Source organism: Pelecanus crispus, chromosome 9 (assembly GCF_030463565.1).
Source record: "Pelecanus crispus isolate bPelCri1 chromosome 9, bPelCri1.pri, whole genome shotgun sequence".
Lineage (NCBI taxonomy): Eukaryota > Metazoa > Chordata > Aves > Pelecaniformes > Pelecanidae > Pelecanus > Pelecanus crispus.
In genome coordinates this window covers 3,990,591-4,278,948 of record NC_134651.1, presented here as the reverse complement: position 1 = coordinate 4,278,948, position 288,358 = coordinate 3,990,591, and positions in this window count along the sequence as shown.

The following is a 288,358-nucleotide window of genomic DNA, read 5'->3' as shown; positions in this document are numbered from 1 at the left end:
CCATGCCGCGGCCCCAGCTGCTCCTCCAGCTCCATGCAGACGCCCGCTTTTCACAGCTGCTCAGCCAGTGCCAAGGCAGAGCCGCCAGCACCCACGGAAAACAGTCAGGATTATTAAAACTGGTAACTACTGTAGTTTGGCTTGTGCAGCACAGAGCCCAGGCTGCGTGATGGTCATTGATTTTTCAGTTAGGGATGTACTTTATAGGCATTGCTTGTACTTTTCCGCTGTCCCGCTTGTACAGCCTCCTTCTCCTCAACTCCGTGCGCTAGTGCTGCCTGCGGGCATGATGCCCCAGGTCCCCCCTGCTTTCCTTCCCCACCTTTTGTCCATCTGTCCCCACCTCCATTGCCATCAGGCCTGTTGCTCATCCCTTTGCCTGCCCTGGGCCAGCTTCTGCCCCACACCGGTACGGCTCTGCTTCAGCCTCTGCTTCTGGCCAGGGGTCGGCACCTGTGTCGGGGCTCAGCCCCAGCCCCAGCTCAGCACCACGCAGCCATCGCTCACTGCCCTGCCCCCATGGAATGGGGGAGAGAATCGGGGGAGTGAGAGTGAGAAACACTCCTGGGCTGAGATAAGAACAGTTTCATAACTGAAATAAAATAAAGTAAAATAATAATAATAACAATATAATAATAATAAAAATAATAATAATATCCAAAGCAAGTGATGCCCAATGCAATTGCTCACCACCCGCTGACCCATGCCCAGCCAGTTCCCAGCAGCGATCGCCGCTCCCCGGCCAACCCCCCCAGTTTCTATACTGCCCATGACGCCGTATGGTATGGAATGGCCCTTGGGGCAGTTGGGATCAACTGTCCTGGCTGTGCCCCCTCCCAGCTTCTTGTGCCCCTGGCAGAACATGGGGAGCTGAAAAGTCCTTGACTGACATAAGCAGTACTCAGCAACAACTAAAAACATCCCTGTGTTATCAACATTCTTCTCATCCTAAATCCAAACCACAGCGCTGTGCCTGCTACTGGGAAGAAAATTAACTCTAGCCCAGCCGAAACCAGGACAACCTGGATCCACACTGTCGATGCTGTGAGATGTGGGGAGGAACGTGGCCTCCTGCGTGCCTGGGAGTCTGAAAACAGCCATGAGAGGAAAGACAGACTGCCCGATTTAGGCGATCAGCTGAACCATGTTTGATGAAAGATGGAGCAAGAAGAAAGAATTGCTTGAAAAGAAATTGCTGATACAACAGTTATAATGGCAGTTTGTGCGTTTAATGTGTGCTCTAGCTGAAACCCTGGCACTCCAAATTGTCAGCTAAAGGTCAAAGTCATTCCCCCCGGGTCAGGCTGTGGAAGCAAATTTTTTTTTACAAAAGAAATGAGCAGAAGCAGGCAAAGGAGAGCCCAGATCTCCAAAAAACACAAAGGCTGCATTGCTTTTGCCAAGTACTTGCAGCAGTAAAATCTGTGTTAGGGTTTGACGTAGGTCTGGATCTCGTGGGTCTTTCCTTGCTGCTTTCCTCACCCGAGCCGGCGCTCTCCCCACGGCTGCCAGAACTGCTGTTTACTGTACCCTATTTATAAGCTGCTGCAGTCGTCACGGTCCTGTGGCTGGACTAGCCTGGTTTAAATAAATACTCATACTGTAGCAACAGACCATCCTAGAGAAACCAAGCAAGGTTAACTATTTAGATAGACCCTTGTTTTGCACATCTGACACATCTTATGGGAGTGAATCCTGCACTTCCTGTAATCGTGGTCGCGCTTTAGAAATCAAAACCCTTGAAGATGCGCGTTATGCTCCATTTTCTCCAAATGGATGCATCAAATTATGTAAAATACATAATAACGGTTCTTAAAATGGCTTTAAGGCACTTTAAATGTCCTGTTACCTCATACATTAAAAGAAGATAATTGATCCAGCCTGTTCCAATGAACTATGAACTTAAAGCATTTTTACTTTTGGTTGCAGCTCCTTCCTTCAACAGAAAAGTGACACATCTGTGATTTCTATTTTTAGTCATAATTTTAACTTTGAAATAGCAAACATACAGGCTGTGTAAATACCAGCAGTGACAATAGGTTTCCTACTTCCATCCTACTCACACTTCATGGGTTAATACTTCATTAGCTTGAGCACTGAAGAGTAAGTCATAGCAGCACAAGGAGGTTAGAAACATTAATATTTCAATTTGGGAGCATTTTAAACATGAATTCTTTAAAGTGATATTGTTCTAAAGGGTCACTTAAATGCAAATATTTACATATATAATAGATACAGTGTTTTGGCTGGGATTTCCGTGTCAGCTTTTAATGTACAACATATTTGCTTCCCTAGCAAAGTTACAGTTCAAATATAGACTGTAAAGTGGAAATGTTGGCAAAAGCTGTGGCAGCAGCTTCAGCATGTGATACAGACAGATGTTCCTACGGGCCAACCTTTCAGCCTTGGACATGCAGGAAGGTCTGGTCTTGGACATGCACTTACTAATGGGATAAGTTGGAACTTAATTGCCTGTTTGGACTTTTAATTACCTGAGCGAGCATGTGGGCATAGGATTTTATGCACACAGCAGTGTGTGGGTTGGGACCTCAGCGACCCATGGGAACGAAGCAGCTGTAAAGCAGCAGATGAGAAGACAGTCACGTGTAGGCCTAGCCGATTTCTCCTTCTAGTTTCCGATAATCTGATCGATTCAACAAACAGCATTTGGTATTTCTTCCAATTTTCGTGACTCCCCGACAAAGTCATTTTACAGGATCATTTTGTGACTGAGGCACTGAACGGAGAGGCAAATGAGTTCAGTTCAGCTCTCGTTTTTGCTCCAGACTGCTTGTGTCATGTCAGGCAAGTCATTTAACCTCATGGTATCTCAGGTCCCATCTGCATCATGGGGAAAACGCAACCTGCCTAAGAGAGACCACGAGTATACAAACATACCTCAGGAGATTCTCGGACACAACAGTAACGCAGCCTGAATAAATACACACAGTGAAAATAGGTTTCCATTCCCCTCCTGTTTATAATTCATAGGTTGCTACTTCATTACCTTTAGCACTCAAGGATAATTTATATCAGCATGAAAAGGAAATAAACATTAGTATCTTAATTCTGTAGCATTTTATACACAGTTTGCTTTAAGATGGCATTGGTCTAAAGAGCTGCACAAATGCAAAGGAATAGGGAAGCAGATCCCTTGCTTTTAACTAATTCAACACAAGTGCTTAATTCCTAGCACTCCAGAAGGCCATTTTCCTCTTAAATCCCCTGCATTTAGCTTTAAAAGCTGGTAAAACATAAAAAGTAAATACCTAATAGCAAGGCTGCGCTACATCCACCGTTGTGATTGCTAAGTAGCACAGGCTTTTCTGAGGCAGCTTTTAGCTTCCAGACCATACTGCACACTGGAAAATCCCCCACGCCTGGCTCTTGGGGTGGATAATCTCTGATAACCCGCTATGGCCTTGGCCTGCTCCTCAACTGATTCAACTCAATAAACCAGAGGCAAGGGTTGTTAATTAGAGGCAAAGGTGGCTTAGGTGAATCTGCACCGCTGCCGTAACTGAAATAGGAAAAACTAAGGGGCACGTACAGACCCCTGTGCATGCCTGCAACGCTGGCTGGCTCCAACACCCACGGCAGCTGCTATCCATGGCCGGTCCAGTGGCCCCAGTCCCCAGATCAGATACGTGTAAGCCCACAGACCAGCGCCTGTCTCAGCCACGGACTGATGAATGCCCAGATGAGCGCCCAGAACAAGTGGAAAAGAGACACAGACGTTTAGAAACCTCGCAAGGAAATGCAAACTCCAGGCGTCAGCTGGGCCCTGATAAAAAATGGACAAACTCCTATGCATATGATGAAGGAGCTTTACCTGCAGGTCTCCCCTTCGTGGTGGGAGCGTCACACTGAGCTAGTTAAATGAGAGTAGAGGAAGGATACGTAGGACACAGAGTTACAGCCTGTCACTTCAGCCTGCCTCTTACAGTCATCGCCCACTCACACAAACGCTGATCAGAGGGAAGGACTCTGTCCGTACCTGAAAGACAGAGGCAAAGAACTGGGTTTTGTTTGTTTGTGGTTTGGGTTGGGTTTTTTTTCCAACGCAGAAGCCAATGGAAAAATAAGACTGGTAAAAGAAGTAAAACTGCAGATGATTTTCTCGGTCAGACTTAGGCCAATACTAGCTGGTGTTGGAGCCACAGTTCCTTTTGAAGAAACCACGGAGAGATTGAGAGTGGTGCTTCCAGAACAGCAGTCTGGATTAAAATTAAAGCCTAAACATCAGCAGCCAAAAGTAGTCTAGCAAATACCTGAGTCAAACTGGGACACGTAATGAGCTGTCCTTTGTAACGCACACAGAGCACTGCAGGAAGTTGTTTTTATGGAGTTTCATAAGAATGTTATGATTTAAGTTTTATACACTGGTTTTTCTTTGCATTTATTGCATTTCAGAATGAAAATAGCATCGCTTTTGACTTTGTTTCCTTTTTCATACAAAATGTACATTGGATTTTTTTATACTAAGGAATTATTCTAATTAATGCCATTCTTTTATTTGTTAGCCTGGGTTGCTGTCTTTTCTTCAGGTTTTTGCTTTGTTGAGATAAAGAAAACAGTGTATGTGATCTGGATATATCTTTCTTAAAATTTAATCATGGTTATTCAATAGAACTCACAACAACTAACAAGACACAGCAACTTTTTCATATTTCAGACTGCAACCACGTATGTACAAACATTTCTCGTTGAAGTCACCAGAAGATTTTCAAGAGGAGAGCAATTTTAAGCCACAGTAGAAGATCTGAATTTTAAGAGAAGTTTAACAGTAGATGACATGGAGCCTCAAATACTAGGGGTTAAATCACAAAAGGCTGAATGTAAAGCAGCAAAACAAGCGGTAGGAGGAGGAGGCTGAAGCAGGGATATCATGTAGGTGTAGTGTTTGGTGGAAGGGAGGCGAGAAAGGTGATAGCAGCAGCGGCATTGCGGAGAGCGGAATAGAGGAGGTTGAAGGGCTTGCTGGCAAAATCTGGCCAAAACCTCCATGTCTGTTTAAAGCAGAAACACAGAACATTTATTGTTGTTGTTATTATGTTTTAATTATTAAAGTGTATTGTAGAAGAAGCCAGAGGAAAAAAGAATGAAGGCAGCTGGAGGGCTGATTTACAATGACATTTTGGGAGAAGAGAGTACCAATAAAACAGCAGTTCTGTTGCAGGGGGAAAAAGGAAAGAGAAAAGGAGAAGGCAAAAAAGCCAAGATTTGAAGGTAACCAGAAAAATAAAGTACAGCTACTTTATAACTAAAGCAGACAAAAATCATAACCGGAGGTGCCTGCTGTTCCGAGCTATCCGCGAGTTCCTCGTGTACGTGCTTGTCTGAGACACACCGCAGACTCCGTACGGCCACAAACGCTTCCCACCACACACGTCGCAAGGCCAAGAGAAAACTGGCTCAAATGCAAACCAAGTGTACCTGGCACAGAGACGCCGCACACGCTGACGGGGGAGACCGGAGCTCCACCAGGTCCCTCCCGAGCAGCAAGCTACTGCGCTGGAGCCTCTCCAGAAATAACTGGTAAGTAGACAAAGCTCTTCCAACACCATCTCGTCGGGACAGAATGTAGACAGAGTATCATATTTTTAAAGACAAACATGAGTCTCCACTCTTCAAGTACTTTTTTTTCCCCCCCTAAGGATGCATACCCATTTTGTAGCGAACTAAAAAGAAACACCTTTTCTATTCACGAGTTTTAGAAGATAAGATGGAATAAGTTAGCAATGCAAGTCTGGATTTAGCAACTTCCTCAAGTGCACTGCGTGCAGGGTCTTAATCTCCAGTTCAGCACCTTTTTCCTCTTTTTTTATCCCTTCTAAGCAAAATACAGAGTTATATGACAATAATTCAGATTTATCACTGCAATCACACATTTCTGTGCAAAAGATTAAACCACGGTTTTAGTGCTTTCCGAAGTTGCAAATTCTTCCTAGGCATCAAGGCAGTTCAGCAGGCTGCTCGTTACAAACTTTTCTCCTGCGACCCATTTCCAGTTCTCATCCTTAAGTCCCAAACACCAGCACTTCGACCAGTTACATTAAAATAAAACATATCATGTCTACCCTTTGAATAAAACGTTTATGTTTTCCATCTTTCAGGAGGCATCACGCTGGATTGCCATCCCGATGCTCAGCAGAGGTTTTCTGACTCTGTAGGGCCTGTGGGATACACATAGTTCCGTACACTAATGCCGTTATCAACGCGGTAGCTAAAATAATGTTCATACAGGCTTGCCGGTAACACTAACGAGGTGACAGTGGCTCTGCTCAATATTCCTGTAGGCTCCAGCCGGTGCTTAACAGGAGCTGCCTTATAAAGCTGAGAAATGGCAAGCGGGATGTCAGTTTTATAGGGTGATGGACTTTCTTCACGAAAATGTATTACATATTAATGGAGAAATATTTTAATTAAATGTTTGTGGTCCATTAATGAAAATAGTATTCTCTGATGTTGTGATATCAGCCTATAATAAAATCTTCTACTAAGGATCAGGCTATGAGGCTTCCATGTCCTGTTTTGCTGCTACTAGTTGCTGATGTTTCTCTGTATTAGTAATAAAAATATCCTACAACAGGATGTACCAAAAAGGTAATTATATAAAGGAGGAATACAATTACTACAACAATGTCAAGGAATAGATTTTTTTTTTTTAATGGATCTGTAACACCCTGGATATTTTAGACAGTATTCACCCCCTTAACTACAAATATGCATGGTCAACCAGGATTAAAATCCTCATTCCTCAGCCCCAAAAAGTCAACCTACAAGTTACAGATTATCCTCCAGGCTTTTTGTTCTGAGCACCTCACCTTCCCTGAGCCCCAAAAGGGAGAAGAAAGTGTCACATATGTACATACTCACAGCGTAACTACTGCAGTATAGTACTCGAAAGACAAATTATTTCCAGTTCTAGTATCTTCACTAATGATATGGGAAAAACAAACAAATGGCGAGCGTTACTCAGATGACATTAGGAAATCAAATACAGCGAGGAATAAACTAGAGACATTAGAAACGTGAGTGAGATTGAACTTCAAATGCTTCAAAATAACATATCTTTGGAAAAAAAATAATTGAAGAAACATTAATGGGGAGGAAGAACGCGTAAATGCGGACGTGCTGGAGCGGTGAGCGTTGGCTGATAGAATATTCCTTAGTTACGATAGCAAACATAAGAACGCTATGGCAGCAAAAGGAGGTCAGTGCTCAGCTAAATGAGCTAAAGACTTAAATGTTGGGTCACAGACAAAGTTTTCACACCTACAAAAATTTTCAGAAATCTGTGTTATCTAACCTGTTCTGCATATGCAGTTTATGACCATTATCAGTAAAAATTGAGGATAAACATAATGTTACTTGAAAGAATTTATAGCAACTCTAAGGAAGTCAAGATTTCCTTTTATAAATACAGAGTAATAAAAGATGGAATCTAATGTATTTTTATACACCACATTTTTTAAGATAAGCCCTGCTCATAGTACAAAATATTTCTTTGCACATTGATAAAAATCAGATGACCACACTGTGTCCAGTGACTCCAACTTTTTTCCAGGATGCAGTAAAGAATAATTACAGAAAATATTTTTTTGGGGACTACATATGGTTGGTCAGTTCCTGAAGGAGAAATATTATTATTAAAAGTACCCTAACCTGTAGATGAGGGCCTTCAGATCATGATGTATCCAGCTGCTTCCACCACAGTGCTTGTTTCCTTTAGCCTCCTTTGAACAATTCAGCCACAAGATTTGTTTCATGTGTTTTGAAGGTTCTGAAAATAACTATGCTTTTTATTTCATCTTAGGGAGTTGCTGGGGCTGACATAACTTGGTGTTGTGCTAATATTTGTTGTAAGGACTAGGAAGCATTTCAAAAGGCACATGAAGCAACTTGTTGGTCGAAATTCAACACGTTCTGGTTTTGAAGCACTGCTGATTTGTTATTTGGAGGGACATCATTTTGATTCTTCTCCAAACAAGCTGGCATTAGTGATTATACAGCATGGATGTGAAAACATAAGTTTACTGATGCAGAACTAGATATATTTATTAAAAAAGTAAACCAACAGAATGATTCTTCAGGTTGAGGGGACAGGGTTAGAGATTGAAAAGTTGTAATTAAAACAAAGAGAGCATCATATTCATTGCTTCGCTAGTATGAGATGAAGATTTGGGTAAAGTGCTAAAGAAATATAAAAGAACTTGGCAATTTTGAGTGGAAATCAAAGCTAAACCTCATGGGCATGATCTGCCAGGCTTGACAGAAGGGTCATATAATTGCAAAAATGGAAGATGAAAATATGAAAAAGAATGAGGCAAATTCTGAGCCAGTGGTATTGATATGAGATCACATATTTACGCATTTACAGTGTTTCTTGTCCTAATTTTTCAGTAAATTTTATTACAGTGTAAATGTAAGAAGTAAAAATATAAGGTTTTGCAGCTTATGGGTTAGAAATTTAGTTCAGAAGAACCCTCAATATGACTCCAAAAGCTGCAGTATGATTATTTTAGCTATGGTTCAGTAAGCAATACTAAATTTAAGATGTTTTCTGTTTTTTATAAATAGATTCTAACTGAAACAATATGGAACTCACAGTACTCTGAGTACTTTGAAGGGCAGCATTTATCTTGGAAAGAAATTAAACCTTGAAGGCAGCAAAACACTGAGAAGATACCCTCAGCTGTCCTGGTTTGGGCTGGGATAGAGTTAATTCTCTCCCCAGTAGCAGGCACAGTGCTGTGGTTTGGATTTAGGATGAGAAGAATGTTGATCACACGCTGATGGTTTAGGTGTTGCTCAGCACTGCTCATGCCAGTTAAGGACTTTGCAGCTTCCCCTGCTCTGCCAGGGGCACAAGAAGCTGGGAGGGGGCACAGCCAGGAGAGTTGATCCCAACTGGCCCAAGGGCTATTCCATCCCATACGGCATCATGGGCAGTATAGAAACTGGGGGGGTTGGCCAGGGAGCAGCGATCGCTGCTGGGGAACTGGCTGGGCATCGGTCGGCGGGTGGTGAGCAATTACATTGGGAATCACTTGCTTTGTGTATTATTATTATCATTATTATATGGTTATTGTTATCATTACTATGTTACTTTATTTCAATTATTAAACTGTTCTTATCTCAGCCCAGGAGTGTTTCTCACTCTCACTCCTCCGATTCTCTCCCCCATCCCCCCGGGGCAGGGGCAGCGAGCGTGCGGCTGCGTGGTGCTGAGCTCCTGCCTGGGGCTGAGCCCCGACATCAGCAAACCATATAATCCTTACATCAGTCAGGTGACACTTCAGGCTTCAGGGTGGAAAAGACTATGGGCTCATTTTGATGCAAAATTCATGTAACCTGACAAAATCATGTCTAAGAATGAAGCATACAATGAAGCATTTTTCACCTTGAAAAGTGAACACAAAGGAAAGGCAAAGACCTTTGCAAAACTGATGCAAGGATATCTGTATTGGTGGTACCAGCAAGGAGCTCAAAATCTGCTCTGATCAAGTTCATCCTCATCACTAATTTAAATGATACTTACGAAATAAAACACATGACATCTACTTTACAGTTCTATAATGCAATGGTTTTTCACCTCTGATCAAGAGGTTCAGCCTCCCTCACAGATTGATTAGCAAGCACTATGGTAAACAAACTTACTGAATTTTGATTTCCATTGAAAATATTCGTTTCTTTTGTTCTTAAGGAAAAGGTACTAAATAATATTTAACTTGGGCTTCTATAACACAAGTTTATTAGGGAAGGACAGATAAACAATACTTCTAGAGAATGGGAATGTACCATTGGTCAAAATCATAGGAAATACTCAGGTGTATAACTAAGTATCTGGCTTAAGACTATACTTGTAAATTATAGCTCTGTAATAAAGAGAATTACTTTACAGAAAAACATGTCATTTTAAAACAATTTTTGTTCCTTTTCTTGTAGTATCAGAAAAAGGGTGGTGTATTATCACTAGATCGGGTGGGTTTTTTTGCTCCTCCCTTACCTGGCAATAGCTTGCCAATTGCTAAGTATTTATTATCGCCTTAAATTTATTACTATCAGTATTTGCTCACAAAATTAACAAGATTCCTCAGATAAAGCAATGACTTGCACTGTAAAAGGTCAACTCATCTCACTTGAAGTATTCTCTGCAAGCATCAGGAGATCTTACAATCAAAGACCATAAATTCTTAGCCCTATATGACTCTAAGGTCCCTTTTAACCATTCAAGGATAAAATAAATTGTATCTGTGATATATAAAGTACCTGTGTGCTGAGCCTGTCCATGTGCTTAGTGAAATAGGCTGGCTTGCAGAACCAACTTCCAGATGAGCAGAAACTGCTTAGGAGATAATCCTGCTTGGGTTTATTGGTTCCTGCACATGGCACAACACAGGGGCGTCGAGACCCTGATCTCAACCTGAGGTCCCGTACTCCTAGTATGATTTCAGGTACGGGGCAGTGGTTTAAGTGAGCTGGAAAAGCTTACATATTGATTTGAGACAGGTTAATGTGGGTGTATTTAAATCAGAATCATTTAGGTTGGAAAAGACCTTTCAGATCATCCAGTCCAGCCATTAAAAAGATGTCATTTATGGGTCAATATAAATGTGATCCCATATCTGTTAAATATGTTATGCTGATTTTTTTTTTTCAGTCAGTTTCAGTTTTAATAAAAATTTTATTTTCTATTTTGTCAGTCATGATAAGCTGGCTCCCCATTATGGAAACCTGACATTTTTCAATGGAACTTTGAATATACACTAAATAAATTGTTTTCAATACCACAGAAAAGTCAGCCTAGCTTGTCCAAGGCAGTAGGGGTAGCAGCAAGATAAGACCTCAAAGAAAGGGGATACTCCCAAACTACTAAAAGGGGGGGAAAAAAAATCAGGTTTTCCAATTCAAAGCATTAGCAATACCCCAAAAGTCCAACAGAACATTTGTTTCTATTTTAAATTAATTTCCGATAGCACTGGCACCAAATAAATTTCTCATGTGCATTTTCATGTCACAGGGTAATTGTTGAAAAGAATTTTAATTAAGATAATTTTGCCACAAACTACCTGAACACTAACGAAGCGTAGAAAACACTGTTTCTCTAAGTGTCTTTTGCCATACAAGTGGCCTAGTTGCAACATATTTTCAGGCTGCTGCACCTACTACTTCAGGGTATTCAAGCTCAGGATAAAAAAACATCTTAAATACTATCAAAGTACTCCTAACTGCTAGGAAAATACAAGGTATGATAACGAACATTAACTTTCAGTGCCAAAAGGTGACTTTAAACCACTAGTCCTACGTGCGTTCACTTTAGGTCTAGACAAACATTTCTGCTGTAATATCAGAAGCTGCTTGCTTTGCTTTCTGCTTTGTTAGTATTTCACCTGGCTGCTTGAAATTGCCTATTAGAAACATTTTATTGCCCATTTGCTTTTATTAAAACATTTTAGGCAGAAATGTACCTGTATTTAGATATGTGCACAGTTTAGAAATAAGCAAAATGAAACACAGCCTGATTACAGCTGAATCAGTGTGGGGACATAAGAGCCATTTTCTGGCAAGAAACGAAGAAATAATTGAATCTGCAAATTCCCAATTTCCCTTTTATCCATTAGGTCTGCAGCAGAATTGATCTGTGTGTGCTGCCCACCTTGCCTGCGAGCTGGCCCCCACCGCTGCTATTTCTAAATCTGGAGTCATAAACTTAATGGATGTGTAGGAATGGGCTTTTGTGGAAGCACCTGCAGGATTTGTACGGAAATGATGTGATTCCATTTACCCTGCCCGTTACAGGATTGAGATATATGTAGTGCGGATGCATAAACTTCTTCACAGAGATACTTTTGGGGCTAAAAAGACACGAAGAGCCTGCTGGCTGCCCCTGGAAGGGATCTTCATTGCAAATAGGCTGATACTCAACTAACAGAGAAAATGTCTCTGCTGTGAGAGGTGCATAACCAGTCCCACAGCGACTTGAGACTGCATTGGAGATCAGGTGGGGGAAAAAGCCAAAAAAGAGGAAAAGCGAGCTGTTACATTGCTTTAAAACCAAAAAATTCTGACAGGTTCAGGGAGGGAGAACACCTGACTGACATCCACATCAGTCAGGGCCGGCAAAGTCTGGCTCTGAAGTGCCAGAAGACGGAAGAAGGGAAAAGCCTTGCCCAGGGAAATGCCCCCAGAAAAGGGCAGGAGGGGATGGCGAGGAACTCAAACTCCTCCAGGGTAACCCAGTGCAGCCTGGCAGATAAAACAGGGAGGGAGGAATTGAGCTGAGCATATTTTTTTACTGCAAAATAAATGTTTGGGGCAGAAGCTTTTATCATGCTCTAGTTCAAACTCTGTACATCATGAAGTTCTCAAGTAAAAGCAATACCACACCCATAACTGTTTTCCTTATCCCTTTTAAAGTAATAATTAATTGCTTAAACATTCTTCAGAAAGCTCTTAATTCTGTTGAATTTTGGGTTTTTTTTTTTCCTCCATTTATTCCAAACTAAGTTGCACATTGCAGCTTAGGCTTTGGTGGAAGGATACCGTGTGCTCTTTGAGATAGCACATTTGGGGACCTCATCAACATCCTGATCAGTTATTACCTGCTCCAGCATCTAGGTTTTTTTTTTCTTTCCTACAGAATGCTATTCAGTAGCTATTTTATTACTCAGTATATTGAATACGCACACTTCACAGAAAACAATAAGCCCTCTAAAAAGTTAGCTGAAAACAAGTTTTTACACCTAAAATATAGTAGTATCATGCATTAGCTGGATCCAATTTCTCTTCAATGAAAAATACAGAGGTCAGCTTCAGTATGCATTAGCCAAATAATCAAGCCCAGATTGTCCCACAAGAAACATGAATAAATAAATTATACAAGACACAGTAAAAACTAATCATTTTTACTTCCATCAGAATGCTAGATAATATAGGATAGATAGCTCCCCATGGCGTACGGCTAAAAATGACATTATTTAATGACCTTTGCATCTGTACTGTTAAGACCATGTGGGATAATTTAAATTTATAATATGTTCCTGTTGCTTTCATTGTTCTAAGTTATAAGAATTGATCTGCTGGGGGAAATACAGCTCATTCCTGCGACTTTCATCCTCAAAGGAGTGAGTGTGCTTCACAGTAGCTCCACCATGAGAAGAAAAGTACAAAGCTCAGTTTGTATGAGAAGCCAGGAGCCGTGCCTGTTGCTGGTCTTAGTACATGCAGGTTGCCATTATTTGCAACATTGATCTTTCCAGCCTTTAGTAGCTTCCATTGGAAACTCAAATTTATTAAATGTTATTGGTCACGATATGTTTTGGGCCCGTCAATACAAGAAAGACATTGAGGTGCTGGAGCATGTTCAGAGAAGGGCAACGGAGCTGGGGCAGGGTCTGGAGCACAGGGCTGGTGGGGAGCGGCTGAGGGAGCTGGGGGTGTTCAGCCTGGAGAAGAGGAGGCTGAGGGGAGACCTCATCGCTCTCTACAACTGCCTGACAGGAGGGGGCAGGGAGGGGGGTGTTGGTCTCTTCTCCCATGTAGTTAGTGACAGGACGAGAGGAAATGGGCTCAAGCTGCGCCAGGGGAGGTTTAGATTGGATATTAGGAAAAATTTCTTCACTGAAAGGGTGGTCAAGCATTGGATCAGGCTGCCCAGAGAGGTGGTGGAGTCACCATCCCTGGAAGTGTTCAAAAAAATGGGTAGATGTGGCACTTGGGGACATGGTTTAGTCTGGTCTACCCTTGATTGGTTTAGTGTGGACTTGGCAGTGTAGGTTAATGGTTGGACTGGATGATCTTAAAGGTCTTTTCCAACCTAAATGATTCTATGATTCTATGTTGTCTCCCTATCATGGCCTTAGAAAGATCTTTTCCATATAATTTTGGACATAGCCTAAATAAATTCTTTTCAATCCCATGTTATTTACAATAATCCTGTTCATTATTTTCTGCCCCACGTATCTCGCTAATGAACCCTGCGCTGTTCCCAGCTGCAGGTGCCTGGGTTACCTTGGTCCGGAGGAGACCCCAGCAGCAGGAGGCCCATGGGCTCTCCTCCCCACGGCTGCCAGCAGCTGCTTGGCTTTGGAGAACTTCACCAGCACCATGATGTCCCAGCTTTTCCCTCCTCAGTTTGATGCAGAAAAGTGACCGAGGTGGAATAAAAAGTACAGCTTAGAGTCTTTTAGGGATTTTACAAAAACACACCTGAGGAAACACCATAGGAACATAAGAATGGCTGGACCAGCTCAAACTGAACGTGCACGCTAAGTCCAGTGTCCTCCAACACTGCCCACAGCCAGTGTTTAGAGAAGAACACAAGCAAAAGGCCAAGAACACAAGGGTATTTCCCACAATACTTTCCCAGCCTGCAGCTTTTTGTGGTTCAAGGATTTCCTAAAACTGAGGTGGAATCCTTGCATGTGACAGATTTTTCCCTCCAAGGATTTTCTTCAATTTTTTTTTTCTTCCAATTGCTTTTTGAACTCATGCAGACGTTTAGCTTATCCTGCATCTTGTAAGATGAAGACAAGACATTACAATAATAAACCAGTGACTACATATAATGTCATTAAAATTTGAATTTGTAACTTAGGTTGCTGGGGCTTGTAGAAACAATTCAAAACCCCCTATTTTAATTATTGATATATCTGTAACAGCTAGATTTCTCCCTACCATCTTTTACAGGGAACTCTTAAGCTTCTTCATAAATCCCTCGCTTTGATCCCACAGCAAGAACTCCCTGACTCTGGCAGTCTGTCTGTGTGGTTTTCAAAGCATCATCAGGGATTTGGGATAGCGTTTTGAGATTGTGCATGTAAATAATTCAGGAGGAAAGAATATCAATGTCTAAAATTTAGTTTTATGTGATTTGAAAAATTTGAAAGATCACTCAGCAAGTCACCATTACTCAGTGTTAATTACCATAAAACACTGATTCGGGAGAAATTTAGAGACAAATATATGCTATTATTATAAGCACTTTTCAGGATTCATAGCACAAACCTTTGCATCTTGGATAGCTCATTAATAGTCAAAAAATATTTTGGCTAGGCTCAGCTATTTATTTCAAGTGTTACTGCTCAAGTTTCTTAAATACCCTATAAAATATGTTTTAAAATACACATGAACTAAAAAAAAAAATGGAAAAATGACTCAGTTTCTGCATGAGCACAGCATCTAAAGGGTTCCTCCTCACACAACTACATCACAGGCCTGGGAACAATTGCTGTAAAAATTGAGTTTTTTCAATGTACGTAGGAGAGTTATATATCAAGGATTATTTTCATTCAGAGAGGAGAAAACAGCGACTTCAAATATAATTGTACTATTATTCTAAATATAATTGGAGTGCAGACAACAACATCGACAGTGGTATTTCTGGTATTGTTAAGATAGATAAGTCAGAGCTTGCACTATATATGGCTGTTGGGAATTTTAACTTGTTTTCTCCTATTCAGTGGAGAAGTTTGAGAACATGCTTGAGGACAAGAGGTTTTTAAAAATGGCTTATTGTATTCTTGAATGCTGATTAATTACTCGGGAAGACAGCTGAAGTACATAAACCTAAATACCATTTAATGTTAGCCCGGTAAAATTCTTCTATAAAACCCAATGTGTTACATGTGACACCACAGATTTGTCTTTTACATGCTTATGCTGAACTTGTGAATAACTAAGGTTGAGAACATGTTCTCCTATCCTACCACACACACACTGTCATGATAAATTTGAAAAAAATAAAAATGTTAAAACTCCCTCCCAACCATAGACCAAGACTGCCAGCTTCGGCTCTGCCTTTGCGCTTCCTCTGCGACATCCCTTGCTCCTGACAAAGAAGCAGAAACCTGGGGAGAAGCCCCAGTTCCATCATCAAGGATTTGTACAGTGTATTTCTAGCAAGTATGTTAGGCTCAAGTCTCTCTTGTTTGTAATATTTACAATTTTCATGAGCTTACTTGTAAGACTATTATTTATAGATTTCTTAGTAAGAACATTGCATTCAGCATATTGGGTGGAAAACTCGTCTATAAAATAGCGCAACAAGAATTGTTATTAATAACGGGGTTGAGGGAACAATGAAATAAAAATACGCAGTACATCATGTGCCTGTGTTTTATGCCCTATATTTTTGATATATATACACACGCATACCTCTGACATTATATTTAATCTATTATAAGGCAAATATGCATATCTTTAAAGCTATATTAAACATCAAATTGGAAGAACTGTCACCTTGTCTTCATGATCTCAATAGTATACTGAAACAAGAGGTTACATTTAAATACATTTTAATATTTGTTTGGTCAGATGAAACAACATAAAAATCAAAAGATTTTGCTTCAGTAAGCTTTCTGAGTCAACTCTGAACAACTTAAGTCCAGGCCTGGCAAATGCAGAATATTTATGAAATTGCATCTGAGAAAAAGAAAAGTTAGGGACTTAAAGAAGAAAAATGTCAAGGGAAGCAACCAATAAAAGGGATTGGAAAAAGGATGGGGGAAGAAGGATCTTCAAAGACCTTTGCAAAGACAACTACAAGTTGACCAATGAACATTAAAGATCAAGGAATAAACAAAATGGAAAAATTTATGTCCAGACTCCAGAAGACAGAAATGTACATCTTTAAAACCAGTTGATTCTATGTCCTTATCTGATAATTAAAATGAATTCATTAAAAAGTGACAATGGTAACCTTTTAATATATCAGTATAAGTATTTAACTATTAATTTCAGAGTATTTCCAATTAGAAGTTGGGTTAATTTTTAATCATATTTTAATGCAATTTCATATTACAAAAGCAGTTCTTTTTATGGTCTGAGCAATTTCATGGTGAAATCTGTGTAAACTGTCACAACTGCAAACCAAAGATGTGCTGTGCCTGTTTCTCTTCCTGTTACTGTTAATGGAGTATTTTCTTAGTACTTTCAATATGACTAAGTGAATTAAATTGCTTATATGGCCTTCATAGACTGAAGTATGGCTAATTAGTTATTTGTGTCTCACATAAATGATCTTAGAGGAGGCAATAATTGCACTGAATATGCATTGACTTCAAGAAAGACCCTGAAAATTGACTGGAGAAGTAATGGATTAGATAGCAAATATTTCATTTGAAAACTTCCTCTCAGTTCATACAAGCATTAGTCATTGCTCTGATCGCACCGTGCTGGCGTAGCGAGCTGTTGTCGCTGTACCCTGTTCAAACATCATATTTGATTAACAAAGTTCCTTGATGCTTTGATTTCTTTTTTCCCCCCCCTCAAACACCAGCACATTTTTTTTTTTCCCTTACAGAAGTTAATTGTATTTTTAAATCTTGAAATGGTTTTATGTATCTGAACAGAAATATCCATTTTCGAATCATTATTTTCTCCTCAAAATAAAATAAGACCCAGATTGGCCTTTTAGCAAATAAATAAGCCATGAAGTTAGCTCGTCCCTGGTGTTAATAGGAAGATTCAAAGGAAAAAGGAAGGATGGAGAATCCTCCCTTCCACTTTCCTGTCTTTGGCTAACTGAATCCCAGCCCTGGCAGCCGGGAGCACGGGGAGAGCAGAGGAGCCCCAAGGGCAGCCTGTGCCCCCACTGCCAGGGCAGAGACCCACAGAGTTCACCTCCCAATTTACCCACCAACTACACCTCTCTATTTTCAGCTATGCACTATTTTCACATAAGCATTAAATTTTAACATACATGGTTAACCCAGCACTAATTTTCCCAGCCACACCCAGCCAGGAAATGAAAATCCTAAGGTGCTCCCAGCTTATGCAGGCAGACGTATTTTGCAGTTATTGTGCAGGCAGTACTGGGGCACAGCAGGACAAGAACATCTCTCGGCATTTTCAGATGAAAATGGCTGGGGATGGCTTGTGAGAATACGTAAAAGAAACACATGTTTTCATAAGAACTGGAAACAATACAATGGAACATTCACAGAACCATCCTGTGGCGATAAATGTAAGTTACCCTCTAATGTTAGGTGTAGGACATTATATATGCACAGTTTCATACACATCCCACAGCAATCTGGGGTTGATAGCTAGAATATATAGAATCGTTTAGGCTGGAAAAGACCTTTAAGGTCATCCAGTCCAACCATTAACACAACACTACCAAGTCCACCACTAAACCAATTCAGGGTAGAGTAGCAATTTCATGTTTCCTGCCTTGGTGGCTGGATTATTTACAATGAAAGTAAAAACTAGGAATCACTGAGGTTGGAAGGTATCTCCAAGATCATCAGTCCAATCATCAACCCAACACCTCCATGCCCACTAAACCATGTCCCAAAGTGCCACGTCTGCCCGTTTTTTGAACCCTTCCAAGGATGGTGACTCCCCCACCTCTCTGGGCAGCTGGTTCCAATGCTTGACTACCCTTTCCATGAAGAAATTTTTCCTAATATTCAATCTAAATCCCCCCTGGTGCAGCTTGAGCCCATATATATATATTTAGCTCTTATCTTGTGGAATAACTTTTAATGACATTTAGAAGTGCTAAGGCACTTTGAGGATTAGACTATTAGTCCCAGTGTTTCCCTGTAAGCAGTTGCTCCAATATTAAACACTCCCTCTGCCAGGGTACATAAAACAAACATTGAGCCCATTTGATACGATGCAAATGTTTCATGTAATTTTGTTTCAATGAGTTTATTCTTGTCACCTTTATACATTTATCTGCATACAAACCTTCATGGTGTAGTAATTATTTACTTCACCTTCTAATTAATAAGTGCTGAGTCTTGAGAAACTGCCTCAATTTTTACTCAGCCTATTTTTGTTTCTCAGCCAGGCAAAACTTTCTTTGGAAGTACATGCTCTTCTGATTTTTCTTATCGGAAAGAGCACAGGTTAGCACTTAAGCTATACAACCCTCCCTCCAAAACAAATAAAACAGAAGTTAGATTAAGAGCGCTGTGTGCAATATCCACTCTCCTTTCACTATGGATAATTTATGGCAGTTTTAATCCAGCTCCTTCCATGGTAATGTGTCAGCTTAGGCCAAAGGTGCAGAACAAATCCATACATCAGCGGTAGGCATTGCCATTGCCATGTGAAGAGGTGATTTCGCAGAGGGGTGCTTTGGTGTCCCCAGCAGCAGCGGCTGCGGGCACAGATGGTCCCTCTCGCCAACCTCTGCCCACCACCGGAGCACGCGGCCAGCTGGGAAAGCACGATGTGCTTTCAGCTTCCCCAGCAAGGCAAAGGCTTAAAGAGATGGATCACAAAAATCCTTCGTGCCCTCAGGCTCAATAATGAAGAGGACAGAGTTGCACTTACACTGGGGTTTTCAGTAATTTCCCAATAAAGACTTCTGGTTTTAAAATAAAACCTTAAATGACTTTCCAGAGCATTTTCCTAAAGAAAAAAATCCTACCCTTGTTTATCTTCGCCCACCTCCCTGAAAAGCCAACAAAACCACCCATATACACATCCTGCCTACCACTGAATACGTCCAAGCCTCCAGGTACCACTTTGTATTTCTTCTTTACACTCTCAACAAGCAGCACAGTCGCAAGCCTGGGACAGGGTGATTTTACTATTTCCCCATCATTCTCTTCTCCAAAGAGTTTCAAGGTTGAGGAAATTGAGGGACTTTAAAAGGACAAAGCATTCATTCTGCTGTAAGGTGAAGCTTTCTACGCACCAATCCTATCCGTGATAGCCCAGGAGTACTTTCATACTGAGAAGACTTTGGTGTCATGCTCAGGAATGAGCCACCTGAAAAAAATAATAGTATCTTCCTTCGGCAGGGGAAACATCACATGAATGTTTTTACTACTCTGTTCTTCAGGATCTGATCTTTTTATTGAAAGAGCTGATAAATTCCTCACTATCTGAGAGATACCACTCATCACGTCTGGCCATAAAGTCAGCTTTTAACACCATGTACAACAAAATTCAATAGTTGTACTGAACGCTGCAATTTAAATACAGAACCTGGAAAGGTGGGATTTTGGTGTGGGGAAGCCAATTATTTCCCTCTTGTGAGTTGATTTATGTTATAATTCAAAGTCTAAGCACAATAATTCCAGCACACTTTCTTCCAGAGGAGATGCACGCAGCTTCAGATAACAGGATAATGCAGAGAGGATTCATTTCCTACAAGCTGTCTTTGTATTGTTTATTGAGCTAAACAAATGTGAGGGATGTGCAGCACATAATCACAAAGCATCTTTCTGTGACAAGAGGAGCTCTTTTCTACATGATAACTGATAATGGGGTTTTTGTTCTAGTTTTAAAACAAGAATTAGAGCAATCAGCGATATGAAAAACAGGACAAAAACCAACTCAGAACTGTTTCTGCATGCAGTTGTGCATGAGTTTCCTCACAACTTGCACAAGGCAGGCTGTGGCAGGGTGTACAGGTATGTCTCAGCAGAGCTGTTTCGCTAGATGAAATCAGTATTTCTTGATTTGGGTGCGCTTAGAGTCATGGCTGATAATTTCCCTTTAATTATTACTTGTGCAAGCCAGTCTTCCCTCTCCCTACCAAAAGTTAAAGTGTTTATACAATTAATTATCCATTATTAAAGTCTCCACTGTAACCGTCCTGTGTCCTCAGTAATTTATAACAGGAAATTCATGCCTAAAGGTGGGATTTGCATAGCACTGAAGTTTTGCTCTGTACCTCTCCTATTATTCACATGCATACAAACAAATGTGGACTCAGAGGGCTCAGGAAGGCCAGATCTGAAGACAATTCTCTAACGTTCCTGCTGGAAAATCCTGGTGCTGCCAGGTCCCACAAGATCCTTTACTATCCAGGCTTGTAAAGCAGGACTTTCCTGTGCTTTCTCCCACCTCCTGTTCTGCTGCCTGCGTGACACTTGTGCTGGGGCAGACAGAGGATAAAGAAAGATTTGCTGCTAGGGGTTTGTCTGAGCTGGATTATGATTTTTTTTGTCTTTCTGCATGCACCGAGATACAATTCCCAACTCAGCTTAGAAATAAAGCAGGAATTTTACAGCTTGTGCATGGAGCTGTCATCCTCCATCTCACATCTCACGCTGGGCTGTATCAGCACATGTCTGCTAATACATGAACAGACTGTGTCCCTGTTTTCAGTGGGAGCAGCTAGTAATTTGTGATGAAAATAGCACTCGGTTTGAGAAAACATTTCAGATTTCCCTTGAAATGCACCTTCTGCCTCAGTTGCACAGAGTCCTCTAATTCAAAAAGGCTCCATAAAGTAAAGGATATTTTCATGTGTCCTTATACAGACCCAGCAAAGAAGAACTTCTATTAAAAAAATTCCCTGCAGAGTCAAATAATCCAAATATTCATGCAATTCCTAACAAAAGACTCCACAATGTCTGCAGTGCTGTAGATCTTTGGTCTTTAGCAGTAAATGTAGCAAAAATCTGCAGGCCAGCAACCTTACTGCAAACCTGTAATGGCTAAATTGTGATTGATAATATCAATGTGAGCAGAACTGCTGCCACAATGTCCCATAGCAACAAGAGGCATCCTGCACAGGATTTCCCACTTGTGCAGTGATTATAGCAATAATGATGAAATTGTTTTGAAAGGATTTCCAAGAGGCTGGTATGCCAGCAGAGTCTAGAGTCTGAAGGAAATAAAAGCTACTTTCAACCTTCTAGCTCTGTAAGTTGGGACACACTCAATAATAACCCCCCAGCTGTTACAACACAATTCAGAGCTGCAAAACTCGGGTGGGAAAGTTTCACTCTTCATAGATGGCTCATTACCACCTCAGTGACTTGGCAGCAAATTGCAGAGGTCAATAGTATGCTTCGGTACCCATTAGATGAAAAAATCCTACTCACTGGGCAAGGCACAAACTGAATTTGACACTTTATTTTTGCTGGTCATAAGCATATCTATAGAACATGTCTAGCCAAAACCTTAATTTCATCCACAAATATGTTACAATATTAAGAGATTTTCCCTAACATAGATGATGAAAGGTTATTTTTGAGGACAGGGGATAAAATGGGAATGTAGTAGGAATTTACAAGTGAGGCTCATGGGAGTTTTTTATATCTATCTATTTCCTTATTACCTTACCCAGGAAATGAGCATACTGTAAAGTTCACATTGAAGAGAAAGGTCATGCTTCACTGTACAGAAAAGGCTACTCTTGAAACAGAATCATCAAGGAAAAACTCAGAACGGGTACAACTGAAAATGGGATTTCACAGTTGCTTTGTAACAATGTTTTTCCACATTTTTGCTACATTTCCTGGAGAAGTTGCAAATACTGCAGTATACCTAAGAAATAATTATCCATTCTTTCCATGAGTGCCCATAATTATTCTGATTGTGTGTTTTGGACTGGAGCATGGCTTGCCCCCTATTAGGGCAGAGGAGAGAGTGCGAGATGAGATGTTTGTTTTTTTTTTCTGCTGACGGCCAGCTGTGGGATCAATTGCAAGGAAGAGCTTCCCTGAATGGCCCCCAGCTATTCGGCATGCATGGATGGGAATGGGCATTTGCTTATGTTTCCACATCTATCAGCACCCTCAGAGAGGTCAAACATCAATCCGCAGCCATGATTTTCCTCCTCCTGGGCTGCGTTTTGGACAATGCAATGGTATATTTGATTTACACATCAGCCTGTGGCTCAGGCTGAGCCCCATTTGCCTGAGCTGGCTCCCAAAGCCAGAGATCCCTGCTGTACCACACTGGGTGATGGAGGCAAGGCAGAGACAACAATAACAACCTGATTGAGATGCCATTAGGGACAGGAATTGCTAATAATTTTAGTCTCTTCTCTATTTCCTGAAGTTTAACTACCCTTTAATCTTTAATTATTTACCATAGCTTGGAATTGTAAAACAAGGAAAAACATAACCAGTGAAGCCACTGTGCTACGTACAAAGTGAAACCCGCTGCAGCAAGCAAGATGGGTGTGATACAACTCCAACCAAATCAAGCTGCAGGGAGCAACTCATCCCATGGGAAAGCTCCTTTCTCCCATCCATGGCCAACCAGCCTGCGACAGCCTTTGCCATGAGCCACAGTGCATGGTGGGCTCATCCTCTCCAGGATGTTCTTCCTGGGAAGGATGTGGGGCTTGGTTTGTGCTAGATTCTCATGTCATTGACTTAATCACAATGATATTATTTCTACCTGAAAATAGACACTGCTGTACAATCTGATCCATCTATTATTTAGACTGTGTACACAGTAGCCACGTTTGCAATGATATTTTTCTATAGACATCGTTACAGCTCTGAATCGCAGCGTGATAAAACTAAAGAGCTATGAAACATTAGCTTACTTGCTCCGTGTCTTTTTATACTCAGTCAAGAGGTCACCATAACTAAATTGTACTGCATGAAATACTGTAGCAGTTCACTACACCTCTGTCATTGCACACAGGGCAATATCATTCCATCTCAATTAAAAAAAAAGGGAAAACCACCTGCAAGTCTTAAAAGAACACTGGCTATTTAAACTATCCCAGCAATTGAAGATGGGTGCCTAATTAGATCCACGTACTCTTTACTGCTGTTACTTTGCTTTGGGACAGAGTGTGACAACCTGAATCGGAAATTGCTGCTTATCCATTTGGTCACTATTACTGTTATTTTTGTTACTTGGCACAGCCGTAGTGCTCTAGGCTGTGTCCTAACTGCTTAAATACAGTGGTCTTTTAGAAGGTGTCATACTAACCCTGTAAAATGCCTTGTCTTCCAGTCTGGTCCCTGATCATCCACAATAAACATACATTCAAGTTCCACACTTTTGGAGCAAACCGGGAAGGTGGTATTTCCTTCCAGAGATCACTGTGTACAAGGAATATCACCAAGATTGCTTTACACAGCCTACCAACGCCTCCAGCGAGCCCTATACCTTCAAGTATTCCCATTACCTCACTGCCACACTCCAAAAAACCCCACCTATCTCAGCAGCTGGTGATAGCATCATTTTTGCAAGCATTTTGAAATGAAAAGGCCCAGACCATAATTATGAGGGGCACAGCAACACAGCCTGGGGCCCAAGGAAGGTCGGGCCAAGCACTACCCAGCACGAGCAAGGGGAGGGGGGGTGCACTGCACCTCTTGCTCTGGGGTTCAGGGCTGGCTCCCTCATGACCCCGACCCAGATTTGGAGAAGCAACCTCAGCAGGTCTTTGGCAGCTGACACGACAAGTGGTAATTTCTGTGACGAGAGTTCACTCACATGATTGTTTAGTTAGCAGTGGCTTAGAAATACGCAAATACCATGGAGCACAGTCAAGGGATGTGAACGAAAGCTCCATCTGCAGATACAGAGTCTGGCTCCTTGCAACAGGCATTGCGTCAATGAACCCTACTGGTTAAAGCTGAATATCTTGATGTTTTCACAGAACTATGTATGAAGAAAAAAAAGTAATTATCCCTGAAAGAAAATCCCCAACAAGAAGGTATTTTTGCCTGGTACCAGACTACTAACAGATCAGTTCGTTGGTTTCTGATCCTGAAATTTGTTTATTTTCTACTGTTTCTGTAGAACTTGTGGCCTTTATATCTTGTTACAGAGACATTTATAAATTATATATAATATATAATATTATTTTATATATAATATATATTATATAAAATAAACTAATAGTGTTTAGTGGAAGGTTTGGGACCAATCAAAGTGATAAATGGATTTGAAATTAATTTGATATAAAGGTGGACCTCAGGAATAAGAAGGAATAAAAGGAAAAAGCCAGGAGTCAATAGGATGATCCATTTTGGATGTTTCTTCTGTTCTGCTTTTCCACTTGGAAAGAAGTAGTCAGAAAGTTTTTACAGTAATGAGTATTATTATCAATAAAGCAGACCATGTTTTGATGTGGATTGAACTACTGAATCTCCTTAAGTGATATGGGGTCTTGCAATATGAAAGCATACAGAATTTAACACCTCCTTGCATAAGACCATTTTGTTATTACTCTTCAATCCTTTAAAATAATACATAAACCACACATTTTTTACATAGGTACATGCAGAAAGTCTTAGCACTATAAACTTTTTTTTAATGTTTCTGGATGACCTAAAATTGCCAAGAACCATGGGAAAATGTCAACAAATTCAAAAAGCAGTTTCCAATACCTTTTTGTCAACAAATTCAAAAAGCAGTTTCCAATACCTTTTATAAAAGGTAGTAGCTGCCCCGCCCCTCTAGAATCAGTTGGATTTTGGTATTATTCTGGAACAGGATCTCGTTTGCTAGGCCGATTCACTGCATGTGCCATTAAGTAGGAATACTTTTAAGCTGACATTTCTGATTCTTTTAGCTTTGTTTATTCAAAGGTGTTTAACATCAAGAATATTTTCTGAACAGGTCCTTTAGAGCTCTTACAGATGACAATTTGCTCTCCTAAAGTAAAAATAAACAGATATCAGACCTTCTCTTAGAAACTTCAGTGTTCAGAATTAACCTTTTGTTCTAGAAGAAACAGGTCATAGAAACAACTAGATTGTAGCCAGCTTCTTGCTAATAAAAAGGAAAAAGGAGGACAGTTGTTCTGTATTGAAGGAACAGCTCTCCTCCCCAAAGGAGCACAAAGTCAACCTTGGCAGAGCCACGACCGTCCCCCTCTTGTAGTCAGAGGCACAAAAACCAGTCCACAGCGAGATTTAGTCCATCTCACTTCAGCAACTCTCTCTATATGTATAATCAGCATTCAAACTGTGCCAGAAGAGTTAAAGAAAAAAGGAAGTTGTGGGAATCATCAGGCGAGCATTCAGGAGTTATCAACATCTCCAGCAAGGCCAAATATTCTGGGGTAAAATATGATCATGTTTATACCCTATAAAGGGTTACAAATACATAAGAAATCCTCTGGCAGGGCTTTTGGATCATCCAGCATTTCTTTGGCTTCCCATTCCTTCTCTAACTGCATTATCAGTATTACCCTGTATTGTAGCTTCTTCAAGTCCAAGCCATTTCATTCTCATCCAGTTTCTTGAAACCTGGATAAGACTTTTTGTCTGTACATCTTTCAGTATAGGTGGGATCTCTATTAATGTGGTCTACACAGGCCAGGAGCTGCAGCAGCGACACAATCTACATTGCTTAGTTGCAGTACCCAAGTAATACGCAAATATATTCTTTCTAATTTTTGTACTGCTAAGTATTGGCACTCTCAAGAAAACCTTCATTTTTATTGCAATTCCAGTTTCATATTGAAACACAGTTTTGCAAAACATAACATATTAAGATAGTTAACTTTCAGGTCATTTTTTCAGTTCATTTCACTTAGCAAAAATCTTACAGCCAAATCTACCTATTGATTGATATACATGAGATTGCTCTTTAAGTCAATAATAGTCCTTAGCAAGAATCAGTGGCTCTTTGCTGTTATCTATACATAAGGAGTTTTATAGAACTAAACTGGTGTTCACAGTTTAGCCTTTTGGAATTTATCATTTTATTTTTTTTCTTAAGGATTGTCTGTCTTAACGCTGTTGGAATCTACTGCAAACTAAATTAGACCAGAAAAGCTTACAAGTGAATGATAATCATAATTCAGTGTTTACTGCTTCATATGTTGATCTCACCTTCCAGCAGCAAAATTTCTTATATACTCTTAAATTAGTTTTCAGTGGCATAGCAACAACCAATATGCAAGTAATAATAAAAGGGCTGCATTAAAGGGAGCACTGAATTTATGATCTGCCCAGCAGAAATCTATCCATTTTGATCGGGTCCTAGGCACAGTTATTAATATCATTTCACACTATGTTGCACAGTTTCTCACCAAGTTTGTAAATTGCCTCATAAGACAATATAATATTGAAGGAAATAAACAGAGCTAAATCATTGAATAGATTATTTATTCGTTACTTAAGAATGTGTGTTTTGATTAGCAAAAAAACAACTAAAAGCAAATATCCCCTACTTTGTCTCACTGATTAATTCTGCATCTTTTTTGGTATATTGTTATTACTCTATCTCAAAATCCTAGAGTTAGAACTGTAAAGGAATAACTGGACATGGAAGGCCATGCCTGTATTTTCCAGTCTGCTATAAAATCCTTTGTTTTGCGATTTTCCTCCCCTTTTTCTGGTCTAGATGACAACAATCCACAAGATAGAGATTCCTTTTTTTTTTTTTTTTTAAGATTACAGTCTGATTTCACTTATTCCCCATTTTAAATAATAGTAATTCATTATGATAAATAATCATGAGCCTTGATTTAAAAACTCCAAAACAGTATGATTTTCTATGACAAATATAACAACACGAGAGCTCCAAGTGAAAACTTCTGATTTTCACAAGCAATCGGGAACTCTTGACTTCTACCTTAAATCTGCTACAGATTGCAAGCATGGTCCTGTAAAGCTCATTTAACAAAATGCTTAAGGAAGAGTTATCCTTTGCAACAGCTCAGAGAGACAAGGGAGACTGTCAAGAAGATGACCTTGGACATTTAGGCTTCCATCACTGATGGTGTCAGCCTGGATCCCAGCCCTGCTCTGGCCAAATGTTCTTCCAATGCTTCACTTGCTCAGCCACTACCTGCTCTTTAGTCGAACTCCTGAAGTTGAGGGATATTGTTGGATTCCTGAAGCCTGTCAGGACTAGAGCAGATGTAAGAACATGCAAATATAGGTGTAGAAACATCTGGAGGAAGCTTTAGAGACAAGACCTGAAGCATTTCTGATCTGCAGGCATTTCTCAAGTTGCTGGAGTCTCAGGTGAAAAGCAGCGCCCTGAAGAAGATGCAGCAGTTACTGCCGGTGTTTAGGAGCCAAGGTACTCGGATACATGCCCACATTTGTGCAGAGAGCAAGGGCAATAAGTTTTGTAGAAAAATCCCCCTCCCCTCCAAAAGTGTGCATTTTCCATCTTGAAAAGGTTGAACCTCAATCTCGCTGCGTGTTTAAAATACTTCAAAGAAACCTTCACAGTGTTGTAAATATTTCCAAATCCATGCCCAAAACAACTCTTTGCTCTTAAAAGCTACTAGAGATTTGAAAATTCTGGTGTATATCTTAGTCTCACAGACTACTCAATCTTAAATCCTATCTGGGCTAGTAGTAGCAAGTGTAATAATGAAAATTTTAAAAAAAGGTGCAAAAAACCTAATGGTGAAAAACCTGCCCTCAGGGAAGTTCTTACCTACTCCTGTCAGTTAATGTTTAGTGGTCCTGTCAGTCTAAATCCTAAAAACATGAGGATTTCTCTTATACATTCTTATTTTCTGTAATAAATGTGTATCTTCTCATTATCCACATGAATATCATATAATCCCTTTTTTAGCCTTCTAAGCTCTTCATCTTAGAGTTACCTAGTGATAAAAAGCTCCAAAGGTTAATTGCACATTGTGCGCAGTAACTATTTCAGTTCATTCAGAGCGCATTACCTGTCCATTAAGCTGCGTGTTCCCATCTGAAAGCATAAGCAAGACCATCTGATAAACCTTCCTTGCACTATTAATTGTTTTGTAGGACTCTACTATTCCTTTTTTCCTATTATTACCCAAACCATACAATTCCCCCCCTTCTTCTCAGACATTTCCTCTACCAGTATTCTTTAAATGCCATTTTTGCAGTAAGATCTTCCTGAAGCAGAGTGCCAAGAACTAAGTAAATCAAGGCACCGTACACAGAGAATGTAACACGCAATAACTTCTGCAGCGTCTCCAACCATTTCTAGAAAGTTAGCATCATATTTTGGAAGGCAGTCACATGCAAAGCAAGCACCATGTTCACCAAGCCACAATCTTGCTCCAAACCCCAGAGCCACTATCCCCCTTCTTTCCTCCTCTATACATTGCAAATGGAGTTTGGTACCTGTCCAGACCATCCTGCTGGAGGGGGTACTCAAATGAATGGCTGTATACACACTGGGTTTCAGTTTAAATACTAAAAAAAAAATTATAGTGCTTAAAATGACCAATCCTCAAACAGCATAAAGCAATTGAGCTGCAGAAGAGGCAAGAGCTGCATTAATTCACCACAGTGGAAGAAAAGCTTAATAATTTATACACTTGTGTTATTGCATTTTCTATAATCAAAATGCAAAATGATTGGCTCCTACAAATAATATACGTATCAAATGTATAACACGGCCCAACTGTTCAATAAAGTAAATTATCTCCATGTTTCCTTTTTAGTAGTAAAATGGTAGATTTTAGTAGTAGAAAAGGTGATTTTACCATATTATGTTATAATGTTAAAGAAAATTATTTCATATTATTATTTGTAAACGGGATGAAAGCCTTGACCCTTCCATTCCGAGTTTACTTCGGGACAATAGCATTCTTGTGATGATATATCCTTTGTCATTGCTACCCTAATAATGTACTAGTGGGAAAAGAAACAGCCTGAAAAGAATGTGTCAGAGTACATTACAGAGTGTGTCCAGGAGCACATTACAGCAGAACGAGCACACCGAGTACCGCATCAAGGGGACCGTGGACCAGTGGACTATAAACCCCTACTTTCTGCACTTTACGGTCTAGCTGTTCTAAAGAAAAAGCCACTGCAGGCAGAGAATGAACCTACAGCATTCCAGCAAAGAAACAACTTATATTGCAGAATTTAACAGCCACCATCTTTTTGGTCCCGAGTCATGGAAACCTGACAAGGTAAAAAACAGACAAAGAAACAAACTTTTTTACCTAAGATTCTTAGATCTGGCTTAAGTGTAGGTTCCCCTGCTGCTATTCTTTCTGAGTGAATTTTTACCCTTTGATTGGAGGCATTCTTTATTCTTAATAATGCAGAAGCAATTAATTAATCTGGAAACCAGATTAATAAATTCAAGTATTTTAGTAGATACGCACACAGTAATTTCAAGCTTTTCTAGTACTCTATACACTTTTTCAGTATAATTGTACCTGCTGAGAGAACACATACAGGAGGCTGTGCAGCTAGCCTGTAAACAGTTACATAAGCAGAAAACAATCTTAAACTGTTCAAATGCTCCAACTGTTTAAGGGCCAAGGTAACAGAGGGAGAGGAAAAAAGTGGTTTGTGCCTGGATTCAAAGAATCGTTTAGGTTGGAAAAGACCTTTAAGGTCATCCAGTCCAACCATTAACCCAACACTACCAAGTCCACCACTAAACCAGTTAAGGGTAGAGTAGCAATTTCATGTTTCCTGCCTTGGTGGCTGGATTATTTTTTTAATGAAAGTAAAACTAGAGCAGAATCATTAAGGTTGGAAAGGATGTCTAAGATCATCAGCCCAACCATCAACCCAACACCACCATGTCCACTAAACCATGTCCCAGAGTGCCACATCTACCCGTTTTTTTAACACTTCCAGGGATGGGGACTCCCCCACCTCTCTGGGCAGCCTGTTCCAGTGCTCGATCACTCTTTCTGTGAAAAATTTCTGCTAATACCCAGTCCAAACCTCCCCCGTGCAACTTGAGCCCATTTCCTCTTGTCCTATCACTAACTACTTGGGAGAAGAGACCAACACCCCCCTCACCACCCCCTCCTTTCAGGGAGTTGTAGAGAGCGATAAGATCTCCCCTCAGCCTCCTCTTCTCCAGACTAAACAACCCCAGCTCCCTCAGCCGCTCCCCACCAGCCCTGTGCTCCAGACCCTGCCCCAGCTCCGTTGCCCTTCTCTGGACACGCTCCAGCACCTCAATGTCCTTCTTGTGCTGAGGGGCCCAAAACTGGACACAACATTCCAGGTGCGGCCTCACCAGCGCCGAGTACAGGGGCACAGTCACCTCCCTGCTCCTTCTGGCCACACTATTCCTGACACAAGCCAGGATGCTGTTGGCCTTCTTGGCCACCTGGGCACACTGCTGGCTCATGTTCAGCTGGCTGTCAGCCAACACCCCCACGTCCTTTTCGGCCAGGCAGCTTTCCAGCCACTCTTCCCCAAGACTGTAGCGCTGCATGGGGTTGTTGTGACCCAAGTGCAGGACCCGGCACTTGGCCTTGTTAAACCTCACCCAGTTGGCCTCGGCCCATCGGTCCAGCCTGTCCAGGTCCCTCTGCAGGGCCATCCTACCCTCCAGCAGACCGACACTCCCACCCAGTTTGGTGTTGTCTGCAAACTTACTGAGGGCACACTCAATCCCCTCGTCCAGATTGTTGATAAAGATATTAAACAAGGCCCCAAAACGGAGCCCTGGGGAACACCGCTTGTGACCAGTCACCAACTGGATTTAACTCCATTCACCACAATTCTCTGGGCTCAGCCACCCAGTCAGTTTTTATCCAGCAAAGAGTACACCTGCCTAAGCCATAAGCCACCAACTTCCCTAGGAGAATGCTGTGGGAGTCTCTGTCAAAGGCTCTCCTAAATTCCAGGTAGATATGAAACTATCAGAACTTGATAGCCACTGTGGAAGTCCTACTCATCCTGTCCCTGGAGGGTTCCAACCATCCAATCAAGGCCACAGGAGCATTCTGTCCTGTTCAGCCCCAAACATGCCACCTTGCTCAACATTTTCCACAGTCCACAGGTGGCTCCTGCCTGCAGGATGTGACAGTTTGGGGTCTTGCTCCAAGGTACCTAACCCTGGCAGATACCGAGGCACCCTCTGTCCAGGGCAGTCTGGTCTCCTTGACAGGCACTGTCATTGGGTAGACTGAAGAACTACCACATCTGTTTTGGTATATGCAGTTGTATTGCATAAAAGTATCCTGATTTATTTATTAAAAAACAATCTTAAGATTAATTCCTTGTTTAAAATGAACAACCAAACACATTTAAGTGTGATTAGGTGTCTGTATTCTCAATGAAGGTATGTCCAAGACGCAACAGATGAGCTATTCCCTGTTGGCTAGAAACATATTTCACTTTCTCATCTAGGGTAAGTCCCAGCAGTTCCTGCAGTGAATGACTGGATGCACCTTGTAAAACCCAGAGCAAAAAACATACAGATAGTCTGTTCTGCCCACCAAGATGTGTCTGTGGAATAATTAAGACCTAACATTTGCAGCTGGGGTTGCAACTACAGACTCCAAAATCCAGACTTCTGAAGAAATTGGAATCATCTCCTTTTTAGATTCATCTTGGGTAAGCAACTATAACTAAAGGATGAAGATACCCAAGACCTATCTGCACCAACTTAACTTCTCAGACCTAGGATCCATTCTCAATTTAACAAGCTAATTAAAATTATCGAAGTTATACCATGCTTCAGTGTCTAGAAGGTATAAACCCAAAGGTATAAACAGCAGTACAAGGAATTTTGTACTGCTTAAGAGATTATTTAGGCATTAGTAATTGATGGCCTGAAAGAAAAGAGACTACACCTCCCGATTTCACACAACAGTATTTTCTTTCCAAGACAAAAATTACATTTGAAACCCCCAGGGAAGGTAGTATGTTTCCCCCCCTCCCCTGTTCTTTCACTGCAGCTACTCACATTGTGTATCATTTCAGCTCCACTGACCCCAAATCCTACAGCACATGTTACTCCTTGTGAAAGACAGTTTTAAAATATGCAATTAGGAAGCCAGTTACATGCCAAGAACATCCTCAGCTCCTGATGTTGCAATCAGTAGCATATCAGATAAATTCAGCAGAGATCTTGGACTCACTGGTGCAGAATCTTTCACTAAATATGAGGATTAAATTAGTGCATTAATTCTTTTATAGTTTTTTTTTTTTAAAATGCTCTGACTTCCAATACTTACCTGTCGAACCTTATGCTTAACTCTCTAGCAGTTAGATACATTCACCTTGTATCCAGTTTTTATGCTTTTTGATCAGTTAGCACTCTAATAGCTGCATAACCAATATTTAAGCAAAAAGCTGAACACACTGTTAATGCTCAAGAACCTAATACATTTGATACATTAGTAGGAAGTTAAAGAGAAAAAAAATCCTCACTTTTCCAGATTATAACTTTCCTGAATATTAAAAGAATATCTTACTCCCAGATGACCTGGAAAAACACACTCTTCTCTTCCCATTTATCTTTTCAACATATGTGGCATGTATGCAGTTCCCATGCTAAAGGAAGCTGGGAGCACATGGAAGTTATCTAAATGTTGCTAACAGACCAGAAGGATTATCTAGTAGCTCTCAAAAGAATGAAAATGCTTCTAAAATATTATAAAAATGGGCCTACAAGAAAAGGAAAAGTAATGTCATTTGAGGGATTTGCAGGTATCAAAGCCCTAGGTTTTCCCATATTCATCTATTATTCTTCTGGATCACCTTAAAACACAGGCTAAATAGTTTTTCTCCTGGGACACCCACTTGAAAGGCTTCCTGCATTATTTTCACCTGCTCAGAAAAAGGTGCATTCATTCATTTACTCACTCTTCAAGAGGTCACAACCATTTTTATGTCCTGAAGGTGGTCACATGGGACAAGAGTAATTTATATTTCAATTATTTAGTTCACCCACTCAGCTTCCTTGGATGATACAGTCAAGAGGGAACAGGGAAGGAGAACATAAAATTACATGCCTTTGCTTTTCCTGAGTTTGAAAGAAAAATAATAGAAAATTACAGCCTGAAGAATTGAGAACATGAGTAAGTTGCTACAACATCAGTAAGGAAAAGAACCCCAAAACCACCTAAATGAAAATTTATAGCAACTAATCCACAATAAGTCCATATACTTTCCTAGGACTAATAAGAAGTATTTATTCTCTCTAACCCTTCAGTCTTTTTCTATTGAACATATTTGCTGAAAAACAGGTCTCGCACCGTGTTTGCTGTCCAGGGACGCCCACAGGGGTCAGCATGGGCACAGCAACATGGAGACATGTGGGTGAACCTCTACAGGGAAGGAGCACAGGTGATGAAGCACAGTATGTCAGTCTTGCTGACTCAGTACCTTTTGGTAATCTTGATTTTTTCAAGGCAAATGTAATTGCAATGCGTTTTTTGGTGGTGGTGATAGGTGGACTTTTTGTTTGTTTTTAAGTAAGTTCCCATGTGCTGATTACAATGCAAACATTTGATGGCAGCAAGTCAACTTTTCCATGTATAAAACCCAGACATTTTATAGCTCAATGTATATTTTAGACTAATATTTTAGACTGGTGGTACTATAGAAATTAAGTAGTAGAACAGGAAGCAATAACAAGTCATTTACAAATCTGCCCATGACTTGTTGGCTAAGATCACATAGCCCACAGGTCACCTCACTATGGTTACCAGTCCCTCCCTGAATTTGATCAAACTACCTATTCTCTTTGAACCCCCCCTTAATATTTTGTGGGTGGGGAAAGAAAAGAAAAAACAAAAAAAAATGTATCTGAATTGGTTATTTAAATGGTTAAACTTCCAGAGATTTCAGTTTAGTATTTTAAAGCCACCATCTCTAGCCACTTTAGAGTTAAGATTAGTGATGTCTTGGAGAAGGTATTACCTAACAAACTCTGAATTAAGCAGCAGTGTATTTCTACTTCTTGTTAAGATTATAGCTCAGGCAGCTTTCCTTGCTCATTCACTGCACTCACAGTAAATCTTGGTGAATAACCCATATATTGCACAGCATAGGTTGTACCAGAGGTGGTAATTACCCCTTCACATGTGGTAGCTCAAAGTTTTGAGAAGTATTAATCTAATACAACAGTGTTCTACTGAAGGGCATATATTCCTGGTAAGCAGCGTGCTAAAAAAGACAGAGTTTTGTTTAGGCAATATTTTCTTTTAACAGATCAAAACAGAAAACACACATTGTTGATTAGTTGCTAAGATTGGTTGGTTTTTTTTTTTTTAAATTCTCTTTCACTGAGCACAGATATATAAAGAAAACTACATTTATTCCTCCTGAAGAAAAAAAAATTAAAGCTTTTGGTTGGCTTAGGCATTGTCACAAAACAATGCCTCTTCCTTATATGCATTTGCTTGGCTACCCCAACATTTACAGCACACCTGGTCCTCAGCCAGCATAAACGGGCCTGGCACACACCAATTTAAGAAAACATCTGGTAGCCTGGATGTTAATAACGCAAAACAACCAAACATTATAAACACAAGTTTATCTTCTTGAGGCATCTTCCAAACAAGCACTACCTGGGATAAACACGAGCTCCCTGGGATTGCTCATGGCACCTCAGCTGCAGTGGGTCATGGTACTCCGGCCAACGCAGCATTTTGATGAGCCCCCGTTGACCTCAAACAGAGCGCCCGATCTCCCCGCTGGAAACGGGGGTTTGTTCTGCACGGCTCACCCTGTCCTCTTTGCAGATTAGGCTCACAAGAAGCAGCCATGCCTATACAGCAGGGTTTTTCTGTGCCTCTTTTCTTTGTCCTTTCCTAAGGAGGTGTGGTTTGAGCAAGATAATTGGAATATCTTTATGCTGCTCCTGCAGCCCAAGTCAGAAAAAGAAAAGGATGAATGCATTTCCTTTCCAGCTATGCAATCTCAAAGCAGCAGAGTTCTGGGGTCTCATGCCTTGACCAGGAAGAAATACACATTTTACTGCTGAAGAAAATTCTTCAGGAATCAAACACAACATCTGCCTTGTCTAGTAATTACTCGTCACCTACGCCTGCCTCATTCAATACTACTGCTCTTATGCCTTTGTTTACTTGGAGGCAAAAATTTCACCATGAAGTCATTTAAGTATCTTTATAAGAATTAAGTATTGGTGGGTCTGGCAAGGGAAGAGGACAAATGAAATACCTGGGGAAAAAAAAAAAAAAAAAGGGGAGGAGGTGGTGGTGAGGATTAGATTTTTCAAAGCTTATTTTTAAAAAAAAAAAAAAACCACACTTGGAAGGCAATTTATATGTTAAAACAGATTTCTAACATCAGTACTCCAATGCACATACATTATAAACACAATAATTCAAAAAAGTCAGAGCTTTGCAATAGCTGCAAAACCAACTAAAACAAAAAACAACTTTTGTCCTTAAAAAAATAACCGTATTAGTGAGTTATTTACACCTCCTTTAGCAGAAGTAGAAAAGAGTAAGTTACAGACTTCAATTTTTCTTTTATTTCCCATAAGCTGTACTGAGGCAAGTAACATTTTCATAACAAAACTTACCTGTTGTACAACAGGGGAATGGAGAGAAGTAAGATTTCCTCTCTTGGTTCCTGCAGTTGGATGGACTGGAGACTGGGAAGTCGGAACAGACATGACCCCACAAATATTTGGGTTCCTCATTCATAGCAGAAGGCACTCTCTTCTCTAAGGCAGATGCAGAAGGAAGGAAAGGCCCAACACCAACTCACACCCCAAAGCCATGGTACTACTAAGAGAGAAAAAGGTCAACACCTTTCTCTTTCTGCTTTTATAGCACCCAGCAACTGCTTCCACCTGAGTGGTTTCCTTCCTCTAACCATCTTCAGCTGCCCAGGGCTGGAGTCCTTAGCTTCGTTAAGACTAACTATGAACCCTTGGGCTGAATGTGAGGAGTGCACATCTGCTCTGGGTTACCACCACTACTGCCAGTGGTAGCACGCAAGGCTCTGCCGCCTGCCTGGTGCAGGTCGCCTGCTGCTCCGCGGGCTCTGGGGTCCCTGGGTTTGGCAGGACACATAGGAAACTCAAACCATGGAACTAGACTCTACCAGCTGGCCGGTAGGCTTCTAAGTATCCAAAACATCAGAACATAGAATCATAGAATTGTTTAGGTTGGAAAAGACCTTTAAGATCATCCAGTCCAACCATTAACCTAACACTACCAAGTCCACACTAAACCAGTCAAGGGTAGGCTAGACTAAACCATGTCCCAGAGTGCCACATCTACCCGTTTTTTGAACCCCTCCAGGGATGGGGACTCCCCCACCTCTCTGGGCAGCCTGTTCCAATGCTTGACCACCCTTTCCGTAAAGAAATTTTTCCTAGTTTCCAACCTAAACCTCCCCTGGCGCAGCTTAAGCCCATTTCCTCTCGTATGACTGTCTTGGAGCCTGACATCCTTGGCAAAGTGCCGCTTTCATCGGTGCCAGTAACCCCAGTTTTCCATCCATTCTGTGAAATGCCTGGGGTAGGAAAAGCAGTGACCCACGGGCAGATTTGCCTTTTGTGTAGATTTTGACGTGAGAAGCAACAAACATCTAACATTTGCAGCCCCAAAACTGGAAAAGCCAATTGTTTTCTTTGCCACAGCCAGCACAACATATTTCCCCTTAATTAAGTTCTCAGACCGAGCCTGATTTCACATCAGAAAAGCGATGTTTGCAAACAGAGCAAATGGATCAGCTGGCACCTCACGTTAGAGCGCACCGTGGGCTGAGCGCCAATTTGGCAACAGTCCCCAGGATTTCCATGTCCCCCGGTCACACGTTCAGCCACAGAAATGATGATTTAAGCAAGGGGGAAAATAAAGGGTAGTGTTTCGCTCCCAAATGTATTATTTCAGCAGGTTCAGCGACCATTTGTTAAGGTTAGGGATGGCTGGAGAACGCGTATCAAGAGAATACATGCAGATTCAGATCTGCCCCTTCCAAGATAAATGGCGATAAAGAAAGCGTGAACCTCAGTTTTGTTTCATTTGTCTTGCTTTATTCAAATTCCACAGTTTTCAGAGTTTTCTGAGCAGTGTTCAAACCTCTGCACGTCACATAGCACACAAGATTTTCAGTACCCGATGATACCAAAGACAGACAGGTTGGAGCTCATTCAACTCAAATGGATTGGCATTTTCTAATTTCAGGTGCTTTCATTTTCAGCACCTCGCTAAACCCTTCAGCCGGCCATACCAGGTGTGCAGGTTTTGAAAACTATTTTGCTTTGAGATGCTTCAACTTGGACATGTAGAAAAGGGAGCCACTCACCAGGTGCTTTAGAAAACAGAGGGAAGAGGGGTTTATGGTATAAGTTGCTTTTGCTGATTTTTTATAATGTTTTTCTCTTTTTCTGATTCCCAGCCTGTGCAAGAAGCTTGAGCAGAGTCGTAGGAGTTAAACTCAAGAATAAAATGCATAGCTCCAAAATAGAGACATTTATGGATGTACGCTGGGTACTGTTTGTATTTACTCTGGAATCTTTGTTTCATGATCTAGATATATTCTAGGTGCCATGACCAGTTTTGGAAGAAGTTTAAGTTAAAACACTGGATAACTGAGTTTTGTGTCATTACTACACAAATCATGAACTTCAGCTTAATTAAACTTTATGAAGCCTGATAGCACCAGTCGTACAATGCACTTGAACAACTGTTTTCATGCACTGTTCTTTTTGTAGCGAAAGAGCTGACCTATAAGTAACTGCTAAAATCTCCACACTCGGGATGGCTAGTGAGTTTGTCCACATTCCCTTAGCAACCGTGCTATTGGTGTGGCTCTTTGGAGTTTTGGTGGATGAAAGTGTGGGGATTTTGATGTCCACGCAGCCATTCTACTAAAGTGGGATACCATCTTCTTCTACTCAAAATGCTGCCTTTACTTTGCTAAATAATATAGCTTAGATAGGGCATTATACTTTCAAACACAGTAGATAGCATAAATGTAAAAGGAGTCAGAGTCATCCGCTGTCTTGCCTTGAAAAGTGATTTTTTTGTTGTTGTTTTGAGGCGAGAAATGTAGAATTAGACAAAAAGTATTGCAGCATAATCCTCCCATATTGCAAATGCCACTGGAAGATAGAAATTAATGGAAATTACATGGGTTGTTGGGTTTGGGGTTTTTTTTTGGTAACAAAATAGAATGATTCCTTTCAAAAATATTCAGACCTCTCCTTGGAAAAACTGCAGTGTGGCCTCTACTCTTCCACTTGTGTTGCCACTTGTGTTGCCATTAATAGTGGATGCAAAAGCGAGCAGATGCACACGTGCCTATAGCGGGCGGTACAGTCAAGCTTCCAAAGTGCTGTTCCTCTGAAGCATTTATTTAACCTGAGAGCTCAACAGGGTCTGCGAGGACTGCAGAGCACTGAAGTGACCAAATCGGTTTCCGTGTGACACAGGGACATCTTGCACACTCATTTCATTTTACATTGGTAGCAGCAACAATCTACCTAAAGTGTGGTGCAGAAGCTTGTAACAGATAATTTCCTATGCAGAGTGCATGGGATTGCTCTTTAACGATATCCTGAATTAAACAACCAGAAACCGTTTTGCAGTAGCACGTAAAACCTGCGGGAATATTGTGTTTTGGTCCAGGCGAGAGGCGCCTGGGTGCGGGGCAGGTTGCAGAGGGTGGTGGTGGTTCAGGAGCAGCCTGGGCTGCAGCCACCTGCACCGGGACGCGTTGGTGGGACCAGCGGGTCCCCAGGATGGGGCGGGGGTGGATGGAGGTCAGCGTGCTCCGGCAAGGCAAGAGGCTGGAGGCTGCCTGAGGTTTCGGATAAGCCAGACAAATTGGATGAGCAACATCTTGACATCGCCAGCCGCCAGGTACGCACCCTGTTCCGCAACACTTTCCCAGGAGCCGATCGCGGCAGCGGGGTTTACAGCTCTTACAAACCAAAGAATAATGCCTTTGTGTGATGTGCTGGCGACTGCTTGCATTCCCTATTACATTTCGCATCTCATTGTATCACTTTTGCCTTTCATCCATCCGTGGGCATCATTTCTTAGCCCTGTCCTTTTAAGAAATCAAATGGTACTTTCTGAACTTCTCTATTTCCTTTAGTCACAATACTTTGGACGTAGCAAGTGCAAATGCATTTCTTTGCTGGGATTAAAAAGCAGCAACAGTGATGGACCCTGATTCTGCACTAACTTGCACCATTTCTTTAAAGTTGAGACTGTAAGCGTGTGGCAAATTGTTTCTGTTTCGTTTGGGGAGCAAAGCGGGTAATAGAAATAGCTCCGTACAAAGCTCAGCTGTATATATTTGTTAAGCTATGTACCAAGCTGTACATATTTTATGTGCTGCTGCTCTACAATTAGTAATTAACGTTCATTCATTCACTGCATTTTTCTTTTCCTACTGCATTCTCATTATGTTGTATCGTGCTGTCTGCACTCTTCCTGAGATATCATTTCTGTTTACCTAAAACTTAAAATCTATTGCACTAATACACTCATCTCTGTGTTATAGCTCTCATCAATTCCTAATTGCTGCTGCCTTTGTCATTCTATTTTTCTTGTGCTACTATTTTCCGTGTAATTACCTCCACATTTGTCCGTAACTCTTTCATTTCCTATCACTTATTATGAGCATAGGGACATCAGTACTCTTCTTCTCCCACCTTTGGAACAGAGGACTTCAGCTTTCAGCTGTGTTAATCTGGCACCTTTGGGGAGCTTTGGGCCCATGTGGAAAAATCTCAAGTTTCAAAAAAAAGTATACGTGTGTTTAATTTTCATTACTCAGTTGTAGATAAACAGCAACTTTTCGAAAGGATTGTTTCTGAGAGTAATAAAGTCCTGTCTCTAACTTTTTCCAATTGTGAAAAAAAGGTAAATTTTGGTCTCATTCTTCACATTATATTTGTGTTGCAGCAGCACAACCCTGCAGAGACGGATTGTGCCGGGAGCACCACGTGTGCCACGCAGTGGGAGGTGAAGGGCAGGGACCGGGGAATGCTGCCCTCCACTTTCCGGGATCATTCCATCTACCAAAGCTCCTCAGGCCTTCTTGTTGATGTATTTCTGCGTAGCCAAAAAGGAAAATTAAGAAGAGAGCTGCCACCATGCTTCACAGATCAGAGCAGCACAGTGTTACCTGTATTTTGTTATGCTCATCCCTCTGCTGAAGGCAGGGCGAGTTACTGGAGCTGGCCGGGTTGCTCAAGACCAGGTCTTGAACAACTTCATGGGATGGCGACGGCGCAGCCCCGGGGGGCAGCCTGGCCCAGCGGCTCTGCCCCCTCCCACACAGCGAGGGCACACTCCAAACTTTCCAAACGCCGCTTCTTCAAGAGGAAAGGAGAACAAGCAACAAGAAACAAGAACAATCTTTTAGCCACTGTTTGCACTGGTAACTCCAAAACGAAGCAAAGGATTAGCTCCCAGGACATTTGGACTATCAGTGCTTTTAAAAATACTATTTTTAGCCCTGAAGTCTGATACGGATTTAGGCAGAATTTACACACCTAAGTCTACAAGCCAAATCCTGAAAAATCTCTGCTCAGCTGCATTACCATGGAAACAACAACATTATTCCAGCGTCCATATACTTTGTAGGGAAGGGGCTATTTGCCCACCTTGGACGGGAGTTAGGTGTTGGTGGAGCGGGCAGGCAGCGGGGTCAACTCCCTTCTCTGCCCAAACCCCTGTCTCCCACCCTGCGGAAAGCAAGGAGTCACCTCCTCCTTCGGCTCCAGCCCTAAATATGCAGCCTTAGACCCCGCCATGTAGAACCCGGCGATCACAAACCAAAGCATTAGTCTAAGATTCCCGCAGTACAATTAGATTTATTGCACCAACTTGCCAATATCGTTATCTGCATTTAACCTTTGCTTCTCTCATAACCGTAACTCTCCAGGCAGGACATTTCTAACAGGAGCTTCATTGTCATTCTCCATTGGTATTACAATAAACAGGCCTCCCTAATCAGCATTCCCTCGGTGCCGAGCCCAAAAGCAATCTGCTCGAGAAGATGTGATGAAACCAGAAGAGATCAATACCAAAAAGTTTTCACAAACTCAATCTGGCAAGGTTAGCGTGGATAATATTGATAGATAAGGATCTAACTCTATCACACATGACAACGGGATGAAAATAAGAGTGTGTAGTAATGCGGTACTTTAAGTTTTATAGCAGTGGACTTGGAAAAATTATAGGAATCTGTTGTATTTTCCCTAATACAAATAATATCAATAAGGATAAAAATGTACTACAGTTATTACAGGTTTTAAGGATAAATTATGAAAATTATGAAATAGCTACTGTACTTTTTTATGCGTAACCACTGCCCTGCTAGATAAATGCACCTTTGGAAATACTGCTCTTTGAAAGTAATTTCAGATTGTGGACTGACAGGTAGAGGCAGGAAGGGAGTGGAGGCTGGGTTGATGGTGGGAAGGAGGAGGTTATGGGGCATCAGGAACCGGAGGGCTGCACTGGGCTCCTTCCAGACCATCGCAGCACCCAACGGCCGCGTTGCTGCTCCGCTGAGGAAGAGGAGACAGTTTGCAGATGGCTTATGTGTGTAGTATTTAAGTAACTCCTGGAATTAATTTCATTTGCTTTACAAGCTGTGAGTTTAATAGCAAATGTAGATAAAGAATTCCACATTATAAAAACAGGCAGTTATTTTTTTATATATATAATGCTGGAAATAAATTTTCTCAGATACCACTAGAAGTCTTAAAAATTTCTATTACATCCTTACATCTTACCTTAAGTGAGGGATTTTCTATAAAAGAAATAATTTGTGGTATGGAACAACTCAAGACTACTCACTATGTTGCCCTGCCACATTCAAGTCAACGATATAAGAATTAAATCGTCATGAACAGGGAAGAGTGAAGAGAAATAACCCTGAGGAAACTCTTTTCTTAATATCTCTTTCCTCTTTTACTGGTCAATATACGGTAGTAATTCTGATTTATTTCTACCAATACTAGCAAGTTGTGGTTTTATTTGGTTTTTCTAATTTTATATTTCAATGATAAAAGAGAGCACAAAGTAAAATAAAGGTAATGATCACCAGTACCTTTTCTTCATAGTACTGAGAAATTGCTCATGTGGCACAAACCTGTGGCTACACTCTGTGCTTCCAAAGAGCTCATGTTAAGACTCTAAAAAACAGTTACAATTTGCAGAAATATGATGCGTTTTTTTTCTTCAAGTTGCGTGCAAACAGATTACCGTCATTTATTTCTAGAAAGAGGTACAATTTATCTGATAAGGTCATCTAGGTGATTTTTTTTTGTTCTTTTTTAAGAAAAAAAAAGGTTTTTTCACCTTGTGATGAAAGAAATACCCATGAGGGTACTGTGGGAGAAACTGTTGTTTTTTTTTTTTAATATTCCTCTGAAAATGTCACAGCAAAATCAAGTAAACAGCACCAGAACTACTGATGGTGTGGTATACATCTTCTGCTATTACCCTGTTCTAGTCCCCTCCTCCCAGATCTCAAGATATCTTCATTCCGTGAGTGTGTGTATATATATATTTATATGCAGTGTGGGCAAGATCCTGGTTTCTCATATCAGAAGGATTTCAGGAAAATATTAGTGAATGTTGTGTATCAACTTCAGAAACTGGACCTTTGGGACCATGATCTGGATGTGACCTTAAAACGCTAGAATCTCTAAAATCCTATAAATAGGGAAAGGGCTTCATGAGTAACCACTAATATTGTATATCCAGAGCTGTCAAGCTGAAGCAGGGCAAAACTGTTACGAAAATAGTGTTCTCATGTTTTAAGAGATTAAAAAAACAGAATGAAGGAAAACAGATTAACCACTGTAAAAGGCACTTGACAGCGTCCATCCTGTCTCATTTTTATATTTGTCTGAATGTTTTACGGACCCAGTCGTATTTTGTGTGTGTTTAAATAGATTCAGCAAATGTTCACCAATAAAAAAAAAAGATGCATTTTTCACTCCATAAACTTCAACGATGACAAATTTGCAAGAAGTCTTAATGTCATCACCCTTTCTGATAAGCCATGAGAAAACACATGTTTTTAAGCGCTTGGGATTCGTACTGTATAAATCAGCACCAGAGAGGGGAACAGTGACAGCTCTTGCGGAAAGCATCGCCTGTCTGTTCCCAGTAACGAGGCTGAGCGGTAGCTCCTCTGTGCTCTAAATACCTAAACAACAGCAACTTGAACCTGGGTCTTCATATTTTTTGCGTACGTATCTGACCGGTGTATAAATTGGATCTCATGCAAATATTTTGGAGCAGATTAGTTGATAGCAAAACAGAACTGGAATGCTAATGATTTTTGGCTGCATAGACAGAAGATGAAAACTCATTCAATCCAAGGCAAAGTGTCAACTTTAATAAAGTAATGTCATGCTATACCTCCCCCATCGCTGGCCTATACTGACATGAAAAATTATAATGGTGGAAATGCAGAACTTTGCAGATATAAATAACTTGAGACTATGTTATAAAATTTCCTGCTGGGGTGGAGGAAAACTGTAAACATATATTAAGTAGATGCAGTGAAGGATATTATTGCCACCTATTGACAACAGAACCGCCTGAAATAATACAGCCCGTTTGCTTCTATTGAATTGAAATTCCTCCCTGGTAGCTTTACAACAGACTGTTCCTATTCGATGTGTATGGCAGGGGATCCAGGCACTGTGAATAGCATAAATGTCTGGATTTAATGAATATGACCCTGTCTGAGAAAATTTAAAAGCAAAAAAAAAAAGAAACCCCCAAGCCCCTTAGAGAGGCAGTCTAACAGTAATTCAACAGCCTGTCAAACCAGGGCTGGCAGTCGCGGGCCAGAGCATGCGGTGCCACCGACAGCCGGAGGGATGGAGCAGACGCGGAGGAGGAGGGGGGCTGCTCTAAGTCCACGTAGTGATGGAGTGAACGTCGTCATCTGCTCGCAGGAGCAAGAGCGTTTCTGCTCTGGGACTTGTCCGCAGCGCTCCAGCTGGATGGCTGCCCGCAGAGTCCCACCGCTGCCCTTAGCTCCTTCCCTTGCTCGGAGTGCTCAGCTGGAGACAGCACAAAGACTTCCTACCATTTCCTTAAGACATTTATTAGAAAAATGAACACACATGCAAATCAAATAAAAAATAAGCAGCATTCAGCCATACAAGATCTAAAATCTGGGTTATTACTTAGCCAAAAATGTTAGTCTTGTAGTTAGGCTAATTTCAGCCAAACTGCCACAGGAATTATCTCAGTGTGACAATCTCCCCTTCTTTTTTGGTGTCCTTTTTGCATTTCAAATATGAAACCCCCTCCTACCTCTTCTTGTCAGGGACTCAGTTATATTATTAGGTACTTCAGTGTGATTCATTCTTGACAGCCCACCGATTTCTGATCTAATTTGGGTCAGACAGTGCAGATGGAGACAAGTATCGTACCCTATCTTATCGAGTCCCCAAATTCATTTGCTATTCAGTGGAAATCCAAGCCCAGAAACATTTCTCTCTCACTTGCCTCTCAAGAATACACTCTTTGAACCACATGCACTTAAAGGTGCACAACCTTTGGTATACAACTTGGTGAAAACAAAAACTTATAGAGGTCAGAACAGTTTTCTGCCAAAGAGTAATTTTTAGAATACCTTTCTTTAGGTATTAAAAAGTATTTGTCACTATTTGGATGTTATTTATGTGTTCTATTTTTAGAACACATTGAAACGATTGTTGTCATGGGAATGAATTTGAGTTTATGTGAATCACGTTCTGCTTCCTGGGGAAAGGTTGGATTCACTATTCAGTGCCTTGTGCAGTTGTGTTACTTGGATTTGTTTTTTCTTTTTTAAAAACATGACCTGAATATGAACAGGATCTGGATGTCAGTATCCAATCAAAAGAGGATCCACAGTCTTGAAGAGTGACTAGTTCTTCTGGGGAGTTCATAGTAAATTCATTTTCTTGAAATATTATTTAGACAACAGTAAAAAGAAACAAAGGTCCCATCCGAATTTAGAAAACATATTAACTATCTTAAGGAAAAAAAAAAAAGTCCATTCAGAAATGTTATGATTTTTTTTTTCCCTCCTTGAAATCAATACTAAAGCAATGATCAACTTTGACATCATACACAACACAGGACATAATCCTTGTTGAGTGAGAATATTCTTTCCTAGAAAATGCGCTGTATAAAACATTCACAGTGAGAAGAAATTCAGAATGATCCTTGCAAAATTACTCCAGAGGTTAACTGCCGCTGTTGTTCAAAGTTGCATCTGCTGAGTACGACGGTGTCTGGATCAATTGCTCGCTGATCAATCACATCGTATTTTTCTTAGTCAAATTCGGCACTCTGTCCAATGACTCACACCAGGTTACTCACATGCTTGCCTTTTTTTTCTTTCTTTTGTTCAGCTCACCCCACGAGCCCTAAGTCCTCTGAGTTTCTTATCCCCAGGACCAAGCTCACCAGCCCATGGGATCAGCCACCTTCCTCTCCTCAGCTGTAGGACCGCATTCAACAATACTGAAGTAAGTGTTGCTGCAGCCCAGCTTACCAATCACCCCAGTGAAGTTGGGTTGTTCATGACAACCCAGTCATCCTTGTAGTTTATGACCCCAAATAGCATTCACATCTTTCTCAGTATAAATTCTTTCTTACCTTTTTTTGGCTCACATTTTTTTTCCAGCTTTGTGAAATTTTTAAAGTATCAAGCTCTTGGACTTCATTCTGGCTTTACATAATAAATATTAACAGCCCAAGATAACTTGTAAATTTAAGAGACAACTTTTCGTTTCCTTGATATACTTCACTCTGCTATTCAATTTGAAGATACAGCATGATTTGAGTTCGGACTTTTCCTTATCAGCTGTCGGAATTCAGTGGAATATGGGCAGAGTGAAGCTTCACGTGATGACGGAAGATGCGTTGGCTTTTGGTTATTTATATTTCCATCTTTCCCAGCACGATTGCCTCTGGTGTAAAGAGAATATTCAGGCCACTCAGGTGCAGTCTGAGGACCTGTTGCACACAGCGATTCTGGCTTTCTCTTTGAGGCCACTGATCCATAGTCATTGAAGATCATTTACTCCTGAGATAGGAAAGAACTAATATAAATGTTATTATAAAATGCCACTCTTTGTACTTTTTCCTCCCCTAATTGATTCATCTTAATAGGTTCTCACTGTTGATTTTATCACCCCAGTCATGCCAGCCTTCCTGCTAGGTCTCAGTAACATGAAGTGGGTCTAATTTAGTCCTATAAATGAGCCATTCCAATTAGCCTTCCTCATTACTCTCTCAACATAAGCTATTTGATTTTTTTTCCCCTTTTCTGATCCTTTGTTTGTTCATTTTGCTTTCCACTATCTTGATTTTCTGCAGAAATGGGTGCTCATTTATTCCTCCTTTCCATTTATTCCCTTCTCTTATCATTAATGCTTCTCTGCCTAACCTTGCCTGGCTGATCCCTGGAAGGGTCCTTCAGGTCGTGTCTCAGCATGGCAGAGGTCACCCCTCCCGCAGTTTTCCCACCAAAGGGCATTGCAACACTTTCCAGACCGGGGATGGATCACGCAGATTTCCAAGTGTTTTTGCAGCATGGAACCGCAATAGTGAGGTGTCAGATAAAACATGCGGGTGGCCAAATCTCCTGCAAAGAAAATCAGTGTTTCACTGATCTCGAGCATATGGGAAATACAAATGGGAAAAACATCCCCTACCGCTGTGAGGAGGCAAGTTGGTGCAGCTGTTCCAGCCAACCTGCGTGTGCATGGATTTTTTAACTTTTTCTTTGCTATGAACATAAATTAGCTTGAATTTTCTACTATGCACTCACTTTCTGCACTGTTTACATTGTTCATATTTTAAAATTTTAAGGCATGTACAACTTTATTGCTCATTTCCAATGTGTAACTGCACTGTCTGCAGAAATAAATAACTCCACTGACACTCGCAAGCTTCAAGGCTACAAAATAAAATGACGGCATTGATTTCAGCCAGCTATAAGATTTCTGAACAGGAAAAAAAAGAAAACAAACCAACAACCTAAAACCTACACAATGAAGTGCATTATCCTTATTTGAATGCAGGATAACTGTTCCCAAGAACATCCACACTAAATACCTCAAACAATTGCTGTGCCTCCTGCCTGGCTGCAGCTCAATACCTCAATTACACAAGGATATCTTGAACATCCTCGGATGTGTGCTATTATGCTCCGAAGGTGCCACTATTGTTAGTTTGTGCAGAGATGAGTAATCACAGAAACGAATGAGCATCCCTCTAACACGCTGAACATCTTACAACAAAGTGATTGTTGCTGCAGTCTTGCGATGGGAGTTAATTAATTCAATTAAGGTTCACACTTTTCCCCACCTGGGTTCAGACCAAGGGAAGAGGAAGACAACCGAAGCCACATCTGGTTTTGCAACTGGGTTTGTATAATCGTCAAATGTTCGGTGACAGGTTTTCCATCTACAGAGGAAAGTGCTTCTGTTGTCTTCCAAAAATATCTTGTAAAGTGCTCAGCTAGTTATTTTTCCTGTTTGAAAGAGTGGGGCAGTGTGGCATGCTACCCATACCATCAGCATCAGAGACACAAACAAGCTTTCATAGGCACTTTTTCAGGAAGGTGCCCTTAGACAAATCTTGCATGCTCCGAGTCCGACTGCAAAGCAAACTCAGCATCTGCCAAAGCATCTCAACACGGGAAAGTATTTAAATATTCGCTTAAGCACTTGCTGGGTTGTCAGCTCAGTTACTTCAAATGATGTATCTACTAGTGGACTGCCACAACCAGGAGAGAAGAGAAACTGTAGGATGGTACTAAAGACAAAATGGTCTCAGTCAAAGCTTGGTTGCTGTTACAGGAGGGCACAACGCCTTTGTTAATCGAGAAGGAATGGGCCTGTGAGTGACGAGCCACTTGGTACTGCAATCTGCCTTGACAGGACAGGATTTGCCCACGCTGACACCAACGCTGTCTGAGAAAGTAGGCAAAAGTCTGGATCCTGCACTGGGATGGACTGAGGTGTGAATGAGGTGGTGGGATATGCTGGTTTATGGAAGATGGGAGAAAAGAGTTTCTTGCAAACAAAAGTTTGCTTTTGCCTGAACACTTCAGTGGTGATTCTGCATTTTGCTCTGCGTACCCCAACTCTCCTGCTGGTGAATCCTCCCTCACACCAGAAATACGCTCCCAGAAACAGTCTCAGACCCTAAATCTGGAAAGCTCTAAAACTGAAGTCATGTCTGCAAGTAAAAGTGTCCTGGTGTAGTTTACAGGCAAGGGTTTTTTTATACATATATATACACACATATATATAATCTCTCTCCCATATTGGTCATAAAAGCTTAAAAAATAACCACATGATTTTGTAGTCACAGAAAGGCGGCTGCACCCAAAGGCTGCACACAGGCAGGTCCCTGCAGAGCTCAGATCTCGATATTCCAATATATATAATTTTACCTTTTTTACAGCAACCTCCCACAGCCAAAGAAGATCTGCCAGCAGTTCAAATCTGTTTTTCCATTTACCGGAGTACAGAATTCAGTTCTTGAAGTCTCCCAGGTTAAAAAACTGGAATAGAAAGAATTAGATGGGTATGTATATAAAATTCACAATTAATCTCCTTTTTTGTGTGTGTGCAAAACTGCTTTCTTTTTAAAAAATTAAGTTAAAAGAATTCAAGGAGAAATATAAATTATTCCGTGTTAACCAATATTTCCTCCTGTGACAAAATGCAGTAACCTGTAACTTTTTTCCCCAAAAAAAGAGGAGCCTGGCTTTAGTCTCCCAACTCCTGACGTAGGCGTCAGCTCATTGCACATTCAGGACTGCTGAATTCGGTGGGGAGGGAACGTGTGCCCAAGTGCCTTATAGATTTGACATCCGCGGTCTTAAATAGAAGTAGCACTCTCTGCAAAAGTGCTGAGCACAAAGCAGTAGTTTAACTGGAAAATCGTTATGCGCGGTTACTTTAGAAAAATCAGCCTGCTTATTTAGAAGCCCAGAAATCAGCGTTTACCAACAGAACTTTGCTTTTGAAAAATGCTACCTTCTCACTTGCAATAGCATATCTCTAAAGATCTTTGTGATTTCCTCTTTGCTGTTTCAAGCACATTTTCATGGCTATTCCAAACTTGTTTTAATCTTCTGTTTTACAAAATCCTGCAATACAGAGTTGGGTTTTCGGTTATCCTTTTTTAATTTTTGCAATTCAATTTTCAAAATATATCGCATGTTACTTTCTATTTGTACATTTGAAATAATTCCCCATGTGCCTCCAAGACACAAGGTTTCATTATATAGACAGAAAACAAGTGTTTGAAAACAAGGAAGGATAGCGTCTCAGGGAGGTAATTGGAAAGAAGTTAATTTGCTTTCCTGCGCCACATCTTGCTTTCAGACTAACTCAAATCTGCACAAATCCAGCAACAACTGAAGACACAAGGATGGAAATGATAGTGTGATACCGTATCTGTACACGCACAGGCTATTCATGCCTAAAAACATGGGATAATCATACATACAAAATTAAGAAGAAAGTGGGACTAATAGAATAGATGTTCCAAGTCTTCTTTGGGTCTCCAGCCCTATATATTGTTTCTCAAAAGCCAAGTCATAGCTCCTTCATGAGCAAGTCCAGCTGATATCTCCCACAAGTTTGGGCCTGCCCAACTTCAGACATTACATGTAAGAGGACCATATCTCCTAAGACACACCTTAACATGGTTCTTCTGTTTTTACTTTATACTTGTAGACTGCAGCCAATCTTCAAATAAACTGGCTTCCCTTTCCTAAGTTTATGTCTATTATAGCTTTAAAAGCTAAGGATCAGCCATTGAAGATCTCGTTGTTTTCATAATGACACTTTTATCTAAATGCTACATCCATCTATCTTCCACGATGAACCACTGTGGCATCAGTCTAGAAGCTGCTTTCCCTCATTGGAGTTCCCTCATTGGGATTAAAACTCAAATGTATATAAAGAAAACCAAACAAAACCCCACCAAAACTCAAGAAAATTAAAGAGGAACCACTTTCCTGATATTTTATTTAAAATTCCCCCATTCTTGTAACTTTGGCAAAAAGTCTCTTGTTTTCCACAGCTGGTATAAATATCAACTTTACTTTTCAATGCACAATTTTGAGGCATTAGAATCCATATTTCCTACTCAAATCCCACAAAAATGTATTCCCTTGAGAATATGTTTCAACATTCACTTTAGAATTGGAAGCAGCAGAGTGTTTATAATCAACCAGCAAAACATAACAAGTTGATTTTTTTTTTTTTAAGCCTACCCCTGACAGAAATCTGAAGACAGGGGCTGCCACCTTCTCTTATACAACAGCCTGCTTTGTATTGAAAAAAACTTAGGCAAAATAATTCAGAACAATTAAAAAAATAACAATAATCGGGCTTTTTTTTTTTTTTTTCTATTTTATAATAGAAGTTATTGCGTGCAATAGCAGGAAAACAGAAAAGATTTAGTTTCAAAAAGTAACATCCATGAAGAGGTGAGTGAATAGATATAGCACATAATGCCAGACACCAAGAACAGCATCTTCTTTTGTCTGGGTAAGTGCTGCTGATGCACGGCCAGAGGGATATTGTGCAAAAGGTGTGGAAGGACAACAGCATTTAAATGACTTTTTACTCTTGCTGCTGAACTGGTTTCAGCTTAAGGTAAAGCAGAGCTTGGCTTGTAACTGAGAGCCAATCTTCCAATAACGCCTGGGTGCTAAGCTCAGTAAACACACAGCTGTGGCTGTTGTGCACGGTAGAGAACTTTAGGGGTGAAGTCCTTTTGATGTGCACACAAAGGGTACTGTAAAGGCAAAGTGAATCATCATTTATTTTCTGAACCTTCTTCCGGTTCTCAAATTTGCTTTGGTCATCTACGCTGCAATATTGCTGTTAGCACCTTTAAATGGTGAACATCTCAGCTCTCCTTGGGAGAATCTCCTTTCCTAGATAACACACTCACCTTCAGGGCCATCTGATACATTCAGGGAGCTGTTTCTCTCTTAAAAGAGAGAAAAAAGTAAGTCTGAGTCCTGCTTTAATAAAGAGAAGAGGATTTTGCTCTGTAAATCCCTTCCCTTGCTAACTCTGGCACCCTCTACAACACACTTTTTCCTAGGATGAATAATGGACAGGTGACCAAGGGAACAGTATGAGGAACCAGGCTGCATTCATATCTGGAGTTATAAATACGTGACAACAAAATTTGTGATAAAACTACAGTAAGTAGAAACTGTACCTCTAAACTGACTTGAAGAGGAACAGATGAGGAGGAGAGAAAGAATCAACTCAGTGATCAAGCAAGTGTAGGAAAGTGATGCTAAAGGCATGCTGTGACAACTGATTGGTAATTGCTATAGTCCAGAGTTCCCTTCGCTACCAGATTTGCAATATTTCAGTATTTGCTTTTGCAATATTTGCGGTATTTGCTCATATGGTGAGAGGAGAGTAGGCTCAGACTAGTGAGGATCACCCCAAGAAGCAGCTCCAGCACCTGGTGGTACCAATTTGAAACAGAAGTTTAATCAGTAATTCACAGGTTATGTCCATTTCTTCCCTGCTACCCTGTCTGGATTGCATTGACCTGTAAAATATCACATAATTTCTATAGGAAGCATATTATAATGGAGTGCCACTGAAAACAAGGTGGTTAGTGACTAATGGAAAAGTACATATGTGTCATAGGCTGTGAGTACTTCCACTCATCATATCTCCTGAGCAAGCAAAAAAAGGGTTTTGAAGGCCATACAATCCCTGTAAAAATGATGATTTGCATGGCATCCACCTGAGAATAAAGGTGCTGATCTTCAATGGGATTTTAAATTTGCCAGTTACTAGTATATTTTAATTTTTTAACTGATTTAATTTCCTTATTGAAGAACAACAGTGATTTTTATTATCCTTTGTTCACATGTGGTTAACTTTCTAGATAAAAAAAAAAGTATTTTGTCAGGGCTGCAAAACTTATTGAAAAATACTAATTTTCTATTGCATACTTGAATTTCCACAAAAGAATCACAGAAGCTATGAAAACAGAAGCTATTTCCACCACCCCCACCCCATGCCAGTTCTAGGAAAAGAAATCACTGGATTTAGTTTGTTCAGTTTAGATGATCTGCCACTTTGGAGCAAGAAGACTCCAAAGCAGTCATCATTGCATCAAAAAAAAAGTAATTTCTGCTGCTTGGTCTTCTGTGACCCTTGCCCACTCTCTGTTGGGGTAATTGAAGTCTTTCATCTGAATTCATCACTGAATTTCTAGTTTCCATGATCTTTTCACCAGGCTTTTAGGTAACAGACCTAGCCCTAGTTCTTCCCTTATTTAGATATAGCGTTTCTATATTTAGCAGTTCAGTTGTACAACTGGTGGGTTTTATTTTATTTTTGCTTTACTATATTCAATCCATTCATTCTGAATATATGCAGTTCCCCAAATATACAATTCTGTCACTTTGTTTTAGCTTACCCTCTTATTAAGTTCTCATTGATGGCTACCATAACAGTAGAACACTATTAGTGATGTTTTGTGGGGTTTTTTAAAACAAAAACAAACAAAAAAAAAAAAAACCAAAAAAAAACCTACAAAGAAACAGAAATCTTTGGCATCTTACTTTGCACCATGGAGAGATTTAATTAGCGCAGGAAAATGTATTTTAGTCATAGTTTACACACTGGGAAAGGAATAGCTCCTGAAGTTGGAGATGCTGCAAATAGCAGTAGCGGCTTCTTCAGTGAGGATCCTGATGTTGTCTTCAGCAATGATTTTGAAAACAAAAGACTTACCTGAGCTTCACAAGAACTCAGAATAGTGCTGGTCAGAACTAAAAAACTTCACTTCTTCACTTAACTTATTTATATGACGTTTTACTGAGCGGGGCCCTGACCAAATGCTAACTGGAATTTCAGTTTGGTTTGATACACAATCATAATTGGCAGATAGCTGATGAAAAGAGGGGAAAAAAAAATGTGTAAACACAGTAAAATCTAGATTTTTACAATTGGATAATTAGGTGAAATAATTTTTAAATAAGAACTCTGGAAGGTTTGACTCTGAATCCATTCACTTTCCAAATTGCTCTCTGTGTTTCAAAACCTACGCGTGCCAGATTTGAAAGGAAGAGCACCCAAAAGACGGAATTTTGTTAAAGAGCAATGCACACGAGAACAAAAATAAAGTAGATGAAAAAATAAGTTACACATGGCAGATCCTGAGCCTAAACGACACAGGAATGGGAGCTGCAGCTTCTGTGCAATTTTACAATGTGTTAATTGGGCTCCAAGCCTTTGCCTGAAAACTCTGCTGGTCAACAAAATCAAAGCAAATGGTGAAGTAATTGCACTGCTCATGTAGCAGTGGAGACTGTAATTAATTGACTTTGCTGATGGCTCTAAAATGCTACAAAACTTTTACAAATAGGATTTCACAAGTGATACTAGGTAATGGCAAGTGCTGAAGGTGACATTGACAGCTATTTGTCTGTAATCGGGAAAGAAATACTGCCACATACGCTGACATTATTTGATATTAGGGGTTCTAGCTTCTAAATGTCATATTTTAAATGTCATTAGATTTGTGGAATGTAAAAAATAAAATTTTAATGCTATTTTAGTCATATACCTCTCATTGAACCTTAAAATAATGTCAAGTTTTTATGAACACTTTTAATAGTATGCAAAACTAATTATCTCCAGTCTCTCAGGCTCAGTATCCTTTAATAATGAACTGAGTCATTCGAGATGTACCGTATCCCAATTTTATAAAGGGCTATTTGCAGAGTAGGGGAGAACATAGATATCAGAAATATGAGGAAATATTCAAGTACTGCAATATTCTGTGTCAAGTGGTGGATTCAAATTAACTTTATCTATGAATTATTTGGGTTTCATATACCATTCATGAAGCCAAATTTGACTAAAACATCCATTCAGGGTCCAGAATGGAGACTAAATTTTCATAGTGTTAGTGGGTTTCATGTCACTGAACAAACAAGAGGTAAGCAACCACATACCCCCGGTTTCATACCCAAATTTAATTTCATGGTGTCAAAACTTGTAAGGCTGGGACATTAGCAATGGCTTAGTCTTCACCTAACCTTAAATATTTCAGCTAACCCAGTGGTGTAGTTCACCCCTGTAGCCAACACAGAGCCATGTTACCCAGTGGGTTATTCAAACCATCTTGAACTGGCTATCCAGTCATTTCTGATCATTTCGTATATCCACTGATTTTAAGCAACATCCAGACAATTAATTTGTACTAAATAGCTAAAGACTAAATACCTAGTCTTACAAAGCAAGAGAGAAGTGAAAACAAATCTCAGGTCAGAAAGACTGTAGGAATTAATACTTGGTATTCAAAAGATGAGAGTGGACTAGTCAAAACCCCTTCATCTCACATTTAACTGTTCTTATTAGTTACGAGGTGCAATCTGCTGTTCCATATGGCCATTCCCCATCCACTGCCTGCACTCTGTGGTCTGCACACTGTCCTGGGACAACGCTGTAAAGTCATTATGACACTTCAGCTACTGACGTACTCTTGGGCTTCACTTTTAATTTTCTGAACTTTACAGCTAAACTAAAACCCACTCTCCCTCAATTACATCCACTTCTGGTGATTAGCTTCCTTAAGAGCCATGCTCCATGTAATACCCTACAAAAAGACCGGATTTTGCAGATTTTTCTGTATTTATGAGAGACGCATGCAAGTGACAACCTGAGAATTTTGGCATCAACTGAAACAGCAGAAGTAGCTGCAAGGCAACTTTTTGGAGCCCAGAGAGGAAACGAGAGTCTTCCACTGGGATGCCCAGTTCACCAGCCCACACACTGTGCACCATGATGCTTCTTGATCATCTTTATTTGAAGATCACTTCCAATCATTAGTTTACATTCTCCCTTTCATAATTCACTGCAGATTTTTTTGTTAGCAAGAAACAAGTTTTCTTGTTACTTACAAAACCATCAGTCAGCTATTTTGGCTTTTCGTGGATGGTATACTTCTGCGCTTAGACTTACAGATCCTCCATGTTGGTATTCAAACCAGTAGCTGAAACAGATAGCAACGCAGAATTCAGATATGCAGCCCAAACACAGTAACATGTAAATGAAGAGCTAGCTTGGGTAGCAATTAGAGAAAAGAATGAATGGCAATGGCTTTCTGAAAAAGACAATGAGCCAATTAGTATTATTATCCTGCTCTGTTAGTACAGATCCAGGATTCAGGTTGCTTGGCAGCGAGCCATAATGGAGGGTTTTAGTTGCTTTCTCTCTCTTTGATTGCCTTCAGATGTAAGGCTCAGTATAATAGCCTGACGTATTCTACTAGTGTTTGCAAAACAAATGTTTGTTCCAGCAGACTTACACTCTGAATATTCTTAACTGCTTTGTAAGGCATCCTACATCTCTGGGCATCTCGTGCAATATCTGACCACACTCATGGTTAAAAAAAAAAATAAACCCTTATCTCTAATCGCATTTCCTGTGTCCTACCTTGTGGCTGGCACTTCTTGTCACAACACCTGGCACATTCAAGAAGAGTCTGGCTCCATCTTCTCTACACCCTCTTCGTAAGGCTTATTGTCAAGCCATAAGGCTGCATAACTTCACTGCAGGCTGGTGGGCTCAGAACTGTGCAACTTGGGAATCATCCGTTCTTTCAATGACAAAAAGAGTGAAACTTTTACTTTCTATTTTTCTGTAACATGTAATTGGTATTTCAACACTGATTTCAACTAAAAAGAATAGGTTAATTTACAAAAAAATAGTTTCATATTTGTGAAATAGGATATCAACTTCAAATCAAAACATGCAAACCTTATAATGGAAACACTGAATTTCTCTGTGGATATTATAGTCATTATGCCATCTTTCTAATAACCTAAGTCAGCTATAAACTCAGTAGACCATAAGTGGCTAATAAAAGGCAAGTTACATTGTGACATATATTTTGTAGATTTGGGTGACTGAGTCAACCGCTCTTATTCTATGTCTATTCAAGATTTTTTCTGTAAATGATCCAATTTGTTTCTATACTTTTGTTGACAATTCCTGCTACTGTAGGAAAAATACTTATCACACCTTGAGTCTCCCTGCTCCTATACAATGAAAGTGAACCTCCTCCACCCTCGGACTTTACCCTTGAACCGTCCTTTCTAAGGCCATATGTATTAGTGTCTGAAAGGCATTCTTGTGCCAAAGTAAATATTTCATGCTGAAATTAAGTATGTTGTCAACAATATTCTCTTTAACATAAAGGGAAGGAGCATCTTGATATCTTTTAAAATATTTACGGTGTCGTTCTTCAAGTTAGCTGGGCAACTGGCCCTGCTTTGCAATGTAGTAAGTCTAGGTAAGTGGTTATCATAACTAAACTGAATAGCAGTACAGGGCTTAAAAAGTGACCTGATCCTTCTTTGCCTCTTGCTTCCCTTGCTCTGCAGAACGGTATTCACAATAGAAATCAATTTGTTTTCCAAGACTATGTAATGGTTTTGTAAAACAAAACTATGCCAATTATTTATTCATCATAATTGAAGGCCCTAGAACCAAAGAAAACATTTTGTAGATTCTTCCTATAGAATAGCAATTTACTTTCCTGAAGCCACTACAAAGACCTGAATTAATTACCACCACGATGCACATTAGTGGATTAGTATGAACTTTCATTCTGCTCCCTGAGTTAATTGACTTTCAAACTAAGGCTATGACCTTATTTCAGTTTGCATCTTAGAAAAATACACATTGTTAAAATGTGAACCAGTGCTAGTCAATCTCCTACTTTTGTGTTATGCTAAACTCAATGATAGCAAAACAAAATTTATGCTGAACAGGAGGTTTGTATTTCAGCTTTGTTTTGATATTTTTGTTTTCTTTTTTTTGTTTGTTTTTTTTAAAATCCTTATTTATGTACAAAATTTTGAAAACTTCATTTAAATATGCAGTTATTTATATTTCACATATAGTTTTATTAATGATAGATGCCCTATCATTGATCAGATTTTCTTTAAAGTACCCAAATCCGTATCATGGTACGTGATGATAGCACAAATGATTATGTGATGAACTACAGTGAAGAAAGGGGAACTATTATTATCCAAGAAAACATTGCACGGACACCAAAATGCACTGATTTACTTGATTATATGTTATTTACCAGCTGTTTTGAGTTCTAAGATACAAAGAGGAATAAAGAAAATGCCAAACTGCAGGAATGGGTGAGTGTCTTTCCCTACCTGCCACTGGAGACAAGAATTGAAGCTGAAGGCGTTGCAGTGTTAAAACCGCTCCACTGACCCTGGCACATTGTCCCTGACATGACACCAACCCCTAGATCAGCATTATAATGCAAAATACTAGTCAATACAAATACTAGTCAATCAGCCGGACTTCATCTGACAGTAAGGTACGACAGCCAAAAGCCCCAAACGCAAGGAGCCACGCAGCTACTGTTCTGTACAGCGGGAGGTAAATCAGAACAGCACAGACCAGCTTCTGCCACCGTTGCATTAAATGCTACCATGCAGCGTCCACCTGCTGTTCTCAGAGTGCATCGCAATGAGGGCAAGGCTTAGCTTGAAAAAGTCCTCATTTATAAAGTCCAAGCCCTTTCCCCATAGGAGCTTCAGAAAAAAACAAACCCAACAACAACAACAATCCAACCATATACATCTTCTCTACTATATTTCTGACTATGAAAGGTCATTCCCTGCTGTGCATTTTACCAGTATTTTACTCAGTATAGTTTTTAGCTTCCCAAACCAGAAGGTCAATCTTGCTTCCATCAGAGAACTGTTCTACAGCCTAATAAATTTCCCTGTCAAGGTATTTTTTTTTCCCCCTGCTATAAAGCTTACATTTTTTCTTCTCCTTTTTTCAGCCTACTACCTCTCATGATGCCCCAAGTGTCACAATAAATAATCCTTTGTTCTTCTTGACATTCTTTACATTCATTCATTCATTTATTTATTTATTTATTGGGCGACTGCTATCTCATCCCGGCCTCTGTGGTCACCACAGTCATCCGTTTGACGAGTCCTCCTTACCATTCAAGCTTCCTGATACTCTTGGGAAAATTTGAGCTTAGAAACAAAAAATGACAGCAGTTTTTAGACCTCAATTTGCTTTTGCCATGCACAAAGGAAAGGCTATTTGTTGGTGTCCCCCCGCACTGGTACATAATCATAGAAATGTTTAGGTTGGAAAAGACCTTTAAGATCATCAAGTCCAACCATTAATATTAGTAGTTATCTAGAGAGAAAATTCCTTGGGTTAAAAAAAAATTTAACTTTTACACTTCAATGTAGACCACTCCCTAGAGGTTTGCTAAAATAACATTCTTCTCTGTCCTTATTAGCATCTGAGTTATAAAGAAAAAGTCATAGCAGTCTCATCATGTCACAGTTTATTCTGACAGAGCAGGACATACCTATAACATAATGAATATCAACGGTTACTAGTTTCTAAGGATCAGATTTGTCAAGAGGAAAGCAGAAGCACTCATGTAAGTTTTGTTATTCAGGTGTGTGCCCAGATGCATCTATAATCCTCCATTACCATTCACCTTACCTACCTTTTTCTCAAGGCCTCTGCAGCCCTGGGGGAAGACTGGATATCAACACCCACTTGGAGTTGTCTACTTGCTTTTTGTAAGGTCGGACCGCTCCTCCCCTGAAATGCCTCAGGCAGAAGCTTTTCTGAGGCTCTCACCCAAGGCTCCTGAGCATGGTGCTCTCCCCCACACCCAGAGCCTCCCCACCCCAACAGGAGGTGTCAGCACTGCTTGCAAACATCCACTTAAAACGAAGTAACAAAAGCCAGTCGCTTGAGATATACCCATGTAGGCCCTTGTGGCCTTGGGGTTTCACCGTGCTCAGCTTGATTGTCATTTTTTGTCATTAAATTACTTGATGCTACCCACTATGATATTATAAGAGGTTCTTTCTTTTAAATGGACTATAACTTAACAGATGTGCTTGTTCCGCTTCCTTCCATTCTCTGCAGTCTTACCCCGCATGGTTTCCACCAAGCATATGCTCCTCGATTCCCCTCTTCGAGCAGCAATCTTCTCAGCTGAAATCCAAGCAAACGCACTTGATTTAAACATATTTTCCCTACCTGTGGCTGACATTTCCCATCTTCTTTCTTGCGCAATGTTTTTTAACTATTCCCCCCAGGCAGGGGTGGTTACTGCTGTAACTACAGCTTACCGCTTCGCCTTCACAACCCTTCAGCCGGGGTTTTGTGGCACCTGGCCCCTTTTCAGGGCTACCCTGCAGATGTGGCCAATAACTCACCCTCATAGCCACCTCAGGCTGGGCTAATGCCCTACCGAGGCTTCCTGGTCCCAGAGTGAGCTCTTGTCACCACCACATCCTTTCCTTCATAAGTAAGCCCATGTGTATATTAACTGCACTATTAGGTGTACTAGGCAGAAAATTAAGTGAGTTGTTCTTCAGCTTTAAATATTTAACTGCATTACTTTAATATTGCATTAGGTTACTATTTTTGTGATGAGTCAGAGAGGTTTTTTCTTCACACAAACTCTTGGAATATCCCAGCTGTGGAAATTATACCAACCCTTTAGACTTCATGAATACACAGAAATTTTGTGTATTGCTCTGTTAGATCTCTTCCAAAAGGAAATGCAGGAAAGATGTCCCAGGCTGCAACAGCCTGTCTGAGCCCAGAACTCAGCCTTAAGCAAAACTCCTGGCAGAAATTCAGGATGTGCTGCTCAAGACAGAAAGTGAGCATTCAGACGTTATAAGCTGCCTGCCCTTGGAATTCAAATGAATTTAAAAATTTTAACAGTAATATCGATAATATATCCTGCTACACAATTCCAGTTACAGGCAGAGAAAAAAAAAAAAAAAACACACAAACAACCTGTAGCTAAAATAATTCCTCATTTTATTCCTCTTCTGGTCTCCACCATCATCTATTGCATCCCCTTTCCAACCTCCATTATTTAAGTGCATTTAGTGAGAAATGTTGTGACTGTGGTTCTGCTGTGGGACAGGGACCGGGATGGACCGCTCGACCTTTTGCGGCCTTTCTGGCCATATTTCTGTGACTCTGTACTTTCCAGTCTGGTTTCTGACCCAAAGAAACAACTCATTCAATCTCTGTGAAAACGTCAGCTGTGCCGTGAAGGACAGGCTTACTGTGAGCAGCTGTCCCTACCTTCTCCTGCTGCACATTGGAGGTCTCTTTGTAGGCTTTTTCTCCATCACTAACATATGATAGGAGGGCTCATCTACCTTCACAGTTTAATTCTGTATAGTAATGCTGCATATCAGTATAAAAAGCAACTTCTTCTCCCCCCCGTTTCTTTTGAGCATGCACAAACCAGCTGTCTTTAAAATTCCTTGAAGTATTGCATAGTCGTAGCAATAGCAGAGAGCACTTGGGAGTTCAAATGCATTATAAAGTCTAATAACAGTAACAATAACAACAATAATAACAATAAGGCAATGAAAGCTCAAGGACGCTGTGACTTTGAGCATGCTGTAGTATTATTTTGAAAAGGTCTACTGCAACTCCAGGAAACCTCCCTCACCAGACTGCTACAGATTCACATATGTCTTAGGGGATAGATAACGCAAATTAGGGACTTTTATTTCTAGAACATGGGCTTGAATCTGGCTTGTGTTGAATGCAATAAAGGTGCTTACAAACTGAAAACTCTTCAGTAAACTAAATCAGGATTTGTACCCTTTCACACATCCAGGTTCAGTTATTAGACTTTATATACATTTGCTACGATCTCACCTTGAAAGGGGTAAGCAGGTCAGCTAAAAACGAAGGGGAGCACTCCTTCAGTTCAAGTGCTGTCGTTGACACCTGTAGTGCAATGAGACCCAGTGACTCGATATTTGATGATTATGCAGTAAGTCACTTTTTGATCTGTGCACAACTCTCTTGCATAGCAAGAAATCACAGGTGAGAACACGTTGAGGCCAGTTTAGGGCAAGGTGGGGTAATGGTGACCCATGGTGCGCTCCTGTAAAAGAGTGGGTCCAGGTCAGCCTAGGGAGGGAGGAAGGGCTCCAACATGAACAGGCTCCTCTTTCCTCCCAGACCCCAGGTCACCCTGACCTGCTCAGAGGGAAGCCAAAGTCACTTGAAAGTTGCTGATGTATGTTTTTGCATATGACAGCATGACTGGGGATGAAACACCAAGTTGAAGGACTAGTCTTTCAATTTTGACAAAAGAAGTCATACAAGATGAATGACAAAAGTTGAGACCAAACATGTTATTTACCTCAAATTTTTAAACCCTTGAAATTAATACGATTTTAATGGGAAGCTAACCCTGAAATATCATGCACAGCCCCAGGAATATCTCTCTGTAGTGAAGATTCACTACAGGCTTATTTTGTGGCATAGGTAGAAGCTGACAATTTGATAGATGAAGATGGAAGCAAAATAAGCTGATATCTTAATCAGCTCTTCTTTTGGAAACAAAGGAGCTGCACAAGTTCCTTCCTTATCCAGCTTTTTCTCAATCCTAGTTGACCAAATCTGGTCATAGAAATTACTCTTTGACCTTTCTGGCAGCCTCTTCTGTTCGCAAGGTTTTGTTTTTGCTACAGACCACGTTTCCAGGGAGAGGGAAAAAAAAAAAAAAAAAAAAAAAAAAAGCAGTGTTTCACAGCTCTTCATAAAATTGTCACCAAACTAAATGTATGAATATCATTCCCTTTCGTAAGCCTCTTCTCAAATAAACAGTCCTCAGCATGCCTGCAACCTGCCACTACCAAGTTCAGCTACGGCAAGAGCTCTTAGCAACAGCCACTTCTCTAATTGCTTTCTACTCCACCAGCAACCAGCATGTCTGCTGCAGACTGGTGGGCACAGAACAATGTGCAGGCAGGAATTTAAAATATTTCCCCACCGAATCCTGCTCTGTTGCGAGCTGGTCTTGAATTCCTGACATTCTGTAATCGTGAATTCATAAAGCTTTGAGGATTCGGGAATACGTGTGCCAGCCTGGGAGGCTGCACAAAGCCTCGCTGGAAGGATGAATGATTCACTTTAAAGACGATCCCGAAGCACACATCAAATTTTAATAAGTCTTTGACTCTCTTTTCTAAATGTCATCTCCTAATGACACTGTGGAAAGATGCTGTTTCCCCTATCACATTCTCTCTTGAAAATCCTCAAATGCTAAACTCATAGCATCTGATAACTCATCAAAGAAGTTTGCTCACTAGACCTTAAAACACAAGCAAAGAACATTTTGCTGTTTGTCTTTATGCTGAGATGTTGTCTGGATGTGCAGCACCTGCTTCTCTTTTCAACTGCCATATGAAACATTTCCCTGACTTTGGAGTCATGTGAAAAACGGAGACAGTTATTGATCTGAATTATTCTTTTAAAAGCTGGGAAAGAGACTCAAATTCACCTAAAAATACGGCCACGTGTTCAGTAAAGTCCTCCTGGCCCTTCAAGCCCCAAATCTCCCCTGAAACACCACTTGCACACACAAGAGGGCAGCGTTCAAGAACAGGCAGGAAGTGGAGCTGGCAGTTGGTGGATCTGGAGTGTGAGGCGATATACCGCACCAAGCGCCTCTGCATATAGAGCAGCTCCCATAGGATGCGATTTAATATGCATTCACTGTACTGACCACTCCCACCAGCTGGTGCACAATTTCATTTACACAAATACACGTGCACCCACCTCAAACCACCTGTAAATTATGAACTGAAAATACTGAAGTTTATTTTTTAATGGGAAGGAAGAACCAAACAGCAGAGATGCATGCACCCAATGGAAGGTGACTTTGGGGAACCATCTGATTTAATAAAGGGATGGCTGCATGAAGATGTCATTATTTGCAGAGGGTAACAGCAAAAAAAAAAAAAAAAAAAAATCTTTCTCTGACAATCTAAATGACAGAATCATAGAATCATTTAGGTTGGAAGACCTTTCAGATCATCAAGTCCAACTGTTAACTTTGCACTGCCAAATCCACCACTACACCATGTCCCTAAGCACCACATCTACACGTCTTTCAAATACCTCCAAGGACGGTGACTCAACCACTTCCCTGGGCAGCCTGTTCCAATGCTTGACAAGCCTAGTGAAGAATTTTTTCCTAATATCCAATCTAAACCTCCCCTGGCACAACTTGAGGCCATTTCCTCTTGTCCTATCACTTGTTACATGTCTCAGCCTGAAGCACTATGAGCTGCAGGGTTTTTCATGGCTGCTGCTGTTGGGCAAAGCTGTATAATGCAGTGAGTATACACCCTTGGCTGGGAATCACAGGACTCCTGTGACAAGAAAACAAAGCTCTTGCCAGCTTACTGCCCAGGGGTACCCCTGGCATGTGATACAGCGTTACCGGTGCAGGCAAATGTAAATAAGAAACAAAATACTAAAGCAAACTTTGTTTGCAGATGCAGGCTGCCAAACATACTATAACTTTGCTAGGTGAATGAATGCCCCATCGTAGAGAGTGACAAGAACTTATTTTTTCCTTTTGGGCCCCAGAATTTACAAAGCATAGAGTAGCACCTACTCGTGACATATTGTAGTCTCTGGGAAGCCTTCAGACAGCCCCAGAGTAAGCCAAGGGAAAACTGTAATTCTTATCCATTGGAAGGACGCTATGCTAGAGGTACTTTATTCATAAAAATCTTTTTCGCTCTCCCCCAAATCTTATACACAACTAACATGTTTTCATTCTGTAACCTGTTGATGGAAAAGATCAGTCTTAGTTAAAGGCTGATCTTGCCTGTAGCAAATGGGAAAATAAACCTGCCTAATTCTGCTCTATGTCCTTTTTGAATCTTACTGATTGCATGGGCATTTTTATTTTTAGATTGATGGACACCACAGATGTACTTAAAATATTTTACCACATGGACCCAGTTCACCCAGGATTAACTTTACTGCAGGAAGACTTTATAGCTGTCGTAAGAAGTACAGGCAATGCCATGGTAACAGGAATCACTGGCAAAGGATAACTAGGGATGTTGATAGTCATCATTGTGCACAGGATTTACTTCTAAGACTGTTTCATCTATAGGTTCATATCTATTATATTTCCAGACCTCCTTTGTAAGGAAGTATAATTTTGTAATTTCTAGTTTTTAAGTCATTGTGAGATATTTCTGACCTCAGGAGTCACACTAAGCAGTAGTTGCATTGCAAATAATCTCACCCTGTTTAATGAAATATTTACATGTAAAATTACTATTCATTAGCAAGAAGGGTAGCACATTCTGCTCTGCACATTTTAAGCCAAGAAATTTCATGTGAACAACGGATTTATTATTTTCAGTTGTAGCATTGTGCTTGAAAAATCAAGAGCTGAGTTCCCCTTTGGTGATTCAGCCTTTCAATTTTTGTATACTAATTTAGTAATAAAATTAACTTATATGGCACATTTCATGTGCAAACACTTTCTAACAAAATATCAGTAGCATTTTCCCACTGTATTACTAAAGTAAATTTTCTCATACCACATGAATCCTTCCTGAATGGTCTACTTTTTCTTTTTAGTTTAGAGGTCAAACATTGTAACTAGAAGAACACATATCCCTTAAAAGTGGCACTTACTATAGAGGTAACATTTATAAAGCTCTGGGCATAATTTTTATAATTTTCTTCACAGTATGTTGATAAGAATTAATTCAGTTCAATTAAAATCCAAAACTTTAATAGCTAATAAAACACTGACAGGGAAAATATGAAAAATTATCCCCAGCTGCAGTTAGTTATACTTGCTATACAGAAAAAGCTGAATGAGAAACTGAGTGTCTAAAAATAGGGGTTTTTTTTTTTGAATGATATTGAATTATTGAATTGTATTCTAGTAGTGTAGACTAGATAATGGATTCGCTAGATTTAGCCCTAAAGGATTTACCAGAAGATCAGATAAATATAGTTAGAGACGTGAGTAAAAATATAAAGATGTCATCAAGAGCTTTCAAAGAAAATCTTGGGTTTAAAACCAGATTAGCAGGAGACAAACTGAAAGAGAGTGATAGATATTGGTTGCTTAAGTAGATAAAGCCAGTACCTTAATTATAATGAACTTCCTGGAACTACAAATACCATTAAAGACCATAGCAATTTACATCAACAAGTACCTAATAAGTCTGTTAGATAATACTGCCTTTAGCTATAAAGCATCTACCATAAGAGCTACTTAGCTTTCCCTTTTGTGTATAAACACACTCGAAACCTTTCTGGACAGTTTATTTTAAATACTTTGGTTTTGATTTCAGAATCTAGACAGTTACACTGCAGAATGGGCTGGCGGATTAGTCAGTGCTGATAAGCCCAATGGAGGGCAGTGAGAGATTTGAACGTGAATATATACAAGACTGCCTTTTAATGACTAGTTTGTAATTATCAATGGATAGTTTCCGTTATTTCTTGGCAAACTGAAACAAATCAAAGGCTTCCTGCTTACTAACAAGTTGTGTATAAAATAAAGGCATAAGCTAGTACTATATCTCATGGAGCAAAGGCTGAGCAATGGGAGGAAAACGCACACCTTTGGCAATTTTGAAGCAATGAAAATGTATTTCAAAGCTATTAAAATTTTTCAAGCAAGATCAGGAAAGATTTATGAGTAGGTGGATTTATTGCAAAGGCACATCTTTTCTGGACTTCAGCTCTTTTTCAGCTGTAGAGGAAGAAAAATGTGGTTTGTTTCTTTGGGTTAAACTCAAGCCAAAACAATAAAAACACTCTGTCTACTTCTGAACCTGCAAACACTTACTGCAAACTTCCTTAACTCATAATTTAGCTAAACATCTATAAGCAGCTATATTGCAGACAGCGGTGGGGTGGGGTGGGGTGACAGTCATTTGCCTCTTGCCAGCTGCTGGGAATTGCAGAAGATAATCCAGGGGCAACTTCTGTTGTCCTGCATCTAGTGGTAGGCATTCGTTGTCTCCCACCATCCTCTTGCACGCAAATATGGTGGGAAAAGTTCTGTTCCTGTCCTTCCCAACAAAGGGACAGGTGCCATTTCTCTCTAAAAATGTACTAATTTGGGGCTTTTAACTGATTTCTAACATTGCTGTCTTCATGCACATTCCTTGGCATGCTAAGCTGCAGCAGATCCCAAAGGGCTTATTCTATACTCTATTACATAAATACGTATCTTAAGGAAAATATGATATATATAGCGTGCCATTACATATTGATGCGTTATTAGTTGCCTGTTTGGGGTCATTTACATTCAAGAAGGTGCTCAGGTGTTATCCGCTGGCCTCCATGGGAATGACATAGGAAAGCTTCATGGGCAGATGGATCTCAGGAGCTCTGCAGGCAGCTACCGCTGCCCTCAGTGCCTGCGCGGTGAGATTATCCACTCCGCTCCAGAACGCTTCCCCATGGCTTCATTTACAGCCTGTTCAGGTGCTGAAAGTTTATGAGTGGGAGTTATAAAAGTTGACTTCAGCAAGTGGCAGCTTGCCCTTTTCACTATCACTCTGGACCTCCTAGAAATAATCTCTCTTGCTAGCTTTTTATTATTATTATTTTTTAAACAGGTACATTTAGAAACATCCACTAGCTCAACTTTATGCTTCTTCTGAATTGAATTTGTTGCAATGTCTATAAATGGTTATTAAAGATAGCTATGCATCATTTCAGCAATTAATTACTTATTAAACTCTCAGTTTGGTGTGGAAATAAATGGAAGATTTCTGCAAAGGCTGATGTTTGTGATATTAGCCGGCTGCTTACCATTAGAAAATTGAGAGTAATGATTTCAAATTAGAATCCACTGAGCCAATTCTTGCATATCCAGATACGCAGCAAGTAACAGGTCTTAAAGGTCCATGAGGTGAATGTTACCATTACCCTCTGCTGTTGTGCCTGTCCGCAGAGTATGCATGCAAGTTTCTACCTGCTCAAAGATACTCAAAATTATATTTTCTCTGGGAGAACTATAACAGAGTAAGTCTTTGTGGTTCATCACAGTACATGAAGCAGGAGAAAAAAACCATGCATCTATTGAAAACAAGCAGGTTTATTGTGTCATTAGGTACAAAAACTTCAATTAAGAAGTAGATATTTAATTTAGCCAAAAGTGGTTAAATTTTGGAGAAATAATAATATAAATCTTGAGTCTCAGGCAACCAATAAGATCCTGAACTGAAGGAATAGGTCTGTATGTAGGATATAAATCTGCAAAACACTTTCCAAGGAAGTATTTATAGAATCATAGAATCGTTTAGGTTGGAAAAGACCTTTAAGATCATCCAGTCCAACCATTAACCTACACTGCCAAGTCCACTCTAAACCAATCAAGGATAGACTAGACTAATTTGTCATCATGCCCACCAATAGTTGGGCATAGCCCTAGTTCTCTTTTTTTCTGACACTAGCACACCTGTATGCAAATTGTAGCAGCTCGGAAGAACATGCAGGGGTCACATATCTCACAGCACATCATTACCTTAGCAATGTCTCGGGATTTCCCCTCTACAGCTTTTTTGATGAACAACGAAAAATAAATTTAAAAAAAAGGTTTTGCACGTCAGTTAATTATATATAATATAATATATATTTCAACACCTACATTGTTTCTTATTAGACCTATCCATTCTGACGACTTGTTTCTCCTAGTAGAAATGTAATTAAAAAAAAAAAAAAAACCAACAAAAACCCTTTCTCATGCTTTTTGTTATCCTGTGTAACAATTACCATCTATCCGCCCTCGTTGGTTATTTCTTATATTCTCATATATGGTCCAACTATTACTTTGCAGAGCTAGATATTTAGAGGCAGTCCAGGATTTAAATTTTATAGGTAACATAGCATTTTTAATTGCATATTCTTCTGAATTTCAATTAAGCTGAATAATGGGATGTCATCCATTTCAAATTCAAATTAGAGTAACTTATTCCACCAACAAGTGAACTTTGTCTTCATAATCTAGCTCAGCAAGCAAGCGTGTTATATCATAGAAAGTAGTAACTGAGAGTGCTTTAACTAATGAATATGCCATCAAACATGCAGCTCCATGTTTGACAGCTGGACCACTGAATTCTGATTTTTATTTTTATTAATTGAGAGACCCTTACAGTAACCTCTGTTAATCAGTGCCTGAGCAACTCACAGCACGCTGTCAAGAGGACACGTACAAATGAGGACTCTGTGCTCATTTAAAGCCGTATATGTAAAAGTATGCTGTTGTCCACTGTTTTTGAATTTTACAGAATTAAAAAGCCCTGAACATTTTCACACACCACACAATGTGATTTTACAACATTTCATAACAGATTTGTGCTGCACGTAGTGATGCTTCCTCCTTCCTTATAGCACCATTAACAAAGGGAATTGTACTGAGAATAATTTGGATTACTTGGAAAACAGAGGCCACAGATTAAGCAGAGAAATAGATATAGTTTTTGTATTTCTGATAATGAATTTTCCAATTAAATGTTCCATCACAGTTATTAGTTTTGATCAATTAGATTCAGACATACTGGGCCATATTATCATATTATTCATATAGCTCCATTTCAGTTAAATGGCAATTTTACCACCAAATAGGCCTGTATATTTTCCTTTTTTAAATTATGCTGAAGATGAAAAGCTCAAAGAACCCCAAAGCTAGCAACATTTGCACTTATATTGTGGTTGTGTATGAACCAAGACCAAGACTCAACAGCTGTTTCAAGAGGCACAAGAATATCAGAAAACATGCATACGTATATTTTGCAATATATTTGCAAAACAAGATGTGTTCCCTCCAATCCAATATTCATTTTGTAGAAGTGCAATCCACCTTTTCCATAACACACTGGCAGCAATGAGAACCTCAGAGCTTGTGTCCTTGACCAATTTTAATTCAAGATATTTGGAAGGGGCAAACTCTGCTGACACATACTCTTCATTGGGGTCCTGTCTGGTCACTGGCAATTAAAATCCCATCCGAAACAGTCCATAACACTTTCCATCCAAGCATGTTAAACCACTTTACACATATTACATGTTGACTAATTAGTTAGAACATCTCCTGAGTCTTGTAGATGTGATCTTCAGTTGATCATTCAGGAAACTGAGGCAGGGAGAGGCAAAAGCCCTCCTGAGAGGTCCCAGCTTGCCCTCGCTCGATGGCTAGGGAGGAACTCTGACTCTCACTACGGCCATACAACCACAAGACAAGAACCTATTCCTTACCACAGCCACACCAATGTTACTGATTTCACTTATTCTTCCTGGCTTTGTTATTTTTTTTCTGCTGCTGCTTCTTTAAAGGGCTGTATTGTGGAAGTTTGAATAGCAGCAAGAAGAAAGTTTACATTTAAGCACTCTTAAACATTTGACAAATGCACAAAACCAAGGAAATTCAGATTTAAGGCTGAAAATCCAGACTGACAGTCCAACCTTACTGATACTGCCACAAAACTCCTTGCTTTTGTGCATTAAAGTCAGACCTCTTACTTTACTAAATGCTGGGTTTTTGTAGTTAAATTATAGTAACAAGTGCTCCAGTTTCACTAAAACCCACTACCTACAAGATTTGGATTACTAAAATGTAACTTAAATCCTTTCTGCTGGTGGTGTGTGCATTTGAAGATAAGTAGCAGGGCGAGGAGGCTAATAATGGATTGGAATCTCCTATAGATAGTTCAGCACATCTCTAATTTCAGTGCAACTATTTTCCTAGTTAAATTTAGATGAAAGACAAAGACGCGTCTATCTCCCGCTATTTTTTTCCTTTAAGGTATTACGAGAATTCTGTTATACAAACTCATGCATACAGAAAGTGAAAAGTGGCAGCCACAGTAGCATATTAATGTGTGTCATATTTCCAATGATTTTGGTTGATTATATTGTGGATGACGCTGGCCCACAATAATTAAAGACACGGTATTTTAGGAATTTACATAAAATTGGTCCTCTAACTCACCTTACTGTAGATGTGGGACTAAACCATGTACTTATTATGTGTTTAGTATAATTTTGGTGGCATTTCCACCACTCAAGTCCTACATACATCGCTCCTTCAGTGGAGAAAGCTCCCCCCACCAGCCTTTTCTGACAGTGGAAAAATATCCACTTTCTCTTTCCCACGTATTCCCACACCCAGCCAATCCTACCAGAAAGCAGACGCCAGAGCGAGCATAGAAGGCGCTGTCCCACTCTTTTCCTTTTATCCGGCAAAATGAACAGAATCTGGAAAAGAAAAGAAAAAAATGGCAATTAAACGGAAAGGTCTGAGATGGAGGAGGTACATAAATGGTGAACAAGCAGTTCACACACTAGATAACTTTCTGGCTATAGCTTTGTTGTTTTGAACCACATGTTTGGCACAGCTCTTACCAGGGTTTGTGAATATTCATCATCTACATTTTCCAGAAAGAAAACTTTTAGGGGAAAAAGATTGACAATACAGATGAAAATACTGAAATAGATTTTTTGAAGCATAATGAGAGGTTTACAATGAGCAGATGAATTAGGAAAAATGCTTTTTGCGGGTCCTAGCCTGCTTTAACAAAACATGAATCAGAAAGGACTCCTAGTGAGGATTTGTTTATGTCAACATGGAACTTAATGAAAATTAAATCTTGCTTTGTATAACGCTTGGAAACCAAATCCCCAGCTTGGTTACAGGAGTGTAAACACAAACTAACTCCACCGTGCTTGATGACCCTACTGTGGATTTCCATCTTGCTCTCATCTGTGTCCCACCAATTTATAGCAGAGATGGATCCAGCCGTCAGCGAGCAATTTGCCTAAAATGAGAATAATATAACCCAGGGGTCTGCACAGAAGCATAAAGAACTCCTGGGCTTGTAGCTTGCCTCTCATCAGCTGTTACTCGTTAATGCTTTCCTCACTGATATTCATTTTAAAGTCTAGCACCTTTCTTTATATGTTTGAGGCATTTGCCTTCAAAGTAATTTTAATATTCGAGCTACAAAGGTGTTTGCTGTCTTTGACTCGGTTGACATTTACTTGCGAGAAACTGAACTGAAGCGGCTGGTAATTTCTATAAGAGGTGTTGGCATTAATTTTCTTGCTGTTATGCCTTGTTGCTCCAGTAGATGTTTGTAGATGCCAACATTGCCTATTTTTTTCCTCTTTTACTTATGTTTGACAGGTTACTTATTGTTTATTGACTGTGGGAAGTTTCCCATGCGATTTTGCTTCCTCAGCTCCAGTATTCAGCAAAAAGGCTTTATTTGTCTCAGGATAGGATGTTTATCTGAGACTGAGTCCTTTTTTTACAAGTCAAATATCCAAAGAAATTATTATAACCTTCACTACCTAGCTGTTAGCAAACTCTGTACGCTTTCATTTCTGATTATATGGAATGAAGAAAATGTGATGATTACTGAGTGACACAGAATTGTCTAAAAAATGTTCAGTCCCTTCTTCATCTCTTATTCCTGTACTATCAGATGAGGGAAATTACTTATCTTTCATAGAAAAACCTGTACTGACGAGTGCTAGGATTAATAAGATATGTTTTAAATGTGTATTACATATTTAAAAAACAAATGTGACATGTAAGTTATTACAAGTATCTTTTTTAAGGTTATAGTCCACCAGCTGAATAAGGAAAAAAATTATTATAACTGGAGACCAACACTGATTGTAAAAAGAAATTTTAATGAACACATTAAGATCTAGCTAATCGCTTGTGTCAATAATTACCTTCCCATAATAATACTCAGTGTTGATACCCTCTTGCACTACTCATATAGACAGATATTAACACATAATTCCATTCAAATTTAAGGGTCCTGAAGTAATTGCAGGCCATAAACAGAGCTGCCTGATTTAACTTTTGATAAACTTACTTTTTAGAAGACTAACCATGGTCGCTCTGAACAGGTATGACAGCATCATGCAGAAAAATCAGGAAAGGCCTGATGTCTTCCTGACATCTTTTTTTCTTTAAGTTTCCCACTTTAAATCTTTTGCTTCTTGCCAATAAGTAGCACAGAATATATTACAGGGGAATCATCTACAGAAGGAAAAAGTTGTGAAAAGTAATTTCAGAAAAAAACCCACTGACTCTTTCCTGCCAATAATATGGAGTTTTATATCCGCAACCCTGATAATCTCGGTAGCTCAGTGACCATGCTGGTCTCAAACCTTCCTTTTTAAAAGTCACAGTATATTTTGGAAATTCTTCTTTCTGTCAAGCCACCTTTGCAAGCACACATTTGGTGTTTTGCTGCAACAAGAAGCTCAAGCCTGGCCAAGGTCATTCTTCACCTCAGTTTGAGAAGAGCAGAGCTTGTCTAGCTGTGGAAATGCCAAAGGAATTTACACAGAGATTGTAAGAGACAAGTAAAACTGGGACATGATAATACCATCCCTTCCTTTGTGATCTTAAAACTATGGCTGAGTGCATGTGGATAGAGAGTATAGGCACTGCTTTTGAGAAGAGCCAGCTTTGGTTTTAACGCCTGGCATTAGCAGGCGAAAACAGAAAGGAGATAACATTGGATCACATGAAAACATTCCCAGATGCATGCTTTTGGCAGGTAATTGCATTTCCTTGCAACACGATAAAGCAAATCAATGAAATGAATACAGAAAATGTGAAACTGAAATCTATATAGTAGTGTTCACAAGAAATCCAGCAGAATCTTGTTCAGAACCACCTGTCCAGGTCGTGTCAACACATAGGCTGCATAGTTTTCTGGAAATAAAAGAACATTTTTTTTTTTAAAAAAGTAAAAAACAGTAAAATGATCTTTTCATTCTTTTTCCAAGACCAAGTAACATTACTTTCATGCTACACTTTGAGAAACAGAAACGATCAGAACAGTAGGTTGCTAATTTAGAAGGCTTGGCTCTGTAGTGGCTTTGAAAAAGCAGTGAAAACAGTTCTTCAGTTGCAGAAGATGAGGTTGATGCAGATATAGATTTCTCTTTTGTCTTCATGAACTAAATAGATGGGGGTGTTTTTAATCAATCTTCCTAATCCAAGCCACAAGGAGACAGGCATTCCTGTCAGCAGGGCCCCTGCAATCGAAGCCCTCCAATTGCTCAGCGCTAGTCCTGCCCAAAGAGCTGGCTTAGTGACAACACGTACCCGCACGTTGACTGCTTGGATACGAGCTCGCTCCAAGCTGGCTGCTCACTTTCCGGTTGTAATCCCTGCAGTGGAGATGCCCTGTGCTGCTCTGCCAGGACGATGACTCTTGGTTTGCGCTGAAGAGACGGGCTTTGCAGGTGACTCCATGCACGTGGCTTTCCTTTGTCCTCAGAGATTATAGAGCCATTCTTGACTATCAAAGTTTTCTATCATCCTCTGGCCTTAATCTTCAAAATTTATTTCAGAACCTCCGACACTTTGGTTGGCTGAGTGCCGCTCAGCAGTGAGCAGCTGAAGCCCTTTGTGACCGTCATACAGTTTTCCTATTTCTTTTTAACATCCATCAAGCTTGAAGTTTTGTGTAACCCGCTTTAAAGGTGTCATAATAGAGTTTATTTGGCTGCAGGCAGTGTTTTCATGATAGGTTTTGGGTTTTTTTCTGAGCTGATAAAAATGGAATTAGCAGGTATTAGCAACTAAATTAGTTAGTAGGCATTAATAACAAAAGAACCTGTTCAGGTTCACTGAAGCAGATATAATTCTAGTTACAGGTAAAACATTTTTTCAATAAGTTGTTTATTTGCATTGCTTTTTAGGTATTATTTCTTAAGAAATTAATTCTTCTTAACCACAGCCCAGTGAACTCAAGAGCCTGTGTGACACTGCCTTAGACTATTGCTCTTGGAGAAGAAACCCTCGCCATCCTCCTACTTACTCTCAGACAATGTGTCTGTATTCCCCAGAGGGCTTCTAATTCAACCTCAAGAACAGCACAATTTCAAATGTCTCTAGAGAAATGGAGTTACAGAACACCGGCTATGGAAAAGTGTATGTTCAGGCTCGTCACACGTATGTAATTAGCGCTCTGATGAATTTCTTACAAATTATGAAAAATGATGACCTGATATTTCACAGTACACTGCAGCAGTAGTTTCTTACATAGGCGTATAAACTGTTTTTCCAAGAGCTGTATTTTGATCTCATATTTACTTGTTCAAATGTTCTCACGAGATAAAGCAGTGTTCAAATAATCCCTACTCAGAATGCAAAAAGGCATGGAACCCTTCTCAAACTTAAGGTTATAGATAATTCACTTCTTTGGTTGTAACATTTCTGCCTGCAAGTCTTCTGTAGAATATAACATTACTGAAAGTGAGACCACCTTAAAATTAAATGAACTGCAGGACAACTATAAACTGGGAATGACAGGTTCAGATTTTTCCTTCAAGCTTTTAAGCATCTCTACTAATAGCTAAAATATTTCTGAAATGGTCTGACCTTTAGATTCTATTTGAAAAAAGGCTTCTTTTCTTTTGGGAAACTGCCTCCACTGAATCATTTCCAAGCCTCCAGGCAACTTTCAGTATCAAATACACTGTTGTTACAACTATTTCTAAGATAATTTTATAAGTGAACAACAAGAGAAAATTATCCCTAACGTCTAAAAAGGATGGTAAAAATATACAGAAAATCTCTCGCAACATGTCATAGAATCCAGGTGTAACTCATTTGATACAGACCTTCAGCTTTGCATGATTTCTGTTATGGAAACTAAAAGAGCTCAATGGGAAGGTCTTGTGAGTTCCAAGCCCTGAGTAATCGGGTCATGAACCCCCAGAGACATTTTTTTTTTTTTTTTTTTCTGGTATCTGCTTTTCAGCTATGGTAGTCATTTAAATATTTGTCCAAGATAGCTAGGAACAATGATTAAAATAGACAGAATATTCATCAATGTTTACGATCGGTATATTTCTCATAAGATCAACAAAACTTAAATGTCAAATTTTAATACATATGTGATCTTTTCAGTACAGTATCTTTGATTTGACCTAATAAAATGATACAACAATTCAGTGAATTATTATGATGGCAAATTAATATATTTATTGTCGTTACTACTTAAACATGTAGCAATGAAAACTGGAGCTGCCTTTGGAATTAGTGAGATTTCTATAACTGTGTCCAACTATGGCGAAAGCAAGCGGCACTCTTTTAACCGTGAAATGATCAGCCTAGAAATTCTCTCTGCAAAATACCAACTTATTTCACTTCAGTCTGGATGAGTTTTGGAGATAAGGTATGCTATCTTGCAGTTTCCAAGCTGTACAGTTTGGAGCATAGTACTTAGTGGAAATTAATAACCTCACTTACCTGGTTATGATCTGAAAGGCCAATTATGGTGATCACTTGAACCTGGAAGACAACTGGACAAATACCTGAATTAGATAGAGCCATAAAAAAAAGTTTGCCTCTACAAAAGAAGAGAAGACATAATTAAAATAATGAATGCATGAATAAATAGGAGCATTATGAAGCAAAGCACTTTGCCAGAAAGTTTATTTAAAAAAAAAAAAAAAAATTGTCAGCATGATATGGTCAGAGACCTTAAGCCACTGTGAGGAGCATCAGATGATGGGCCAAGCTGTGGCTGTCCTATTCACTGAACGATGCTGCTCTGCTCTTAAGCAGTGGGTCAACACTGGAAATTTAACTCCAGAATTTGTTAAATTGTTCACGTACATAGGACTGTTGGAACTTGCCTTAACAAATAATTTCAGTGTTTGAATGACTATACTGTGTTCTATCATGCAACATGATACGTGCCCATGGTTTACACAAACAGAGCTGAGTTTCCATTTTAGACCACTTTTGAATATTTGTGCTTAATTGTATTTATCTATTTTTTGCATATTCAGTTTGCTTCTGCTCTTGCTTCCATAGATGAAATTATGAATAAACTACTAAAAATATGATCAGAAACTCTGTCTCCATCACACAGTCTTTCAGTACAGGTTTTTCTCTATGGCAATCTCCAGTCTCTACACAGACGTTTTTTTGAGGAAGATATTTTGTTCCAGGTGTTTATCTACTAATTTGTAATAAATATAGTATCTGCTTAATAAAGCAAAACCAGCAATATCCAACAAGAGCCTTGGTTGAGCTAAAAGACAGACCTCCTAAAACCTTGTTAGCTTCTCTCCCAGGAAATCTAGGAGTTGGCACCCACTGTAGGAGCAGCTGTTCTCACACGTCTTACAGATGGCTGCAGAAAAGGAAATCAAATCCCCACTGCACTCAGACCTTTAATGAAAACTGTATAAAATCCTGAACAGGTTGAAATCATCCCCAGGACCAGATTTGCCTTTTGTAGGGACACGAAAGCTCAAAGACCATCCGGATCCTGCGTGTGCTGGGTCACGTCACCAGATAAGCCCGACCGTGGGTCACAGGTGGCTTCCGAGGCTCCTGGCCAGGAACCAAGACCATCCTTCCCAAGAGCCATAGCATTGATCTTACCTTCATACATTTATAGAAAAATAACATCTATATAAATGTTATGTATTTCTACATTGATATATAAACATATAGATATAACACTTATTAGAAGAATTTATATATAGAGAGAATATCTATATAAACTATATATAAACATGTAGATATAACACTTATAAGAAGAGCTTATATAGAGAGAGAATATCTATATAAACTATATATAGAGAGAGAATGTAAGAAAATATATATAGTGAATAAACTATCTATAGTTGAGAGAGAGGGGGGGGGGGGGGGGGAGAGAGAGAGAGAGAGCGAGCGCTATTCTGACTACCGAATACACACCGAAGTTAAATGTCTAAAAATAGGAGACCTAACTAGGAATGCTGGCTTATAAAAAGAATTCAACACTGAAATGCTCTAGCAACATAGCAGCAGGTTGGGTAGACAGGTGCAAGTCTGAAAGTCTGCTGAAAGTTAAATGGTGGTAAGGGCAGGGTGAAGTTTTGGAGTGCGGTTTCCAGTGGTGCAATGCAAAACATGTTGGTTTGATTATATCAGCAAGGTCTGGAAGTGTTTTGCATGTACTATAACTTCAAAGAGAGCCTGATTTATAGGGTTCGTGTGATGTATCTAAATGTCAAAAATACATAATTTATGCATTCATCTGTTTAGGGATCTATTCTTTTCCAGATTATGTATACTAAAATGACTATACTCCATGTAATTCAGCTCAATTTCTAGCAGATTACTCATTTGAAAAGAGCTGAGAAAATAAGTGTTTGCTATTCATTTTGCACACAGATGTCTACAATGCGCTTTTGCACATCCTAACATGAAAACTTGGATTTGTCATCAATGATTGATCATCTCAGTGCTGCTCTCCAAATATGCCTTTGTTACTTACGTTTCTGGTTTGTGGTTTGTTTTTTTTTTTTTTTTTTTTTTTTATAGTGGCCTTGAAACTTTTTAAACCTTTAACAGGTGACATAATTTCCCTTCATGATGAAGTGACTTTCTTCTCCAACCAGGTGAAGGAGTAGGAGCTGCCCTTCCTCACTCCTTCCAACTATCTCATGCCACCTGCAACAGTGCAGACCCTGGCACCATCCCATAAGGAGCAGTTCCTCTTGCAAAAGTTCAGATGCAACAGGACATCCTATGCTGACACCTTACGTCCCTTGTCCATCTCCTCATCACTCATACTTTTAAATCCTAAAAAAAATTGTACAACGAGATGAGAAGTTTAGTAGATAAGAAGGGTAGAGACATAAATAAAATATGAATGTAAAATAGACATAGTTATTATACTATAATACAATAAGAGCACGTACGAAAGAGTTCATCTTCATACCAATATTCGGGTCATTAATTTGAAAAGAAACGCAGAGCATCCCTCTGCCTGTAATGCTCTGGACCTCTTTGGTGCTCAAGCAAAGTCATTCTTTTCTTGCAGGCAAAGCTCGAGCAAAGTTGTGTTGTCGTGTCCACTGCAATGGTGGGAGGGAGGAAGGCATCTTGCTGCCCTGTTGCAGAGGGTTTCTCCATGCCCGAAAGGACCCTATCAGCCAGAGAGAAGAAAAAACCATTACTCCCCTGGTCCAGGATACTTAGCAGTGACATGAGTCACCTTATGGTAGCAAGAGGTAACATTTCTGATATGGTTTCTCAGCCCATGCCCCTAACACCTGCATTGCATTGTTTGTTGCTAGGAGGACTGTGCTGTGGTTTTATTATGGACTGTCTATGACAGTTAAGAAAAAAAGTCTGCTTTGATCATTTTTACCCATCTTACACATCCTTTTTAGCTTCTTACTGCCTTGTCCAAATTCTTCTTGAATCTTCATTATGTTCCTGCTGGGAAAGTGCGTATTCAAGCAGTAATATTCAGATTTTTTAAAAGTAATTCTGGTCAGTTTGGTGCTGAACGTGTGAAATAGAAGATCCTATACTTCAATTTTAGAAGTATCTAACTGAGCTAGCACGATATATGTTTGGGGTTTTTTTTAAGGAGCTTTAGCGTACATTTATGGTTGTCTAAAATGACCATTGTAAATCACAGTCTGCAGTGGGGAGCAACAATAATTTCTTTATGCCCTGAAAATGTATTAAAATACACAAACACAGCTGAATTTTAAAGGGTTGGTCAACATAAGATTGGGCCTAAAGTCAAACTGGCTCCCAAAGCAGGCAACTCAGGATCTTTTTATCTTCAGGGAATTTACGTGCACATAATATTAATAGTTCATCCTATAGCCAACACCCAGCCCCCTGGAAATGGTTTTGTAAACCAATCAACTCGTTGCCTAGTTTCATGTTACAGAGGAGCCAACAGCAAGGAATTTTCCTATAGTTTATACTATTAGCTTAACACAGAACTTCAGATTTCCATTAGAAGCTATGTGAACAGCTCCCAAATGCCAGGATCCTACGACGCCACCAGTATTTAGTTGATACTCAGCACCTTTAAGGCTCAACAATACCTTTGTCCTTGCCTGGGCAACTACGCTGCCCATTAAGATCAAGGTCTCCATAACTAAATAGACTGAGATAAGTGTGGATATGAGCTAAATTACTTGAGAAGATATGAGAAATCCTCCTGAAAAGCAGATAATTGAACCTAAATCCCACAAGGATATATTACAGCCCTGAACATTAAGACACTTCCTCCTCCTTAACAAAAATAAATTGGACTTACAAAACTATTCCACTTCTGTATAGATTTTTGTGGTAGGAAAATATACAGCTGTATTTAACTGAGTCTTTACAAGATCATTAAGCTGCCTTACAAGTATTAGTTTGTGGGTGGTGTTTGGTTTTTTAAGTGGTTTGCATAATCATAATAAACATACGTGGGAACGTTGAACCTACTAGCCTAGGCACCGTCCTCTATTATAAAGAGCATGTTACTGCCATCTGGGTGCAGGAGATATATTGCAAGGTTCACCAGTACCTTTTCATAAAGAAAACCTAGTATATGGAGGAATTTTGATTCCCGTTTGTCCACATTTCAGACATTTCACCCCGTTGTTCCTTACAGTGCTAAATCAGGGACATTCCAAACTAAGCAACAAACAGGGCATCTCTGATTTTCAGGAATTAGAAATGTAAGAGCTAGATCAAGCAGTGGACAGTGTTTGTACCGAATTTTACATTATTCAATCAATCTGGCAATTGGAGAGGTGCACTGTAGGGTTTAACTATAATAAGGCTGAGTGGAAGAGGAAAACAATCTCATTACTGGAAGGTCCCATAATATTTTGCCCACTTACCTTATTCTTCTCCTGTAATTGAGAGGAGAATTTATACAATTTTGCCAAGCAAATGCTCCCACAGTGTAAAGCAATACTTTCCCTGCAAATAAATGTTTGCCTGTACAATTCAATTTTATATTTCACTTAGAGTAAAATTTCATAGGCATGTATACATTTTCATACATATAAATGTTCTAAAATTATCCAGAATCAAATTTAATGCCTGCACATTAAGAAAAGCAGATCATAAAATGGGATACTATTACAAGAAAAAGGTTGCATTGGCTCAGAATGAGCCATCTAGCCATGTGGCTAATAGCAGATGCCAATGAAAAAATGCAAAGAATAGCCTTATCATTTAACTTGTGTAGAATAAACTCCCAGCCTCCAGCAATTGACCCAGCAATTTCTGGGTCAGAGAATTCCTGAACAAGAAGCTGTACCTAATATTAACAAGCAGGTGATATTGATTGCAAGGAAAAAAAAAGTTTCATTGATTTTTGTTTATGATGTTTTTAATCCAAGTGGGTGCTTTACCTCCATTCAAAATATGTAATTTTTAAATGCGTGCACAGAAAAAAAAAAAAATCAGGGCACAATTTATGCTAAACAACATCTTAAAGTATGAAGCAATAATTCAGGTGAAGCAGAAAACTTTTCAGCTGGGCTGAAAACTGACTGCGCTTTTATTACAGCAAGGGCTTTCTATGCCCATGGAGTCTAAAACCAGTGGGATTTGGTATTAATCCTTTGAAACATCTTCCTCCACAACTATAGATATGAGGTACTGTCAATGCCCAGAAAGATCCATGTCAGGGTCCTGTTACAATTTTTGTAGTATTATAATTATTATGCAACTATTTTTAGCTTCGAATTAGTCATAGTCATTCACCTGCAAGAAGAAAATGTCTAAATGCAGTGTAAAAACTGCCTAGTTTTTGAGTTATTGGAGTCCCTAAAATAACCTCTGTTAAATATAAAATGGAATGTATTTTTTCATATTCTGAAGATAATAAACAAGTGGCTGAACCAAATTTGTAGACCTTTCCCAAAAGTTCATTTTTGTACTACAATTAAGTACGAGATGCTACATAATACAAGGATTTTTTTTCTTTTTAACATTACATAGACATGCAAAAGGAGATTTAGAACATCAGACCTAAAAAAGCTATAATGATATTTCCTCTGACAGAAGAGATGGCAAGTCTGCAGTTGTGATTATTTAGAACCTCATTTGTATCCCAGATTATTCTAAAGTATAATAATAATTATATTTAGGAATTACAATATAGTCCCCCCCACACCCTGTTTTATTTGTGATACTAAAAGGAACGTTTCCATGCGAGCAGAACCTTTGCTGTTTGTTTTTAATAATGAATGCATTGCACTTGAGGGCAAAATGCTTCTCACACGAATTTGGAAACTAGAAATTGTCTCCATGGTTTCCCCAGGAAACCACTCGGAGCCTGGTCTCTCTGGGCAAATGTAGTAGAGGAGCATGTGGTGCCAATGCTTTATTACTGGCACAGATAAAGAACTTCTCACATAAATTATCATTTAGAAAAGATTACCATAAAATCAAATTGGGAGACTTGCGAGGACCTCCTGGGTCTCTGATAACATCCATAATAATAGCATAAATACAAAAATAGCTTATTTGATCCTCTGCAGTTCACAGATCTCAGCATACACCAGCTAAATTGGAGCAGAAGGAGCCAGCCAAGGGGTCTCGGGCCGCCGGGCTCGCTGGGGCTGCGCGCTGACAGCCCGCGGAATAGCACGGGCGAGAAACCTGCCAAGGAAATTGTCACCGATATGAATAGGAACATTTTGTGCCGATCAAGGGATAATGAACACCATGAGGCAATCTTTGCTCTTCCAAAACCCTCCCTTAGATCGTTCAAACCCATAAAGAGCAGAATGGCTTCAGCTGACCTCATAAAAGCAAAGTCTTTTCTTTCAAGGTTGTCAGCATATTCCCATCCCGCTGTTTATGCCTGCTAGGGCTCTATAATCACGGTTTGAACTCCACGGTCCAGCTCTCTGGCTTCCTTCTCTTTGCATAGCTACAAATTTCTCTTTACCACGAAATATTTTGGGAGGCAGCATCTCCTTTCTCTGCGAGACAGATCCTTTTCAGAGTGGGAATGCGGCATGGGAGATTCACAGGGAGAGATTTCCACGTGACATCTCCCCCAAATGCCAAAAACATGACCTGAGTTGGAACATAACATTTCAATAAATCCTGTAAAATTCCTCTGATGTTCTGATCAGCATTACAGTGACACAGAAGATACATTTAACATTTAACATGTAGAGATGAACATTAGATATCTGCCTTAATTTTCTAGTAATAGAAAATATGTTTTCCTGATTATTATAGCTTTCCTAGCCTTATAGAAACACACATTTCATCAAGTTTTCTAAGGGTATACATTAATTAAAAAAAATTATACCGCTGACAGAAATCCTTCTGTTCCTTTTGATGTTTCATGCAGGTATTGTGCATATAAAGGAAGAAATCTGCTGGCCCATTTCATCCATCCATTGGTGAGGTCTTGTGCTGTTCCCTGTCCAGAAGAAGGCTTAAGCCTGCGGCATTTCTTTAGGCACCATGTTTGCTCTCATTGCTACAACTGCAGGGCTGGCTGGGGGTGGTTTCTGGCTGGCAACAGGGCTGGCGATCCCTTAAAAATTCACTTTTTGGTTCTTTCCTTGTCTCTATTTGCCCCAAAATAGTCATTCCTCCCCATCTTCCCCAGCCGCCGCCTCCTCTGCAGTATTGACCACACCACAGTCCTCTTAGGTGACTTCAGTCTGTGACCTGCAAGCTCTGTTTGACTTCCCTTCTAGCCCTGTACATTAAGCTATAATGGAAATCTATAATGTGACTGGTCTAGATACAGCTCTGTGATGAAGAATTCATCTACAACCTTTTTTTCAGAGGACCCATTTCATCTTGTACGCTGGTGAATAGTGCCATGATTGCATGGCAAGGGCCACAGGTGGTTATTGCTGCCAGAGTGAGACAAACCATTCCCTTTCCTATCTCATATTGCATTGTCAAAGAGAATTTATCAGAATTTGTCTTACAAGCACCTCTTTTCTGCAGGTATCGCCACATTTCCAGCATTAGATTTACTGTCAGATTGCTAGCAATGCAGACGAGGAATCTGTGAAACTGAGAACGCATTTTGCATTATTCTTAATTTGCCACCCGGCACTTTTGCAAAACCCAGATACTCTGTATATGAAGTACATGGTTTTGTTACACAAAAAGAAAAATTGTTCTGAATTGAATATTATTTGATAGCATGAGTTTTCTGTTACACAGTGCTGCAATCCATACAGCAAGTTCATAATGATTTCCAGTAATTGGCCAACGGCATTTTTTTTCTACCTTAACGCTTTCCAGTTTAGACTTGTGTTTCAGCAACTTTCCTACATATGTATGCACATGTACCTACATTAGCATGTGCAGTAGAACTATAGAACCATAGTTTAGACATAAACTTATCAGAGAGTTCATACTATTGAAATATCTTTGTCTCAAGTATTGCATGTAAACCAGATTCTGCATATTTCTCTGAGTAAGAACCTTTCTGTGGCATTAGAAAGGTGAAAAAAATATTTTGGTAGATTCCTGCCTTACTCAGGAGCACAGAGTAGTACACAGCACCTAATCCCTTTAGCCGTTTTTTGGAATGTGTGCTGACAATATTTTGACATAGTTAAATGGCATGTCAGGGGTTTGTAAAAGGGTCTTGACTGCATCTGTCCACAGTGGTTTTCCTCTCACAACGTGATGTCCTTCTGCGCAACAGCTCCTGCCTGGAGTTATTTTAAGGATAAACTGTGTCGTTGATTTCTTTCTTACTTACTCTTGTGTACGGATCTCGTATCTAACAAATACAGCAGCTGCCTTGGGAGCAGTGCCTGGGAATATATAGGTAACAAATTTGTATTCATATTTACTTTCATATGTAACAATCTTAGTTACTTCAAATATTTTACTCATGGGGCAGTCGTGACAAGCAAATCCTGTACCATACAATTCTGATTACTAGTAAGACAGAATTTGCTTTTATTTATTATTCAACTAGCTGGACAGCTAGTCAAATACTATTTGCTAAATAAATTATCTAGTGAAAAGTTTACTATTTTAAATTATGTGCTTACTTAGAAGGGGGAAAAAGAAAAAAAAATGTGGATTGCAAAATTACAAAGAGAGCTTGACAATTAGATTTAATTTCCTATTTTGTGGCAAATTTACCAACAGTTAAATATCACCTCTAATTCACAGTAACTCTTATGTGTCCCAAGATAATGCCAATATAAATTCAGAAAGATACCCAGCTGAACCATGACTAAGAGGAACAGGAAAAGGCCATGCCATTTTCACTTCTAATCTTGTTCTCTTACTCTCCCAACAGCCAATACAGCTCCCCTTTTTACTGATAAAGGTGCTGTTTTGCTCAAGACTTTGTTTTCTCTCACCTGGCCTCACCTTTATCTAAAGGAGCAGCTTTCCATTGCTGTTGGCTCTTCTGGTTATGCATGTACATATATTTTATTTTGTGATACCTTACTAACACAAATTTTCTTTTCTGTTGGATTCAGTACTTGAGCAAGACTTCAATAATTCCCTGAAACCCACCAGCTACTTTCAAAGACATAGGCATGGCAAACATTCATAAAGATCAGGGAAAACAAGCTAGTTGTTCCTCTGACATATTGTACCCATCCTGTATCTGAAAGCAAACAATTCATGTTTCAAGACTTTAGCTGTTATTTAATTATTATTTAACTGAGGGTGGAGGCTCGAGTTCATTCCCTTGTCTCTCAACCATGATTTCCACAGACATGCCTGGACCTTGCAATTTGTGTTCTTCAGAGCCAAGGGCTCGTTGTAATCACTGAACAAAAACCTTCCCTAAAAAAGACTATTTCTGTAGAACACAAGAAAGTTAGGGCAAAGCTATCATAAAAACAATTCAGCAAACTATACATATACCTAGTTTAGAAGACATTTATTCATGGAAACCATTTAAATTTAATTTCCTGTAGACTCTTCATGTAACAGCTTCTAAATTTGGTTCATTGCTGGAGTTGGCAGCCCAGGTATGGACTGTAAAGTCATTTGGTTACTTTATTTTCTATAAAATAAGGGCATTTATTTCAACCTCTTGGCCTTGCATCATCCAGATCTTCTCAAACAATGTCAAAAGAGAGAGATAGAAGTCTTTGATATTGTCATATGCCAACAAGTTTTGCCATGACATGCAATGCTTTTCACAGTCACTATCTCTTGTCAGTATTCCTACTTCAGATCCATTTTGATTGTAATTACATTATTAATTGCAATTGCAGTGGATAGTAAACTACAGCAGTATCATCCTAAAGAAATCCTTCAAACTAGGCTTAAAATAAATTTCCTTTTTTTAATTATGGTGGGATTTACCGTGAGCTCAGAAAGTCTTTACCTGTTTTATTTCAAATCTGATCAGAGTAAGATTTAATCCTGCAAAACTAATGCCAAAGGCTGGTGTCTGTTATGGTTTTGGATATGTTTGAGAAAGGAACAAGATCAGAACTACAAAGAAATTTCAAATGTAACAACTATAGAATTATTCCTAATGCTTCATGGTACTTACCAAACTTGAGCAAAGGCAAATGTATGCATGTCCACAACTATAATTTACTGCCTTAGAATCAACAGACTTACAATAAGCATTTTGTAGCGTTTCCTTGTGCATGTTAATGATTTCTACAAAATCACTCTTCTTCATTATGCTGGTTCAATTTTTGCTGCTTTGGAAGTTGTCTCTAGAGATGCTTCAAGGGAGAGCTGTGGGGAGGAGGGAAGTGCTTGTCCCTTTCATTAGCAGTCTGCATTTAACTTAATTCCCTTGACTCATCTGCTTGCTTCTCTTTTAGGCAATCGGTCCTTTGCTGTCAATGCCAACACACTGCTGGTCAATGCAAATACTCCAAGATTCGTTAGACGGATCCAGCTGATTAACTTGGGAGACTTTGCAAGGAAGAAAAATGGCCTTTTTTCCTTTTAAGATTCATCACCTTAAACAGAAATACTATATTTCAGAATCTGAAATCTATATTTATACAAAATTCAAAGTATGAGGCTTTCCGTGTGATTTCCTAAAAGGGTAAAAATACACATGAGTATTTTTCTGTCCATAGCATTGTAATCATTTGAATCATATCTTTCCCATCCCAGTATGAAAGGACTTCACAAATGAATGACGAGCAGATGGCATATCATTTTCTCAACTGGAGATTCTTGGATTCGATTTGTCACTCATTGAATGCTGGCAAAAAAGCACTTTTGTGCCCCAGTGAATAGCCTGCATAGTTTATATAGTCTCTGATGGTATTTGTTTAACAGCTACTGGTAAACATAATAAAGGCTTATATCAAGTAGACTTTTTTATTTTTTGTTATAAATATCATTGGAGTCATCAATGACTTCACTTCTTTGATTTTGCTGTCTCTGAGCTGTATTTTGGTGCATAGTTCCATTCTGCCTGCAGTATCGCTGTTGGCCACAGCCAGATATCTCCCTCTCCTGGCTGCCCCCATCCACACAGCCTTATACACACCTATGGTTAATACCTGCTGAGACCAACCACCCAACTTTTCTCACTTTTTTCACCATTTAGTGAAAGTTTGGCTTAGCGCCTACGCTATTTCTGTGGTAGCTGTTGTACTCATGGCACCCATGTGTGATGCAGAGTAGACATTAGCGGGGTAGTTTGGCGACAAACCTGCAGCCCGCAGAGATGATGCTCCAACACATGGTGCCTTCTCTGCGTAAGTTCTCAGGTACTACCTAAGAGAGCAGTACAGATATCTCCATTTTGATACCACTGTTTCTTACTTCAAACACCTTTCTTAACTGCATTTTTCCTTTTTATTATCCTATTACACACAACCTGTTGCAACGTTATCAACAGACCGTGGTTTGACAATCCCATTTTCCCTGAGTTATGCAAGTAACTACCAGAGATGCTACTGCGATCCCGTGTGATATATTGGTCAGTGCCTCCCATTCGCAATGCAGAGCTACCCATCTATCAATAGCTTAAATGATCTGTTACTAATATAACTAATGCACAGTGAGATTTATCTGAAACATTGTGTATATCATAAGATAAGAAATCTAGAAACCATTACTCCTACTCGAGACACAAGAAACACCAACTCACAGCCTGCACGTGGTGGAACTATTGTCCATCAATATCATATATTTTATGCCATTCCAAGCCTCCTAGGATGCAGAAAATAACAAATTTTTGTAAGTAACTTCTCAAGTAGCACAGTTTTTGGATTTTGAGGTCAGGGGTCACGAGAATTATCCTTTTTCTAGATTGTTCTATTTCCAACATAGCTCACGGATTAGTGGGTTCATTGTCAGAAGTGTTCTACTCCAAGCAAAAACTTTCCAAATCCTTGACACAGTATTAATCACTTATCCAGGCTTTTCTGCTATCAGAGCAGATGTCTAAAGCACGAAATCCATGTAGGGAGCCCTTAGAAGTTTGTATTGTTTCTACCGCCTAAGGGGTAGATATTTAAATTTTCTTAATATTGAGCCAACTCAGTTCTTATCACAGTTACACAAAGCCGCCGCATAATTCAATAGACAAATTGTCTGAATCTAATTAATCCCATAAAATGACAAATTATAATATTTTTTTTTAAATCTATACTTAATAGATAGCCAAATGTCTACAAACCACATTAGCCTGAATGAATCGGATACCATCTGTGATAGAAGGCATGTTGAGTAATACCGTCTAGATGCAAAGCATATTGAACAGAACAAAACATACCATATAACAGATTTATAGTCTATAATCCACACAGAAAGTCTGCTAAAATAGATCAGCTCTGTCACATAACACCGCTTTCATCTACTGTCCAGGAGCACTGCACCACTTTGACTCATTTAGCAGATCAGTTACATGCTATTCCTGATTTCATGCAGTGATGATTAAGGATGAAAAATATCATAGACAGTTGGCAACTGCAATAAATCAAAAAGCTTTGCTCAATTTTGCTTTACGTAGTTGCACCAGAATTTTAAAAACAATACAATTGAATTAGTCATGTAAAATAATTGTTTTCTGGGAAAAAGAGTCCACTATGATAACTTTGGGTCTTCAGATTTCATCATCATTTTAAGACAGGAGTGTCAATTAAGCTTTAATAGGCTGTCATGAACCCACTGTTAGGAGACGTTGCACGCACGCTAAAATTAGTTTCAATTGAGACTTTTTTTTGTTGAGAATGGTCCAAAGCTGTAAGCAAAGTAATGGTGAGATGAACTACATTAATCAAACAAGATTTGGCACAATTACCTAAGCTACTTAAGGTATTTTTTTATATATGCCGTTCCAGCCTGTGTACCATAGAATTTCATCAGATACAGTAAACATCTGCTGGTTTGAGGATTATGTACTATATTTTCTAAACTTATAATGCTCGGATACCAATTTGAGTCACCAAGACCTGACTTTGAGCTTAAATCAAAGCTGTGACTGCCCCCAAGAATGAATACATAAAGCCACCCTAATGAATGCTACCAGTATTATCGCGCACCTGATCATGAAAAATAGCTCCTGCTAAACCGCATCACAGCGAGATGTTGAACAGTGGGGCAATATTGGCTGGGTTCACGTTTTCTTTTCTTTGCCTGCCATGTGCCATAAAGCAGCAGAAAAATAATGGTTATTCTGAAGATTTGGAGCTGAATCTGTTGATTAGCCGTCCTCTTGTGTGAGCAAAGGAGCTGAGACGTGGCTATATAGGATACAGGCTATATAGTTGCTGCATATAGCTGTCAACAATGCCATTACAGTACCTTAAATTCACTCTGCAGCTCGCATTTGAAAGATCCTCCCTGGTTCAGATAATGTGTATCACACCAGTCCTGATAATAGCATGGAATGAAAATATACATCACAGCATTTGTCCATTAGATCAGAAGTTTCTAGTGGAATATTTACCATAGTTTTCAAATTTGGATCTTTGGAAACCTTCTGTCTTACTGTGTAATATGAACATTTCAGAGAGTGTAAAAATCAGGAGCCTCTGAGGTCTCATGCCTGTGTAGTTTCATTTATTTAAAAATTAATCATAGACTGAAGGAAAGAACAGTAGTCCATTCCCACAAGAGCCAACTTAAATTCTGCTGCCTTAAATTTACTTTGTTTCAGTCTTTCCTTTTAATAAAGTACTCACAGTGATTTAAGTGTGACTGATGGTAGTAAGAGAGATTTATTATTATTTTATTGTTATCAAATTAAAGGGCATTTTGGGACAAAAAAGGTCTTTCTTATATAGCTGTCATACTATGGTTTTCATTTTTATGTGTGTTCATTTAGAAAACACACTCCAAGGAAACATAACAGTATAAACTCTGTACCTAAAGTATTTTAATTTATTTAATAAATATTCTCCCAAAACCATTAATGAACAAACCCTGTAAACAATAAAACTGTGCTAGCGTAACATTAGATTTGCTTGCTTGCATGCTTTATTGTTGTCCCAACTCTGGACTCTGCTGGTTTTCAGCTGGTAAATTCACTTGAACGAAGAAACATCTTTCAGCTGCTTTTGTGCATGGAGACACTGGTTCTGACGGCAATTGTTCAGAGATTTCTTCTGCCAAAATGGAAAGCCATGCTACGCGTAAAGGTGTTGTTCCTGTGTTTGGGCTAAACCTACTTCATGTATTCATGTTTGTCTAACTCAGAGGAGAATCAATGCGTAAACCTTCTTCCTCAACCTAAGCTATGAAAATTGCATTGCACAAAAGTATTTAAGCGGATGTCATATGTTTCACAGGAGATCCATCTTTTTATAAACATTCTAGGCAATATGAGCAGCAAGCAGTCCTAGAATTACAGCAGCCTCACCAAGGAGAAAGAAAACATAAGCATTTCCAATGCACATGTTCTCTCTCAGTCCTGAAGTTACAGAAACATTGAAATCTTCGCTGCTTTGAAAAACATCCTCCTTTTCATGACTGTGAGGAAAAGGTGGGAAGCACGTACTGAGAATAGCAGCTGCAGAAACATCTCCTTGATTCTTAAAAAACATGAAAGGACTCAGAATAATAGAAACATCAGTCGAGTTAGTGCAGCTGACCTACCCACAGTTTCAGCTCGGAGGATATCAGTACAAGTGTAAGCAAAATTAAGGTTTCCTCAGCTTTTCTGAGAGAGATTCAGGAACAACAGGTGAACCATACTGTTATCCCGAGGAAGAATAAGAGAGAAGGTCATGACAAACTCTGGGTCTTGATGTAGCTACAGAAGTGATTCACCCAGTTGCAAGCAGCAAAGAATCTGCCTCAATATTGGAAAATACTTGCAATTCTAACAAGTTACTTTCATTATAAATAACCCAAGCACCAAGCCAGGAAACATGAAATTGCTAGTCTACCCTTAACTGGTTTATAGTAGTGGACTTGGTAGTGTTGGGTTAATGGTTGGACTGGATGATCTTAAAGGTCTTTTCCAACCTAAACAATCCTATGATTCTATTCTATGATTTCATAATATCATGTATTTTTTAAATACAAAACATCTTTCTTTTTTTTCAATGGAACACATTCAAATATTAATGTTTTCACAAATATATAGTTCAGCAACAATGCTTGGGAACCAGAAAAGTGCTCATTTTCACACCCTCGAATGTCAGCACGTTGAGGTTTTTGCACTGCTGTCAGTCATTGTCGAGCAGCCGTTATCGCTTCACACGCAACCCCCAAAAGCCAGTCTTCCTTTGCTATGCCAGATCAAAAAATCCCTAAATGGAACCTGGCAAAGCTTTCAAAGCACTTTCCTGTGTTAATTTCCAATGTAATTTAACACATAAATCAAGAAAGCAAATAATGAAAGTGTTTGCTATAAGAAAATGCCATTGCAGTAACTTCAGGGGAGTTCCTACCTGTGCTGGAGTTGATGCTGGCCCAACACCTGGAGACTGCAGGTGACTTTGGGGCTGGCAGGGGGGTGCGCGCTGCCAGTCTGTCGCTTGCTCATCAGCAACTACACCACAGCTCATCATATCAGGAAGAATTCACTCCCGCTATCTTCTTCCAACCTTTCCTCTATATACGTGTAGTCACAGATGACAGGGTAGACTTACCCCAATCTCTTCAGATGGACATGTAGTAGAAACACACAGAGCAAAAGATGAATTATATATAAATTTGGGTTATAACAACTGTGTAATTAAACACTGGAATTAATAGATCCAACTTAATTGCACTTAAAATCAGAAGAGCTGCATTATGAAAGAATTTTCTAAAACATTTTTTCAAAAGGTGCCAAATACATGAAATTTCATGGGCTTATTGTTCCATATCAAGTCACAATGTTGGATCAGGAGTAGTAAATAATCCATATAACTTAAAACAAAGTTTAGGTTCTAGATATGGATAAGTAGACATTGTAGGCAATAAAAAAAATTTGACACTGATGAAGACAAAATACAGTATATACGGCACAAAGTTGAGTAACCCGGTGCTCATTAGTATATCAATATTTAATACTTCTCACTTTGCTCCCTAGCTTCTGTTTGATTTCTCTGTCCTACCGAAATAAAGGTAGGCACCTTTGCAATGCCCATTGATGCATTTGACTTGAATAATAGGTGAAAGAAAAGGCACAATTATTTCCTCCTCTTGAACTGCACAGGCTTTGTCATTACACGATGAATGTGGTGTTGTTTTCCTATCCCTCCACCTTCGCCGTTTATTCTCGCACCTTGAAGTACTTGGAGTAAAGCTTCTTTAATTGTTTATCACAAATACACACAACCACTTACTCTAAAAGGAAGGTCTATAAATATGAACTCCATCAGCCATGCTTGTTCAGTACTTAGGCAATACTGCCATTCAAAGAAAGAATGTGAGATGACATCTACACTTTCCCATCCTGTAAATACGTTGCTGAATCAGGGCACTGAAAAGAAACACAGCCTTATTACGATATTTTGTGTGTGTGCTCTAAAGGAGAAGACGCAATAAAATACAAATACATTATACTGCAAAAGATTATGTATTTATATTGAACATAGAGAGACTGTGCCCAACTGATACCTGAAAAATGAAGCATCTTCTACTACAGTAAGAATGGTTGTGGAGAGATTCCCTTAGGAAACAGTCTAATTTCTAATACATCAAGCAATGTGTCCTCTTCCACTTCTGCGCATCCTCAGGAAGGTTTTCCTGATATTCAACCTAAGTGTCATTTTCCTTTCCTAATTTCATCTCATTATTCATAGCTATGTTCCTTTTCATTATGCTAAATAATTTTCTTTCCTGAATGTTTGCTGTAGGGACATTTCTTTTCCCTTGTTTCTCAATTCTGGTCTCATCTAGATTTAGTACTGTATACATCATCATACCGCCTGCCCTCTAATAGTTCTTCTGCTCCCTTTTTGGTACCCTTTCCAGCAACACTTCTACCATGTTACAGGCAAGCTGGCTTAGAATATTCAGCGGTATGATAGCAACCAAAATTAAAAGTACTCTAAAATCTTATGCCAGGCAAAATGGACTAAAGGGTCCTGTTTGAAAAGCAAGGACAGTAAGGATAGAAAACCAGAACATCCAGAAAGCATTGCCGGATGCTTTGACACATTATTTCTGTGGTATTTGTCAAGTCTCTTCCTCTGTATTTTATTATTTTTACAGGGCTGATTGCTTAGCCTGGAGTACAGTGCTCCGCTTGCAGCCAAGCCAAAAGGAGACCATCACCTCCTAGCAAGAGAGACCTGTATGTAGCATATATTGGAAAGTACCTAAAGGTCTTAAAAGATTAATTTCTACTTGTATGTTTTGAAAACATATCAGTAGTTGCAAGAGTAGTATTGTGGCACTGCAAAATGCCTTCCGCATTTGTAAGAAAGGAATTGAAGTACGAACCAGTGAGTTTAGCAGATCGGTAATCTAGGCTGGCGCAGAGGAACACGTTGCTTCCCTTTCTCCTATAGCTTGTAGCCTCGTTTTGACTGATCCCAGCTAATGTTAAAATGAATTTGAGAGACCTTGAAAGAAATAGTTTTCCATTCCAGCAATATTTTTCAGAAATGTCACATACAGGTGAGCCAAAGGTGACTAGAAGATTGACACCGCAGTAGCAAGAGGTCAAGAGCCCCGAAATAGGTACTTCCAGGGAGCCAGTTTGCAAACAAGCGATTTCGCCACCTAACAGACAATTCAAAGGTATATCATATCCGTATACATCATGAGCTTTCAGTCTGGAGTGAAATGAATTTGTAGAGACAATTACTGAAAGAACAATTTGAAGAAAACTTTTTAACGCATGAGCAACATGCTGTTTGAAGAAATTCTTTATGCAAGCCAGGATATAAGACTGACATTACTATTAAGCAAAAAATTGCCTTCAAAATACATGTATTACATTCTTTTGAAATGTAAGAACAGCATGTACATACCAGATGGTACTGTATAACCCATTTATAAATCAGAAGCAAAGAAGGGGTGGGGAATTGTATCTTGTTCTAACAAATCATGATCAATCCCTGAATGTGCAAACATAACCTGTTTCAAGTCAGAAACCTGGAACAAATTAGGATAGTTGTAACCTTGAGAAGAGAGTGCTGCTCTTTATCTTTCTGCATTGTGAAGAAATGAATTAGGCATTGATAAGTCTTGAGAACTAAATAAATTCATGTTGCATCTACTTCTACAGTAAAATGAATGTTGCTATTTTTTTTAAATGTCGATTTTTTAAAAATTGTTTAATTATATACTAGAAAGGATTCTAAGATATGGCTTAAGGTGACCTTAACCTTCTTGATCTATTGAACTGGATAGAAATGATTATATTTTTTCCTGCATCCAAGTAATGCACAATTACATTAGCAGAAGGTGTGAATAACTAAAAACCACAAGAGGCAAGTGGCATGTATACACCACTGCAAAATATTTCCAAGTAGACACTTCAATGCCTGTAATAAGTAGTAATCCACAACTTTTGCTGATGTATACATTTCCAAGCCATTACTTACCATGACTGATGAGCGACTTTTTGGACTAGGTTGTTGGTAGCTGCTGAATCCAAAGTGCAATTAGCTTACACTGGACTTAAAGTGATTCATTGTTTTAACTTCATTTCAGTTTGTCAAAAAGGATGGAACATAATTTTAAGCAGCTTTACTTATTTTCCTATATGAAATGTCTTCCACTTGTTTCGACTTTCCTTTTCTTTCTTGCTGACACACCAAAGGTCCTTTGATTTGACTGTCATTACAGATTGTGGGTGTATGCAAGATCCAGTGGCCTTTGAATCCTAATACAATATTACGCTTCCAAGTCAAAATACTACTTTATATAGCAAAATTTAAAAACTATGGGTATTGACTTAGTCTACTTAAGGTGATCATAATTCAAATTCGTGTCTGAAATGAGGAAAATTCTGCCTTGACCACAATTTTTTGTTTGTTTGTTTAATTTTGGATTATACTTTGAGGCATTTCAGAGTTATTTCTCCTTAAGAAGATTGAGGTTTTAAACAGAATCATAATTAAAATAAAATAAGTAGTGTGAGCGTCTCTTCAAATACTTCCATCTTTAGGGAGAAAATACTAAGGGAGAAGGAAGAAACTCTGCTGGGATTTTGAATTTCAGTCATATCTACAATACCCTCTTTTATTTGCTTGTTGAGCAAGATCATCTTTTTTTCCACTGTTCAGAGAGCACCCTGCCCAGCAGGATCCACATTCATGATTAAGGTTTCTAGTCAGTGATACAGCAAAAGCAAACACATTAGACTAAAGATTTCATCTCTGCAGCAACACAGAAAAGAGCAGTATGCTTGTATTTATTGGGTTTTTTTCCTCATCCCACCATCTTTTTATTCTACACTTGTCAAGATATTTTGTCACTTTATTCCTTTCAGTTTCTTGGGACACCACAACTGACATATGGTAAATTATGGAAAACCTAAACACAAATATTAATCCATAGCAGCAGAACATTACAATTTCTTGAGCTCTCAGCATTTGTTTCTTTTTTGAGATAAAATGTTCATTCTGAACTTCAAAATACATCCCAGTTCTAGAGATACGATTTTCTAGATTAAAAATGCCGTTTCATGTGTATGAGCCTATATGCAAGAATGCCTAAAACTGCCTACTGTTAATCTGGTCTGTTTATAAAATACCACCTTCCTTTGAGTCTCTTTAACACATATGCAAAAATGTAGTCAAAAAACTCCTCTATAGCAAATTACTCAAAAAACTTTAGCTAATAGGTACTTTTGATGATGTGATTGTTAATTACAGGTCTTTATAGATCACAGAAACATTCTCTGAATGGTGTAAGGAATAAGCAGGGCTGTACTCACCATGGACATGGAAGCAGAGACGAGTAACGTTACAGAAATAGCACCTCGTGCCAGCAGAGAAGCCCTCATCCTCCGATTTCTCCAGGAAATCTACTTCCCAAATAAATGTTCCCAGAACATCAGTGTCTGCCAAGACATCATCTTCATTACACTATTCTTATTCTGCATATGCAAAGTGAATGTATTTAATTAAGAATATTTAGGTGAACCGACTCTTACTTAAATATTTGAAAAACATTAAATGCTCAGTTAAACATTCAGTCAAAGCTGAACCTGTTGTCTTAGTCCCTTCGAGGCTTATGTGGCCCACTGAGTGATAAAATGTATTTTATAATTACAGATTGATAGACACTATGACTATAATTTTCCTTTGCTCTCCCAGAACTAAGGACACCACTATGCAATTTATCCATGGGTATGACACAAGGATTATTCTATCAGAACAAAATACCAAGCTCCATCAGAACATTTCGTAGAAAAAAGGGCATTCTTCAGAGAAGTGGTAAGAAGAAAAGGAATAAGAAATACTTTTTAAAGCCTGCTTCTTAACTTTTCTTTGCTTTTTTCAAGGTACACACACTCTAGACCTTTCTTTCCATCTTCAAACTTAATGGCGAGCCTGTTCACAAAGGACACAGCAAATAGCACAGCACAGCACAACCATGTTCATCTTATTGCAGTATCTGTTTATTTGTGCTATGGGCAGGGATTTTTCCCTTTCATACATCATTCACTACCAGCCAGACTGATTTCACAATGTCAACTCAAAAAACAGCCTTAGCATAAAGAAAAGAAAAAAGAAGGGGGGGGGGGGGGGGGGGGAAGGGGGAAGAAGAAAAAAAATTCTATCTTTTGCCGTTGTTTTGAATATTAGCCACACTGGGCCCCAGATTTCATTTTCTCTGCCCTACTTCAGAGGCTCCATTGACAGCAAAGGTCACACGAACAAGACAGAAAAATAAATAACATTTTCTGCAGTTTTCTTCATTTTGAAAGTTCTTCTATTGTCTATGAACACAAAGGACACATCATCTCTCTGATGCACCAAGAAAGGCCCTGATTATAATGTTTCATTGCCTGAATCTCTGCTTCAGTTAAGAAGCTGTTTGGGTGATATTTTCAAAGGCACAAAAGCAGTTAAGGCATCCAGTCTTCCTGGAAATTAATGGGAAGAGGGAGCTTCACGTACATTCATAGCTTTGTTACAGCTTTCCCCATCTGACTTCTATTTCTGTGGCAAAGCAAGAAAAACAAACCAGATCATAAAGGCTGGATAACAGCTTTACTAAGAGGCTCAAGCATCTTTCATGTAATAAGGATTGCTCACCATGTTTCTCATGATTTCGGACTGTGTTGCAACTTGAAAGGGAAAATGGATTTTGCTACTGCATTTACTAGCCAGATTAAACTGAAATGAACATATAATTGGAGGTAAACCTAACTTCATTAATTAATGGAAAGTGAAAATCTGCAGGCAAATCACAACTTGAGACTCAATAAATTAAAAGAATAGCAACTATGATTGCTTTGACCATCCATATATCTTATCATTATGTAAATAGAGCAGGTAATCAACCCCTGAAGTTGAACAAGAACTGGCTGTGAACAGTCCTGCGTTAGTCAACTAGGGAAAGCAGCTGTGTTTCAATCTGAAGCATCCCAGATAAGATCTCCATTCTTGAGAGTGATTTTTTATTTGACACTTCAGTTAAGAGAGCTTGCTCTTTGGCTAGAGTGAGAAAGATTCGGTTTAGGATAATACAGGGACTAACTTGATTTCTATAGCCATAATGACTTAATAATTAGCAACACTCTTAATTCCACCATACAAATATACCATGTGATCATTTCAATTAATTTAAATGAGAGGTGACCAATGCTTAAAGTCCATAATAGGTGTCTTAATTACAAGTAGGATTCAATTTAATGAAGATCTAATCTTCAATTTTAAAAAAAGCGTTAATGACACTTTTCCCCCAAACGACAGAAATGCATGAATCCATCCATCTTGATAGGAATGAAAGAGAAAGAAAAGTGAAAATTCCTCACACCTGCTGGTGATTTTTGCCTCATTAATCTGAAGTCATTGCAAACGTGTGGCTCAATCTCCTAGGCAGAGTGCTTCATTCTAAGAAGAGTACTGCAGGTAACAGCAGCCCAAGCAGCATAACTATGGTTTTAACCACTTGCTCCTGTGGATATTGTGCTGAAGGGAACCATCACAGGTGTTTCCCATAGATACCGTTGGTGAACCAAGACAGGAAAAGGTCATGCCTCTACTACCCTTATCTGACCTTTTTTTTAGCAAGTGACTTTCATCAGTTCAACCTCAAATGCTTACCTTCATAATTTCAGGTCTGCTTAGGTGGTCCCCACACGCTGAAAGCAAGTTGGCATCTTTCAGTTTCGCTGCAGCAGGCAGATGTCAGGCTTCAGGTCACCAGTCATCCCACTTGGGACCACAGACGTCTGGATAAATCTGCTGATGCATACACTTGACATCTGTTCTCTAATAGATACAAAAATAGGATTTGTGTGGGCCCACTGTGAAGGAGCTGCTACCAGCCTTCAGTCTGAGGTAACAGCTCTGGGGCCACTTTCATGAGCAACATTGGTATAGGACTACACCATTTCTTAAAAAAAAAAAAAACCTCTCAACTTAGTCAGCAACATACATTCACTCCTACAGATTTGCAACAGCCTTGAAATAAGTCTATGTGGCTCATGAGAGTTGATGTCCTTACTCCAAGAAAAAAAAAAAACAAAACCCAAAACCAAGCACGTAATCGTGGGGCTTAATTTCATAACATACTCTGTTGCTTTTGCCCTAGAAAGAAAAAGATGCTTTTATTTCGTATTGATTCAGCCCCCATCTAACGTCAGATGATTCCTGCTTATGTAGGTCAGAAGTCCCCTCTGGGCAGTTGCAGATGCATTGCCGAGAAACTCACAGGCCCCAGGTCAGAGAAGCTGAAGAGCAGACCCAGGTTTTGGTGATGTAGGCCATCTCATTTCCCCCACTCACACTCATCAGTCTGTGTTTTAAAAGAAGAAAACATCCTCACAATGATTACTCTGACCACCTTCTCTCATCTTTTCTATTCTTAATCCAGCAACCCCTCCTCAGCAAACCAGCGAAGGACAGAAGTAAAAAACCAGGGAACAGAGCATTTGCCAGACTGTCTAGTTCACTGTGACCATCCTCTCCCCCAACCTCCGTCTGCCTCTGTTTCAGCAAAAACTAGTTAGCCAACAGCTTTCCGTAGGTAAACCTATTTCTGACAAGTCTCCAGGAACACCGAAACCAGCTGCGTATTAATTAACATAACTGGCTCTATGATGCAAGCAAAGTGCAGCAGCTTTCACTCCTAAAGCTGGTGGCCCTGGTTTGGCTCCATGACCAGAGTTACTCATTCTGGACTAGAATAGTCCTTCCATATCCACTTGGGGGATCTATATCACGTATGTATGTGTGGATGGATCCAAAAACATGGATGACGGATAATGTGGTGGTGGTTTTTTTTTTTTTTTTTTTTCCAGCAGCTATTTTTGGAGCCTGGTTGAAGGTGCTGAACAACCCTAATGATCAAAAGCAAGATATTTTTTGCATCGTCAGTTGTTTGGCATAAAGTTTCAACGGCAAAAAGCTGTGGTTTTGGTGCACTGCTCACGGTGCGCAGTACTGTAACTAGAAATGCATTGCTTCACCTTGTTATCAGCGAATATTGGCCAGCAGTGTCGTGACGTCTCAAAAAGAGAGAAACTTGGAGGGAGGACAATGTGTTGGAAGGGTTGTTGGCTCACTTCCCAATTAACTGAACTTTTGGAAGAAAACAAATCTCAGTGAGGGGCAACATTTCACATGAGGAAAATACAGGGAAAAGCACTGCAGAAGCTGAGATTATTTTCTTGTTCATATTGAAGAAGTGCTTAAAAATGAACTCATTAGAGGCCTCCGCATTGTACATAAACTGTTCAAAGTTCTCTTGTACATTGAGCTAATCTGTCAAGCAAAGGTCCGGAGTTAATCTGTCTTGCAAAGGGCTGGATTTCCAATGCACTAAGACAACCATTACAGGGTAAAGCTCTGCAGAGACGTCAAACATCAAATCCCTTTGAAAACAGTTAAAAGCAAAGTCTCTTTACCTTGCTAAGTGGTACGCATCAGCTTTGCTAATCCCTTCCAAAAATTAAATCTTTAGAAGCCAAATTATAAATTAGTATAACACAGTAATTTATTGTCTTATTATCAAAAAGTAATAGCAGAAAAAAATCAATTTCAAAAGGGCTCTTTTCTGTGTCTAACTTGCCAATTTTGCAAAACTGTAATTTCCCTTGTGGGAAATCCATTATATTGTGAAAATACTACTGTATGTATTGGCTGCTTTTCCATGAATTATACCCAGACTTTTGCATAACATACTGTCATCTTGTAGAAGCAACAGTCTCTAGTGGTGGATCAAATCTATGATATAACCTCTTCCTCTCCAGTCCTTTAACACTACTCATCTCAGTGCATTACTAAAAGTACTGAAGGTTAATCTTTTAAAAGAATGGAGGTATTACAATACAGTTACTCCTGCAGTGAAAGCGTTTTTTTCTAAACCCAAGGATTTTAAAAATAATAAATATGTAAATGAACAATCTGAACAGACTTCCAAAAATCACTACATTGCCCATAAACATCATGCTCCGTATCAACATTTAAGGCCACTATAGTTTCCTTGCTAAGCATTTCTCTTTATTTCAGATTTGCTTTCCTCTGCAAAAGAGGAATGTGAAGTTCACTTGGAGAAAATATATGTCCTGGGGGCATTCTATAATGAATGACTTGGCTTTCTCTCTGGAAGTGCTTGTACTATTTTGAGAAATGGATATATAGTGGGGTGGTTACCAGCAGTTCCTTTTGTTGTAATTTCTGAAATGGAGCTTCTCATGTTTCAGAGAATAATTGATTTTTTAAAATAGCTTTCCTGTAGCTATACAACTCATTTTATTCTGGCACTTTTTCTTTTTTTGCTCCTTTTTTTCCTCCTCTCAGATGCTTAATTACCTTTTGCAATAGTCTACACAATCAAATTACACAGCTGCTAGATAGGTAGCTTTTTGGTATCCATTAGCATCCACAAAAGAAAAGAATGCTTTTAGAATTTTGTAACAGACACTCCAGTTACCTTTTTTCCCTTCATTATCATATTATTAAAATTGTCATTTCAATAAAAGTGCTAAAACAATGTGAAATCTCAGTTTTATTTTAACAGCAAAAAATTAGGCTCAAGACTTAAACTTTGTCTGCATTAACCTCCCTTTGTGATTAGGTACTTCACATGACTCAGCGTTGTCATGTGTATAATATTCCTCTGAAGCCCCCTGAAGCGCAGGAGGCTTCAAGAGTGACTGGATTTAACCTACAGAGCTCAAAACCATAATTTTAGGTCTTTACTTCAAATCTTCAAACCGATGTTGGTGTATGTTGTTGTAGACACTTACTAGAGTAATGAGCTACATCCTCAAGCCTTTAGATCTCTACATACACACATATATATACACACACACACGTACAAATCAATGAAAATAATCTATTCACAGCATACATCATCTCCCAGACTTCTTTCCTTTAAGTAAGCAGATGCAAAAGGAACCAAATGTTCACAACAATTTTAAAGAAATACAGTCCTTTTTTTTTTTTTTTAGATGCTTTGAGAAGGGTACAAAAGTGGTGACACAGACTTGCCCATATCTACCTTAACTCTGCTGATTCTTCTCCATCCCCATCAGGCCGTTCATGGAGGTTTTTTACTGGCATCTCCTGCTGGTAAAAAAGAAAAAAAAAATCTTACCACTTATTTTTAGTAAAAGCAAGTAGCTGCAACCTTGAAAGGGAGAGTCTACACATGGCTGCTGCCTGATCTTCCTCTATTTTAGCTTGCTGGGCTTTTTAATTTCCAGACAGGGAAATTAGGATACAGAGACCATTTGAGACATATCAGAACAGTGCCTTGCACTCACTTGACTCTTTGCCAAGAGAGGTTTTGAGGAATGAGGATGGAGGAGATGAGTTTAGTTTGGAAAATATCTATGGACAACATACGAAGCACTTGAACAGTAGTAGCACATAAAAAAGCATGGTTTAGCTATTGATTCTAGGATGTGGGGAAAGAAGTCAAACCCTGAAAAACCCATTTACTCTGACTTAGTGCAAGGGAAAATAATTTGCCAGCCTAGACAGCAAAAATATTAAAAATAACATGAGGCTTGACCTATCACTTGTTTGTCACATATTGCATTAGTTTTCTCCACCCATCTCATTCATCATCTGCTGGTCAAAAATTAAGGAGAAAACTTTTCCGAGTCCACAAGAAGTCAGTGGGGTGTAGACATCAGGTGTATCAGGAAGCAATGCGTCATTCAGCAAAGGGAAATATTTAATATTGGACCAGTGTACTAGACCCCACCTTCTAATACTAAAGCAATTGATAATCGAAAAATAGTTTCAAAGGGTTTAGGGGGGGATTTTTTTGTCTCTTTGTTTTAAAATTTTATACCTTCTTAAGTGCATTATTCAGAAGAACAGTAATATGCCACAAATGTTTAAGGATCTTTCTGTTTTAATTCTGCAACAAGAAACAAAACTGTGTATTTATGTCTTGTTACCAAACAATTCATAGCAGCTACATAGCAAGCGGCAAGAGAACATCAGCCCAACCCTGAAAAGTTTAAGCTGTGCTCAGCTCACTCACAAGTTAAAGAATAAAAATAATGTACCAAAATGGTACAGATGTCAGGAGCCTGAAAGAAATGACTTGTAACACGTGCAGAGAAAGGGCTTTTAAAACAAAAAAAATATTTGGCATCATAAAGACGATCAAAGGTGTGGAACAACTTCTGCATGAGGAACATCAAGGTAAATTGGTATTCTTAAGTATTAGATGACCAGACCTATGAAATCATGCATGCAGAAGATGAATAAAGGTACAGTCATTCACTATTTCTTTCAAGAGACAAACTAGGACCATCAAATGGAGCGAGGCTGGGGCGGAGCGGGGGGCAGTAAAAGGAGATGGGTCTCCACACCCAATGTAGTTAAGCTGCAAAAGTCCTTGTCACCAAATGCTGTAGATCTTATAAGCTTATACCAGTTCAACACGAGGCAAATTGGGAAAGTTCAAAGAAAAAAAATCTCCAAGGGATTATTATATTGCAAGTTAGAGTTAACATTTCTGGTCATGGAAGTGCCTTGGCTACAAACCCTTAGAGATTAGAAGAATGGGGCAGCAAGACCACATTCTCGCACCCTTCCTTACACAGCTCTGTTCAGATGGAGTTGGCAACAGGGTTCTGGACTGGAGGCTTGCCTTTGCGGTATGGCAGGTCTCATGGTCTAAATATCAATTAATAATATTGATGCTTGAGTTGTTTTATTAAGGCCAATGAAATCTTCTTCTAAGTGAAGATGACTTTTACAGGCCCTGACTCCTCGAACAGCCACTGATTTGATTGATCTGCTCAGGCATTAACAAACAGGGAAGGATCACGGGCTGGGAAACACTCTAGGTTGGATGGCTGCTGAAAAGTATTGTACAGCATGCCGGCCAAGTATGTCACTGGAGTCACGATGTATTGCTGTAGCTCCATACACAACACAAACACGCTAGCGCAAAACCAAAAAGAACCGCTCTAAAGGAAACTGAGAATTGATATACATATACACATATTTATTCCCAGTAGTCTACACACATTAATATACACACATGAAAATCTCTACAGCGGGTGGCCTTTAAAACAAAACACCAAAGTAGCACTATCCCTTGTGAGCCAAATCTCAAACATGAGGATACAGATTTACATACATTCATGCCACAAACCCTTCAAATCAAAACAAGGTTAATGACTTAAATCCCCCCAGACTACCAGAGGCAGATTTTTGGTAATATTTCTGACATCAGTTCTATTGTTTCTCCCTATAATGCACTGACCTAGATCTGTTGGTGTAATTTTTCAGCTTCTAATACTGATAATATTGCTTTTAGACAGTGGTTTCAGGGCCCTTTTGAGATGAGTTCTTCAAAGCTGTAGCTTAATCCATTCTTTATTAGCTTCTGTAAAGTGATTACTTCTTCAGGGCTGGATGGAAGCACTTAAAGGAAATGAGCATTCTGTTACCAAACATCACTGCTCTACTTCCAAAGCATTTGCTCAAATTTTAACGCTTTAGGGTTGAATGATGAGGATATAAAACAAGAGAAGACACTAACAGAAAAGTTTCATATGGTAAATGTGTTGACATTATGACATTTTTTTAACGAAATCCCAAAATGTGACAGGTGCTCAGGGACCGATGGCCTGTGACGGGCAATCTTGAGGTCACTGGAGCTGATACTGCTGTTGAAATGTCATTTTATTTTTTAGGTCAAAATGAAAAATTGCTCTCTACATGTAGTTTATTAGAATCCTGTTGCAACCAGGGGCTAGGGGAAAGTCACATCTCAGTTGCAGATTACTTCTGCAATGCTCCTTCCATAATGCACATGAAAAAAAAGCTATAACCAGATGTACTGCATCTGTCAGACTGTAGTTAGATGGGGACTTTTTCCTCTGCCCATGTGAACTCGATTCCACTAATTCCACAAAACCTGTGCTGGTTAACACTAGGCTAGGATGTTTTCAAGGAATATTTATTTGACTAATAGCTACAGAAAATAAGAAGTAGCTGTTAGCACTGAGAAGTACCTGCTTCAATGGCAAAGCGTATCTGCCAGCTTGACCACAGCTCTATAATTTCAGATTGCAAATCCAAAATAGTAAAGGAAATAAAGAAAAAAGAAAGAAAGAAAAAAGACTAATTAACTTCAGAGCTGTTGAAAGCCAGAAGTATTTAAAAAAAGAAAACAAACAACTCCTGGGCATTATTTTTATAAATGTCTGCATATCAGTCCAGCCAATGGCTGCTGTATGTATTACACAATAAATACGTTTTTAAATACGTTTTTAGAAAGCAAAAAACATTGTGAAGTTTCTTTAAGAATAACAATAGTTGCCCCAAAACAAAAGGCTGATGGCAAACCTGTATTAAAGTGCATGGCACATGATACCACTGGCAAGTGGTCTCTTCTCCCAAGTAGCTAGCGATAGGACGAGAGGAAATGGGCTCAAGCTGCGCCGGGGGAGGTTTAGGTTGGAAATTAGGAAAAATTTCTTCACGGAAAGGGTGGTCAAGCATTGGAACAGGCTGCCCAGAGAGGTGGTGGAGTCCCCATCCCTGGAAGCGTTCAAAAAACGGGTAGATGTGGCACTTGGGGACATGGTTTAAGTCTAGTCTACCCTCGATTGGTTTAGGTGGGCTTGGTAGTGTAGGTTAATGGTTGGACTGGATGATCTTAAAGGTCTTTTCCAACCTAGACGATTCTATGATTCTAAGAGGACTGAGCCCAGCTCGGGGCCCTCAGCACAAGGACACGGAGCTGCTGGAGCGGGGCCAGGGGAGGCCACAGAAATGCCCCGAGGGCCGGAGCCCCTCTGCTGCGGGGCCAGGCTGGGGGAGCTGGGGGTGCTCAGCCTGGAGAGGAGGGGGCTGCGGGGAGGCCTGAGTGCGGCCTGGCAGCGCTGAGAGGGGCTGCAGGAAGGGGGGGGCAAGCTTTTAGCAAGGCCTGTTGGGACAGGACAAGGAGTGATGGATTTAAACTAAAGAAGAATAGATTTAGACTGGATATAAGGAAGAAATTTTTTACGAGGAGGGTGGTGAGGCAGTGGCAGAGGTTGCCCAGAGGCGGTGGAGGCCCCATCCCTGGGAACATCCCAGGCCAGGCTGGACGGGGCTGTGAGCACCCTGGGCTGGGTAAAGCTGTCCCTGGCACTGCAGGGGCTGGGCTGGGTGGGCTCTGAAGGGCCCTGCCCACCCAAAGTGTTCCATGATTCTATCATAGTGTTAAGACAACGGCTCTGTTCCTAAATTGACAGAAGAGAAAGAGTCACCTTAAACGCACGGTTCATGCAAGAAATGTCGGGGTATGGCCTGACTCAGAGACGTGCAGCTTGTGATGAGTTCCCAAAGAAAATAACACCAAACAGCACAGAGACTTACAAAAGCAGTTTTAAAGCTAGACAAACTTTTGAACTCATTTATCAAAGTACTTGTAGTTCCCATCTCAAGGTGAAACAATAATAAATAGATAAAAACTTAATTGGGTTCCCAAGCCTCTTTAAAACAACAAAATTATATTGAATTTTTTTAAGGAAAAGTTGGCATAGGGCAATGCACTCTTACAAAACCTTATTAATGAATCATTCCAGCCTGCCATCCTTCACGTGCTTAAGGAACAACCGAGTACAGAGCCAAGACATTCATTTCAATAAAAGAAAATACAATATCCATAGGAATGCAGATACTTGGGGCGGGGGGGGGCGGAATTTAGACTAAAAACTGGAGACAACCGGGCTTCTGGGGAGCTGAGGGAAGCTCTGCTGGTACCATAGGGAAGAGAGGGATGTGGGCAGGATGGCTGGGTCTCGCCTGACCTGGAGGGTACAGCTTACTGCAGGTTCAGGCAGCCACTGCCTTAGCGCCTCCAAACCACTGGTTTGCAGGAAGGAGTCAGCAGTACATCTAGGAGGGAAACACTCCCTCTAATTTGGAGATTTTTTTTTTTAAAAAAAAAAAAAAAAAAAGGAACTTGCAGAGTTTAACAAACTCTCTGCTGTAGCCCTCTCTGGCTCCGGTGTTGGTAAGTTGTTACACTGGAATACTTAATAACTTCAAGCCCACCATGGAAATACTGTCTAATCTAGCAATTACCAAAGGGCAGCAGGGCAGCATAACCCAAACCTGTTGCATTTCCAATTTGGCCAGAAATAATTTAAATTTCTGCGAGCAACTAACTTCCCTCCAACACGCCTCAGTTTATCTACTTGGGGTAGCATCACACATCCCTAAAACGTCATAGTCCCTCTTGGTGTCTTCTGCTGAGTATAACAAAAAACCAAAGACCATTGTCCTCATTTCGGCTGGGCTAGAGTTAATTTTTTCCCTAGTAGCAGGCACAGTGCTGTGGTTTGGATTTAGGATGAGAAGAATGCTGATCACACACTGATGGTTTAGGTGTTGCTCAGCGCCGCTCATGCCAGTCAAGGACTTTGCAGCTTCCCATGCTCTGCCAGGGGCACAAGAAGCTGGGAGGGGGCACAGCCAGAAGAGTTGATCCCAACTGGCCCAAGGGCTATTCCATCCCATACGGCGTCATGGGCAGTATAGAAACTGGGGGGGGGTTGGCCAGGGAGCAACGTTCGCTGCTCGGGAACTGGCTGGGCATCGGTCGGCGGGTGGTGAGCAATTGCATTGGGCATCACTTGCTTTGGATATTGTTATTATCATTATTATATGGTTATTCTTATCATTACTCTTTTACTTTATTTCAATTATTAAACTGTCCTTATCTCAACCCAGGAGTGTTTCTCAGTCTCACTCCTCCGATTCTCTCCCCCATCCCATCGGGGCAGGGGCAGTGAGCGAGCAGCTGTGTGGTGCCGAGTTGCTGGCTGGGGCTAAACCACGACAACCATCTACAATGTCTATACCAACGTTTAGTTGCCTTGCAGTAACACTTACTATGCATCCCATGCCACTGTCCTCAACTGTAAGAGACAGCAAGAGGAGAAGACAGAGCTGGTGAGGTGCAACCTCTCTCGTTCTGCCTCTGCTTCTGGGGTCAGCAGGCTCTTTTTTTTTTTTTTTTGAAAAACAGCCCAGCCTTTGTTCTCTCTCTTTTTGGACAAATATGTCACAAAGCAGAAAGGCAAGGGAAGTATCTTCTGCTCTTTCCCATCTGAGTACTCAACTGGGGACCATGACTACTACCAGATTTTGCATTCAGGTTCTCCAATGAAAAGGTGTTATTATACAAGGACAAATACAGTACAGCACTATTATAGCTGACTTAATTGTAAACCCTGTCAAAATGTAATGGTTTGGATTTATTTTTTTTTTTTTTTAATAAAAGTGAGAACAACGTTAGCAAGAAGATAGGAAATAGCAGTGTACAACAGTATTGAAAAATCAGATGTGAGAACTAAAAGCTGAGCACAGACAATGAGACAGCCATCGTCTTGTTCCTCTACATTAGCTTCCATAAGGGAAGAGACGAAAGCAGCCCAGGCTATTTTGGCAATTACAGTAGCTCCCCAATAAAATCAGTCAGTTGGATTTCAGAGCATACCGCTCCCACCACAAACTTCAGCGTTTGTCTGCAGATTGAAATGTCTTTCTAATAAAAATAAATTCAGTATGTGAGGCTGTCGGTGCACCTCGAACCATTTCAGGAATTCTCATTTTGACAAAGCCTATAGAAAGCACGTTCTGTGCAGAAAATACTCTACATAGGGAAGGAATAAACAGGAGGATTGAGTGCAAGAGAGTGACAACTCATTCAACCTTGATTTATAATCTAATAAAAAGAACCAGTACACATTGCACAGGAACTGCTTTCTCACCTGCATGAGGTTTTTGTTTTTTCCTTTGTTTCCCAGTGTATTTGTCCTGCAAATGCAAATTCATTTTCAGCTGATCTTGACCAGAAATATTGTCTCCTGTTCAGGAGGAGGTTCTATATCATAACATGAACACCCTATTTGCCTCATGTTGCGGCCCCTAATAAGAGAGAACATGAGTTAACCTTCAAAAACAAACACAAACAGCAGCTTTGTCTTCAAAAGCTTGGAGATCTTGTCTTTGGTTCAAGGAGCACCAACATTATTGAACATCCACCCAAAAGCTGGTGGCTGAACTGTGTAACTTAGCCAAGGTGCTTGGTTTAACTGTTCACCTACCTATCTCAAAAGACAATATATTAAGAGTGAACTCTGTGCTTTAGCAAGTCCACCCTAAAAACTATTTTGAGTTCTGTCACATAATTTTCTAGATGTAGACAAAAATATAATCTCATAATCGATTCCCTATTTTCACTCACAGTACCCCAGATTCTTGAATTTAATACAGTATATTATCATAAACTATATGTTTAATGCATCTCACTTTTGAGCCTTAGATTATTAAAGAAAACTTGTGTTTTATGAAACAGTAGAAAAAAGTCAGCAACTCATGTTAGGGAAAGTATACAGTCATTGTAAGTGTTCATCTAGTTAGGCAATACAAGTCTATTGAGAAATTGTGTCTTTTTCTGGAGATTAGCTACATATTTCCCCATGTCCTTCTGAAGCACTATTAGTGTTTTTGGAGCAGGGGAAAAAAAAAACCAAGAAAAAAAAAGGGAAGGAAGAAAATTCTAATTGAAAGTCCATCAAGCATTTTTGTAGGATTTCATATATTTCCTCAATTTCATATCTTGGCAGCAAAGCCCAATAAATTTTTTTTAAATTTTAAATAACGTAACTTGTATTTGATGGTGTTATCAACAGGGAAAAAACCCCATGGTCTATAGGACACAGCTTGAAATCTTGAATTCTGTATTTTGCTTTGCCAAATACCCGGTTTGAGTTGGTCAAAACATTTCACCTCTGTTTCTTCTCTCATTCTTGTTTTTTATCTGCTCTATTTTGGCTCTGGCCCTTTCTGAGCAGGAGCTATTTCTCATTTTGTGTTTGTACGGTGCCAGCCACAACAGGAGCTTGATGGTGGTTGGGACCCCGCTGTGGATGTCCTACTGGTCACCTTTTGGGGGCACAAGGAAGGATCTTTTTCTCCTCGGGCCACACTGGGGTGTGTCAGGTGTTGTGTTTGTTGGCTTGCTGGCTTTGCTGCTTCTCAGCAGTCCAGGGATGCAGGAGCTATGTGAGGTCTGTAAAATTAATTTGGCCATACTTTGGCAGATGGGCATTGCAGCTACCCATTTAATAAGTGTCTTGGTTCTCAGATTAGCCATGAGTGAATTAGGGGAAGGAAGGGGGATAGCATGAGGGGCACAGGGCAGCCAGGCAGCCACCGAGGCAGGCAGCTGGGGAGTAGATAGACACCACTCCTCCACCCCAACCCCCCAAAAAATGTGACATGAAGGAGAAAAGGGAGGATGCTGTTCCTGCAACAGCTCTCAGAAATGATAGTGAAGTTATGTCTCAATTAAACTGCATTCCCATCTACTTTTGTCTTACCAAGGAGCTTCACAATATAAAAGTCTGAAGAGGAAGCACAAGACGCTGTCAGGACACCACTCCTCCACCCCAACCCCCCAAAAAATGTGACATGAAGGAGAAAAGGGAGGATGCTGTTCCTGCAACAGCTCTCAGAAATGATAGTGAAGTTATGTCTCAATTAAACTGCATTCCCATCTACTTTTGTCTTACCAAGGAGCTTCACAATATAAAAGTCTGAAGAGGAAGCACAAGACGCTGTCAGGACAGAAGTGATGAAAGGGCTGGATGACAGCTGGATTTATTTTCTTTTGGAAGGGAGAAGCGCTTGACACTGCTCCAGCTTTCTCTCGTTCCAAAATATTTCGCTCCTCACCAAAGCCCTTGGGGTACTGGAGTCAATATGAATCAAATGCAGCCAATCCTACAATATTGAATTTAAATGTGCTCTTAATAGTAACTCTGCCACTGAGAAATGTTACAGCAGAAATACTCTTAAAAGGCAGGTGTAAAAAGTTGCTCTACCTGGGCTTGCGTTGCACAGCTTAACACTCCTCCGTGTTTCCCAGAGGAATGGCTTTAAGACACCCATCTTTGTTATTTTCCCTTTAAAATTTTCTTTAAAGGACTGCTGTCCAAGGACAGGGTGCATTTTTATACCTTTCAGCATCTGTTTGGAAAAGATTAAGAACACGACATCCCAATACTATAAACACTTGCATATATCACACTACACTTGCAGGTGGCTCTTGTACTTATGGCTAAAGTAAACACAGTCAAGGGCTGCAAATATTTAGACATTATTACAGCTTGCTCAGGAAAACCCCTCAGGTCAGATATGCATTTCCTTTATTCTGCTCCCAGGACATAAAGCAGCCATAAATCTGTTCAGATATCCTCCAACATCCACTGTCATTACTCTAGCAATGATGAAAATTTGTTGTAGCATTCGTTATTTGATTAGTATTCGTTACATTTAATAGTTTATTTGATCCATAGCACCCATTTAATTTTTTACCAGGGCAAAATTGTCATGTAAGTTATACATGGAAAAAGGACAGAATTGAGTAAATATGATTCAAAACAAAGTTGGTAAATAAGACCACTCCTCTGACATCCTGTAGCAAACAAAACGTGACTGTGATAGCTACCACCGTAAGCGTGATGACTCGGATCACCCGCACCCTCCAAACTGCCCTCCAGGCTGCCAGTCTCATCGGCACCGAGAGCAGGTTCCCTCCTTGGTTATTAGGAGTCCTGTTCACGTTTGCTTTTGGAACTACTACTTACTCGAGATCTTAATGAATCAAGATCTGCATCTATGCTTTTCCAGTGACTCGCTGTATCGCCTTTACAGTAATTGCTCGGACGCTTTCACCAAACTGGTTTTTGAGTGGCCGAGCACCTTCAGTTTGCAGGTACCTCACCGAGAGACTTATTTTTAGACACTATTCAATAGCTCTGCTGCTTCAATGTCAACAGTCTGAAATGAATTCTGCTGGGCTAAGCTGTCCAAGAGCTGTAAACACGGGTATATAAGCGGCTTTACAGGAGCTGTTTTAAATGTACAGCTGGTTTACAGCGAGACCAACACTTTAAACCTGACCACTCTTTAGGGCCGGTTGAGAATATTGTTTTACTAATCTGATTGACTTCCATGACACATAAAATAATGGAAACTGTTGTGAAGGGCAAAAGCTGTTGTGAAATGAAAAGCCATGATATAATTTGAGGTCACTGAAATAAGAGGAAGAGTATAAATAACTAATCACCTTGACATTTTTAGGAGGTTACAGTTAAGAGTGATAATGGAAGTTCACATGATGCAATTCATGGGAATTGTCGCAAAGCCATTAATAATATTTCACATCACTGGAGCCAGCTCACCTTGATAATAAATCTCAGCAACCCTAGGCAGTTCACAGGGATGGATAAAGACCCACTTCCAAAAAATGGAGAAGATGGGCCTGTGCTTGTACACGAGTGCACCTGGAACAGAGTTTTGGTTTTCATTTAGTAGCTCGTTTTCATCAGTCAGTTGCATCATTGACAGTAAACAGTTTTATAAGCACTTTTTTTTTTTTTTGCCTCTGCTGACAAAATGAAAACCAATGAGTCTAATAATTATTACCAATAAAGTGACATGAAGAATAATGGCTCTTTTTGCTCTAGGAGATTTTGGTGTAAATAGTTACACCTTAGCTCCTTTTTCCCTTCATTAAACTCTTTCTGACTTTAAGAACCCTTTCAAAAAAATAAATTGTACCCTATCAAATTTGTCAAAATATCGAGATGTCTTTTCATGACACTACTATGGTAGAGCATCCCCCACTTTTTTGTGTGTGTGCACAATAAATAGGGGGGAAAAAGGGTTTCTTTCCCTCTTTGGTGTAAGGTGTGCCACCCCTTAGTGTAGAGGGACTAAAAACTTCTGCCTTGACACAGCGGAGACACCCAAAACCTAAACTGTGCGTTTGTCTGTAGCAACCAGAAAGGAAACATGTAAAACAGTAACCCTATTTGATACAGTCTGTGATGAAAAAAATTGTACCTGTGAGTGAACTAAGGCTGCTCAGAGCCCGCATGCTGCTCTGGTTCTCTCACTGTCCCATCCCATGGAAGCAAACACACATTGAGATCGTTTGCAAATGCATAACAAGTCATATCTTTTGAAAAAAAAATCACCAGAGAAGTCTACTGCACTGTGAATCAAATTTCAACTTCATTTGTTAAACAAATATTTGTTACTAATTCATCCAAGCTGTGGTCAAAATTGATGGAGAAACCCAGCTTTTCTCTTTGCTAACATGACAAATAGTGCAATGCTTCAGTCTAAAGCCCTTCATAGCCACAGAGCCATGTTGCCTCTTGACTGCCAGGACTCACTGGCATTTGGCTACTGTCATGGTTTAAACTCAGCTGGCAACTCAGCCCCATGCAGCTGCACTCTCACTCCCCCTTGGTGGGATGGAGTAGAGAATCAGAAGGGTAAAAGTGAGAAAATCCATGGGTTGAGATAAAGGCAGTGGAATAAGGAAGCAAAAGCCATGCATGCAAGCAAAGCAAACCAAGGAATTCCTTCCCTGCTTCCCACGGGCAGGCAGGTGCTCAGCCATCCCCAGGAAAGCCGGGCTCCATCACGCCTGACGCTGACTTGGGCAGACAAACGCCGTCGCTCCCAACGTCCCCCCCTTCCTTCTCCCCCCAGCTCTGTGTGCTGAGCATGAGGCCATGGGGTGTGGGACATCCCTTGGGGCAGCTGGGCTCAGCTGTCCCGGCCGGGTCCCCTCCCAGCTCCTCGTGCCCCCCAGCCTGCTCAGTCAGTAGAGCATGAGAAGCTGGAAAGTCTTTGTTTTAGCGTAAGCACTGCTTAGCAACAACTAAAACATCAGCGTGTTATCAGCATTATTCTCATACTAAATCCAAAACACAGCACTATGCCAGCTACTAGGAAGAAAATTAACACTATCCCAACAGAAACCAGGACAGCTAATTAACAACCATTTGGATTTGAAATCGGAACCTTTCCATGTCCCTGCCAGAAGAACAAAGATGAGACTGGCTCCACAGAGAGCATCCATACTTTGAGAAAATCTGGTGGAAATAATTTAAAACAGTCCCCAGGCAGATGCAAATGTGCGCTGACTTTTTTTTTTTTTTTTAAAATATAATCATTGCTATTTACCTATTACTTGTTAAAACACGTATTCAGACAACCACCTCGTGCTTGCATGCTCCCTCCTGCCTCTCCCAGTTGGATGCAACTTTCCCAGTAGCATCACACATTCTCTCAACAGCAACCATAGTCTCACACCACACAAGAAGCCTTCTCACTTGTGGTACAATTTTCTCTCCAAAAACAACAGAAACAACAACGGCCAAATGTCCAAGACTCCTGTACATCTGTGTTTGCTCTCAGACCAATTTTCCCACCTATTCTCAAGGAAACATTCTGGAGGGATGGACAGGTAGGATGATCAGCACAGGACAAGTAATTATTAAACAGTTGACAGGCATGTTGTCTAGTACAGGCACAACCGATTTCAACCATCCCTCTGCCTAACCTCTGTCAAGCCTGTAAGCAGTTTATTTCATATTTTTAGAGAAGGAGCCCAGAAGTAGGGACAGGTGACCACAGCGTGAGAGCCACAGGAGATCCTGCTAACTTCACTCTCATGGACCCCTGTCCTCCCAAACGCCTGGACTGCACTGGGAGAAGATGCTTTCCAGAGGAGCACATGGGCACAGCCTGCCAAAACGCAGTAGGTGGTAGAGGAGAGTTTTAAGTTATTTAGCTTGAGAGGTTTCAAGTTGGATAAAGCCCTGAGAAACCTGCTCCGGCCCCTTGAAGCTACGTGTGCGCATGTACTATCACACAATGTCTTCTGCCTTCAGCAACGACTATTGCATTTTTTGTGTTTGTATTTCTGTGCATTCTCCAACAGTAAGAATAGAAAGGGTATAAGAAATTTCACGCTGAATCCACTTCAAAAGTTTGAGAGCAGCACTAGAATAAATTGTAATGCAGATGATCCAAGACCCGCTGCTGAGTAACCAGAGCTTCTGACCTCCGATGTGCGGCTTTACACCCTCTCAGATGAGAGTAACTTAGACAAGAAACAAAACCACATCTCACAAAGGATCTAAAAAGCTTCGTTGCAGAAGTGTTCACTTAACTGAGCCCTGTGACATATTCCGTGCAACTAAAGAAAAGCAAAGTGCTCACAACAGTAGGCAACACATCTGAAACGCTGTCCTTTACTTTAGGGTTAACTATATTTACAGCAAGTAAATATTTATAAAACATCCAAGCATATATTAAAGCCAGGCAAGGCTTTGGAAGGGATAGCAACTGTTGCATTGCAGGGCTCACAAACCGCGCTAGGTTTGCCCTGGTCTTTCCTTTCTACCTACTGTGGTATTTCAGTGTCTTGTTTTGAAATTTCTGGGGCTGGCTGAGGCCAATAAACGCGACAGGCTGTGTTAGGAGTGGATATATTGCTCACAGGAATCGGCCTTCCAGCGTGCATGTGAAGCCAGCTCCCAGGGCACCCCCCTCGACGCCTGCCCAGCAGCCAGGGGCTCTGGTTCAGCGGGGGAGAGGGAAATGGAGTCAACAGGGAGGTTGAAGCCCTTTCTGTGCCGCCTAGTAAACTCCAACCTGCAATTTTTATTTAATATATCAACCCCTGTGCTGCTACAAAACCTAAAATACATTGTCAGCAAGTACAGGTGCACAGCAAATACAAAACCATGCCTGGGAACAGGCTCAGGCAGAAATGCAGGGCTTTTATAGGATCAATGGTTGTGTTTTAACAAAACAACACACTGATGAAAAAAGATGGCATTATCACTGAAGTATTCATATTCAATTTAAAATGGATTAGAGAGCACTCTGAGTTTAAGTGCTGCACTTTAAGTAGCAATGATATTTCAACTATGTATACAGCATATTACATTTCATCTCTTTGTACTTCTTATGAAGGCTTCAGTTCAGCTTCTGGTATCTACACTGTTATTAAAGATTCTCGTTGTAATAAATTAAAGGGTGTAAATGCTCTTTTATATTAATCCTTCACATGCTGTCCCTCTCTTTGCCTCTTCAGCAACCTTCAAGAGTGCAGATGTAACCAGAGACGGAAGTGTGCTCCAGCAAAGAAACCAAAAAGGATGTAGCGAGAGCGGGTATCTACAAAAAAAAATAGTAAAAGACTTGGACAAACCAAGTTACTCGGCAACTTAGAGAAGCAACACTTTTGGCTAGAGGACACAGGCTGGAAGCCTGCACAGCACCAGCTGCAGGATGCCCGGACCACCCATCCTGTGCAACATGCTCACTCAAGTATTTCAGTTTTATTGCTCAACCCTTACGAAGAAATCTTTGTGTGTAGTGAGCAAAGCCATTTGCTGGGTTTACATCACAAAAGAGACACTCCAGTCACCGTTGTCCAGACTGTGCTAATCTCTCTCAACCAATTGTACAACAAATTCCCATAAAGCCTGCATATTGCATATTGATTTTTCTATTCATATTTTATTACAGCAAGTTCTTTCTGAAGCAATACCACACCTATTTGCTCCTTACATTGTAAGACTTTTTGAAGCTGTAAGCTGTATTTAGTTTTCCTTCACATAATCATGAGTATATACACATATGCAGACACATTTCTTACATAAAATGTCATCGATTTGAAATGGAGAAAATGGATATCCAAATTTCCACAGTTCACAGACGACAATATAGCAGGCTCTTTCACAGAGCAAATCTCATTAATCCTCTCAAAGGCAGCGATACCGGCTTTGCCTGCGAATGCGTGTGGTTCCTTAATTCATCGTCTTCATCATATCTACTTTCCTATTTTTTTCTAAGAGCATGTGGGTTCCCTTAAACTAATGAGATCATCTTAGATCTGGAACTGATAAGCCACCATGGAGCAGTGCTGTGTTATTTTACTTATTTTACTGCCACCGGGACAATAAAGTTGCCTTCCTACAGTTAGTTTTGCCATAGGGACATGTCAGCGTGACTCACACTGGCTCGCAAACCTCCCTCCATTTCCCCATGTAAGCACGCACCATGTAGCTTCAGTCTGAACCGACCATACCCACCTGATTAATGGCCTTAATTTTCCAGACTATTATATACTATACAAATGCACTATGAAATAATCAATGAACAAAATCAAACAGCAATTATCAGGAATAACAAACCAGGCTTTGGTCCGCTACCCATGATTTTTGTCTGACAGTTACTGAACATTAGAAAGTATGGTCTCTTCAGTGGTTGTCCATCTAATAACAGCAAATTAGTAATTGATACTTTATTGCACCCTAATTGTCAAAAGAAAGCAGCATAAAAGTTTAAAAATAGCACGTGAGGAAGATAAAGAGAAAAGTAAATTATATGCTGAAAATAGGATTGCGAGATTTAGTTTTACTTTAAATTATCAAATTGGGATTGATAACATAAAGTACATATATTTTAATGACTTTTGACTGACAGTTTCCAGGTGGGTAAGTTCCAAACATCTTAAGTAGTAATTCAATGATACAGTCGACCGCTCCAGTCAAGATATCCCTTTACCAGAGAAAATTGTATGTTAAGTTCTAAAATAAATAAATAAAAATAAAAAAAATTGCATAGCAAAAAGAAAAGTATTATTCTCATAACAGATTTGTTTCAGGCGTCCTTAATCTTTTCTGCCCTAAGGACAAAACCATTTTTCTCCTTAGATGTTACAGTGATCAAGTCTAAAGAACAGTGTCTTCCCAGAAAGCCTCAGGTGTTTGAAATTACTATGGTTTTGTTTGAAAACGTTTAGTGCAAAACGGTAGCTGGTCTCCAATTACCTCTTTTTTTTTTTTTTTTTTTCCCCCAGAAACCAGAAGTGGTTTATTTTGTTCCTTTTTTTCCCCACCCTTCAATTTTTATAACTGGAATCGAGAATACTTTACTTCCCGTATTAAACAATTTAAACATGATTACTCATCCATTTCTCAGTTATGTTTTGTAAAACTTTTCATTATATTTAGACAATTATGACATCTGAATATTTTCTGCTTTATGTTAGAACAGCAAATACTTAAACAGACAGCGAAAACCGCAGTAAATATCATAGCAATCGACTCCAGGTATGGCGAGTGCATGTGGCAAGGTTTTGCACATAAAGCTAGCTTAAAAGAAAGGACTATCATCAGGAAAGGGAAGAATTATTTCACTGAGCAGAATTGCCATGGCTCTGGCTGCTCACCTTGGTTCTCACGCCCCGTTCTTGGCCGCAGTGGTGAAACAAACTGCTCTGAAGAGCATCTGCCAGCGCACGATAAAGGCGCGTTTGGGGAGGTCATACATGCTAAAAAACGTTTAAGAAGTGTGTTTACCTTGCTAAGCAGACGCATTGAGAAAATAATTTACTGGCTATAAGAACCACAAATATCACCATTAGCATGTAAATCGCAGCTCCCAGCATAAGCAATAATGTCCTTATACCAATGTAATATTTTTTACACACCCCCGTCTCGTCCACGCAACAATCTACAATACTGACAGCTCCAATCTTTTATTTAATTTGTCCCTGACCTTCCAGATAATGCTGCCTGTTATCTGCCCGTATTTGTTCCTTGACTATGATAGCAACGTTGTCCTGAAAAATTGCGTTTGACCCTCCTGGAGATGTGAATACTAAATTCAGACAAAACTCCTTCAAGGTATTATTCTAGAAACCATTAGGCTACGTACCTCTAGTTACATATTTCTGCATTAAACTCTGAAATGTGATTGTCATTAAAAAAAAAAATCCAGACTTAACTGCAGGCTAGTATTCATTTTTCTAGGAAATATTTAACAGTAAATCTCTTAAGTTTCCTTACATAATTCCTGCTAAACCAGCTTTGTTTTCAAAACACAATTGTATGGACTCTGATTGTTTTTTTCTGTAAAACCTTCTTCACATTCATACCAACAAATTGGACTTTAATTTCAAGGAGAATAAAAATTAAATATGTTTTTTTTCTTTATAATATTCATACAAATAAATATAGCTATTTCAGTTTTTAAAATATTCAAAAAATTCCACTTAAAAATTTGAAAAGTCATTAATTTAGCACGTACAGAGGGTATGGAAAGGATATTTTTAACATGATCGGAGGAGATGGAAAGGATGGCAGACTGAAAAAAAGCATCGTTCCCATAACTCATTTAAATTGTCCATTTTTAATTGGCTGCTCTTGTGAGATTTCTGCCATTTTTCTCTTCAAGTGTCATAAGGATCAAATCTAAAGAACAGCACCTAAATGAAGTGTTCTGGGGAGAACAGGGATGATGAAGAAATAAAAGTCTACCTGGAAACACTTCAAATATGTATTTAAGAAAAGGACTAGTTTCATTCCTAACTGAAGAAAAAGAGAACAATTTTTAAATGTTCAAAACTTATTTTGAACTTCAATTTATTTCTGTTTTGACAGAATCGTTTGTCCATTTAGAAGCCCCTTAAATATTGTGTCACACTATATCCCACAAAACTCACTTAAGGAAAGATTAAAAAGTCATTGCTAAAATATCATTACAAAGTCACGAACCTTTTTTTTTTTAACAAAAAAAAAACCCCACACCTGAACAAAGAGTAAGTTCTTCAAATTCACTAATTTTTAATTTTTTTTTTAAATTTATTTTTTAACACATCTGGAAAATGACCCATTTCATATATAAAAAAATATTAAACTAAAGATTTCTTAATCGTCTCCAAAAACTGTAGACGTGAAGAAAAAAAAAAATCAACTATTTAATATTTTTATAGCTTTTACAGGTTTTTTACCACTATTTAAAATGAATATATTTTACAGCTTGCCCAGTGCACCAGGATATTGATACCTATATTAAGTCCTCTCATTTTGTGTATAGTTAGATGTCACATAAATGCTTATATGCTCCAAAAATGCATAAAGAAACCCAAACCAAAACAAACACTAAAGCAAGAGAACTGAGAGACAAAATTTTAACTGCAATTAAGTAGCTTTCATGATTAAGAACATGACAATACTGTACTTAATAAAACTCCAAGAATTTAAAAAAAATGAAAAAATCTTCTTTCTATTTTACAGGTGTATTATCTCTCATTTCTTTTTTCACTGTGTAGCTGACAAGTCCTGTGTTACGTTAACACAGAATTTATGATCAGAATTTATGTTTGAAACACCGGTTAATAACCTGCACGGGATTCTGCAGAGATTTCTGCTAATGCTATACAAATTATGCAACAAATCAATTAGCTGGAAGAAGGCTAAGTTGAGAATATGTCCTAATTAAATATATCTCACTTAAGTATGGTGGTAGCGTACTGTATATTCACAGTAAGGCAGGAGAAAGAATTACTTCTGGCAAAACAAGGAATATGCATGGTGAAATCCTTTTGTAAGCATTGTATTTAGGCTCTTGTTGGAAATAATTTTTTTTCTACAGTGCAATGAACATATGGAATTAACAGACTAGTTGCTGAGTGTTATCATATTAAAAGTTAAACCTCTGAAAGGAACATGAGCAATATTAAAAAAAGATATATTTTCAAGACCAAGGCTTTTGACTAAAACCACCTGGTAGCAATGACAGGCATAAGGTGTGATTTTCATCCCATTTAAGTTCAGAAGGGAAACTTCAGAAGAATATCAATCTGCTATGGCAGCCTATAGAAACTGTATAATCATGTTAGGGGGGAAAAAAAAAAAATCTAACTGCCATCAGCAGTGCATAACCACTAGCGTGTATGCAGTTCTTTAGTTTCGGAAAATGGGCTGAAATCCTCTGTTCCGCAGTAACTCCACCCCATGCGTTTCAGAGGCAATTGCCATTTTCTCTTGAAGTTAATTCCCCTCTTATGAAAGTGGAGTATGAAAACGTTCACTTTGGTTTCATCCAGGCACGGCTATATCGTAGCCAAACCCATTTGTCTTGCCCTTGCTTGTACACGAGCCCTTGACCCAAGGGTGACCAAACCTGCTCGTTTTTCAGAGCGCCTGCACTCCCTGCACCAGAGCAGCGAGGGAAATCGAGTAAAACCGCAACACGATTTTATGTTCTATGCCTGCAGAGGGTGCTGCAAATGCTGGTTTAAACTATCACTAATGGCACCACTTTTGGGCTGGATTCTAAAAATTAGTTACCATCCGAGACACAGTAAGTAAGAACTCCAACCGATTAGTAGGTTTCTTTCTCCCCGCCTCTTCCAGTTGACCCAAGCTTCTGAAATATTTTATAACAACTCTTTGAGTATTTTCTTTAGGTAATATTCTAGGCTTAAAATATTTTGGGGATTTATTAAAAAAAAAAGTTGTTCCTTTTCTTATTACCCTAAGATTCACACATGATTGTGAGCAGAGTCTACATAACTTGAAAATTTTGTTTGCTTACTTGTATGTCAGCTTTGTTTTAAGGTTGCTCGAAGTCAGAGAGGGCAAAAGGGCTCAGAGCACAGGATTTCTTTGAATAAGGTTATACCTAAAATCAGACTAGATAATTAAATCTGTCCTATTGCCTCCATATCTTTCATACTGTTAAACAATGGGGTCTTCCAAAGAAGATGCTACCTATTGCACTGGATTTTTTGTGTGGGATATGTTAGCCTCACCTGAATGGATCATTACCAGTCAACAGCCCAGAAAATAATGAACTCACCAGGTACTTGCCAAAAGCAGTAGGAGAAAGCGTTTTCTGGAGCGAGCTGCTTTGCATTTGGTCAGATGAGGTCTCTTGGACACTTCAAAGCTAAAGTGGTTTTGTGTCGTATATAATAAAATACAGTATTCTCAAAACTACCCGCATCTTAAAGGAATTAATAACAAATAGGCACGTAGATCCTGAGCCTGTCCAACAGATATAGATGAACCAAAAGAACCAATTTATTCCTCCCATTTATGCTCTTAACTTTTGATGACAATCTAATGAGCTCCCAGAAGAGCTCAAACAGGAATTCTCCCCAAAACATAAGAATTATCCAAAACTGCTTCTTAATACCCCTATCTACATGTTCACCAGGACCGCATGTCGCAGCATGATGGATCTACATTACAGAGAGCAGTCCACATGTTATATAGTGGGGTAAACCACCATTTGATGGAATTTAATAATTGAATTTTCTTTCCAAAGGAAAGGAATTAGTTAAGTATTTAGAAGGGAGAGGAGATATTTAAACAAAAAGTTATTTTGGTTAATTACAAAGTAAATAGATATTTTCCAGGCCAGCCATAATAGTAATTTAGTCTTTTTATTTGTCATTTATAGTTCAGAGCATAATTCTGAGGCTGTGTTCCCTTGATTATACTTCATGGGCCAGCGCTCTGCACCACGCACATGTAATGGAGAATTTTATTTCACTTGTTAACAGTCACCAGAACATAAGTCTCTCTCAGGTTGACTAAAGGAAACTCTTTTTTTTAAATTTACGGTCTCTAGAGAACAAGTGACCTTTATTGCTGCTCTACAACACAGGTTTATTGGTGTTTCCTTTGCATATTGTGAAGTGGTGTTTACTCTCATCAGTCATTATTGCTTTCATTTACAGTATTTAGCTGGAAAGCAAATAAGCAAGATGGACAGGGGCTTAGGGAAACAAACTCAAATCATTGTATTAACCACTGTACATTTTTAATATCCCTCATTAGCTTGTACAGAGTGGGTAAAAATGACACCTCATTATATTTTAGTTCAGACTGCACTCAGGAGTGAAATATTACATAGAAAAGTTTCAGAAGTCTTACATCTGTCAGACTTCATCCTTGATTACTTTTGGTCTAAATTGTTTTCATAGTCTTATACCTGGCTGAAGTTTTAGTCCATGTGCACAGTTTGGCTAAAAGCACTGGAAAGGGGAGATACATCTTTAAATCTGATGATGAGTCAGATCCTTCGATTTGCAATTTAGCATGCAGCATTTTTAAAACATTTTTAAGTCTGAAAAAGTTCCCAGCTGGAGGCTTCGACCTATTTGTGTACAAGCATAAGTGAAAGCTATTTACTTACTATGGACTGCAACTCCAATTAATTTATGAGTATTATAGCACTTGCGTAGACAATTGACAAAACCAGATATTGTTGCTATCTAATATTGTTATATCAAATGCTACACAGCTTATAAAATAAGTCAGAATGGTACAATTTAGTACAAAGCAGCACTGTCAAGACTATGAATACCCACATGTCCCTCAGCAAGCAATTAGAAGCTTGCTACTTACTAAACCTGGAATTGCAGCCGTCTCGCTCTGAAGCTGGGTACCTGGAAGTCCCAAAGTCCTGCCTGTGACTGAGGCTTTCAGTGTCTGGGGGACTGCGACATGGTAGGACAAAAACCCAAGACTGTCAACCCAAAGGGACTTCATTATTTTTACCACTGGCACGGTTGGATCGGCGTTGGCGGTTCTAACACCGCTAATCATTTTTGAGTAGTGCCACAGCAAGTATTTATTGCAGGTTTCCTTCCTCCTGCTCAGCACTTCTTACTGCTTACGTAGGACTCCTGGCATTCTCAGACTATAAAACCGGAGAAGAAAATCACAGTCCCACACAGTCATACACACAGCGGCACTAACACTTAGCTTCAGCTGTTCTTATTGAGAAGTCAGCTGCACAAGCCCTGACACAGTTTGTTCCCCCAAAATTATATAAAACACCAATTTAAAAAAAGCTGACTCCTCTCTCTGGCTTCTGACATTGGACAAAAGCATTTTCCCCCACAGTAAGTAAAGGGAACTCTTAAGGTGGGTAGAAAGACAACAACGAAGCCTTGACCCCGTTAACAGCTCTCCAGAGGTCCAAGATGAGTATTACTATTGGGGAAAAAACCCAAACAAATTCAAACACTGCACAAAAAAAACCCCAAAACAACAAAACCCACACAACCCAAACCCCATACTACATCTGTCCTGGCCCCTGTGTTAAGAGTTATGCATATCTAAGAGTTGAGCTTCCTGCTTGTTCTTCCTTCTCTAATCCGTGCTGAAGAGCCAAGATCCTGTGCGTTGGTCCCAGCAGTAGAGATGACTTTGTCACTTTTTAGGTTTGGCCTCATTCTCACTGGTGTCCATATAAAGCTAGCGGGTAAAATTTGTGCTGCCAGTGCCTGCAGAGATTTACATGGCTATGATCAATGATGGCTAGCTGAAAGGTTTGTTCATAAATGATGTCCAATAGGACTAACTCCTGGTTTCCCAGCAGAAAGTGAGAATGGGCACTACATGCTGGCAGAGCCTGAAGCCTTCCTTCCCAGGACCCAACATTTCCGTGTCTGTGGGCATTTTCTTGGGTTTAATTGCCATGACCTACCTCCAGTACTGCTTGCGGTCAGCTGTGTGACCCTGCCGTATGAGTACGGATTAAAGGATAAACCAACTGCAGGGCAAATGCTTCTGGGTTCCCCCACTTCAGCACTCCCAAACCCACTTTCACAGTGCTGGAGAGTCAAAAAAATAGTTTATTCTTTGAACAAGAAGATTTTTCTTTCTTTCTCGCATGGACGCTTTCCTCCTGCTCCCCCCCCAAACACTTCTCATGCCCTGAAGCTTTTCCTAAGCTGCACCAGCTGGAGAAATTGATGCATCTGAAACCAGGACAGTCCTTTTAGGACTGTCACCATGACACCTCTACTTTACTAAAAAGCTAATTTAGCACTTTCTTGAATATTACTGACTCCCCCTACAACTCCTAACTCCCCACAAAACACTCAAGATAGTGTAGTTCAATGCCTGAATGCATTACTCTTATATTTGATCCAATATTTGCATTAAAAATAGATTGAAAACATATAAGCTGCCTAAATCAATAAGTATCTACAAATTAAAGAATATCTTTAAGATGTAAATACCTGCAAAGAATGATTTCAGCCTCTTACAGCTGGATCACTGCGATTCGTGCTTCCCACAGGTACTCAACAAATCCTCCTTCTGTGTTGACAGCCACGCACGCCCTGTGCTATGTACAACGCTCCAACACGTTCACACTGATCCGAACCATTCTCCCCAGAGTGAGCACGTTAGGCTTCCCACCGATTTTATAGTTTTCAATTTTCTTGCATAAGTCCTTGATAATCTCACTCTCGCCTTGCTTACTATATTTCAATACATGCCACCTGTAAATCAATTTTCCTTTCTTCAAAAATTGCTGATATCTTCTTAAAGCACCAGCATCTCTGCAACTACTTGAAATTTCAGCTCAATTTTTGTGTCATTTTAAGCTCACAATTTTACCTTTGAAATGATTCCAAACTTCAGCTACAATATGCATTGCTTGCCACTTCTGCCACTTTTACCAGTCTTTTTTTTTTATTATTATTAGCCTTTTTTTTTTTAGCTTTTTGTTTCAAATGCAGCAAGAAAACAGAATTGAGGGAACATAAATTACCCTGTTCACAGCTGAAGGTGTGAACCACATTGCATAGAAGAAAAGATCTTTAAACACATACACACGTATCTCTTAACGATGGATTTGGTGCTATAGCTGCAATAATGGTGGAATTTTAAGAAGCGCACTGACCGCGGAGATACACCAGGAAAGAGAAATCTTGCCAACCATGTGTGATGTTTTAACATCTATACTGCTTACATTAACTATACTATTTCTTTACATGACGACTCATGGGTCAATCCACAGAGATGGGGATACTGCCCTTCCTATTTTCTTTGGTCTTGTTGAGAGAGCAGCAACAGAGTAGAGCATCGCAAACAAAAGCAGAAGTTTTGCTTCCAGGAAACCCTCACCGGTTTCTTCTCTCTTGACTAATGGTCCTTTCCCTGGTCACCTGTAATTAAAAAAAAGTCTTCTACAGACACAAAAGAGGAGTCAGGATTTACTTAAGAAAGCAGATATATTCATATGAAAGGGACTTCAGAATGGAAAAGCGTATTCAAAAGTTGGACACGAAACATGAAACAGATTTCTTCACTCCTTTCATTCCCCGTCATCCTCCTTAAAGTATAATATAGAAGTTTTGTCCAGATTATTTTTATAGCCTACTTCAGAAGAGTATTTCACTGAAATGTCTAACCATACAGACTTTTTGGATGGAAAATTAGGTTATTTTCATTTTTACTGCTTTCTAAAGCTGGTCTTTTTTTTTTGAGAATAAATATTTGAGAAAGAATCAAAAAAACCCCTCATTAAAGTGATTAAAGCTTTTCAGAATTATTTTCTGCTGAAATTGTTCAAACCAAACAATGAATAAGTGATCTAGACAACTGGATTTTTTTTTTTTTAATAAACTTTGCCTTTGCTATCTTAGGGTCCTTTGGACAGGTTGCTTACTGCGGAGGGTGGGATGGGAAGGTTGGTTGTTGGTATGTGCCTGATTGATGGCGAAGGCTTTTTGCCAACGCTTTCATCCCTTTGCTATATCAGCTCTCGTCTGACCAGTGCCACCTGCATCACTCCGTCTGGTGTGCTCTGCAACACCGTGCAATTAATGCGATGAATGAATGGCACCAAGAATAGATACCTTAATGGGTTTAGTGGTGGACTTGGTAGTGTTAGTCCATTAGGTTGGACTTGATAATCTTAAAGGTCTTTTCCAACCTAAGCAATTCTATGATTTTATACATGCAATACACATATACACACACATATGCAAACACACTTTTTTCAACCCAAGTAAACCTCAGCTTTTCTTTTCTGAACTTTCAGGAGCTGCGACCTGATAACAGCCTGACATAACTAGTAAGAAATCTATCAGCATTGAGTTTGGCTAGCAAAGTTAATTTTTTTTTTTTCAGTAGTTGTATACCACCACGATTATTTAGTGAAAAGGGGCTGAGACTTAACCTCCCCCATGGTACATTTCAGAAATACATACCAGAAAGAGACAAAATGCACATATATATATATATATATATGAGGTAGCTTAAATGTAAAAAGCTCAAAGACTCTCTGACAAATCTCTGAAAATTAGCTTCCCCCAACCCCAGCTTTGCTCCAGCAAGACATACAGAAATCTCCAGTATATTAGTTTTCATTAGCGGGATCACCATTAAAGAAACTTTGTGGAGGATAAAGATGCAGATCAATGAAAGCACGGATTTAGAAAAGAAAATTAAACAATTTGAAAAGGATTACCACAATGGACCAGCTAATGAAGGCCTAACACAGCTCTGGAAAAGTAAATATGTGCCTGATTTACATTTATATCGTTGCGCTTTTTGGCAATTGTTTTCGTATTCCTCCTCAATAATTCCAAAAGGCTGTGTTTTATTACTCTAAATAAAGAAATAATAAAATATGGCAATTACTCTATATTTAAAAAATAAAGAGAAAGACGCAGCGTCTGACAAAGTCTGTTTTCTTACAGACCTGAGGAACTAAATAAAATGTAAAACTGAAAATAACCTCTGGAAGGTTTGCAGCATCTCCGAGTACTCGTACAGATCAGAATCGTGGGAAAACAAAACTGAATCCCAACAGAGCAGCACAAAAAGCGGATTTTCTTCTGAACAAAAGTACTCTCCTGGTCCCTTGGGGGATGTCACAACTTTGGTCACGGAGACGTGCCGGAGCGACACTGCCAGCGCTGCTTGCCAACCAGCCACCGGTACCCTGCTGCACCAAGGGCCGTGCTGCTGGCACTGTACAGGTGGGAATAATTTAATTTCATATAAGAGAGATGCTTCTTAAGTGTGTAACCATGAAATATTCTTCACCACCCTCCTCTTCCTTATTACCCTCTCATTGCCTCTTACCACCAGGCAGCTCCCGCCCTGCCTTCAGGACACTTTGGATGCGCAGGCAGCTGTACGGATGCCTGCAACAGGACAGTTTCTGCTGCCATCAAACACAGGTGAGACAAAATCTGCCTCCCTCACAGGAAGCAATAACAGCTCTCTCAGAGGGAACTGATTTGCAGGTACCCAAACTATTGGGTTATTTAAAAAAAAAAAATATAATGCCACCAGCTGCCCCATCCCCTGCTACAGTAGAAGCGAGGTGCAGAACCCAGCCCTAAAACTCTTCAAAGGCAGCAGCTGTATCTTTATCTCTGAAAGTCTTCATACTCAAGAAAAGGGGGGACTTGTAGCTTTGCCCTGTCCTCCTCAGAATATCTCAGTATAAATGCAAATTATTTTTTCCCCTTTCTATCTTTTCTGAGAATATCTTCATAAACTTTTTTGGAAGGAAAGAAAAAAAAATATCCTTAAGTTTTCTGGAAAGATATATCAATTTAAGCTTTAAATTGTACACTCTTGATTATTTTTTGTTTGTTTTCCAGAGTCCTAGAAGTCAAATAACATTTCTGGTAAAATGGAAAGACAGATCCATCTCTACGGCCCAGCTGCAATTTGGTATTTACATTGGATTTGGGTGAGCTCTGCTATTGAACGGCTCACGCAGCCTCGTGGTAACTTCTGCTTTAATACCAAAGGTATTGCTAGGGAAAGCATGACTTGAAATAAACCTTCCGCGTTTATGCTTTGAATTTAATATTTCATGGCTTGTTTTCAAGGTAGAAGGTATTTATCTATAAGATGGAAAAAAATAAGTTTTTCAACCTTGTTTTCTTCTATCACACTTAAGCACTTTGCTGGTGTTAACTGTCACAAGTGCTTAAAAAAAAAATCTCCTGCTGCCAACAACACATTAAGTGTTCAATAAAGCTGGAATTTACTATGCTACTTTGCTATATGAGTGTAGAAAAACACCAGTATGGTAAAAACTTTTTTCAATGTTTAGGAGAAACAGCTTATGTTTCAATATACACAGGCCTAAATCCTTCCAGAAAAAAATGCACATGTATGAGGGCCCTGTGACCTAGCTACTTATCTACATATCTTTTTTTTTTTAAATTAAAAAAAAAAATCCACCAAACCTGAGGTAAGGCAAGTTACAGGCTGAAGATGGAATTTTGTTATTTGGTCACTAACAACACTGACAAAATTGTACATAGATGGAGTTGGGTGTCAAAGTAGCCCATCACCATTTCTCATCTATACACACGTATACATATAGAGAAAAAAATGGACATTTTAGCTAAACTAACTAGTGCCAATGCTTAGCCACATCCTTTTGTGGGATGAAATTAGATACTCCAGTGTGGTTTTGTACTTCAGTGACTTCAATTTATTTTACTATTTTACACTAGCAAGTCTTTCACTGCATTTTGTTCCTTTCATGCCAAAATATGTCAAGTCTTCAAAATCCATCCCTGTTTTGAAAGGATGCTGCTCACATACCCAGGGAGATGCTACTCTTTCTTGTAAATGAGCAGAGACTGCAGCGAGGAACAACGTGTTATCAGCTCGCACATTTAGTTTACAAGCCGCTGTATGAGCGATAACATTTAACTCTGCATGAAATGAGATAAAGTTACAAACCTATACAGGTTGAATGAAAGATGAAATAACCTGTCTACAAACCAAACTGAATTTCAAGCAGCAGCGTGGAGGAACAAGAAGAGCTCTCTCATTCCCTCCCTTGCTCCAGACCAGGGGAAGAAGCCATTTGGCAGAGCTGAAACCCAGTGAATGAGTTCCAGTATCTGGAAAACGTGGTTGGGTTCCCATTCTCTTGGGCTTACAGCAGATCAGTTTTATTTTGCAATATAAACGAGTCCTCCAGTATCTAAAATATTATTTCTAAATTACCAGAACAGGCTTCCATTATTTTGAACTGAAGCCAATGGAGTCTGGATTACAGTTTTATTTATTACTATTTAATTAGCGCGCACAGTGCTTGAGCGTCTCGGAATATTGTTCCATAAAAGTTCCTTCACACCAATGACTCATTTTATTTAAGTTACAGTACTTCACAGTGACTAAGTTTTTGAAGGGAAGTTTTCTGAATGCCATAAAAAAAAGAAACAGAAAAATTAATATCTTCACATAGTTCTACTTTGCTACTTGAATTCCTAAAATTCAGAGAAAACAATTTCAGAAACACTAATCTGTATTTCTGAAGTGAAATTATGCTCTGAACATTACAGTTCCTCAATAAGATGTTTGTCACCTTCACTAAGACCAGGTCTCTGATTCACTAAAAATTCAGATCATCATGTATGTTTCACAAAAATATATTTTAGAACAAAAGAACTTCATAATCCAGTGAAAAGAAATTTGTTGGAAGCCTTCCGACTAGTAAAGTACAGCAAAATACATTTCATAGTTATTACAGGCATATCAGCCAACCAGTTTTATAAACCCAGGAAATTCAGAAAAACATAGTAAGAATCCAGACCTGCTAATAATTTAAAAGGAGGAGGTAGGAAGTCTAATAAATTTAATGACCTGTTGAGGTGACATATGCAATAAACACATGAGCACAAGATGTTTGTAATTCCAGATTGCTTTCTTGTGTCGTTAGCATGACGTTCTGAGCAGGTTTTGCTGTCCTAACCTTAAAATACACTTATTCATGGCAGTGTGCGCACAATCTACTTTCATGTCCCAGTATGATTATTTTATTTTTTTGCGATATATTCAAGTTTGTATTTTTGAGTCCAGTTTAGAAAACAATGTATTCATAAAATCATGATTGCATCTTTCTGCCTAGAAGCAAATCAAACACAAAATTAATTTGGAGCCATCATAATGCATTTAGACATTTTCTGGCCCCTGATGAGTTACAAAGTCTGATCACCATCTGACTTCTCCCGGTAACAAGAGCCTGGAAGGAAAGAATTTTGGTGGCAAAGATGACAAATCTGCCTAACTTAAGGCAAAAAGATGACATTTGTAATAGAAGCACGTCAACGGAGTCAGAGATTGAATCTAAACTGTGGTATTCTCTGTATTCATATTGAAGCAGATTGCTTTGCAACAATAATGCAGAAATGTATAGATTGGGGTATTTCAGGTCCTCCTGTCAACAATACTTTAATTATTGCCTATACAAAATAAATCCGGTGCTTTTGTTGACAGAATATCCTTGCTATTCCACTCACATCCCCTCCCCCCTGCCAAAAAAAAAAAAAATTCTCACATATATAATACTGAGTTTAAGAAACAGATTTTGGTCAGCCATTAGACAACACATACTGGTAATGGCCTTCCAGCTAGCGAAAGGCATCAGACCAGTGCACAGCAGTATCTCCATTTCATCTTGATGGTTTGGGCTTAAAGAATACATTGAGAAGGGACTTCATCTCTTTATACCAGCACAGAGAAATAAAACCTTGTCATCCTCATTCAAGTCTTATGTCCCCATCTGCTCTGCTTAACTTCTGAATACATCAGAAACCTGGAGTAGACTGTGTTTAAATGTGATGAAAAAAGCAGAAGCTGATTGGGAGAATTAGTGAACGCCATTAACAGAGGGCTTTGATACCAACATGCACTATAGATCCACAACCGTAGCCCAAGCACCATGTGGAATTAAAAAAAAAAAAAAAAAAGAGACCACTAGATGTACTTTTCTGTAGATTTGCTCCTTCTGCTTGCAAGCTGCAATATATTCACATCACCAAGCCGAGCTGAATTACCTCATGTTCAATTAAATTTTAGTGAATGACTAATTGCTGCTAAAATTCTTTCAGCTGTGCAGCTGTCCTCAGCACCACACCCAGTGGAAGAGGCAGATTTTTGTCTTGGGGAAACAGGCTCAAGATGCACAAAAACTCAGTTAACACCTATGCGCACAGCAGTGGTTTTAAATAAAGCCTTCCTATTAACTACATTGCAACACCAGCCAACAGCATCGCCAGCTGTTTGAACAGCAGTCATCCAAAGTTAGTACAAGCAAACTTCAGGTACACCAAAATGTTTTGCTTGAAGGTGTTGCACGCTGTGTGACATTGCAAATCTCACAGACAGGTAAGAGTCGTAATCAGATGTTTGAAATTACACTTATGGAACTGCCTGACCTTCCAAAGCTGAAGATAACGTAAGGTTTGTAGAGTCAACTAGCAATTCTACTACAGGTCAGGGTTTTCTATTTAAAATTTTCTATAATTTTCTCTGAAAGATTTGTGGCGATAGAGGTTCAGCAAGATATATATTATTTACCAAGGCTGAGAAAAGGTCAAAGCTTGGCCAAAGCTCAGACTTACTGGCATTTTCTAATGTAAGCACACAGAAGAGATGGCAAACCCCCTTCTCAGCAGATTTCTCTATGACGGAGCTCAGCTCACAGAATTTCAGGTGAATGCAACCAGAGCCTGACCTGTCATAGTTTTATTACAGAACCACATATTCCTGGTTTCATGGCAGGCTCTCAATTATTAAGCTGCGATAATGACCACTTGTTATTTATATTGCAAAAGGGTTTGAAGAGTGCGCTCTGCCAGGGGCTGTATGAAGAGGTAGGATAATGCCGCGGCAGCGAGGAGATCTCGCAATATAATTACCACTGTCAGAACCCCTCACGCACAGTATTGTCCACAAATTAGCTTGATAGCCCAAACTTTTAATGACCTTTTAACTTGTGTGGGAATAATTTCTGCAGCAGCCCTTCTTAGCGTCTGTAATTAAAGTCATTTAAAAGTTTTAACTAGAAAGTACACTCAAGGCACACAAACTGATAAAGGGAAACACAGCTTCAAGAGCTCTTTTTTTTTCCCCCTATGCAGAGCTCCCACTGTGTCAGAAAACTACAGAATGTCCATCTTTCAATTTGGCTCAGCAACAAAGGGTTTCCACCTACTCACTCCATGCTTTTCATATTTTTATTTTTAAACCTGGATGCTCTAATGGAAGAAAAAACAAAATGCTGCTGTGAATATGTGCCAGTATTAAATGGGAACAGAGAACTGGAGCAAAGTTTGGAGTACAAGGAAGCCAAGAATCCCATACAGGGCCATTCATTCCCCTGGTTCAAGTGCTGAAGCATTTGTGTGCTCCAATGTTTTGTTGTGTGGTTTGGGGTTTTTGGTTTTTTATTTATTTTGAGTATTCTACTTCTCTAATTAGTTTTTAAGGATGCTATGTTTGTTATGCCCATTTTTAAATTGATTTAGGTATTGACTGCTTTCCATATAAAGAGGATTGCTTTCCATTCAAAGATCCATGTGCAAGTTTAACTGCAAATCTTCCTTTTGAATGGGCCAATGAAAACATGCCAAGGACCAGGTTTTTAAAGATACTGAAGCAATGAAAAAGAAAGGCAGGTGTCAGGAGTGATTTTCAAAGTCTAATTCTTTACCCGCACTGTGGGAATTCTGTACCGATGTCATGATACAAGACTACCCAAGTCACGCAGCCTAAACATCTTTACAGAAGTGCCCCAAAGTGCTAAACTTTGATTTTTATACAGTGCTCGCTGTAGATGCTGACTGACCTCCAAATGTTGTAGATCGATTCCAACCAGAAACTATGCTGAAATATTTTTAAGCCACTAATTTAACTTAGCAAACATTAAAACCACCTATATTCAAAAGGAATTTTAGTGCTTGGTACAACAATTGAAACATATCAACCCAAACTCACAAAAAAAATATTTACTAATATAAGTCATTATAAAAGAATAAATCCATGACATTCTACTATGATCTACCTTTTTGGCCTTTAAATGTGTGCCTATGAACACTCCCTCCAGTTTCAATATTCTGCAAGCAAAAAGCTGCCAGGAATATTGTTTATAATCAAACATTATATTGTAAATCAAGCAACATTCACATACACAGTTTGGGGGTGGGGGGAGAAGGCAAAACAAAACAAAAAAAACCCACAAAAACACCAATAAAGAAGTGTTTCAAAAACCAAAGAGGCCATAAAAAACTGTTCTTTAGTGCATGTGTTTGACCCATGGTTCACCGAACTGAAGTTTAATATGCTACATAAAGTCACCGTGTCGGGAAGCGCTGTTTCAGAAGACGGCTGAAGTATGCTCGCCCCGTTTTGTCTGTGCCTTTCCAACTTCAGAAATTATTCTGCACTTTAAATAACAATTACACAGCCTCACCGTATATATAATTAAACTGCATTCATTATGAGATTATTAGCCTATTAAAGCCATCAACCTCTCACTGATAAATAATCAGTATAACTATGTGCACTTGCCTTGTGGTTATAATTAAATAACGATAGATAGTTTATTACTGCTTGCCAGCATCTTTGCAGTTGGTGGAAACCACTAACAGGGTTAATGATGATATTCTTTCATTAGTTTGAGGCAATAACAAATATCAGGCAAGAAGGTATTTGGCCTCACACTCAGAATTTTGGCCATTTCACTTTTGATTTTAAAAAATTCAGTACTAAGACTTACCCTAGGTTGGCAGAGACATAACTGTATGACAAGTTGCCTTCTGGAGGGCACAGAAGCAGACTCTGTATTGGAAGGAGTGTACCAAAAGCTTCAGAAATGAGAGGAAAGCAGGATCTTGGAAGAATGCACTACCTAAGAACATCATTTGCTTACATGCCAGTACAATGCAAGAGATTCTCCATGGTCCACCTCAGATTTTGCAGGAGTGTCATGGGCCACCCTCTAAAACCCTGCTATTAAATATTACAGGTGGGATTCTCACAACCTCACTCAAAAAGCATGACACTCCTTTTAATTTGAACATATAAAACAACATAACATATTGATCAACAAAAATTGCTATACCAATTCATGGTCTGTCCTCCAAATCACTTCGTATAAAATCCTGCCATAGAAAGAACTCCTTATCTTCATGTTGTTCTGAACTTCTCAAATTCCTGCTTCATGTGCTAAAGCTAAGTCAGCAATGTAAAGTTAACCTCAGGGTATATTTAATTCCAGGTGTGTATTCTACCATCTCTTTTTACCATAAGCCCTAGGCATTATGAACTTTGAAAAGAAGCACAGGAAACATAGCTCAAGGACTTTCAAAAAGGTGAGTCTGATCCCTCAGAAACATTGCTGACTTAGACCTTTGGGTGAAATTCATTTCCATGCAGAAGGCTAAGGTACCACTTAAATCCTACTTAAACCTTACTTTTCTGGCATAGTTGGATTTAAACAGATCACGAGCTTTGTGGTTTCCCCCTTGAAGAGCGCTAGAACCTGATCTTGCCAAGAAGATCCTTAGAGCATCTCTCAAGGTGCCATATTGAGCAGATGTAAAATAAGGGAAAGAAATGATAAATTTCTGATATTCACATTACCTAAGAAGGTCCCGGGGGGGTTTCAGTGCTGGAAATGGCTCCATGCGGGGTAGAGCGTGCCTTCCTGTGCCAACCCTGCGGAGCAACCATGGGGCAGAGCAGGGCCACCGAGCTCTGGGTTTCCCCCTTGAGCAGTGAGGGTGGACCCATTAAAGCCACATGCCGGGAGCTCCCCACAGCCCTGCATCACACGTACAAGACAACTATTCTCCTTTGAGCACTTCCAAAAGCTGTTGCATCAGATTTTCTGCCATTCATCAACAGAAAATAAAAACATTCCTACAGAATGGGAAAACTCCGTTTAAGCCCAGTGATTAAACTGGACAATCCCAGTCTATTAGTTCAGCTAATATACTAAGATACAGAACTAGAATATTAATCCCACCCCAACTGTTTCTAATGACTGATTTTTAAGTCTCACATTCATTTACTCTGAGCACATAAGAAGCTTTCAGGTAATACAGTAATTCATGGTCAAATAAAAGAAACAAAAACCACATCCATTTGTCACTTTGCCATGTTAATCTGCTTTGTTTCATTCCTGTTTCACGATAGTAACACTTCAGCCAATTGTCAATTTTTAGGACTACAGACAAACACATCAAGTAATTCATGCAGAAGTGTAAGTCTGGTATACTGGTTTTAGAGTTTACACAGAATCTATTTATCATTTGTAAGCAGGAGTTACGTGCTGCTTTTCTTCCGAGGCATTGGAAAGCTACATGAAGTCCTAAAAAATTACACCAGTTTTCTGAACTTAGAAACGTCTGGTTTTCCATCACATTAGAAATACACACCAGAGCTGGAAATCTATAAAAAGTTTCCTAGCCTCTTTTTATAATAAAATACTGTCCTAGCCTGTTTTTATAATACAATACAGTAGCCAGATAAACTTAAGCAACGTGGCAACACCTGGTAAAAGCTAAAAATTATGTCTGATCACTAACATTCAGCCATGCATGCTGATCAAAGTGGGAAGAGTTAATTGCCCATTCTACATTACATTGAACATTTTGGTCTAACAAAAGATAGAAAAAAATAATCACAATGCTCTTGTCATAGATAGAGAAAACATATTTTAAGGTTTTTGCTTAGGTGATGGGATCCTGTAAAAACATTATAAGGTTTACTGAGACAGAGACCACATGGGTACTTGAAAACTAAAAACGGATTTTCAGGATTACCTCTCATGTTTTCAAATACAGGCTGTAGGTGTGGACCCGCTCCATCCGAACTGCAGCCCCCACATCACGCACTAGCTAGCTATGAAGCTCAGCGTTTTTCCCCACTCGTTGGCTATAAGATTTTTGTTATGTCCAGGGAATCCCTCCCTATATATCTACCACATTTACAATTCAACTTTTCCCTTAAACACCTGCTAAAAGAACAAACATGTCAAAAGAAAGTACCTGCACAAAAGAAATACAGATTAGATTTTTTTTTTTGATTGAATAGTTTTTCAAGCTGAACAAAATGCATCTTTTTTTTTGGGGGGGGGGGGGGGGGGGAATATCTCTGCATTGGCCAATTTTGCCTTTTGATCATGCGTAACGTTGATAGAGCCATAGCACAGAAGGAAGGCTAAGAAGAGGTCCCGAAAGCTTTTAATCTCTCCCTTTCTGAGCTATCATGGACTAATCTTCCTGTACCATGCTAGACCCAGACCTTTTCTGTTCTTCCAGGATGTCATTTCTGAGACTTCTCATATTCAAATTATCCCACCCAGTAAACTGAGATGATGCTGAAACTCTGAGAGAAATTCAAATAAAACTCACAGACAAGTTTAACTCTTTTCAGAATTGTCATTTCCGTTTTTAAAGTAGTTCCTCCGTCACCATCTATAGATATTCTTTAGGTGGCAGAACAGGTATTCTCACACAGACTTTTGGTATGAGCTATTGCATAAGTCAACATCCAGGGAAAGGAAAACACAGAACATCAATATTTATAGTTCTTGAAAGGCCACTGTCAGGTTTTTATTTCGTAATTTGATGCATGTTAGAGAAAATAATAAACAAGAGAGAAAAGCAATAAAGAAAAGGAGAAGTTAAAGTGCTTAGAGAGATTAATTCTCGAAGCAAGACAATGAAGTGGCTGGAGCAGAGCTAAACTGGTGGCAAATCTCTCCGAGATTATAAAAGAGCCTAGTGGACAGATGGATTGGGCAATCATTTGATACGAATCAGCTTATAACAAAGATAAAACAGAAAGGGAGAAAGAGAAAGAGATATTTCATGTCTGAAAACAGCAGGTTCAGGAACAGGGAGTTAGCAGTTGTTTTAGCAAAGTCAGCTGGTATCAAATTAATACCAGAGAGTGACACGCTTGAACAGGCAGGACAAGCAATGTAATAAATGAAATTCAGAAGACATCACTGCCCTCCTCTGTGGCAAGCCATTTACAATGCAAACAAGATGCAAGGAAGAGCAAGTGGATGGAAGAGCTGATGCACGAGTGGGGGAGCTGAAAGGTGGACCATCAGAAAAATAGGAAATAAAAAAGTGATAGACTTTATTCCGAGACAAGCAAACCCAATAGAGCTCGCCTGTAATTAATAGCAGCCTGAATGCTGTACAGCTTTGCCATGTTCCCTGTAAAACATCTAGGGGTGCAGCTTCAATTCATACAAATCACCGTCATTGTACTCGCTTGGTATCAGCTGGGAGTCTGGGACTGGGATTGCAAATGTGCTTTTAAAACAAAACAAAACAGAAATCCCCACCACCCAAAACTCAAAATACTTTGGAAAATTTGACAACTCAATCTATATATCTACATCTGATTTTACCTTTGTAATAGCCACTGAATAAGTCCAGGTCTTTGTCATTTCATTACTGGATGGAACCAAAAATTGTAGTTTTATGCCTGCTGACAATGGCTGTATGCGAATAGCTTTTCCTCACATAGAGGAACCAAATCAATCCAATAAACCTGCTGCACTTTTCACGGTCCCCTACCAAACAGCATTTGGAAATGAAAATAAGGATGTCAGGCACAGGAAAACACATTAATACTGGACAAGTGATACACCAAGCACTCAGAGAAGTTCAGCGTTCCCACTACCATGCCGACTGACCACACTTACTTCGCGAGCGACGGTACAGTTTGGATTTTAGAAAACTGACCCAAATCAGGTAAACCGAAGCAGTGCATGGGGACAAGTTATTTGTAATAATCCTCCTGTTCCACTGGGATACAGGATGGCTGGAAGCACAGCAATGCCTCTAAGCATAGTAAGTCCTACTAAGCAAAGCATTTTGTATTTGGCACCAAACTATTTTCTTACTGTATGTTCTGAGCACAAACAATTGAAATTCTTCCTCCAGTACCGCCATCAGCTTTATCATCATTCTTACATAATAACTGCACAGTAATTCTTACACAAATGCCAAGGAGATGATCTGTTGACTTTAACATTTTTCCCCTAATCTTTAATGTATAGCGTGCACAATGATAAACTCTCCTATTGTACAAGTATGCAAAGAGAGATACAGTTATTCAAGCAGAGATTTTCCTAGCAGTTAACTAGTAGTCCTGTATACGTGCATACCTACCTATATTTATTTCTCTCTATATGAGCAATCTTATACTAAGTTAAAAAAAAAAAAAAAGGAAAAAACCCTAAAAAAACATGGGCTGTAACTTCACTCTTATGATACTGCAGTATTTAATTGTTAGGAGGTTTGTTTATAAAACTGCGATACAGCTGGTCCATTAGTGTCTCTGAAATAGATATAAAGCTGAGATAGTAATAAGGTTTTCATCAAAATCTCCCTGTAATTTAGTAACCTTATTTCCATCCACTGACGACTTCTCAAGGGAGAGTATGTTTGTATTAAACTGTTGATCCATTACAGGAAACTTGTGTGGGGTTTTTTTTCCTCCACTTTTTATTACAGAAGGCATAGAATAGAATCTATGGTCATCTGGAAAGACCATGAGAATTTATTTAGGACTTCATGGACTGGGATTTGTACAATGCTAGCTGTCACCCACACGATCCAGGGACCTTTAGATGCACTTTACGTTGGAAAAAATACCTGAGCCTGTGGATTCTTTAGAACAGCTACAACTGGCCCAGACCTTCTCATAGCTTAAATTACCATTTCCAAATACTTCAGAACTTTTTCAGAATGTTTTTCATACTTTTGGTATACACATATATACACACATATTACAATGCTGCCTCCAACAACTGGTTATTGAACTCAATCAAAAAGAATCCTAAAAATCAAGCAAACCCTTAGCCTACAAGACAGAAATCAATTAAGTTTCTAACCGAGATGACTTAAAGACAGGCATTTCTCTGAGAAGTGATAGACTTTAAGTAACACGAAGGCAAGTTACTGTCATTGGTGCCAACATTGACTTAAGTATCTGACAGACTTGAAAACAAAGAGGTGTTACAAGAGCTCTTGACAGGCTACTTGCCAGGAGGAATGTGTTTGTGAATATTAGCAGAAATGGCTTGTAACTTAAAAGCTTTCATTATTTTGCTGCCCTCTTCCCTACTCCAAGCATACCATTTGCAGGCAATGGCTTGCTACAGGTTTGGAGCTAAGTATTTCAATGCCATGTATTGACATTTTCAAAAGCAAGCAGATAAGGCTAATATTCAAGTTGTGTTTGAAAAATGTAGGCATGTTTTCTCCATGTCACTTGCTATGCAGTATTTGACTCCACAGCTACTCCCACTGAACAGACTATTCCAGGGGCAAATACGTATTAGAACTTGTTCCTTCAATAGTGTGCATACTTATCGTCTCAATCACTAGTTAATGCACTAACTTTTTTGTTTATTACATTTATAAAAACATTTCCTGACTTTCATTCACTGGCGACTAGTGACAAAATACCAAAGCCATCTCTCTGCTTTTACTGCTCTTAACCTCAGTGCAAAGAGTCTCTGCCATATCATCTAAATACATACATCATTTCTCTGCAAGCCTCCATAATCCCTTACCAATAACATCCCCATGTCTCTTATTTCATTTTGTACATCCTTTCAGTAAACTCTTGATGTTTTAAATCCCCAATCACTTTTCTCATTCAGCCATGTCTCACTTATTCCAATAATTTCATACTTATGCTAAAACATTTGTAACTCCCATTCAGCAATCTTATTATATAAGATATGCAGATTTTCTCTCTTAGCTCTCCTTTGATTTACATTCTTACTAGAGGTATCTTCCACTGAATATTGTTAACCAGTGGATAAATTTCCTTGGGATTTAGGCTGTGCCATCTAAATCTCTCTCCACCCTCATTACTTCAGCTAGTAAAATATGGATAGTAATTTTCCAGTTTAGAATTCAGCCGATTTTCTCCTGAGCTTGTGAAAGACAGACTCTTTCCAAATATTATTCTGTCTTTTTAGCTTTTTTTTTTTTTAAATTGGGTTTGGTGGGGGTTTTTTTGTTGTTGTTTGTTTAGGTTTTTTGTTTTTTTAAATAAAAACTTTACCTTAAAATGTCTTCCATGACCCAACCCAGTCAGAGCAAAGGCAACCTTACACAACTATGTTCGCCTTTGCAGGGAGGGGGTGGAATCAGGTCATTGAAACATCCAGATTTAGACACCCAGACATTAAAGTCCCAGTTAGAAGTTTCCTGTCTGCTGCCAAGAAGAATCAGGAAAGAAAGGCTGCCATGGAAAGGATCCTGGTAGCAGTCTTCTGGTTGGAGGTGGTTCCTGGAGGCAGAGCTCTCCACAGCAGCAGCCGCCATCTGAGCACTGCACAGAGCACAGCAGCTACGGTGCTGCTCCGGGGAGCCTTCAGCTCAGCCCTCCCTAAAATCACACCCTGTCCAGGGCTGGAGAAACATCTACAGCATCTCCTTAATGCTTCCATGCAGGAACATCGCAGCTAACCAGGTCAGAGGAAGGCCCTGGGGAAAAGCTCACGTTCTCTTTTGCTGAGCTGAAATTGGAGAAAGCACCCAGGAACCTGAGAACATTTTCCAGCTCTGCTCTTACTGTGCATCCACTACGCCATATATAAATCACACAAAGCCTCTAACAGAAATTTCCATCTGTACTCCCTAAAAGCGCTGCTAAACACATCCTGCTTACACAACCGGTTCACCCAGCGATGCAATGTTTAACAGATTTAATAAGCACCTTATTTTAAAGCTAGGTACCTTGCAATATAATAACAAATTCAATTAAAAACAAAAGGTTGCAAGCATATTTTAGGACATGATTAGTAAACAAATAACCTTACCTAATACAAGGTTTCAGCGGAGGAACATCAATAGGAGGTATCTTGCATGTATGACCCTTGTTTGATTTATTTCCACTGTAGCTACGTCCTTTTCTCCAAAGCCCTGAAAGAGCTGTTCTCTGAAAAGGAACCATCAAATATCCATTCACTAAGGAAAAAAAGTCTAAGGCTTAACACAGTTATCTACTTACAAAAAAATAAAACCCAGGCTAAGAGGAACCCTTTTGTATGCCTTCCTAGGTCGCTTCCTCCTAAGCTTTTGGTGATGCTCAAGCCCCTCTTCCTCAGGTGAACAAGATCAGCAGGAATTTTCTTGATTGCACATTACTGCAAACCTGAGGGCCAGGCTGTAACTCACACTGAGCAGTGATTTATGTTATGAGTAACTCTATTCCCTTGCAGTTAACGGAACAGTTTTGGAAAACACAGCTCCTGTTGGGTACGCAGGGCTTCTCACCTTCCCAATGGTGTATTTAATGTCCACGGAAAAGACACGACAAGCTGTATAATGATCAAACCCAAGAAGCCGTGCTTTTTCAAATGAGTTACAGAAAACTACTCCTGAAATTGAAATTCTGATTTTAATTGCAAGTATAGAGAAGGTCAGGCAACTAATTTGGAAGTTACAGTGTGATTTGAATAAGGAAACTATGGCAGCTAACCCTTCAGGAATTGTAGTTCACCTATAATGAATTAGATTTTAAATTGAATTTTAAAATAATATCAAAGATACTGTGATCCAATGTGCCTGACCACTGTAGGGTTAAGGCTAAAAATAATGTTGGTTCAAAGAAATACAGTAATTATATTCATTTCTTTAATACTTGCAGTAAAAATTATGTCATTATAAAAGTTATCGATTTTATCCTGCTGGATTCAAATTCTTGCTGCGCACTTGAAGATGGCGGTGTCATAAGCACAGAAAATTAGTTTAAGTGCAGTCAAGAAAAACACTTCTGGCAGTCGTAACGGAAAATACTCTGGTCACACCACTTCAATTAGCTACACACATGATCGAAATGTTCTAATTTTCAATAGACTCTACACTCTAACATGGCTTCCTCTAAAATGTGACAACTCAAATCACGTAGTAAAGCTTGGAATGAAAATACTGTACAAGTATTTCCCTGGCCCCTCCGACCTGTCTCAGATCATTTGGACACCTAAAAATTCCCTGCCATTGCAGTGGTGCAGCACAGCGGCGATGCCCTTCGCCTCCCCTGAACGTCTCCTGTGGATTTTGGCCCTTTGTACTGCAGTAGCCGCAGAGCTTTTTGAGAACATTTTCTGACCCGTCTGATCTTTAACTGTAAATAGCGGACATGCTGCGGACCTTTCACGGACTCAGCATATATTACCCAGTTGCTGCAAGTATTGAGCATGCCGTAACCTTATGTGCAACTGGTCCTGAATCCTTTTTCACTTGTTAGGAATCCCACAGAGCTGGGATGGCACAATAGCAAAACTGGCCAAAAGGAGCTACAAATACCTCTGTTATTTATTTCAACGCACCATGAAAGCAGAATAGTTAAAAGTAACACTGGAAGATTTCAAATGAGTGGTCAAAATGCTGAAAGTGTTTGAAGACAGAGCTGAGCAAACATTTACTCTTCCACGAGCTAACACCGCAATCCTGCTGGGGGTTTTGAACTGCCTGTTTAGAGCCAGAGAAAATTTATTTCTGTAACACATAAGACACAAGTTTTTTTGTTAATTCAGGTTTCTCATTCTATTCCAATTCTTCTCACCTAATTTTTGACACAATAATAAAATACAGTGATCCCAACAGAGGCTGTAGTTTCTGATTTAGAGCAGATTGAAATGGTTCGGATGTCTTGATTGTTTGCGACTTTCATAGAAAATGGAAGTGTTCATGGAAAATATAAACCTCAACAGAGTTTTTTGACTATTCTGCTTTTTTTTTTTCTTTCCTGATCATACAGCTAATCAAAATGTTCTGATACTACAAGAAACTTCCTATTTTCCGTAATGTGATTTAATTAATTTATTGCTCAGCTTTTTACAAACAAAGCACAAAGAGATTTTTTCCATATTGAGTGAGTTTGACTTGAGTGGCTAGAGAGTTCACGACTTAGCTGCTGAGGGAGAAGCATGAAGAAATAGGAGAAGGAAATCTCATAAATGTTAATGGAGTTGCCCTCAGTTGCAGAGACATTCAATGTGACCAGTTTGAGCACCATTATTTCTGTAAGGTAAACACGATTTTTTTCCCAATATGGGAAACTTCGAGAAACACTCACAGTTGGTAAAATTCATCTGATTACGGAAACTCTGAGATGTGAAAACTGATTAAACAGTTTTTGAACTTCTCTGTGGAACTACTTCATGAATGAGTCTATAAGTTTTGAAAGATAAGTGTAATAAAGATCTTAGGGCTGTGGCTGATAAAGCGAGACAGCGGCTGTAAATACGCCATCATTGTCCATTATAGCATCAAATACAACACCAGGGCGCTGTATTTGGATAGCATAGTGTGACTTTTCTTGGAGCTAATGCTGCTCTCAGAGGTAACTTTTTGCAATGTTTGCTAGAGCTGCTTGCCCATCTGAAGCAAACTGCAGAGTCCTCACCAAACTGGCCTCCTTGATCCCACTTGTTATGCTCAGAGACAAGTCGAACTTCTTAACAGTAGCTTGAAGCGCGCAAGTGACTTTGTCAAGAAAAACAAAGCAAATTTCTGCAATATTTACTTTTCAAGAATTGTTTGTTTTGGAGGGTTTTTTTCCTCCTTAATGTGATTGGAATTAATGGCTTTTCACATACCTACTAGTTTGAAAGCCTCAGAGTTTCTTTCAGTTGCTTGGGTTCATCAGAGCTCTGCTGTAGCATTCTACATCTAGAAACCCATAACATTGCCCCTGTCGCACTGTAAGGTCTTATCACCATCCAATACTGATCAGATCTGGGCTCCATATTTCATAAAGGGCTTCCAGAGAACTCCTCAAGACAACGTGCTTTTGGGGGATGAAGTTAGGCTCATCCTTCAGGAAGTCGCACTCTTCATTACCAGCACCAGCAATGATGTAGAGGCCCATTTTCCAAGACTACACCACGCCATCTAAACTCAACGTGCCCCTCTGAAAAGCGGCGTACATCACACGCTGGGGACGCATATTTCAGGAAGTAAATATGAAAGTTGATTGAGATGCCAGTGCTTCATCTTTCAGCCTGCTGTCACAGCTAATGTTGGCCACATACCATCAGGTACAGAGGTATATGCAAATGCTATGCAAAAGCCTCAATCAGGGAGGCTAAGTGAATACAAATGCTGACTCAGCAAGTGGGCTTGTCGAAGACACCCAGCAACTAAAGACTGAAGATGAATTGCTCAAGTCCTGGTTTTACGTACATAATTTTAAATACTTGGGATTTTGCCTGCATGTGCTGTGATTGGTTTTAGAAGGCTTCAGAACTCCATTTTATTGCAGCATATATGAAAAAGATTAAATGGTCTTGAACATTCCGCTATAAAACTAAGAGCTCCAGATATTTCCTGAGGCTATTTTTGATGGGTTAGTTAAGAACCATGATGCTTAGATTTTGTTCTTTGATCAAACAGCATACATCGAGCTGTTAAAATAAGGAAACTTGGCATTTCTTGCCTTCTGGTCATTGAAATTGGCTGTCAAGATACCTGTGCCATTTGCTTTATTATCATGTAGTTGCTGACATGGCAGAAAAACACTATTATGAAGGATTTCACAAGGGAAAGTTGGCGATTGCCTGTGTCTGCTCCTAGGGTTATATAAACCTTTTTCTCTCTATGTATGTAAATATATGTGCCGACACCCCCTTATCCCATTAGATGGGTTGCTGATAAGACACATTTGAAGAGAGGGACAGATATAATCCAGTTAATTAACTGACTGTTTCCAGGATGGAGTTATGTTAGGGTGGGGAGACCCAAACTCTTGAAAGAAAGTCTTAATCTGCCTTCTACCCACATACTCAATGTATGTGGGATGATTCTGCCCAGACAGCTGCTTCTTTTGCTTGAGCTTTCCTTTTGCCACCTGTAAAATGCTACTTTCTCTGCAAAGGGTTTGAGCTCCAGGGCAAAACAGCAATAAAATACAAACCAAATACCCCTCCTTTCACATCGTTGATAGTTACAAGGAAGGGGGTTTTTATCCTCTGATCACGGATGATGAAATTGCTCCAGTTATTTTGAAGTGTGAATCTACCCTAAACGTAAAACTGTTGTCTGTAATGTCAGTTCATCACTTCTGAGACTGCCTTTCTCATATTACCGTTTAGCCTGTATTAGATTATGGAAAGAGTGATTGTTGCAGTGACGTGACTGATGAGCTGTATCAGCACTTACTGGGTAATATTTAACCTATTTCAGAGCATCTGTCCAGTTAATGTGGTTTGCAAGAGAGCTTTCTGTCTTCTCAAGAATGCAATGACTCCCCAATTAATAAAAGGGAACTAATTTTAGACTGGTTGAAATGAACAATTAGAAAACCCATAAAGGTGTTTCTGTATGTGGCATTAAATATAGCATGAATTAATTTGCTGGAGTGGTTAAACTGTACGTGACAGGATTTTAGTGGGGAAAAAATTAATGTAATGCAAATAAAAATCTAATCAGAAGAGTGGGAATAAAGCACAATTTATGGTTAGGCACTGTGTTTGCCACACACATTTTTGCAAACTGTGTACTTGCAAAAGGTGTCTCAATTAAATATACTATATAAAATTAGACCAGCAGGGGGATTAGTTAGTCACATAAAAACATGTTTAAATGAATCAAAACTCATTAAAAAGCTGTATAATTACAGTTAACTAGCAGAAAAAAAAAAAAGGGAGAGTCTGGGCGTAAAGAATAAGATGTTAAAATAAAAGAGCTACAGTGTCCGTGACTGGACAGAAAGGAAAAAATAAGTCATGGGAGCAGAAAAATGAGCCCATAAAGGATCAGCACGATGAAGTATACCAGCAAGAAAGCACTACTGAATATCTCATTAGTGGGAAGTGTGCCCAAACAGGAGGGTTACATGTCTGGGATTTTTCTTAAGGTGTGACTATATTATTCTGCATGCATTTAGTGTATTATTTATCTCCCTTGGCACGTAACAGCGAAGGATAACAGCCTGACCATTAGCAATGGCGAGCATATAGCACTGGGCAGGAGGCTGCGCTCAATGACCTCCTGAGGTCCCTTCCATCCTCAGTTATTTTATGACCCCACACATACCAGCAGCCTCTCCTTCCCCAGCTGATTTCTCTGAACTGAGCTGGGGGGAACAGCTGCTCAGAGGGGCTCAGCCACCCCATGCTGACAGGACACAGGCCATCGTTTTTCCGGGACATGGTAATGCTTACCCATGAAGGAGGGATGACTTCTTCAGCTTAACACCAAAAGCAGAAGACCTTTATGCCAACCAGTAGAGGAAGCAACAGTCATAGCATAGCAGCAACCTATCCGCATATTGATTCAGAGATCCTACTACTGTTACTGCTGTTTTTTTCCCAGCTACTATCACCTACAAGTTATCACCCATGACCAAGGCTCTATGTCTGTAGGCACTGTAAAAAACATATCTAAAGAGAGAGCCTCACCAAGTAAGCCAGAGTCTAAATGACATGTCCATCTGCCCTGCACTGCACACCATGAAGAAACCGGAGCTACTTTAGATATCAGGAACACATTGGCCTTCAGGAGCCCAGGTTCCCGTGCCAATTAGTTTACCTGGTTTCTCAGCAGGCTGGGTTATAGACTTCACATAAATTGCAACACATGGTACATGGTAGCTCTGTGTTAAAGGCATCAAAATAAAAATAACAGCTGCCTTTTGCAAAGGTTTCTCTCTCGCCGCCACAGGGTTTGTGCGTGAATAGCACTTACAACAGCTCTCAAGGTCACAGTAAGCCTCCTGCCTCTCTGGCAAAGATGAATTTGAGTTCTGTTCGCGCTTCAAACTCATTTTTCCCTTAGTTAACTTCATGCCTTTACTTAGCTCTATCTTTCTGGTCCAGCAGCCAATTCCAAATTTAATAAAACTTCTCATGTAGATCTCATTTTCTTCTATTTATCTACATTACGGGATTTCTCTGCCTCTTCCCTTTTTCCTGAGACCTAGCATCACGTCCCAGCATTATTAGAATACAACCCATTTGAAAGTCATGCCTTCAGGCAAAATAGTTCTCGATATTGTGAAAAACATCCTGGAGAGCATTACCAAGACAAACTGTCACATTTCCTCTGATCTGCAGCACAGAATCAAACATCTTCAGCAATCTTTACTTTGATGTTTCAAAGACACTTGCTTTTTCTGGAGACTCCAACTGGCGATGGCAATTCCTGTGTTAAACGGACCTTCTGGCAGTTCTGCCTCAAGACTCGTCCCTCTCTCTGCTCTTATCCTGCAATCCAGCTCTCGTATTTCTCAATCAGTATCTTCCACAGCGCTGCACACGTACTTCCCGGGATCTAACGAGAAACACTGTGCGGGACTACTTACCTTCCCGATTTGATCGTAGAGATGGCAAGACTTTTGCCATTTGTTTTAGTGGAGCTCAGGTCTGAACTGTGAGCTGTTCTCTACCTGCGGTGATTTTTCCCTCCTCGCTGCCAGTCTGCCCGTTATTCTTAAGTAACCCCAGTGCAATCTGTGCAGCCTCCCCGGAGGATGGACTCCGAGCCGTGTGGCACTTCAGCGGAGGACATCAACTGAGGTAGATACAGCAGTACTTACACTGAATTTATGAAACTGGGAGTCTATTTCTCATTACAGCTCACAGTAAATCATCCCCTTCTTGCTTTTGCTTGGCAATTGCTTCAGCTGCTGCCTTTATTTCCATTCTTTTATATATAGATATATATATAAAATCTTTCAGAAGAAGCTGTACAAGTTAAAACAAAATGAGCTCTGCTTTAAAAAAAAAAAAAAAAAAGAAAATATTTGCAAGAGACTCTAGCATCTTTGCAAGTGGACCAGAAGATACAGCCTCCCTGCTCCCCCCCCGGCCAAGATTTTCACAAGTAATCTCAAACTTATTTTATTTATTTCTCTCTATGAAGCTGGGAAGTTGGTTTGGACAGGCTGGTGGCCGTGATGGTCTATTAAAAAGGGATAGTTTCACATTTCAGAAAGAACGATCTCCCTGACCTAGCATAGCTTCTAATCACACTCCACCATTAGCAGAGCTGTCAGAGTGGCTCGTTGAGAGGGACACCGGGGTGACGGGAGCATCGAGCAGTGCGTGTGATTCCCGCCTAGGCTCGCACCAGCCTGTTATTGCAGTGAATACAAAGGAAGCCACTTACTCTGCAGAACAGCTTATCAGATGGATTTTTAACACTTTTGGACAACCTGGAAACAGAAACCGATATAACCAAGAAAATCAAAGTATCATCAAATCATAACGGTTGCTTTAATTTCCTTTTACAAAAGGGAAACTTAAGTGGAAATGTGTTCAGGCAAGTAGCGCTTCCTCCTCTTCGCCTACTGTGTATTCCTTGTCACTGCCAGGCAGAAAATCTATATCTTTCCAGGTTTCCTGCTTTTCTGTACCAAAAGGAATATACCCACCGGTTATCAAAGACTGGCACCTAATTTCCATAGCATGGAGCCATGAACTTTCCTGAAGCAAGAGCAGTTGTGAGTCCATGCCCCCATCTCCTTTTTGCTTGTAGCAAACATCCATGCAAAAGGGCATCTGAGCACTCGTTATTTTATGTGTGTGCAGGTCCTGCAGAAACTGCATTACACTTGCATGGGAACGGTTATCTAGAGACCTAGCTATCAAAGTGCACCGATATTAACTTTGTTTTGCATGCACAATTGAACTCATAAATGATTTCCCAAGCATCACTTTGCACAGAGATCTTGCCCTCTACTTTAAAAACTCTTTTGTTCTGTATGACAAGGGAAGTACCCGCTTACCTCAAACGTCCTTCCTTTCCACCTACAATTCACCACCTGAATTTGGAACAAGGTTTTTAATAGCTCTCCATTTTCAGCCTTGCTTGCACTTTGGATGGGAAAAAAACATGCTGTCCATAAAAGCAATCGCTCTAGTTGCACCAGCAAGAGCCTTTGTAGATATAGTGCTAAGAGGGAAGGAAATTGGAAAAGTAAGGCTTGAGAGTATAATCCTATTTAAAAATTACTTTAGAATCTCTATGGGTGACAAAAAAAAAAAAAAAAAAAAAAAAGAAAAAAAGGAAAAGAGAAAAAGAGAAAGAAAAAAGTTCCTCACAGGCTCTTTCTACTTTGTGTGAAAAAATCTTACTAGTTTTCTTGTCAGTTCTGTCTGTGTCTTTTAAGCGCTCCTGCTTTAAAGAGATAATAATTTGTTCATATCCTAAAGACAGTTCCTTGGCTCCTTCCTCATTATTATTTCCAACTGTCTGTCCTCTATTTCTTCTTTGGGCGATGGAGGGTCACCTCTTGGCCCAAAGGAGCGTCACCTTTACAAAACAACTAGAGCTTCAGCAGAGACTTCCCCAAAAAGATGGCTATGGTGTTTTATAAAACCTCGGCGCTGGTAAGTAAACATGTCTCACCTGCCCTTGCTCTGTGAAGGCTGCATGTGGCCAAGGTCTGACAAACTCTGGTTGCTGCCAGGTAACAAACCATCATCCTTCATGTCCCACGAAGCTGGAGGAACTTGTGCAGTTTGCAAAATGTGACTGAGATGCAATGCAAATGGTACAGAGGATAAGGAGTCAAGGTGATTGGTAATACATAGAGATGAACCCAAGTGGACACAAGACAGAGAAGGAAGAAATCCCCACCATGAGCCACTGAAATACCCCTCCTCCCCACTGTTCACAAAGATTGAAGCTGTTGACATTTTGATCCAGAAGGATGTTGGAGGAGTGCGGCACCAAAGACAAGAAGGTTTTCCTAGATAACAACTTCAAGTGTATTATTAATAAGGCTTTCCTGTACTAATTTTAAGTGTTAACATTATTGTAACTGGACTAAGTCACTATTAGTTGTATCTTGAAAACAGGATGGACACAATATATTGCTAACATCAACACTGGTTCCCTCCAACAACCTCTGAACATAACAACAGAAGACACAAAGAGATGAAAAATATTGTTTGAGTTTAATTATTTACCCCCTGGCAGTAAATATTTACTGTGTTGTGTAACCTCCACAGTAGACCAAGTAAGGGGAAATATTAACACAAGACAATGACAGTAAGAAAATTACATTGGACAGAAAACAAATAAATTGTTCAGCCTACCCTACAGACTTTGAGCTTTCAAATGATGATGGCTGGTTAGCTGTGGCGTATTGACATATCCTTGACAGGTGATGTCTTTTATTAGATGTGATAAAATTAGAGGTTACGGGTGAAGAGTGATACAATGAACTATTCACTGATCATACAGAAAGTTGACGGAAAGATTTTTCATATATCGATTGTAGAACGGGATACTTAACATTTTGAGTGCCATTTGATGACATTCATGAGATGATAATGACTTTGTGTCAGTAATGACCTAGACTGGATTTGGAGTGGTGACCTAAAGGTAAAAAACATGATAAGGCATTACTGTCATCTGAGACATTGCCATCAAGCTTCACTGCCACTTGTGGTCCTTCCTCTAGAGGCTTATCCACATTATTAGGAGTCCTGCACTCTGCGCAGTGTTTACAAAAGAGGCCAGGATTAGTCTCACTATATTAAAACGGCCTTTGATATAAACAGGAGCAGATCTAAGCCAATGATGAACGAATCTATTATTCCCTTCTCCTCAACCTCCTCTGTGCTGTCCATTCCCTGTAACCTTGCTCCATGTCCGGCAGAGCAGAGCTGATGAAGTGACCCCTCAAGAAGACTATTTTATGATTGCTCTACTCACGTCTTTTGTTGCTGACATTATGGGAAGTAAAATAATGTGGTTTAATTAAATCTCTGTATTATTATATTAATAAAGAGGGAAACTCTCTGGCAAGAGCGAGTCAAGAGCAACTTCCAGTGATCTGCTGGCTAGGATGGAAAGAGTATAAGGTGCGATAAGCCTCTTGCTCCAGAGGAACCTCTTTTTACCCAGTCTTCTCCTTGGGACCAAAAGCAAGGTTTCTTTGTACCACAAAACGAAAGCTGGCAATTTGGATGTCAATGACTGTACGTTGTGACACCATAAGCCACCCTAAGAATGTGAAAGCCACAATCACTTGGGTTTAATCCTCTTTGGGATATCCTTTCTTAAACCTAATTCCCGTTTACTCGGGGACTGCCTGAACAGTTACAAACTGGCCTGCTTTACTGGCCTAATAGGTTTAGCCGAGGCTGGAGCTGCATGCCTGATGGTAGCATTTGTAAACTTATGCTACAGCAAAAAAGACTGTAAAGCCACATGTTCGCAGAGCTTTTCCTGCACTTTTGACATGGGACAGAACTGTCAAGCAGACTGTTTAATCCCTTCAATCCCACGTACAAAGCCAATACTAAAATACTCATTACTAATGAATTGAATAGCTGATGATCTTTATATTTCTATATTATATAGATACACATGAAATATGGGGGCTTTTTTACCTGCTGACAGTAAAAAAAAAGCAAATAGGCACATCTCAGAGGATGTACAAGCTGACTTGCCACGGTCTGCAGTTGCTGGGAAGGAAGAGCTGCCAGCCCTGTGGAATAAGAAATTAAATGATACTTCGGCTGCGTTTTTGTTTTTCCATATACCATTTCCATATTTTGATTTCCATACAAGAGAACCAAACAGCAGCCAGACAGATGCAGAACTAAAGCAAGGTCTTTGGCAGAGAGAGCCGTCCCTGTGTCTCACCGTGGTGGCTGCAGGAGTTCTGAAGGGTCCATGGGTATAGCCCATAAAAGCCTTCAAGGATTTTTTGAAGCAAACCCATAACACCTTTCCTTTTTCATATAACACATGAATTTCCATGTTCCTTCTGTTTAAAACTACTAATGCAATTGGAAGTGATATCCAAAGCACATTTGGGAAGCCTGACTCTTCTTCCTGGTTTTTGAAAATACTTGCAGAATTATTGTCAGAGACTGTATTTTCTTTTTTTTTTTGTGCAAGTATGTAGATGAGACTGCTGACTTTATTTACATGCTACACATTAGCTGGCTGTCTGGCCTCTCCCAGAATAATATAAGAACAGATTTTTAAAACATTAGAAATATTAAAAATCATAAAAGCAATAAAATTTGTTTATTATTATCAAGTACAAGTCTGAGTCATTCTTATTCTCCCTCTTGACTTTTTGTAATATATTAAAAATTAAAACCAGTTTTTATTAAAGACATTACTGGATGTATAATTTTAAGTAAATGTAAGAATTTTGATACATGAAAGAAAAGGTTATAACCACCTTATCTAATGAAAACTAATTAAAAATAAATCTTCAAAGAAAAGTGCTGCCATATCACCTTTTTGACTAGTTCTACTTTTTAGGATAAAAAAATACCAGAAAATTATCACATAATACTTTACATAACCTTCCGTGTTAAACATTAGCCGAAATGGTAGCTGTGAGCAAATGTCTGATGGTAATACTACTCCTGCAAGATCACTGAATTGCACAGAATATAGCTACCGCCACATATACGCCTTCAGGGCAGGTGTGAATTGAGCCATGTTATTGTGAATAAACACTTTGACAATAAAATCAATTGTGAAAGAAGAAAACTATTCATATTTTTTTGAAGTGAGCCAAAATAGAGAGAATTCTCTCATTTCCCAGATGGTAACTTCTTACACAATTGCTATGGCAGAAGTATTATTTCTCATTTAATAGACTGTGAAGGTCTCTTCTTTGTTTATGGTAAATATTTAAGTGTTTTCTTTAAATAAAAATTACACCCTATTTTTTTTAAAGAAATTGTGATTTTTCTGAAATCAGGGAGAATTCATATACTGCAGAAAATCAATATATAGACTCATTTGAAGTTATTCAAAAGGTGTATGATTATACCTTTTTTTGATAAAAAGGGAACTGGCTTTTCCCACAAGTGTTTTATCAGAAGATGCGCTCAGTTATAGCCACAAAATTCTTCCAGCAATAGCTTGATAAGAAAGGCGTTATTTCAGTAAGGACAATAGAGTTCTATTCATTTAAAAATTCCACAGAGGGAGGCGAAAATGGGGACTCTCGGTACTCTTCAGTGATTACATTGCGGCATTCTCTGCTCAGTCATCTGGAGAAGTGAAGCTCGTCAGGCCATGCCTCTCCATCATTCGCTTATTCCCCCTTTGAGCCATGGATGCAACACGTTCTCCTTTCCTTCCTTAGCATAGCTAAATTTCACATCAGTTTTCTTTTGAATGTCATAGCAAGCGAGAGGTCTAATTTCAGTACCAATGCAGAACCCATTTGGATACGTATCCACAAGAGTGTCATTTTCCTGGAAATACAGCCAAACCAGGAAGGGGTCTGGAGACAGGGATGCGTCAGTCTTGCTCTAGGATCGTGTTTCCAAGGCTGAATGGAACCAGGCTCTCAGGGACATGTCTCACTACAAACTCCCCTATCACTAGTCTTGTCCTTTGAGAACCTCGCTGACTAGAAACGCAAAATATTTGTTCATATCTGAAAAATCTAATTAAGCATCCTTTCCAAAAAAGCTGTCTCCTGCACATGACAACCATGTCCAACGATCCCTGCAGAACAGCCCAGTTTTGGGTCCCACCTCTAGGTTGCAACAAACTTTCATCTCATCTCAATCGTCTCCAGCCAAGGCACGAAATCAACAAAATTAAGACAATGGACATATTTTGCTGTGGTGTATGGAGTATGAAACATAAAAATAATGAAGCATCGGGATTTGGGCACTAATGGGCAAGCGTCCCACTGAAGAGATGCACCGGAGAAATAGCCGAGATGTTGGAACTACCGGTAATACTGCTATTCATTTTAAATATTAAATCAATTCTTGATTTTTCTTTAGCCATTATAGTTACTGAAAAAAATAACAAAAAAAAACCCAAACTAATTTATTTTTAGAAGTATGCAATTATCAAAAAACATGTTATTTAAACCTTTCTTTCAATAAGGTTCGCGTAAGTTGTATCAGAGGAGAAAGTAAGAGTTAGGGTATATGTGTATCTTGATGTGTCCTGTTTAAGCAGAGACAGCCTAGAACAGAGGTGGCCAACATAACACAGCAGGAAAAAAAAAAAAAAATCAGTTCTGGAGTACCTGGCAGGCACCATCCAATTGGTACACAATCCCCAATCCAGGTAAATTCCTAACCTTTATAGCATCTGATGCATGCCCTTGCACATTAAATATTGCTTCTAAAACTGACGGTTTGTGTTAAATTGTAAAGCAGCACCCACCCACTCACAAGCCTTGCTTTCTGTAAAATGCCAGTTTCTAAAATTGAGCCATTTTTTAAATTATGCACGACTGTGAAAAGTGTTCCATATAATTAAAGACAGTTTGGTGGCAAGAAATTTTGTTTGCTCTTAATCCACAGTGTTAGGAAATTGACTGTAAGTACTGCCGTGAAAAGCTCTCAGTGTAAGGCCAGTGCGCAGATCAGACATTGGAGAGCCGCTACAGAAAACTCCTAGAAAAGAGAGTTTATGTGAGAAGCACAACCAGCTTGCTAAATGTTGCACGGGTTGTACTGCCAGGCATGCCTGCAAGAAAACTTTTGAAACCCAGTTTTGTACGCTGTGTCTTCAACTCTTCCGACACACTGAAGTCTAGGTTGTCTTTGTATTGACTCGCTTTGCCTCATAGGAGACCCTCGTACAATCATTTCAGTCTCAACCTAATGATGTTTTGATAGGAAAAAATAAAAAGGTTTCACCTTACATTTCTGAAACCTTTCTCAAATTGAATACTTCCGAGAGAGAATCTTGCTGTGAAATAGTGACTTTCAAAGTTTTTATTTTTGGTACATGGTTAAAAAGAATTTTTCTGAAATGTGTTTTGGTTTAGGTTTTATTTTTTGATATTTAAAATTCTAACAGAAGTCTGTTAGAGGAGGTATATTTTCTTAGAAGAAAGAAGATTTTAGAGGAGTCATTGAAAGTTACTGATTTTCTTCTAAACATGGTTCCAAGGAAGTCGCATGGTTTTTTACAAAAATTACAGTTTTTCAGGGGGGAAAATATAGAAAAGTCCTACTTGATTAAAAGTTGATAGATGATCTTCATCCATACTACATCCTTCCACTTAGACTAGCAATTTTAACTAAAACCCACAAATGAATCAAAACCAGTAGATGAATAAACTAACTCCAGACATACAGACATTAACTTTGGGTAAAGCTGAGTTCTGATTAAATTTGGCTCCTCATTACCACCCCCTCCAGCTCTGTAAGGTCTTTTAGCAGCAACAGCTGCTGTTTGGTTAAAACCTAGGCAATGGTGGGACAGCACACTGCCGAGTATACAGTCACTATCATAATTAATTAGTTATTTTGTTACTAAGTAAATTCAGAGTTTTAACTCTTTGGCATTATCCCAGAATGTTCAGGGACCTCCAGACTTAAGACAAGTATTCATTACTAAACATATAATAATGAACTATCCCGTGTATTAGGTTCATTTTTCTGAAGATGTCAGTATTTAGTTACTCTTATTTTTTCCCTCAATTTAAATCTGTATTAGTTGAAACAGATATTTCTGCATTCAAGAGTGCTAAACAGCTATTAAATTAATATTAGTTCTATTAAATTAACGTTAGTTTAACCTGAATTGCTCAGTAAAGAAGAATCAGCTATGAGGAGCTCTACTCAAATGAGCTGAATGGTTAGTGACAAAACGGCAGGAATGACACATCCGTAGCAAGAATGTGGCAGCATAAATCATGAAAATCTTTTTTGGCAATTAAAGGGAAAACATGGATTAGTGAAATATTCCAATGTGCCACAACGAATAAACGTAAAATAAAATATGGTATTACATTTCAACATGGTTCAACTTTCAATGCACCCTCAATAAAATTGGAAAGTTCTGCAAGTCTTACCCGTTATTCCCCCATCAACCCCTAAAGAAAGATGCGCTTGTAAGGGAAGTACTTTGTTCACGTCATATTGCAGAAAGATAACAAGAAACCCAGTCCACTTTACTTTGATTTCTTCTGCACTGGAAGAAATGTGTGCCGCTGAAGAGGCTTACTCTCTAATCCACTTGGCACTCGATGATACACACAACGGCTGACGCTGATACCCTCCTAGATCCTAGGTGAGATCAGCCAGCTTAATACAAATTCCCAGCTGGCCCCAGGTTGGCTGCCCACAGTCCCGAAGCTGTCAACATTCCTCCGGCAAGAAATTGAATTGCCACTTTTGGCAGCCAGAGCTCTTCCAATCTCCTTTCTGTCCCGCCTGTCATCACTGGCCTTCCTGTCATTACTGTTCTTCCCCACCTTCAAATGATGATGGACAGCTTGAACCACACAATAAGCATCGGAGGGGTTCTGTAGGACAAATGCTGTTTCAAAAGCTCGTGGCGTTGTCTGCAGGGACTATGCAAAGAGAAGCATGGGTGGGGGAGTGTCATTTTTCACTGCGTTATTATTAGTTTGCAATGATGAACCTCTTGCCCACCTCCAGACTACTAATTTTAGAGAAGGATTAGAAGAGATCATTGCTTCTAATTGATCTTTACTGCTGGAAAGCCTATAGCCCCAGATCTTGATAGCTTTTATGGAAACAAAGTTCAGCCCTCAGCTAACGTAGACATAGCCTTGTTGCACTTCTCAGTGGTATGCGGCATTACACCAGATGAGCATCTCTCCCAGATGTCCAACTTCGAGACATTACCTGGAAAAATGATCTCTCTTGCACTGCTGTAAGATGGACTGACCCTGCTGAGATATGAACTTTGAAACCACGCAATGCTGCAGAAAGCAAATGGAGCATGAAACCCTGCCTGAGAGGTGCTGGTAGGAAAGTTTCTGCAGGATAACAGTGATCCTTATCAGTCTTTTAACCTTTTTAATACTGAGATTGTAATCCCTTTGCAAGCATCTCTCCTGTGTAGACAACCAACCTTTGCCAGACACTGCAGAGACATGGAAAAGAGAAGTTGTGCTCTGGATGGGAAAAGCAACAGGCAGAGGCTTTCCTTCACATACACCTACTGAACAGCGGGATCCCTTAGCTTCCCCCAGACTGCTAAAGCAGAGGACTAACCTCTTTATTTTCAGTCTTTCCTCCCTACCACAGACTTACTATTGAAGGAAAAATTGTGCTGCACGCTAGAGAACAATTTCATCAACTAATTTGCTTTTATTGCTTTCCAAGGTGCCCTAGCTCGCTGTTTTCTCTTCAAGGCAGGCATGGGGAAAGCTAAGACTGTTCTCATTACCACCTTCCACACTGCTGAAGTTAAATGTCTGCAATAGCCAGTTTAAATGATAATAGTTTTGAATATTCCCCATGTTCAATAGGAAATTAATTTAATCTAGATACCATTTTTACCCAGCATCATATGATTGCTGATTGTTCCTGAACGCAGCGGATGTCCCCCCGGGTGCTCTGTATGTGAGGGTGCCCTGCTGCACACTTGTGATGGGAAATTCAAAGCAGCACCTTGGAATAAAGGTTTGCTACAGGGTAGGGGGAGAGAGCACTCATCAGACAAGCCAGGTTAAAGGTTCACCAGAGATGGAGGCAGTCAACCTGTGCCATTTTAATATCATGGTTTTCTAAAGGTTGCCTTTCTGAATCACTTTTCATGGTGAGGGAAACAGGAACTATGCTTAGGACAAATTTGCGTGAAAGCAAAGGGCACTCTGAAGGGGCTGAAAATGGTGCAATCAGCATGGAGGTGAATACGGCCCCTCTGGCGACGTCCTCAGCGATGCCCCACCAAGGTATTGCCTGCTACTTTACACAACAAAGACAAAACCACTTCTGTTCCCAAATCCAAGCAGATAAACCATTGATGGAAAACAGATTGATGGATCTCGCTTTCTTCTGAGAATCATTCATGAAATTCCATGAACTGAGCCTCAGTTAACCAAATGCATTACTTCTTTGAAAATGCTGAATCGTTTATGGAAATGACCTCCAGCTTGTGCCTGACAGCACCTCAGCAATTTGGTTTTATTGTTCATTCTTGTTAGCATTTGACTGTTCATCTAAATCCCAGAGCAGTCTGTCGACTCCCTCACAGCACAGCTGAACATCTCCAACATGGAATCCAGAGATGGAGTAACCTGTAACAAACAGCAGAACTCTACCAAAAATTGTTGGAGAAAAATGTCTTTTGAGGAAGTATTCTAGGAGATTTAGAAGAAATTAGCTGGATCTCTTAAGTCAATGAAACGGGAAAAAATCTTCTAATATTTATGAAAAATAAAAGGTGAATCCTCAGCTGTTTTAAATAGGAACAGCTATTTGCCTTCGATGTTGTGCTCTGCCAGCTGGCTGTCTTTCCTAGAGGAATGGCCAGTCCCAGTATTACCAAACTGGACTGGTGGCCTTTCAACTGGACCTCAACAAACTGTTTCATGTTAAAATAATCGATCACTCAACTGTCGCATTGGGAGGAGTATGTGGTTACTCTGCTGCTTCTTCTCTTTTCATTCTGTTTTGTTTGCTCTTCTGAAGAAAAATCACGTTTCAGCTTTCAGGTGCACTGGTGTGTTTCTTCCAAACAACAGTTTATCAAACTGTGGGATTCTTCAGGGTAAAATGTGATATAATTTAAAACTAGATGTCATTATACTGTTAAAGATGCTCTGTTTTATCAAAAAAAAAAAAAAAAAAATCACACTAAGAAAACCCCAACCAAACAAATCCAAAGACCGATGTAGTCACAGCAATGACAGAGAAGAGAGGAAGAGAAGGGGGAACATATTGCTGCCATAGACATCCAATAAAATCAACAAGCATTTGTGTGGCTAGAAATTAATTTTTTGCCTGAGTAATCCAACAAATTTCCTTATACAGACAGTGGCAGGGGATGATTCAGGTGCCTTTTATGGGTGCAGAGCACTCTTCTGGTCTGCCTCCACCTGGACTACCTCCTCCATGACCTGCAGATCTGCAGCAGAACAGCCACCCAAGCGGCTGTCGCAGCAGAGACCCTCGTGCCCCCAGTTAACACTTCTCGCTGCCGCCACCTGAGACCGGCAGTGCTCTCGCTTCTCCTCTTTTCACCTACAGCTCTTCAGATAAATTAATTTTTGCATGTGGAAAAATACACCAGAAGGCTTAGTGACAATGAAACAAAGATAAAATGCCCTATTTTGTACTTTAGAGATTAAACTATATTCTAAAACCTGAAGATACGACCTACTTTTCTGCAAACCTTCACAAGCAATGTGTTGCTATGGTGGTTTAATTTTATTTATCATTGGCTATTCCAAACTACAGGTCTACGAGGCATTTGAGGAACAGCATCCAGCACGATCGCTGTAATTGCGGCTTCCAGTTACTGGGGAAGAATCACAATTCTACACTTAGAAAAATTATCTCATATCCCTTCATTACAGATTGATCTTCATCCTATATTATTGATGCAGCTGACAAGGCAATCACATTAAGATGGCTCTGAAGAAGCTGACACAATGGAGCTTCCAGATACAAATTTATAAGTGTCCTGACTTGTCAGTTTTCCCATTACAAATCTTCTTTGGCAGGGGATAAGGGGAAATGGCTAGTTATAATTTAGCCATGAAAATTTAATTATTGGCTAAAATCTGCTGAATTTAGAAATGAGGTTTGGTCATGAAACTGCATACGAGAGAATGACTGAAACCAGAAGTACCTGACATCTAAGAGGTCACCAAGAAGCCACCCTTGCAATCCCGGTGCCTGAAAATAAGCCCTTCCCTTGGGAATTCAGGACCTTAATTTCAGCCATTCTTTTTCAAGACCTTCATAGTAAATTCAGACTACTATTAAAACAGAAAAGGGAAATGTTACAGTAAAGTCAGATGCTTCAAACTAACACGCAGCTCTGTGTGACTATGTTAGATGTAAATAATTTCTTATAAGGGGAGGATATGGAAGCATTTTGTGTTATAGATTCTGAGTAATTTGAAGCCAGGATTAAAGCAATATTACAGGCCACAGATTGTTAATGCAAATGTCTGAGTTAGCAATTCTGGACACAGCCCTGGGCGCAGACATTAGCATTCACAGCAAGAACTTCACAGAGTGGCACACTAATGGGGGGGGGAGGCAGGGAGAAAAAAAAAAAAATCACTCTCCAGACTACAGCTGCTCAATATAGGTCATCTTTTAATTTTAATTTGAATCATCATCTTTCCAAGTCAAATTGACTAATACTAGGGTACCTTATCCAAGAGCCATGTGGTCCAATCAAAGATCAATTTAAAATGTGTTCAAAGAGATTGATTCTTCTAATTCATGGACATAAGAAGCTTTAAGCTCTGCTAGCATCGCCAAGACATGACCAAAGCATCATTCCAGCCATAAAGACACACAGACAATACTCAACAGATGCAGATTAACTGAAATGAATTTTTATTAACTCACCTGCCAGAAATAAATCACTTGGAGCTTGTCCTTCCTTGAGCATTTCACTGTGTCAGCCAGCCTTAAACTTTCCTGACCAGTTGGGGCCTCCCCAACTTTCTTCGGGTAAGGTCCCCCAGACCTGTAAGTGCCTCCTCATAAATGCACCTGCAGTTCTGGTTTATTTCCCCAGTTTGAGGGTGCTCACATCCATCATAAAGCCATTAGAAAAGACTTGGCTCTTCGTGCCCTACTCAGCCCCAAGGCCTCAGCTTGGAGCCACCAAGTCATCACTTCTTACCCACCACCAAAACAGACCCGCTGTGGTCAGGACTCAGGGACATAAGGTACCGTGATATTTTCTGACCACTTGGATACAAATTTAATCACCTACTGGTTACTAATCCAGCTAACTTTTCTCAGCCTTGATGGCCTGATAGAATCCCATGACATTCTTTGCTGCAATACGTAAGATCAAATTATAATTAATTCCTCAGGAAAGATTATGGATCTACAGCCTGCAAAGTCGAGGAGCACTTAAGTTTGGGGTGTTCACGTTTGTCTCTCATTTATGGTCTCCAAAAAGAATAGAAAACTGTCTTCAAAATATATGTGTAGAGAAGATTTGTCACACTTCAGGAATGCTCTCGGCAAATAGCGGCAGAGACCTGAAAGGAGAGTTGTGCAACAGCAGAATAAGCAAGCACGCCAATGACAGTTTCTTAGGTAAGATTAGAGAACATTGCAGTGCTAAAAAATGCCTCTGTCCCATGAGCCTTGTGTGAAGACAGACGTCTTAAGAAGTAAATATGTTGAAAGACACGTGGACACATCCTCCACCTTCATAACCCGCAGATGTCTGCACCTTCAGTGTCTGTGTAAGAGCTGCCATCCTTCTTTTTCCCTCTGGTATCTCTTGTTTTGCTCCTCCACAAACAACAACAACAACAAAGAACAAACGTTCGAACAGTAGATATATGAAATTCCAGCATGTTTTGATTGGAAAACGCAGCATAGCAAAACCAGCACGCTGATTGTGTTTGAGTTCCTGAGCCATCCAATATCTTAGGTACCCCTCAGGTAATTATTTTTACTCCCACTTGCTGGATTTTATGCTGAAGTATAACCTCTCTCAAATGTGGAAATCTTCCTAACTTTCTTTAGAGCAGGCTTTTTTTCAGTGTTGGTAGTTTTCAAGAATTTCACACAGAGAACTCAGCATAATTGTTCTACTAAATTTATACATTCGGATTTTGGAAGCTGGATGGACTTTTTCCTTTTTATTGTTGGCTTTGCCACACCATTAGTTTTAATTGAAGATGCGAGTAGCATGGCATGCAACACAGCACTCGCTGCTCCCTCTTTGCTCCCTCTGGTTTCAGCACCAGAGTTCCTCTGCGTCAAGTTGGTCTTTCTATTTACAGCTCACCTCTTTCAAGACAATGAAAACTCTTAGAAACCCTGCTTTTAAAATCTCAAAACATCATTTCAGATATTTTCCATTTTCATAATCCAAAAACTGCTTCCAGAGAAAAATCTATCAAAAAATGGAAAACAAAAACATTAAGCTACTAGATAGGCTAATAGAAGATTGTGAGATTCCTCTGCCAGCCCTCCCACATGGCACTGGTCATCTATTTTTAGCTTTTTCAGAATACTCTATGGTTTGAGTGACCTCTGTACATAATTTAACACCAGCAAATTTGTACATTATCTAGTCTGTGGTAATGCAAACACAGCTGCCTGGGGATTCCCAAGTCAATTAATTCTGTTATGCACAGAAGGTAAGATGTCGTAACCTATAATAAGTACTTCCCCATTTACGGGAAGGAAAAAAAAGCAAGATATAACATAAACATTGTTTAATGTCTTTCTTGAAGAAGAATTCTACATTCCGTGTGTTAGAACATTATATTATACTTTCAAACTGTTCGAAAGGATCTACTGCCTCTACAAGAAATTACTTTGCGTATGCAACCCCAGCTACCATGGGTGTCTGAATGCTGTTACAATAACCAAAGGAATAACACCTCATCGGCTTGTAAGCACGAAGCATTTCGGGAGGATATTTAGTTAGGGATGTATAGGAAAGACTCCCAGACTGGGTGAGGGCATGGTTATATGTAGTTATATGCACTAAAGAGCTGTAAAAGTTGATATATAGTTGCATAACTGCCCGAGAGGGGCCCCGTGGGTGCAGAGCAGATCCTTGCACAAACACCATGCTGGATCTGAAAGATGTTGAGCGTCTTCTGCAAACAGCATTCCGTGTCGGGGTTCAGGCGTGCAAAGCCCCCACGTGCTGCCACTGGAAAGCTGGCTGCCGACCTTGTGCTCAAGTGGCACGGACTGAAAAATATTACCACTGAATCACAACATTTCTTAGGGGTTTTAAGTTCTTACTCTGTATTTAGTTGGTCTATTCTGAATGAAACAAACTCATGTTTTCCAGCATTTTCATTCTCACCTCGTGGGATCAGAATGGTAATTGTCTAATTTTTTTGGATACATATTTTTTAATGAGTTAGATACATTGCCTTGGTTGAAAAGCTTATTTAAAAATCCAAAATAGTTAATGTTTGATAATGAAATCAATAGTATGCCTTTCTGGTAATGTACTTATCTGAGATTTTTCTTTTTACTTTGTTTATTTTTCCACTTCAATACCTTTTGCAAATTACTTATTATAATTAAGATAAAGCAGCCATTGCAAAAATGCCACAGAACAAAGCGTTGCCATGAATCTGGGCGGCACAAATCAGATTACATAAAACACAATGTTTCGACGCAGCAGTTAAGCGGTCTGGCAGATAGTGCCACAAGAGGCACTGTTAGTTCAAAACTGCAGAGGTTTTAAAGCAGCCTGAGCATCTGAAACAGAAGTTAAAGACTAAAGCAATACTTTGGTAAACCTGCAAAATGGCACAGGAGTTTTATTACCTAGAAAAGTGACTTTGTTGCAGCTAGAAAATGAAGAAAGAAGCTGAGGCATTTATCACGGGAAGACAAATTTTTTTAGCTTTTTGGCAACGTATCATACACCATTTATCCAAACGTAATTTTACATGGTTTTCATCTAAATAATTCAGCCAGGATTGCTGTTGCCACGACAAACGCAATAGTGAGACATAGTCCAAAGGATGCTATTACAAGGTGAAATCCTAGAGCAGTTGGTGAAATGAGCTCCCTTTCTGCAACAGAAAATGCCACCATTGACCCCTGCACACGTGTAGGGTCCCAGTCCTGCACGAGGGTCATCTGCAGGGTGGTGACAACTGATGCTCTCCAGGGCCCGGCAGCAGGAGCTCTGTATCCTTGCTCATGCCACATGCAAAACATATGGATATACTGATGTAAACAACCAGCAAAACCACCAAACTCTTCAACCAGCCTCTGCAGGAAGCTAGTGTTTGCAGGGCAATGTATTTTCATTTCGTGAATCTTTGTCTTTCACGTTTTACTACTTTTTATTATATTCAGGTCTGAATTTCCATAGAAAATCCAGATTTCTTTACATCTGAAAATATATAGTATGATTGAATGAAATATTCTAATTTCTTAAATTCCTCTTTGGGATGCACATCTCTTGTTTCAATCAAATGGGGGAAGATAAATACAATCACTGAAGGTGGGCTGGTACAGACAGGAACATATAGATTTTCTCAATGTGGAAGGCACACTTCTGTGTTAACAATGAATGTGGAGATGTAATAGTCCCTACAAAGCACCTTCCTCAGCAATTTCTCCTGCTTATTTTACCCTCTGTCTTACCTTTTGGCCAGGACTCCAACCTCCTACCTCCAGTTTGCTGAGCTGGAGGTGGCTTCCCAAAAAAAGCATCTGTTTTGCAAGTGAGTCTTACCTTCATTTTGTGGCATTCCTTCACTAATGACGGTGATGCACCTCTTGTGAATATTTCACTACGGTGAGGATTTTTGTCTTGGGTTTATGGCAAAACCAGGCATAGGAAGGGTCCAAGTGGGAGCAGGGTCTTGAGCAAACAGAAAGAGTTCTCTGTAAGCTGACAAGAGGGGAAAAAAAAAAAAATAGACAAGCATTGTGCAGTGATGGAAACAGATTTGTGCAGTGACCATGCTGTTTTCAGTAGGTTTTGTTTTATGAAACCTTTATTTATACAATATCTATCAAAATGTTTAAAACAAATCTACAGCAAACTGACCCAAAATTGGCTTTCTAATGGCTGGTATTCTACACCCTGAGAAAGTAAAATATTGCCCAACAAAACAAACAAGACAACCATTTTATGAAATAGAGCAGAGCAGTTTCCTCTAATGCAGGAATCATGGATTAAATTTCCTGGCTTGCAATACACAGGAGGTCAGAAAAGATGTTTATAATGGCACTTTCTTGCTTAAAAATCTATGAAAACAACTGATTGGTCTGTCAGGTTCAGGCTATATTCTGCTCTGTTACTTTCCAGTTTGACCTCTTAATCCCATCCATCTCTGAAACTAAGTTAATATCTTCCTAAATTCACTTAAGTTCTCCTTCAAAGGTTCTGAAATCAGTGAGAATTTTTCCATCGGGTGCAAGCTGGACCTAAGGGTTGTTCTTTTTAAAAATATATATGGATGTATGGAACATATATATTCCAAATACTTATTAGTCATTATGTAAAGTACTCCAGCTCAAGTTCCCCGCACACTCCCAGTAAATGAGATTAATTATGTTGCTATTCATCTTTTTTTGTCTTGTAGTACTGACAGTAAGCATAACTAACAGTCAAAACCCAATTAATTTCCGAAATAACAACAAATGAACTAACGCACATCGCATTAATACCATGACCACAGACCCAGCATCAGAGGGACTGGGTGCAGAATTCAGCGTGGTGGGACAAGGTGCTCCACCCATCTGGATCTGTCCTTTCACAGTGGCTTTCTTGGCTTTGTTCATGTCTCCAAAACTAAATTTCATCGGTGGCTTTGGTCGAAGGAAAGGCTTTGGTGTCTCCATCTTGTGATGAAAGATATTTCTCTTCCAAGCACAAGCGGAAGAAGCTACACTCCATGAACTTTCTGAGCTGGCTTGGCTTTCTGAGCCCCACACGTGGACCAAGAGGACTGTCCTGGTTTCGGCTGGGCTAGAGTTAATTTTCTCCCTAGTAGCAGGCACAGCGCTGTGGTTTGGATTTAGTAGGAGAAGAATGTTGATAACATGCTGATGTTTTTAGTTGTTGCTGAGTACTGCTTATGCCAGCCAAGGACTTTGCAGCTTCCCCTGCTCTGCCAGGGGCACAAGAAGCTGGGAGGGGGCACAGCCAGGAGAGTTGATCCCAACTGGCCCAAGGGCTATTCCATAGCATACGGCGTCATGGGCAGTATAGAAACTGGGGGGGTTGGCCGGGGAGCAGCGATCGCTGCTCGGGAACTGGCTGGGCATTGGTCGGCGGGTGGTGAGCAATTGCATTGGGCATCACTTGCTTCGTGTATCATTATTATTATTATCATTATTATACTGTTACTATTAGCATTACTATTTTACTTTATTTCAATTATTAAACTGTTCTTATCTCAGCCCAGGAGTGTTTCTCACTCTCACTCCTCCGATTCTCTCCCCCATCCCATTGGGGCAGGGGCAGTGAGCGAGCGATGGCTGCGTGGTGCTGAGCTCCTGCCTGGGGCTGAACCCCGACAAGGACACACTTGTGGGAGCGAGTGCTGAATGCACAGACGAACCCTACCAAAAAGACGAAGATGCTGGAAGTGGATACACCTAAAGACTTTCCTCTGGGTTAGAAACAGTCAGAAAGCATTGCTGAATATCACAAGTGCTAAATTTTAAATCTGACGGCAAATATTGCCCTACTTAAATTTTTAAATATTTATCTCGATTCTTATTTTCAGAAAAAACGAAAGCACCAATAAGTACTATGAGGAGTAGCGTATCTGAAACCTAATCATTAATGAGTTGTAAGCAGATAACATTAATTGTATATACTCTTTGTGAATTCCTAATTATCTTGTACCATTTTCCCTAATCATAGCAAGCATATTAGGACATGCCATACTTTCTAATAATCTGCATTATTTATTTATGCTATATTTACACTCCTAAATATGTTGAGACATTTTAAGCAATTCAGAAAAAGTCTAATCAACTGACATAAGCCCTGGTTCAGGAAAGCACTTAAGCATTTGTTTTGCTGTGTTTTCAAAGGGGACTATAATGTGTTTACAAAGACGAAAACCCCCGAATTATTTATCCAGGCCTTTCTGTGGGCTTAATCACAGTTGACCGAAGTAAAATAAACAATATTGCTTTATGAGTACCAGGACATTATTTGCTGCACATCATTAGTAACTCGACCATGAAGCCGGTCAATTAATACTTATTCCGAATGTCTTGTTATAGCACATAAACTGAAAACCACTGTAGAAGCGAAGGATGTGGGACACAGAGCAGATACGAGCTGTGCTGGTTCACAGACAGTGAGTGTTTTAAGGTCGGCAATAGCTTGCCAGCAATGCATTGGAAATTTAGCCTCTCTTACCTCTTCCAGTATGGTCTGCTTTGGGACTACCCGCAACTCCTGAGCTGTAAATTGCTCTTCTCTGCGCCCAAACGTCTATACAGAGTCGGTGCACAACACGACCCTCTGCGTTTCCGTGTTTTCATTGCTCCATAAAGCCTCACCCCATCAGATTTATCCTGTACAAACAGGACTCCACATGCACAGAGCTTCCCCTCTGCCCCGCAAACAGGACTTGTTACAGGGCAGCACTAACACCCGCCCTTTGCCAGAAGCTAATGGAAATTCCTCTCTTTTTCCAGCCTGAGCCATCAGTATTCACTGACAGGGCAACAATCCCTTGTTTTAAACAACTTGAGCGCTTGCAAGATCACAGTCAAAACCACTACTGACAGCCAACATTAGAGAAGAGATCATCTGCTGAACATAGCGCGTATCCTAGAGCGGCAAGCCCCTGGAAATACTCCTGATAAGCCTGGGCGTGCAAGCCTGAATTAATTTATTTGCTCTCAGGCAGTCACACCGTAGCAGAGAGGCTCAGACAGCCCTCAGCGGATAAGCAGCACGTGTATCCCCAGAAAGGTCCTTCTCACCGAGGAGCAAGGCAGAGAGAAGACACAGCCCGCTCCCACCCCTCCCTCCACCCAGCAGCGATGCTCACGCAGACACCGTTCAACTCGGGGCAAACGGCACAAGCCCTTCCGAGACGAACAGCTGGCTCACAATTTGATAGTTTAGGACCGGACTCTGAAATCTTGGTTAAATGAATTCATTGTTTCTCTCTGCTAGGATTCATTAATTTTGATAGGGAAAAGTGTGTTTCGTAATATTGTTATAAATCACACTTGCTACTCTACCAGTCGTGCTCAGCAACTGCACTGAGATAGAAGCAGAGATTGCTAATTATGTGCCACAGTAAAGATTATAATGTAGGCTATCATTAACTATTCCTTTATGTTTGATGAACTAATAAATAATTTCTTCCTCAGCCATTATAAAATCATTTTGCATAAAGACCCTTGATGCACTCCTGCTGGGGCCTCCACTTACAAGCCCCTCCAGGTAAGTATTTATTATGTATTTTTAATCATCTCTGGAACATGATGTACCTTTCACAACTCGGATACGTGTTCACCTTTTTTCTACTGCCAATGACATTACGCACGAAGGGCTTCAGCTGGCAACTGGTTTACTTATACTTTGTTGTTGAGCTTAGGGCACGCTTACCACCCAGCGCGAGCGAGCCCGCGTTGCTCGCTCCCTCCTACACCCGTCGCCACGGAGCCTGCCAGGCAGGTTCAATCCCCTCTCCTGCCAGGCTGAAGAGATGCTCCAGAGACGCGCACGAGCGCTAACCGGACTGACAGCGGGCATGAGGTGCAGAAGCTGGTCCATGCTCTTTGTCTTGTTTCAAGAGCTGCAGGCTAAAAGCGGGGGCTACCGGCCAAGGGGCGATACGCACCCACGCAGCACGGCGTGAAGGCGCAGGGCGGGGCCGAGGCATCTCCCTGCAGTGGCCCCTTCCCTGGCCTTCCTCCTGGCGTCGGACGTCGGCGTCGGCAGGAGCCGCAGCGCAAAGCTGCCCGAGCCCGCGCCGGCTGCACGCGTGTGACCCCGAGCAGACGCTGCCTCTGCCCCTCGCCTCCCCGGTGCCCTCACCCCGCGCGCTCAGCTGCAACTCAGAGCCCACAAACCGCTCCCGAGAGCCGGTGTTATTGTGCGCCGTGATTTTGCCCGCCGTTCCAAGAAAGACAAAGATGTTTCCTGTCTCGCCGCTGAACTTCCCATTCCATTTGCTTTTCTTTTTAAATTGAAACTAATATAACAAATCCCCTGTAAGAGAACAACAGTATCTGCTCCCATTAAAATGCTTTTTCTCCCTGCAAGAGTGAAGATAGCGCAGCTAAAGCAGCAAGTGCGGCATGAAATCAATTCTATCCGCTGTGTACGAGTAAAATGTGAAATATAAATATGAATGTTCTTGTGCTATTATAAACATTGGGGGTTTTTGTATGAGGAGTGTTAGCTTATCTGTATTATTTCCACAAAGCTTTTTGGAGTTATGCATATAACAGCAGCCATAACAACTTGTTCCTTCAAAGAAACGGTGCGGTGCAGCACAGGTAGAGCAACTTAAATAGCAATGTTACAAACGAATTGCGTCTGCAACCTTAAGAGCCACTTTTCGTATTTGTTACGTGAGCCATTTAAGTCAGAGCGTATTTCAGAACTGGGGACTGGGTAAGTTAAGCAGAAAATCCGTGATGATAACGATGATGATTATATTTATTTGCACTTGGGTAGCAGGCAAGATCCCCGGTCATGCATTGGGAAACAGGAACGTGAGGCACTGCATAACCTATGGATATTTAAATAGGCTTTATCCCTAGAGCTTGCACAATATATGAAACATCCTAACGGCTGTTCCTTTGCCATTCGCTGGCATAATGCACAGGTATCCTAGTTTAGCAAGCACTCCGTTATGGTTTTTAATGCTGTAGCTACGTCATGTCAAACCAGTTCTATGCTCCAGAGCACAAATCAACTGATTTTCAGTCAAGAAATGATAATTAAGAGAGGTGTGGGTCTGAACGCACGGACTTCAGAGAAGCTCGCGCAGTACCATGGGCTAAGCATCCACCACTTGCGTTTCTAGCAGTGCCACCTGTTACTTGCAGTGCTCTCTTAGAAGGGTTTTTGTTTTGATCACATGAAGTTCATTACAACAAATGTAATCTGAGCAATGATTTCATCATTGTCAGCGTACAGCTAAACATAGGGCATTATTTTTCCTGAGAGGAGGAGGACAGATCCTTGAGGTCGATTCACTGTTTTAGCTATTTCAGCTGTAATAAATGCACCATGGGCTTTATCCAAATCCTACTGAAGGCACTGACAGTCAGTCCATTGACATCACTAGATTTTGGATGAGCTTTCAATCAACAGCTGCTGCAAACCTTTCACTGGCAAACAGTCCCACCAAAAATTTACTGTCTTCTGCCCAGAAATACCCATGCCCTTTGTGAATTTGAACCCCAGAATTAAACAGCCGTAAGTAATAGCAATCCCCAAATGCAAACCAGTATGATCAGGGAGATCTGAGAAGGCAGAGAGCCCACTGCCATGAGTGCAACTCTTGGCATGCGTCATGTGGCGTGAATGTCCCTATCTATAATGTCAGCCTGAATTGGGCTGGAGTGTGTTATACGGCCACTGAGCAAACAGGAAAACTCATCATCATAACCCAGTGCCTTAACCACTTCCAAAAATGCTACCAGAAAATTTCAGAGAAGAGAATAAGTAAAATGACCAAAAGAAAGAGGAAGAGATGCAAAGAACTGCTGAGTTGAGACTTTTAGCAATGCAATATTCATACAATAAGCCTCACAAATAAAACCAATTTAACAGGTATTTTTTTAACCACATTTCAATCCCCACACAGTATTGCTGTGTGCCTATATTTTGTTCTTTGCCTTTCAATAATTTAGTGGTGCTCACTCTTGCCCTGAGCTCATGAACCTACAGAGCTTGGAGATACTTTTTATTAGAGATTCCTTGCCAGGGGCCTTTCTTAAGTTTGCAAAGGTCACACGTCCCACTAACCAGCTTCCTTCATTATGCAGAATGCACATTCAAACCTGTAACTATGAACCAAATGCTAAAGCTGAAAAGTGTACGAAATGTCATGCGCTAACCCATAAATATAGAAACTGCACTATTAGAGCATGGGAACGTGGCAATTAGGGAAGGCAAGTGGAATGATGCTGGAGAACAGACGCACTGATATTATTCTAGCAATGCCCCAAAGAAAAATATTTTTGTTACAGCAACCAGTCGCAAAGAAAAAAAAAAAAAATCTGTACTGGATTATAGCAGACTTCAACAAAACTTAAGACACAAAACCCCCAAACCACTAAAATCTCAACCCAGAAGTTACTGAATGTGCTCCTCTTATTTTTTTCTCTCTCCACCAGTTTTCTTCCTCCTTCATGGTGTTGTAGTATTTGTATCGTCTTTCTGTAGAACAGCATCTGTTGGCCTAACAGAAGTTATTACAAGAAACAAAACTGTGTAACTGGCATATGACACAGATATGAACATGGATGAGCTTGTGCGTATACACACACACACACACACACACAAATATCAAAAGAGGCTGATGTTAGGAGTAAAATGCTCCTCACCTTTGCACTCCAGCTTCCCCAGCCATGAGACAAGTCCTGACTCATCGCACAAGCTGCATTTCAATCCTGACCGTTCCAAACCGCTGCATTTCTTATGACATTTTGCAGTCTTGTCAAGCTATTTGCCTTCCATCCAATGGCAATTTATTGAACTAAACATGTAAGTTATACACTTGAATACCAGGTACTTTCATAGTCAAACTTCAAGATCCATTAGTGCCCATCTCAAGCACTGGAAGCTTCTTGAAGTTTGTTTTGTGTCCTCAGCCTTGTTGAATATTTCTCCTTCTCACATAGGAGAGCCAGTGACTGAAAGTAAAAAGATGTGTACTTGTGAAGATTAAAATCTCCTTCACAAATTGAGTGTATTAAGCATCTGTGCTACTTGGCAGACTTGTGCATCAATTCCGAAATAAAATAGTGTTAACAGCTCTACAAGATTTTTATCTCTCATAGCTTCCTGCACTCTGGGTGAATCACATGAGCAAAAAATGGAGCTAGCCTTTTAGACAGTGAGCTAACCAGCTCTTAAATCAGACAAGCATGATGCCCATGCAAGACAATTTACCATTTTTATGCCATTTTAAGCAACAAAAACTCTTTTGCTCTTCGGGGAGCGCCTCTGAATCTGGACATTATGTATCTGATCATAGTTTCTGTCTCACTGCTGCAATACTTCAGATATTTATTTACACTATTTTCATATTTGTGCCATGCTGACTCATTACCACATCATGAGGCTGAACTGTGATCCCTGCAGTAGCGCTGACATTTATTACAGGGTGGAGTGTAGTAACTCACACTGCGAATGAACTCTGCTTCAGGAAACTTCCCTCTAACTGTGCTAAAATATATGGGGGTTTGGATCCTCACATTTTATTAGCAACCATCATTCTTCTTTTACAGCTACATCACCACAATTTTGCCAATTTCTTGTAAGCACAAGTGTAGGTCAAGCCTAATGAATGACCTTAGAGGGTGCACATATTGTGTGTACTATAGCCATATATATTGATACGTGCTCAAAGGGAAAACTGAATTTACAACCCATTGAGAACTACAACTATTTGTAGGATAACTAAACATAATCATGGGTAAGTGCTTAGCTTTAGGAAAACATTTTTGGGATTTTTGCCCATGCATGACTGAGCCCTCAGAAAACCTTTTTGCTCTACTTGGCATTATTCTGTGGATCCTTTTTTCAGCACATTACAAAATCATTAAAATTAAAATGCTAATATTCAGGTTTTTTACAGCTTAAATTAGTCACTTCATATGTGCCTCTTTAAATAAGATAACTGCATTCAGAAAGTCAAAGATCATCAAGCCTTATTAGTGGAGCACTGAAAGAAGAAATAAATAATTAGAAATAAATTTTTCAATAGCAAAACAGCTTTGTTTATCGCTTTCCTATTTTAATGAGTAGGAAAGCATCATGAACAAATTTGTTCTTGAAAATGGTAAACATTTAGATAAACCAATAACTTACATTATAGCTTGTTGATAGGGCCATAATGAAGGTGTGCACTTGTTACTTTGGAGCAAATTTTCTGCTGGGCAAACCGAGTCTTCCAGCTGCTCTCCGGCAGCTTCGGCGGCAGGAATCAGGGGAGCCACGAGGAGGAGGACAGGAACCCCCAAGGATGCCAACAGCGCGTGGGCGCTTTGAGTCCCTGGCACCACACCTCTGACCCCTCACATGATAGAAGAGAGAGGAAAAGCCAGGAAAAGCGGAGTTTTCCCTCCTCTGATGACTTTCGAAGGCTTTTTCATGAAACAATGAGCTGGACTTTCTTTTAATATCCCATCATCTGTTCTTTACAAGACCAGATTTTTAAATGCCTTTTATGATGCAGATAAGGGCTGGTAAGGATCGTTGAGGCTCCACTGAAGGCAATGGGGCTCTGCCAATTACACCGGCAGAGCGGCAGCCTCTTCGAGAGGAAAAATGCCATGAAATCAGCAGAGCCTACCGGCTACGAGCGCTATTGGGGAAATTACAGGAACATCGTGCCTGTGAATTGTTAATAATCAATATGCAGTCGAATTACTCACCCAAACAAATCACGTATACACTAAGAAATATTTTCTGCAACAAGGTTTAAATAGTATGTTTTGTGATTAAATGGAGTTTAATTAACGGGTACAATTCCTTAATAGAAAGCAAGTACTTTCTTATTATTAGATAGTACCCACAGTAGAACAACTCTACTGTTGACATCCGCTATATGTTGAGGAACCACAGAGCCAAATTATTTACAGAAACAGTAATAATTGCTGAATTTACCTACCTATAGTGACTGGCAATTTCAAATTTTAATTTAAAATGTTTTCTTTCCACTGAGGGAATAGATATAAATAAAAATAGGATACAATATGTGACATGGGAATAGAGGCATCGGCAATTAAAGTGTTCTACAAATAAAGTATTGAAAAAGCCCAGTTACTTAGAAAAGCGGTTCAGGTAAACAAACGATATAAACTTACGTGATTTGAATCACACTACATACTGGAAAAAAGTAGCTGAATGGATGGGCAAATGTTAATAATTATTGATAATAAAACAAATGCTTTGTATAAAAGAGTTATTAAGTATAACGTATTTCTCTATATGTATATATTGCTGCCACTCATTTAAAATTTTTATTTTGTATTAGAACATTTATGTCTTCTATAAATGGAAACAGTAAGACAATGCTCCAGTATTTCAGTACTGTACCATAACAAACTCCACTACACTATATGCTAGTATTATCCACTGGACAATGAAGTAGATTAAATTTCTTTCAAACCATGGAAACAGCTCCTGCTGTTTTATCTTTTTGCTTCATTTTTTTTAATCAAAGCCGCTGCTTTGCAAGGTGAGGCTGTTGAGTGCGTGACACCGGAGACAAAATTCTCACTGCCGCTGACACAGCCCTGTTATTGTGCCGTTACTATTGCAGTGACAAAGAGGATCCCCCATCCCCACCATGTGAACTAGAATATAAGCAAGGAACACAGCTTCTGTTGTAAAATATTACTTACCTAAGCAAATACTTGTTCTACATCTAAATTAATTGTAAGAAAATTAACAAATTGAGTGTGTCTCTTAAAAAGGAAATCTCCATTAACTTCTAGAAGCTACGTACTACCCAAAGGACGGGTTCCACCGTTCCCTGCCCAAGAACCCACTCCTATGGCCATCGTGCCTCCAAGAAAGGTTTGAATGACAGTCTTGCAATCTACGGTTGCTTGAGCTCTGCATCACGTAGTTTAGTTAATTTACTACGTCTGTCATTCTGTCAGTCTTCCCAAATATTTGGTGGCCCTCAGTTATTTTACTGTTTGCCTAGTTTCTTGTGATATTGTACTTCTTTTTCATTATATTTCCTGACTCACCATTAGATCTCGTCAGCACTTCATAGCCCTAAGGCTCGCTATATATAATATAGAAAATGACCTTTCATTTCAGTAGGTATTCCCCATTCCATACACACATCTGCTTCCAGCTGCCTTAGGGTTCTCAAACCTCCCTTTTTTATTGCTTGTGTGCCTCTATGATGACTTGTGCACACATCTCTATCACTCTTAATAAAATAATAATCATCTGTTTTATAAACTCGCTTCAGCCAAAGCTTTATTTACAGCACATTCTACTTAACGTTAGGTATTTGCAATTCCACCAGGAAAAGAAGTTTACTTAGACAATATGATAGCAACGTGTTTTCCCATTTATTCTGGTGCAAGGAAAAAGCAGAGTCAACAGAACATATTTATCCTAGGCTGCACAACACAAGAATTAAAGGAAAAGAGGTGACACCTTTGCAACATGGGACATTTCCAAATCAAACAGGTAAACAAGTTGAAGATATGATCACATCTGACAATGCGATAAGACTTAAAGAACTTCAAAATTAAGCTTTTATTCATAGTATTGCTTTTATTCATGCTGCATAAATGGCAGGACACGATCTCTCAGTCTTTTCAATGTAGTCGTGCAGGAGCAGGGGCAGCTACCTGTTTTCACCAGGATGCGATTAAATATGTAGGTACATCATGGATGGAGCAGAACAATAGGAGGGCATTCCAGATTACTGTCTTAAATCATGGAAACTCGCCCGTGTACAATAAAGAAATCAGATGTAACGACATAGTCCATCCTCCGCTGTGCAGGCAGCTCCTCCTAGGAGAGGACTACGTGGGACCGGTCGCACACGCAGTCTCCTTGTGCACAGGGATCAGTGTGGTGCAGCAGGCTCTTAGAAGTGATACAGAGAGGTGGGGGAGTCCCCATCCCTGGAAGCGTTCAAAAAACGGGCAGACATGGCACTTCGGGACATGGTTTAGTCTAGTCTACCCTTGATTGGTTTAGTGTGGACTTGGTAGTGTAGGTTAATGGTTGGACTGGATGATCTTAAAGGTCTTTTCCAACCTAAACGATTCTATGATTCTATGTTCACGTGGAGTTGTCGTCATGCATTTCTATGCCTGTTTCCACAGAACATGCATTCACCGTACCTACTGTTCAATATACCAAGGAGGAAGGGTTTCTGTGAAACTACTTAGGTCACTGTATGGGTAACATGAGCAGTAAGATTCATGTATAACAATAGCAAAGTGGCTAAATACCATGGTTTTAGGGTCACTTTAAGCATATTTGATAATATGTCTGCCTGAATATCGACTCAAATCTTTTTTTTCAGTCCGACATCTAATCTCTGAGTTTTCAACTTTTGAAAATTCAATCGAATGCACAAACCAAAAAAAGGACCCAAGAAATTAACTTTATGCGCGGAGACAGAAAGACATCTTCCAATTACTTTTACCATGTAATGTGGGAAATATATATAATTAGGTTTTCTTTCTTTTTATCCATGCCTGTAAGAGTTACAGCTTTGTGGGATTAAACAAATGACAGGCTTTGTTTAGAATTTACATTGCTACAAAAGATATTCTACTGCTATGGAGAAAATGAAGATTAGTACTGCCATGCTCAACTTTTGTTCCAGCCATATTTTGAGTGCACGGGGGAGGAGGAAGCGCTCTAAGGCACCAACAGGAAGGCTTAGCCCCATTTCACACCACTTAATCGCAGATTACAAATAGCAGGGGACAAGAAAGCAACTCTTTTCCCATTCCTAAACATTGTGAGGTTTGTTTCTAAACATGTTTTTTCTTTGGAGGAAATAGCTAATTTAACATGCTTATTAAGACAAAAGGACGAGTTTTATCCTATTTTTAATTGGGTTATATCAAACCTTGATGGAAGGAATTAGTTTGTGGGTTTTTTTACTACAGAGCAATTAATTTAACATATCATTTACATTCTGCTTGTTATTAAATTCACTAAGAATTAATACCTAAATTAATTAATACCTGAGCAACCCTATATATAAAAGTAAAAAGTCTGTGAAGTTGAAGAGTAAATACCAGGGATGTGTACTTCCACTACTCATTGAATTTGTGTAGTATTTGCTCATTTTCAAATGCAAGTGCTCAGAAACACAACATTAGGACTATAAAGTGCTGCATACTCCAATGTAGAGCTCCACAGGGCAGGAGACTTGTACGGAAAGAGGAGTCTGAACCTTCAGAGTCAGTCCCTCTAACCATCTACCACCGCCTCTCAGAAAGGTGTAAAACCACTTAGCACCTGTTGTAAAACTACTTTTAATCCTCTGCTAATGCTGCACATGCAGATGCATAAAAGTTGAGCAATACATCATGAAAAATAAATCCTAAATTTTTTTATGTGGACGGAATTAGGTTTGAACTCATGCAGTGAAATTTAGTTCTTTGAATTCTGAAGATTTTACCACTCAGTAAAACGCATAACTTTGAACAGAAGGTATTTGAACAATTCTGTATATAGAGAGAGAGGTTCAAAAGCTTTGTTACAGGTCAAGGTAAGATTGCTGCCTCACAAAAGACCCATTCACCAGAAAAAGAGCATGAAAAATGGCTTGTGTGAGATGAATACATTTCTCTCATCAGACAATTAACAAAAAGATAATGACTCTTTAAAAAAAGCAATGGTTTGACAATATTTTTTTTTCCCAATGTCACACTGGAGTACGTGTGAAAAGAAAAAAATACTTATCAAGTCAGATTACTGAATACTTACATTGAATAAATGTTCAATTATTATTAACTAACCAATTGTATGTGTGAAAAAAGTCCATTGAGACTAAGAATAAATAGCTGGAATGTCCTCTGCTGCTATTCATTTTGGATACATGAAAAATCACCACATTTGAGGCAAACTAATGAGTTGCAGTAGCTTTTCTGTACAGTTTAAATGTTCTAAGCGCTTTATGGGTCTCATGGTGCCTTAATACAAAATTTTAAAATGCGTGCAACACATTTAGCATTTAGAAAAGATTTTAAATGCTAACATTTATGTTTAGTTGTGAAGTCTTAGGAACATGTGCAATGTCTTGTGAATGCCAATAAATTAATTTTAGAGTAGAATAAATAAGGATTTTGGAAATTAGTAACTTCCTGGTTTAGAACAGATTAGTATTAAATAATCAGTAGTTTTGCTTTGTTGGCATGTGTGCCTGTCTGGAACAGCCTGCCTGATTTATTTTTGACCCATACTTGATTTATTGACATTACCTATAAATAAAATACCATAGCCACATCTGCTACCCGATGCATTGTCACAGAGCTACCATGTGGCAGTGGCGTTTCCAAAAATGTTCCCATCTCCTGCAAGCTCCATCGGCATGCTACAGTGAAAGGTTAAAAATACGATTAAATAACGACTCCAGAATAATCATAACAGGCAAAATACATAATTTCTGCCTGCCAAACCCATAACTTAATGCAAAACTACTCTCATAACCAAGGTGAGCCATGCTCCTGCGTTTCAGGTTCTTTTTTTCTTTTCACAAAGGCTACTTCTCCCCTGTTCCCTCTCGTAGCTTTGTCTTGCTCGGGCAGAGCCATGCTGAATACTTGGTTTAACGCCAAGCAGTCCGATTTCGTGGCACTCTTCCTGGCATCCAACTTCCACCTGACTGTTTTCCCAGGCAGCAATGTCAGGTTATTAGATTACACGTGATTATCTCGCTGGCAGACGCGGTTACTCCAGCACTCCGGATATTTACCCCTTCGCTTCGTATCGTTTGCTACAATCGCAGCCAAAAGCTCACACGATAAAAATACACCCGCGAAACTTATCCACCAGCCGTTCAGACCCCCAGCTGAGCTAGCAGTTCTCTGAGCCTTTGGCTTTGATGTTTTTCCCACCTTCAGGAGCACAGACCTGGTAAGAAGAAACAGGGTCCATCTCTCAAACTGCCCGCGGAAGCGGTCGGTGACTTCCGCTGGCCTGGGTGCTGCTGACGGCCCACTCTTTTTCTTCCTCTGGATTGGAAAAAAATAAGATGCCCTTGGGATCAAATGGTGGCGCATACTATTAAATCTACTTATCTCTGTGGCTCATATATATATTATTTTTTATTATTATTATTTTTTTCCCAGGACCTAACCAAACTCCCCTTAGAGCCAGAGGAAATTTTCCTACTGATTTCAAAGCAGGTTTTAAAAAAGTCTTAAAGTAGCAGTTAGACTGAGTCTTCTGCTTTCCTAATATGAATTGTCTGCTTCTCTTGCAGACCTTTCAGCTAAGCAAAAATTGTACAAGTTTTTCCCTTACATGCATTTCTATTATACCGTTGTAATCTTAACCTTCAGAAACCTGGTAAAAAAAAAATGTATTTTATTAACATAATTAGCAAATACACAACAGCAGTTTGACATTATACTGCAAAGAAAACAGCAACCTCGCATTTTATAGATTGATTTACAACATTCCTTCACACCTCTGTATGTTGAAATAGAGGCATAAAATATTATTTCCTGTAGAAATAAAACTACAGATAAGGAGTGAGTATTTAAAGAAATAGAAGGATGCAAACATCATGTTCATTTTCATTTGAATGGAGATAATTCGTACTTGTTTAAAGAAAATGATATAAATGTCACTCCACTGAGAAATGATTTCTGATCTCTGGTATAATCTAACTATAAGTCTTAATCAAGGAGGATTATTACTGCAAATGGAATGGGCCGAGGTTTGCGATATATCCAACCTTCAATGTTTAATGCCATGTCTAAAGATATGATTAGATTTGGAAACATGAAAACTCATAAGCCGCCTCTTTCGGTGTCTCCATTTTTCACAATACGCACAAACTTGAACAAAGACAATTTTGTAATCAAGACCGATATTTTCTTGCAAATGCCATATTGATCGGCCCAGTGAAGGGATCCTGAACGACGCGTTTCCAAGTACATGTAACACATTAAATTTTAACAAACAATGGTGGAAAAAAGCTAAACATGGGGTCACCTCAAACTAGATCCTACGATAACTCACTATAATGAATGGCTTTACTACAATAATAACAGGTTGAAATAACTTTAAGAATATGTTGCAGATAAATATCTTTCTGGACGAGGGCTCAAAGTGCTGATTAATCATTAATATTTCAAGACTCCCAAAATCCCAGAGGCATTTTCTTGCTATCAAAGCCGGAAATCTGCAACTTGGAAAAAGTTTAGCTGTTGAAAACTAACCCTCGCAGGCAGCTTCTCCCCTGGGCAGAGCGAGGGGCGGCTGGACACGGGAGGGCTGCGGAGCGCCCGCTCCTCACCGGCGGGTGTTCACGTGGGCCATGTAACCAGCGCGACTCGAACGTGAGGGTGGGCAGCGATAAGTTTGAAGATTAAAAACATTGAAAGGGATGAATTCTCACCAAGAATTCATTAATTACTTAATTAAACCACTTGCTTTATATATTATTATTATTATCATTATTATATTGTTATTATTATCATTACTATTTTACTTTATTTCAATTATGAAACTGTCCTTATCTCAGCCCAGGAGTGTTTCTCACTCTCACGCCTCCAATTCTCTCCCCCATCCCATCGGGGCAGGGGCAGTGCGCGAGCGGCTGCGTGGCGCTGAGCTGCTGCCTGGGGCTGAGCCATGACACCTTTAAAGATTTTTCTTCTCTAGCTACAGTTCGCCTTACTTGTAAAATTTATTTTTAATTTTCAGTGTAAATTTTAACTCTTTGTTCTAGGAATATGGCATGAAAAGCTAATTAGCAGTTTATCAGAGTTTTATACAAACTGGCTACATAATATTTTTCTATGCAAAGAATTGCTCTATCTAGAACTTTGTTGTGGCTCTTAAAATCAACCCAACTGATCTACAAGTATGGGCTTTTGAAACTTACTTACCAGCTCATTAAAAAAAGATGTATCTGCCCTATATTAAATGGTAATAAAGTTGTGTGTGGTATGTGATTATTCAGATTAAAGTATAAAAATGGGGTGTTCATAGTTTATTCTTCATGAACAATAACATTTGTTTTCAGATTTCTGTTCTTAACTGCTCAGGAACCTTAGAAAGTCTGAGGCAATTCAGATTTAATTTTTTTATGTTCCATAATTAGACATTAGGTTCTAATTAACCAAGAATGCTAAAGCCCAACTGATGAATTATTACAGGAGAACCGTGCAACTTTCACTAATTAAACACTGAAAAACAGACACAAGATTAAGCAATGTGCTTAAAATCTAAGGAAAGCATGGAAATTTCGGGTAAAAAATAACATTCAGAATGAAAACCAGTTAATTCTTCTTGTTGTTTCCTTTGCTATAAAGAACGGCACTTTCATGAATAGTTGTTATTGTTCAATAATTTCTTTTTTTTTTTCCCACATTTTACCTAGCTTGTTTCTCCTTTAGGATAGTTTTTTCAGTATACATAACAATAAAAATAACAAATGCCCTGACTTAATAGATATCATAAAATGTATGATAGATGTCATTTAGAAATCCCTTGTTAGTATCTGCAAAATCTAGCATGAAAAACCCCAAGGCTTTTAGCAATTTAAGCCACAAGCTTATGAGTGACATTCGTCCTCAGTATCAGACCGGCCCATACAACTGGGAGACCAGTGTCCGCAATCTGGCTGTTGCGTGCTCACGGGGAGAGAGGCTGGGTGTGATGGATTGTAGGCAGAGAAGGAGAAGACACAGCAACAGCATTAAAACAACAAATAGTTGTCCTGGTCATGAGCTGCGTCTTGCCTTACCTCTCAGAACAACTTGAAGCACCCTGAAGCTCTGTGCCAAGGTGTTTTACAGTTATTTATCCTCTCTCCTCGAGCCTTTGCCTCGGGACAAACCAAGCAAGGGCACAACCAACCCACTGCCTGCAAAGGTTGGATGAAGCTCCCAAAAGTAACCGAGAGGCACAGATGAAGCAGTAACAACCACTTATTTAGCAACTATACCACTTTATGTAAGCTGATCTAAACTTTGATGAAAAACAGAGCATGAAATGCAGACCACCTCAAAAATATTTTCTGCTCCTGCACCTCCTTCCAGTAGAAATTGCAGAATGGAGAAGTAGCTGTAAAAAATAACCTTCCCGCTGTGGTTGGGCAGAGAGCTTCCATATGGCACCCAGGTAGCTGGTGTGTTCTGGAAGCATCGGTGGCCATGTCCATGGCCTTGGCTCCAAGAGCCATTTCTAGATTTCACCACCAGGATACAAATGAGGGTCATCGTATGAAATCTTTCATGGTGCTGATACCCAGCAGAGTCAGTTATCACCATGGGTTGCAGCACCACTAAACCTCCTGAGCGGAGACGCTGTGGCTTAGGGACCTGTGTGTATCGGGTAAGGATATCACATTTTTTCCCCCCTTTCCCTTCCTCAACTGTATCCTTCCAAGCAGATGGGATCTCACTGGGAGGAGGAGGGGGAAGGTGGGTCTGTCCCTGGGCTCTCCCAGCACAGACACTGGGATAACTGACCACCAGGCAATTTTGGTAGCATTACTTACGGAACGGGTTCAGCACTGGGATATGAAGGTAACATTAGTGATACATCTAGCAGTCAACCTATTTTGAGCTGTTACTTAATGTTCAGCTTGCTTTTTTCCTCTTTTTTTTCCCCACCTCACTTGCAGCTGCTTAAATTCAATACATACAATTTACAAAAAACCGGGAGCTACCTGTTAGCAGACACAACTAAAATGTGAGTTACACATTCAGCAGGAATTGAGATAATTGAAAGCAACGAGAGGCAGCTCAACTTTCAGCACTTTCAAGTTCAGTTTGGGAAGGGAGGGTCTTCCAGCTGACAGTTTACTTCTGATTTTAAAACACTGAACCATCAAACTCAAATTTAACTCCAATACCAAAATAACAAGTGGGGGTGTAGGACAGAGAGCTCTGAGGTGTAACTCCAAAGCAGCAGTAGCTTTGTAGATGGGATAAAATGAAACTGAGTCAACAGCTGAGTGCATAACGTTGTGCCATGCTTCACAAAGCAAAATCACGGGCGCTCTTTTTGTTGGAGTAAAAAAATAAAAGGGACGAAAGAGCCTTTTTTCTTCCCAATTAAATTATTTCCAGAAAATATCTCCTTGCTGACAAAGTGCATGTCCTTCTAAAGAGAGGAAAAAACGCATGCCAGTAACAAATGAGAATCTATACAGAATTTCTGCTACATAACAAATTCTCTTAACCTGGAGCAAGATGGATTTGTAAGAGACAATAAGCATATTCATAAAGAAGGAACTGGTGTACTTTTAAGATAACCTTAAATGTCAACAAATCACGTAGCAAAAATGCTGTATGCTAAAATAAAAGGTCTTAGTGAAAGTCTTTTTTGTGGAGCTGATATTAATTGGGAGCACTTTTTCTTCCTCTTAACTATGATGTGGACTTTGGAAATGCAGGGACTGAACATTTGCCTAATCCTTATAACTCCACAATCATTCTTGACAAACTTCATGTTACCCTTGTTCTAGAGGGCTTTAAACTAATGCCTTCATTACAGGACTACGTGGTTAATAGGATGGGCCCAGAGTGCATCAATACCAACAAAATCAGCATTCCGTGGGAACAGACCCATCAATATGAAAACCAAGGATCAGTGCATCCGTGTGACGCATTGTCTTGTGAGTCTTGTGCCTGCCGAAAATGAAAATATGTGACTAAATTAAAGATTAGGTCAGGAGAGTCAGAGAGTCCTGACAAATCCTCAGACATTAACTCTTGCTGTAAATGCAGCTGTCACGCTTGACAGCCATTTAACCAGGCAGAAATTCCCAAATAAATTGGTACTCACACTGTGTGCTGCTCAACCTCTCCGACAGCGAAGAGCTGACCTTTGAAACACGCCACAAATTACCAGGAATATTCAACAGTCATTTTTAGGATGCTGTTACTGACAGACCATCTCCAATAAAGATTTATGTCCTACACGCAAGAAAGTGCATAAAGTTTACCTGTAAAAAGTTGAAGTGCCTCCAGGAGTACAGCTCTTCAGTCACCAATGACAACCCCCCTTCTGCTGGTGTTGTTCCGCACGAGACGCTCATCGACGGTACAATATGGTTGAATAATTGTGAGAGGCATATCTTTTGTACTAACATACTTATTTTAATTAGAGGTCATAACGCACTTTTTGCTGTGTTCATGCCTTGCATTTTTTCTCACCGATATTAATTATTTCATTATAAAAACATCAGCACAAGCTTTGAAGGTAATGAGGTACAGACTCAAAGGTGGAGTGTGGGGCAGGATCCACAAATCATCAAAAACCGAATAAACTAAACTGTAAAAATTGTGGCATCCAGTGTACACTGCTTGCTAGGCCCTAAAAGGTATTTTTAAATTGCTTCATGATTGAAAAAATGCCGCCTAATTAATCAGAAACACATCAAGCTAAGGCTACTAGTAAAGTCAGAGAGAGTAACCGTCGCTATTATTAGGAAATCAGCATATTATTTTCTGGAGTTTATTCAGTCGTTAGGTACTCAGCCAAAGAAATATCCCTTTTCTCACAATATCAAAAACGGTCACATACCACAAAGAAAGAAATGAAGAAAATACAATACAGAGACATGATGGACATAGTTTTTTTTCTTTGACTGTTAGCTGAAATTGGAATGAGCCCTTAGGCAGGAGAATTAGAGAGGATAGAAACGACTAGCTCTTCTGTCTCCAAGCAGTGGCAGACATATGAACCAACAATACTGGTCCTAAATCATAGTTTTTCACATGTACATTTCCCTTCAGGTTCACAGAGAGGCCAATAAGGAGCTTTTTCACACAGCACTGCTGTCTATGCAGTGAAATATTTGGACCAGTACTCTACTTTGTAATTGAATGGTTAACATGGTTAATATTATTTCTATAGGGTGTTATCCTGTGTTCTCCTTAAATGGGAAACTTGGAGGAAGGAATCTTTCTAGCTAGGATTGGTGGGGTATTTTCCAGTTCAAACAAGCAAGCAACAAATGGAGGTCCCTTAGGACACATTTGGCACTACTCAATGGAGAATTATGTATGAACACATACATACGCAGTTCTTTAACTATGCTTTCACTACACAAATCCTACACTTTATCATTAATTATCTGAATTGCAGATGAGCCAAACATGAAACTTCATGTCATTTGTGTACAGAATATTCATTGAAAAGTCATTTTTCTACCCTTATCTGTTATCTGTTAGAAGATTCCAGTGCTGGGAACCACCGAGCTGCCCTGCGCTGGAGCATGGGCGGTGCCGTGTTTTACAGATCAGCCACCCAGTTGATTTAATGCATGCATGTGCAAACAAACAAGTAGAATTCTGGTTTTGCAGATTTAAGTCTTTGAGTAATGCCTGTGGCTTGCTGAAAATCCTTTTTTATTGGAAATTGAACATGTCAGCTCAGTCAACACTTTAATTTGTTTTAAAAGATTTACTAGAGTTTGATGGTTTTTCTCTTGCTTGATTTTCATGTATTGTCCTAATAAAATTAAAATCATTGGAGTTTCCACTAGAGAAGAACTTCATCAATGTGTCAGTAGGAGCATGATTTTAACAAAACACTTTGGGAAAGTTTCTCACCGAAACATTTTTTTAAACTTTTTAGGAGGCACGAAGAATTCATGGCTATAAAGAAATGGACAATACAACACTAACAACACAGTGGAGCTGATCTTTAGTATTTTGTATTTACTAGATCATTGTTCTCAATTTGTCTGCTTCACTTTAATACCACAGAAACACAGCTCTCTCTTCTGTTTCTTATGTACATACAGGCACTCACGCAAAATCTTTATATTAACAACTTCTCTTGACAGCATTCGAAAGAGTATTTTGATACTGTAAGCCTGAAACATTCAGACACCTAGAATAAACTTGTAATTTATTATTCACAATGTCATTAAAAGACCAAAGGTGAATTCGAAACAGCCTTCACCCACACCTTTCTCAGGAGATTGGGAAGCCCTTTCCAGCTAGCCAGCTGCTGTGGCCGGGACACGACACTGAACACAAACTGTGCCGGTCACAGCGCATAGCGGGGTCTGTGCAGGTCCATCGCTGGGGCCTGGAGGACATGGCCCTGGGTGCCACCAAGATGGGGCACCAGCACCAGCTGAGCTGAGCGCGTGTCAGTGGTGAGATTTGTCTCCCTGTACCACTGTTGCTTTTTGCATGGCTGGGTGTAAGACCCTCCATTCCAGCTTGTTTATGAGTTATTGCAATGTGTCCTTTATCTTTCAAATGCACCCGCCATCATCATGGCATACCTTAGCCGTAACATAGATCTTCTCCATAATGCAGCTCTCATCACCCAACACAGTGGAGAATTAGCAAAGTCCCCTGGAATAGCACAGGGAACGTCAATAGCAGACATCAATCAAACCTAAAGGATGACAGAGAAATACTCCTTTCTGTTGATGGACCCTGAGGATTTGCATGTAGGACCATAATTAGACAAACAGGGTTCCATTAATCACCCCACTGAACTTTGGGAATCTCATAGACTGCAAGTCATCCACCCTTAGGCTGTCAAGTTATATCCACCCAATATACCTTTATCATAGCCCTCAATCCCCTCCATGGTATCCATTTTCAACAGGTGACCGGCCTCCACCAACGGCAGGTTGTCAGCAGTGGCCAGCTCCAGATGGCAGTGACAGACCCGCACTTCTGTCAGTGACGAAACTTCATACGAGGGCGCTGGTGTTGCAGTTCTACAATAAGATCCGTTTGTTCGTTCCCTTGATACTCCTTACTACCCTGAAACCCCAAAGGTATTTTTTCCATCTTTGCACTTATCTGCCATCTCTGCAGAGCACTGAATCTCTTTCCTGAACTCAGGAGCAGCATCATAGCAAATGAGGCTGATCCAAGAGAAGCTTTTCCAAAATTAAGTAGCTGATATGATCATCTTTTGCTTTTACAGTTCCCTTCCACTGCAACCACAAACAAACTAGCTACTGGTGGAGCTGCTGCCACTGCTTTAACCATGGTTGCTGACAACAAAAAAAGGCACGGTATGGGAGGAGGAGGTTCACGCTATGGATCACAAGGCAGTGACAAACGCATCAGGAGAACTTGCTGAAGAGCCCAGGGCTCAGGAAATGCAGTTCCAAATTTGCACGCATCCTACCAGAACAACACATATGGGAGGAGTGGCACAGAGGCACAGGATAGACGTAAATACAATGTAGAGTACTTCAAGGGGAGAAGCTTCTGCAAGGCAAGAGTAGTAATTCATAGCATACACACTGGCTTCATGGCCACAATTGCACTGGGTCAGGTAAAGTGTATTCTAGCTCGAAACCAAACCCACCTCCCCTGCCTTCTCGCAAGTCAGACCTCATCCCGACAATTGATAGTCCTTCAATATATTTTTCATTGGGATCCAAAACTCATTATGTTTCATCCTTATATGTATAGGTACAAAAAGTGCCTTGAAATATAATTCTCAGAAATCTAATGGATAACAGCTAAAAATATATGTAAATTAAAGGTATTGTAATAATAATAAACATAAAAGCTTAAAATCTTATTTCATGAAGCTTAACATAAAATATACCTTATTTATACATGTTTCAAAGTCTTATAGTTTCCTTTTGTACTCAACTGTAATAAGATATAACTTCATGCACTCTCTAGGTATTAAGGGAAATATAATATGTACCTGTATAGGAATTCCACTCTGATTTAGAAAATTGTCTGCCTCCCACAAATTACACTATGCCAGCAGAAACGTTCAAAAATAAATTAAAATATCCTACTAGCCAGATAAAATTACTTAAAATGAACATTTGGGATAAGCTGTGTGATAGACATGTGAAAACACCAGGAGTGAGCTACATTCAACATGGAAATGAAGCGCTATTACAAAACACAAATGCTGTCAGGTCTGCATTCCCGAGCTTCCCCGTGAAGATCCAGCCTAAATCAATATTCAGCGAGACAGCGAAAGAAACCCAATGCTAAGAAATACAAAGTCGCGCATACAGGAGAGGAAAGTCTGTACTACCCAGACCCCTTATGAGTTTCAACATTAATTATAGCAACTCAGGCAAACGATGGGCATCATTTTCAGCCGCTAAGAGCAAACCTCTCTTCGACATGCAGTGTCAGCTAAAACAGCAAACAAGACATTAGGACACAGGAGTAGGATGAAGGATGATATAGAAGAGATTATAATGTCATTATATAAATCCCTGATTCACTCTTGCCATCTGAAACATGATGCTCAGCACCTACCATCATCTCAGAAAGCATCCTGCTGGACTAAATAGCTTTTGGAAAGAGGCAATAAGAATCATTATTGACATGGAAAACCTTTCTAGCAAAGTCAAATTGTTTACCTTAGAGAGGAGGCAAGTGCAAGAAGCCATAATTAAAATATACAGATTTACTAACAACAGAGAGGAGGTGGAATTCTGTTCTCTAGTCCCGTGACGTGAGAATTTGAGGGCAGCATGTGAAATTGAAAGGTTACAAACCAGGAAAAGTATTTCTTCTGATACAAGCCTTAATTAGACCAGCTGAAATCCTTACCACAAGGCTATCACTGAGGCCAAGAACTTAGTCAGATGCTAAGAACAACTGTATATTTTTTTTACAGATAATGAGGGCAGCCAGTGTTACAATATTAATTTAGAAAAAGGAATTCAGATATTAGAATTAACTAATTTCTAACCAGTTAGGATCAGATATTTTCTAGACTGCAAGCTAGTTTGTCTTGCTGAACACTTAAAATTGCTTGAAAGGAATTTTGTTGCTTTCTTCATGTCACATCAGACAGAGGACACTGAAATGAAACACTAGATGGGCTGAAGCTCAAATTAATCCTCTCTGCCAACACCTACATTTACATGGGTCTTCATTTCTCTTTGGTGATTTGGAAGCTACTCATTATATTTCAGGTCCAATGTTTAGTGGTGTTATTGTCTGAAGAAGTCTGTGTGCATCAGAAATACATATCTACTTGTCTGCGGCTACCTCAAGGTGAGTCGTGGTAAGAATTAATGCCAGTGGCTGCAGTAGCTGTAGGAGAGAAAATATTCCATCCAAAATATCCATAGAGCAACACTGGGAACCCAAGTCTCAAAATTTAAACTTCCCAAATTTAAACTACAGGTCCTGGAAACGAACAAAGTGAGAGCAAAGTCAGAAGGTCTAAGGAGCAAAATCACCCAGACAGGCACCCAGCAGCCACCACCACGAGGGCTGAGGTGGATGGGGGAACAGAAGCAGTCACTGGGACAACAGGATTTTAGAAAAAAAAAAATTTACACCCCTTTGGTTATACTATGGACACTACAGGTGTAGTGTCTACTACTAATAGTCTACTACAATTTCTCTTGCCGAAGGGGATTTAACTGATCTTAAATCTATCCCAAACATTCATGAAAAAAATAACTTACTAAGCTGGCTCCAAGTTGTATCTAAAGGCCAGCATGGCATCTCTCCATCGCAGGAGCTATCATAGCAAGATCCAGTAACGTGCTTGCATCTTCAGTGCTTTTCTTCCTCCCTTTCCAGTTCATTACTGTGTCCAGTTTTGGGCCCCGCAGCACAAGAAGGACATTGGGGTGCTGGAGCGTGTCCAGAGAAGGGCAACAGAGCTGGGGCAGGGTCTGGAGCACAGGGCTGGTGGGGAGCGGCTGAGGGAGCTGGGGGTGTTCAGCCTGGAGAAGAGGAGGCTGAGGGGAGACCTGATCGCTCTCTACAGCTCCCTGACAGGAGGGGGCAGTGAGGTGGGGGTTGGTCTCTTCTCCCAAGTAGTTAGCGATAGGATGAGAGGAAATGGGCTCAAGCTGCACCAGGGGAGATTTAGGTTGGAAATTAGGAAAAATTTCTTTACGGAAAGGGTGGTCAAGCATTGGAACAGGCTGCCCAGAGAGGTGGGGGAGTCCCCATCCCTGGAGGGGTTCAAAAAACGGGCAGACGTGGCACTTTGGGACATGGTTTAGTCTAGTCTACCCTTGATTGGCTTAGAGTGGACTTGGCAGTGTAGGTTAATGGTTGGACTGGATGATCTTAAAGGTCTTTTCCAACCTAAACGATTCTATGATTCTATGATTCATTCTTCCGTGCACCTCCACAGTCTTCGTGTTACCTGTGCCATGGCTAGCCTCTGCCTCCGCGCCGGGAGCTCAGGTATTACAGTCTCATTCAAGAGAACTGAAAGGTGCTAATTTCTATAGCTACAATTCTGTCAATTTTTTAACAGCTTGCAAGTATTTAATATTTTAAAATACATTCCTAACTACAAATAAGGCAAGCAACCATATGAATAATATAGCTGATGTAAATGCCGATCACTTGGTGGTAAGGAAAAGAAATATGAAAAAACATAGAAGAGTATTTTCTCTGTTCTTAGTTGGATCAACATGAAGAATTGATTCATTTTTGGAAGTACTGAGATTTCTCTCATTGGTTACTGATGCAACATTTCAAGCAAACAGTCTGGATTCCCAATTTACCTGAAAAACTGTCTTCTGGTCTTTTAACCATCTTATGACACTGCATATTTTTAATTCCGTTTCTGGCTGCGTATGAAAATTGGCAAGTTGTCTTGTTTTGAGCTTGTTTGGTGGATGAAAGGATGCGTGTTCTCCCGGCGCAGCCAAATTCAAATGTGCAGTCTGGGGTTTCGCCAGGTGACAATGAACTTCACATTGTGTTTAACAGAGCTCTCAAGTTGATTACCAAGCAATCTACAAAAGGTAAAGTGATGTAGTTGGGACTGACATAAATGGTGAAGAAAACACTGTCAGCATTGATAAATTCTTCAGACAACAGTGTAATATGTAAAGGCTCGCATCTCAGTAATTATGTGCATTTCCAATCCAGTGTACAACATGAAAGGGCCACAATAAATAAGATGTATCTGCTTTTCCTGTTTGTGCCCTGCACAGATAATTGCTGAAATAGCAGTTAAAGTGTGAACATATTTTATTTTATTTTAATTTAGCTTACTGTACAAGACTGCTGCATCCTGCCAAACCTGTAGTTTCTCTATTGCCTTTATTTTCAGTCCTAAAGAGTGAGACATGATAGCAGCTCTGGAGATGACAAACACAAAGTTTCTGGATTCCCATCTAAGACAGCCAAAATCTGTACACCTAGGATTTGGGGATGGAGAAAATCTTGAATTTCAGAGGTGAAATAACTTATAGAAAGCCTGTCTTTATTTTTCACATTCAGGATTTTTCTAGGTCCTTTTGTCCTGTCCTCTAGATCGGCAGCGTATAATGGTAATAATTCAGAAGCCTATCTAAAGTGCTATCGTTAAAAAAAAAAAAAAAAAAGTAGAAATAAGACAGCTGATACTTTTCTTATTAAGCAATATTTTTCCTATGAAGCACTTTTCTCTTTTTCTAGACACAATGTAGCTATTCATCCCAGCCTGTAAATTGTATTTCCATGTGGGACCTCTATCACAGCAACAGTTTATTCCTAATGCTCTCAACCTCCTAATTCTCTCTCATTCAACAGTGTATTCCCAATGCTTTTTAAGAAAGAATAAACCCCTGTGAAGGTATCGCACAAAGTAGTTTTCAATGGGGAAAAAAAAAGGGGGGGGGGGGGGATTTAATATTAATCATTATTAATATGATCTTTCCATTATCCTAAATTAAGGCTTATTCCAGCTAATCTAAAAGAGGGTTAAATTAAAGCTGCTGGAGTTGACTGGGGAGCTGCTGCAGTCTCACCTCGGCGGATCCCCAACCCACCTTTTGCATCTCTCCAGGGCAACGTTTCCATTAAGGCAGTGATTAATGCCACTTGGGCAACATCCTCTCACCTTGATCATGCTGGTACAGTGACAGTAATACAACTAAAGAATATTTCATAGTAGCACAGCCTCGTTATTCTAGCTGTCAGGAAAGCTACTTTGAGGGCACACTGACCACTTAAAAGTTATTAATAGCATAAGCAACTTCCATAATAACTAATTAGCATCCTTTGCAGAACTCCGTTCCTATTTTAAAGTTGCCAAATGCTCATTGCCATTTTGTGCAATTACATACCTACTTATGTGTTACGTAAAATTAAATCAATGGCTTTATGCTTTAAACACTGTTGATGTTGTTACTGCACCATGAATACGAAAGCTGGGATTTATAAGGTGCAGCATGGTTTGGAGCTGGGAGCTCTGAGCAATAGTGCAAAATGACTTTGGAGTTACGCCCCACCGCTAAGACTCGCTATAAGCAGCCAGATGTATTTGCGCTGAGATTTCTAAAAAGTCATCTACCTTTCTCAGCAGCTTTTACATAGTTTTTTTTTTCTTTAGTTTACATAAAATCACCCGGATGTCTGTCCTCATAATTGGCTTTGTTCTCTCAACGAACACTATATTTCCAAATATTTCTAATAAACTGTGCTCCCAACTTTCCTGAAACACGTTACCCATGCTGCCATCTAAGTATATGTAAAATATTAATCCAAATCTCCAGATACATACATCTCAACCTCTTCAGAAATGAGTTGGACGCTTCTGCAGTCATCTGTAAAACTTGGCAGCAGCGCTCACAAAAAGTAGACACGAGTGTTAGCACTAGACCTCCAAATGTGGTGACTTACTTGACTTTCACCAGGAAGACCGAGTTCAAAAACAGTTCTGGGTGACAAATAGCAGCTCCTGGGTCAGCTTTGTACTTGATGTAATCCAGATTTCTGTGAAAGCCCATCCCACTCAGCTCTAGGAAAGTTGTGTAGAAGAAGAACACCATCTTCACTTCTGAGTCTTTCTGTACAATTTAGTATGGATCTGCATCAAAATCCTACAGGCAGGCTACTTTTTGTGCATCCTTCCACATGTGAAGTTAAGCACAGATTTCCTGGAACATAATTTATGGGATATAGTCTTCTATGACATATGCAAATCTGAAGATGAAAGAGCAAATGCTATTTCATTCTCCATTCCTTTTTAAATATTACCAAAACCTGAAGCAAAAATCCTGCAAGAACTCCTACAACAGAAAATACCAGGAGTCTGGATGATATGACCTTTCTGAGAAAACTAAGCCAGGGGAGGAAGCGGTGTATCAGGAAGAGACACTGACTTCATAGGATGAAAAACGGAAAGTCATTGTAATCTTAGGGCCTGAGCAAATACCGCATACTTAGTTCGGTGCATAAACTTTAAATTCCTCATATTAAAAAAAAAAAAAAAGTTTAGATTCAAACTAAAATAGAACTGAAAAGGAAAAAGGACCATTGCATTTTGAAAACGTTTCCTTGGAATCACTACTGATGGTTCAGTCCCTGATCTGGTTCCCATTTCTTGGCATGACACTTTTGCCCCTGACCAGCGATAGGAACAAGACCAAGCTCCATTAAAAATAAACGGTTGGAAGTTTTTACTGTAGATTAACTACACTGCACATAGACACGTAAGAAGGTATTCTCAAAAAAACCCCAACCAAACAAAAAAAACCCCATCCCATTGGTAAGCAGCCATGATGAACTGTAGAGCTGAGCTGCAGGAGAGCTGATGGGGCACGGTGGTGGGGACTGAAGGGAGGTTTCACCATCCCTGCTCTCAGGGCTGAATAACCATTTCCATCCCAGCTGTTACTTTGCATACACTCGGGGTGTGAGGATTAAAGGAGCATGGCAGTGCTCCAGATAAACTTTCTGGGAAAATTAAGGGCTCCTTTCATCAATATTTGATTTATTTGTTTTTTTTCTCATATTTTAGCTTGGACTCAGTTCTGCTAATTTTGCTATATACACTTGCAGGCCTTGATTTAAGCAGCGCGTGCCACATGTAGAGATGCCAAAAAAGAAGAAAATCCTTTTCAGTCCTCAAATGACAAAAACCAGTGGTGCAGGACAGCACTAAACACTAGCAGTTGTTTTTTTGGCTCTAGTTCCTCAAAGGCGATCCAAAATGCAAGTGCGAATTTGGAACAAAATTCCGAAACTCAGACACCGCCCTTGTAAACACAAGAGACACTAAGACTTCAACTACCACCGAAGGGTCTTGGGGTTTTTGTGTTTTTTGGGTTTGGTTGGTGGTTTGGGGTTTTTTTTATGATTCCGCCCCCCCCCCCCCCCCCCCCCCCCAAATTAAAGCTATTCTTTCAACAAAATGTCAGTTGTAAACACTAAATCTATTGCATGAGTGATGGTTTGTTCATCGTAGAGATTGCTCAAGAACAACACAAAATGACCCGTGCGATGCTGGCAAAGTCAGTGTCAGCTTGAATTACAAGTTACATAAATCTAAGTTACACAAGTTATATCCCCTAAAAGCTGATCCAACTCGTGCACTAAATTATTTGTCAAGGTTTCTGTTTGCAAATCAGACTGGTTGATTTGCCACTTTTTCTTTTTTTCCCCCACTGCCATTTTCTCTCATGGTTCAACCTTCTCTCTCTGTTTGTATTTCCAGGAAGCAGCCGTGACCAGGAGGAACCTCATGCTGGTTTTCCTCCCAGATGAATGCCTCGTGGAAGTTCTCCACGAGTTTTCCTTGGCTGAAGAAAGCAGGATGAGGGCTCCACAGATGCTGAAAGGGAACATCTAGAATAATACTAAGTGGGCTAAATGGGTCATGTACCCAATCTAACACTCCATGTGCAATCATTTCTTCTAAAATCCAATCCCATTTTCTGGAAAACCCAAACACATTAAACTACCCCTCAAAACTGTTCCAATATGTATTTAAAGAGGGCAGGACTTTTAGCATAGCAACATCACAACATTATCTTGGCCTAAATACCTATAATATTGGCATTTTACTCAGCAATTAACGTAATTTATACTATGGAGCTTATTTTCTTCCCCAGAATCAATTCCTTTGTGCTGTGTATGTTCCTGAGGGAAAAGAAAGATAAAATCTGTTTCCAAAGACTCTTATAGAGCAAAATAATTTAGTTGCTGGATGGGCTTAGCTGCCCCGCTGTGAGGTCAAACCTTAGAGATGGATAATGTACTGATGTCTTTACGGTTTCTTTCTTTAAGCACCATTCTTTGCAGGCCCTTATTTTACCATAAAAAAAGCATTTAATTCACCTACTCAGAATCACTGCCTCTAAGTATGCAAGTTTTCTTTTAAGACAAAATACGTACAATTTATAAATATATAATGCGCAAAAAAGGAAAATATGGGAATTTGACATATTCTAAAACACATACACAGAGAAAGGAAAAAAAAAAGTGCCACCTATTGGAAATTTCTCCCCCACTTCATGGGTCTGTAAACCTCAATCACACCACTCAGGCCTCTCCTCTCCAAACTGAGGCATCGCAGCCGCTCCAGTTTCCCCTCCTAAGGCTGCTGCTCCACTCCTTGATCATTTTGCTTACTTTCCTCGGTAACCTCTTTAATTTCACCGTGTCCTTCCTGAGATACAGGAATCAAAACAGCAGGCCCTGCTCCAGCTGTGGGCACAGCAAGGGTTTATATAGTGACAAATGACGTCCTCTGCCTTGTTCTCACTGACTGTTTCTGGTTTAGTTTCACAAAGCTCAAGTTTTATGTAATATATCCAGGAGGTACTAGAATTTTGCAGCAGATTCCTGTTTTCTACATGAGTTTGGTTCTTATACCCCTCCAAGATGAATCTACAGATACACTACAAAACAACGTGCCATTTAGCCTGAAAAGACAGCGACAGCAGCTGTAGATTTACCTGCTCAGTTTTAATCTTTTTCTACTGCAGGAGCATTAATGAGAAGGTAGTGCATAAGTAGAGAAATGACTGGTGGCGTGCAAGTGGTGTCCAGCTCCACCTGATGATGGGCAGAGACCTCACTCCTTGATTAGCAGTTGCAAAAACTGCGAAATAAGGCTGTTTCCTTCCTCAGCAGACTCCCCAGAGCTTCTGAGTTTCCATGAAGGACTCAGCCAGGACTAAAGGCAATCGGCCAACGCCTGCTCCAGAGGCAGCCGGGCACTGTGGAGAGCCAGGGGCAGGACTTGGACACGGCCAGGGTTACTTGTGGCATTTGCTGCTTTGCAACCAGGAACGGGCAAGGGTAGCTGAAGTAGCTCTCTTAGCTACTGTCTACTTAGCAGAACACACGTGTTTCCCTTGCAATGTGTTTCTTGTCCTTGTAAGAACCTCTCTACTCCTTCACCCTGGGAGGTGGAAGCAGAGGTTGCACACCAGAGCCCAGTCCATACTCAGAAAGCACTGCAGATGTGGCTATCCAGAATTACTCTTTCTGTGGAAATCAGCCTTTTACTTGGAATTTTAGTATTTTAGAATTTAATGGGAATTATTTTAAAGTATATTTGGCTATGCAGAAATAAAAATATCTGATTACATCCTTTCTCTCAAACTTCCAATTCTGCTTGAATTTTTACTGAACAACAAACCCCAGCCTCACTCTAATGTCTTGAAGGGGAAGACAGAAGAAGTATTTTTATTATTTAATTCTTAATTGCAAACAATGAAATGCAAGTCATAATTAAGCAGCCAGTAAAGAACATGAGTACCTGCTCTGCAATACAGGTCAGTAAATTCACCATGCCTTACGTGAAGTTTCAGTTCTTACCTAAACAATATTTGGAATAGGTTTATACATAAACACTAACCTGAATTCCTGACTTGTAATAGGGGGTTACAAGATGTTTACAAGACCCTGGCATAATTTTGTTTCTTAATCTTCAAGCTACTGAGAAGAGCTTCTCTTTTATTCCATGTTGATGTCCTTTCCAGTTTGGAGTAAATATTAAGTGCATTAGGGGCTAATACTCAGGCCATAGGGACAATGCTCATGGTCATTAAAGCAGCACAGAGTACACTCTCACTGCCCTGTCACATTCCTGAAGGGTTTTGCCCAACTTTTTCTTATGCCACTGCTCAGTCCAGAGTATCTGAGCTGAAGCCCCTGGTCACCCCTGTCCTCTAGCACACCAGAAAGGCTTGCAGCATCCATTACAGGTTTTCTTCAGGGACAGGGGAAGAGTAATTTAAACTGTGATGGAGTATCTTCTACAAATAACACAAGGACATTTTTTCCAAGGTTCATATGACTTGGACAGATTTAAACCAACCCCAAATCCCATATACAGGCTGTTTTTTCTTTTGGCCTCAAAGCAGACGTGCAGCTGTTGGCATTTCTTATTATCTCAGGGACCAAGTTACTCTTGGCTTGCTCTTATCTACCTCCAAGCCTTCTGCACCCTTCTGCCAAGTGGGCCAGTATCTTTTGCTCACCTCAGTTTTGGCAAAAACCTTGGTACAAAAAAACCCAAGACTTTTTATGACTATAAGCCAGACCACCTATTGAAGACACGCTCCTTACTCGGGCCATTGGTTTTGCCTTTCCTGCATTTCTGTCTGATATAACAGCCTTTATGAGGCAACTTTACAGCAAATAATCCATCAAAAGCAACACACAGGGCATACGTATTTTTCAGTCTAAAATAATATACATTCTCATGTTCTGCACTGCTATCTGCATTGCAGGTGGCATAGTTCGAAAGAGAGCTGCTGAAACACTAATCATCTTAGGTGCAGATGGAAAGGCTTCAGATGGTGGGCAAAGAAGGGGGAATGGAGGGAGAGGAAGGAAGTAAATCAAGTACATGCTTTTACCTCAATACATCAGAGCAGGTATGCAGCGAGAAGTAATCTGCACATCCCTGCAGGGTTAATAAAGCTCTTTTCTTGGACGCCGTAATGACAGCCTGTTCTCAAAGCAGGCCAGTTCCCAATCAGTAAATAAAACAAGATGCAAAAAAAATTTAACTACACAGTGCGTAGCTGTTTAGAAATAGGAGTTCCAAATTAATTAACACATCACATTTTGGTCTACTGCATGGTTGCATGAGGTTCAACGAAAAAAATTATTATTTTCCACCCTCTGATCACTTTGTAATCTTTAATAAGCAACTACAATTTAAAAGCACTTAGTTCAACAAGTTTACGATGATTGGCTGTATCTGCATCACAGAGATAGCACACCTTCACTAAGGCAGAATAAGGGTGATTGCCCATCACTCCACAGCACATTTGTAAGAAGGAAATAGAGCATGCAACTAATCCTCCAGAGTGCTGGTATTTTATTTGAGGAGATTTACTCCATGCTCTGTTTCACCCATCCAAAGAGGCAGTTATTTTAATTCAAGAGATTTGTGTCCCACACTTTTTCTCCCTATTGAGATTTAACGCCTTTAATTTGGAAAAACATTTTTCTATTTTCTGTTTGTCTTCTGCAAAATCAGGACAGCTAAAATGCAAGTTCATTCTACAAGGTGGCACCCACCACTAAGTTTTTGGGGTTAAACTTAAAACGATGCGTATAGTTCCAAATATATATATATATATACACACACACACCCTCAGACTCCTCTGAAGGCAGAGTCAGAGGATTCACCACAGCCCAGAACAGAACTGTTTTCTTGTTGCTAACAAAATGTATTTTATTGTTTAAAAGTAACAAAATGAGAGCTCAGCATTGTGAGTCAACGCTGCATGTAATATTAACATCATGTCCATTATGGCCCTGAGGCAAGACCCATTAAAATCAGTGGACGAAATTCCATCGACTTCAATAGGCTTTACATTAAGGCTCTGCCTCAGCAATTTACAGGGTGAAATCTTGGCTCCACTGAAGGATAACGTTAAAGCTCTCATTGACTTCAAGGAAACTAGGATTGTTCCTACTGCAGTTAATGGGCAAACAGAATACTCTAGTTGCCTGCTTACTTGTGTACGGAAGAGCGGTTCAGGTGAATGACACCTCTGATCCATTATATACCTTGTGTGATGTTTTATATTAAGGCACGCAGATCAATAGAGAAACAAGAAAACTAGGAGAATTTCTGCGTGCAACTTGAAAGCATCAGTTTTATCCTTAAAACAATAAATCATATTCCTTAACCTTCCTCCTCTGTGTTTTTGAAGATATAAAACCAGCATAACCTTTAATGCTTTAAGTTAGCTTAGATTTGGGGTGGGTTCTTTCCTTGCTTTTATTTTAGCAATTCCAGTAAATGGTGGACTGTACCCAGGAGATTGCAGCTAATTAGGTACAACTACTGCTACAAAGGCTTTATTTGCTCTTCAGATTAATTCATTGAACAAGATCAGAGTTCGTTCTTTGTTAGGATTTTTTTGGGACGTATTGCAAGGAACCAGATCTAGACCACTTCAACCTGAGAATTAACTTCCAGTCACCATCAGAGATAAAATATGTTATTATGCTAGTATTGCGTATGAGTATCTATGACTGATTTAAATGATGCCTTGCACAGACTACTTAAAAGATATTTAAATCTCTATTTATAGCATGTAATCAGATGTCTAGCACAATCCTTCCTATATAGACATCCATATCTTTTCTGGTGCCTCTATAGCTATTCGTGGAATATAAACGCCATCCAAAATACTCTCTATCAGTAAAGCTACAGCTAAAGGATATCTATTTTCTATTCAGGACACAGTGCATAAGTATATACGCAAAGGTCTCTTCTTCAGAGAGCATTTCCCACTCTATCATGTAGTCTAAAGTGTAGCATGTATCATCTGACGCTTGAGAAAGAAAATAGAGTCGGTCAGGCTAAAGCCAAAGCTTCCCAATATGCAAGTCCTTTTAGCCAACAGCACTCGGATCTCTCAAGAGATGAACTACCGTATTTAGTTTGTCTGGTCTAATGAGATTATTCCTTATATCTAGAAAATTAAAGGTCTAAGCCTTGACACCAGCCCCAGACTTGCCCATCTGATCTTCTGTCTTCCTTCATCCAGAGTGGCATAAAAGCATTTTTATCTGCTGAGCAATTTTTCTCTGTTCTCTCAACCTCGGTTAGCTCATGTGCCAGACAGATGGCATGTTGTCACAGTAAGTCTAACGGTGATTTCTCTTTATCACATATATGCAAGAAGCCCTTAACTGCTCTGAATCAATTTCTTCCCTTTCCCTTCTCAGCATGGATCCTTGCTTCTGGATCTGCTGCTTTGTCGGAAGTTGGCTTGGCTCAGGTGGGCAGCAGGGTTAGGAGCTGGTGGGACAGGGCAAGCATGGACCAACACACAACTCATGCTGGGCTGGACCATCAGCTGTAGCATCCCATTGTCCAGCTCCTAAGCAGTCATGACAGAAGCTTTGATTTCTCATGGAGAGTCTTGGCATTAAGGTTTTCTATTTAAATCAGTAAAGTAGAATTTTCCAGCATACTTGTTTGGTGACGGTTAGTGTTAAACAGTGATACACAGCTTCCTGGGGAGGACCAATGGCCCCAAAGCTTAATTTCAGCATCCTGCATTTTATGAAAGAGTGTAAAACAGTAAAGTACCACCTGCTGTATGTGACTATATGTGACTTTACATCAGCCTGCACTAATATGTCTTGATACGCTCTTACTCACGATACCTTTACTCCACTCAAAAGATGGCTGCAATTGTCACAGCAAAAACCCAGAAAGGTCCTAAAACATTTAGAACAGGAAGAGTGCAAACCTGCCGCTTACGCCTCACTCTCGTTTTGAGCAGCAGAAGCTCCTCTGCCTTCCTGCCCCAGGAATTTGCCAGGTTTATGGCTACAGCTTGTCAAAGTCGAATAGCAGACAGCGTAGCAGTCTTTAGAAAAGGATGGCAACGTGACATTTCAAATTCTGAGAGCAGCCTGACCAACACCGACTTTCTGCCTCAGCTTTTACTACTCAGTTGCTAGAAAGAAAGATGGGGAGCATCCTTGGAGACACTTCTACCAGTAACCGCACATGCAGGACTTGGACTTGCTTAAATACTAAACTAAAATACTAATATACTAAACTAAAAAGCAGTAGCTCTTACTGAAGGTTCATGCCGTCCCCATCAAGGGCATTTTTCTACCTCACCTTGGATACAAACATATGTTCTGTATTTCTATTGCACTTTGCAGTATTTTAAATGGCAAACTGCATTATTAAAAATTTTAAAAAGCAAAGCCTAACTTGCTTTATAATTTGAGATTCTGTTTTCATATAGTAGGAGCAGATGTGCAAATGTTTGTTTACTCAGTTCTTGATAGTAGGCATTTGCTAGCAGATGCATGAAATTAATTTCTGCCCTAGTATTAAAAATCATTTCCTTGATTTAAATGTCTCTCTGATAAAGAAACAGTATCATAAAGTGGTTTAGCTGATGAAGCAGCACAAATAGAAACAATACTTGCTATTTTAGGATTGCTATTTCTATTTGCTTAGATTGCATAGTGTGTCTTTCAGGAAAACAAATAATTACTTGTAAAGTCTTCCATCCAAACATTTTCCTTTTGAATGTGTTTCCAAGAGCAACATAGAAGAATATTCATTTTTAACTGTAAGAAAAATAATTTTAACACCAGGCTGTGATTTCTATAGGTTTCACACAGTCAAAAAAGAAAATGTAGGATTTTGTACTCTTTTTTTCCCCCCCGTTTATCAATTTATGGGGAGTACCATGCAGTTGCAGAAAAACGTTATGATATGACTAGTGTTCTTTTATTTTGGCCTCAAGTGTGTGTCCACGAGAAGCCTTTGTGGCAGACAGAGAGCAAGTAAGGGGACTTGTTGTAGAAGCAACGCTCCTCTTGGGTTCCTTGTTGGTTTGTGGAGTTTTCATGTTTACAACAGGCTTTCAGAGAATTTCTGATGTACCCAGCGACACAGGCACATGTGGAAGAGAAGACACGACAATTCAGAGCCTGCCTATACTTCAGGGATTCCCAAATACTTGAACCTACAGCTTTTGTGTTTCTTAATAGAGCTCTGACTGCTAGCATGGGTTTAGCCAATACAAATCCATTCTTTTGAAGCAGAACTGCCTCAATAAGAGAAACTGGGAAAAAGGTAGATTTATGTTTTCCCACACAATCCACTCATCCAGTCTATAGACTGGGCTCACGCTGGTAGACCCTGAGCCTTTGCGCAGGCACCGGCCCAGTAAGCTCCCGTGGTAGCTATTCACAGAGCAGGAAGGGAACACCAGGCTGAAAAAATTATTTAATGGCTTAAGCATGGACTAGGATTGGTATAAAAAAAAAAATCTTCTGGAATCTCTAGAACGAGGGAAAATAAATTTGGTCCATTTTATTATCACAAGTCTGTAATGATTTTGCTGTTATAAATAAAAAAAAAGAACGGTCTGTTTTCTGCAACAATCCTTTAACCCTCAGCAAGGCATTATTTCATAAGTGACTTGGAACAAGTAGGAGTTGCAGAACTGGAGCAAACAGTGTGACTGGTAAAATGATAGTCTAAATGACACTGTTCAATTTTTTACTTTGTATTTATTTTTGCAAGGCCTGTACACCTATATTTAGGCATATGCCTCCTATTCCTATTACAGTTGCATTTCACTTTCACATAAATTTTATAGCTAATTTATTTGCTTAATTTCAGATGACAAAGTAACATTAAACCATCAGTCAAAAGAATGTTCCATCAGAGCCACCATCTGTGAAAGTGTCACCTATAAATCCATAGATTATAACTAATCTGCCACAGAAGTTAATGAAGTTGATGTATGACTTTGTGTCACTTAGGAAACGTACCAACCGAATAGGTACATCATAAAATTCAATCAGTTTAATACAGACTGATGCTCCTTTTCACAGTCTCTCAGTGCTTCACCACACCCTAGACTGCCTACAGTGGCAGAAAGTATATCTAGAAAAAAAAAAAAAAACAAACCAAAAAAAAACAAGCCACGACAAAGGAAAAATGAAAGTATAACTCATTTCTGTCCTGTCTTGTGCCATCCTTCCAAGCCATAATGCATTGTTAGATTCCAGCTTAGTACTAGCATCTCTGCAGGTTTATATAAACACAATAGTAAAAGCACAGACACACAGAGCTCCTTTTATGAAAAGATCCCATAGCACTTTACAAACTTTAATTAATTAAGCTTCACAACACACCACACTGGAAGATGATTTATCTGTGTTCTCCCTGCTCTGGCACTAATGGGTCTGTCGCTGGGTCACTGTGGATACTGTCCCATGGCGGCACAGGGGATAAATAAATAAATATTCATCTAAAAATATCTGCATAGTTTCATGCTGACAATATCACTCTTCCAGACCAATGACCTGGGAGGGCAGCAGCTCTGCAACCCAGGCTACTACCAGCACATACCATTATATGTCTTAGCAGCAGCAGTCGTTTGGGTTCCCCCCCGACCCCAACCCTACCACCGCATTTAAAATTGCCCTTAATTAGCAATCAGATTTACAGCTCCTGTGAATCACATGGAAGGGGACGAAATGACGACCAATGCCTCCAGAGGAGCATGGCACGGAGCAAAAGTAGTGCTGCCCTGCTCAGGTCCACCCTACAATCCCAGACTGTCTCTTAGGGCGCTTTGCAGAGAAATGGTGAGCTTGCGAGCTCAGCCCTCGCCAAGGTGGAGCCCCTGCAGCTCCTGGGGGTCTTGGGGGGCTGGCCACGCTCAGCACTCCTCTGACAAACCGTCCTGATGGGGACAGCAATACGGTCAGGGCAAGCAAGTCTCGGGGGAGTGCTTTGGGACTTTTAATGGGGAATGTCAACCTAATTGACCCCTGGGATGTCAGTGAAGTGTCTCAGTTAAAGGCTCTGGAAGCACCCTACTGCCCTGCCTCAGACTGCCAGCATTTTTCGGCATGTGCTGCCCCACCGTGTCCCTAACCGCCCCCCCAGAAGCTGGCTGCATTGAGAGGAACATCTGAGCCTTGTAATAATGGCTGTAGGCAAGGCTGACATGAGGTCTGCTGTAAACACATCAGAAATTACTTCGCTCGCCTAAATTTTATCTCAGATGAATCTCTCTAGTGCTTAGCAACACCTTATATTAAAATTCTGTTTTAAAATACAGTGTTAATTAAGCAATTAAAAATGGCAAGACTTATTTTATGGCATAATTTACTCATAGTTAGATTGTGCCGTAAGGTTAACTACATGAGGCATGTTTTATGCCCTTATGAAATGCTGTCTTCCTTTTCTTATTGCTTTTATAACAGATTATAATGAATTCTTCTTTATATATTTTGAATTATTTTTTTGATAACAAAGTGGTCTTATTATTTGCCACATTACCATAAGATGCTGTCAGCTAGAGTTTAGCCACAGTTAGAAGACGCATTTGCACTGTGTATTAAATGAAAACACACTAGATAAAAAAGAGCAACCTAGAGAAAACAGCAGCAACATTCATTACAAATTTAGAAGTATAAAGGATTTAGCATGCAGAAAATAGCATGCTACAACTTGGAAAAAGAGCATATGTACTGGTAGCAGACATAGGCATCGTTTATGAGATCGGTATGTACAGAGCCATTGGGTAAGGTACGTGGATCAAAATGATGAACTTCAGACAGAAACCATTAATTTCAGGAATGGTGGGACCAAATCAGCAGTGGTATTTCTTATTATGAGCTGTTTTCTACTGAAGAACCAAACAAAAAACCTCTTCAACAGAACAAAATTAGTTTAGTGCAAAAGCACATGAAGACTCAGTTCCCAGTCAATCCCAAATCCAATCAACTGTGCCATGAACATTCCTCAAAATTTGTGATACGGACAAAGTAGAAAGAAAACAAAATAATATTCCTTTTAATAAAAAGATTATTTCCTGATGTGCCTGTACATGGCTATGATTAATACATTAAATATGAATAGTTTATCAGAATGTATTTGGTATAATGTGAGTGCCTAGAAATATCGCTAATATTTTTCAGTTCTCCTGTGATGCATTTTAAGCAAAACAGAACAAATGCGGCCATTATCCATCGCACGCACTACCAGAACACCTAAACTCACCTTCCTCTTCTAAAAATGCATAAAGCAAGCACAGACCGCAGGAGTGACAACAGGTTAGTTCTGAAAATAAGTGACTGGAGGCAGTAGTACGCAGAGGGCAGGACACGTGGCTCTCCCGGGACGTGGGCATGGACTGAAGGATGCGGAGAGAGAAGGAGTTGTACAAATAGTCACCTGCACAAATCAGTTCAAGGTTACCTCAGGGAGTGTTTAATTTTCCCTTTGTAACTCCTGTCCTTAACTGGAATGTGCGTTGGGTGCACATGCCGCAGTGGTCCATAAGACCAACAGGGAATCGTATTAAATGTACCGTGTCTTGCAGACTGCGTTAGCTGGAAACAGCGCCCGTGTCTAACTCCAGGGAGGATTATCTCAGCTGGCGACTGTGGCTCCTAGGTGCCATCTCAGTAGAAGAAATATTAATAGTAGTATCACTCATAATGACTTAAACCTCCAAGCCTAGCGATTGCTCTGCCCATGGCACACAAGAGACTAGCAAATGGATTTGCTGAATATTAACCCAGAGACACAAGACAAAGGAATAAATGGCTGCAAAGGGTTGTAAGGCTCGAGAGCATGCAAGAGACAATCAGAAGATTTGTGGCAAGTGTTAATTAGTAACAAGCTATCGATGAGCATTGTCATCAATCTCAGGAGGTCCAGGGAGCCCTTTCCTTCAATTACTGCTCCGGCTCTCCTGACTCGGGAGCAGCTCAGGTGCCGCTGGCCAGCACCAGCACGCACATGCGGAGGCAGGTGTGCCAGGAAGGCACCCGGGATCAGGCGATGCAGGGTGAAGGAGCCCTTCTCGAGACCCCAGAAAACATCCTTGCAGCTCTCAGAGCTCAGCTCCTCAAGTACAAAACAGAAAACGAAAGCAGGACAGGATGACAGCGTGGCTGATGCTGAAAGTACCCAGCCCTGCCTTCTGTGGCTTAAACCTGCTCTCGATCGAAAAACTTTTCATGTTTTTCACAGGTAGGAGTACTGAAGATGCCCTTACAGCCTAACATATCTATATTTTGGATTGCTCATCTTTTTGCTTTATTAGGGTACGCTCATACCCACAACTTTAGCCATCCAGGAGGGGACTGTCTTGCATATTCCTATCCTGCCCGCTGCAACACTTAGCATCTCAGGACACGGGCTGTTTCTGCCACCACATTCATGTGTCACTCAGCCTCCATTTAGACAGTGCTTTTAGTAGACATAATTATTACTTATAGCTTACTAAGAAGATTACATGGATACCTATTGCATTCCAGCTCCCTTCTCCACTCCTTATTTTCTTATGAAATACTGCTACGGGAATGGGGTTAGAAAAAGAAAAAGCATTCCTCCAGAACTGCTGGCATGTTGCACCATATCAGATATGAGGTCACTATAAATATGCTGTTTAGTAAATATATTCTCATTAGAACTCACCGAAGGAAAAACTTAAAAGAACTGATAAACATTAAAAAAAAAAAAAAAAAATGCACAAATTTTAATATATTTGCAGTAGGATATATATACAAAGGCCCAGTTTTGACTTAAGTGGACTTCTGGACCTATAAGCAAAATTTTCAGCATGTTCATGTCATCAGTTGACATCTAATCCTGTCTTAATTTTATTCCTCCCCCGCTTTGTTCAAGAAAACTCCCAAAGATTATTCAGGAAAACACTCAAGGGGTTTTTTTTGTTCTGAAATCAGAGTATCAGTGATCTCCTAACAAGTCTTAAAGCATAATATGCATCCATTTACGTTTCACCAGAGCAGAACGAGTCTTTCAGCAGACATCTCCTTACTCAATAATGACACACCAGTGATTTCTTGAGACAAATAAAATGTCAATGAAGATTTTACATCAAGCTCTTTACCAATCACAGATCCATCTGCTTCTGCTGCATTTGCCTTCTGTCTGCAAAATATTCATCTGAATCATGGGGGAATCCCCTACTGAAAACCTTAGAACTCTCCCTTTCTAGTTCACTAACAGACATCCTGCATTTCCCTTTAAATTGTTAAATTTAATTTAATTTAATTGTTAAATTTGTGGTAAATGTTATTTCTCAGCTGAGGACACCACTGTGGTTTCAGAAAGACTGTACAAGGTTTGATCCCCTCAGATTGTTGCACCAAATGTAAAACCAGTTTAAAGTTGTGTTGATACTTGTGTAAACCTTAGCACACCAAGCTGTTGCAAGCAGGACTGAAGTAAGGCAGAAACAGTGAGGCAGAAACCTGGATATACGAGACAGACAGTTAAAAAAGTATCACTTTAGCTTGCATGAACTCCTAAAATTTGGCATAAACAAAATTTAGCCATAGCACCTAACCACATATACCAAATACTATATACATAAAGAGCATAAGAATTGAGTAGTCAAATGCACTTCTCAAGAAAGTTGCAATTTCCTCTGTGCTTGTGCTAACCATCCAGTTCTCACCTAAACCAAGGCTCAACACGATTCACAGTCTGCTCCACATTTGTCAGGGGGAGAACATGTTGCCCTTCTCGGGCCAGCGGCTTACATTCCCTTTTTCACGCTGATTTTTTCTAATTGACTTGGGGTTGGGTGCACATGGTGCACACACTGCCATAGCTTGCATGCAAAGCCCACAGGTACTGCCTGAGGAGCAATTTCCAGCAAAAACTACCATGAATCAAGCCACTACAGAGGGTGTAAGTGCATTGAGCTCATTGCTCCATTTTTCCTTAGCTAAATTATACTTTCTGACAAAAGGATGTTAATGGATAGCAAATAAAGAACCATGAGGTACAGTTGCATCCATTTTGAAGCACACAAAAACCTTCAACAGATATCACTGCTGCACATATAGGACCAAGCTTTTCAGCTACTTCTCTTCTGGCTTCTATAGATACAACCAGAGAATTAGTGATTATTCATACCTCTGACTTGTATGCCTTTTACCTATAGCTGACCAAAAAGGAAGGTCCTCAAACTAAACAAGAAAAGTGAGTGGTAAGAGCCCTATCCCCCTCCATGAGTCAAACCTGCCCAGTCTCCCCAGACAGGAGTTTACAGCCCTTGGTCATTGGTACTGGAAGGACCCCAGACAAATGTAATCCAGATGACAGACTACAGACATCCTTAGACAAACAGGGACAGAATACTGCCCCTCTCTCCTCTCCTTCCCTCATGTGCACCTCATGTACAGTTGAGGGGAAAGCAAAGGCCTTAATTTTAATATCCTGCGGCACCCTGGCCCCATAGCTCATCATCAACAGCTTGACATTAAGTAGTTTCTCAACAGCTCCGCTACTCAACTGAACAGTTTCCATTTAAAACTGTGCAGAAATAAGACCTGCAGCGACTTCTGGAGCACCGTTTCTTTCATTTTACTGAATTCATAGAACAGTAGATTTCTTTTTTAACCTCCATGTATGAACCTCCTCCAGTAAATGAGTGTTTAAGCTATTATATGTGGAGTAAAAAATGTGCAGACCATTGGCTTGCAATGACTCTTAATAAAAAAACTTGTTTCCCATTTTTCCTTATGAACTGCATTAAAGTTTTTATGGTGGTAGCACGCACTTGTGGGAAAAGGGCTAATGGTTAATCTCAAATCCTACAGCACTCCAGCACTAACTCTTAACTTAAAACATATCAACTTTATGTCAGATTTTACAGTGCTTTCAACAATTATCATTGTTACTATGGTGGATCACATAATCCCAATCATCGTTACAAAGGGCACTACTCAGACATGTAAGAAGAGTAAGGATCTTCCCCAAACACATACACCCAGTCCTTAAAACTATCCATTGATTTCATTAGGAGTTTGGTACCTGAATAGTTTGAAGAGCCTTCTCATTATCATGGTGAGAAAACACAGGTGGACACAAAAACTGGCATACAGAATCCACGTTAATTTTTCAGGGTGATTTTAAAGTATATTTAAGCCCACCAACAGCATCTTCTGTCTTCCACTCTCCTCCCATAAACACCAGCAGACATCATATGTACGCGCAGTACACTGCTCCCACGACCAGATCTAGAGTGGCCCAGTCGGTCACAAAAGTTTAAAAGATGAAACTTCTGCCATAACCTCATCCTCGCGTAGAATCTCTAGGCATCATTAATACAAAGAATAGTCCACATTTGTTCTAGAAAAGGTCAAAAGGTACCTTCTAATTTTTGTAACCGCAACAAAGACGTTGAGTGCCTCAAGAAATGGATTGTATACAGTGAGCGCATCCAAGCAGCTGATTTATCTCAGCTGTGAGCTGAATCACTTAACCAAGAGGCCGTAATAATTCTTGACACTCCTTTTAGAGTTTTATCGCAACCAAGCCGGCTGGTAGTTCACACTGCCAAATGTGATGGTGCTGAAGAGACACTGTTTGCTGTCACCAACCCTTAGAAATGCTTACCCCGTTGGCTGTTGTGCCAGTGCCCTTGATCATGTCAAGTGGCAACTCCACTTTAACAAAATGGTTTTCTGAACAAAATCCAAATACATCCTGTACGTAGCTCTTCTGTTCTTGTTTTAGGCATGTCACTTCATTAGACTATAAATATGAGAATTCAAAGGTTTCAAAGAAAAACGCAAATGCCATTTATAAGGGTGTTATAACAGTGTATCACTAAACAGAAATCAAGTAGTGATCTGGACAAATTTCAGACTGAAGTTCACAAAGGGAAAAGTATTCTCTCATTTACAAGATCAAGTACAAAGAGGTCTTCACAGTTTAAAAGAACAAGATCCATACATTCTTTATATAGCACAAATCAATGCTTCACGGCTAGATAATGGTCCAATAACTTTGTCTCCTGAAGGACTGCTGAGGATCAAATGGATACAATTAAGTGAAAAATATAAGCACTTACAGGAAGAGTTTAAAATGGATTAAATCATAAACTACACATAATGGCTAGTGAAATACTCTATGCAAACCGACTGAGGTCACATTAGCTTTCTTCTTGGAAATCTACTGTAGGTAGTCAGTGAAAGCAGTAAATTAAATTTATGGGAAGATAAAACACTACACAGTCACTCCAACATTTCAAAAAGGCAGAAAAATCAAACACAACTACTGCATTTCAGAGCAGTAACTCACAACACCAACTAGAAAGTGTGTCAGACCAAATACAAAGTTGAGAGTTGTTTCCTGCAAAGCGACGTACACAGAGGACCATTCTGCATGGGCTTCAGGACAAACCCCACCTTCCCCTCGCCTTGGCTCTCACCTCTTGTCCTTGCAAAAACCAGCTTTGTGGTAAAGACATTGGCAATAATTACAGAAGAGGTAAGCCGGACTATATATATTCTCAAACCAGATGTAACAGGGACACTCTTCGCACCAGAGCACTGCCTGCACAGGTGTCACGCATCCAGCTTGGCCAGATGGCCCTACCCACGTGTGGCTGCTGTTGGGAGAGGTGGCCCTTCGGTAGAGGTTGACCCCTTCAGCCCGTTAGCCACCCCTGTGACAACGTGCGTAAAATGGGGTCTACTGCTGAGCTGTAGCCTGCAGAAAGAGCAGGAGCACGCTCGCTCACTCCTCCTCGCAGCTGCTCAGTCTGAGTATTTGTCACTGCCACCGAGAAACTGCTCTGCCAATATTTACAGTAATAAATTAAAGCCTATTAAAAACAGAAGTTGACTCTTCAGTAGCACAAGATTTAATGTCCTCTGCCCTCCTCCGCTCGAGAGTTGGTTTTGCTCGATTTAAATAACATATTTATAAAATTTGAGCATGCAGTTTCTTCAAACACTAAACAGCTATTACTGAATACCTTAAACTTCCAACTCTCTCACTGCATGCATCTTGATTATACACATCTTGTATAACCAAGGCTGCCTCATTTCAAAGAGGACAAGAATGAACGATGGAAAGCTCTCGTTCTTAAAATAATAACAATAAAATAATGCTACAAGCTATTTAAAGGGTGAGGAATTTTACAGAAATAAATGAGGCACGGGTATTCTTCATTAGATAAAATATTATTGGACTCTGTCAAAGGCGACTGTTTTCTTCCTCTAGTATTAATGAGAGGAAAAAAGTGATGAATTTCAGCAATTCTGAACATTGCATTTATAAAGTAAAATAGCTCAGGTGCCATAGATTGATTAGACTTCTTTGATGGAATCTGTCTTCATCGTAATTCAAAAAAAGAAGCAAATACAATTACTACAGGAGTGGCTTCAGCTCATGCAACATAAATTCTTCTTTAATATTTTAAGATCAGAGTTTGCTCAATTAGCAAAATGTTTGGAGGAGACAAGGAAGAGTCATCTACTGCCACAACGCTCTCACGCACATGCAGGGGAAGTTATAGGCTGCAATGACGATAACTACACATAAACATTGTGGAATGTTTACATGCGGCTATTTCAAAATGGAGGTTTAGATGCACAGCCTCCACTTCGACAGGCCAGCCTTTTCCAGGCCAGGGCAGTTTTCAGATGCCACTCCAAGCCCCAAACTTGCAGTGACACAGCAGCCTGGCGAATGGCCGGCAGCGGGGGCTGAGACTCCTTCTTTCACACCGCCTCCTAAAGAAATTCCCTATCTTAGCTTTCTTGGGATTTTAATCATATTTACCATAACTGAGATACACTGTGAGGTAGACAGAGCAGACATGAGTTCCTGTCACATCACATGACATACCAGAAAAATATTATAAAAGAATTAAATATTGTTGGTCACTTATTTTTGCTTTGGCTTCACTTTGCCAAAACCTTTCCTCAGGCTTTTTCTACAGATGTTGGAAAGATGTGAACTGTTCTATGGCTACATGGAAATTCCCAGGTGTTATTTTTATTAGTCATTATCTTTTTATGTCATCTTTGCATATGATACTACATCCTTTCAAAGAACCGTCTTGAATCTCGAATGGTAAACCAAATGTTATCTGTTCAGCTAACGCCACACACCTGACTGAGAAATCTCTGATGGAGAGTAAATGAGGTCAGATGGGAGAGAAATACAGCACTAAAACAAAACAAAAAGACAAAGATGACTCACTGCCATCTGTTTGTGATTATATTAATAAACAAATCATTGAAGACCCCTCACAAATAAAAATAAGTCTCAATTATTAGGATGAAGGCATGTTTTTCAAATTAATCTTTCAAAGTGAAGTACTAATAAAACAGTGATATGCACGTAAAGCCTCTCTAGATCTTTAATGTGTCAAGAGACCTGCATAAGCTGAATAATTCTTTCTTCTCCAGCAATAGGTGGGAAATGTCCTTTAAGAAAACTTTAGAAAATGACATTGGATTTCATTCCTAACTGTGGCTCTGACAGGAAAATAACCTCACCCAAGAACAGCTCTCAAGCACCATCTTAACTTCCACTGGATCCCACCCAAATGCACACTCAAAAATAAATATACTTCCAGGCTCTCTATATTTGGGGTGTCTAATGAAATGATAAACAGACCTGAATCACTAGGAAGTGAAAGGAGAAACCACTCAATTTATGCCAGATATTTTTTGTGCAATAGGCTGAAAGGACTAAATAAAAACTGGAAATTGAGCCACAGCAAATTTGACAACACACCCGCACAAATTACTTCCTTCTAATATTAAAGTAGTACGAGCCTGGAGTTGCAAAGGCTCGTGATCGGTTTCTTATAGTTTCTGGTTTCCAGCAGCAGCTCTACTTCAGCAATCGTGCAACCATTTGCTCTTACCATAAAGCAGCGGCCTACCTGCGATCACACGCTGGTTCAATTTCCCAGCTCAAAATCACATATAATGTTTCTACTACAGCCATTTGGAATTGTTGCCTTAACTACGAGAACAGCCTGAAGGGTTTCAGAACAGATGCAAAAATGGAATAAAAAAAAAAAAAAAGGTGCTGAACAAATAGCCGGTGATTTGTTCCTTCTTTTTACTGATTGCAGAAACATGCTGCAGGTATTCCAGCAAGACTTGCAACTCTGCACTTCTAGACTATGAACTTCTAGACTGAACTTCTTATTATACAGCAGTGAAACCCTTTTATGTAAATGCTTTTTGGTAAATCTAATCATTATTTCATAAGTAAATTACAGACTCTGTATTCAAATTTCCTGATTTTCTCTGTCCATTTATTTATCAATAGAAAACTTCATATATTTCAACCAGATTTTGGCTGACATGCACACATTCATCTATTCTCTTCTGAGGAATAAACTAGTTTTCTTTGGAACAATTACTGGAAGGAAAATCAATGTCTTACATTCAATTCTTGGGTTTCTAGTGCCTGAAATGTCAGACCAGCCTGTCAGTTATTTCTATTTTTTAATCCAGCAAGTAGAATATGATAGCTGAAATAGTTGGGGGGTTAAAAAAAAAATAAACCAAAACTATTTAAGTCATATACATTTTAAAAGCAATCAAAGAAGTTTGTTCCTCTGTGAATTTGTGGCACTCCAGCTCAGTAGAAATTTTGATGGGTTTGGGTGCTTTGAAGCCTACACATTTTCATAGCTCATGATATCCAAAATCATAATTACTGTCTTCTACAGAATTTCCCAGAAAAAATAAGTAAAATTATAATTTTCTAAGTAATTCAGTATGACTTTTCCCTATGGAAACTGGCCCAGGTTTTATAATTTAAGAGAATCATTTCTAAAGCTGAAAAGATAAGAGGACTTTTTTGGCATGGTTATGCGGGTTTGGCACCTTGAGAATTCAACCATTCTGACAAAGGTGGCCAGGCCTCAGGAACAAAAAGAATCAAAGAAGAATAAAGAGATGATGAACGGATAATCTTGCTTTTTTCCCCACGGTCGTTCGATTCACCCACAAAATTTAACATGCAGCACATATAAAAATGCTGAAACAGGTTAGTGAAGGTTATAGGAATCTGAGCTTAAAAAAATAAAGGGATGACCAGTATTAGAATGATAGAAACTAGTTGTGAGAAATAAGTTGATTAATCGGGAATCTTGCCTTGCATTCATAAGCATACAATTTAAGATTTCTTGAATACTGTGCTAGCATTAACTATTCTAACTCTGGGTGTTCTTTGAGCACAATTCATTTAAGTCTCTCACACTCAACATACACAGGAAAAAAATACAATCTTTCATGAAAAAGAAAGATGCTCTCTTTTCTTGTCCAAAAGAGAGCCCTTCCCACCTACATAGTCACTTTGGTTATTTCAAGTGCCTTGAGACCCTTTCCTGCCTGCTAGGTTTGGCAAATTCTAATTTGATTTTCTTGCTGGCTTTCCAAGATGCTACTGAGCCATCTCTCCTGCAAGTTTTATTCCTCATCCTTTTCCATGGGGATGCCACCAGCTAGACAGCTACAGCACTTTCTCCAGCCATGGCTGCACGCAACTTGGAAGGCTCCTGTCATCTCTGGTCATTTGAAACTGGCCTTACTGCTGGCCAAAAGCTCCCCTGCCTGTGAATAAAAGCTATGCTTTGTTTTAATTATTTGCTTTCCGGGGAAAACGTTACACTTGCTGACAAGAAACAGTCATATAATGTCAGCCAGCTTAATGGCCATGATTGCAGCACACTGTGATGTAAATTAGAGAAACCAAGTTCAGCAACATGCTACGTTAGTGAGCGGTGAGTTATTTTACTTGTTTTTAAGCTCCCTTTAGGGGACGATCTGATCTCTTTGCAAGCCAATTTATTACGAGTTTATCTTGAGGAATTCGTTTTTCAATCATAACATGCATATTTTAATTGCAGGTTCTGGCAAATTGTTCCAACAGTAACAGCAGTACCTAGAGCTGCCTTTCAAAATGAAGCAAACCGGACTTCACATAACATTAATGAAGTTTGGATTAGGAAAGAATAATGTTTTACCTTCTGTGGTTTGTTCCCCTCATCACCTTCCTTTGTGATTAACAGTCACCAGAGCAATGAAAAGGAAAGAGAAAAACCCTGCTGGAGTTTTGATAGATACAAGTGAAAATAACACAATAAGTCAAGAATTTCCAGTGTCTAGAGTAAACATTCTGACAATTGCCCATTGAAGATTATCTACAAAAATAAACAAACCTTCTCCATAACTGTATCTCAGTTAACCGCGTGTTGTGAAACTGTTATCTAGGGTTTGCCTAATGCAAGACCTGCCGTGCTCTTGGATCCAGCGAGGCTCAGTCTGCTTCCTGCAGCTGGCCAGGCGCGGACCTCCACCGCACACCTCATGGTGACTCCATGAGTGGGCAGTGACAAAACTCTGCTCGATGGAGCAAAAAACATCTGGCTTTCCGGCCTTACGTTTTCATCATATGTTAAAGATAATTTCATGTCAGGACAGAGAGAACCGTGATTCATGGTGCAGAAAACATGCTTTGAAACAAAGTCAAAGCAGCTCTGTTATTCACTATATGGGATAGAAAGGAAAAAGGCCATATGACTATTAGAGCTGATGGATAACAGGAGGCCCACACCTTAAGACTTAGTTTCAACATTTTTACTGGGAAAAAAATTGTTCAGGACAAAATGCTTTAGCTCATTGACCATGAAGAAATTGGTTTCATTTCATCCTTAGTTTTATATATACAGCACAACTCTTGCGATCAGCAGCTTATATGCATCGTTCAAAACATGCTAAAATGACATACGGATCTTAAATTTCTCTCAAACTTCAAAATTAATTTTTGTCCAAGCTGTCTGATCTAAAATTCCCACAAAAGATATTTGAAACAACATTCGCTAAGCAAGATTTTTTTTTTTTTTTTTTTTTTTAAAGAAAAAGTCAAAGAGATTTTTAAAAGTCGCAACTGATCAGTATTTAGATCTGGAACAGATTTCTGAAGATTTTTTTAATGTACCCAGAAAAAGCCTTTGACAGTCTATTTATCTAAATCAGATCTATCTAAATTCTCTTTGATGCCAACCCTACAGTTAGTTCCACTACAGGTTATCTCCAGATAGCGGGCCAGCTCCTCAGTTCTCACTTTATTCAACACAGAATTCAAGTAGGACTGAATAATTTTTCCAAAATACACGACAAGGGACAGTGTGCAACTTTAACCCCCGCTCGGCTGGTTTCCAGCTACGGGAATGGGTGCGAGTCACTCAGTGCAAGAAGCACTGAGCAGTATTTGGGAAGACAGGGACAAGCTCTCCAGCACATGTGAAGCTCCCAGGACAAAAAAGGACCCGTCAAGTATTTCACAGGAAGTTAATAACATGGTAAAACTAAACATGATAATAATAGGGTTGGGAAAAAGATTTTAACACCCAAACACCCCCCCCAAGAAGAATCAGAAAGAAGGAGGGCTTACAGCACTGGGTTGTTTGGTTTTTTTTTTTTCTGGAAAGGATCTGATTTCCACAAGAAAAGAGTAACATTTCATTGAAGAAGCAGACTTCAGGGTTCAATTTTTATCAAAAGACACTAGTTTCTGTCAACACAGAAACACACAGATGATACTCGGTATTATGCTTGTGCTCAATATACAGTTTTCATGAAGTTTTTTATTTCACATCTCTCAAGATGACCTTAGTTCTTGCATTTGACACTAGCGACAAGAATTTCTTTTCTTCTCATGTGGCTAAAGCACATTGGTTTTTATCTTGACTTCTAATGAGGTAAACAGAGACAAGATTTCTTTAATTTATTGTTTTCATCACATTTGTTGTCTGCTTAGTATTAGACATAATATATCATTGTAAGGAAACATTCCTTGCAAGTTCCTTTGAAATTGCTTTGTCTTTTAAGCAAAGGCTTTACTTTTTCTTTTTGACCTGATCTTTGTCTTTATTTGGTTGAAACTAATTCCATCCTCGATAACCACACTATCTAATTCTGCCCAGATATTGCTGAACTGTTGCTGAGTTGTACAAGGAGCTAATAAAGCTTAGCAAGACTTAGGGAAATCTTGGTTAGGCTATTCAAACTGAAACCTAACTCTTCCAGGCAGCAGTGAATTCAGAACTGTGTGTAGGGCAAAATTATAAAATTGCCAAGTTCTGCCTCAGTCACTGCCATGGCACATAGGGGCATATCAGGGGTTAAATATGACTTCATCAAAATCAAGGGTGGTTTTGTGACTGAATCAAGTAAGCTTTAGATTTTTATCCATGATTGCTACGTCTCGTCCATGACTGTGGCACTGTATGTGAAACCCAATGAATGGTAACAGAAACAGAGAGTAGAGATACGATGTGTAATCTTGGCTTTGTCAAGACTTCATAACTGCTTTCCTTTGCAAATTTATTTGCATGTTCTTAATGCGTAGGGTATGACAGCAAAGCCAGCTAGATAAATTAGGGGACCCCGACTAGGGCAAAATGAAAATATAAGACCACAGAAATGTACAAATTGGAAAAGCAGACACGATGTAGGACACCATGCTGCCAAGAGAGATGATAATGTGCTAGGAAATATCACCATATTAGTATCTTCTTGGCTCCAACTTCATAAAAACAGAGCAGGCACAAGAACTTATACCATGCTTGTAAAACCAATAGTACACAATTTTGTAATTCCCCCGAGGCTCATCATGGAAGATATGAGCAAATGTCACTCAAAGCTATCCTTACATTTCATCTAGATGTCTTGATTCATAGCAGGAAATCGTGCTAATAAGTCATAAAGGTTCTGTAATTCATTATGTTGTCATTATCATTTGTAATCTTCCTGTAATTAGGTATCAGTGGGTCTCCTTGGAGAACATATGATTAAGCCTTAAATTGCAGAATATTCTCAGCAGCATATGACTGCAACTGAAGTGCTTGCTATGTAGTGTTTCTCAAGTGTATATTTAATGTATGGAGGGTTTTTTTTCTATGTGCAAGCCAGTCTGCCAGGGAATGTGTGCTCATTACTGCAAGTACGCTTAACGTCTGACAGGTCTGTGCTTATTAATAATGAGTTAGATCCCCTCATGGCATAAAGTAGCATAAGCCGCCTATTCCAGCTTACGATCAGATGTTGGGGGGAGGTGGGGGGCGGAGTTCAGAGCACTATTGATGTAGTAACACAATTATTTTTGTCTCATACTTTAAGTTGTATCAGCAGTCAGTTTTCTTAAAACATAGAATCACAGAATCATTTAGGTTGGAAAAGACCTTTAAGATCATCCAGTCCAACCATTAACCTAACACTACCAAGTCAGCCACTAAACCAATTAAGGGGAGAGCAGCAATTTCATGTTTCCTGCCTTGGTGGCTGGGTTATTTATAATGAAAGTAAAAACTAGGAATCATTAAGATTGCAAAGGATCTCTAAGATCATCAGTCCAACTGTCAACCCAACACCACCATGTGAATAAATCAGTTCAGTCGTTCTCTGTGTAAAATAATTAGGCGCAGGAACATGCAGTATGCATGCAGACATTTCCATCATGATACAGCTCAAGCAGATTATATATGGCATTCTACATATGTATTTTTATATACACATACACAGAATATGGTGCCGGAAATCTGTCCATCCACTGTAATGTGGAAACATTGTCACCGGAGGCTCCTCTCAACAAAAACCAGGAACGGCCGCTCTGTCCACGCTTTCTGCAGCTACAGCGTAAAGATCGTCCCACTGGCCAAGAGCTACCAACGGCTCTGATGGCTCAGCCAGGCTCCGGAGGAGCAAACAAATGTTCTTCTAGCAGAAATGTAAATGTGCTTAAGGAAACTCACTCTGGTATAAACTGTTTTCATAATAGCAACGGTATATCTGTCACCATTAAAACACTGACAAAAATACAATTAAAAGTGCTCAACAAGTATTTTCAACTGACGATTGACAGGGAAAACTGTTAGTCTTTTCACAAAGCCCAGTAATATGCCAGTAGAAACCTATCACAGTACGTACCTATCCTCAATGAAAAGCAAACAGTGAATATCCCCTTATCTCTCTTTTTGCGCAAGGGAAGCCATTAGCTGGCAGAACTGAATTTGAGTGTGAAAGCAATACATATTTTTTCCATATTGCAGCGACAAGTGCTGAAATAATTAATAGCACCGAGAAGTCTAATTACCTGTGTATTTATATTTACTAATTCAGTTGCTAGCATGACACTGACATCATTCTTCCACTTAGACCCTTTATCTAGTCTATCTCAAAAGCATCATTTCTAATAATGTCATATACTTACTGTCTTATCTTTCGTTTCAGACATTTGCGATAAAGCTTTAAAAACATCTTTTAAAATTCAAATGAAACTAAGAGATACATCTCATTACCCATGATTGCTATTGACAAAAATAACACAGTATCACAGAGCTTCTATCTCCAATCTCTATAGCCTGATCCTGAGCCACTGAACTCAAAAAAAGAAACTGTACAAAATGGAAATATCAGACTCCTACTCATTAAATGAGAGCTCCCAACAGCTATTATCACAATCCCATAAGATATGCACTGTAGATGTACATTCAGAAGACTCCAAATCTCTGAGTTTTAAATAATTTAAACCATTTTCATTACTTAGTGATTTCTTATTCCCATGAAAGTTGCTAAATTGCAAATGCTACTGTACAGCCCTAAAAGTCACCTGGATCTAAGATGCTGAAAATCAGAAACTTTCCCCATGATTTTGAAAGTTTGATTTTTGTTGTTGGTTTTTTTTTTTTTTTAATTGGACCACAAAGCAGAATCCTAAAGAGATCTTTGCACAAAAATACCCCCACAACCCACCTCTCCAAACCTGTGTTTATAAAAGTTGGATTTTGATATCTTGGTACCACAAATCCTTAAAGATAAAGGAAAGAAAAAAAAAAAGCGCAAAACTGGCAGCATAAAGCTATGGCAGTGCATTTGAAGCCTTCTTTTCATATGTTTGCAGAGGTCAGGAGTAGATATTGGTAGCAAAAGAGCATATTTGAAGAAATATGGGTTAAATGTGATCCTCAGCTCACATGTGAAGCTCTCAGCTTCGTTACCAGGAAGCGGGGCTCAGAAGTATTTATTAATATAAGTCTGAGCTCCCTTGAGTCTCCTGTCATTAGACAAAATGCCTACATTTTTTTCCCCTCCAAAATGCTGTGATGCCTGTCTAGCTGTTATCTTTCTACCTCCAAGGAAGCTGCATTTTGGTGATGGGAGCTATAATTTTATTATGCATACAGTTTTTAAAATACTTCTGGTATCCTTGAATTCATAGAAGAGACATCTGACAAATTGTGCTCTACCCAGTCTGAGCTTCTTGGAAGGAAAATGCTACAAAAATAGAAAATACTGTTACAATATCCATAGTTGCACCAAATATTTAATTGGCTAGTTGATGAAACTTCTTTTAGAGTCAGATCATCTTTCATTCTTCCATAGTCAAAGTATTAAAACAACATAAAGATCACCATTTTATGTAGAATCAAAAATAATTAAGCAATATATACACACAATAAGGAAGAATGCAGCATATCTTTTTCAGAAAGAATATGAATTTTCAAGGGTTCAAATAGGCGTGAAAGGCTCTTCTATGGGTGAACCTTTCTGTGAGCTCCTAGCAGCCGAGGGATGGTAAAGCATGTTTACGTGGTCGGCAGCAAGCGCTTCTTCTGGATCTAGCAGCAGGTAGAGAGGATGAGTGAGAAACAAAAGGAACTCGATTGCACACTGCTGCACGGCAAAACGCTTGTGCAAGGCAACTTGTCTCAGCAAGAGGGTAAAACCCCAAAACCTCACATCTGCAACCTTCCTTCATTTTCCTTGAAAACCAAGACCCCACAGCAGATAGCTGTGGTTCTACAGTAGCAAAATTAATGCTATGTCTCATTTACGTAGACGGCAAATAGAGAGGAGCCCAGAAGATACATTTGTCTGCTTGCATTGGAGTGGAAGAGGCAGGTACAGTTACGTTTGCAAGCATCTTCCCCATGAACGCACACAACCGTAAGCACAAAGTGCTACACACCAAGCTGCCCGCCCTACGAGTGCCTGTGACCGAAATCAGTATTCAGCCCTCAAACCTCGCGGGCCCTGGGATGGAGAGACCGGCTTCAGCGGGCACATGCTAGAAGCCTCCTGAAATAGAGGCTCCTCTGCTCCTTTGCTCTGTGAAAGAGAGATCTTTGGAATATTGTATCAAGAAATCGATAGAGCTGGTAAAGCAAACTAAAAGAGTAAACATTTTTTTCTTTGTATTCATTCTTGGTGTTGACATATCAGAGCATTTTTTTCAGGAATGAAATGCCAGCAGACAGGGACAGTGGGTTGTCTGGAGTTCACTGTTTACTGCACGTTTATGCCACAGAGCTCTCAGCTGTAAGAAGATAAAGATTCCCTCTGTGGAAAGAAAAAATCCCCAAACGTGTTCTACCAGATATATTAAGCAATCCCCATCATCAGCCATACGAGCGGAACAACTCTTTTCCCCTCCCTCCCAAGCTACATTTAGGAGTTGCCTCTTTGAAAGACATTTGTTTTTGTCAGTCATCCAAAGGATTCCTGCTTAACCTCTGCATCCCAACACGGGCTGCAATTACAGTGGCTGCTTTTCAGAGGCCATCACTCAATACAGAGAAGAAGAAGAATAGTAGCTGCAGAATACGTCAGGAATACTGGAAATGAGATAAGGATGTGGCAGCTGAGTGGCAAATGTTAGGCGGTATTTTTCCTTTTTACCACTAACGTTGGATAAATCAGAAAGATGCTCAGGGCAGGGATATGCTTCACTGTAGCTGGTGCTGCTGCCCGAAAAGTGGCCTGAGACCCTTCACTGTTTCTCAATAGAGGCCAGGATTAGGCCCTTTGTAATCTATAGGGCATAATGAGGAAAAAAAACTTTCTGAAGTACACATAGATTATGAACATTCATGTTTCATTCTCTCTTCTTAGTGACCTGCTGGTGTCTGTCATGGCGATTAACTGGAATCGCCTACAAGAAACCATCTGCCCTGTATTTTGGAATGAGACACTTATCAGAAAAGAGCTGCATACCATGTATAACATCCAAAATAATTTTGTAATATTAAAGGACCAGTGGTATCGCCCTCTTTTTCCCTCAAGTATTGCTTAGACTTCTTCATATTACAAAACCCATGCAATTTAGTATCAGATATCCAGGTACTACGTATGTGACCAAATAGGCATTTTCCAGTCAAAAAATCCCTCCCGTTGCCTCCCTTACCCAAAACAAGCTATGCCCTCTATTTTGAAGTTGAATTTCTCATTGACTCCTGTTTTGATTTTTCTTAGAAAAATAAAGAAGACAACATGACAACTGTCGCTAGATGGTCTATGTTACACAGTATCTGCTGCATTGTCAGTCAAACCCTACTTCCCTCATAAAAAGCGTAGGGGGAAAAACTGTTCCTCTCCCTCCTATTTTCACGGCAATTATACACTTTTGAGACTGCCCAGCACTTTTGCATACACCTGTATAGTTATCTCAAAATCAGCATTTGATGTATGGCAATCCTATGCCAACACAACCCAACAACGTTATCTATCTGTTTTCAGTCTCCTACTGATTAGGTAATCAGTAATCCTATGTGGATTAAGACCAACAGTCTCACCAGTTTACATACATTTGATGTTTATTCAAGAGCAGCCTCTCCCCACAGTGCCCAATAAATCAACTGAAATACCCATGGAAGAGTAAAGACTCAAGAGCAGGCCCAAAGCAACCGTCGGTCCACATAATTGGGACGGGCATGAGAAGCAGTGTCATCCCTAAGAATATCTGCTGGCTGTGATCAACAGCTGCTCCAACCACTGCGATCCATGCGGTGTCCTGCTAGCAGGTTGGACATGGTTTAGTCTAGTCTACCCTTGATTGGCTTAGAGTAGACTTGGCAGTGTAGGTTAATGGTTGGACTGGATGATCTTAAAGGTCTTTTGCAACCTAAACGATTCTATGATTCTATGACATGGCTACCCCACAGCATTGGCTGTGGCATCTTCAAATGCTGGGGAGAGGAGGAGAGAAACAGGGCAGATAGCATAGGATAAAGATGTCTGTCAGGCTAAGTTCAGCGCAAGAGCCAGGCCTTCAAATCCTTCCATCAGATAAGGTTTTGTCTCAGAAAAGTTATATTCACATCTTTTTTCTGGGACCTTCACCCACTTTAACATCCCACGTAGGGATTCTGCCACCATCCCTGCTCAGCACCAACTCATTTCACCCCCATCAGTTAAACAGAAACTTTGACAAGCTTTCTAAAATTACCCCCTGCTCCTTGTTTGCTTTCAATACTTTGTTTACTCAATTTCTTGGTGATTTTGCATGACATTTTCAGTTCATGAGAAACACTTTAGGAAGTTGCTCAGGATCCTGTGCATGTTGCAGTGGGTGCTTCGCAAGTATGGTACTATGAATGTTATATCCTGATTTTTGTGAACTCACATTTTTGTGAACAGCACACTTGGAAGAAGAAATCTCCTGAATTCTTAATTAGCGTAAAGGTATAAATAGCCCCAGACTGCACACTGGGAGCATCATTTATCCGCAGTTCTGCATGATCTTCGTTTTCTCAATTGAAACTAATTTATACCTAACCCAGGAAAAATAAAAAATGTCAAGAAAACCTTTTTTTTCAGCATTTGCTGAAACCAGGCCCCTTGATTCAGAGAGCGTGTTGGTTTAATCCAAATTGCTCCTTATGTAAGCCCAAGTCGTCTAATGAGATAACGAGATATACCACTATGCATTGCTGTGCCCCTGAGGAATCTCATTAAAATTTGGGAACAGCACTATTATTAACCACTTTTTTTCCTGTGAATACATTTTTAAAATTATTTAACAAGATCTATAGCAAACAGAGTAGCATCCATTATTATTTCTCTAAATATTTTACCCAATTTTCTAACTGCCCTAGTTTTGCAATGTCTAGTACAGGAGCAATGAACTCACTGGGGCTCTACAGAAATGCAGAAACTCCTCTGACACAGATTTTTCAGGCCGCCTTTGCAACATGTGGAGAACAGACCTTTTTCCCTACCGCTCTTATCAGTTGTTCATTCCTCTGATGTTTTGGACAAGAGATTGTTGGCTAGTGAAAACAATTTTTATCAGATTAATACATTGCTATGTTAATTGTTCCTCCAGTTCCTGACAGGTGGATATGACTCAAGAAAATACAGAACTGATGCATGATCACACAGAATTGGTTTAATATTTTAAGAAGGAGGCCCAGAGAGGAAAGATGACAGGTGAGGAAGCCAACAGTGTACCATGTCTCTAGAAGTACCTCCCTACACATATTTACACACGCGCATGCATTTGTACAGGCACTGTTGAACTTCAGGCAGGTCACTTATTCTGGCAGCTTGAGAAATAACCACAAACCCCAAGAGAATACAAAGAATGCCACACACTAATGACGAAGAGCAAAACAACAGTAGACACATCTATGAGTAACTTCTTATTCATCACATATATTACTCTGGCTGCTGCACTGGAAGGCACTGAACTTTATCTTTTTGTTACAGTGTTCATTGTCCTACAGCTTACCTATTTTCAAGTTTCTTGAAATAAAGAAAAAAAGAAAAATGGTCACAGCTGCAGAATAGCAAAATTCTACTTCAGCTATAAATAAACTTAGTAGGGGATAAAAATAGGCCACGATGGAGATTCCGGCCTTCCTTCCTTCCAAGTATTCAGCTTGAACCGGTCAACATAGTTTGCCATTACCTAAGAATGAAGTTAAGAAGTGATACTTCTAAACTCTCCAGGAAGGAGCTTGTGCTCCTTTTCATTTTCTTTTGGTGAAAAGTGTTAAGAGTGTTTTGGAAGACTGATTTTTCTTACTGTAAAATTCACTCTTACTGTTTGTGTCTTGAAATACATGATTTAAATGTCTTTTTTCCCCGAAATGTAACAACTAGGAACAAATTCTGTCTAATTGGAACAGAACTGCATTTCATTTGTGACTGTTTTGTGACATTTCTGAAAAGTTAATTTGAACTCAGAAAGCCAATTTACATGCATAAATCCCTGGCAATGTCCTGCTCTAGTGGTTTTTTTTTTATTTTTTTTGTTTTAGCAAAGCATTTTGAAATCTGTCAAAATCCCCATTATTAAAAGTGTATGTAAAGCCTTAACTCCCCCTGGCTTTCACAAATATGTCAGACAAAAAAAAAAAAAAAAAAAGAGAGGAAAAATACAGACTCTTGGCTAGATCCAGGCCCTTTCTTCACACCTGTGGCAAAATTTTAACCGAGCTGAAGACCTTTAAACTGTGGAGAAGGTGTATGTGCATGAGTGACCACATCAAAATGACTGCAGTATACACAGAAATGGCTAATGATTAATATCAGTGAATTACTGCAGTGCAGACTTCAGGTCAGGTGTCCGGTGGGTACACCAGTGACAAGTGGCATTCCTCAGGGATCGGTATTGGGACAGGCACTGTTTAACATCTTTGTCGACAACATGGACAGTGGGATTGAGTGCACCCTCACGAGTTTGCTGATGACACCAAGCTGTGTGGTGCAGTCAACAGGCTGGAGGGAAGCGATGCCATCCAGAGGGACCTTGACAGGCTTCAGAGGTGGACCCGTGCCAACCTCATGAAGTTCAACGAGGCCAAGTGCAAGGTCCTGCACATGGGTTGGGGCAATCCCAAGCACAAATACAGGCTGGGCGGAGAATGGATTGAGAGCAGCCCTGAGGAGAAGGACTTGGGGGTGTCAGCTGATGAGAAGCTCAAAGTGACCCGGCAATGCGCACTTGCAGCCCAGAAAGCCAACTGTATCCTGGGCTGCATTACACACTTTGTTAAGTGTGACCAGCAGGTCGAGGGAGATGATTCTTCTCCTCTACTCCGCTCTCGTGAGACTCTACCTGGAGCAGGGTGTTCAGCTCTGGGGGTCCCAACATAAGAAGGACATGGACCTGTTGGAGCGAGTCCAGAGGAGGACCACGAAGATGATCCAAGGGCTGCAGCACCTCTCCTGTGAAGACAGGCTGAGAGAGTTGGGGTTCTTCAGCACGGAGAAGAGAAGGTTCCGGGGAGGCCTTATAGCAGCCTTCCAGTGCCTGAAGAGGGCCTACCAGAAAGCTGGAGAGGGACTTTTTACAAGGGCGTTTAGTGACAGGACAAGGGGTAATGGCTTTAAACTGAAAGAGGGTAGACTGAGATTAGATAGAAGGAAGAAATTCTTCACTATGAGGGTGGTGAGGCACTGGAACAGGTTGCCCAGAGAAGCTGTGGATGTCCCATCCCTGGAAGTGTTCAGGGCCAGGTTGGATGGGGCTTTGAGCAACCTGGTCTAGTGGAAGGTGTCCCTGCCCATGGCGAGGAGGTTGGAACTAGATGACCTTTAAGGTCCCTTCCAACCCAAACCATTCCATGATTCTATACATGAGGGCTGGTGTAGGCTTAGAGGACTGGTGCTGAAGCTAAACCAGCATCGCTTCATTCATATGTAAGCAAGACACAAAAAACAGTTTTAGATGTCCAATACCCTTAAGTGCAGTATAAACACAGCCAGAGAAATGATGTAGTAGGGGGCTGTAAATAATATCCAGCATACATACTTGTATATACACATACATATCAGTGACATATCAAGGTAGTAATCTGATGTGGACAAAATCTGGAATGAAAATTCCTGAAAAAATGTAAAACATCCCTCTGATGTACAATCAACTCAATGCGCCTTTCAGAAATCTTGTGGGGCTAGAGCAGGTTTGAAATGTGTCCTACGTTTTACAAAAAGGGTGAAAACTTGTTCCTTCTTTTAACACCCCCCATTTCTGAAAATCTAGGTGTTACACTTTTCCCTGAAATACAAAAGCTAAACATCTCTCTCTGCCCCATCCTACAGTGAGATGCATCAAAAAAGAAAGTATTAACATAATTAAAAATAAGCATCCTTCCCATTTCTGTTTATTAAGCCAAAATGTAATTATCAGAGACATGTTGCCTTTGCAAACAGATGAGCCCAGCATTGTAAGCAGCCTGCTTACTAACCGCATATGCATATTTATGTGCCCATTTGTAAACATTTTATTTAGCTGATTTTCAGTCATCAGTTTCTAAGAATTTTAAACACAGTTTAATTAAATTCCATGGACTTACAAACAATTACCACGCACTTATTTTAGAATATTCTCAGCAGCCAAATGTTCAGTGTGTTATTATAATTTTTGGTAATCATAAAGTGTAAATTAATGAGAAGTTAAGATAGAGGGGCTATAACTTATCTCAGAGAAAGTAAAGCGTTAAGTACATTAGTAAATTATTTTATACCAAGTTGAGTAGAACAGCATATTTTGTTATCATTTGGGGAGATTTCCACTCCCACAGCTACTCAAAACAACAAGAACTGGCTTGCTTACTGTGGCTTCACAGGGGTGGTCAATGTTCAGTCCTAAATGATGAAAGTTGAACTCGTGTGGTTGAAGGTATCTCATTAAACAACTAACTCTGGAGCAATACAAGCTAACATGCAAGAAGTGAAGGTTAAGGTGGTAAAAGGCATCCACTGTTCTTTTCTCAACATCCTCCTTGTAAACAACATGCAGCTACAGATAGTCTCTAAAAAAAAAAAAAAAACAATCTAATGAAGGAATACTCAATGAAAATTCAAAACTAAACAAACAGGCCAGAAGAAAAAAAAATAAATGAAAATATATCTGAAGATTAAAATCAAAGAACATAAGAAGTCTGTGAATGCCATCAAGAAGGCTGAACATTCAGTAATGCCTCCTTGTTGCAAACCCATATGGTGCTGCAACAACAGCAGAGAACCCCACTGTGATCTGGGTCCCCTTCCAATGAGGCCCTCTGTCCATGTAGGGACATCTACCAAGCAACGATATTCACTGGCAATGGGGAAAGAAAAGCTCTTCTGTAGGTTTTTTCCAGGTATTAAAAGTGTTTTCCCGCTGCCTTCCAGTGATGTGCTTACACATGTCAGCACTTCAGGTTTTGATGAGGATAACAAGGCCAGTTCTTGCAAGCCATAACATCTGCCCTCCAGGTCTCCTCAGAATAACAGGGTAAAATCACCTTGAACTTCTCACCTCTCAAGTCTAACTCCCTTTACCATTCAACTTGTTACCACTGGCAGAGATGTTCTTAATTTTAAGCATAACTCTTTGGATAATAAAAATTTATGGATTGGGCCTATGTTGGTGTTCCAACTGTGGATTGATTTGAAGCTGCTGTGCAAATTGTGTTCAAATATTTTAAAGCCTGAACGAAGCCTGAACTTGGATGTTTGAGAGTACAATGTACAAGTCTAAAGAACAGACGTGAAGTATATGAATGTGACAGCTCCTTTTCAAAGGGAGCTAGATGTAAACCCCAGACTTGGGAAACCAAAGAGAAGCCCCAGATGGAGCAAATTACTATGCAAGCGAAGGGTATAAGCATTAGACCAATCTTTTCTTTTCAGTGAAGTCAGCAGAGAGATCTCGCAATAGGAGTCTGATGAGATAAGGAATTATGTTTCTCCACGAACAATACAGGCTTGAGAGATACAGGAGAGAGATGAGCAGAAGAGAAGATAAGGGTAAAGACTGAAGCAAAGTTAAAAATTTAAAGAAAACTATTGTCTATTCAGGATTTAACCACACAGGAAATCATAAAGTAGAACTTAGTTTTAATCACCTCAACATTACAAACTGAAACTGTGGATTTTTTTTTTTTTTTTAAAGTAAGGTAGTTTAAAAAGTAATGTTCATGAAACTTCCTGTCTTTCTAAATTACTATGCATGAAGTCACACAGAACTAGCCACCTTGTCCCTCCCTAAAACATCAAATCCCAGTGGCTCACACGCTCTAGGCAATCTTTGATGACACTTTGCAAAGTTTCCACTGTTATTTGTATACCTTAAACATATTGGTCAGTGCTCCATATTTCCATAAATACAATTCCATATGAACTAGGCTGTCTGTGATTTTCTCTGATAGCAGGTCAGATGTTTCTTCTCAGAGCTCCTGGTTTTACAGGTATTTCTGCTAGGCTCTGCAGATGCCACTTCTCTTTTGGTTCACTACTGCCAAGGGAGAGGAGGGCATACATGCCCAGCAGTTTCTGTGAAACTTTGGGTGCTTAATTTATGTGGTCGTAAATGTTTCATGAATATTAATATTTGAAGTTTGATACTGAACTGGTCTTCACAACAGACATACGTTATTAATAGGACAGTTGCCTGGTCAGCATCCTTATCCACTGAATCTATTCCAGTTGTCTAACTTCACTAATTTGATTATAAGAATTATATTGTAGGGCCCTGTTATGTATGATTATGCACCATCCACTGTAACACTTAATTGCTATTAAGACCTCCCTGATGAAACAATAACAATCATATATTCGTATTAGTTACAGATCTTACACTAAAGCATGAAATACTTTGCATGCATCCATCAAAGTCAATCGCAAATAAGAAATATAGATAGAAAGTAATACTAAGACAGCACTTTGAGCTACAATTCATTCTTGCCTGCACACAACATGAGAAAGTTTGATGACATCCATTCCGAACCGGAATGTCATAAAGACAATCACGCAGCAAAGGGAGAGCCAGCACTGGGTCAGTAGGTACTGAAAAATAGATTTGGGAGTTGTGAGCAAAAATGTAACACTAAAACCTGTGAGCATGAATAATAGCGCCCTAAAGAAGGATATAAATACGGAATAGAATAGAAAGCAAAATGATATCAGTAGGACTCTATGAGCAATTTGGGACACTCTAGAAACATAAGGACAAATATCATATTGCCAGAATAAGAACCTGAAGAAGGCCAACATATTACAGACTTAATAAAAAAAATTTTTCAGAAAATGCACCAATATCATTGCCCACAACAGCAAATGAACTAGAAAGAAATACAAGGTCCAATTCACAGACATGGAAATATTGAACTGGGAACAGCATGTAACCTAAAGACAATATTTGGAAAGGGTTGTCATATATTTGAACAAAGAAAAATTAATCTACAAATATGACATATACTTCTAGGTCATTTTTTCTTTTTCCAGGCTGCATAGCTGCTAGCAAATTTCCCCTACAGCTTTGTAAGGGAGGCTCTTCTGCTGTTATATGTATGAAGGAAAACAAAATGATGTTACATTATCCACTGAGAGGGAGACAGGGAAGACCCACAGGACTTCTGAGCTTGCCGCACTGCCCATCACAGGACACTGCCAGGCTCCCCTACTACACATAATGGCTGCTGTAAAGACAGTCCAGACAAAACCTCATTCACCCACTGGGTTTTACAAGGAAACCCTTTTATTTTTCCTACAGCATTGCTGGAGCAGGACTGAGGACCCCAGGCTGGGCTGGTTGGGGTCAGCTGCTTCCCAAAGACTGCAGATGATTCAAACTGGTGGTAGGTAAATATTGCCAGTGAAGAAGGGATTAGGTTTTGGTACTGAGCCTGAGGTTTTCTTCCTTCCCAACAGTAATGCAAATGTTTTCTTTTTAAAAAGGAGTTTATAGCAAGGTGGATATGTTTTAAACCCAAAAAGGTAATGGAAGATGATGGTTTGAATTAAAAATTGGTGACTGTTTTTGAAGTCATCTGCAGTTTCAAAATCAGTAATTTCCAAAAGAATGAGATTGTGATGGACTCAGGGCATCTCTCATTCATTGAGTTGCTGAAAGAATGCAGGAAGAGAAGCCACAGAGCCTTTTCAGCAGCAACCTGCTGCATTCATTCTCCTGAGAATAAGTGTACCGGATTTTGGGAGACACTCTGGGAGAGAGAACACAAGCTGGAAGTTGATGTTCTTAAACTGAAGCAGTGGAGACAGTAGTATTGCCCATGACGGCAAAGAACAGAAATATCAAGATTGGGTTATAATTTTTCAAGCATTGGAGGTTTTGAAAATACATCCAAATACTGTGAACAGGCAAAATTTAAATTCTTTTAGGTGTACACCACCAGGAATAAGATGAAAAAAAGAACGATTCTGAAAAATATATCTGCTGAACTCAGCTCATACTTTCACAAGCAGCTCTTTCATTGTGTCTTACTATTTCATCTGCCTCCTCAACTCTTTCAATTTTAAACTCAGGAGATGACTTAAGCTGTAGATTTACTTGAGCTTGAGCTCTCCTGTCCTCTCCCCACTATGATAAAGCTGTGTCTTCCTCTACCAAGTGAGTAGTCTCATCACACTAGACCTTTCATGGAGAAAAATCTTAGTACAACTAAAGTCTTTTGAAAATATTTAACCCAAAGAGAGAGCAGTTAACCAACAAGAGAGAAACAGATAATAAATGATCATCATAGTACAAGATTTCAGCAAAAGAATATCCAAGAAGATAACAGGATCAGAAAACCAGATCGTGATAGGAATCTGAAACTTAGCATGCTGATTTTGCTAAATATAATCTAAATGCCCCTGAATGCAATAAGATACTGAATGATCAAAGAATCAATGCTGTTCAAAGAATTGACATTGATCAAATACCAAATGAACAACAATTTATTGGTAGGTAAATGTGAAAAAAATCTAAAGAATTCCCCAGTAGATTTCAGCACAACAAGACATGGTATAAATGGGTAATAAATAAGCGACAATGGGAAGGCAAAAGGAAAGACATAGAAAAGACACAAAATGCCTTTTAAAGAAAAGAATGATGGGCAGGTAAAAACGCTATCAAAAACCAGCTGAATAGAAAACCTAAGTATTAGGAATCTGTTACAAGACACAAGCTGAGATAAAGGTCTAAAAGCCTGTTCTGTTCTCCTGCGTGGCTCACACTGCTGTAGTACCTGAGCATCACAAATCTCTCCATGCATCTATTCTCACAACACTCTTTGAAATGGGGTAATACTGCTATTTCGTTTTAAAGAACAGAAAACTGAGGAATGTTATGCTAAGACCAAGCTCCCCAGAGGAGTCCGTGTCTTACTTTCATTGATGCAGCCCAGATGTTCAGCTGAAAATCAAACTGGAAATCTGTGAGAAAACAGGGAACTGGATCTAAGTCCAAGGCTTACTCTTGCTTAACTGAGCAAACCATCACAAAATAACACAAAATTCTTCCCATAGAGGGCACCAGTGCTAGAGCTGGGGAAAGCAGGGTGGTAAGGCAGCGATGTCCCTCAATCAAATTCCTCTCATTGCTAATACTTTTCCAACATTATTGCTCTTTCTCTAAAGAAAAGGTGTAGATGAAAAGAAACTTTCCAATCCACAACAGAGGCGGGACTGGAAGCAACAACATACCAAAATGAGTCTGGGGGCACGCAGTAATCAAGATAAAACCAAAACTCAATCACAAAACACCACAGCGAATGCATATCAAGCCCACTGCTGAATCAAACTTGCTGTTAAGAATTAAACAAAAGAAGAAAAAAAAAACCCTCTCTTTAGCAACAACACTAAAGCCCAATAAAAGCTGCTGGGCTGTCCTTAATGCCACTGAGTAATTTTTCACATTCCTGGATGGCAGCATCTTCTCCTAGAAGCAGTAATTCTCACACCCGTAGAGCTGCTGCTCTCCTGCGCTGGGGGACAATAGCTCTCGCGCACGGCAACCATAAATACGTGATATCTACGCACCAGTGGCAACCACTGATAGATTAGCGTCATGGGCTGTCCTACCCCGCTGGCATCCGTGCCTCTTATGATTTAGATCCATTTACCAGCTGTATCTCCTCATCCCTCATTTGCTGTTATTTCATTAAACAACTATCATATTATTTCCCATCAGCACCCTCCCTCATCCCCACAATGCTCGGGGGATGCTTTGCTATGACTGTAAACGATAATGCCGTAGCCTTTTCGCTCTTCTAGCAATGACTCTGCTTTTACATGGTATGCACCCAGCTCCCTACCCTTCTGCCAAGAGAAACTTGCTGCTTAAATAGTTGTTCCACAGGACAAAAAAAAAAAAGGACAGCACAGGGGAAAAATAATAAAGCATAAATGTACTCTGAGAAACAGGAGGAACAGCTGATTCTGTTCAGCACTGACAGAGTCACTGCCAACAGACTGAAACAGAGAAAATGGAGCTGCATTTAACGGGAGCATTCAGGAAGCAGCATCGCTGGCACTCTCAGACACATTATAACAATAATCTTTTGGATCCAGTTTCCAGCAAAAGCCAGTACTCAGCACAAGAAGTGCCAACGTGTTTTGGAGCGTGTGCAGAGAAAGCCTCCATAATGCTGCACTATCAAGTCTTGCTTGAGTGGCAGGTGGACACCAGAGGGTCCCAGCGCACCTGCAGTTAACAGCTCCTGGTTAAATCTGCGAGGAGGCCATCAGCGAGCAGTCACCAGCACCGCTTCTCAGATTGTTTGCAGTAAACCAAACTTTTCATATAACCACAGCAACAAATAGCTGTCATTATCAGAATAAAGCCCTCACGGAAAACGCACCTTTCTTTTTAAGACAGCATTAAGGCACCTCAGTCTTCCATCGGAGCTCTACCTCTGTCTCGTGCTTGAGCTCTCCAGCAATACTCTGGCACCCTACAACCTCCTGGGCATTTCCACTCCTGAGGCAGAACCTCACAATTCCTCCGCTAAAAAGCTAAGAAAGAAATGCATTACCGTCCATCACCAAAAGGGTATTTTTAGATACCCAGGGGAGACATCCAGCGCTCCGAGTTATCGCTAGAACTTGAGTGGGTTGATGTTTTTCCCTGAATACAGGGCTCGAAACTGGTGAAAGCTCTCACTCAGTGAAGCACTTTGAGCAAGTCGAATAAAATGAAATATTTCTACTGTAGGAATGTCAAAATATTTTATTTCAATCAAACATCTTAACAGAATTGGGTAAACTTGGAATGTAATCGGTGTCTTTAAAATTTCTTGATTTTTCAACTTCCTGCCCCGAGTTGGGAATAAAATACCGAAATTACTGAAGTTTTGCATGGACTAGAAATGCGGTTGCCTCAGCTCTACTGTCTGTTAAAAAGTCTTTCTTATGAAAGACTGCATCATCAGAAGAAAAAGAGCCTGATCCCATCACTCTAATACATCACCCTAATGGACTGGATCATGTGGGAGAGCGCGAGCAGGACAGGCTGCAGCAGCGTGCCTCTTGCCGGCACTATTAGCGCTCGGCCTTATTTCAACTGCGTGCAGCAAACATGAACAGATGGGAGCCCACTTCACAGCTCGGTGTATACAACTTTGGAGATGAATCTGGAAACTCATGTGAATCCTATTAACTCTGTGGCTGCTTCAGCCAAAGTGGCATCTTGCTTTCGTTCACATCAAAATCCCATTGCAGGGGGGAAGGATAGGGAAAAAGCTATTATGACCTGTATGGGACACCTTGCAGTTGATTGAGTACACGAGATAAAACAGATACAAAATTTTATCCTTTAAGCCTCTGACATGGTGAAAAAAGGCAGATCTAAAATTGGCTGTTCCTACACTGAAGAATGGCAAATTCTGCACAAATTCCCAAAGTGAGCCCAGCCTGAAGGCAGAAACACACCTGCATCAATGAAGTACTGGACCTGTTCATTTTGTATAAAGAAATCCACACGAATGCAAAATGCCCTGTAATTTAACGTTATGCACCTTTACACTCCCGGTATGCTTTCCCAACTTTGCAACCATATTTTGTTTATTCTGGTTTCCCAGTGCCGGGGAGTCCTGGCCAGCAAACCTCTCCCTTGTTAAATACATCCACGGAGGGTGCCGAGTTTGAGGGAGTTTGAGATACGTAAAAGTGAAGACAAGGGAAACCTGACCCTTCTCCCCTCAGTCCCTTTTCTGACAAGAGGGTGACAAATACAAACCTTGACTTTGCAAAACAATACCGGTTTAAACCCATTTTCACATTACCTTTGTATTTTTTCCTACCTAACGTGCTACTGGCCATCCTGTAAAAGGGTACTCCAGAATAGTTTTGGGGCAACCCTGTAAGATGATTCCCAAGGGGACAGTTCAGGATACAACAAGTGCTTTGAGCACCCAACGTATCAAACACTCTCAGCTGAGGACGAGTTTTCAGTTGCCAGCAAACTGTTGTGCAAGGGGCCCCCATTCCGCAGGGTGGCTGAGTTCCTACCAGAGCGCTTTGTGTCCCCCACCAAGGAGAGCCTTGTGTCCCCAGCCAAGGAGAGCCTTGTGTCCCCAGCCCTTGCGTCCCACCTACAAGGCTGGGTGGGATTCACAGGGTCCCTTTGCAAGGAGCCTTTGGACGGGTCGTGCCAGGTCTCAGAAACGCTCCGTCAGGCACGGTGCAAGCACAGCCAGAGGAACACTGTTTAGATGGGCAAGATTCGCTCGGTCTAATAAAGAAATGTAAATCTTTACAAAACACCAGGGGATAAACTCTGCTTCTGACTCTTAACCTCCAAAGGAAGAGCTCTGGAGTCCTGATTCAGATCCCTCTTTGTTCTGAGAGGGTGTTTTACTGGGAAATAAAAAAATTGTTGAACCTGGTTTAGAGGGGAAAAAATAACAAATCATTAGGAAAGTAATGCAGAGAGAAAAATAGCAGCTCAGAGAAATCTCATTTGAAAACCTATTTGACTGAGAAAAATTTGTGAGCTCTACATAAATAAATAAAAAAACCACAGGAAGAAATACACCATTAAATCCAGAGCCAGGAAAAAGAACATTTATGAGAAAACAAATTGTAGCTGTATAAAGTTCCACTTTCCTCCGGAAACACATACATGCAAGTAGGCTTTGCATGACAAAGAAAATAAGTGCAGAATCATATACTGAATATACAGTGGATTTGACATCAGTGGTAAAGAGAATCAAATCCATTCCATACAAAATGTATTTCTTCCCATAGGAAAAAGAGTTTGAGTTGCTTTCCCCACCCTTGCTGAAGAGTACTGCTTTCTAGATACAGCCATAAATCCTGTAAGAATCACGTTCTTCAGTCTCATCACAAAACATTTGCGTACAAGGAACCAAACCCAACAGGTTTCTCTCCAGTACTTTTTTTACTCCCTACAAGAGGTAATATTACACACTCCCCAGGGATTCACTATTCTAACCTCAAACACTCCATTCCCACACCAGATTTCCTTCCACTCGTATTCTTCTGATGACTCTGACACTACCAGCAATTGAGAGCGCCAGACTTTTCCACACAACAAACCTGGCTTAATTTAACTGAATGAAGATACATGAATTAATCTGGATTTAGGCTTTTGCAAAGCAGAGCAAGTTCTTACCTCAGATCCAGGAAGGCACATGAAACATTGTACAATGTTTTTCTTAAGATAATTATGTAACTAAGTTAAAGCAAGGGGAAACATGCGATCATTTCTCTAAGTTTTATTAGCTGTAATCTAGAAAGTAACCAAAAAAATAGAAAGGAATACATTGCTTTAAATAAATAAAAAGAATGAAGAGGCAGCTGTAGAAAGCAGGCTATGATTCAGGAAGAACCTCTGCTTGAGATTTAGTGACCAGAATGGGAGTTCTGATTGTTTTCATCTGCCAGTACCATTTTGCTTATCTATTTTCATGGATTTTATAATAACAAGGAACCAGAGGCACACTAATCACTGTACCAGTTTAAACTTCTGATCAATGGCAAATTCAAACTAAATTTATCAAGCAAAATGTTGGCTCTGTTTATCTTATATATACCCAACCTTGAATTATTTTTTAACAGTTTGCTGCTTCTCAGATCTCATATACTACATAAATATTTATAAGTGTAATAAACACTTATTAGAGAAGTCACAGACCAGAAGACGACGTTACCAAAGGTTTTTAAATGGACTGCAAAGCAGAGTGAAACCTCTACCACAGTGCGCTGACTCTGCAGCAGAGCCATTGTAGTTCTCCACCTCTATATCCATCCTGCAAAGACCCATACATACATCTCCAAACACAGATCTGCCATGAAGGCATAAGTTATGGTATCTGCAAACTGATATGTAGTAATACGAAATACAGTCCTGCACAAAGGATTCTTCAGTTTTCATCTCAGATCAAGCAAGCCTCACACGCAGCACATGCAATTTATTGAGCACATGTTCACATTTTGTGATCTAAGTACCACCCTGATCCACTACTGTTGCACCCAAACGAGTATGCAATGCAGCACGCCGTCCATCCCGTCATCACAAGGGATGAACCAGGGAGGTCATCCTCAGCAGGTCCAAAGCTAGAAAAAAGGCAGAGAGGAGATAACCTCATGCACCAATGTAGAAGATACGTCTGCCCACCTGCCTGTCCCCAGGATTTCCTCGCTGCTCGCTGGCTTACTGCCCCATCCCTTCCACGTACTCCTGGTGCTGGTTGCCCAGAAGAGCTGGAAGCACATCTGGGGCATCCCAGCAAGACTAGGCATGCAGCCTCTGTGAACAGGACTTGTGAACTCTTTAGGACTGGGGCTCAAACATCCGCTGACATTTTTTCTTAACAGAAACAAGGTCACAGTAAGTAAAGCTCACTGTGTAAGTAAAGCAAGGCAAACACCCATGACTTGCAAAATTTGTAAATTGGGCTTTAACAAATGCTGGCCCCAAAACACCAGTTCAGGGAAATATTACCTGTTAATCACAGAGGGTCATCTCTCAGGGAAAGGCAGAACAAAACGACTCTTCCTAAACACAACCAAATCCTCCGTCTACAAGACCTTCAGAGCAGAAGTATTTACAGAAACACATTTCCATTTCTTCAGAAGCAGAACTACTAAGTTCTTCAGATCCTGTCTTCCATTGACCCACAGACCCCTGCAGTAATGTTTCTCTATTGTATTTTTTTTATTTTGCACATACGTCTCCACAACAGATAATTATTTTTTCTGCTCCCACAGCACAGAAAAGTCAGAGGGGAAGACCCTCTTCATCAGAATTTTACATCTAAATGTAGTGCAAAGACTTGATTACAAAGACAGCCTGCATCTCCATGTTTTATTCATCCTCATAAACATGATCAGTGTCTTAAAAGTATTTTTTTCTCCATCTCTGTTTCTTAAACTGAAGAAAATACAAAGCTAGCTTGCAAAAACAAGGTCTAGATCACCAGGCAGTTTAGCTCTGCAAAACTCTGAAGTCTTCTGTGCCTAAAATCAGCATACACAATTTTTTAGATTCCCCATGTAATTGCAATAGCTGGTTCTCCCTGACAATTCTTAATTTAAATGTTTTGATCTGATACTTTCTCTAGGTTTTAGAAAAGAAAAAAAAAAAAAAAGCATCAGAAAAAGAGAAGCCTGTTGCCATCACTGTGTATTTTGTCTTCCTGTCCTCGAGCTGTTCTTTCAAGGTGATCATTAACCAGTCCTATAAAATCAACATATTCTTTATTCTTATAGGAAGACAGTTAATAGGTTGCATAAAGTTAACAGTTTCCTCAATTTTCCAGCTGAATTCAAACCTGTTCTAGAGTGATTTGTAGCATAGCATATGATTTCTAGCAGATGCCTGGTTTAGCAGATATTATTAGCTTTGAAACCATGCATAAACTCTCAGAAGGTCAGAGAAGGATAAAAACTGACAGTAAGAGGCTCAAGTAAATGAAGGTAAATACATCAAACAATCTGTTTAACACAGGCACCACATGAGTCAGTAGTGTCACTGCTGCTCTGCAGAGAAAGTTAAATCTAGACAGGAAAATACTGATTTTTGAAAGTCAAGGGCAGCAAATTTTGTTTAGATGAAAGAAAAGGGAAAGGAAGAAAAACAAGGCAATAAAGCAATTGGCAGTCATTACAGCAAATTCTGCAAAATGGCAGCAAACGTGCAGAGCACTCCCATCTCCGAGACCCTCACCTCAGGAATCCCAGTACTTCTGCCCATGGAATAAACGCATCTGTAGCGGTAACTCAAAAAATTCATCATTAAAATTAGCTGCTGTGACATACTACAGGCATAAATAACCCCCACTTCCCATGCCAGAGCTCCTTGTTGAGGCTTTGCTAATACAGGGATTAAGACTCAAATATCTCCTGCTCATTAAGTCTGCAAGTTTAAAAAAAAAAAAAAAAAACACACCACCAAAAAAACCCTACACAAACAAATGTATCTATTACCTAATGTATTCAAAATCGGAGCTATTTCCATAAAGGCTAGAATGGCCTATGCAAAACTCTTTGAATCTACAGCTGAAGGTTGAGGTCCAAAGCCACAGCGTGACCGTCTCAGTTGGTCCAGGAGCACACGAGGTGTCACCCCTCGCTCTGCCCTGCCTTTTGGCCGCTGTCCTTGTCAAGCAAGAGCAGACGCTCTGTAGTGCATTCTCCTGTAAATCCAGTCAATTTTTATTAAAAAAAAAACCAAAACCACAGATGTGATGCTAAGAGTTTTAACTCATGTGGATGCTACTCATTTTGTATAATTTCTATAAGATTTTAGGTCTTTAGAGAAGAAACTGCTTATAATTGTACTTGTGCATGCTCTAGCAGGGTTGAACTTCAAATTGCTATGCCTGTCCCTAGGTATTACCTCAAGTCTACTAGCAGTAGCAAGTAACTTTAATCTTCACTAGAAGTACTTTCTGGAGAGTCAGGAATTGTTTAGAGTATTTTCTTGCAAGTAGCCTTCAGTTTAGGGTAACACAATACTTACAGTGAACTCGGATACCATCTGGCTCCTAGAAAAAGGGAGCCTTGATTGCTCATACACAGTTAATTGGCATAGAAAGGGCAGCTTTACACATACATACATAGTCCAAATTGTGGATGAGTTACTATGCAAAGAACACAGTAGAAGTCTTTTCTATATAGCGATCTGACTTCCCATACAGACAACAAAGAAATAACTACCTTTAGGCTCATACCTTCCTTCAAATTTTTTTCCTATCACTTTGAACAGTGTTGTTGAGTCCACTATAAAGAATATGCCACAAAGCTTGTACATTATTCTCTTCCATCAACAAGTCCTTTATGCCAACACATATTGTAAAGAAACGGGAGGACGAAAAACATACCGCTGCTTCAGCGACACAATGTCTTTCTAAGCTCAGGCTAAAAGTCACACCTGAACAGGAGATAGGATGCAGTGAAAACTGAAAATCCCACTTTACTTTGAAAAGTAAAAACTAAACAAAGAAAAACCTAGATGAAGCATACTTTCTATCGGCAAAATACTTGTATTTATTCCATTGTTAATACATAAAAAGGGATTTATTTGCTATATTTGAATTTGATTTCAGAACATTAAAAGCAAACTACACTGAATAATTTAAGCTTTAATGTATTTTCCTGAATGGAACATGCTCTCATGAGAGGCAAGTGAAAGAATCGGTTTACATTGCTCAAATGGACAGTAGTAAAAGAAGATTTCCCTAAACACAACACATCAATAAAATTTACAATCTCTGGCTTTATATAAACCACTATAAATCTGGTTTTCATATTTTGGCTAATGTAAAACTCTTGTAGCTGAGCCATAATGGCATTCAATTCTTATGCCTGAATAATTTGAAGCATTGGAAGGAAAGAAAAAGCGTCTAACATGGGTGGAGAAAGGAAAGATTTCAAATAATCAAAACTAGGAAAGAATGATAAACCAGTTCTCTGATACTTCAAAAGAAATTCTGAATGTAGTACAAAGAGGCTGCAGGCTCTTCAAATTTAATCAGTAGCATCAGCATGAATGCTGAAATATTGTAGCTGTATTTCAGAGATGAGGACAATAATATTCTTCTTGGGTTCTCACCATATGCAAACCAAAGCCACAATTTACACATACAAAGGCCTATTAATCTGAAATTGCACAAATTCTGGCTTCTGTAGTCTTTATGCAATACTAAAGGTGCACCAGTGCAAGAGATGAATTTTACTTGTAAGGACTAGAGAAGCAATAAAGAAGATTCAGTCAAAGAAAAGAAAATCCTTCACCCTGATTAGCAAGTCAGATGTTTGGTAAAGCTGTCATGATGGGAGAGAGAGAGTTAAAAGCATCAGTGACTCTCCATTAGAAGTTTGTGGGTTCTCAGGTTTAATTTGCCAAACGCCAGAATTCAGGAGCAGGGCAGATCCCACATTTTTAATGTGCAAGACATAATGTATCTCATACCTTGATTAGCGTGGTTTGATTTAGGAATTAAAGCATTCAGATATGCCATTATTACAAATGACATAATTGATTTAAAATATTAAGGACATTAGTTCATTTATGGCTTATACTGAAGCAAAAGTGCATTCCGCTGTTTGGACAAAGAGTCAAGGGAGAGCAGCAAGGCAGCTGTCACAAAACCCACCTTGCTTGGTCCAAGACACTACTGGAGTCCAACCAAATTAGCAGCAAGCGGTCGAAGAAGAGGCAAAAGCCAGCACAAATTGACGAGCCCTAGATCAAATGTCCTGAAGCTCCCTGCAGGGCATCTGCTCAGAAAGGGCTGGCGGAAATGTCATTTCCCTCATTAGAATAAAATGATTCTCTTTTAAAAGTGTTGAAAAAGGGCAGAAAGGTAGGGGGTTTCTCCATGCACACCGATAGCCATACGCGGCCTGGATTTCCTGCCACCAAAAGTAAATGAGGGAGGTGAGAAACAGCCTTTGTAGCTAGCAAATATCACACATGCACGGCTGGCTCTGCCTCCGAAGGAGCAACCAACGCCAGTTAACGCAGAGTCAACAAGACAGCACCCAATTTTGTCGTGCAGGAGGCTAAACAGCAAATTTAAAATTACAAAGCAAGAAATTCCTTGCAGAAGTAAATAGCTTGGAACCTATCAGCTGCATGTGTGTTTAGGGATGGCTGAAGGAAATGTTATTACTCATCAGCTGTAGCTCTGAGGACATTAAACTATAGCAGTTATGTACCTAATCTGCACAGGTGCTTTACTAAATCCTACAAATGCCTCACTCAATCATCTATTGTGTAAATATCTTTAAGATACCTAAGCCCCAAACTATTACAGGACGATTTCTTCCCAGGAGTAATTGAATCTTGCATGTATTGATGAAAACCACAGAGAGAAAATACAACAAAACCAGCAATTACTAAAAGAAAAAGCAGATTATTTTTAACAGTCAACAAGTTCTTATCTTCCCTCCCATATATTCGCTACTGGAAATTCAGAATATCCTGAGGTTAAGTCAGGATTCAAAGTCCTTTTCACTCCTGTCACAAGAACTCAGTTTTTCTTCCAGACAAATCAAAAGGACATAAATTCACAGGGGAGGTTCCCTCTCTCATCTTTTTTTCTTTTATTTATTTTTAATTCTTTCTTTCAAGTAGCTTTTTGGTATTGTTTCTTGAAACATCCATTATCCTTCAAGTCTAAAAACCCTATGAAAATTTCTCAACCTTCTGATATATTATTAATAACTGCAGTTCCTCCAATGTGAAAGAGTGGAAAAATCAGAGAGGTCTTTTAAATAGATGAAATACAGGTACGTACAGAACAGTAACAGAAGTGTCACTTGAGGAAAAGCTAGTGTTAAGTGTGTTCGCTATTTTATTTTTACAATTCCTATTTTGACCTTTTTGGGATACAAGCACTCTTAGGGATCTCTCATTGTTCCTGTGTAAAGAAATTATGGAATTTTTACTTTGCTGATTTCAAACCAGACAGATTAAGAAGAGCATGTTGTTCTTTCTATCCATGTCTGACTCTCTATCTATATCGCCTCTTTGGGCCAAAATTGCTCTTGAAAATCAAGCACAAATTCAGATATGCCTATTCTGATTTAACTGCATCAGTTTAATCAAAACTTCATAAATTTGGCTAAGTTGGAGTCAGCGGTGGCTGCATGCACACACTTTCTAACTATTTTGGTATTTAAATATTCAGTAAAATTCCTGACAGTCCGCTTAACCAGAAGCAGGCCTTGAAAAACAAATAGTCCTTGCATGTTTTGAGTGAAGATACACAGCCATCAAGTACAAAATGGTGGCATTACATTAAACGGTGGCTTTTTTTCTCATACCAGAGTATGAACAGCATAATATGAAAAGATACCTCAATGCATTTTTGACATGTAGCCTATCTTGTGAATGGGATGTCTAAATTTCAAAGCAATTGAATATGAAACTTGTAAACTAAAGTGGTATAAATACAAATCTCTACTACATGTAGATCAGTCTGCACCCAATCTGACCCATTTCTTCTAGAAAGCTGTCATCTAGAGAAGAGACAGAATCTCCTTCTCAATGCAAAAACACACTCAAGACTCGTTATAACAGCAGCCAAAACTCTCATACACAATGTGTATTGTCAGAATTTTTCCTGTAATATATAATTTAAAAGAGCCCTGCTTAAAGTTGCACTTTCCATGAAATTATTAGTCTTACTTAGACTACCCAACTATTATTACTTACATAGACTACCCAATTATGCATGAGGAGGTAATTTTTGTATTTTTGGAAATGTACGCATTCATAATTCTATTTAAAAAGGCAAACGCAATTTCATTTCAAATCATACCGGGTATGGATAAATCTATAACCAGACAGGCTGCTCTGCACCTACACTAACGACATCTGCCTGCACTTCACATTCTGCTTAGGAAACGCCCTTTAGGTTTATTGTGCTTCGTTTCATTTTTCAACTTACCTAATCAGTTTATTTGCTAAACACAGGATGCCACGGTACCAGCTCTGAGCTCTGATTAGCTGATGCACGTTATTTGCCAGATGCTACGCTGCAAACGTCAGTACATCCCTCTCCTCTCTGCTGGGCTTCTCTGTTTAACAGCGTTCAAGCTGTTTGCCAGCAAGAAACTGCTTCATTCTTCCTCCTGCAGCCCACACAAAACCCGCCCAACATTTGCACGAAAGGAGGAAAAAGAGAAAAGAAAATAAATTTTTCAAACTGCTGAAGGAAATCAAGTGTGTGAATGTCAAAGCAGAGACACAAGCAACATGTTTATTAACAGTTGTCCATCCTATTCTCTCCTCTCACCATTTCAACTTTTAATTGCCCATGTTTGCAAAAAGACCTTTTCATACAGTTTTCAGAGGCTACAGCTATACATTTTTCAAGCCCATTCAATAGCCGAAAACTCACAGAGCAAATCCGGATATTTAGGAAAGCTGTGGCATATTAACCGAGATCCTGTGCTGCAGTTGCGTATTCCTCCTGTGTCTGCAAAGGCCAAAAACTAGTTTTCACTCTGTTTATATTTGGACCGGCAGCCAAGCAGCGTTATCTCCATTCATACCCCCTTCAGGCAAATAAATGTGGATGCATATGTATTTAATCATACTTATCCATATTTTTAATAGTGTTATTTTCTGTTTCACATCACAACCATAATGTTAAGCCACATTTTAGATGCTCTTACACATTTTCCTGGGACCACAACACACCAAAAATGTCCCAAGGAAAAGCTGGTTTTCTCTGACCAGGGCACCGCCTCCTGCTCTGTCCTCTCAACCTTTTCACTTCTCTTGATAACTAATAAAAATCTCAGTTTTACGACAGCTCTCTGATTCCTGACAGTCTATGAGCCTGTCTGTCTTCAAGGATAAAAAAGGGGTAGATTTTTTATGTTTGTTGTTTGCTTTCACTTTTACCTTAAGGTGCTTAAAATACATTCTCCCAAGGTAAATGCAGAGCGTCTGCTGGCCCCTTTGGTTTTACCTTGAAGAAGGCTTGAGGTAGCTTTGCCCCCAGTATAATTGCAGGATCTTTAATGTGCTTTTACTTTTGAACAGATACGAAAGAGAGAACTACCCTAAAGGCACGAGAAACAAATGTGAATCTTTTTAGCTGTTGAAACAATCTCTTTCTATGCTTCCTAATCATAAAGCTTTCAAATTCAGTGCCAGCCAACACAGCTAAAGCAAACTGAGCATTACTATGCAGCTGTTATTTACTCATTTATTTTAATAAATGACAATGATGGTAATGGCCATAACTCCACGAACCACCACACAAAAGCAGCTTGTCACCAAAAACTGCGTGTGCTGAACTGCCATGAACCGTGCTGCAGTGCAGTTTGGTTGGGTTTTTTTTTTTTTTTAAAAAAAAAGCATTTACAAACAAATCTTTTTGTTACTCGTATTGTTCTAGAAGTGATTATGATAGTGACCAAGAACATGGACTCACTGAAGTTTGGAAAGCTATAGAGATGAAAATGTAAGAGCAAAGTAAGAGCAGATTTTGTGTTATTACACAAACTAAATGAGATCAGCAATGATAAATTCCCCCTTGGAGGAGAAGCGGAAATACGAGCTCGAACAATAGTAACTCTGAGCTTACAGAGAAGATATGCCAGAACATAGTGAAGTGGGAAATAAGGAAATTGTGATTGAGGTCACCTCTACTTAACCTTCCCTGGGCAGGAAAATGCAGGTAAAACAGAAAGCTGTTAAAAAGCAGGACAGGATCAAATGAAAAGTGATTCCACTTAATAAAGTTGCCTAAAGGTCAATGTTTATGGCAAAAATAAATCAAATGGGAAAAAAAGGAAGGTTTTCAAATGAGGTCAGCTATATTGAAAACATGAAAAAAGAGACTGCAGTTACACTGAATGTTGCATTTTGTCTTCTACCCAGAACAAAAGCTCTGACGCTATCCTTATCCTTTGGACGCGTGCGGCGGAGAACATGGGAATGGCTGGTGGCACCAGGGAGTTCCTACGCTTCAGCCTGGGAGGGTTTTGCACCAGCAAGTACCTCCACTGTGTTCTTCAGTTGTGTTGTCTCCAGACCAAGAATTTTAAACACTATTAGGCTACATCATTGCTTTTAGCCCCAGACCTTAACAGTATATCAAAATAAGTAAAAAACACATGCTCTCCTTATTTTTTTTTTTTTTTTGAGCATAAATGAGGTTGTTACGAAGACTGGGGAGTTTTTGGTATCAATCTAGGACATTTAAAACAGTTTTGCATGTGTTTAAAGAAAGTTGGATGACTCATAGTAGTAAAGTCGCTACAGGGCCAACTGTTACTGACATTACTAAATATAAGTGCATGGGTAAGGGTTTGCAGGATCAAAGATGCAGAACATATTAGTCTTCGTTCCAGGAGACGATGTATTCCTGATAGAAAGGATATTCAAGTCTTGAGAGAAATCATCACAAGCAGTTTAAGCAGAAGGATTATTGGGATGGTTTAGTTTTTTAAAAAATGGATATGGTAGAATAAAAAAAAAAATAGCTGCAAGCATCCACCTTAATCTCTGTTTCCACGGAAAAATTACTATTACATTCAAAGTCCAAATCAAATCCAAATTTTGGTATGCCGGTTAAAAAACATGCAATCATCTCTGAATCCATCAACTGTTCTTCTCTCAATTCCCTATGCAATTGTGTCAACCTGTGTCGTTGCCTTGCATTGGTATATTTAAGAGTAAGTCGTAGTCTTATTTCTGGTTTTGTTTAACTGTATAATGCCACATTGTTTAAAAAAATATGATAGCAATTCATTAAATGGCAAGCAGCTTCATTTTGAAAGTGGGTTTTATAGCATGATATTACATTGGACTGCAAAGATAGATTAGCTTGAAATTTGTTCTGTAATTAATTCCCTGGAGAGAAATCTATTTGCATGCAAAAAGAAGGAGACTTTAATTAATGGCCAAATATATTTAAATTGATATATCAGCTACTCACAGACAATTGTAGCTTCATTCCTTATTGAAATCCAACACAGCACTGACTAGCTTTTTTACAATGTGAAACAAAGCTATAGAATAGCTCTTCTGTAAGTAAAGAAAAGAATAATCCTCTTGTTTGGATTTCAGTAACTCACTAGATATGGAATAATTGGGATTGTTATCAGTTACACTGAAAATATTAGAAGTTTTCTTTAATTATACAGAAATGTTAGTGGGGAAACACCAGTGGATTTTGCTGAATTACCAAGTTAGACGAACCCTTCTGAATACCTCTGAGGAACCATCTTATTATTTTCAGTCACAAAAGAAGGGCATATTTTAACAATAAATGCTAAAGACACAAAATTAATGGAAGGTGAAAATCACATAGGTGGACTTGAACTGTCCAGCAATGGGGCTGCTAAACACAAGGAATCAGCCATCCAGCTAGCGACTCTTCTCATCTCTCGCTGTATTTTGTACACAGTCTAATTTGGTAGGGATGTCCTGAGAAGGTCCATAAGACAGATAAGGAACATTCCATGTGAGACTCCACTGAAAGGTGGTATTAATAGGATGCCTAGGAATTTTAAAACCTTATGGTTTAGGACTGACAAGTGTGGCATTTGAGGATGTCAAAAATCTGAAGTCCCTTCCAACCTGAATGACACTACAAGTACATAGAGGCTTACCTAGATGCTTAAATTCCTAAAAGAATCCAAGTGAACGCACTGTACAACACTTCTCACACTGCTCTGAACCAGAGCTCTCAGCTAAGATAGCAAGTGCATCCTTTAAAGGTAAAAATTGGTGTGGAGAAGTTTTTTCTGGCACTGTCTATGCTCATGGCTGAGAAAATACAGTATTTCATTCCCCTGGGGTGTCAGCCTGACTCCTTTGGGAAACCTTCTTTTCACTGAAATAAAAGAAAAGCATAACCTGAAACACTGCAAGATTTCTATGACCATAATAAATCTCTTCCATCTACTAAAATTGCTCTGGGTCAACAGGAACCAGGTTATATTCCACTTCAGCATGGTACTTCAGCCATCATAGATCCTAATATTTAAATATCTCTAAATCATGCACCATCATGCATAGTTATCTATAAATCAGTGTCATAATGCCAGCTATCAGAAAGATAACACTGTCTCACAGTTCTATAAAAATTATCCGTGTTTTCTGATGGCTTGTGTTAGGGAAGTTGCAAACACATTTTTTATGCTTAACTGTGTGTATGTACACACATACAATAAACTTATCTCCACTGTATCACCAGGAGACCAAATATCTGGGTTTGTTCGCTTTGTTAAAGAGAGACAATGACTAAACAAAGTGCATTATAGTCATAAACACATAGAAATTCTATTTAAGGATGTAGAAATACAGACTTCTTTTCAAGAAAGAAGTATGAAGGGACCCTGCTTGAGCTCCTTGGAAAATCCCAAACATCATGTCAAGTCAGATTATCAGGTTGCTTTTATGAAGTGCTACGCAAATGCTGTCACTTCCATTAGTTGGTGTATATAACAGATGGGTGACTGGCTTCTTGGACAATTAAAAGTATTGATTTGATTCTAATATTCAGGAAAAAACCTGATAGCGAAGTCAAATGTGAAGTTGGGTAGAACAGTCACAGGCATCAAGCAATGAAAACTATGGGTTAAATGGAAAAGGCCAGTTTTGTATGGTGTCATCCTTCAGTCAACTTTCCATACATATTATACAGAATTTAAATTATTGCCACACACATACCTATCTTGCGAGCAGCGTCGATGAAATTGATGTTTATCACTAAACGCAAGGCAGCAGATAAAAGAACTTATATTTTTAAATTAAAGCAGAAAATTACTTGACATTGCCTTAATGTTTACACAATGAGATCGCACATTGTTCAGAATCAAGCTTACAGCTACGACGAGCACATAACGAATCAGATTAGGGTAACAAACTCACTCAAAGCACTGAAGCAGAAAAAAGCTCAGTTTGAAATTCACATTCCCTATGGCATCTTCATGAGGAATGTGTTCCCAAGATTGTTGTATTCTTACAAAAACCTGAAAGAGTTCTCATGTCCAGTGGATGTCGTCTTCCCTGAAAGACATTACTTTTCCCTTGCCATGTACCAAGATGACATGAAAGACGCTACAGCTCATGTCGGGTAGTACCTGTCAGTTTGTAAGAGAGGAGACTTTCAAATGAGTTAGAAAAAATTAGCTGTAAGAGTTTGAATTTTTGCTATACAAGATCTCGCCACTCTGACTTTTTATTATTTCTGGGAATATTGCAGCATGAATAAGCCTGCTGGAATATAAAAGGTGTGAAACTTAAACAGTATAGTAGTGCATACATTTATTTTTAAAGAATTTTAATACCAGCCGGTAAGACCTTTGAAACAAAATCTTCTTCCTTTATAGTTACACAAAATGATTAAAATTTGAAAAGAAGAATCTTAAAGAGATCCGTTCAGTTCTGTTTTTCCACGAGGATTCCCGCTGCGGAGGGTACGTTGTGCTACACGCCAGCAGACCAGCTAAAACAAGAGCCCAAACGCCATCAATATTTATATATCTAGCACTAACACCACTAACAAGAATGGCAGTAGTAAAATATAAATCAAGACCAGTGTTTAGCCAGTAACTGTGAAAAACAGATTTGTTACCAGCATAGCTCAGCAACTACACGAAGTCAACGCGGTAGGAGTCGATGTCGCACGGGCAGATCCCTCAGCCGCAACGAGCCCGCGGTTGCTTCCTCCCTGGACAGAGTGAGGTAGTGCTCCTGGAGGGTGCTCTGAGCTATGGCTGATGTAGCAAAAAGATCCGATCTGCAGAGGGGCTGGGAGAAATAAAGCTCTGACTGAAACAGCTTTGTTGTGCCCTCCTTCCACCCAGGATCTCTCAAGAAAGTACCTGTCTCCGTAGTGTTGGGTGACAGGCGGCTGCTTCTCTCCAAAATCAAAGTAAACCCAAAGCACAAGCCTGGGAGCATCCATAAAGTCTTGATGTTGATGTTCTACCGATTTAATTGCCACACATCACCATTTCAAGTAGAACCCGGTCAGTCCATTTCAGCAATAAAAAAGCATTAGAAAAAAACCTCACACAAACCAAAGTAGTGTCTCTACAGACAGCACAAGCTGCTATTATAGACAGTCTCTTCTGCAACATGCCACAAATTCTGTTTAAAGAATAACATCTATTTTCTTCAGACAACAGAGTCCAATATATTTAAAGAGGTAGCACACAGGAACTAAATTATATACTTAAATATTTCACAGAGCTTCCGTACGTCTCTCTTTTGTCAACAGAAGATAGGTGGCTTTCCAGAGAATATTCATTCAGTCCATCACTTGAAATGTCTCTTTTTAATAATTAACACAAATACTTAACTTTCAAAGATGTGAGCATGTCATTACTTGTCACATAAATTGTAGATTTAGATACGTGCAGAGGTGTATTTGAACGCTGCTGCTGAGCAACTTTCAGCCTTCATGAATAAGACATAGGACCTTTCATATTTCATTAGACATATGCATACTTTCTATAGTTATGAAAGAAAAGTACGCAGCGTCTATTTCTAAAGTAAATGTTCACTTTGAACAGAACTTTAAGCGAACTGTACTGAGGCAACAAAGCCCATGGTCTCAGTCCAGAGGTCCTCATTCACAGACATCTTCTCATATTAATCATCCAAATGAATAAGGTCTTTTTTGGTGTTAACATAGGCTGAGGGATAGAGTTAGGGTTATCTGGAGGCAGAAGCAAACCATGCCCACCTGTCTGCTACTAAATCAATTGACAATTAAAATAGTTAGATCCGGGTAGAAGATGCAAGTATGCCATTTTTCTCATTTATATTTCCTGTAACATAAACTACAGAATTAGTATATGCTGGCATGTTAACATTATACTAGATTGACTTTAATTTGTTCACATTAACGCACTTCGCATCTACGTCTCCCTCCCGTTCTCCAGGGAGTCGTTTCCCACCTTACACTTGAGTGGATGAGCTTGATGGGAAAAGGTTCACTCCCATTACACAGCGCCTGCAAAATGCAGTGGTGTGGACGCAGTGCGAGTTCCTCGGCTCCTGTCCATCTTCCCCTGCAGCTCCTGGCTGCCCACCTGAATCTGCCTACAGCTGTATTTATACATCCTCTGCTGCTCCAGGGGGGCTTTTTATTTGTTTGATATCTCTGTGTTTACAAGCTGGCATATGGCCACCCTTCACTCTTCCAGCTTTTGCTAAATGAGAAAAATCTTTCCGCGGTTGCACCAGTGCTTCCACCTATAGACTGCTGTTGGGTTAGATTTCCTTAGAGAATTGGCATTTCCAGTCTTATATGGAGAATGCTACCAGAATTCAGGCACCTATAGAATATTATCTAAAGAGAGGAGACTCAAAGCACATCCATACCCTGTACCAGGGACCGCTCATGGCACAGGAATTCCAGAAGGAGCACTTGGGAAGGACAGAAACAGGATTTTCAGGAATCTTTCCATTGACCTATCAGTATCATTTCTTTATCAGCAAACAGTAAGATACCATAAGTTCAGATATGTAGAAACAGTGCTATGGACCAAATTCTCTCACTAAACGTGTTTGAGGAGGGTGGGAGAAAGGAGGTGGCTACTCCAGGGCAGCTGTGGTTTGCACCCATGGAGGGAGCACCGCCAGAGCTCACTCAGCACCCTGGGAGGTCACCTCAGCCTGGTATCCGCACTGGCATCACCAAGACACATGGCCCCATTTTCCCTGAAGGATCACATCCCGGTTCTCACTTCACTATTCTTCCCAGAAAAGCTGCTTGCTTGCATTTTGCCCCTTACTTATGAACTATCTAACAGGCATTTGGTAACCTTTAATTAGAAAAATCCCAGAACAGAGAGCTAGGCAGCAACTTTTCCTCAAGGGACACCTGCCCTGATGATTGCACAGTAAAAGAAGTGCAAAGCTGCAAGAATGCAATCATTCACAAGGAAAGCGTTTTAAGCCAAAAAGATATGAATGCATTTTTGGTTTGATATCATTAAATGACAAGGCAATTTTGAATGTGAATTGTGAATCATCCTTGCATGGTCCTTCTGACTTAAATTCTCTTTCATTTAGGCAGTATTCATTAAAAGCAAGTGAGTCATTAGGTACGGTCCAGCTTTCAGGCAGAAGACGACAGTGGAAATTCCCCACTGCAGCTCATATCCTCAGGATCAAAAGGAAGAATCTGCTTCCCAGGTTAACTCAACACTGAAGAGAATTTTTTTTTTTTGTGCAATTAGCAGATGATAAATTGCTACTGATCTGTGAAGATGCAGAAGAGAAAGGTCAATTATAATAATTGACAGTAGTTATAAATTAAAACTAGTTTATAGTCTTAGCTATCCAATCAAAGCTTAAAATTGAGTGGCAATACCATTTGCTAATATATGAACAGGGAAATGATCATTTATCTGCATGATTTACCCGCATCAGTGCAATCGGCCTGTCTAGTCCATGCTCCACCTATTTTATCCTAAAAAAGTATTCCTCAATTCTCTCAGTCACCTCCTTTCTAATCTAAACCGCGTGGCTCTATAGACGCTGTGTAGGCAGCATACTCAACGTGCCATCTGCACAAGTACCTCTGTGTTTTGGGGTCTGAGACCAATCGTCCGCGTCTTCGCAATGTAGAGACAGCTTCCTACCTCCTGAAGGTAGCAGTACAACACGCAGTGTGCGCAACCACAGCAATTTGCTACTTTTTCATTCAATACTTCAACAAAAGTTTCCTTACACTTTAAAAACAAATGTAAAGATTTTATGTTTGGGGTTTTGTTTTTTTTTTTTTTGGGGGGGGGGTTGTTGGGTTGTTTTTTTTTTTTTCCTTAAGACAAAGATTGGGGTTTTTTTAGACTTGGGCAAGGAACCAAGACATAGGTTTCAGCTTATGTCCAACTGTCACGCCACTATCAACGAACAGGTCACTCCTCTTCACCCAGCTGCAATAGTGCAGTCCCACCTCTCCCATCAGAAGATGGGTAGCACAGGAAAAGACTGGCCATGCCAGGGTACCACAGTTATCATGCACTTTATGCTTTTCAGACAATACCTCCCCATTAAAGTAAAGATCTCGAACACAAAAGGGTTGTCAAATCACGTCCAGCTCCTTTTGAAATTCCAGTCCAAGCAAATTAAGTGCTAAGTCTGTACTTGCTGTACATCATGTATAATAGGACAGTAAATTTCTTTCCAGAATTATATAATCGATGGTGGAAGGTATGAATGAAAATAATGCAAAAATGTGAAAAGGAGACATTGGAGAAGAGACAGAAATATTGAGGAAGAGGAAACTGCAGAAAAAAAACTCAGATGGATAACCAAGGGGGAAAGGGTTGATCTATTGTGAAGAACCTATAAACTAATTTCTCCTGAGGTGAATGACAAGTCTTAATCATATTGGTTCAGGCTGAATTCAACAGTATCAGTACACATAGACTGTGCTATCACACACTAATGTCATTAAATTAATAGATCCGTTTCACTAAAACTGCTTACTGCTTTGAAAAGTTGTATTGATCATCTAAAGGATATTAAAAGCAGCGGGAGACAAATGACAAAGTATGAAGCGAGACCCTTAAAAGCAGAGTTTATTCCCAGGCAGTACCACAGCTAGAAATAAGATATGGGAATGGGTTTATTCCATCGCCTACACATGCGTGCCTAGTGCCGTACTAACTTCACCAGGATAGCAGGTCCTACTCCAGAAGGCAGCAGGGCTTCTAGAAGTGCTGTTAGACATGCCAGCCCAGTGCGGGCATTTTGGACAACTCAAATAGTTCTAGATGCATCCAGGTTACCCATTCTCAGTAAAACAACATCTGTAACTCCAACAGTTTCTCTGAATTAGGAATAGGCACACTGATTCTTCTCCTTTTTATTGTCACGTAGATTAAAAAAAAGAAACAACACACACAAAAAAAACCCACTAGTAAAAAAAGAAACTGTATTCACATACAGAAACAGCCTATGTATTGCTAAGCCTTCAGTAGCCTCAGTTTGTATGGTTTTAAATCAACAGTCAATGCATAGCCCAATAAAATGCCCAAAGTTCCGGAGGGTAAGAATGGAAGACAATACTGAAAATATAATAGCTAAAACAGACAAAAAAACACCTCTAGAAGCAGTAGACATTTTTAAAAATATGCATCTGAACCATGTGGTAGTCAGCTTAATACACATATCTCTTAAATTGTACATGGAAACAATCTTTAGCCCAGTATAAAATAACACCTCGGTGTACATACACTTCACATATTCTGCCTTGTGGGTGAAAACCCTTCCACACACATACAGCTTGGCTATTCCCGTCTGATGTAGCCTAAGAATAGAGTATCCGGTGAAGTCAAGCATAGGATCAGTGTTGAGTTTTTACATTGCAACACACGGAGATGTTCTCATATTGAAAAGAACAACGATATTTCAATTGGTACAGAGTGGTATTTTCCTCTACATTTTTTTTAAAGAGCATAGAGTGTGTAATTCTGTCATACATCAACAGAAGGAAGTACAACTTCCTCTTTCAGTTAAAATGTCAAAATAGCATAAAACCCATACCTTCCATATCAGCACATGAAAAATTCAAACCAAAATATTCCAACTACAAAAAAAAAAGAAGTCTTCTAGATTCTTAGAAGCATGTAAAGCAGATCTGAAAAGTCTGTTTTCCACATGCAGCCTCACATGCACTTGTTAGGCCCTCCAGCTGCCAATACTCAGGTCTTTGACTTAGTACTTTGCTCTTAAGAGACAGCAGCCAGATGGCCAAAATTGAATATCCCTCCCAGCTGGCCAATGTGAATGCATGTACCTGCTACCCAGCTGGCCAGCCAGCCTACAGATAGCTTCAGGCTGGCCAGCCAGAAAACATATGCTGCCTTTCGCTGAGCTAGTGGACCAGCTAGCAGAAACCTAGGAGGAAAGCATGAGACAGCAGTGAAAAGATGTCTTTTTATTCTAGAACATTAAAAGGCACCCCTGCTCGCTTGGGCTACATACTCTTGCTGAAGGCTCTCGATACACGAAAGGATGCATAATCTGCCTGTGCTCTGGTACATTTTATCATTCTATGGTTGGGCTGGATGATCTTAAAGGTCTTTTCCAACCTAAATGAGTCTATGATTCTATGATCATGCGCAAGTGTAAGCAAGGTGGGTCAGAAACTGTTAGGCAGAGAAGCCAAAGAGCTGGTGAAATGCTTCTCCCCAGCATTCATGCTCTCCGAGATACTTGCTCAGCCAGAAACCAAGTCCCTGTCATTACAGCTCACAGTTGACAGGGTATTCCAATTAGCACAGTGAAATCTAACTCAAAGACATCAATATATATCTCATAATCTTAAAGTGCCATGAAGACAGAGCCATAGAGTCACTTGAGGATCAGAATTACAGTTTTAGCCCAAATTCCACAGAAAAAAAAAATTAGGGCAGGGCAATATTTCAAATTGACACAAGTAGCTTGCACATATCTGCTTCCAGATGGACTCTACTCCAGAAAAACCTCATAGCTTCAGGCTGTGCTTAATTTGGCCCTACTATGTAGGGGGGTGTTAGACACACCCGATGAATAAGGTCCGTAACAGCCACATGCTGAGTAGTGGGTTACTAAACTGGTTAATAGAAAATGCTAAAGAGAAATGCATCTCCTAACAGTTTTGAGAGGGATTTCTTATCTTTCAGGAAGCCGATATCAGTTGCATCAAAACCTGTATGTGTAGAAATGCATCTTGGTTTCACCTTTCTTCATTACCAAGCACACAACTCAGGGAGGCTCCACCTTCTGCTCTCAGTGTGGCCAGCTGAAGCCATCAAGCACAAACAGAAAGAGCTATACAGGAGCCATCCTCTGGTGCTGGGGATACAGCTGCTCCTGCCATAAGGAAAACAAATTTTTCCCCACATCTGTGGCTGCCATTTGGTCCCTATTACTCATTTGTTTCCCTCTCCACACCAGCATAACACACACAGTTTGCGCAGTTCACGTGACAGAGAGAAGCATTTTATTCAGAGAAAAAGGAAGAAGTTATCAGGCTCTTGGGGAAGAAATCAAGGGATGTGTGCAGTGATAGGTGGACATGCAGGACCTCACCCTGCATTAAGGATGATAGCGCAAGGGCAGGGCAGACCACAGAGGAGATAAAGAGAAGTGAGTCCAAGAGGGACCTCTGAATATCAGCTGTCTTTGACAGGAGGTACCAGGCAGTTTGGGGACAGCCAAGATTTCAACAACTGGCTTCACCAAATCAGTCTAAGCTGCTGAAAGACGGGGCTAGAGAAATTCTGAGCAGCAACATTAGCGGTTTACCGCAGGAGGAGCAAAAGGCAGCTTGGGCTAGCGCACCCCTCCGAGGTGGCACCCCCACGGGCTAAGCGTGCTCCAGCCCCACTGATTGCCCTACCACTGGTACAGCAGCTGCAGGTTTGCTGCATGCTCGGCAAAGGCACCTTTGCAGACAGCGGAATTGCATGGGGAAAAGCAATGGAAAAAGCGGGGTGTGAAGGGAGAACACACCAAAGCCTGTAAATTGTATTTATCCAACACGATCTGCTTAGTTCAGTTAAGAGGAGGTGGACCAACTCCATTTACACCGACTGAGACACAGTCCCTATAACGTCATTGCACGGGGGGGATCAGAGATGCTGGTGCACTCAAGACCAGGCAGGGAGCTAAAGGCCACCAGCCACCTGCCTGAAGAGCTTCGAGCACAGGTAGGTATGTTTGTAATTAAATATTGCACTAAATATTGCTCTAAAGAGAGGAGCTGCGTATCCAGTATCATCCGAAAGTATGAGGCAAGTCCTTAAGAGCACCCCAATAATTCATACTCAAAGTTTGAACTGATAATTCCTTTAGTTTTATTGCCCATAGTTCATTTTTCTCACATTGCTAATACCATTCTTAGGGAAGGGCCAAGCAGGTATATATTGCCAAGCTATGTAAACGTAGAAAATACAACAGGATTCAGAAAGTAATAAAAGAAAGATTTCCTTTATCATTTTTTTTCTATAGGAAAAAAAAATCTTAAAACATATTTAAAAACAGACAAATTATTCCATGAATAGCATCTGATCCACACTTACTCAATTATGAATCAATTAAGATTCACAGACTCACTCCCTCCCTTTTAAGGTTGTTTTCCAGAATTATCGGTATTTTCCATATAAGTACCTCATAAATAGTAAGGGTAGAAATTTACCTGGCAAGTTATTCAAATAAGAACTTAGTTACCATACTAAATAAGATATTATTCAGCAAATTAGAAAATAACTAGAGTCACCACTCTTATCTTAATATTCCTAATACACATATAACACAGGGGCTGTAGAGTGCAGCAGAAATTTGTATCTCCACTTGCACTGGTTTTGGCTGGGACAGAGTTCATTTTCTTCGCAGTAGCTAGCATGGGGCTACAGTTTGGATTTGTGCTGCCAACAGCGCTGATCACCCAGGGATGTTTTGGTTCCTGCTGAGCAGCGCTGACCCAGAGCCAAGGCCTTTTCTGCTCCCCACCCCACCCCACAGCGAGCAGGCTGGGGGGCACGAGGAGCTGGGAGGGGACCCGGCCGGGACAGCTGAGCCCAGCTGCCCCAAGGGATGTCCCACACCCCATGGCCTCATGCTCAGCACACAGAGCTGGGGGGAGAAGGAAGGGGGGGACGTTGGGAGCGACGGCGTTTGTCTGCCCAAGTCAGCGTCAGGCGTGATGGAGCCCGGCTTTCCTGGGGATGGCTGAGCACCTGCCTGCCCACGGGAAGCAGGGAAGGAATTCCTTGGTTTGCTTTGCTTGCGTGCGCAGCTTTTGCTTTCCCTATTCAACTGTCTTTATCTCAGCCCACGAGTTTGCTCACTTTTACCCTTCCGATTCTCTCCCCCATCCCATTGTGGGGGGAGTGAGCAAGCAGCCGTGTGGGGCTGAGTTGCTGACTGGGATTAAACCACGACACCACTTAATGCAAAAGAAATATCTTTACAAGTTTTCCTCTTTCCTTGTTCACCATGTAAAGCATAAGAGTTCTGGTTAATAAGCAGTATGTATTCATAACATAGTGAGATGCAATGAGGCACAAGCCATGCAACTGAAGATCTGAGTTGCAAAAATGCTGTTAATAAGAGATTACCTCTTTATGTTGGAGAAAACACCTGAATTACATCTATGTATTTAATTTATAGGTAAAAAATTCACTATAAATTCAACAAGTGTATAGGGATTGTAAACTTTTAATTAATACACGATGTTTCAGACATTGAAAAAGATGGAGGAGACAAGACAGACAAAAAACTTGAACAATGTTTTCTACACATTTCTGAAGTAATTAAGTACTGAGACACTTGGAGCAAGCCTATGTAAATATTTTGGGGGCTTTTATTTGTTTCACCAAATACCTGTTACTTAAAAAAAAAAAAAACAACTTGGTTCAGTTTGGCACAACTTTGTTTTTCAAAGTTTTTGGACCCCAAGTCCAAAATTTACTACCAATTTACTACCTAATACCAGACCGTCATTACAGTCTGCCAGGAAATGAGTTATAAGGTATTTCATCATCTCTTCCTTCAAGGGCAACGCTCCCTGCCAGAGCCCGTTCTTACTCCCTTGCCTTTCATGTCACTGCCCTATGCAAATCACAGGTAATTAATTCCCTTAGTTAAATCCTCTGCAATTCCTGCAAAAAAGAGTCCTCAAAGAAACAATTTAGGAACTGATCATGTAACAGGAGCCTATTTGCCAACACGTTTCTTCAGCCCTACTAAAACCAGCAGAGCACCCAGGAGCTGAGGGCATCGTAAATCCAGCTATGTGAACGGCTCCCTCCATCCCTGCGCCTTCCAATCTCACAACCGATCACTGCAATTTCAATTTGGTGATAAGGTCTTTCTTTACAGGTGATTTGCATGCGGCAAAGGTGCCCAACTTGGCAAGAAGCAGGCAGGAAGGCAATGAGCCCGCGGTGCCAGTGAAGGCTGGAAGCTCGCACCCTCCACAGAAACTAATCTCTGCTTCTTCTAACTGTGCCCATAGGGAAGGAATTCAATGGCGCATATGTCGCTGCATTTATACCAAAAGTCCAGGTTGGCTTCATTTTACACTACTGCACAGTTCAATAACACCTAATAAATTGCCAGATGTACGGACGTCCTCCTTCCTACATACTTCACAGTCAGGTACGTACTTTAAAACGCAAAGAAACCCAAATATTTCAAAGGCATTTAAGTTTTAACATCCAAAAGTATTACTCTACCCCAGATGTTAATGTTTTATTTAGTAACGTCTCTAGACTTTTCCAGATATTTCATGGTAAAAAGGTTTCAATATATAGCTGCATACATGTTGCTAGTAATTAGGTATACATAGCTACTACCATATTAAAATGAAAGATTGTAATTAAACAAATGCATTTCAGCCCTAAGGAAACTAAAGTACTGTGTAGATAGACAACAGGAAAAACAAAATACCGGCAGCCCCTTTTGCAGATGGGCACTAGTATTTTACCAGTTTCTGTAAAATGCTTTGGAGACTCTCAGCAATATTACTGTTACCCTCCTCTTTTTGTCTCGGCTGGTAGCATTATCACATCGCTTTTCTCATCCCCAAGTTTCTTTTCCCATTTGCCATTAATCTTCCACCTGTCCCCTCTCTGATGCAGCCACGTACCTCTGACCTCTCTCCAGACAGCATCTGAACTCCTGCAGCCTCTTGCCTGGACCCCAAAGCCACCAGAGACCCTCTCATATTCTGCTTTTCCTCTTGACACCACTGAAACCGCTACCACCAACGCTGACATCTTCCGTGGCAAGGCTTAGAAGAACCAGCCTCAGCCTTCATTGGTAGACCTTGGGCATTATTCTCTCTTGGGCATTTGGAGTCAGTGACTCCCTCATGCCTTTGTCATCTCAGCACTGAATCAAAACACAGGACAGACCCCTAAATTCAGGGCATACAAGACAATTTCTGCTAGGTAGTGACAATCTACTTTGGAAGGGCTGTTTCAGGGATTTTACCCTTTCTCTTCAGGTGATTCTGGAAAGCCTGCTAAGATCACGTTACATTTTTATTACTTTACAGAGGTATTTAACCACAAATATTTAACACACAACATGTAACTATATAAATATTGCATACCAGAGTATATAGTGCAAAATTTCAACCTGACATGAACCTTTCTGCAGAGCCACCATTTAAATTCCGGGTTGTTGTCATGAATTCATTGACTTTTCAAGAAGGTATTAATGGTCCAGCCTCTTGATTTTTCACTTTTCAGCTCTGTTGCCTCTCAGCCTTGTAAGCCTATTACCGGATTGCTTCAAAACCTGTTTACCTCTGAAGCCTAAAATTCCCAACTGTCAGACAAAAACAACATTTAGTAATTAATTTAAACCCAGACAAGACACCTGTCAAGGCAAAGGTCAGAGTATAGAGTATGTTTAATGTTCATATTCTGGTATTATCAGAAACAAAGTACAGGTGGTGTTAATTTGAGGCTATCAGTCTAGATATACCATTTGATGAAGACTATGTCAGGCACAGCTTCTGAACATTTTCTCCCACTCCGCAGAAAACAGTGGGCTTTCACCCAACGGGAAATACCTTGTTCGATATATTGGCATACAGACGAGGGCACAACCTAAAATACCATTTTCTTCTGTTATTTTTACCAATAACACTCATATTTGGCAAAAAAAAAAAAATCAAAACGCTATGGCTTTACAGTGTTTCTAGTCTCTGAAAGAATTCACTTTCACCAGTTCCCCTATTTTAAGCAATTCCAACAAAGCGTAGCACTAGCAGCCATCAGAAGAACATGCAGGGCCACCCCTCTGGATTTTGTAGCACTCACCTGAATTTCACTCTCCATCCTTTGGAATTTCAAGGCTGGAAAAATATGGCAATTTACCTGCAACTGTCCTGAACAGCACATGACAGCACCATATATTAGCTCTGTGCTTGACATTCTTTATGGCTTCCTGCAACCTGTTACAACCGAGAAGCTGCTGAGTTTGCTGCTCTGGTCTGTTATACCACACGGTATCACTGTTCAGTTGTTTACTATGAGCTCATGCTAAATAGCGATACAATTAGTTTTGACTTGCTTGGCTCCAGACCAGAGCGAAGCAGAGCAGGGCTCGTGGGCAGGCGCTGCCTCAGCTGCCAGGTGGTCGCTCTGAGCTGTCGCCTGCCCTTTCCCAGCTGCAATGTGCATTTGACCATGTCCTAACGTTAAACTCAACTTGGGAAAGTAGTTTGGTCAAGGCCAGACAAAAACAACTTTATTTCCCACCCAGTACTGCATGGAATAAACCTGCTTCTAACAGTTGCAAGTGTAGCTTTGGCAAAGAGCTTATCTGAGAAAACACAGTGTTACACTGTGTTCTTCTACAGTGCCAACCTCTCGCTCCCATACATTTGGAGAGGCATAAATGAAAACATTGGGGTCCACTTTAAACACATATTAAGACTCCAGTCAGTATTTACTTTAAACTATTTTTTTCTATGTTGGAAAAAAACCCTTGTTATGTAACTTATCATTATGACCTTATTAATGACCTTAATTATGACCTTATTAAATGACTTCGTGATATTATATTTGCTTAAATGATCAGTTTCTTAAGTGAGAGACTGACTGATAAGTCTCCCTGCATCCATCAGGCAACCTTCCTCCATGGTGACGCTGCCAGGGAGGGAATAGAACTACACACGTACCGCCTCCAGCACATGCAGAAGCAATTGAGAAATTACACTGATCCGTTCAGATTTTAGGAAAGCTACAATAGTGCTTATAACATCTCTCATATTTGCCAAAAGATCATTTAAGGAAAATATCCAACACCAGAGGTTGCCCACATTCAACTTATTTCCTTAACAGGAAAGATTTATCTTTGGTTAATTCAGATGATGACCTCATTTACTAAATATCTATGGGTTTTCTCTCAGGATGTGATTCTGAAGACATGAAGGCAATTGCATTAAAAAAGCCTCGAGCACCTGGCAGGATCTGGTCCTACTCACAGGAGGTTGCTCTTTCAAGCTGAGGGACATTCACCATCCATCATCTCGGTTCTTTCCTCTGCACCTGTCAACAAGTTCAACCTTCTGCCCATTTACTTTGGTGACAAATTGAGTTGCTACGGGCATTTTGGAAAGCAGGCAGGGTCTTCAGAGTAGAGCAGGACCTTTCAAGTGACTGCATTTTTGGATGCTCAGCTAAATTCAGTTTGAGTTTTTCTTGCTATGTAATAGACTCTTAAGTTTTCTGCCAGAGGAGTCACTCTTTGATTAATAACACAAGAAAAACAGATACTGGCATGAGCAGGACAACTAAATGTTGACCTTAAAGGATATTTTCATTTGTGTAACAAGTCTCTTTACCTAAGAAAGTTTAATTCATTTAGGAGTAATTTTCAAAATCACCATTTCTCCAACCATTGCAAGTACTATCCCAGAAAAGAGAAGGTATTTTTCTATTCAGATACCTGAAAGGAGATACAATCCAGAGTCAAAAGCGCTTTTTTTTCTTTTTTTTTTTTTTGGCCTTTGCCACGATCACAGGAGCTTTCCCAACGAAGTCAACACTGACACGCCCAGTGTCACCTCGCAGTCTTGCCCAGAGTCTCATAATGCTTTAGGCTGGATGGGACCTTTGTCTGGTTACCCTGTCCAAGCAGGACTGGGGTAGGTCCAGGGGCTCAAGGCCTTGTCCAAGCAGGTTTTGAATACCTCCGTGCAACCTTCCCAACACATGCCAGGTGGCTACCACCTCCACAAGAGGCAAAGCTGCAATCACAGCTCCTCTTCCCAGTCTTTAAAGGAAGTTTCCTTCGTTTTTTCCTCTTGACCTGCAGATGTGGCTGCAGGAAATACCCCTCTCGGTGGCCACCCACCTCATTTTGGCCAATAAGTTCTCAACTGCGCTTTGGGAAATGACCAAAGGCTTTAATCCAAAAACATCATCAAGAGAGTACATATAAAACAAGCAATGTAAGTAAACACAAGACCTGAAAGATCCACTCCTGGAAGTGTAAACAAGCAGCAGTATGATCACACGATGCTTTGAGCTGTTTTGCAGGGAACAACCTCTTGTTACATGAGCCACCACATCAAATCATTAGAAAATTGGGCTACTTTGATAGATTTTTCACACTGAAAATGCTTAACTGAAATGAAAGCAGCTTTAAGAACCACAGCGTGTGATGATTCTCCTTTGCAGAAGAGGTTGGTCTTCTGAAGGTCTCGCAGCAACACAAGGTTTGAAGGCCAACAGGGTAAAGCTTTTTAAAACTACAGGAACAGGTTGGAGAAGGAAAACAGACATTTTAATTTCCTTTTATCATCTATATATTAAAAACCTGTGTGATCTAGCAAGCCCCTACATGCTCATAAGCAGGCACATGCATGCCCTGTAAGCCTGCTCAGTGACCTTTGTTCAAGTTTGGGAATATTTCTTATTAGTTATGTATATTTATCTCAATCTATGGGAAGCCATTACACATGTATATGGGTATTTTCATGTAGGGACTCTACCCTTCTCACAGTTTCATATATATATTTTATTGTACTGTTTACTGCAAAACTAGATATTATTTCCATCCTAGTTCACTGTTTACTTTATGTATATGGGTAGGCATTACAATGATGTTAATCTGGATTTTCATTAAAAATAAAAACGTTCCCATTTCTAAACGAACTTTACCTACACAAGAAATATGCTCATCTGCAAATCTACCAGAAGTAGGGGAGAGAAGGATAAGGCAAGACTCAATCTTATTTTTCATGAAAGATTTAGATTTGCACTGCATTTCATATTCAGAAGGTCCTGTGAAATCCTACCAGCACTCAATGCTAGTAAGGAGAGGAGCAGTGGAGAAAGTGTAAGATGAGACTGGGCTCTGAAAATATGAACATCAAAATCAAATACTCCTATATAGAGAAAGCAATACTTCAAGGATGACAAAGAAGAATCTTCAGAAGCCATCAAATTGCAGGATCCTTTGCTTTGCAAAATTATGCCTACCAAAAAAAAAAAAATCATACTTTGTTCAAAGATGATTTTACCCACAGAAGATCATCCCCCTGGCACCAAGAATGAAAAAGATTGGTTCTCCAACCACAGCAGAGCTTGAAAACTGGAAGGGCAAACTAAATCCTTTTGTTTTGTCAAAACGAAAAAGCACAAAGATTTATAAATCATAGGGTTAAGAAGGAAGTTAGCAGTTCTGCATTTACAGGCATGCTTGCTGTTAAGATAGGTTGGTATCCAAATACTGAGCCCTTTGGAAACACAAGCACTGATTTTTCCATATTAAAAGAAAGCTTCCCCCACCTCTCTTTTTTTTTTTTTAAATCTGGTTCTGCCACAGAATAATAAAAAAGATAAATTATTTATGAAATAACCTGGCCTGTCTGGGAAAGGGAATAGAGTTTTATTATGAGATAATTTTATTAAATGCAAAAATATGTAGAAAAACGTGCAACATTTTGGACTTCACTTACTATTTTCTCACTCAGACTTTCCCCACGTGCATTTTTCTGTGCTAGAATATCTGGTAGTGGGGCTTTATAAGTTCATGTTCCCTTATCACTGCAGGAGAGGCAACATGCAAAGGCTTCAGATTCACGCAGCTAAGAACACACAGCAACATTGTCAGAAGTGCCTCAATACAGAATCATAAAATCGTTAGGTTGGAAAAGACCTCTAAGTTCATCAAATCTGACCATTAATATGGTGCATCATTTCTTATTTTGAAACCAATTCTGAAGTCAGTATTGAAAAAATCTTTCAATAAAAGATTCTGTTGAGGCACTAACTTATTAATGAAATTAAATAATGATATTCTATTAATCTCTCAATGTTTTGATTAATTGTATACCTGGTTAATTGCATATTTAATGATTGATCTAAATATGTAATAGCATGTTTGAAAAGATGAAAATGTATTTTCCTGTCTCCATCAAACTTACAGAAAATACATTACTGCCAATGAAGCATTTCCACACCGTCTTCTATTTTCCACGTTAGTTAAAAGTTCTTAGCTAGTTTTACCTATTTTTATCCTGAAAATGAAGAACATATATTTTATCCGCATCTTGATCTGAACTATTTTTGCATCTAACATGGCACATAGGAAAATATTTTATTACCATGTGTCCTAACTAGCAATATCAGTACTGCCTTACTGCCTCAGAGAAAACATGCCATCCTTTCTGGTCTTTTAAATGTAGCTGTTCAAAGGCTGTGTGTTACATCTGTTAGGCACTGCTTTGAAAGGCAACCTCCCTTTTCATCAATGCAATTTCACCCCTGAAATCAATTGTAAGTACTCCACACCAACTACTGATATCTAGCTACCAATTTGTGCCTGCACTTGTAACCTCATGAGGGGCTACCAGTGGCTCCGAGCTGTCGGCATGGCAGGGCTCGTGCTAGCTACGTGCATACACATGCACAAGTGTATTTCCATGGATACATATAGATACAAACAATAAAATATTATGAGTGTTCTGAATTATTCTCTCTTGGATGGAATTTAGACTCGTTTTGGTATATAAAGTGCTAAAAATCACAGGAATGTAAAAGACAAATTAGTATTCCTTTGATCCATGCAGCAGTTTTAATGGACTGCCTTATTTCCACAAAATGAGACCAATTATTTTCTCAGATACCTTTCATCATCATCTACACAAGCTAATAAATTCCTGCTTACCAGCTAAACCATCCATTCATCAGCCATTCGTTTACCACAGCTTCTGAAGGACTGTCTATCTATTTTTATTTGAAACTATGATTTCTATTTTCAATGGCCATCATTTGTTTTAGACATTTTCCTTTAAGGCAGTTATTTCAATTTGGTATTGGAAGTAAAATGTTAACATTCAATAGACCTTTTCTAAACGGGTAATTTATGCTGCAGTATTCAGTATATAAACCTGTAGAGGAGCTGAAGAACAAGTCATTTATATAAATTGGAAAAGTTTAGACTGCTGTTAGCAGGTGGCTTTAGAGCAAATAAAACTAAAATATTTCTTTGGTTTTTTTTTTTTTTTTAAAGACCACCTTCTGGAATTCATGGAAATAATCAAGAGACTTGATTTAAAAAATGATAAAAGATGTAATCTTACAAACTCTCTACATTGTGAACTCAGGGTGAAGTCAAGAAGGTCTGAGTGAACAAGACTATGGGCTTACAGGATAAAGTTGATAAAAAAAAAAAGGTGATAATTAGTCTGTTGCAACATTTGTCCAGAAAACATCTTCACAAGATTTAGCTGTCTGCTGACCTGTGGAAGTTCTTGGATTGTTTTCTTCTCACTTTTCAAGCCTATGCTAAAATCCTCAGGGAATAGATAGCATGCAACACCATTACATCTACATTCAGAAAGCATTCGTGTCACGCGCTTCTGAGATGATCCTTCAGCAAGGCACATTCGGCTCTGATTTACCAGTGCAGTCACAAAATCCTCAAACTACATCTACACAGACCAGAGTTGACATGCATACAAATATTTCTGTTATCAGTCCATGGTTTGGAAACATACCTGGAGCTGGGTGAGTTTAAGGGGAGTAAATTGGGCATAATTAGCATTAGAAATACTGTTAGGTCATGCTAACATCAGGCAATTATCCTTTTTAACAGCTGCTAAGTAGTGTTAATTGGCTGCTATGGACTACAGTTTTCCAGGTTTTCCAGAGCAATGCCTATATATACAGACAGCAATTAAGCAAAATGTACTAGGTGACATAAGAAATAACGGAAATGTCAAAAAGACAGTTTTCAAATGAGGGGCTTGAATTAAGATTTCAGATAACTGTTGTAGGACTAATTTGGTTTTGCCAGCTGAGCCACACTGATGTTAAGCCCTTCCCTGTTGCACATCACAGAATACCTAAGGATAGCCAGCAGATCCCGGTATCCCATGCATCTGTCAACTCCGACACGTATTTGTATGAAAATTTGTGAGTACAAACAAAAATCCATCTGCTGAAGACAGAAAGCTACCACATTTTGTTTCAACTGCTGAAGTTTCTACAATAACAGCTAGCAAAACCAGATAAAACCACAGCCAAAGGTTATTGCCCGTGGTAGGTTTTCAATTCAGCCAATTCCCATGGAGTTTACTCCACCTCTGGTAATCCGGTTCCTAAATAATGCACTGCGGCGGAACATTTGCTGCTGCATGCAGCAACATAATCAACAAGTCCGCATGGACTTTTGGGCAGGGCTGTCAGAACGACAACCACGCTGTTGGCACTTGACTCATTCTATCAGGATCTCGGCCACCTCTATGGATCAAAAACTTATGATGTGGGAGCTTACTAGGCATCACTAAAGTACTTGTTACATGCCAGAAATCCCTGAAATATTTTTGCAAGTTCCCAAATTATATATATAGTTCTCCCTAGCCCCAAACTTTCACTCTAACAGATATTTAGACAGCAGATGCAAAATCATGGTCTGGCCAAACGTGTAAAACCAAACAGACCAAGCTTGGTTAAGGCTTTCTGAAACTCCAGAAATCAAGAACAACTTGAACGTTTTTATAAAGACCGAAAATGTGTTGCAGAGCAGGGAAACCTTCTACAGAAATAAGAAAGGAGCAGGAGGAGCTCGACTCTAAAAACCCCATTTTTCTGAGTCATTTAAGGTAATTTCAGTACAATCAGCATTTCTGTTGTGATTCTGACACAGTAAATTAATCCCTCTAAAGCCCAAATGAAATAACATACACAGAAATAATATCACTCTACTTAAATTAGTATCAGGAGGATTTTTTAATCCTTTATTTTGTAGACCTTATGAATCATTATTTGCCTTACGGTGTGCAACCCCCTTCTTACATGCAATACCTCCCTGTTAGTGCTACTGAAAACCGGCGTGCTGCTGACTGACGTCAAGGTGACCACGAGAGCAAGTATATGAAGACCTAAAGGTAGAGACTCCTCAACTTTAATCAGATATTTCAGGAACCTAAAATGTAAATTGAAATCTTCCTTCATAAACTCATTTTTATCAGTTTGGTTTTGTCTAAGACTGTTAAAAAATAGCCACACACGTTCAGCCTTAGTGCCACCTAGCCCAAGCTTTCATCTCAAACAGTGGCCATAGATGGTATCAAAAAACCAAAGGAAGCATAACAGCGCTAGTATTTACAACATGTCCCCCAACAGTCTCACAAGCTTAAACTATTTTCAGATTTTCATCTACTATACAGATAACTAACAACCATACTGATTACTGTAAATTCAAACTGAGTCCTTTTTCTGTCTGTGTGTTTTCTCTAAGCATTCGTTCTGGGATATAATATAGAGTTCCTTCTCTTCAAAACTCAGTAATTGGGTGACTTAGATATATCCTCACTAATTTTATTTGAGCCAACAGGAAAATCACTAACAGCTTTAGTATTGTTTGATGAAATACAAGGAGGGGTTTTTACGTCACGTTACAAAGTTAACTTTCTGATTTATTACGAAGAAAAATGCCCAGTAGAGAAAGTAATCTATGTGTCCAGAGATGAGCTTTGCAGTCAAATTTTCTAATTACAAGTTATTCCTCCATAATTTCTGCTGAGCCAGTACCCACTTACAAATATTTGTAGCAGATATCCCAACATGTTGCTCATAAGCTACTTTTTCAATTACTGAAGCTTGTGTGATTTTCTTCCCAAGCAGCCACAAGCTGATTTTTAAGCAGTACTATTTGGAAGCAGGTAGGATGAGCACAGCCACAAATAAAGCAGCAATAAGAGACTGTGTATCTTCATCTTTGGTCCATACGTCTCTGATTTATGACGGAGCGACATGATTTAATGTAATGTGAAAGTTGAAGTGTAGTATCCAGACAATAAAGCTTTATTCATTTCACTGTACCCTTACATATAATACAGTAACAATCACTGTAGACTTTAAATCACCTTTTCACGGAGCAATCTCAATACAACAAGCAGATTGGTCTATGACTGATGTCATACACAGCAGGAATTCCTCATGAGGACACTCTTAATACCTGAGTGAACATATTTTGTTGAAAATAAGCCTTTCAAGCCTGACTAATTTGGTCAGGATGCCATTTGAGTAAAGCACTCTATTTTGTTCCCCTGTAGTTATATTTCTCCTCACATTTTGCTTTCTACCCTTGTTTCTAAAAAGGCTTTCCATCACCAAGAAATCTGCATGAACATCTTCACCTTTGCTGGTCATTTCTGTAACCCTTCAGTAAGGTTTCATAGAGACGAATGATTTGTGCAAGGGAAATGTTTTATTCATGTTTGAAAATGACCCAGATGAAACCTAAAATAATAATTCACTCTATTTTTGAGAAAAAAAGGCTATGTCTTGGTTTTAACTGTAAAGTTTTTTAATAATTGCTAGTGACAAATCATTTCTTGCTGGAACCTATTTATACCTTATCTATAGACAGAGTTGGACTCAAATGCCAGCATTTTAATACCCGTGAAGGTGTTAGAAAAGACATTTTTAAGCTTTATACTGAAGCCTTCACTCTACATGAATCTACACGTACATAAAGCACGTAAAAGGATTGACAGTTTCTCCAGCATAAAATGAGTGATTACTGATGTTGGTAGGCACACAAATGTTTAAGTGGCACCTGCCAGACTGGTTCAAGGAAGGACCTCCAGAATTCAAAACATGAGAAGTGCTTAAAACTGATTTTGTTTCCATTCAGCCCATTATCTTATCCAGCTTATTATGTGCCCATACAACTGCCCGGTATCTGGAAAGCCCAAATATCCCCCACGCCCTTGAAGCAGAACTAGAATATAGCCATACAATGTTAACAACATGCCTCTTCCTGCTCATGACCTCTGTTAAACATATGCACCACACTCGAGAGCGATGCTAAGTAGGAAAACAACATTTCTTCCCGTATTACTAGTGGAAGAACTTAACTGGAGTTCTCAAAACTGTCTTCCTCTTAATAACAAACATTCACAGCTTCTATGTGCATAATATGCAAGTCCTTTCCTAGACCTAAAAAATTCAGGTTAGCCAAATTGCTGTTTTTTTCCTCAAGGTGACTTGATCAAAATTGAAAACAATACTCTAGATAGTGAAAGAGGAAATTAAAATCACATTTTAAATTACAGTGGCATTCTGTTTTCCAAGTTTCTCTTAAAATTGCCATTTTGTTTAACTATAACTAAACTAGATAAAAGGTACCAATGCAAAATTTTACAGGATTTGGATTCAAGCTTTCCAGAGCATCCTGAAAGGAAGTCAAGCAGGGAATTTGAAGTTCAAACTAATATCCAGTTATTGTAGATGGATCTAAACTGTGATCTAGGATTATTGAGTTTTTTCCCCAAAAAACTCCTCATACTTTAATAATTACTTTGGCATAAAAACACATAAAACACACAAAAGTCAAGACCACAGGTAAACAGAGTACCCTCCTAAAACCATTTACTAAGATAATATTTACAGGAGAGCTGGGCACTTTAAGATGCAACTGTATTGGTAAAATGGGGTAAAAATGTATAGAAAAAAAAGTCACTCTCCCTCCACTTCTCTCCCAAAGGAAACCAAAATGTCAAGACAGCTTTTGTCTCAGGAAGGTAAGACTGCTGCTTGTATTATGATAAAGAACTGCACTTCTGGAGGTCCTGCAGTCCTGGAGGTAGAGCCACAGGAGGACCCACACCTAGGGAAAAACTGTAATAGTTTTGGGAACAGATCAAATTTAATCATAGAATCATAGAATCGTTTAGGTTGGAAAGGACCTTTAAGATCATCCAGTCCAACCATTAACCTACACTACCAAGTCCACTCTAAGCCAATCAAGGGTAGACTAGACTAAACCATGTCCCCAAGTGCCACATCTACCCATTTTTTGAACACTTAAGCTTATATTGCTGTTGCACGTTTAGGTACTTATACACTTATGGAAGATGCTGAACAGTTTTTATAATCTCCAATTATTGTACTATCAGTAAGGTTACTCATTATAGCAAAAAAAAAAAAAAAAAAAAAGACTAAGCTGATGTTCCAGCTTCTTTAAAGTAGAATAATTATCACAAGATTGATTTCATTGCAACATCCAAAAAGCCCACAGAAGTCCCACTATTTATAGTAACACATCCATAACTGCCAGACAGGATGCCTATTTTCAGTCTCATCTTTTATTATGATTTCTCCTGGAGAAAGCAAACAAAAAAGCCATACAGATCCAGCATATAACTCAATCAGATCAGCCTCACTGTAAATGATCACTTCAGAAACATCTCCTACTCACTCATAAAAACATCTCTGTAATCAACAGCTCAGTATTTTTCAGAAGTCTGTAAACAGGCCCATTCCAGCATTTTTAGAGGCTGTTGGTTGATGTGCTTCAGTTTAGGATTGCAGCTAATGATGAACATAAAGAACTGGGTAAGCTACATAAAAGTCAGGCTAAATCATATTCAATAATGAAGTTCATTAGGTGAAAAAAATGCCTAGTATTGAAGTGAAAAAGATAGCTGTGTTGAGAAGAAAATTCCAATATTATATCAAGAAAAGTGGTAATAACTATAGAAGGGTAACAACTAAATCCATGCAGGTTCCTCCCCCCACTCCCACCCCAAACAGTATTTAATAATTAAGTTAATGTAACATATAATAAAGTAGATACTGAATTATATCCCAGAATGGTACACATCAACACGCAGTTTGTTAAGGTTTTGAAGTTAAGGACCAAGTTCAGGGCAGACACATTTGCTCTGCAGCTACAAGGAGTCAGAGGCACAGAAACTGGTGCAAAAGAAATTCAGAATTACATCAACTTTTCCAATAAACTCAATACTCTATTCCATAGCTTTACTCAGAGTGATTAAATGATAATTTATGAAAAACCATCTTACACTTACTTATTTTTAGAGTTTTATTCAGAGGTTTCAAATACAGATTACTTACTGGGTTGGGTTTCTAAGGGCAGCAAAAAACTGGGGGTGCTGATGAAGAAACAAACCTTCAACTTTAAAGCTAATCCTGACATAGTTTGAAGGCCTAATAGTAACAGGTATCCAGCTCCACAAACAATCGCTAATGCGAGACAACTTTGGGTTTTGAGATCAAAGCTCCAGTGTGCACGGGAAGCGCAAAGCATCCATGTGGAATAATCCAGAGGGATAAAACCTGAAGACAGGAGTATTTCTAGGGCTCACTGTATATATGGGGATACTTCAGAAATGGGGGTACTTCAACCTAAGGTAACTGTACAGGATTTTATGGTTTCAAAGAAACATGACACAGAAGTGAGGCAACCATGGAAATAGCCACAGCTAGAAACAGTCGGGTCCTGGGGTTAAATGGAGACAAGCTGTCAAGTTGCACTTGAAATGCTCAGACGCACTGCAAGGCATTTTCCTTAAGCGAACACAAGGATTATCCCAAAATAAGTATATACCTTTCTGTGGTGACAGATAGATAAGGGAGATGAAACAAAGAGGCTATCTGGAATACGTACCCGTGGGCAGACAGGACCAACACTGCCCACAGTGATTTTAACATGGGCTTGACTACACCACACACAGCATGGCAGGGCTGTTCCCACATGGGCACATCTCCGTTTAAAATCTATGTGGAAAGATACACAAGTTATTCATACATGTATACATCAATATGTATATCTTATTAGCTCATTCCTCAAAATTCTTTCTTTTGTCTTGTTTCTTTGGAGCATCTCTGGGACAACTGCTTACGGTTCCCTGGAGGTCACCTGCCAGGGTCCCATCCAGAAAGAGCAGAGTCTGAACAAAACCCAAATGATACGGACAACGTGGTCCTATGGGGTTCAGGAATAACCGCAGAGAGCGTGAGGCTGGAATGCTGGAAATCTTGTTTGCAAGAAAACACTGACTTATCAGAAAAAGTCTGAGAAAAAAAACACCTGAATTTCTAGACATTTTAAAACTTTGTCTAAATATTTTTCTTAAAAATTGTCTAAAAGTCCAGTTTTCTGAGTCAGAGTATGTATGCTATCAGAAGTGTTTTGGAAGAGCCTGATATTTTTCCTCCCCTTCCCTCTCATGTTTCCGATTTAAAATTTCTGATTTCCAAGATTTTGATTTAAAATAGATGGATTTTTATAGGTTTATTTTTACAGCTTCTACCTTTGAGCAGGAAGCACTGCTGATGGACACCAGCTCCTGCAACCACATGAGAGATCATCCCACAGCAATGCATCACTGGCATCAGCAGAACTCTTGCCCAAGCAAAGATATGCTACAAACACATTTTTTCAGGTTTAAGCAGAAGCACGTCAGCTGACAGCGTGGTGGGCTAAGAGGAAGCGCGTGCATAGCCACATCTCAACACAAGGGCAGTGACTTTTGGACCCCTGTCACGTAAACGCACCCAACCCTTTGGCCATGACTTTCCCCACGAGCTCATTTCCAGAATCTGTCCTACGGTTGTGCCTGCTTATCTGCAACCCGTTGCATTATTTCTTGTCAGCAAATGATCTTTTTTTGTTTAAAATCTATGTTAGAGGCATACCAAAATAAACAAAACTTTGGTATCCTTGGAAGAATTAATGCTTTACGTATGTGATTGGAAACATAAGCAAGCAGAGAGTCATTTTCCTGGGAACTTAGTAATGAAAGTTATTAACTGTCAGTATTAATAGTCCATCTGAGCTGATGTGCACTGTTGGACAGAAAGACTAATATAGTAAAAAAGTACATACAAATGCTTTAGGGAATTAGCAATGGGGACATTAAGAAATGAACATATATAAATAATTTTTTTCAAAACTGTCGTTACAAATCTTATTACAATAGTATTGCAGACTGTGGAAAAATAATTTGACTGTTTTAATAAGTTCAGGAAACAGACAAAAGTTAAGGAGCACAAAAACCATTAAAATCCAATAAATATAAAGTAAGGTTTTTTTACTTGATTTATTTTAACTCAATGTGCCTCACTGCTAACCAGTAAATGTCTTGGAAAATTAAAGTAATTGCAGGAATCAGAATTAGAAGGGAATTTGAATTCAATCTCTTATAACCAGAATATGAATACCAAGAAATTCTTGAGCCATAGTTAAGTTTCTTTCATGCCATTAAACACTGGCACTTATTTTATCTGACATTTAATTCTGTTCATGCAGTAACAGCTCAGTAACTCAGATGGTAAGTCCAACTGTAAATATCTAAGAAATGGAACTTACCCTAAGACATTGAAGTCCTATTAGTCTACAAGAAATTTAGGAAAATTGCCAAAAAAAAAAAAGGGGGTTCCATTTTTAATCTAATTCAGTATACCTGACAACGCACATGTACCAGGAAAAAAAAAAAATGGCTCAAGATGTTCACATCTGCAAAATAAAATAATCATCTTAATACATAAGGCTTTATGCTGTTACGTATATATTACTGAGAATATGGGTCCACAGTTGGACTGCTGACTTCAAGAGGCAGTTAAATATATTTATGTTTTGGAGAGGAAAACGAAAGACCCTCCTGCAGCTTGGCACTCTGCTTCATGATCCAAAACACAGGCCCATGCATCACGCAGCTTTCTCCTTAGAGACAATTGCTCCATGGAGATGGATATCACCACCTCAGCTGCCCATGGACTCTTCCATGGTACGATTCATGGGACATTATCCTTCAATGTAAGCCAGTGAACTTTCCTACAGAGAGCAGGACCACACAAACTGTGAACCACACCTTAAGAGAACACACAAGACCATGCTGAAGTCAAACAGCTTCATCCAGAACTTGTTATGAATTTATCATGGGCTCCAAAAACATATGGCCTTAAATTGTCTCTTTTCTTCTGGTCCCCACTGGAAAACAGAGCACCTTTAACATGCTCCAAAGAGGCCACCCAAAGTGTTCCACCAAAGAGAATAAGGATTTTCAAAGGAATAAATGAGAGCCAGTCTAACTCACTTTCCATAGGAACCATCCTATACCTTTGAACTCCCTCGTCTCCCTTCCACATTAAACACAGGAGGGGGAAAAGAAAAAAAAAAAAAAAAAGCTTCCCAATTTATCCCAAAAGATAAAGTGGGAAGACTGTCGAGATTGTCTAGGGCATCAGGCTGATACTACAGGGAGGAAACATTACACAGTCAAAGCGGAACATGTGATGTTTGCCATGGGAGGAAAAAGTCTCTCAAATGCGCCTTTATAGGAGTTCAAGTTCAAGAGTCCTTCCCTCTGAATATTAGACTTAATCTGATGGCAAATTGTCTTCAGAAGTCAGTGATTATTTAGTAGTTACCTTTTACTTACTTTGATTTCTTAATGAACTGAAAAATCTTTAAACTCAAAGGTCTTTAGATCCCTGATGAGCTGTTACAGATATTTCTGAGCTAATTCCATCACCTTGGCCATAGCTACAGAAATATAAATGGATAGGATCATACCTATAGATCATACTTTGTCACGGAACCCAGCAAGACCACGATACCTACCTCGCTTGAAATCTGTTCCTGGGAGACCTTTGCACATCAAGATTTTCTAGCTCCCAAAGAGCTCCTCTGCCTTAGGCATATTTGATAAACAAACAATTTTGACAGCAATGTCAAACCAATGACGAAACCTATTAAACGCCATCGGGATGTCATTGCCCTCTTTCCTTTCTAAACAGGCACAGAACCATCACCAGCACACAAAAGCATCCCGAACCCCGTGCATTGACACCAGCTGATCTTTTCTCAAGCTTTTTATGGTTTACTGCCACACAACTCTACCCAATTCATGCTTGAAGTTTACATAGTTACTGTTTCTCAAGGTCTGTTATTTATGGAGTTTTGTACATGAAGCAAACTGCTTTTACTGGACAGAATGGGATTAAGAAATACATGTATATATGGAATGCAATGAAATGCATTGGATAGGATGACAAAGTAAAAAACAAAGTATAATAGCCTCTAATGGCATTTACTTTATCTTAATGCTGTATATACATTTAATTTAAATTGTAATATTATTTGTTCTTTTAGAGAATCAAATAGGACAAAGGCATTTCCAGACCGGTCATTGAATGCTCATTTGTATTGACAAGAAAGAAAGATAATCTCTAGGAATATATTGTGAATTGCACATCACATTTTTTTTTTTCTCCTGTGAAATAATATCTAAAAGGAGGAACACCCTTAAATTCTGTTTCCATTTTATTTATTAAGGTTTAAACATTTATCTTCACGGAATAAAACAGGTGTTTTCTTTTCCTTCAGCTTTTCCCATTTCATTTGTCAAGCAAACAAAAGAACAGTTACAGATGGCAGGTTATCGTACAAATAGATATTCTCTTGTTTTGGCAGGCCTGCGGTTGCATGCAGAAGTATTTGCTTTCCTTTGGCATGTTCACCATGCAAGACTTGTCTTTCAACATAATTCACGCAAATACAAATTTTACCAGGAAAAAAGAATTAAAATACAAAAATACGGGTCTAGGTTTTACGGGGACAAAAGCTGGAGTCATGGCTTGCCATGGTGTACCAGAAAGGGCTGGAAGAGTATTGGCTTTAGACACTCGAGTGGAAAAAGGGATCCGGAGGGGTGGGGGGATGATGGGAGAGGTGAATCAGTGCATTGCATCAGGGCTGCGTTAGCGTGCTTTCGTACAGAATAATGCTCAGGAGTCCTACAGTATAATTTTATATATTACTAAGTGGAATTATGCAAAAATGTGAGCATATTTTAAGAAGCCTAAATACCAGTTTAATTGCTGGCTGAACAACAGTGTTACTGTCATTTGAAGGATGTAAATGGCAACTGTATACAGACATGATATGGAAAGCTCTACGAAAGCCACTAGCAAATTGTTGCCATACAAGGAAAAAGTAAATGGTGATTATTTGAGCTCTGTAAATATGAAATAATTCCTCAAAAAAAAAGATAAAATAATATTACTTATAAGTGCTTCTTCAATTATGAGAGAATCAGCATCTCAACTAAGCTTCTATTTCCAGAGATTTATATGGTAACTAAGCTGCAAAGAGTTGCCCTAGGCTGGAACATGACAAAAAAAAAAAAAATGGTAATCATAGCAGCAGAATTTTTAGATGTATGAAAAAATATTGAAAAAAATCTTTTAACTATCTGTAACTTGCATGAAATGGAGATTAGTAGCAATGCATTTCAGCACAGTGGTTCAGAAATTATGATCAGGCCTATAAATGGCTCCAGTTACTCATCGCTAGCTAAATATTTACCTCTGTGTGTGTCTCATACAGCCATCATCATGGCAACAGCCGTCTTGCTATTTTATTTGCGAGAGTCAATAGCTTTCTAAAAGCAGACAGAAACCATTTCCAGATTCAGTTGTCTTATTACTGGATCTAAAGTATTTCCGATTCTCCTTCCAACGCTTGCTTTCCCACCTGCATGAGGAATATTAACTTAGAATATGATGTGAATTGAGAGGAACAATTACCGACTCCCTGTTTTTACTGGTTTTATTACCAACTCAACCCATTCTATATCAGTTCACAACCCTGTGGTTGGAGGTCTATGCCCTATTTGTAAACAAATTAATGTTCAAAGCCCCAGGAAAAAAGATAAAGTAGTTTTGAATATCACCTGCAAAAGGTAAGGCTTATTCCAGAGGAAATACAACTTTTGTAGGTCAGCCCCCACCAAATTCATTCATTAGAAATACTTTGTAAACAATTAAAGGAAGAGTAGACGTCCAAAGAACAAGTTTTTGTCTTGTCACAATCCCAGCAAGAGGGAAAGCCCTCTAGATTTAGCAAAGCAAAACCCTCATTGCTATAAAGTGGTACCGTTCCACTGAAATGCGCATCAGTATTCTGTTTTATCCCTACCGAGAAGCTAATTTTAACACAGTTTTTGATCTCGGGGTTTGCCAGCACAGGGACACGGAGATATAATCCAAATTAACTAAAAATATGAAGTTAAAGGGGATTAGTTAAAACTGCTGTGACAACTGTGAGGCTTTTCAGACATTCAGAATTAACGTAGCTTTATTTCAGTTTAGCTTAATTCATTCCCAAGGCCAATTTAAGGCCACTTGAATTTTAAGCGTCCGGTTGTTGGCAATTCAAGATGCAGTTAAAATAATACAGTTTAAAAATCCACTTGGATCATTTTACCCCAATTGTGTCCACAAAATAAGGCAGCAGCCTAAGAAAACCTGACAAATTCTTTGCAAGACTGCTAAATCGGAATTACCACATGGCTTCTGCAGAGTTACTGCCCACAGCAGCAGAAGTGCCATAGTGCTCTGCATTTCAAGAGCAATCTCCTCCTGACTCTTCAGTCTCACCATCACCAATAACGTGCACATATTATAATTAGTCTTAGCAGTACAACTTTCATGGTAAAATACACCAGATATCCTCTGTCAGCTCTTCTGTGGCTCCTCTACTGGTCCACAGTAGCAGATAATTACCTTTTCTTTAAAAAAAAATTAATTTTTGTTAATACAACATTACTACCAGTCTCAACTGCTGTAATGACCTGTTAATTAGGTTTCCCTTGAACTTGACCTAATTGAAACCATAACAACCATCCATCTGCTCCTCTGCTCAGACACCACAAAACACCCATTTTTAGCCTTTTGCCCTTCTACTTATTTACTGACAGTCAAATGAGAATGTGAGCTCCTCTCCCCAGCCCCAGTTTGGTAACTTTAAATGGTTACAGATTTTTTTTTTTTTTTTTTTTTTTAGAAAAATGTAAACAGATATCAAAACAAGGAGCACAGTGGAACAAGTGATAAATATGTTTCCTCTCTATTTATCATTCAGGAGGCATCGTCTGGAGCACCATGCTCCATTTTGGGCATCATACTTTGTTGAAGATACGAAGTGGATGAAGAAAGCACAGAGAAAAGTTGCCAAAACTGGCTAGGAAACACAACCTACAGAGACAGATGGAACAAGCAGTGAGTCAAGAACAGAAAACTGAATGGAAAAATAACAGTTTCCAAAAAGGCAAAAAAGTGCAAGGATGGAGAGAATAAACTGTTCTCCACGCAGGACTATATATCTATTTCCAAATTCACCATGGGATATTTAAAGAAAAAAAAAAAGAAGTATATTAACATTGGAATAGATTGCCTGAGAAAAAGGATACTGGAATATTTAGGCAATTATAGGCAATTTCTATATACTAGAGACTTTCCAAGAATGATGCTTTGGGGTAGAGTAATGGATTACCTAGTCTTGTGAAGCCCCTTCCAGTCCCACTTTTCTAGGATACTCCTGCACCCATGTGATGAGCAACGTTATCCACAAAACATAACTCAGAGCTGCTTTTTCAGATCAACAGGAACTTCATCAGGGACATGCCCCAGCCAGTGTAATTTACTGTGTGTGCCAGAGCAGCAGGGTAGGCGATGTGGGCGTATTCACTGCCTGCCTTCGGGAGATGCCAGGCAGGTACCTCCTGTTTCCCAGGAGATACTTTTTGTTAAAGTAATCAGAAATTTCAGGCAAATCTACTTCATATTTCATTGCTCGGTTCTTAACACATCGGCCCAAAAAAGATGTAGAGGAGGTGAAACTTTCACATAATAGATGAATAAAAATAAAATTAAAAGGATGGATTGAAATCCAACCGAAATGGATTTGGCCATTTCAGATCTCATCAGGTCAGTCCCACAGCCATGGGCCTGCTCTGTATTGCCTGTACCCTGCAGATATGGTTTTGCTCTCCAAGTCGTGGGCAAGGTCAATGCTCCTGAGGAGGTTGAGCTGTCCTTAGAAGAGGGTGCACTTTAGAAAAGGATGGAGCTAGCTTATGGAGTTGTGAGAGTATCAGGATGCCATCACTTGTGCAGTGATCTTTGGGGAACAGGCTGCAAAGCAGCAAAAACACACGAGGCCATCCTGAGAACATCCAGAAAACTGGTGAACCCGCTCCAACTCAGCTGTTCAGCACCGCTAAAGAGAATGGTCCTTTCTGGATTGAGAAATACCACGATGTTTCAGAGACAGATGGGCAACAGTGCTCTTGTCCTTCTGCTGGGCCTGCTCTGCAGTCTCATAAGCAAAATTTGTCTCCTCCCTCCTTCCAAGCCACAGCCATGCAAACTACAAGAGATATTTCAAGATGGGAAAGCCACGGGTCTCTCGCAGCCTGACTGGACCGGCGCCTACGTGATTTCCTGCGTCCTGCTCTTGTCGGCTGATGGCCACCAGCCAGTACCTGCTTCCCAGCAGTGCGAGAAGCCCCATCTCTGTCAGGAGGATGATTATTTCCTAAACAGTGACTTTTATCACCATGGGCTTTTTGAATACGCTTCCCGTCCTAGAAAATTGAGCCGGCCAAACACATCCTAAGGGAAACCAAACATGTAACCTGAGCATAGGGGTGCTTCTGTTTGTCCTTCTGAGTGCAGGAAAGAAAAAAAAAAAAAAAAAACCACAGGTCAGGCATTTTAATTGGCAAAATATTGCATTGCTGAAATGTTTTTGTTTAACCTTTCAGATGTGGAACGACACCTGATCAAATTTCAGATATTGTACAGGCCAGCGCAGAGGGAGGGCAGCTGTAATTCATAGCAGTATACTGAGCAGTAACATTTTTGACGCTTGGAGGAAAAAAAACAGCAACACATGTTGTCGACAGTACGGCTTTGTGAGTTCCCATAAAACTTAACAATTTCCAATGCAGTTTTTAAATAAACTATTCTTGTCTGTCCTTAGTATTATGGTTACCAGAGGTAACTTAGCACCCAAGGAATATGTTTAAAGGAACAGTGTTGTAATTCTGACACCCCAGGAGGACAAAATGTTTGAATTATTTATCAGCAATTTGGAGTCAGGGCAGCCCCTTTCCCCCACACAGCTCTCAGCCACATCCCTCTACGGGATGAATCCATAGAATCATAGAATACAATCATAGAATCATTTAGGTTGGAAAAGACCTTTAAGATCATCCAGTCCAACCATTAACCTACACTATCAAGTCCACACTAAACCAATCAAGGGTAGACTAGACTTAACCATGTCCCAAAGTGCCACCTCTGCCCGTTTTTTGAATGCTTCCAGGGATGGGGACTCCACCACCTCTCTGGGCAGCCTGTTCCAATGCTTGACTACCCTTTCCATGATGAAATTTTTCCCAATATCCAACCTAAACCTCCCCTGGTGCAGCTTGAGCCCATTTCCTCTCGTCCTATCGCTAATACTTGGGAGTAGTAGTAGTAGTCCGGTTTCCACCAAGAAAAATGTATTCCTAGCAGAGCAGCCTATGCTGACCCTAGCCCACTGATCAATGTGAAACTATATCATCATTCATGACTACAAGACCCTTCCTCAGCGACATCCTTTGCAAGTCCCAATCCTGTAAGTTGTTCTGCATGCACAAACTTTTTGCACAATTGCTACAAAGAAAATTTTTTTTTTTTTTTTTAAAAAAAAAAACAGCAGCTTTGTGGGCTGGTAGGATTCTGTTCAGACATACCAAACTTCAAGGCTTTAGAAAAAGCTTCCCCCATGAAAATAAAATCTTTCTGTGTAATATTTATTGCATCACATCAAGATGAACTGTGCTTCCCCAACCACTGTTTCTTTTAGTCAGGTAGCGCAGTTCATCCCTGGAAGACTGTGCGGGGGGGTGGGGGGGTGGGTGGTGTAAATGTGCCAATTTTTTGCCTTTCCCACTGAGAGCAGCCTGGGATAGACATCTTTAAAATATGCAAGAGAAGTTGTTTCATGTAAAAACTTCTTGCTATTCGCTCCTCAGCTGCTGATAAGAAACTATTTTCTCTATTCTCCAGATACCTTTACTTTGGATTATAGATCAAGCAGTGAAAATCTCAGGCCAAGGGGTGAATGCTTTGGAAACACAGAAGCTGCTGAAAATAGGTTTCCAGAAATATCTGCAAGGTTAATTAACGGGTTCTGTTAGTGCTCCTGCTGCAGCACACCAACAGACGTTTTTGTAGTCTTACCAAGTAATTTTATTTATTTGTTATAAGTTCTGTATCCTTTTCTTGTGCTAAATTTCCTAGAAAAGCTGTTCTCTGTACACAGGCATCGAGCTTTGCTAATCAAATATGTCCCAAACCAACCACAGTTTCAGAAATACAGTATCATTTTACTCCGAATAGCAAACAACTAATCGTGTCAACTTTGTAGTCTGATGCAAGGAAGATACAATTGAAAGCTGTTCCCTAACTTAACTAAACTAAAAAGTTTCTAGTGGAAAACCTATTGCAAAAGAAATCTTTATCAGCTTGGGTATACAAAGAAGTAATTTGCTCTCTAGCTTACCACTAACATGCTGGAAGCAATCAAATGCAACAATTTCAAAAGGCTATTACCCACTCACTATTGAAAAAGGATTGCAAAATAGATTCTTGATTTACATTTTTTTCAGGTCTTATTAAAATAAAATGCAGCTGCTCTTATTTTCCAGTATCATTTGAAAGCCTTCTCAGGGTTGGGAATATTCTGAGCTGATCCTTCTGCCTGCCTTTGGTGGCAGCAGGGATCTTGATGCTTACCTGAAGCAATGAGGAAGCAATTATACCCTGACTAGAAAGTATTTCATTGAATTTGGAGTCAAAACTGTATAATTTTATGATTTCTATTTTGTTTTGAGGTGGGCTGAAGCAGAGAAATCCAAATGCAAGGCATCCTATTTTGAGCTTTCTTGCCTATAATTCAGCTGCTGCTTCTTTTGCTCAATCCCAGCAGCACTTGATCTACGGACTTCACCGAATCACAATAATCACTGCTTTGAGAAAGAGCTTAGTTGTTTTAATGACTGTTTGGTGACTGTGTGCGCAAAGGCCTGGTGGTTCCCCGATACCCGGGGGGAGGCTGTGCAAAGCCATGCCTCCTTCAGGACGTGCTGACAGCAGCAATTTTCCTGCCCCATCTGGGGCTCACGCCATCTCCCTTGAATCAATATACAGCAGCTGGCACAGGAACTGCTATAAGGGCTAAGGAATAGGGTATATCCCCACCTATTTTTCCCCTACAGCAGAATCCAGACTGATTTTGCTGAAGTCTACCTTGACCTTACAGGATTTCCCTCCTTGCTGAACTATATCAAAACCCAGTAACCCTCTTTCCTCTCTGTTCAGGCACTTCTGTCCTTCCCTCCCAAGCCCCGCTTCCACCATTCTCCGTATTACTTCCAGAAAAAAATCGTAATAAAGAGACAAGACTGCCCACACCCAGAAAAAAGTTTTGAGCAGAAGTAGGTCCCAAGCTTTAGAGAAAGCCACAAGTAGTAAAAAAAAAACTTGCAGAAAGAAAGTTTCTTTTAACCAGATATCAATTTTATGTATGTCTGTAAGTCTTCAAGTAATTATGTTGACCCGTATTTAAAGAAGTAGCTTGATGATTGAGCTTTATAACTATATGATTCCCAGTTACTGATACAACAAAATTTAATGTCATCTCTGGCTTTTGAATACACAAAGTCTGTGCATAGGGTTCATCATAGTCTTTAAATCTTCAGCCATGCCATACTCCAGGCGTTAATCTCCTTGTGTTTTGGCATAACATTCAGAGTTCTTCCCTCTATAATTAGCCTGACATAAAAGATGTGAGGCTACCTAAGAACATAAAGTATTTTCTGTATTAAGCTCCTCTTTATGTATAAGGGACAGAAACCTTATATGTAACCCTACAGAGAACACACGCATTCTGGCAGAATAACGCAACTTGTTCAGGGTACCCGGGGAAACCAGCTGACTCTCCTGGGCTTTGAAAGCCAAAGTCCTGCTTACACCAACCTCTACTCAAAATGAAAAACCAGGGTTTGGAGGCAGCATGTGAAAAGTGACTTCTAGTTACTTCCCCGCTCCGGCAGCCCTCGAACAAGCTGTGCTGGCTGCTTAAGTCGGCTTAATATGAAGCCAATATAGTGCACAGGTTGCTGTTAACTCTGCTGCCTGGTGTGTTTCTGGAGGCAGCCTTCCAGTAACCAGAGCTCCCAAAGCACATTCCTACTCTGGTTCTGCTCATACTAGCCTTTTATTTTTTTTTTCCCCCTTAGCTATAGGAGAGCAACTCCCACCTAGCTTTTAAGACAACTTGCAGACCAGAACCAAGAACAACCATCTAGCCCTAAAAGACCCATTTGGAAGAGCAAGGAACCAGAGCAAGACACAAAGCTGCACGCAAAATAAGAGCTAGTGTACTTGGAAAGGCCTTTTCGAAGTAGGGTTGAAATCCACAGGTCCTGAGTTACTGTGTCCCTGGTGATTTGGTGAGTCCCTATGCTCAGCCTGGCAAGGCAGAAGTGCTCCTGCAATTCACCTGTAGGCTCGGCCTCCTCCTGCAAAAGCCCAGCTCTGCTCTTTGTGAAGCACTCCTTGCTGCTGCATCTTTCATACGGAACGTATAACCAGCTAAACTGGAAATTGGATCAGGATTTTTTTGGGGGGGTTAACTATACCACAGGAAAATGACCTAAAAAAGGAATACGTTTCACAAAACCTTAGGAGAAACACACCAAGCCACTGAAAATAATCTGGAAAGTCAGCAAAAATAGTTATCTACCTGTTCTTAGATTTCACTTTGTGCTTTTACATTCTTTTTACTTCAGTATATGCTGCAACCTGTTTGTCTCAAGGTAACAGATTTTTCTAATGGTAGCAACACAGAAACTTCCAGAGGAACTGGGGCACTATATAGGAAACTCAGAATCTTAAGCTTAAATCTTTTTTGAGGTCCCAGTTAAGTTTTTCTGCCAGCTGCATTTTTAAAAGGAAAAGAAAATGAAATTTCTTTTTAATTGAGCTACTGACTAGTCATAAATCATACTTATTAGTGTACTAGAAAAGTATTCTCTACATACACGCTATATCGCACATAGCCAGTCTACACCACTCAGGACTATTTTCTATATTAATGTGCTTTTCTCGGTGCTTGCAAAAAGAGAAAGAAGGTGACCTAAAATGTCTCCTTTGTATACTGTGGTTGACAAAAGATTTTTTTTTTCTATGGCTCAGTTTGGAAAACCAAGTTATACAAGTGAAAATTGCATTTTGCTACATGGAGATCATTAACTTTACTTCCTCTCAAATTCATGAATCTGCGTTGCTGCCGAGTGCTTTTAAATATTCTTTCCCTCCCATACTCTTTCTTGCCCACCCTCACATCTTCCTTTGGGAGGTTGGGGCTGGGCAACCCTGGGAAAGGAGGGCATCCCTTCTCCTGGAGAGGTGCCGAGCACACCTGGAGCAGGGGTTTGGGAGCCTGGAGGGGCTGGGAAGCTGTGGCTGGAGAAGGTCAGCAATCTGACAGTCCCTCTCCAGCAGCTCTCAGACCTGAGAGTTGATGGTAGAAAACTCCTGAAGGGAGTGGGAAGAGTTTGCTGTGGGCCAGCAAGCCCTTGAACTAACACGGAGCAAACTCTCCCCCAGCCTGGAAGCAAGACCCTACCCAGCAGGACACAGCAGGCAGCTGGGTGCAAACCCCCTGTTTCTATTCTGAATCACCATGTAATTTCATAGTAAAATCTCATCACAACCTTTCTTCTTTTTTTTCAGTTTCCAGAATTTATTTTCAAATGCATTGTAAGAAACCTTTGGGCTGCTTACTTTCATTACTGCAGTTTTTCTTCTGCATATCTAACACTTTCTTCCCCCCGGCCCCTGAGATTTTCCCCTAGTTTTCTCTGCTTTATTTTTATTTTAAGATTTGTCCTTTTTCAGTCATTCTTTTAATTTATTGATAGCACCTACAGTTCACATCTGTGTTCGCATAAGGCTGGGTGTCCCAGCACCCAATGAATTACAACAGGAAATGCAGTTATCACATGCAAATTCTCGGTTACGTGCAAAATCTCAAATTCTTGAGACTTTTGTCTGAGTCTTCTGGGAGTGCTACAGCAAGCAAGCTGAGAGAGGGACCACATATCTCATTTGTTGTTGGGAGTACGTACTCTACTCAGTCATCCAGATTCCACCCCCGCCCAGTCAAATTACCTGGCATCCTCTCCCTGTCCATAACAACTTTGTGCCCCACATCTCCAGAACCAAAGGGTATTTACACTTCCCAGCTGTTCTGTTTGCTGGAATACCAGCTTAGGAGACCAAGGTGTTTGCTTTTCCCTCAGAAAAGTCCTGTCCAGTAGTTTCATTCTATTTGATCAACATAAAATGATTAACACGTTCAAAAACTCCTGAAAGCACGAGTCTCATATTTAGGCTGAACAGAAGCATTACAGAAAATGTACACCAAGCTTTCTTTAAAACTCCCCAGAATTAAGGTTACTTTTGCATAGCTAATAACAGACTGTTGGGAATAAGAGCAATAACCCTCCAGATGCAGTAATTGTCACAAGGCAGTTTAGGTAGTGGCTTCTTCCTAAAAAAACCCAAGTATACGATTTGTAGATGAGTAATATTTGTACTCCAATGTACTGAAACACCACGGGTAGGGTTGAGATCCTCACCTTTTTGTTCCAGGTACCATGCTAAACGATTCTATGATGCATCCCTGGTACAAGAAAGATGCATTCCCTAAATGGAATAGGGTCTTGAACAAGACATGTAGTTGGAAAAATTACACCAGTACACAAAATGTAGTGGGAATAACCTTGGATTTACATCAGCATAAGAAAAAAACATTGCAGTTTCTTTACTAAGCTATCATCTGGCAAAAACCAAAGCGGCCACCAGGCTCCAAATTTTGCATCATTGGCTTTCAGAACATGAGAGCAAGCTGCTGCTCCAATCCGTAGTGCAGCCTCCATGTTTTCTGAAGCAGGTATCAAAGGTGCATTGAAGAGTAGGTGGGAGCACAGAACTACATTAAAACTCAAGACAGCCTTCAAAGTCTTATATGACATGTACCACCATCAAAACAACCTTGTCCCAAAGAGACGAAAGCCTCCAAAATGCTGCAAAACAGCCTACCTAAAAAAGAATGAGTTAATGCACAGCAACAAGTGGTAATGTTTTTTTAAATTAAATGTGTAATAGCTGACCTGCTCATCAGCTTTAAATTATCCACAGCACTTGCACACAGACTCATATGCAGGAAGAGGTTTGGTTTCCATCCAGAGGCAGGTGATGCCTGAAGATTACAAGACCACCACCACCTCTCTTGGCCAGGAGAAACCTGGAGTAGGGGTGAATCTGTGGAAGACAAGGAATCCAGATGCTTATCCTGAACCTGGTTTGTTCTGCGTAGAACTCCAAGACAGAGTTGTGTCTGGAGTTTCCATGTGAAATACTGGAATAACTTTTTTTTTCCTTTTCTATTGCTCTTGTAACTACCATTATACCTGCTGGAGCAGGTCCAGAGGAAGGCCACAAAGATGATCAGAGGGCTGGAGCACCTCTCCTATGAAGACAGGCTGAGAGAGTTGGGGTTCTTCAGCACGGAGAAGAGAAGGCTCCGGGGAGGCCTTATAGCAGCCTTCCAGTGCCTGAAGAGGGCCTACCAGAAAGCTGGAGAGGGACTTTTTACAAGGGTGTTTAGTGACAGGACAAGGGGTAATGGCTTTAAACTAAAAGAGGGTAGACTGAGATTAGATAGAAGGAAGAAATTCTTCACTACGAGGGTGGTGAGGCACTGGAACAGGTTGCCCAGGGAAGCTGTGGATGTCCCATCCCTGGAAGTGTTCAGGGCCAGGTTGGATGGGGCTTTGAGCAACCTGGTCTAGTGGAAGGTGTCCCTGCCCATGGCGAGGAGGTTGGAACTAGATGACCTTTAAGGTCCCTTCCAACCCAAACCATTCTATGATTAAAAGGAATGATTTTAAGAAGTTTTGATATAAATGCTATTAGGCAAAACCTCCATTCTTAGAGATGTTCACAGATGCTCAGCTGTGAAAATTAGTGTAGCAGCTTTCATAAAAGTAGTCTCCCCCCAAATTTAATCAAAGTCAAAACATGATCCTCCTGATAATTACAGCTTCAGGAGTGCACAGAACCAGCTAGCCAGACTGGCCCCAACTACAGCAATTCCTCTTTACTGCTCCTTCACAGCCACTCCACAGTGCTATCGTCTCTCAAAATTTCCCTCAAATGACCAATATATGATTCATAAACTGTTCAAAAGTATGTTTTTTCACCATAACTATAGAATACAATTTTTTAATAACAGATGAAATCGAAGACTTCCACTTTTAACTATAGCAAGATTTCATTTCTTGTTGTCTGCCACCTTTTCACCGAAGCTGTGATTTATAGCCCCAGCCAAACTGGTGAGCACCAGCATGACCTGCGTGGCATTTCTGCTTTTAGGTCCTACACTCCTGTGCCTGCAGACACTGTCTGAGGTTTTGACGTATGCAACGTTCACTGAACCTGTGGCTGTTAGCACCAGTGCTTTCAGTGACATTCTGTAGAGCAATGAGTTATTTTCTGCACTGATTTGCTGCTTGGATTATGGGTTTATTCCATCAGGCCTGACTTATTCAACAAACAAAGAGAGGAAAGTTTTAAAAAACTGTTACTTCTATAATTCAGGTTTCTGTATCTTTTTAACTTCACTACTATATTGCTCCTTCTTATTTTTTAATCACAACATCCTTTTTGCATTAATTAAGTTGCCTATGACCTAACATTTTTTATTTGTAGACTTTGTCTTGCTCACTCCCCATTGATCTACTTCCTCTATCTCTTTTATATGAACCCTAGTGAGGTCATTCATATAATTTTTTTCTTTTTTTTTTTTCAGTCTTCCTCATCACTCACATGCCATCTGTTCCATCCATACATTGGAGAGGAACATATTTCTAAATTGCCTCAATGAGATTGATTTTATTCAGCTCACTCGCCATATACATCAGCCTGGGCTAATTTACTTGAGTGAAGTCACCGATACTCTCTCCACTTGCATTTCATCAGCAATGCATGTTTGTAGGCTTGGCTTTGCTAAAGCTGGCAGCTCTCCTTTCAATCTGTATTTACCATACAAGCTGTATGGAGATGGAACAAATCTGATCTGACTCCAACAATGCTGCTACACCTTCTCTGAAGATAGTATAGCGTAATCACTATTTTTTTTGTTGTAATAGAATGGGGCAAGCAGTCAAATCTTAGTACAGTCTCCTATTGGTTTAACTAGCTTATCGATCTGGAGCAAGTGTCAAGCCATCCAAGTTATTTCTTTGGGTGTGAAGGGATCACAGAAGTACTAATTAAGTTAGGAAGCTTCTTGTCTACAGTGTTAAGCTTGGGACACACATGGTCTGGGAAACCTGGATGATCAACATGAGATCTGATGTGACTCCAGAGGCACTTGAGGAGGCACCAGATCACTTCACAAGCTGCAGCTGGCTTTCATAAGTCTTACAAAGTTGCAGAAGCAATACATAGATGGGTGGCTCTCAGCTACCACCTTTGAAAGAACAGTCATTTTGATTTGCAAGAAGTTGGAGATGTGTCACCACTCTATAGAGAGAGGCAGAGTATGGCACCTGACATGCAATCACAGCACTACAAATCCGGAGGGAAGTGAGCTGTCCCTTATTGCTTCGTAGGGTATACGTCACGCCAGCTCATCGCAGTTGTACGTACAGGTACTCATCTACAACCCTTCATTCCTGAACCAGTGGAGAAGGGACATCGTCTAGGCAACCTGCATCCAAACCAAGTGACCTGAAAAAGGTCTTGTAAATGATCACTTTTACATAATCTGCTACTGCAGAACCAAGTAAAGCTGTTGGAACCACCTTACAGCTCAGCAATACAGCTTTTCAAGTATTAAAGGATATTAGATGGGAGAATACTGATGACAGGAGATGCCAATTAGCATGCTTAGGACTAGAGTGGACTCCCTCAGAGAAGAGCTGACCTTCATTACACAGCCCCACAACTGCACCCATCTTCTCTTGAGCAGGTGGCTCTGCCCCAGATCCATTACCATTGAGTTTTATTCTGATTTTCTGAACAAGCTGCGTGCTTTCCTCTAGCAGCAGAGAAAAACTCTGGCACCTCTTTGCACAAAATCCTCTGAACAACTTTTCTGAAATGTTTTGTCTCATTAAAGACTGAGGAACTCTGGGATGATTTTGTGCTGTCTTACATAAAAAAGTGTCATCAAAAAGTTGCTTTGACCTACTGAAATAGCATTGGAAGAAAAACATTGGAAGTAAATTAATTTCTGAATATTTTATTTCTGAATATTCTTAATTACCTTTTTCTAGCTATGAAACACTTGTTCCACGGAATATATTTCAGCCAGTGTTTGTTCTGACGATCAGTGCCAAATACCTCCAGAAGCAAATGTCCATCCAGTTCTCACACCACCACACAGGGGTGATTTTGTTTGGTTTTTAATGAATCCAGGTGGGCTAGTTGTAGAGGAAGTACACACATACACACCATATTTAGCTGCACTGCACGTATATCTCTGGACTACATATCACCTACAAGCACAGATTGCGTACCCAAAAAGAAGCAGATGCGCACAAGTTCCAGTGAAAGCCATCCTCATCTACCATCAATAGCAGACCTCATTCAGGCAGCCTGCACTGCTCAGACTTGACCACAACACATACCCCCAGTTTTGAGCAGCTGTCAAGATACAGTTCCCCATGCCTTCTTAAAAGCATGCTAGGTACAAGATTGACACAAGATGTTATAAATCTTCTGTTTAAAAAGTCCCAATAGTCAAGAACTTCAGGCGCATTGTATTTCCTTCAATGGCACAAAGAAAAGTACCATCTTCTATATCTTAACATTCAAAATCTATTCCCACAGAGAAAACAACTTATTAGTAAACAACTAACATTTCCCACAGTGAAAACAATTTATTTCCCACAGAGAAAACAACTTATGAGCAGAAAGCACACTGGAAACGCAATCTGGGTTCTGCGGAGCAGCTGCTCATCAATAACACTACTTTCAAAACATGCATTATAACGACCTCTATTAGAGCACACGTAGTATGGTGTATTACATCAAATGCCTACATTACTGCAACTTTGTATCTTGATAGTAG